Here is a 256,284-nt window from a genome sequence, read left to right on the forward strand (position 1 = left end):
CAACCCTGCTTCTAAAACCTTGTTTGACCCAACCCGACCCACCTAATTACTGCCTTCGCAAGTGACTCAATAGCTAAATGAGGTGTGTTAAAATTTGGGTTGGAGGTGAAACCTGCAGGAATTAAGATCATGAGGAGCAGGGCTAGTGGATTTAGGTTTATTTGCACCCTCTTGCACGAAGAGTTTAAGGAGGTGTGTTATCTTGTAATGAAAAATCCAACTGAATTTAGAAATTTTATGTGAAATACTGAATATTTGGTCATTTTGATAAAGATATAGTGTAGTACACTCCAACATAAAGATAAAGTAGACTTTTATTTAATTACAAGACTGATGAGTGTAAAAAAAAATCAAATACACTTAAAACTCAAAAGCGTTTAACACCATAATTTATTGGATATGGCTAACTATCTAACTAGGCCAATTTAACTTTCTTTGCTAAAGCTCCAGCCTAGCAGCTTTCAAAGACACAATTAGGAGTGACATTGCTATGGAAATTCTGATTACGTTTTGTGTTCCATTATTAGTGTCACTTAAATAATGTACTTATTGTGATTTTTTTTATTTAAAAAATTACTAGACAACAGTGATATGTAAATCCACTGTGACCTGTATTCAAGCGAAAACAGTACAAACCTAAGGTATTTAATATTTTACCTTATTAACATGTTTTTCGTGAATATAAGCTCATTCTAAAATTGATACCTGCAAAAAAGTTGGAACAGAGTAATTTAAGACAAGGAATGCGGTGAAGTGTCCAAAATCTACATTTAATAGGTGATGCAATCATGTTTGGGTATAAATGCACCAGTTTATAAATGTTGTTTCTCAAAGGGCATCAACAATTTTAGGTATCGCTCCCTCTACAGGTCATAATGTTAACGAAAGATTCAGGAAATCTTTATAAAACTCTGTGTGTGAAGGTCAGAGCCGAAAACAATAACCAAATACCTGTGACCTTTGATCCCTCTGACGGCAATGCCTTAAAACCTAGCCTGCTTATTAATAATCAAAGAACCATCCAGACTGTTACCAGTGTAAAGTCCAAAAGTCAGGGTCTGTCATGGTTTGGGGGTGTAATACTGCTCATGACATTAAATTACACATCAGGGAAAGCATCATTAAGGCCTTAATATACACACATTAAAGCAACATATCGCTGCTGTCGGACCAAAACCTTGTATCTCCATTTTTTTTTGTTTTTCAGTTTTTGACATAATTTCAAAATTCCTATTGCTCTTTACACTGTGTGTAAATTTCAAGATGAATGGACCCAAAGTGACTTTGAAAACTTCGTCTGCTTCCATTGACTTACATTAAAAGCAAAGTATGTTTTTTCTTCTCCTGTACAGTCACCATTTTGGAGATACATCTGGCAACATTGATACGCTGCAGCAGCCTGCAGTCCAGACCTGTCTCCCAGTGATGTTTGATGAATCCAACTACAGGCCAGCACAGCTGTTCAGTTCGCAAATGATTATTAAGCCTTGTTTGAAAGGAAAAGTGATGTTGCAAAGTGGTAAATATGCTCTTGTACAAATGTTTGGAACATGCAGAAAGCAGATTTGGTACTTGTGTATATTGAGAAACAATTTATTTCATAAAGTGAAACATCAAAAATCTGTACTGTTTTCAATTCAATATCAAGTCAAACACGATTTACTAATCACTGCTTTCTGTTTTTATTAGCCTTTCACAAACCACTCCAATGTTTTCAGAGTAGAGGTTCAAAAATACTGCTCTTTTTAATCCCAGCCCTGGGACGGCCCTGTGCACTTTCTTGTTTACCTCTATTCTAGTTATGAAGGGCTCAGTAATTTGCGAGTAAATTAAACCAGTGCATCAGAGCACCCCAGTCTTTATGCCAGCATTGGGAAGCACTTATCTACACACTGTACGACATCCTTTTCTTGCTATCTATCTATGAAAAAACTCTAAGAACAGGGATTCATCAGCATCAGTTTTCATCAGATATTAGCATATGACATATTAGCATATGGAGCTGCTGTTATTAACTTCATGCACGCTGCAGAGAGGAAGAAGACGAGGCTGGCATTTGACTTAAAAGTCATTTTTAATCCCTAATGACATTTTCTTCTTATTACATCCAGCCCACAGCGCTCATATTTATAATATGATTATAAAACACACAGGAGGGCGGAGGGGCAGCAGGGTAATTGAAAGGCTCAAAGGTCTGGAGTGAGTGTAGTATAAACACTCAAATTCTTTCGGCAGCAGACTGTTGTCACGGTGAGATGAGGCAACATACACACTTTGGGTTCTAGTACGAATGATAAAAGGCACTTTTTATAGCAGACAAAACAAACTTATTAAGAAAATGGAAACTGGTTGAAACAGAGCGAGAGATGGGTTGATGATTGGATACCGAAATGGGGTTTAACCTTGTTGGCTGTTCTCAAATAAGGGCAATGTGGTCATTTGGCAGATGGACTTGTAATCCCTGTATTTCTGCTTATTGTCGTAGACAAAACAGGCTCTGAAATGTGAACTAAAACACAAAGCAACGAAGGCTGGAAAGGCTAAAAAAAGAAGGAGGAAGCAGGTACAGAAGGATGCAATCAGTGCTCCATGGCTTCGTCTTCCTCCTCGTCCTCGCTGATTTGGATGAAGTCGTCTCCGATGCCGTCTACAGAGGGGCCGGCTTCATCGTCGTCGTCAGCTTCCAGCTCCCCTCCGAGTTCTCCCAGCAGCTGCTCGGTGTGCTCCAACATAGGAGGGTCCTCACAATGCAGCTTCATGTAGAGCTATAAGGCACACAGGACATAGACAAAGGGATAAAGATAAAAGTGAAGGTACTATTTGGGTGGTGAATCATTCCCTGCACTGATGTGGTGGTGGTGGTGTCTTAGTGTGGGTTGTGCTGGTCTGAGTGGATCAGACACAGCAGTGCTGCTGGAATTTTTAAACACCTCAGTGTCGCTGCTGGACTGAGAATAGTCCACCAACCAGAAATATCCAGCCAACAGCGTCCTGTGACCACTGATGAAGGACTGGAGGATGACCAACACAAACTGTGCAGCAGCAGATGAGCTGTCGTCTCTGCCTTCACATCTACAAGGTGGACCGACAAGGTAGGCATGTCCAATAGAGTGGACAGTGAGTGCACACAGCAGCACTGCTGTATCTGATCCACTCATACCAGCACATACACTAACACACCACCACCACATCAGGGTTACTGAAGTTAATGATTCCCCTTAAATTGGTTTGATTAGAAGACTTTCGAGAGGCAGGGGTCACAAAATAGGCAGAGGAGCAAAACGCAGACAAATCTATGAACCTGCTATCAACAATGCCTGAAAAATGCTAAAAACAAAACCAAACTAACAACAACAAGAAACAGGTGTGGCTGATAATGAGGGGGTACAGCTGAAATGTCCAAGAAAAAAAACAGGTGGCTGCCCTGGGAGGTTCAAATAGAGCATCATAAAAATCTACCAATCAGTTTTGTCTTTATTTACCAAAGGAAAAAGAGTTGACTCTCAACCTTCACATAATTATTTTATTATTTTGCTCAAATTTAAAGCCTGTCCTCGCCCACTTTTACTAACCACTCGGAAATTAGTGAGCACTGTACACATTTAGCCCTGCTTTTCCAGACGCAGACAAACTGCCGCATGTGCTTGTGTCGCGTAAAGGAGACGCAAATGCCTAGACACTTTCATGCACACTTGAAATTCTCAGCAATGAATCTCATGAGAACTCTACTAAGACAAACAGTAGGAGCAGTGATGAGCCAATGAGAGTGCAAGACAACTTTCAGGGAGTGAGGCAAGAAATGGTGAAATCGGCGAACAGTGACTGTGGCTCCTGCTCATCGCTGCATTGGTCAGGTGTGGAGCAGCCTCTGAGGGCATATTTCTGGAAGCTTTCTTCTCAGCACGGCAAAGGCCACTCGTGTCCTGTATGGACCCAGGAAAGAGAGGGAGGCAGTGTAGGGCCTGTTGTGTAAGAGCAGGGACCCGGGTTAAAAATAGCTTTCTCTTTTTTCCTGTGCAAATTATTGCAGAAAGAACCACATCATGAACTTTTTTACCTCCGGCGTGGCGCGTGATGGATGGGTGTTGGGTTTATTTCCGTCAGACAGTGGAATATGTTCCCTTCAAGCAAATCACAGATCTCTCCAGATAAGAGATTGTGTAAATATGTGGGCCTCATGTGCGGTCACTTGTGAAGGCACTAGTAAGCTAATCAGCTAGCCATGCAAACTCTGAAAAGAAACATGTTTTTGGTAACACTTTCTATGAATGTCACGTTTGTAAGCATCTGTAAACACATGCACGTTACAATGCGTCCATAAGGCATCATAAACATGACTATAAATATTTATAAAAATGCATTACATGTTGTAGCCATGCTTATTATACATTGTGAATTGGTACCATAGTGCATTATAAGTACTATTCATCACAAATTATAAGAGCTCATAAGTTGTATGCGTACGGTACTAAAGCCTCCTCCAGTGTTAAGAGTGAGGCTTTGAGTTGAAATATTTACTGAAGGATTTACTGAAACACTAAAATATACACAGAAAAGCTCATTACAGGCTTCAAATGCCAGAGTTTAAACTAGAGCTGCCATCAGTGTTTCACCCAATGGGGGAAAGTCAATGTACACCACTGTTAATGTACACCACCGTTAGCCTGACACTAACATAACACTGCATATCCAATAGAACGCTAGCAGAAATGAGCAATACTGTACTGTAATGTTGTGTTAGTGTGAATGGTTCTAGCGCTTGACGTTAGAACCAATGAGGGAACAAATCGCAATGACAGCACTCGACTATCTCGCCTCTACCTCTCCAGGCCTTCACTCCACAGTGACTTCACGCTCAGTGTGATGTCAGAGGGGGTTCAGGGGATGGGCTGATGGGTACTTGGTTTGCTGTGATGTAATATAGTGTTTAAAGTGACAGTGCTGGGTAAGAAAAGCACATTGTAGCAACAACTCTAGGCTGGACAGCCTGTTTGGAACATCTGAATATTCAGGACTGAAGCCCTGAAGATGCAGCGCTAACAGCACCAGCGGTGAGCAATAAAATATTGCTATCCCATGAATAAACTTTGTCTTTACTTCACACTCTCAGAGCTGGAACTGACTTCTTTGGCTGTGACATTACAACATGTTATTAGCACTACTTAAAATGCATTATATTAACAATTCATAATGTATAATAAAAATAGCTATGAAGTGTAATTCAGTGTAATGCCTTATGAATGCATTATACCATGTTATAAATGCGTTTATAGATGCTTACAAAGTGGTACCATGTTTTTATTTGAGAAGTCAACACAAATTTTGTGAATAATTGCTTTGTCTAGCTATGAGCTATAGGTTTGAAATAGTAAGTATTTTAAAGTAGTTTACTGCAATTGCTTGTGAACACTTTCGACTATCATACTTTAGCTTGAAAAGGCGTCTCAATGAGTGCGTATACATGCACTCAATAATCCAATCATAATCATATTTCTGCAGTTATCTGATTATTCAAATGGTCATGTAAGCACCATATTCTGATCTAGAAACGTGATAAAGAAATCTGATAAAGAGGCTGGATTTTAGCTCAGTAATCACATTTCTCAGGGCATGCGAACTCTTACTCTGATTTCTTTCGGAATTCTCAGTCTGCACATGATAGACCGGAAATAAGTGAACAGTGTTGCTGCAAGACGCAGCTGAAGTGTGAAGTTCTAATGTGTTTTAGCTTCTATTATTGGGTTGATATTACAAAGTAAGGGATCTTAATGGTTTAAGAGGTGAACCGAGACTGATTCCAGATGCATTTGATGGATTCTACTAGGCTTTTCAATTACATACTTGATAAAAAGAGGGCTTTAAATATATATTTTTTTACTCTCTAGATGATTGTTTATAGTTTCAGGTATAGTGGCGCAATGTGTTTTTTTATGTTGTTTGAGTTTTACGTTAGTCTTGCATGTGATGTTACGTGTGATTCTGAACAGAATTCAGACACTAGCAGATCATAAAAAGAGATGTTTAATCTCAAACAAGGGATTGGGCAAAATCATAACCAAAAAAAACAGTCCAAGAGTCGAAACACTGATCCAAAAAGACAGGCAACGGTACAAAAGGGGCAAGGCAAAAAGTCGAGAAACAGGCAATCCAAGCAAAGGTCAAACAACACGAGAAGGCAATCATAAACACTCAGTAGATCACTGGGAGTCAATATTTCGCAAAGTTCCTAAACTAAGCCCAGGCTTAAATACTAAAGCTGAAAGCCATATGAAACATTACGCAGGTGAACATGATTAAAATTCCGGGGATTGTGAGCGCGGATAGGAGCGCGAATAAGAGTCAGAGGTCACATGAGCTTCTAAGGACTCCGACTGTGGCTGAGCAGTCACATAATCTCCCACTTTATTCTGGGAAATGGTGTCTTTAAGGGAGTTCGTCGGATGCGTGACATTACGTCACGTCTTCTATTGTGAGTTTAGTGGTGCAAGTGAATGCAATTAGTGATTGTCCACACTTAAGACACTAAAGACAGAAATGACAATCACAACTCATCATTTAAAATCGAATCATAATAGCTGGGTTTATGCTTCAGGTTGGACTAAATAATGACTTGAATGTTTTATCATGTACATCCTGGGGCAGTCGTGGGCTGGAGGTTAGGGATCTGGCGCTGTGACCGGAAGGTTCGATCCCCAGGGCCGACAGTCCATAACTGAGGTGTCCTTGAGCAAGGCACCTAACCCCCAACTGCTCCCCGGGCGCCGTGGATAGGGCTGCCCACCGCTCCGGGCAAGTGTGCTCACTGCCCCCTAGTGTGTGTGTTCACTAGTGTGTATGTGGTGTTTCACTTCACGGATGGGTTAAATGCGGAGGTGGAAGTTCCCCGGTTGTGGGATCAAAAAAGTATAATTTAATCACTTTCTCTGGAGTGTGTCTTTACCATGGAATAAACAGTTCATGCCCAAAGGCTTTACTGCTGAAAAAAGCTCATAGAAACCATAAAGTGCTTCTGTTGGTTCCAGGTGGTTTTGTAATGTGTTTTAGCTTTTCTTATTGGGTTGATATTACAAAGTAAGGGATCTTAATGGTTTAAGAGGTGAACCGAGACTGATTCCAGATGCATTTGATGGCTTTCTACTAGGCTTTTCATTAAGTTTTAATCCTAATGATTCTAATCGTTATTTTTCAGCAGGAGGTTTTCTTTAATTAAAGCAAAACACAAATGCTTGTATATTTGATTAGATATCATCTCAGCTGCACACACAGATCAGGCATAACGTTATGACCACCTCCTTGTTTCTACGCTCATTGTCCATTTGATCAGCTCCACATATTATATAGGTGCCCTCTGTAGTTCTACAGTTACAGACTGTAGTCCATCTGTTTCTCTGATACGTTGTTACCCTGTTCTTCAGTGGTCAGGACCCCCATGGACCTTCACAGAGCAGGTACTATTTAGGTGGTGGATCATTCTCAGCATTGCAGTAACACTGACGTGGTGGTGGTGTGTTAGTGTGTGTTGTGCTGGTCTGAGTGGATCAGACACAGCAGTGCTTCTGGAGTTTTTAAACACTGCGTCCACTCACTGTCCACTCTATTATATGCTCCAACCTTGTCATTCCACCTTGTAGATGTTAAGTCAGAGACGACAGCTCATCTGCTGCTGCACAGTTTGTGTCGGTCATCCTCTAGTCCTTCATCCGTGGTCACAGGACACTGCCCACAGGACGCTGTTGGCTGGATATTTTTGGTTGGTGGACTATTCTCAGTCCAGCAGTGACACTGAGATGTTAAAAAGCTCCAGCAGCACTGCAGTGTCAGATCCACTCATACCAGCACAACACACACCTGCTCTGTGAGGGTCCATGGGGGTCCTGACCACTGAAGAACAGGGTAAAACAAAGTATCAGAGAATCAGATGGACTACTGTCTGTAAGTGTAGAACTACAAAGTGCAGCTATACAGTAAGTGGAGCTCATAAAATGGACAGTGAGCACAGAAACATGGAGGTGGTCATAATGCTATGTCTGGTCGGTGTATCTAAATGCTGGCAAATATTAATTGTATTTTTTTTTTTTTTTAAATGACCCTGCTCACCTGTAACGTCTCACCATGGGTTCACTGCATCCCTGACCCCTCCGAGAGCTAAGATAATAAACTTCGCTTGAGCTAGTAAAGAAATAGGACAGCCCTGCCTGTCAAAGACTCCCCTGAGGGGAAATGTCAAGGTCAATTGGATGGAGTTCTGTGTGAACTGGTACTAAAAAAAAAACTGTGGTCTGTTATGTATAATGTACAAGTATGAGGCAGAGCTAATAACAGTTTCAGCACCCATCTGCTTTCCTTTTATATCATATAGCGTCAGAAACCATACAATCAATCTGAGATTACTAAACAACTCAACACAGTTCAACAGATGATTAAGGCTAGAAGTTGTGCAGTTCACTGTAAGCTTCCATTATGTGTTACATCAGCCTTGTAGCTCCACATTGGTAGGAAAAAAGATACTGTCCCAGGGCCAAATTACAGAAACTGTAAGATCTTTTTTTGTATAACTAAAAGATCTGGGAAGTCAAGATTAGATTTTTCACAAATTTGTATTACAAAAGCAAATCTTCTCAATTTAACAATCGTAGCTGATTTTACACAAAATCTTAACCCACTCAAAGTCGACAATCAACATTCCTGCCTGTTGCCTAGCAACCGACCCTACGTGCACAGCTGAAACAAAAACACATGCTGTTTATCAGAGTGTCGCCGCTTCAGTTTCAGTTTCCGTTTCCCAAACGCTTCGGCTGAGCGCTCTAACGTTACTCCTCCTAATAAAAACAGACACACGTTCATTTCTGTTTGCTCATTATTCTCCACCATCACTGTAATATTTCATCACATGAAGGTAATAAGTTCAAGTGTTCGATTCTATCCCTTATGTTTTAAAGCTACACCACCTTACCGTTCTCAGGAGATATTTAAATCTGCTCCTTGTTCATATTCTCCCGTTCCACCTTAAATGGCAGAGCAGTTAAATTGTAGCACCTCAGGCAAGGTGGAATGTGAAAACACCAACAAAGCGTCTTCAGTGTTGTAAAAAATTGAATCTTGAGAGACATTTTTTAAGAAACTGATCTACTCATGCGGAAAACGTTTCCTACAAAATGGCTCTTTTAAACATTTGGGTTGCAACCCCTTTCATAAATACCGCCACTGCTGTAATGTTTTCCCTACTTTCCTACTGCCGACTTGCCTTGCCCTGAATATGGAAGCATGAAGAGGGCCTATTATATTTCCTAACTAAAGGTAAAGACAGAGACACTGCATAGAACAGACTGGAAGCAGCTGCTGTAGTGTAACTGTGTTTAACATTTGTAAAACGGCAGGGATTTTAAGCACGTAGGGCCTCCAGGAAACACTGCGCACAGACTTTTCACTCGCTGGTTCAGGGTTGCTCGTTTCACTGCCAAGTCTTTTCTGGGCTACTTTCTAAATGTTCTGTGGTCACCAAAAAGGTTGGATACGTTGCAGACATTAGGGGGAAAAAAGAATGAACGCACATTGATTTTAGTGTTGAATAGCAGGCACATACAATTTCTTGTCATCGCTGATGGTCAGCATACATGCCAAGTGATGAGTTCTATGAAATCCACAAAAACAGATCTACCAGTGGCAAACCATAAATAAAAGACTTTTTTATGGACATTAAAAGTATTTGAGAGTAATATAACGCTGTTTTCAGGAACAAAACCTTGTATGCGCCGTTTTTCACCTAATAAAAAAAGTACCGATTGCCCTTTACATTATGTGTAAATTTCATGATGGATGGACCAAAAGAAACTGCCCAAAATGACTTAGAAAAAAAGTCTGGTTCCACTGACTTACATTAAAAGTAAAGAAGGTTTTTTCCTTCTTCTGTAAAGTTGCTATTTTGGAGATACAAGGTTTTGTTATAAGCAATAAGCTATCAGCTGTTAGATGGCATTTTAGATTCAATTTTTTAGATTAGTTAGATTTTTTTAAATATCTATTCTAAAATCTTAAGTATCTGCACACAAATTTTGGACTAGTTTCAGCTTCTGCTGGGTTTTAAGCGAAGTTGAGCATGGCATGAGCTTCTATGGCAGGCAAAATCTCTGGTACAGCAGTTTAGCTGTTTTTAATGTATTTTAAATAAAAATAAAAAAACAATAACTGATGATACTTAATGATTGTTTTCCCCATTTACCTGGTATATGATCTCTAATAAAATTGAGACAACAGCAGTGCTAAGCAATCGCATTATCTACTTTATAGCTTGAGTTGATGCCCATGGCTAAGAGTAAAATATGTAAAAACATTATTTTATTGTACGCTGACCAGACATAGTCATTAAGTACACATACTTTGCATCTATACTCTTTGTCCACTTTATCAGATCCACTTACCACACTGGTGCACTGTGTAGTTCTACAATAACAATCCAATTAATCTATTTCTATGTGTGATTTATTAGTCCCCTTTTACCCTGTCCTTCAATATTCAGGACCCCCATAGCACCTCCACAGAGCAGGTACTATTTGGGTGGTGGATCATTCTCAGCACTGCAGTGACACTGACGTGGGTGGTGGTGTGTTGGTGTGTGTTGGGCTGGTCTGAGTGGATCAAACACAGTTTTTAAACACTGTGTCCACTCACTGTCCACTCTATTAGACATGCCTACCTTGCTAGTCCACCTTGTAGATGTAAAGTCAGAGACGACAGCTCATTTGCTGCTGCACAGTTTGTGTTGGTCATCCTCTAGCCCTTCATCAGTGGTCATAGGACGCTGCCCACAGGATACTTTTGGATGGATTTTTTTGGTTGGTGGACTTTTCTCAGTCCAGCAGTGACGGTGAGGTGTTTAAAACCTCCAGCAGCACTGCTGTGTCTGATCCACTCAGACCAGCACACACACACTGACGCACCACCACCGTGTCCATGTCACTGAAATGCTGAGAATGACCCACCACTCAAATAACACCTGCCCTGTGGTGGACCTGTAGGGGTCCTGAGCACTGAAGAACAGGGTAAAAGGGGGCTAACAAAGTATCAGAGAAACAGATGGACTACAGTCTGTAACTGTAGAACTACAAAGTGCTCCTATATGGTCAGTGGAGCTGATCAAATGGACAGTGAGTGTAAAGGAGGTGTATATTTGAACTCAGTAGAACTTGCATGGGGACTGCAGTGACCTGTACTGCAGTGGCTTAAAAAACGTGCCTCCAACACTACAAACTACTCCTCCACGTCTTTCAATCACGCTGACATGCGATTCTGCTCCTCTAGACTTCTTTCTCTCACCATCTTTTTTTCTGGGAGTTGCTGGTGGAGCAGAGGAGTTGGCAAATTCCACAAATTAGCCACTACTTCCCCAGCACAAACGAACTGGGTTCCGCACCAGCTGGAACATGCACAGCAAGTGACCGAGTCCTTGCCAAAAGAGAGAGAGAATTCATTTCCCCCCTAGTGTCTCCTCTCTTATCACTGTAAAATATACCCTGGAAGTGTGTGATAAAAAAAGCAATTCTGAAAGAGACTACAATACAATTTATCGCCCTGGACTCTTTCTCGTTAGTCTGTGTTTAAAAAAAATAAATAAATAAAAAAAGAGACGATATCTTTGAGCCTTGAAGTTCCAGTTTCTTAATCACATTAAAAGAACACATTCCAGCATAATTATAAACCCCAAAAAGTGTTAAGAAAAGAAATCTCTTCAATCAAGACTGTATTAATGACGAGTCTGGTCTATACATTAAAAAGCACGTCAGAATCGTCACAACATTAAAAGAACATTTTTCTCCATTCTAATGAACTACAAAAGGAAGGAGGCAGATCTGAAATGCTGCTGTTTCAAAGTTTGAAATCAGTGGCAGAGTAACCAAAAATAGTAAACAGCAAATACTCTCATATTTCAATTTTAATGACACAGGGAATATCAGCATCACATTACAGTAATTCTGTACATATAGCTGCGAGAAAAATGGTTTTTATATGATCAAAAAGTGTTTACAAACTTTTTAATGGTGTACTCAAACTTTTGAATGGTAGCATATATCTAGTATTTTGCATTTTGAAATTCCTGATAAAACATTCTAAGTCTACTAAAACACGTTTTGAACAAAATTGGAAGATCGTTTTATTCCAAGCCCTGAAGGTTAAGGCCAAAAGACAGACTTTTGTGTGTGCGGAAAGCCATTTATGCAGAGGAATAATCAACTGAGCAGTGAGAAGAAACGCACTCATGGGCATTAATTTATAAGAAGCTGCAGATGATAGTGACCCAACAGTTGCAGCATTTCTCCAGTCCTCATTACCGAGATTAAGTACTGGATACCGTTTTAAGTCTGCTGGGAGTGAAGCCAGAGGACTCCTTACCACTCAGAGTAACCAGGCCATCTCTCTCTCACACACATACACACACACACACACACACACACACACACACACACACACACACACACACACACACACAAAAACATACACGGAGGTTGGGTGGGGCAACTGGCTGCCCCTGCATATGTGCCTCAGTGCCACAGGAGCAGTCGCTAAGCAACAGTGAGCAGTGATGGACCTTACCGGGCCACTGAGGAACTCATTTAAGGACCGATGAGCAAAGCTCCAGAGAGTCTGAGAGTCTACACTGGACTAAAGACTCGACCTTCATACAAACACAGATACACACATATGTATGCAGCCTGCATACACACAAGAACATACATACATATGCACATACGCTCTTTTGGCCAGCTACTTCATGACAGGTCAGGAGCCAGAGTTTCCAGTAAGCCAGTGTCAGGTCCACAAGCCTTGAGGGAGATCTTCAGTTGACCTGTAAGATGTTTTTGACCACCAGTGGAGGGACGACCCAGTTTTGCCCATAGAAGACTGTCTAGGGAACAAGGGCAACTGGCATCTGGATGGTGTGGTCAAGCCATCCAGGCTGACTGAGTGATGGTAGCCTTGATGCTTTTGCTACTGGTCCACTTTAGGATCTAACAGTAGTTGCATTCCAAATCCTAGGCGGCAGCCGAGGTATGCTCCATCTCTCGGCCACTACGTCATAGAAGGCTGTTCCAAAGTGAAGGACCCTTCATAGGCAGCCTACATTTGGAGTGATTTCGAGGACATAACAGATGTATCAGACCTTTGGTCACAGTTCTCTGCACACAAATGATGCAAAGGAAAAAAAAAACAACTTGTTTTAAAATGTAAGTTGTTCATGTCCTTAAATTCATCTTTGCTACCTTATGGAGTGTAAAATGACTGATTTATTAAAGCATTCATCTACATATCGTATTTTAATCAGAAGCATTTGTATATATGTAGTTTATCATACTACATAAGCTTGTTGGTGTATTAGCTACCATAGCAACAAACTGAATGCAACAGGCTCCATTTTCTCTCACCAGTTCCCTGACAAGTTTTGTGCTGCAACTGCAAGGGACGGGACATTTTGGAGACATTACCATGCAGCCTCGTTTGGAATGTTTCATTTGTGTGACCAACAGAGTACTAAGGAGGAGTCTTCATAGGAAAGCCCTACCGAGGACCCACCCCACCTCGGCTATGAATTCCCACACACTAGGAAGGCCTCTGCTATTAAACAATGCAATCAAGCTGGGATGCTAAAAGCTATTATGTGCTTCCCCTGAGGAATGTGAAGCTAGTCACTGCATCTTTCCAAACTGCCCGTAACGCAATGCCACTGGACCATATGCCTGGAAGAGAATGCTAACTACCAATTCTGTTAAGTCAGCTAACTCTTGCCTGGTTGACTACCATCAAGAGAAGGGGACGAAGAAGGGCCATCCTATCCACCCAGAGAGAGTAAGGATATCCTGCCATGTATGGCTGAGGCATCAGCAGGGATGGAACTCGCAATCTCCGAAAAATAAGGCACAGACAGTTATGCCTCTTGGGAGCTTCTCTGCTACCAAATGACGCTTGAAATGAGCTTGTGTTAAGTTGTTCCATCTGACTGTTTGATGACTGTAAATTAAGAGACCCTTATTAGTCCCACAATGGGAAAATTTTACCTCTGCAATCTAACCCATCCAGTGAACCACCACATACTGTGCCCGGGGAGCAGTTGGGGGTTAGATGCCTTGTCAAGGGCACCTCAGTCACAACCTGTAGGCTCAAGGGACCGAACCAGCGACCTTCAGGTTCCCTAACCTCCAGCCCATGACTGCCCCCAAACAGAGACCTGGATCCTCAGATTAAAAGTCTGATGCTCTACCGACTGAGCTATCCAGGATCCGAAGTGTAAACATCTCAGGTGCTGGTGCTGCTGTTATGAAATATCTGCTCCCTAAGATGTCCAAAGAAAGATGTGGTGGTACACAAGTGGGGAGTAAGAGATGGAGAAGATTGAACATTCATGTGGAAGACCACTGACCAAGGACATGTTTTGGGAATGCTGACAGACATACCCATTCTACTCTGTGCTTCCACAGCCACTGTAAGGATGGCCTGCAGACTTGCTGGTCATCAACATACTGTCACCCAGAAATGCATACTGACCCAAGCCATTTCATACGTACAGGATATTGAAAAACTTCACATTTGCATTCCAGTAGCAGTAAAGGGCATATCCTTCCCTCAAAAGCTAAACAGACTGCTCGGATACAAGGCCAGCCTCCCTGCTTAAGACCTCAGCAGGGATGCAGTCAAGGCCCAGGACTTTTTCCACAGTCACCCAAACCATATATCAATGTTGTTGGACCAAAACCTTTCCGATTCTGTCTTTTGTCCATTGTTGACCTAATTTAAAGTACCTGTTGCCCTTTACTTTGTGTGTTATGTAGATTCATAAGATGCTTCCAGACAGGTGTAAGCAATTAACATCAATGAAGTGATTAACATCAGACTGTTGTTCTGTGGTATAAAAAGCTGAGCAGGTCCAGTTGACCTTGATTTTGGATCATGATGGAATGATGCTCTTGGAAGTGAGTGGGGTTGGAATTAAGGTTTAAAGCACACATTCAATTACGGTGATGCTCATGCATTACTTTGATATGTAAAGAAAAACAAAAGAGCAACTGTTCCTCAGGATACTGCGTATGTCGTTGCAGCATTGTGATCTGACTGTGCAAACGAGAACAGCTGTCCATGTACACAGAGAGAAATGTTATAGGTGGGCTCCAGGGCATAAACCCCTCATTACAAAGAAAAATAAATATTTGAGAGCTCGTGGTACAAAAACATCAGCACTGGATGGTGGAAACTACAGAGATGTTGAAAATAGTGATACATTTAGAAAAGTCATCTTTCACCATTTTTTCCACTTGTCTACCCGGATCATCATTGGAACTCGATACAAAGACATTCTGACAGATCACCTTCATTCTATGGTGAAACAGTGGTTTCTCCTGGACAATCATGCCCCCCTCCAAAGGGCACAAAGGGTTACTGAATGGTATGATGTGTATGAAAGTGGACCATATGATTTGGCCTTGGTTATCAGATCCCAATCCAGTTGAACATCTATGGGAGAACAACCTGTAGGCTGGACTCTACACGACAATCATAAAAATAACATTTCAGGACATTTTTGGAAGAATGGTGTTCCAGTCTTCCAGTACAGCTCCAGACTTGCAAAGTGCACTGAAGCTGTTCTGGGGGCCCAAAATGTTATTAAGAGACCTTTTGTGGATCTTTATTTTGTATATCACTGCTGTCAGAAGAAAACCTCATATCTCCATTTTTTGTTGTTTTCTAGTTTTTGTCACAATTTGGGAGCCTTTTAAATTGTGAACCTGTGAACCTTTTAAATTGTGTGTAACTTTCATGACTCGACCAAAGGAAATGGCCCAAAATGACTTGGGGGGGGGGAAAAGTCTGCTTCCATTGTCTGTATTGGCAAAATGCATATCTTACTACAGGTGTGTTTAGTAAGCTCTCACACCCTGTAACCACCTTCATGTTAAGGTTAATAGCAAAGATAAAGTAATTCTATGGTGTTGGGTCCCAACTCCAGTAGCTAAAAGTCTAATAAACGATTTGCTATTTAGTGTTAAACGCACAAACACAGTCAATATCTACCTTGGACATCCACTGCAAATCATTACAAAAATCTGCACAAGTTCACTGCACAAATTAATAGACTCATCCATACCGAAGGAACAAATATTTATAGGCAATGTACTGTGCTGAAAAAGCTAACGCACACACCCGCACACACCCTGAAGCAAACTCTCAGAATCGATGAAAAACATTTCTAATTTAGAGCGCCCGTTAATTCTTCAGGTAGTTTTATTGCTTGGGGCTCTCCTGAGTCGCTTGCGTACCACGAGCTCAACCATGAGGAAAAGAAAAGCCGAGGTAGAGCAAGAAAGTGAAGGGAAAGCTACTTCTGCAGTGATGAACACTTGATCACATTATTCCAAGCCTCAGATTGGAGTTTTGTGCTTTAATTCTCTGTGTTCTACAGAGGATGCGGCTTTACCAAGAGTGTGCATATGTGGTAACAGGCACCATCTGCAGTTCCCACTCCTGTAATTTCTCAGATCTAATCCCCAGTCTTGGTATGACTCCACGCCTACTGATGCAGTCATCCACACACACTTTGGCAGCGTGCCAAAAATCACTAGCCACTAACGGCATCAACGCCCAATCCATTATCCATTCCTTCATCTCATCTTTAGATACAACAATTATCTGGCATAAACATATGTGGCGATTGATTCCTCTAAATAGTCGCTTAAATGCTCGTCCTCCTGGAGGAATTTCAGCTCTGTTTGTTTCCTCTCTCACTGTATGAATGGCTGATTTTTGAATGCTCTGGTGGGGAACGGAGGGGCCAAGAGGGGGTAAAGTTGAACAGTTGGTTGGGTTTATGGTTTAAAACTGTGTGTGTGTGAGAGACAAGGAGCTACTGGGTTTGACTATTTCATATGGGGCCAAAAACTGTGCTGAAACCAAGATATTTGCAGACAGGCCAAGAGGAAAAAAGAGAGTCTCATACATGAACATAGTAACACTGTAATCACAACGTTTTTTCTGTCCTCTGGTCAGAAGATAACTATATTTAGAAATATTTAAGTATCTATGACTTTGGTCACACAGCAGGTAAAAGTGGCCCAAATCCAATCTTCCTCAAATGTGACACAGACTTGTGTTTGTGTCTCAGTGTGAACAGCAAAAAACACTGAATCTGACATTTTCAATTCTGATTTGAGATGCTTTCATCCATGTACTGAAATCCAATATGTGTCCAATCTGACGGCAATACGACTCAGTCTGAACAGCCAGATTGGAATTCATGCGACTTTTACATGATTCCAATATCATCAATTTCGAAAAATTAGAAGAGACTCGTCCAAACCACTCAATTTTCAAAGAGATTTCAAACAACACTCAATTGCAGCCATAAGAGAAAGAGGGTGCAGCTTCAAAATAAGAAAAGAAAAAAAGACTGTGAGGACCTGAACCAAAGAAGTGACCATGGCACGTGAAGCATTGTTCTTTTTTTGATTTGTTCAGACTGATGTCACATATCCATCCATCCATCCTCAACCACTTATCCGAGTCTGGGTCGCGGGGGCAGCAGCCTAAGCAAAGAGGCCCAGACCTCCCTCTCCCCCGCCACCTCCTCCAGCTCTTCCGGAGGGATACCGAGGTGTTCCCAAGACAGTCAAGAGATATAATCCCTCCAACGTGTCCTGGGTCTTCCCCGGGCTCTCCTCCCCATCAGACATGTCTGGAACACATCCCTAGGGAGGCATCCGAGCCTCTCCCGAATCGCAGAGCTTCTCACCCTATCTCTAAAGGAGAGCCCGGCGACCCTGCGGAGAAAGCTCATTTCGGCCGCTTGTATCCGCGATCTCGTTCTTTTGATCACTACCCAAAGCTTGTGACCATAGGTGAGAGTCGGAACGTAGATTGACCGGTAAATTGACAGCTTCGCCTTCTGGCTCAGCTCTCTCTTCACCATGATGGACCAGTATAGGTTCTGCATTACTGTAGACGCCTCACCAATCCGCCTGTCAACCTCTCACTCCATCCTTCCTTCACTCGTGAACAAAATCTCAAGATATTTAAACTCCTCCACTTGGGGTAAGAATTCACTCCCAACCTGGACAGAGCATTCCACCCTTTTTCCGACTGAGGACCATGGTGTCAGATTTAGAGGTGCTGATTTTCAACCCAGCCGCAAACTGGTCCAGAGAGAGCTGGAGGTCCTGGCCTGATGACGTCAACAAGACCACATCATCTGCACAAAGCAGACATGAAATCCTGAGGTCACCATACTGGACACCCTCCGTCACTTGGCTGTTCCGAGGAATTTTGTCCATAAAAGTTATGAACATAATCTGAGACAATGGACAGCCCTGGCGGAGTCCAACCCTGACTGGAAACCAATCCGACTTACTGCCGGCTATATGAACCAAGCTCCTGCTCTGTTTGTACAGGGACTGAATGGCCCATAACAACGAGCCCCTCACCCTGTACTCCTGGAGCACTCCCCACAGGATCCCCTGAGGGATGCGGTCAAATGCCTTCTCCAAATCCACAAAACACATGTAGACTGGTTGGGCGAACTCCCACGCACCCTCCAGGACCCTGGTGAGGATAAAAAGCTGCCCCAGTCTTCCACGACCAGGGTGAAATCCACATTGTTCCTCTTGTAGCTGAGATTCGACTATCGGTTGGACTCTTTTCTCCAGTACCCCTGCACAGACCTTACCGGGTAGGCTGAGAAGTGTGATACCCCGATAGTTGGAACACACCCTCTGGTCACCTTTCTTAAAAAGAGGGACCACCACCCCGGTCTGTCATTCCAGGGGGACCACCCCAGATGTCCATGCGATGTTGCAGAGGTGTGTCAGCCAAGACAGCCCTACAACATCCAGAGCCCTCAGGAATTCCGGGCGGATCTCATCCAACCCCGGTGCTCTGACACCAAGGAGTTTTCCAACCACCTTGGCTACCTCAGCCTGAGTGATGGACGGACCCTCGCTATATGTCACATATAGATCACATTTAAAAGACATTGTGTACAAACAATAAAATAAAAAAAGCCACTTTTACCTGCAATGTAATGGTAGCATAAGTTCACAAAAAACACAGTCATACTCTTCCATACTTACATTGCTACCTTATGGAACACCAACTGAAGATTATTTCCATATTTTAATTGATCTCCGACTTTTGATTAATCCCTTTTCACAGCAGCCATAAAATTCTGCCTGTTTTGAAGGTCCTTTCAGTTTTTAAACTATACATTTTTCGCCAATAACATTGATGGAATATATTCCAGTGGAATGCGTATGATTTACAAAACTGGAGGTGACCTGGATATTTGCCTTTGTAGGTGAGGAAGCAAGTCCAAAGCTGCAATACAACTTAGCAACTGCCAGGGATACTGTAGCAACCGCCTAGCAACCACTTGGGATACTACAATACTATAGCAACACTTTAGCAACCACTTGGAATATCATTAGTGCATCCCACCCACCCACCAAGAGCGAGGCCAGTTATGGTTTGAATTGGGAATATAAATGACCGACGGCTGTGGCATCACCCCCCTGACGATGTAAAATGTATGCAAATGTATTTCATTACATTGTACAATTACATTTAGTGATCCGGCATACAAAGATAACTACATTTAAGGGATAGTGGGTGATTAGGTATCATACAATGATGTACTTAATGCGGGACAGAGTCTGTCTGAGTTCCTGCTCTTTCTTCCTCTCCGCTTGGATCAGCCAGATTATTATCAAGGACTCATCCCCCTCCTCTTCTCCTTAAATCACTCTCTCCAGGCTCTTATCTCTCTCTCTCTCTCTCTCTCTCTCTCACACGCCCTTCTTCTACTCTTCTCCTGCGCTTCTCCCTCTTACTCCCTCTCTCCTCTCCTGATCAACTACAGGCCTGGACAAGCACCATCCACCAGTGACCTTAATGTCCAGTTGACAGATAGTTGTTTATATCTGAACATGATGTGCACACACACCTACACCCACGAACACCCCTCTCTAAACCACACCACACCAAGCATTAGAGGTGTAACAACACACTGATGCATCGTTCTATAGGAGCCAATTCAACTGAATCCATTTTAAGAATCAGTTATAACATTAAATTTTTTTAACAGTTCAGTTGTTTACAAAAGTTTGACCAAATTTCTAAGATAAAATCAGGCAGAATACTATGACCAGTTCCTTGTTTCTAAACTCACTGTCCATTTTATCAGCTCCACTTACTGTATAGCTACACTTTGTAGTTCTACAGTTACAGACTGTAGTCCGTCTGTTTCTCTGATACTTTGTTAGCCCCCTTTTACCCTGTTCTTCAGTGGTCCGGAGCCCCATGGACCCTCACAGAGCAGGTACTGTTTGAGTGGTGGATCATTCTCAGCACTGCAGTAACACTAACATGGTGGTGGTGTGTTAGTGTGTGTTGTGCTGGTCTGAGTTACTCATACACAGCAGTGCTGCTGGAGTGCCCACTAACTGTCCACTCTATTAGACGCACCTGCGTTGTTGATCCACCCTGTGGATGTAATGCCAGAGACGATAGCTCATCTTCTGCTGTACAATATAAGCTAATCATCCTCTAGTCCTTCATCAGGGGTCAGAGGATGCTGCCCTCAGGACACTGTTAGCAGGATATTCTTGGTGTGTGGACTATTCTCAGTCCAACAGTGACTGAGGTGTTTAAAAACGTGCACCTATGTAGTAAGTGGAGCTGATAAAATGGACAATGGGCCCAGAAACAAGTGGGTGGGTCATAATGTCTAAACTAATATCTGTCTGTATACTTGTGTCACTCACTGCACACATACACACACAGATACAGAGCGCTAAGCAATACTCAGTGATATTCCCTGCATGCCTGGCACTGTGTGGCAAAAGAGGGAGAACTAGAGGACGATGTTCACTCTCTCACACAAAGGTCAAACCAGGCTATGAACAGCCTCCTTTATCACTTTGCCAACAACAGCAGCACAGAAAGCAGAACAAAAAGCACTCAGCATAGAGAAACAAGGAAACAGAGGGCTAGTTTAAAGACAAGAGGACAGAATGAGGGGTGAGAGACTTCGGTGAAACTCTGAGTGCAGGTAAACAGCACACACTGAACAGCTAGCGAACAGAAAATGAGTGTGTCCAGACTAAGTGATTTCAGAGCTAAGACCACACACTGTCTGAGAGGATACCTCTCAACACTTCACATAGCCGGAGAAAAGCTTTAACGCGGACACTTTGACTTTCAAAGGTCAGTTAAAATCACTTCACAACATCAGAGAAACCAGAACAGTGAACACAAAAAGACCATTAGTAGCTTTAGGACGAGTCAAAAGACCTTATAGGCCGTCTTCCCAATGCGAAACAAGAGCTGACCTAAAGAGTGACAAAAAGGGGTTTTGTGTGATGCCATGAAACCTTTAAAAAAAAAAAAAAAAAAAAAAAAAAAAACCTTTCAATGGATGGTTCTAGAGAAGCCTTTTTGTAAAAGAGATGTAAGAGTTTTAAGAACCTCAACATAATGTAAACATAGTTCTGTAAGGAGCCCCCTAAAATTGGTATTGAACAGGAGTCGGCAGCCCAAAATGTTAAAATAAGCCATTTTGTCCTCTCAACAAAAATCAAATCACCTTTAGAGTCATAACATTTTATGTTTTACCATCTTGCTGTATGCTGTAAACATGTCTCAGTATGTGCTAATGTAAGAGTTTAGGCTAACAAGTTTAATATAAACGAAAGTGCAGACTTTCTTTGCTCTCTGTCAAGCTTTAACTCAGCTATAGTCGCTTTTCCTGCACCTCCTGCAGGAAACTTTTCCAAAAGTAGAACAGCTTCTTAAGAAATGTCTCTTAATGTTTGATTTCTGAAGGCTGAAGCCGCTCCTCATTCACCAGCTTCTTGATTGATTTTCCTGCGAACTGCTGTGCCATTTATGCTGAAAAATTCAAACAAGAAGCTGGTGAACAAGAATTTGACTGCAGCTTTGTGACTTTAGTGTTTGTCAGCTTCTCATTGCAGATTAATCTTATCAGGAAACCAGCTGGAGTGACTATAAATGCAAGTTCATTCATCTCTAAATTATCGATGTTCGTCTTAATTCTCTCTCTTTGCTGTTTCATTAGCTACTAGTGACGCAAGATTGTTGTCCGTGTTGAAGGTTGGTCTTCGCACCAACCTTCAGGGTTAAAGGGTGACTTAGCAGTTCTACATTAACTCCAGAGTTTAAGACCATTTCTTGTTAAACTGTGTTGACCGATCAGCAGAGCTTTATTTTAATGTAAAGGAGGATTATTTTATTTTAACCTACAAATCTAATTATACTGTGGAGCCACAAGAGAGCGGTAAAAGAGGTTGCCGACCCCTTGAAAAGAACCTTTAAAGCAGTGGTCACCAACCCTCCTTCCTGAAGATTTACTTAGTTTCAACTAAAATTTTACATTTTATATGCTGCGCCATTGTTACTTAACACTAACGCACCTGCATTGAGCCAATCACACTTCTAGCGAAGTCCATTAGCTGATGCAGGTCCAGTAGATTTGGGGATTGGAATCAGACTCAGGAAGGTAGATGTCCAGGACCAGAGTTGGTTACCACGGCTTTTTACGTAAACCTTTTAAAAGGGAATTCCACCAATTTTGTTCCCCAAAATTTCTGATTTAAAATGGTTAAGATGCAAACAAGTTAATTCAGAGTGGTTTGGTGTGAAGTGCTCCATTATAGAGAAACTTACAGAGTCAGAATTGTTTACAGTGGCGGTGATAGGAACCAGACGTCTGACGAGTTTAATGCCTATAAAAGCTCCATAACAGAAAGCTGTTACATTAACACATAAGCTAATGCTTGAGACATTGACTGAGTTGCAATCAATAATCTGATCATAATCAGATTTCTGCAGCTATCTGATTATTCAAATGGTCATGTAAATACCCCACTCCGATCAAGAAATCCGATAAAGAGGCTGGATTTTATCTCAGCACTCAGATTTCTCTGCAGGTGAACTCTTACTCTGATTTCTTTTGGATTTCTCAGCCTGCACATCTGTTTACTGCCTGACTCATGTAGACCTGGAGTTTCCCCATTATCTGATTACTCAAGTGCATGTAAACGTGTTGATCGGATTACTGACAAAATCTGCAAAATGTGAATGTAAACACACACATTGATTTCTGAAGGTTTTAGGATAAACTTTCGGTCTACATTTCATTTTTTTCCCCATGTAATCAGGGCAGAGAGTAACAAACAGGGTGAGATAAGGCTAAAGAGTTGCAAAAGATAATAACACTATTTTACCACCATCAACATTACATGTAGATTCAAAAGAAGCGCAGAGATTCACTGGTGGTTTTAGATGGTAAATGAAGCGGCCATAATTGTGAATATAGACATTGTGACCCCTGGTTCCCATCACCCCTCTGAAAGACTTTGTTTACATCTCAGCAACTGAATTATGCAGAAAGTTCAAAAAATAGGTGCAAAAGTTCTTCACCCCTTTCAAATCCCTTTTTCTAAACCTGGTTTTTCAGCAAACCAAAAGTGGCTCTTCTATGGCATTTTTAAAGAAGCACCTTTGTGAAGGTCTAGTTAATTTTCCACCTGATAACTGGAATGGCCATGACATGAAAAGGGGCAGCTAAATAATATTAGCTTTAGCTACACAATTAGCTAACACCACTTCAGCAGGCGTTTTCGTGATCCGCATGATGATTTTCGTTGGGAGTGACAAGGCTGGACAAGATTAGAAATGAGCAGATCAGAGGGACAGTGAAGGTGGAGCAGTTTGGAGATAAAGCCAGAGAGGCCAGGTTGAGATGGTTTGGACATGTGTTGAGGAGGAATAGTGGATATATTGGTCAAAGAATGTTGGAGATGGAGCTGCCGGGTAGAAGGAGAAGAGGTAGACCTCAGAGGTTTATGGATGTAGTGAAGGTGGACATGGAGATGGTTGGTGTGAAAGTAGAGGAGGCAGTGGATAGGGCAAGATGGAGGCAGATGATCCGCTGTGGCGACCCCTATAGGGAGCAGCCGAAAGAAGAAGAAGACTTCAGCAAGCGTTTTAAAAAGTGATGACTCCAAAATCAGCAATCCATTCATTTTTTCCTCACCTAAAAGAGTGAAGAACTGGCTAAATCGTCTGTGGGCTTCAGCTGAAAGAGTCACCAAAGACAGAAGAGAACTTTCAAGTGAAGAAAGTCTCAATCCGCTCTGCTTTGCTTCAGGCCTAACACCCCTTAACTGTGGTAAAATCACTGTAAGGCATGGCCGTTTGTGGTTCATTGCTTAATTTTATGTGGATAAACATCATACAGCTGTTCTTCTGCTGCATGTCAGCTTGTACTGTAATGTGTGCATATACCAGAAACATCTCTGGTCAGGCTTTCGTTTAATATTCATAAATCCACATCTGAAGTACACTGGCACTCAGCCACCAAAATATGTCTGTTGATGTTTTCTGTCCTTTTTTTTTATTATGTAATGCATATGTATTTGCCTCAAGTGATGGAAAAAAAAAACAATTCTGTTTCTTGCAACATAAACATGATGATGAAATGCCTGGAAAATAATTCCGATAGCTCTACTCATACAACAACGCTTATATCTCATCATTGTTCCACAGATTGAACCGGAAAACTGGAACCCTAGGTACTGGACCCATGGCCAATGGAAAAAGAACATCCAGCTTTCAGGTGCCAAAGGTTCCAGCACCTCTTTTCCAGAGTAGTAATGCTACGACAGTTTGTTTGAAACATTTTCGCAGCTTGCCATGGGAAATGTGTATGTTCTTTCGATTAAAAGAATAGTTGGTACATTTCGTTTTATCCCTATGAAGTTAGTCATTGTTGATGGTAAAGGCATGGGGTAAAGGCATGGGGTAACTTCTCACTTTTAACTCATTGAAACAAGCAGGGATTCAGGTGTCAAACACAAGGACTGTGGGCCAGATCAGGTCCACCACACAATCCCATCCCGCCCGCAAAACTGTTTTGATTTTCTGCACTACAGTCCCCAGAATGCACTGCAATGTAATGTAATGCAGGTTCCGACTCTCCTACTAGTCTATGGTAGAGTGGTTACACCTCAAGTCTACACAAGTCACCACCAAACACACTACCTGCATTTCGGCTGCAGTTCAACCAATATAAACACATAACATCAGCCTTAATGAAGTCACAGCAAAGAAAGGACGGCAGGTGTCGGGTTCAAGCAAATAAGTAGGTTTAAAACACTGAGATGTAATAAGGTCTGCAAAAAAAGTGTCTATAATTTACTGGTGAAATTTTGCAAATTGGCCAACAAGTTTAAACAATGGCCAGTTTGGTTTATAGCACAACATTAATTAGAAATGAATGAAAAACATTTTTTCCTCTGGCTCACAGATTTTTTAATATGGCCCTTTCACTGGTCAAGTTTGACCAGTGTGCAGAGCAAAATCCATTTATTTTACAGTTCTAAATGTGTTTCCATCACTTTTTGACATCAAAACAAAGAATGCAAAAGCACAAAATCTAAAATGTGAATGTGAACGCAATTAAACAGAAAACACCATAGGATCCTTCCCTCACCCTGATGTGAAGAGCCGGTGAGCTTCTGTGCTTTGAATAGAGTTCTGCAGGGGAAGCTGTAGAAGGATCACAGCCTATTTTATCCATTTGGTTGAGGTAACATCTCTTCTAAATGAATGAGAGTACTTTTAGCCATTTTTCACCTCTAGTAATGATCGTGTGGAGCCAGAAATCTGGTCCCAAATACGGCAGCACAACAGACTAATCCCTAGGATAGGTGTGCAATTACAGACTGAAGTGGATCTGTTTCTGCACAATTTATCAGCCACCTTCTGCCTCGTTCATCACTGGTCAGGTTCTGTCCAGCTGTTTACGTGATATTATTTGGGAGATGAACCACTCTCAACACAGCAGTGACCGTAACATGGTAGGGTGGTGAGGTGCTGCTACAAATACATCAGGCACATTGATTGCTGGTGCTTTAATACACTTGCCTGGTTGAGAAGGTCCAGCACTCAAAAATATCCAGCCAAGAGCAGCTCTGTGGTTAGAAACTGAGCACAGATGAAGGGAAAGAGGATAGCCAATGCAAACTGTGCATAAACAGATGGGCTACAGTCTCTAACTCTACACCAGCAAGGCAAGCTAAGGGTTTCTGATGAAGTACCTGCTGAGTGTCTATGTAGGAGCGGCAGGGGTAAATATTTGTTTTGTATTCATCTGCTTGTTTGGAAATGAATATGGGAGCACAAGTGTTTCCATCACACTTAAAAAGTTATTTAATTAACAATTTGCTCTGCAATCTACAAATCGGTGCCAAGCAATCAAGCGTCCTTCAACAAGCTGTGAAAGTGTGTGAGACTGGTTGGTGGCTGAGTGCCCGTGTACTTCAGATGTGGATTTATGAATATTAAACAAAAGCCTGACCAGAGTTGGTTCTTGTATATTCACACATTACAGTACATGCTGACATGTAGCAGAAGAAAGCCAAATTCCTGTACTGAACAGCTGTATGATGTATGTAAGGCTGTGCCTTACAGTGATTTTACCACAGTTAAGTGGTGTTAGGCCTGAAGCAAAGCAGAAGCAAATTGCAATGTAACATGAGGCACCACAGATAAGGACTCACCACTCGAATCGACTAGACTTGTGACATGACGAGGACTAGAAAATTACAACTTACAACAGTTGCAGAACTGATTCAATTACAACCCCAAATCCAAAAAAGTTGGGACGCTGTGTAAAATGTACATTTGATGCGTCATGAAATGAAAAAATCCGGCAAAGAAGCCTGCCATTAAGTTCTAAACGAGTTAATGTTTTCCATGAAATGGTAAATCGTCTCACTTTCGACGTCTGATGTGTGTTCTGATGTGAATAAAATCTGGGTCTATGAGATTTGCGCATCGTTGCCATCAGTTTTTATTACGAGCATCCCAGTTTTTTTTGGAATTGGGGTTGTATTTTTTCCTATCAGGTGTAAGACAAATAACTGTGAAAGTGAACGTTGCCCCTTGCTTTGTGATGCCTAATGAAGCAGTCATGGTAAATTTCTGAGTTAGGCTGTTTCTGTAACACAGAACCCCCTCAGAAAAGTTTATAAGCTGATGTATGGCTAAGCTCCGAACTCTCCACCCCCTCCCAAGACCAAAAAAGTCTTCAGAGATGAAGAAAAAAAAATATTTCTGAAAAACTAAAATGTCACGATGCCTAGGAAACTCGCAAGGCTTCACTGGACTTTCGCTCCCTTCGGGAAATCTGAAATTCCAACAGATGCGGTTCTAAAGCTACCTGGGTTCAAGTGAATGCGGCTAGTGGCCAATTATGCATAGTCTGCACCCAAAGTCTCCTGAACACTCTTGGACACTTTTGAATATAAATACACACCTGAAAAGTTAAATAACCCATGAAATTCATTTATACGGTACGACTTGCTTTTCCTCTTCTGGAAATAAATTCATACACAGTTATGGAGTTTACCATTTATATTAGTGTAAAAAAATGCACCAAGTTCACCCATAAAGCATCAGATGTCTTAAGGAATATTAAAACCTTGCAATGAAACTTCTGACTGATACTGCAACTCTGAGTTCACTGCACTCCAATGGTTATCTTTAAATTCACTGATGTCAGCACTAAGTGGTGGTTTATAGTGGGTTTGCCTCATGGGTTTGAGTGACATCTCTAGTAGGTGGCCACTGCATAGATTCCTTAGTTCCCTGGTCCTGGGGTACCCACTTTAACTCAGGAAGGGCTTGTTCATTATTAAAAGGATGATGTGGTACTCCAGGATCAGAGCTGGGAACCACTGGCTGAACAGACCACCGAGATATCCATGAAAGACACGGAAAGTCTGAGGAGTCTGAGGAAATATTTTACTCCAACTCAAACATTATGACAGCTGTTTTTACAAGCCAGTCTACAAGGGCAGAAAGTATGCCTGCGTTTTAGGGCTACTGATGAAAAAAAGGACACTTTGAGAATAATACAACTGTAATATTTCAAGGATAAAGGCATGTTTTTAAAATAAAATCCTAATATTTTGAGAAAGTCGCATATATTCCAACATTGAAGTGCGATGTTACCAGGAAAAGTCACAATATCCCTTGCAAAGGGAAGGGAGCACATCCTCCTGTTAAAATGAGGGGCGTTGAGTTGGTGGAGCTATACTTCCCACGAGGAAATACTCTCCAAATAGTCTCCATGTGTCTCCTAACATATAAATAAATAAAGAGCCAGAGAATCGCAGCCAGTGACCGTTTACACGGCTACCGTTTTTAGCCTTGTAGGCTGCCGTGCTGTTTGAAGAGGGTGTGTAGTTTCACAGGAGACAATGCGAATGATAATTAAAATGATCGATCCCAAAGGAGGGAGCGGAACTCCGGTTCGTTCGCGTCTTCGTCGTTGCCAGTACGGCAACCAAGACCAAAATGTATTATGGCATCCCACCTACTGTATGGCATCCCAGCCCACTGTATCCTCAAAATATAAGTTTATTCTTGTAACTTTACGACTTCATTCTCAAAATATTACAACCTTATTCTCAAAAATGTCATTCCGTATGATTTTTTTTATCTCAAAATATTACGACTCTTCTCAAAATCTATTACTTTTATACTTAATTAAAACGCCGCCATAAAAAAGCAACCGACAAGAACTCTGTCTGAGAGAAACTCTGGTGGGCGTTCGGAATGCTCAGTGTGGAAAGAAGGCTGGGAAAAGTTTGGTTTATTCTAGGCCTGGGTGACAAATAATAACCTCAATATATTTTGTTCAGAATCAAGAATATAGGTCTGGTCTAGTCACCTGGTCTAGCCACACTGTGTTCAAAATCGCCTAATCCGTACTGCTTGTGTACTGACCGTCACCAAAAGGAGTAATTCAGTATGTGACCAACATGAATTTCCCCAGTACACCAAAGATATTTGGACAAATACTGCGATACATAGACAGACCTATCATGACATTGTCGCAGCTATGAGCCATCAGCTTTTGCCCAGGGTCTGGACATTTCTAAGTATCATCTTTACTATTGCTCTAATTACTGTCTAACATCTTCAAAAAGAATTTAAAGAATCAAAGAATATCCTTGAAAATGAATGAAAGAGGATAGAAAGGAATGAAAAAGACTTCAGCCGCTGAGTTTCTTGTGGAAGGAAGGAAAAGGGCTTTGCTTTATTGAGCATCGAATGGCAAGATTGTTCCCGGTCAACCACAAAGCGATTATCATCTCAAAACATCCCTTTTTGATTCCCCTGTGGGGTAATGAGGTAATCTCCCCACCCCTTTACACAATCCCATCCCACTTTATTCCCCATTATATCCAAACCTTGCACTTTTTCGTGGTAACCCTTGAAAGCAAACACATGAGATGTCTTTTTTTAAAACCCACTCTGGTCTGACTCTTGGCAGACTGTTCCCTCCTTACAGGGCCCTTGCACAACTCTCCATAGGACATCTTACACATCCCTCCACATACATACAAGAGTGTACCAGCTGTAACTTAGACTGCCATCTGGTCCAGCTCCCTTCTGTGAGCTCAGAAGCTCACCATCATTAGACAGGCTACAGCACACAGTCCATAGTCTGCTCTCCTATATTACCTTCAGAGGAGGACAGGAGAACTAAGTAAATGTAATTGGTTACTGGACTTAAGTAGTTTTTTTTCATGTATCTGTACTTAAGTACATTATAAGAAATATTTTTGATTTCTGTGTGTATAAAAATGTAACATGTCACAACGAAAGAAGCGCAAAGCCAGAACACCAATCAGGGCCCAGCGGTCACTTTGTTTAGAGCTGGTTTTGACCTGTTGGTCATACCGACCCAGTGCAGCACACGGTTCAACGTCAGCGCAGCAGCGTAAAATTTTGGGAGAGTCTGTTCAACATAAATGATGAACTAACCTAACTTTGTGTAAATAGAGCACAATATAGAAATATGTCCACATATGCAGTCGAGACTGACGCGGCTTTTTTCTGAATTTCTACAAACACCATTTCATTTTATAGTAAATGAGTTTGGGCTGGTTTATGTTTATGAACAGACGCCTACAGATCAACATAGTAAAGGAGCTCATCTGTGATCCTGAGTTTAAAGCCAGTTTTTATTCAACTTAAACTTGGAACTAAGTTGTAAATAAATCTGAAACTGAAACTTTGCTTGTGTGTAAAAAGTGATTTCAGAGCCACTCGGTTCTCCCTGATGGAAACTGTTTACCTTCAGTGTTTTGTGCTTCTGATCATTTTAATAGACGTCAGCGTCACTAATTAATGACGTTCTATTAAAAGACTGGTTTACCAAGAGAGACGCTGGAGGACTTTCACCTGAAATGAGTTCATAAAGCCAGTCTTGTTATAAAAATGATAACAGGACCAGATCAGAGCCAGAATTACTCTTTTAGTACTTTTACTTTGATACTTAAGTACATTTGAGGGTAAATACTTTAGTACTTTTACTCAAGTGGAGGTCTAAAGGGAGGAACTTCTACTTTTACTGGAGTAATATTTCACCTTGGGTATCTACTTTAACTCAAGTACATGGTTTGTGCACTTCATCCAGCACAGATTTCCTTTTTAGGGGCCTCCAAGCTCTCAAGTCTGCCAATACATAGTTTATTGATTGCTACTCAGGTAATGTTTTATTCAGTCTTTTCCATCAACATACTACCTCTCAGAATGCAACGGGGTCATTTCAGGAGGACTTGCTGGAATGCGTCCAGGTGACTCTGCATTAGCTTAGCACTAACTGGCAACTATAAGTTAGCATTATAGGTGTTTTCTCTTCATGTTTTGGCTGAGTTTTGACATTTATGGCCCAAGCGGAAGGCCTAGATCTAATAGTCACAGCTCACCCCTGCGCTACTACAGACAGTTACAACTAATAAAAACTTAATTATTAACACATTTACTATAACAGCACTAATATGTAACCATTCGCAATCATTTCAGTCACTGGCCACAAATGTTCATATTACTCGGGCACTAGCTCTTACAAGTACATTTATATGGGCAGAATGCAACAGAGACATCAGCTGGAGAAAGAGAGACTTGAGAGGTAGTAGTGGGTGCGCAGAGTGCTGGCTGTGTAGGGGAGGGCAGAAAATCAATGGCGAATCGCAGCTGAAGTGGAATTTGAACTGTGCCCAGAGCCACAGAGTGTGACGGAGAACAGAAAGAGGGAGAGAAAAAGCATGAAAGCAGGAAGAGTAGGTGGAAAAGCAAGCGGAGGTGCAGGAATAGGTGGGGAGGGGGTGTGGGAAGAGATAGAGGGGTTATTAGAAGCTATAGGAGGGAAAAGAAAGAAAGAATGACAGAGAGGTGATGGACAGGGTCCCTGCCGTTATTTAGCGGGTGGCCTGGACGGTCGGTCAGAGTGCACAGCAGGTGAGCATGAGAAGAGTGAATACACTGAGAATACAGACATTGTTGCCCCACACAAAAGCGCACACACACACACACACAGAGATGCGCACAATGAATATATACACAATAGAGCAAACAAACAAAAAGGACTCACCTTGCTACATGCACAGTATATCCACTACCACAAACATATGAGATATGCATATATAATCCATTCCACTGATTTTACACAATGTCTCCATGATTCAATCATTGAGACGTAAACAAAGTCACTTCAAGAGGTTCGTTGTGAAAAGCTGCGTAGTAGGAAATCGTACCGACTCTGATTTTCCTTGACTCTGCACTGGAAATCACTGCATGAGCTCAGGAGCACTTCCAGAAATCACTGTCTGTGAGCACAGTTAGCTGTGCAATCCACAAATGCAAGTAAAAACCGTATCATGCAAAGAAGAAGCCGTATGTCAACACGATCCAGAAACGCCGCCGTCTTCTCTGGGCCATAGCTCATTTAATATGAACTGAGTCAAAATGAAAACTGTTCTGTGGTCAGATGGATCAAAACTTAAAATTCTTTCTGGAAACCACAGACACTGTGTCCTGCAGTCTCATGAGGAGAGGGACCGTCCAGCTTGTTATCAGCACACAGTTCAAAAGCCTGCATCTCTGATGTTATGGGGTTGCATTAGTGCCTATGGCATGGGCAGCTTACACATCTGGAAAGGCTCTATCAATGCTCAACAGTATATAGAGCTATTAGAACAACATATGCTGCCATCCAGACAACGTCTCTTTCAGGGAAGGTCTTGCATATTTAAACAAGACAATGCGTGGCTGCCACCAAGTTCAAAATAAAGATAAAACAAAATGGGTCTGAGATTTGCAAATCTTTGTATTCTGTTTTTATTTCCATTTGTTTACATTTTACACAGCATTCCAACTTTTTTGGAATTTGGGTTGTAAATAAAATGTTGATAGCAGTCAAATAGTGTTAAAGGTTCTTGACAAACATTTGGGAACTATTTTGCACCCTGGATGTACCTCTCACAATTATTCTGCTCTAAAAATAAGTTATAGGCAAAAATCTTTTCCAAAACCATCAGAAAAAAATGGCTCAGGCATCAGGCAGCATATTCATAATCATTTACGTATAATATATAACTTTCTTTGATGAAGCTTCAACGGGCATTAAATGCATCAGATGTCTGGTTCCTATCAAGATGTTTGTGGAAAATTCTGACTTGTTACATTTCTCCAGAACAAAGTATTTAACAATAAACCAATCTGAATTCTGCAAAAATTTAGAAAATTTTGAATTCCTCTTTGAAACTGACTGAGCTTTAAAATGAACACTGAACCAATTAGCTTAAATGGCTAAGTGTACCATTCTCAGATGGCTCAAATAAACACTGTACTGTTTGCTGTTAAACAGCTGAAATCAGAAATACCACAAATATGTGCAAATGAACCACTGAATGAAGAAATTGTAACTGTATTATAACAACACCTTGAAGTTCTTATGTTAAAGGGGAATTTCACAAATGTTTTCAACATTTCTGCATTATTCAGTCATTAAGCCGTAAACATGGTTATTCAGAGTGGCTTGACACAAGAGAGAAATTCTCAGATTTCTTCTTTACAGAGGTGGTTATAAGAACCAAGCGTGACAATGGCTGCAACACAAATATAACAGTCCAAAACAACCTAACAAAAAGTTTTATTTTCAGCCAAAATATTCACTCAAAAGTATTGCGAAAAAAATGTCTCAGGAATCATTTAATGACTTTGCAACCATTTCATGGTACAACCCCAATTCCAATGAAGTTGGGACGTTGTGTAAAACATAAATAAAAGCAGAATACGATGATTTGCAAATCCTTTTCAACCTATATTCAATTGAATACACTAAAAAGAAAAGATATTTAATGTTCAAATGGATAAACTTTATTGTTTTTTGTCAATATTCATTCATTTTGAATTTGATGCCTGCAAGACGTTCCAAAAAAGTTGGCACAGGGGCAACAAAAGACTGGGAAACTTGAGGAATGCTCAAAAAATACTTGTTTGGAACATTCCACAGGTGAACAGGTTAATTGGAAAGGGAGCATCCCTGAAAGGCTCAGTCGTTCACAATCAAGGATGGGGTGAGGTTCACTACTTTGTGAACAACTGCGTGAGCAAATAGTCCAACAGTTTAAGAACAACATTTCTCAACGTGCAATTGCAAGGAATTTAGGGATTTCATCATCTCCAGTCCATAATATCATCAAAAGATTCAGAGAATCTGGAGAAATCTCTGCAAGTAAGCGGCAATGCAGAAAATCAGCATTGAATGCCCGTGACCTTCGATCCCTCAGGCGGCACTGCATTAAGAACCGACATCATTCTGTAACGGATATTCCCACATGGGCTCAGGAACACTTGAGTAAACCACTGTCAGTGAACTCAGTTCGTCGCTCCATCTACAAGTGCAAGTTAAAACTCCATGCCATGCAAAGCGAAAGCCACATATCAACAACACCCAGAAACTCCGCTGGCTTCTCTGGGCCCGAGCTCATCTGAGACGGACTGACGCAAAGTGGAAAAGTGCCCTGTGGTCTGAGATGGACTGACAGTGGAAAAGTGCCCTGTGGTCTGAAATGGACTGACAGTGGAAAGTGCCCTGTGGTCTGAAATGGACTGACAGTGGAAAAGTGCCCTGTGGTCTGAAATGGACTGACAGTGGAAAAGTGCCCTGTGGTCTGAGATGGACTGACAGTGGAAAAGTGCCCTGTGGTCTGAAATGGACTGACAGTGGAAAAGTGCCCTGTGGTCTGAAATGGACTGACAGTGGAAAAGTGCCCTGTGGTCTGAGATGGACTGACAGTGGAAAAGTGCCCTGTGGTCTGACGAGTCCACATTTCAAATTGTTTTTGGAAATCATGGACGTCTTCTCCTCTGGGCCAAAGAGGAAAAGGACTGTCCGGATTGTTATCAGTGCTAAGTTCAAAAGCCAGCATCTCTGATGGTATGGGGATGTGTTAGTGCCCATGGCATGGGTAACTTGCACATCTGTGAAGGCCCCATTAATGCTGAAAGGTACATACAGGTTTTGGAGCAACATCTGCTGCCATCCAAGCAACGTCTTTTTCAGGGACGTCCTGCTTATTTCAGCAAGACAATGCCAAGCCACATTCTGCACGTGTTACAACAGCGTGGCTTCGTAGTAAAAGAGTGCGGGTACTAGACTGGCCTGCCTGCAGTCCAGACCTGTCACCCATTGAAAATGTGTGGCGCATTATGAAGCGCAAAATATGACAACGGAGACCCCGGACTGCTGAGCAGCTGAAGTTGTACATCAAGCAAGAATGGGAAAGAATTCCACCTACAAAGCTTCAACAATTAGTGTCTTCAGTTCCCAAATGCTTATTGAGTGTTGTTAAAGGTGATGTAACACAGTGGTAAACACGCCCCTGTCCCAACTTGAATTACATCACTTAAAAGGAAATTCTACCGCTTATCCAACATTTCTCATGATTAAATGTTTAAGATGTAAACAGATTCATTCCGAGTGGTTTGGTGTGAAATGCTCTGTTCTAGAGAAACAAACATAAAGCCGACTGTTTTATAGCAAGGGTGATAGGAACCAGACGTGTGAACTGTTCAATGCTTATTAAAGCTTCATCACAAAGTTACTAGATAAAACAGTCACAAATATGTTGTATGATGTCTTGGACATTGTTTTAGGCTGGTTCTGAGTTAAAGTTTTGGTCAAAAACTATTCTATTCTATTTTCTATACACGATAGAGAGATACATGCAGTGTCCAGCAAAACCTGTTTTTTTCAGATTTACTACCACTTTAACATTATCAACATAATATATAAAACTCAGAAGACTCGTGTAGGTTCACTGTTGGTTTTGGATGGTAAATAAAATGTCTATATTTGTGTTGCAGTCAAGGCGATTCCTGGTTCCTATCACCACCACTGTAAAGAAATTAGAGTCTGTAAGTTTTAACAATGAACATTTGACTGAATAACGCAGAAATCTTGGAAAATTTGCTTTTCCGATGGCTATACAGAAGTACAACGCTCAAATAAACACTGCATACCTTAAATACACAGCTAACAATGTGACCACCTTATATAAAAAAATATCTAAATTAAATAATATAAAATTTAATACAACACAAAACTAAAAAAATATATAAATATGACAAGGCCAATTTGTGCAAAATTCTACTATTTGTAATTAACCAATTGCTATTCTATAATGACAGGTTGCTTATTGCTCTCAGAAGAAAACCAAACTGGTAACTTTACAGGAGAAGGAAAAAACCTACTTGACTTTTAATGTAAGTCAATGGAACCAGACATCTTTCCAAGTCATTTTGCACCATGTTTTTTGTGCATTCATCATGAAATTTATACAGAGTATAAAGGGCAAAAGACATTTTCAAATGATGTCAAAAACTGAAAAATGAGATATGAGGTTTTCTTCCGGCAGCAGCGATATGTTAATGTACCTACTCTACTCTCTAGTTGAAGTTAGAGGTCTTCTTTTCCCACCACAGCTTAATTAAAGCCATGAATATGAGTGAACTGCAAATAAGGAATGTCCACAAGGTTTCGGTATAATATTCTGTGAAAACATCTAATAGTTCTCCAAACATATTCTGATTTAAAAAAAAGATCCTGGAGAGGGATGGTAGGTGTTGATTTAATAAGTGGGCTCGACTCTGTCCTTGCATGCCACTACTGAATGTTATTCTGGTGTGATTCTGGGTGGCCAGTGATCGTTCTCGACTCTCATCGCGAACCTAACTCGGTCATGCCAGTTTCTCCTGTACAACATGCAGAGGATCCGAGCCTTTCTCACTCGAGAGGCCACGCAGGTGCTATGGCAGTCTCTTGTCATCTCAAGGCTTGACTACTACAACTCTTCCCACGCAGGCTATCAATTTATTTCCTATTACGAGCCATCACAATTACTTAGAGCACAGAGGACTGGCTTTTTAATAGTTCCCAGAATTCAGAAAGCTTCAGCTGGGTGAAGAGCCTTTTCTTATAAAGCCCCCAATCTCTGGACTGATCTTCCAGAAAATGTTCAGGACTCAAATCTAGCCGGAAAACTCACTTGGTAGGTAATGTTCCCCTTAGATAAAGGCAGCAGATCCAGGGGTCCATGGCAACAGAGAATTATAGTAAACTAAGATGCTGGTGCTGTCGTCCTGCTGCTCCCACGCGGTCACTCAGGTTTATGGACGGTGGCACAGAGGGAGGCCAAACTGTTTGAGTGCTCCTGTGTCTGTATGTCCCTTCTGGTTCTCTCCTTTTAGTTAAGCTGTTATAGTCAGATCTGCCAGAGTCTGGAAAATGTTCACATTCCCTGTTTTACACACACCTTTTTCTGAGTAAATCGCCCACCTGTCTGGCCGGACACTGATGGATGACTGACTGTTAAGCTCTCCTGCTACCCTCTTCAGACTAGCTGCCCACTCCCCAGCTACCACCACCACCTGCCTTGGACTAGCTGCCCACCCTACATTGAAGTTTTCATGGTCTCCTAGCTATTACTGCTACTAATACTACTGCTATTAATATTAGTAGTATAATCATTTGTAGGTAGTTTGACCAGAGGAGGATGGGTCCCCCCTTGTGAGCCTTGGTTCCTCCCAAGGTTTCTTCCTCAGCTCTGAGGAAGCTTTTCCTTGCCACTGTCACCCCTGGCTTGCTCACCTGGGGGTTTTACATTTCATGTTAAAACTTAGTCTTTACCGGAATTCTGTGAAGCTGCGTTGTGACAAAATCAGTTGTAAAAAGTGCTCCACAAATAAATTTGACTTGATTTGATTAAGCTCCTGCAACTCATCCGGAATGCGGCAGCACGGCTCGTCTTCAATCTCCCAAAGTTCACCCATGTCACCCCACTGCTGCGCTCCCTTCACTGGTGTCCTGTAGCAGCACGCATCAGATTTAAAACCCTAATGCTTGCCTACAAAGCCAAAAATGGACCAGCTCCTCCCTACTTGATGGCAACGGTGAAATCTCGAGCTGTACCACGAGGCTTGACCCGCCATCCTTCAAGGCGCGTGGAAGACAAGCATCAAGACTGTTCTCTGTACTGGCACCCAAGTGGTGGAACGAACTCCCACTGGCTGTCCATACAGCAGAGACTCTTACTGTCTTCAAAGGCAGACTGAAGACACATCTCTTTATAGAGCACTTAAATGAGCACTGAATTAAGTATTGATGGTCATGTATTGTACTTGCACTGCTCTGTGTTCCTTTCTCTCTTGGTATCTATAGTGACTTTTGTTTCTAGCAGTATCAGAGGTCAGGACCATCTTTCTCTCTAACCTATTGGTAACTAGCAAAGATACTTTCTCTAGATAGACAAAGCACTCCTTGTACGTCGCTGTGGATAAGAGCGCCTGCTAAATGCTGTGATTGTAAATGTAATCTCAAACAGAAATATAGGCCATTATATCCAAGACTGGAAAAGAGAATAAAATGGAATGTTGTAAAACGTAGTTAATTCAGTTCCTCACAGCTGTGAAAACATTTAGCACCATAAATTAAGGGCAGAATGATAAAAGAAGACTACAAAATTGTGACCATGCCACGTATGTTGCATTCAGTCCATAGCCTGGACCTTTTCTGCTCCCATTCCTATTCCACAGAATATTTCACATTGTGGAGAGACAGCCATCCAAAAGCCTAATTAATAAATAATTACTGTTTGCCTTATTATGGCTGTATTAATGACGGAGCCAACAAAAGCCAGGCCGACACGGGGCACTGATTAAAGACTGGATGAATAATTAAGACATTTCATGCGATGTTAACGAACGTAATTAAATATTCACAAGCCTGGACTCCAGCCAGAAGCCAGGAGCAGGACTTTTTGGGCCTTATTTACATATTTTGAACTGCTGTGCTGATTTCGTCACTCAACGTCCTTTAAGCTCCTGTTAAAAACTCAGAATTCATGTCGTGTCGCTACCAAAAAGAGAGAGACGTCAAACTATTGCAAGTTGATTTGAGGTTTAAAAAGACAGACTATAAGGAAAAGCTTTACGGGAATCTTAAGTGTAAATCATTTTAACTGACACACGTTTTAAGGTTTTAAATTCAGTAAAGCTGCCAACACCCCGACCGGGGCGAGTCAAGAGGGTAACACCTTCACAGAGACTTATAATATATTATAAGCTTGCAGTTTCAGAGACTTATGATAAGAAACGTCAGACTTGTATGGCGGCGGCTCTGAAGGGCTTTGGACCAAAGATCGATTTATATTAGCGCTTGTTACAGTTACGATTAATCGGCAGAGGAAAAATGTGTCCCTCTTTAAATTAAGCGTCTAATAACTGTGTAGTTACATGTGAACAACACATGCAAAAACAATGTAACTACTAATGACTTGGTCACAGTTACAACTGGACTAAAGAGGTAAACCTTATGTAATTACACGTGTATCAACTTCAGTCTTGCCTCATGTAATAACACAAATGTATCTTAATAATTGTAACAGCCTATTCACTCTCATGTACCTACACAAAAGTAATAACAAATGTAATTACATTTGTAATCAGACCGGAATAGCAGGTCTTTTTATTCAGCAGTGAAAGGAATGATGTAATAACTTACATTAAGACGTTATGTAAGTTATTGTAAGATGTAACTGTTATTACATTAATTAATGTGTTGAATTACTTCCAAAAGCAAAGTCTATATTACCACAGCATTATTACACAGTAACTACATAGTAACTACACAGGAACAGTCCGTTAATTTAAAGTGTAGGTTTAACACAACTCCAGGACAGTTCATGTGTAGTTATGTAAGTAGAATGTAATTAGTTATTCCATAGTAATAACGTAAAACAAATGTTAGATGTAAAACATACTTCCTTAAATGCTGGACTTCTGATCTGTTGTATATCAAAAAGATACACTTGTGTAATTACATGAGGCAAACCTGAAGATGCTACACATGTATAATTACCTAGGCTGTACTTCTGTAATGCATCTGTAACATTGACTAAATTATCAGTAGTTAGTGTTGTTGCGTTATTCATGTGTTATTAGAGACACTTAGTATAACGTGGGGCCGAAAAATAATGCTTAAATATTTCAACATTTCTTTCAACAGATTAAAGACGCAAAGATCATTCCTCCTTTTGAACGAAGCAATCTTCTCAGTCATAAAAATAAATGGTACTAAAATAAAGAAATAAAGTATGTATGGCATGCGCCCGGCCCCTGGGCCTCGAGGAAGGCGGAACCCGAACTGGAAGGCGGAACCCGAACTACAAGCAGGAACGAAGCCCGGTGAGGGGGACAGGGGGCGGGGAAAACTGCGGGCAGGCGGGTGACCGTGCTCAAATTCCGAACACCACCGGGTGACGTGAGTGATGACAGGAGGGGGACATGGGCTGCCAGAGAGGGGAGGACGACGATGGCAGCCATGAGAGGCACGAAGGTGGGATGCGAGCCCTGAACTACACTTCATGTTCGATCAAAGCAGCCGAGATGCAGAGTGGGGCTGGTGACGGGGAGGCAGAGCGAGGAGCTCTCATTCCCTCTCGGCTCAGATGCCTTGTTTAAACAGCAGAGAGGAAACGGAGAGGACAGAGAGACAAGCAGCAGCAGCAAAGAAAGACTGAAGAGCTGACAAGCTTAGTTTAGGGGGAAAGAGGATTTGACTGTCCAGCCTGAAGCCAATGAAAAGTGGCCAGCGTAGGTTTGGTTGTTGGGTGGGAACATAAAGTAAGACGGCTGCTGCGACCTTGAACCCTGTCTCCAGTGTCCTCCATGAGCGCGGGGTAGCACAAGTCGCGCTACAGTATGCTTTGTACAAAACAGCTGTGTGGACGAGCAGGTCTGGGTGCATTAGTGCGTCATCACAATTTAGTTGGGGGGTTTAATAGAAATGCAGTTCATAACATCAGCCAACTGTGTTCATTTGGCTAAACCAAAGCAGAACTTGCTGAAAAGTAGGGAATAACAGTGTATTGACCACTTTCACTGTGGTTTACTCACCATGCTGAGTGTTTAGCCTTTCCTGCCGAATGCGATTTTCCAGTTTTTTGGGTTTTTTTTGGTGACATCATCAATAACACCGATTTATATATCTGTAAAGATGCACATTAAGTCTTTGAGTTGAGACATAAACGAGGGGTTCATGGTTAAACGCAGCTCAGAAAGGCTTGTGAAGGCCACAATGTGCACATTTCCAAATGTTCCACAAGGCACTGTGCAAACCTGCAGAGATATGCATCAAGCTAAGCTGGCCACTCAACTAGCACAAATTAAGATGGAGTAAATTAGAACAAGGGTTCGGTCGATGGCTATGCTACAGCCATCTGTGGCTTGGAGTCCAGGACAGCATAATTGGCCTCACTCACTCTGGGTGGGAAGGATGGTCCTTCTTTTGGTCTCACAGGGACAGATGGGATCTCATAACGAGTATACACATCTGGGGGCAACCTATTAAACCTTTGCTGCTAACAAGAGTAAATATGCTTCTACATGCTTAATTTGGGTTTTCTGGTGGACAATGCTAACAAGCTCACCATCGCCCCCTACATTAAGCTCCAATTTCATGAACAAACCACACGGGAGGTAAAGAAGGCACAACAGTGCCTCTTCCATTTCGGGCGGCTGAAGAGGTTTGGCATGAACCCCCGAATCTTCAGAACATACACGGTGGAGAGCGTTCTAACAGGCTCCTTCACCACCTGGTATGGAAACTGCACTGCCATTGAGCGGAAAGCTCTGCAGAGGGTGGTGCAGACAGCCCAGCACATCACCAGGGTCCAGCTCCCAAACCTTTTGGACTTATACACCAGCTGCTGCCTGAGGAAGACCAGGAGGATTCTAAAGGACTCCACCCACCCAGGCCACTGACTGTTCTCACAGCTGCCAAGCGGGAGGAGGTACAGAAGCTTAAAGTCCAGAACCAGCTGGTTCTGAGGCAGTTTCTTCCCCCAGGGCCATCAGGCTGCTGAACAGCCAGCAGTGCTGGTATAATCGGTCTATAGGCCTGTCATTGCACCTCTGAGTCAGCATCTCTATGGACAATCACTACCTCCATCCACATCTCATCAGACACTCTGATGCTCTGCACCTTCAATCTAGCAAATCTGTACTTACACATATAAATTGACATCTTCTACATCTTCTATCCATATCCATCCCTGAGTACCTGCATCTCATGTATTATCTACCTCAAACTAACTGCACATATGGAATGTGTACAACAGTACATGTCATGGTTTTATTCCATAACTTATTACTGTACAACTGTACACTGGAATAGTGCAATATCAGTGTATATTGTGTATATTTAGAGTCGGCATATATGTGTGTGTCTGTGTGTGTCTGTGTGCGCATATCTTTTTTTTCTTAGATATTTATATATTGTTTTGTATTTAAATTCTATAAAGGGGCTACGCAAGATTTTCACTCCCTTTCCACCTGTGTAAATGTGATGCGACAATAAACGTGATTATTTGATTTGAAACCTTGGACTAGTTTAAAATTTGCGACTCTATTTGTGGTCACCCAAAACAGTCTATGTTCCCACCTACATTCAGTCCAAAATTCGTCATGGTTGCCCCCAGACCTTCTCATTATGAGATCACGTCTAGACCCGTGAACCTAAAAGTCGGTTAGCTTTTTCTTTCCCAGCATGCTAGAATCGTGTGATGGGGAGATCTAACCAGCATGTGAAGTTTGATACAACCCATCCTAAAAACATTCATATGGCTCATATAAATGACTCAAAACATCACAAAAACAATGACGAATTCTTGGAAACAGAACGTATGTGAGATTTCGTGATTCATTTTCTGTACACTGTGCTTTAGACACTGCTCTGCTAGTGCACATGTTCACATTACACACAAGCATGTTAGACACTTAAAGATACCTGGACATGTTTACAGGTTCTGTGTCATCAGTGCTTAAAACCAGGCGCTGGCCATCCAAACATTAAGACGAGCCATTTTGTCAAGTTTCAGTGTCTATTTAATTGAGGTAATGATTCACCATCCTGGCTATTTGCCTCAGTATGTGTTAATGTTCTAGTAAAGGCTAAAAATATAATAGAAATGAAAACACAGACTAGCTTTGTTCTGCTTTAAGCTCAGCTATAGCCACTTTTCTCGCATCTCTGGCAGGAAACTTTCCCTCAAAAATGGAGCAGCTTCTTGTAAAATGTCCCTCAACACTGGACTCTTTACAAATCTGACGTCAGCTCGTCATTCGCCCGATTCTTGTTTGAATTTTCCCATTCCAACTTAAATGTCCCCTGACGTGCCAGAATCTAACTGCTGCACCATTTAAGGTGGAACTGGAAAGTTCAAACAGGAATCTGATTTCAGCCTTGCGAATGTTCAGTGTTTGTCAGTTAGTTGTTGCAGATTAAACATATTTGGAAGCCAGCTGGAGTGATTATAAATGCAAACAAGTCCAAATGATCGACGTTCATCTTAAATCTTTCTCTTTGCCGTTTTGTTAGTTACCAGCCGGGCGAGATGGTTATCCGCGTTTCTGTGGTGGCCAGCAGTTTGCACATCAAGCTTCAGGGTTAAATGTTGGTAAATTAGCAGTTCTACATTAACTCCAGCGTTTAAGACCATTTACTGTTAACTGTGATGAACAATCAGCAGAGCTTTATTTTACTGTAAAGAGCTTTATTTTACTATATTTTACCTACAAATCTAATTCTGCTGTGGAGCCGCAACAGGACTGTAAAAGAGCCGCATGTTTCCGACCCCTGGCTTAAACCAAAGCACTCAAGTAGCAGCTGGAAGTCCACCTAGTGCAAGAAACAACAAAAGCCTTGCTCACATTTTTTTCTTAGTCAAAGAGCAAACGTGTCTGCCAATCACTGGTTTAAACTGCACTTTGTGATACATCTGGAATCACAGCTGAACTCAGAATCTTAGTCACCACTTTGTGTGCCTTAATGGGAGGAGTACAACTTCCTGTTAAAAAGACCACATTATTTGTTAATCGTGATGGATTGTAGAGAAAAACATTAGCCAGAGCTCCCAGTATCTCCACCCGATCGTCCTTCAGTTCATATAAATGAGGGAGACAAATGCATTGGGTTCACTGATTTAAATTCAAACAAAATTATAACTTCAGTTCTACTCAAATGGGATTACTTGTACATGGAGACGTGTGCAATCACTGCTGCCATTTCTCAATGATTTTACTCCCATCTGAATTTAATATAGTCATTTTTAAATTTTTTTTTTACCCAATTTAGTCACTTCTAATTCCACCTGCTAGGTAAGGCTCCCCCAAATACTTGACACTATCAATGCTAGGAGGGTGAAGGCAGCACAGGCTTCCTCAGAGACCTGTGAAGCGCCACCGCGTCTTTTCGAACTGCTACTCACACAACGTCGTTGGACAGTTGAACATGCTTGGAGGAAAGTGCCAACCGCCAGATCTGTTACGTCAGCAAATAGACGCCTGCGCTGACTAGCATCGCATTGAGTGATGGGGGGAGAAGGAGGTGCCATCCTACTCACCCAGAGAGAGCGAGGCCAACTGTGCTCTCTTGGCCTCCTGGCCACGGACGGCTGTAGCATCACCGGGGATTGAACTCAAGATCTCCTCATGATAGGGCCAACACTTAGATGGTTCCGCCACTCGGAAGCCAATATACTCATTTTTAAGTGCTTCTAAATCAGATACTACGTTGATTTTCGTCAAACAAAAAAGTTCATATTCACTTACATCCTTACACACAAACCAGCAAGCTTTGTCAAAAGTGATAGTTAAGAGGTGCTGACAGGATTAGCCAATAGACTGAGCAGCTGTTGTTGGTTTATAATTGTGTTTAGGTTTAATAGGAGACTTTCGTGGGAAATCATGTTTTGTGTACCACAGAGTTCCTAATACGGGCATATAGAACGATTTCAGGTCCATTACAGATGTTCTGTGGTAAAACTGCATTACCCCACCTCCCCATGTTAAACTACTCCCATCTAAATAGTGCTTTTGTTTACTTTCTATGTGAAGTACATGCATACAATCCAAGCTAGTTTCTGTTCTACCTGTAGTCTTTTGGATGTGAAATCATAAGCCGGACTAAAACAAAGACTGTTTGTATCAAGTTATTTAACCCATTTGTTGCCATATGAAGGCTGAGGCAGCGGGTTTTACAGTGATCTGGCTGTGTTTGTACTGTATTTCTGGGCTGCGGGATGTTAGAGCTGGTTTCTCTCACTCTGGCCAGTGATGGCAGGTTCTTCTGAGTGTTCTGATGAATTATGTCACTGTTTTTAACTCTTTGTTTGTAATATGAAAGCTAAAAGCAGAGGTGTAGTATAACAGTAGACAGTGGTTTATGGGTGATTTTAGGATTTCTGGCTGATGGATGGTCACAGGTGGAGGAAATCACTCTGGATGGTGAGGCAGAGTCTGCTGAGTGGTCTGACGTGTGAATCATGTCACTGTTTTAAACCTATTGTTGGAATATGATGAGCAAAAAGCAGAGCACTGGTATCAGGATTGATTTTGGGTGGTTTTCCAAGCCAAGTTACTCAATGATGCCAACGTCACAGCTTGATAACGTCACGCTAACTAGTTAGAAGCGAGTCTCCTGAATGTCCTGATATGGGGATCATATCTGTTGCTTAAACCGTTATGAAGTTATGAAGACTAGAAGCAAATATTTAGCAAATAGAAAACAAACCCATGACACAGCTTTGCACTTCCTACATTAAACATACAGTTGATACTAATATAGACACTAAATTGTTGCACATTTTCAAGACAGAGTGAGCGTTTATGTGCTTTACTCAATGGCACTTTGTAGTGATTTTTTAGCAGTTGAAAATAGGACAACACTTTCACTAAAGCGCTTCCCCGACTCCACAAAGGTTTACTTTCTTATTTGCAAAAAAGCCAAAAACATTTGCTACAAAAAACCAATCATACACCAGCCAGCGCGTAACTGTGGTGAAATGGGCTGCTGTGATGTTCTGCGTATCAGAAAACCAAATATAGCTCCTGTGTATCAAATGGAACAGGATGTATAAAGTGCTTTTATTTTGAGTCTTCAGCTCTTTAGAAGCAGTGTGGCAGACAAGACCTATTGTTTAAACCAAAACCGCTAATTTCACATTCATATTCACAATATTACCACGTCGTTAAGCTTCTCATACGCGATAAAGGAACATTTGAGGGCTCCGTCTCGGCACCAGCGTAAAGCACTTTTTCAGTTCAGACATCAGCACTCCAAGGTGAAACCATGTGCAAGAAATTCACATTTCAGACTCGTAATTACAGCATTAGGTCATATATTGATTGAATTTTTCCTTATAGCTTACATACAATTCCTCAGGCTACAGGTGACAAAGGGAAAAGCTAATCTGATCATAGAATTTCTTCAGTTATCTGATCATTCAAACGATCATGTAAACCAGCATACTCCGATCTAAAAATCGGATTACAGAAATATGATAAAAAGAGCTGGATTTCATTTTAGTAATCTCAGATTTCAGATCTCTCAGATCATGTGTACTCTTACTCAGATTTCTTTCGGATTTGTAGGAGCTTTCCCATTATCTGAAATGGCACCAATCCGATTTTTTGCCCTAATGTGACTCATATCTGATGCTTTCAGGGCAAATCTTTCAAATCGGACCTGAGGCACTTTCATATGTGATCCTAGATCGGATACGCACCCAATTTGTGGCCATGTGACCTAAATGTGATGCTCGGATCAGAATCCATGCCCTTTTGTTCCAATGCACCATCATTCAGAGTTACTCTGGCAGCAGCGCCGCAGAAGTTAAAGCCTGTAAACGGTGGAAAAGCAGCTCATCTCACCTTTTTCTCCATCGTCTGGCTCTAATAATGAAGCCGAGAGCTGATCAGAGTTAATGATCTTCTCAGTGAAGCTCGTTCTGCTTGTTAGTTTGTGCTGATGATGCAGTGATTCATTCACGTGACATTACTGAGTAGGATGTGCACATGTGGGTCATTTCAGGACGCTGGTTCGTCCACATTAATGACAGATTTGAATAACCTAAACGAGCATGAACCATCATGACAGAGAGATCAGATTTGAGTAAATCAGATTTGAACAATGAGGCTTGTAATGTGAACGTAGCATAAATTAGCACTATCAAGGCAGGACTTCTCTTTTGTCTGAGTTTTGACCTTTATGGCCCAAACTGAACACCTAACAGTCACATTTGGCCACTGTTTGTAGGGCATGGCTTCCAGACTCCGTACTTCAGCGCTGGCCCTTGAATACTCTGTAGCAGAACACTGTGCTCCTGTATGGTCTGGGTCTCCTCATACATACACTCTGCTTAACGCAACCATGCGTATCACTACTGGGACTATTTGTTCAACATCACTTCCCTGCCTCCCTGCTCTTTCAAACATGGCCACACCACACAGTTGGCGAGGTGCACTCACTTAAAGGATGGTGCAAAAGGTAAGAGATTCCCCTCACTTACCAAATCATGCAGACCTTCTTACACACCAGTAGTTCATCTCCCATTAAGATGCCCTACCAGGAAAAATTCTTCCCTAGTGAAGTTTACCTTTTATTCTTCCAGGAAAAGGGAACCGCACTCCAAGAATCTTCCAAATGAATACCTGGGGCCATATTACAGAAACTTCTTAAGTCTTGGTGGGAAATAATGCAGACAGAGCTGAAACATGTTCTCCGTACAGGACATGTTAATAAGGGTCTGACACCAGGGGATCAGTCAGTTACATTTAGAGTTCAGTTAACCATCAATAAGCACAAAATACAAAACCAAAAACTGGATTCAAAGCCTGAATTTTGAAGATCTCTGCTACAAAACACCTACAGTGAACCATAAAACGAAGTATTACACAATTCTTACTCACATCACTTCGTCTCCCGCCCCTCACTGAGAGCTACAGGTCTGTAATTGAAATCTGAATTTTTGCTTAAGCCTACTTTGGTTTACTCCTACACTTTTCTAAACTACTTCATTTTCCAGGAGCAGCTTTTTCAGAAAAAAAGTTCTGCACTTGCTGAAGGACAAATACTTTTGCTGGCTCACTAGTGGTTTAAGTTTCCATTAATCATTATATCTATTTGTTTTGCTTTTCACCTGTATGTGGCTAAACTGCAAAGGCAATTTGGTATGGTTCTGCTTGAGGGTCAGTGCTCAGTAAAGTGTGTTTAGCCGCTGTGTATGGAGAGTCTCAGTGTGAAGGCCTTGAGGAGAATGCCAAGATCGATCAACACGAGAGCTTAGCATTGCCGCGGCTCGGCCTCTCTGTTGGATCACCTTAATTATACGTCGATAGTGCATCAAATCAACCATAACTAATGAAGTGTTGCGCTTCAGAGGAGACACTCCAGCCATGAGACCTTTAAGGGTGCAGAAAAGGACAACCAAAGGTGCAACTTGTTTTCTTTTGCACTATTTTGGTGCTATTCGAATATCTGATAGATAGATAGATATAGATAGATAGATAGATAGATAGATAGATATGCAGATAGACATAGATAGACGTAGATAGATAGGTAGATAGATAGATAGATAGATAGATAGATAGATATGCAGATAGACATAGATAGACGTAGATAGATAGATAGATAGATAGATAGATAGATAGATAGACAGACAGATACACAGATATACATAGATAGATAGATAGACACAGAGAGATAGATAGACAGATAGATAGATAGATAGATAGATAGATAGATAGATAGATAGATATAGATAGATAGATAGATATGCAGATAGACATAGATAGACGTAGATAGATAGATAGATAGATAGATAGATAGACAGACAGATACACAGATATACATAGATAGATAGATAGACACAGAGAGATAGATAGACATAGATAGATAGATAGATAGATAGATAGATAGATAGATATGCAGATAGACATAGATAGATAGATAGATAGATAGATATGCAGATAGACATAGATAGATAGATAGATAGACAGACAGATAGACAGATATACAGACAGATAGACAGATATACATAGATAGATAGATATGCAGACAGACAGATAGATAGACAGATAGATAGATAGATATGCAGATAAACATATAGACAGATAGATAGATAGATATAGATAGATAGATAGACATAGATAGATAGATAGATAGATAGACAGACATAGATAGATAGATAGATAGATAGATAGATAGACATAGATAGATAGATAGATAGATAGACATAGATAGATAGATAGATAGACATAGATAGATAGATAGATAGACATAGATAGATAGATAGATAGATAGATAGATAGATAGATATGCAGATAGACATAGAGAAATAGATAGACATAGATAGATAGATAGATAGATAGATAGATAGATAGATAGACATAGATAGACAGATAGATAGATAGATAGATAGATATGCAGATAGACATAGAGAAATAGATAGACATAGATAGACAGATAGATAGATATGCAGATAGACATAGACAGATAGATAGATAGATATAGATAGATAGACATAGATAGATAGACAGACATAGATAGATAGACAGACATAGATAGATATGCAGATAGACATATAGACAGATATAGATAGATAGACATAGATAGATAGATAGATAGATAGACATAGATAGATAGATAGATAGATAGATAGACATAGATAGATAGATAGATAGATAGACATAGAGAAATAGCATTGCCGCGGCTCAGCCTCTCTGTTGGATCACCTTAACTAAATCGTGGTCACGCTTTTCTTGAAGGGTGTCTACATAACACATTCTAAACATCTTGCACTTCTAAACACTTCATAGCGGGTTCATCAGTGTCTAAATCAGCATTTATAAAGTACACGTTTTACATGATATTATATGGACTACTACTACTGTATGTCATTTTATTGAGATGCATTTTTCAAAATAAAAGTCCTACATGTTTTCTTTAAAAAGCACACTGTTTTCAGTAAAATGTCTCATTCCTGGACAGGCAAAATAAAAATGACCTCGCTTTATCCCTCAATAAGTGCTTTGACACTCAGGCCTGTTTCATGTAACCCTTTGACTTCTTTTTAAGTATTTGCTTCAGCATTCGTTGCTTGACATGTCACTTTACTACATGGACAGTAAAATACTCATTGATATGTTAGACGCCATCACTTGACTGTATCTTAGTGTGATGGTGAGACTCAGTGTATGAATAACATTTTCCTCAACAATGTTATGAAGTGTTTATGCAAGATGCTATCAATGTGTTATGTAGACACCCAAAAGGTTAACACTTAAAACTGCAAGATTATGGTGGAATTGTGTTGGTAGTTTGGTTAATGACAATTTCAATGTATCTACAGTGCATGACACAGTCGCACATGCCAACAGAATATTGATATCTGCCATGTTTTGGATCAAACTTTACGTAGCGCCTTCTAAATGACGTGCATTTTACTGATACGGACTTTAAAAACAATTATCAGCTCAGATATATTGACATTAATTGTTAGAGTGTCTGTGACCTAAATATATAAGAATTTTGATTCTATTGCTGATTAATGGGGGAAATAAATGATTAGCATATGCGTATTTATTGATTTTCTGTCCTAAAACTTTGATAGCCAGTAAGACAGGCAGTGGAATATTTTCCTCATATCCAAGATTGTTTTAAATTGCATTAGATTGGGCAGTAATGGGACAAGTTACTCAGTCCATCAGCAAAAATAAACATACAGAAACCTCAAAAACTAAACACAATATGTTTTTTTGCAGTATTTAGCCTCCTCTTGAGCTTCAATACTTTCAGTTTTTTTCCCCTATATCTCCAAAGTTCAATCTCAGACGTTGGTTGCACTTCTGCATCTCACAGTCCAAGCAAAGCTCCACATTTCAAGTGTCCAGTTCTAGTGTTTTAGTCCAAACTGTCTTCTTTTTCATCTCCTTTTCTCTTTAACGGCTTCCTGACAGCTACACATCCTTTCAGACCCACAGCACCGAGTCGTCTTCTCAGAGTGGAAGGACGGAGAGAAACACCTGTGGATGTTTTCAGATCTGGAGCAGCTCGATTTTCTCCTCTCTCTCAAAGACGGAAGCTTTAAGTGCTGTTTATTTAATCTCGACAGTGTTGGTGTCGTCTGGATCTTGCAGAGCCTCAAACTCCTGTTTTTTTTCCCTCACCTATGTCCCTTCCCCCTTCCTTACGCAAGAGGATTGTCTTCTACGCAATCTCTTCTGAAATACCCCCCCCAAAAATGAATACGTCGCTGCTGTCAGAATAAAACCTCATATCTCCATTTTTGCCCAATTTTTGTTTTTTGACCTCATTTGAAAATGCGTGTTGACCTTTACATTGTGTGCAAATTTCATGCTGAAGCGACCACAACATAAGGCACAAAATGGCATGGAAAGACGTCTGGTTCCATTGACTTACACTTAAAGTAAATCAAGTTTTTTCCTTCTCCTGTAAAGTTACCATTTTGAAGATACAAGGTTTTGTTTCAACAGCAGTAAAGTGGTACTTAACTAGAAACTAAGTGAATATAAGGTGGTCTGTGCTTTTACACAGTACTGTACATTCAGATATATGAATAACTACGCCCATCCCTAAAAGATAAAGGGACAGAGAGAGAGAGAGAGAGAGAGAGAGAGAGAGAAAGAAAGGGACAGTATGCGAATTTGTTTTCGTGTTTGTGTGGTGCAACAATTCATCTTCCATGACCGCGCCAAGGACAAAACGTAGCAAATTCTTTAGTCCTCCCACAAAGAAAAAGGACAGGAGGCAGAGGGAGGGGGTGAGAGAACGAAGGCCGGAGCATGACGGTTCATATAGCGAGGAGGCGAAAGAGAGGGAGGAAAGAGACAGGAAAGAACAGAGGGGGGGAAAAAAGAAATGAGAAGTCCACACACAGTGACCACAGGCAACTTCAGAGAGAAACCAAACTCTAATAACTCGAGCAGTGAAAGGCCACTGGAGGAGATGGGGAAAAAAAAAAAAAAAAGAGAGAGAGGAAAAAACGGCAGGGGGAAGAGAAAGAGAGAGAATGAGAGAGAGCAGGTAAAGCAGGTAGAAGTTCGACACCTTCTTTCCTCCCTCCGCTTGCTAGATGCGCTCTCACCTTCTCTCTTTCGCTCAAACTTTGCTTTTCATTTTCCATTTCCATAGCCTGCGACCGCCGGCGGTGTGAGAGAAATTTCACCCCGGTGAAAGGAGAGAGGACATGCTGGGAGAACGGAGCGCAGATGGAAAAAAAAAAGAGGGGGAGGAGAGGGAATGCATGTGTTTGCAGCAAAAGTCCTGCAGAGCACAAGAAGCTTCCGTATTGAACAAAGAAATGCTGATCATCCCGTGTGTGCGCATGTGTGTGTGTGGGTGTGTGTGTGTGTGTGTGTGTGTGTGTATATGTGTGTGGGTGGGTGTTGGTTTTCAGACATTTTGAGGGCAAAAAACATCCTGAGTTTATACCAAAAGCAGAGATAAACAGGACCAACAAAATACTCTGTATATTATTTTGGCCCAGTCCCATTCCTCATTTTTCCCCCTACCCCTTGTTTTCGAGTGTCACTTTGCCCGTTGAAACGGAGTTACAAGGGGTAGTGGTTCAAATCGTCCCTCTGAAATGGGACCCTCAAATAAAGAAGAGCATTACTTCATTAATCGATTCCCCGGCTGGGTGGCCAGGGTCCTGTCTGCGTGGGTTTCCTCCGGGTTCTCCGGTTTCCTCCCACAGTCCAAAGACATGCAGTCAGGCCGATTGGGCGTGCTACATTGCCCCTAGGTGTGAGTGTGTGAGTGACTGTCTGTCTGTCTGCCCTGCAATGGACTGGCGACCTGTCCAGGGTGTATCCTAGCTTCCGCCCGATGACTGCTGGGATAGGCTCCAGCACACCCCCCGCGACCCTGACGGAGAAGCGGCTTAGAAAATGGATGGATGGATGGATGGATGGATGGTTGGATTACTTCATTAACAGCTACTAGCGCTGCTCTGTAGACGACCCTGCCCGTCTGCAGTGACAGCAGACGAGGGTAAAGTTCAGCTTCTCACTGCTGGGCTTTATTTACATTTAGAGAACCATATGCCTTCAAAAGACAGGGGGGGGGGGGGGGGGGGCGCAATTATTTATTATCACCCACCCCTAATTCTACAGTGATGTGAAGCTCAAGTCAGATATTCACCAGCTTCTTATTCAAGTTTTCCTGTTCCACCTTAAATGGTGCGGCAGTTCTGAAGCTTGTTATGAAAAAAAGGAGCATAATACACTGAAACTACATTAAACTAATACAAAGAAATGGTTATTATACTTTTTTAACAGAGAGAATTCACACATTTGTGTGTTTCATTGGTCTCTCACGCAGCCGTCTTGCTAGTTTTTCTTTTTTTTCCCCTCATAACTCTCTGTGTGGACTGTGTCTCGGAAAAATCTCCGTTTGGAGGGTCATGTAGCCCTAACACGTCACCCTACCCCTCTATCTCAACAAGAATCAGGACGCCCTACCCCTAGGCTTGAATCTGCAAAACTGAGGGGTGAGGGCTAAGTGGTCGGGGCGAAGGGTGAAATGGGATTGGGCCTTTGTTTTGGTTACTGAGGTGAAGTGTAGGGAATACTCATTACTAGTGATGCACTGAAATAAAAATTCTGGGCTGAAATGAAAATTCCAGGTCCAAGAAGCTGAAACCAGAAACCAAAGTTAAAGGGTTTTAACTGGTGGTTTTATTTATGCTTTTGCGTAAATGTACTAAATAGAAAAGCTATAAGGTTAAAGAAAATACCTTTGATTATTGATCAAATCTGCTTTGAGGTGCAAATCTGAGCCGGCAATAAAACAAAAGCAGTTTATAAAATGTAAACTTAGTAAAATGTTTACAGCATGTCGACTCCATGATGTGTTTGTGTTGTGTTTATTTGGACATTTTCAAGTTGAGTTTACACCAAAAACAATCTGCAAAGTTAAGACCAGCAAACCGGTCCCCACAAAAACTATTCCTTTTTGGTTACTGAGGTTAAATGTAGGGAACAGTTGTTACCAGCAAAACACTTAAATGAAAATGGCTCCCAAAAACTTGTTTTTGAGTACTCATACTTTACACAGATAATACATTTTTATTGATAATTAACGCCTCAAATGGCCAGATCCCACAGTCAGGCGCAAAGTTTCATAACACACCACTATAACCTCAGAACAGCTCAGCCGGTTTGCATTAAAGTCCCTGTGGTTTCTGAATAATAAGGCTTTGTATGTAATAATAATGTGTGGTGGGTAACACCTCTGCCTTCTACACTGTAGACTGGGTTCAATCCCCTCGCCTGGACAAGCACCCTACACTGTAAAAGTCCTTGGGCAAGACTCCTAACACTACCTTCGCCTCCCTGTATAAACTGATCAAATTGTAAGTCGCTCTGGATAAGAGTGTCAAATGCCATAAACGTAGATAAAGGCAATAACCCTGGGGTTTTTAAGGGGTGCCATCATTTCAATAACACTCAACTAAGCTGAAAATAAATTTACAAAACTGTTTATATAAAATAAACTTTATAAAATGATTGTAATATGTTGGCTGCATGATCTCTGATATTAGTATGTGTACTGGTTTTCTGACATTTTGATGTCCTGAGTTTGCACCAAAAACACTCGCAATGTTACGACCAACAAAGTTCTCCCTACAACAGTTTAGGCTTAATACTCTTTTTGATTACTAAAGTTCAGTTTACGCTTAGAAAATTTTTATTATACATGACACACCGATATTAAAATTCCTAGTCGAAATTCGATAAAAGCCAAAACAACTTTTTTTTTCTTAATTTGCCACTTTATGCTTTTTGTTTTCTTCTGCTTTTTATTATGAATGAAATCTACTTTCACAATAAACAAAACCAGTTTATATAACATGAACATCCTGACACCTTGACAGTATGCAGGCCACATGATGGAGTTTGTATGTTTGGGTTGGTTTACAGACATTTTGAGGACACCAATATCCTGACTTTATGCTACAAACTTGACCCGCAATGTTAAGACCGACAAAATACTTACTACGCACCAAAACAAAAACTCCTGGCTGAAGCCAAAAGTCAATGACAACCCGGCCGAAAACTGAAAGTGGCTTTATTTGTTTTGTTTTTTCAACCTGTTGTCATTTTATATATGGCTCTGCATAAACAAAGTAAACATAACTACTGATGAAGCTTTTATGCAGAGTTTATATCAAAACCAGAGGCAAAAATGGGACCTGCAATGTTAAGACCAGCAAAATGCTCCTAACAAAACCATCTCTTTTTGTTCAATGTAGGAAATACGTATTATTGAAGGTGCACCAAAATCAAACTTCCGAGCCAAGGAAGCCAAGGCACCTGCCTGAATCCTGAAACGGAAATTTTTTTTATTTGCTATATTTGTGCTCTTGAATAAATGTAAATTAAACATAAATTCTAAAAGGTAATAAAGACAACACACTTATTACTGATTTAATCTGCTTTCAATAACACACGACTGAGTCAACAATAAACAAAAACAGCTTACATGAAACACACACACACACACACACACACACACACACACACTTCCTAAGCCGCTTCTCCCTCAGAGTCGCGGGGGGGATGCTGGAGCCTATCCCAGCGGTCATTGGGCGGATTATAAACAAACCTACTAAAATTATTCCAGTATGTTCCAGAATGTGCAATGAAACCCAATGTTCTCGACAATAGCGAACAGGGGGCCGCCCGGCCAATCAAGACCATTATTTTCACAATTTTTTAGGTACACGTTGTCATTTGTGAATGTTTGTCCCTTCCGACTCTGCGGCCGTAGTTTGCATTAATATGCTAGAGAGGACTTGTTCTTGTTTTGTTGTGTTCTGCATATCATGCAGGACGTTTTCAAGTTCTATAGAGGAGACGTTTCTAAGCGTTGAACTCACTCTTGATAAGAACAACGCTCACAAAACACTTCTCAAACATCCATCATGAAAAGCATGAAACAGGTCCACACAGCTGAACGTCCTTCGTCGCTGTTTTCCCTCTGCTGCTCAACCCGTTAAACGCGTCTGCGCTGACTGGCACAGGAGAGTGAGCTGACCGGCGTGGGGGAGCGAAGGGAAAAGGGTTTTTCATCATTGTTTCTCGTTTTTTTTTTTTTACCTTCTTTTTATTTCCTTTTTTTATCAAGTGCAGTTATATCTTCAAAAAAAAGACACAGCACAGGGCTCAGAGGTGTGTGTCCTGGAGATCCATGGATTTTAGCATCCTCTCATTGTCTGTAAGTAGTTCCTCAGGGATTGATAACCAGATTGTTCCATAAACATAAATGAATCAAATACACCTGTTTCACAGCAAGTCCCACAGTACTTTTGAATACATTTACATGTGTGTACTCACATACAGAGGGAACTGCTTCATTTAAACATCTGTTGAAAACAATTATATGTGATTACTGAGGACCATTTAGTCAAGAATTCATCTGATCTTAGTTGTAGTCTCGCAGTTATACTTTCCATATATTAAACATTCTTAACCTTTTCCCTCCAGTGCATTACCGTGGGGGGCTGAGGCCTCAGCCATAAAACCCTAATCATCTTTTTAGCAATTAGTAGAAGGGGTCTCAGTAATAGTGTATTATTATTATTATTTCCTACATTTTCTGGTAATATTCCTCATAAAAAACAAGATGGTTCTAAGGGCAGTTCTATATTTAGGCATTTTTTAATTTCAGTTTGCATGTTTTGCCAGTATTCTGAAAACTTCGGACAGTCCCAAAATATGTGTGTATGGTCTCCTACCAGGCCGCAGTCTGTTTCTTGTTTTTATCAAGATTTAAATTATTAAATCTCGACAAAGTGGCCGACACTTCCTTGTAGTTCTATTTTTTGTGCAAATTTTTTAAAGCCAAAAATCAACATTTTTGACCACTGAGTACTGTACAAAAGTCACATCCCTCTTCATTGAATTAAATTCCAATGAAAAAAAGCTATTAAGTACAAGTGTTTAGGAGATATGTTTGAGATTAGATATAAGATAATCCACTTATCCACTTAGTCAACAAAGAGGATAGTCTATGGGAGGCAAATCCAGCCAAAAATTAAATGAAAAAAAAAATTAATTAAAAGAATTAAATGTACACTATATTGCCAAAAGTATTCGCTCGACGGCCTTCACACACATATGAACTTGAGTGACATCCCATTCTTAATGCATAGGGCTTAATATGATGTCGGTCCACCCTTTGCAGCTAGAACAGCTTCAACTCCTCTGGGAAGGTTTTGCACAAGGTTTAGGAGTGTGTTTATGGGAATTTTTGATCATTCTTCCAGAAGCTGATGTTGGATGAGAAGGCCTGGCTCACAGTCTCCACTCCAACTCATCCCAAAGGTGTTCTATCGGGTTGAGGTCTGGACTCTGTGCAGGCCAGTCAAGTGCTTCCACACCAAACTCACTCATCCATGTCTTTATTTACCTTGCTTTGTGCACTGGTGCGCAGTCATGTTGGAACAGGAAGGGGCCGTCCCCAAACTGTTCCCACAAAGTTGGGAGCATGAAATTGTCCAAAATCCCTTGGTCTGCTGAAGCATTAAGAGTTCCTTTCACTGGATCTAAGGGACCGAGCCCAACTCCTGAAAAACAACCCCACTCCATAATTCCCCCTCCACCAAACTTTACACTTGGCATAATTCAGTCAGACAAGCGCCGTTCTCCTGGCAACCGCCAAACCCAGACTCATCCATTGGATTGCCAGACAGAGAAGTGAGTCATCACTCCAGAGAACACGTCTCCACTGGTAGAGACCAGTGGTGGCGCTTTACACCACTGCATTCCACACTTTGCCTTGCGCTTGGTGATGTAAGGCTTGGATGCAGCTGCTCAGCCATGGAAACCCATTCCATGAAGCTCTCTACGCTGTTCTTGAGCTGTTCTGAAGGCCACATGAAGTTTGGAGGTCTGTAGTGATTGACTCTGCAGAAAGTTGGTGACCTCTGCACGCTATACGCCTCAGCATCCATCATTTTATGCGGCCGACCACTTCGTGGCTGAATTACTGTCGTTCCCAATCACTTCCACTTTGTTATAATCCCACTGACAGTTGACTGTGGAATATTTAGTAGTGAGGAAATTTCACGACTGGACTTGGACAGGTGGCGTCCGATCACGGTACCACGCTGGAATTCACTGAGCTCCTGAGAGCGACCCATTCTTTCAGACTGTCTGTAGAAGCAGTCTGCAGGCCTAGGGGCTTGGTTTTATACACTTGAATTCAATGATTTGGATGGGCGAGTGAACACTTCTGGCAATATAGTGTAAATGCAAACCTCTTTTTGCCATTTCTTTTTCCAAACATCAGCACAAATACCCTGGCAAAATCGAAAGTGAAATGAAATACCTACATTGGCAATTTCATGTTTCACATGAGCACGAGCCATTTGGGGGGAAAAATAAAAATATATTTAGAACAGCTGTGTGCCATTACATTTTAGTCATTATTGTAATATTTCATGGCCATAGGCGGGGCTTCGGGGGACATTTTAGGACATCTTCAGACCTCAGAAACTGAACATCTGACCAAGGCCTCAGAAAAACACAGTGAAAATGTTAGACTGGCATTTATATTGAGATACACAATAGTTATGTGGACCAGTATATGTATATATGTTCTGCAATGAGGTTTCTACGCTTTTATCCAGTCAGACCTGCTAGACCCCAAACCTGCCCCCATCAGATAAACAGCATTTAAAGCTTTCTTCTCAGAGAGAGAGGAGAAAATCAAGCTGCTCCAGATCTGAAAACATCAGGTGTTTCTGTCCATCCTTCCACTGTGAGTAAACAACTCAGCGCTGTGGGTCTGAAAGGATGTGTATGTGTACAAATGTACTGAAAAGTACAAATGTGCAAATCTGCAACAATAAATACTGAAAAAAACTCTATTTAGTAGTCAGCTGGTGAAAAGGTGCCCGTGTTCTTACCTTTTTCACTTTGGTGAGGTGAGTTCTGGCTGATTTTCTGATGCTCTCTGCATCCTCTGTGGGGTCTGGCTTGTCTAGCTGTAGATAAAACAGCCACCCCAACAGATACCACACCTGAGGAACAAGGGAGGACAGGGCAGAGAAAGTTAGGCTGAGAAACGCTCAGTAACTAATGAGCTTGACTGTTAATGTCTATTCATGTTAAGCAATGCTCTTATATATATTATCTAATCGACTGCACAGCAACCATCCCAAAAACACTGAATTAAACTGACAGAAACCCAGAAACGTTAAAAGAAAAGTGTGTGTGAGACGGAAGCCAGTAAACCTTCAGGCATCAAAGCCGGAAATACACACAAAAGCTCGGTGCAGCCAAAGAAGCGGTGAGGATCAGGCAGTTGGAGTGAAATGTAACCGTTTTTCTTTCAATTAAAAAAGCAACCCATTAATAACAACTACAAAGTGACGTACTAAGGTAAAAATAAATGTGGTCCCATTTTATATTAAGTGCCTCTAATAACTGTGTAGTTACATGTGAACAACATATGCAACAACAATGTAACTACTAATGATTTAGTCACTGTTACAGATGGATTACAGAAGTAAACCTTATGTAATTACATGTGTCAACAAATTTTGCCTCATGTAATAACACAAGTGTATTTAAATAGTTATAACTGCCTACTCTCACCTATGTAATTACACAAAGGGTAATAACACATGTAATAACATTTGTAATCAGACAGGAACAGCAGTTTTTCTTTCAGGTTTTTCCAGCGTAAAAGGAATTATGTAATAACTTTCATTAAGATGTCACTTGCACTGTATCTGCCAGCTTTCCTAACACTTAGCCAGCATTTATGCTGCTAGTGCTGTGACACTGTAACCAGTATCAGCTTCAAACCATTCTGTGTATGTGACAGAACAGCAGACGTCCCCTTATATTAACATGTAACTGTTATTACATTAATTAAATGTGTTGCATTTCCCCCAAAGCAATGTCTATATTAAAACTGCATTATTACACAGTAATTACATAGTAACTACATAGGAACTGTCCATTATTTTAAAGTGTAGCTTTAACACTGCACTACAGGACAGTTCCTGTGTGGAAGATTGTGTACACTTGTGTAATTAACATAGGCAGTACTTCTGTAATCCATGTTACACTGACCAAATCATTAGTAGTTAAACTGTTGTAGCATATGTTGTTCACATGTAACTACACAGTTATTAGAGACACTTATAACGTGGGTTTTTTCTGGACATGAAGCGAGCCTAGACTCAGAATATATAAAATTATTATTATTATTATTATTATTTATATATATTCTTTTTACAAAAATAGTCATAAGAAAAAATGGGGCACCTTTCCAAGTTTCATTGATAATCTAAGTGTAAATACATAAATAAGACAACACTACACATCTCAATAGACATTTATTGTCTATTTGTGGAATGTTACATATTGGGGGGGGGGGGGCAAACATAAAAACAAACATAAAATATGACCTGAAAAGTTAGAAATAGAAATAAAAAAGAGATTTTGTTCACCAAATTAGCAGAAGACGGCATCGTTAAGTTTATTCCTGCCAGAGGACGTCTTCTCTTACTTTCTCAGATCACGTTTATCGTGCATTTCCTGCTGCTTTAGTTTTGAAGCTGACTTTATTCTTCACCACCTTAAATCATTTTTTAATCCGACGCGCTGAAGTCAACAACCCGGCACGGAGGTCCACCCGGGAAACACACTTATGAGAAAAAGGGACATAAACAGCAAATAGAGCCCGGAAAGTACAGCTTAGTGCCGCCAAGCGAAAGTTTGATTTCTTTGGTCAGAAAAAGGTATGTTTTATGTCCAATACGCTCTATGAACCTGGATGTTCGTGCAGGACTAGAGTTCTAATATCAAACAGGCGAAGCCAACATCTCACAATATCAGCACCGCGTGAGGACAGGATGGAACGTCTGTCCAGATTAAAAAGCGTTTCAACCGCTGTTTAAAAGCATTATTTAACATATTCGTTACAGCAGAATTTAAGCTTAATTTTGGACACCTGATGATTTTATTATAGGATATTCATTTAAATCGCTGCTGCCAGAAGAAAGACTTGTATCTGGATCATTCTACAGAAACGTCCATTTTTGTGTTACAGCGTTTACAGATAGAGTACACTTTAAAATAAATAAATAAATAAATAAATAAAAATTTTTAAAAGTTAGGGTCACAATTTCTTCATATTTTAAAATAAAGCATGTTATTTTAGTTTCTGCTGCAGGGGCCTAGGCCACCTAGGGCCTCCCCGCAATCTCCCACTGCCAATATGGCACTGCACCGCTCCCCCATGCTGGACCTTGCGGGTGGTGGGCCCACATGGCCTCCCCACGTTGCCTCTTCGGGCTGAGCCCGGCCAGATTACGTGGGCTGCCCGGCCACCAGGCGCTCGCCATGGAACACTACCCCCAGGCCTGGCTCCAGGGGTAGGTCCCGGTGACCCTTTCCCGGGCAGGGTACACAATTTTTTTGTGCACGACATGCATGGAGATGCATCTTCAGCCATCAATTTAGCATTATTGGCTTTTAAATCATCTATTCAGAATTCCAGGTACCACAGAAGAGCTCGTCCTCATGGTCATGTTTTAAGGCCGAGGCCAGATTTTGAGGTAAAAAACGTTTTTCTGCTATTTTAACTGTAATAATCTATACATGACTACGGAATATAGGATAAAAATAACAAAGAAAACAAATGCCAGATAAATATTATAAAACATGTAATGGAAGTCGTGTCACTGATATTAGTGCATAACAAAAAATCTCTTATTTTGAAATAAAAGCCACACTGATGACATCAACTGACTTCCTTTTACCCGTTTTCTGAAGATCTATGAAGAAAAGCACATGGTGAGTCCACTGTGTCTTTTCAGTTAGCAGAGATTTTCTCATTTAGCTCATGATTTCATATGAAGCTTTTAGCTGAAGTCACTGGTGTGACCGACTTTATACTTAGGTAATTGTGAAATAATAGAAAACATATGGGTTAAATTACGTATGTCAGTGGATATTCCATGATTGACAACATGTGGTTTGATGTTCTGTAGCAGCAATTATTAAAATGCATTTTTTTAAATCAAAAATGTCACCGGTATAACCTTCCTTATGGAGGATGGGTAACACCGGTGACTCCTATGGACAGATAAAAAAAAAAAAAAAAGTGGACGTTTCTTTAGAATGACCCAAGTTTTTGAGACCATTTGAAAACGCCTGTTGCCCTTTACATTGTATATCAAATTTCATGATGAATGGACAAAAAGAAACGTAGCAAAATTACTTGCAAAAATTCCTGCTTCCATTGAAAACAAAAAGGTTATTTTCCTTCTCCTGGAAAGTTTTTAGAGACACAAAGTTGTCTTCCAACAGCGATATTCTTCTATATTTTATTTATCAGCACTCTGATAACTGCTATTAACGTCATTAGCATGGTAACCAGCTCTCCTGCACATGTTATTCAGCATTTGGGTAAAATATGGTGTGTTTTGGACTTTTTTATACCCATGTAGGGGTGCCTCGACTATTTTAGTCGAATATAAATGATGACATTACCACTTACTGGAGAGTTAACCAAAGTGCGATGGCAGCCTCAAGAACAATAAGTGTGGGAGAATTTCATGGTAAACTCCGTAAAAAAGGTGGCAGCTTTGCTATTTGTAAATTTGACCTCAGCTGGAATGGGAGCACATCCTCCATGTTGGAGCATCTGAAAAGGAAAGTCATCGGCTCACTGGACGAAGAAGATTCATCTCAGTAACAGCTGTGCTTGCGAGTTAGCTAGCTTAACCTTAACGTTAGCTTAAGGTTAACGTTAAAAGCCGTCCTACTTCATGTTATGAGCTGTAACATCCATTTCGAAATGTCCCGAAAGTTTCTGGAGGTACTTCTCAGTGAACATACGTGAAAATCAACGTTTACTCGATCGTTCAAATTGAACTGTTCACAGAGAACAAGTCTGCCACAAACATTCGCCACCGCTTGCCAAATTATGGCTGAAGATAGTGCTGCTCATGGATACACGAATCAGGCCAATCTACGCTCACTGTCCATTTTATCAGCTCCACTTACTGTATAGCTGCACTTTGTAGTTCTACAGTTACAGACTGTAGTCCATCTGTTTCTCTGATACTCTGTTAGCCCCTTTTAACCTGTTCTTCAGTGGTCAGAACCCCCATGGACCCTCACATAGCAGGTACTATTTGGGTGCTGCATCATTCTCAGCACTGCAGTAACACTGACGTAGTGGTGGTGTGTTAGTGTGTGTTGCGCTGGTACGAGTGGATCAGACACAGAAGAGCTGCTGGAATTTATAAACACTGTGTCCACTCACTGTCCACTCTATTAGACACTCCTACGTACGTTGTTGGTCCACCTTATAGACATAAAGTCAGAGACGACAGCTCATCTGCTGCTGCACTGTTTGTGCTGGTCATCCTCTAGTCCTTCATCGGTGGTCAGAGGACGCTGCACACAGGACGCTGGCTATTTTTGTTTGGTGGACTATTCTCAATCCAGCAGTGACAATGAGGTGTTTAAAAACTCCAGCAGCACTGCTGTGTCTCATCCACTCAGACCAGCACAACACACACTAACACACCACCACCACGTCAGTGTTACTGCAGTGCTGAGAACGACCCGAATAGCACCTGCTCTGTGAGGGTCCATGGGGGTCCTGACCACTGAAGTAACTGTAGAACTACAAAGTGCAGCTATACAGTAAGTGGAGCTGATAAAATGGACAGCGAGCGTAGAAACAAGGAGGTGGTCAGAATGTTATGTCTGATCGGTGTGTACATACATAGATACCACTGAGTCCAGCCAGGCACGTCAATGGTGCTGCCATTTTGGGGAGGTCAGCATCGCTGCTGGGCTGCATTCAGTACCATTACAGAGCAGCAGTTTAAGAAAGACACTGTCCAAAATTACACTGTTTCAAGAATATTGCTCTTAGGAAGTGGAATAGGATTACATAATGGAAGGAACTCAGAGATCCACGCTCACGTTGGTGTGATGTGTATTGTTTGTGTGATGTTTAGGCTTAGATATGGCCATGTGGATGGTGAAGCACAGAGAACCTGTTGGTGTGATTAAGAGAAAACTGATCTAGTTCTGTGACATTTAACTGCTGCTACTTTGCACATCCTTGATTTGAAATTTTGACAGGAGAAAGATATTAGGGTTTTATTTACTGGAATTTGTACAATGTGTTCCAGTTTGGACCAAATTGGCCCAACTGAAGCTCCACTACAACTTCATTGAAAGAACAATCCTCACTGAAGGGCAGCTGAGCACTTAAAACGACTCAACAATACAGAATTCATGACAAAGACGGAGACTTTCAAATGCAAATGCACGACAAGAAAAAGCAAAACATTTGCTTTCATATCTTGTTCAGATATGAATATCAAAGCCTGCAATCAAGACTGAAAAACAGTCCTTTCTGTAGACGGATAAAGAACAAATACGTCTGCGCTTTCAATAATAACAGTTCAACCAGATAGTAGAGGTTGGAGGAGAATGCATGCTGGGATTAGTTGTCATGCGTGGGTGTGTGCTTTAGTTTTTCACCTCTAATTACTCTATAAACACTACGCCAAGGTTTTCAATAAAGCATCATCAAAAGTTCCCACCTCAAAAACTCGCTTTCTTCCCAACTTCTGACTTTCCTGGATGGAGTTAAAAGTTCAGATGCTCCCTATCTGCTCTCAATCTGTCACACGGCAGGCATCGGGGGGGTGTATCGGAGGAGGCTGGCATGATTCTGTCACCACTTCTACAGAACAGAGGAGCTGAAGTCTCCAAGGTTGATGCGTACCCCCCATGCATATTAGCAAATGCCCCCTCTACTGTTTTTACTGATTCATACCGACTGTACTTCTGCTGCCGAGGAGGGAAGGAGGCAAGCTACAGGGCTTAGAATTAAACAGGTTTAGTGAAAACGCATGAAGGAGCTGGAGAAACAAACTAAAAACAAAGCTTCCCAAAGGGTTCTTGTGTTTGACACACAACTCTATACAACCAAAAGAGCACAGGGTGTTAGTTTTAACATTAAATGTGTTAAAACATCACAATATGACAATTGATATTGAGGGAGATCATAAAACGGTGGTAGTGTTGCCATTTTCCATCCATTAACTAGGTTTCCCCCAATCACATGATGCTGGGTGAAGGCTTACCTATGCAGGGCGGCACGGTGGCGCAGTGAATAGCATTGTTGCCTCACAGCACGAAGGTCCCCGGTTCGAATCCCAGGTGGGGCCTTTCTGTGTGGAGGCAGTTGTGGGCTGGAGGTTAGGGAACCAGCACCGACAGTCCATGAATGAGGTGTCCTTCAGCAAGACGTCTAACCTCCCTGGGCGCGCTGGATAGGGCTGCCCACCGCTCCGGGCATGTGTGCTCACTGCCCCCTAGTGTGTGTGTATATTCACTAGTGTTTGTGGTGTTTCACTTCACAGATGGGTTAAATGCATGGAATTTCCCCGTTTGTGGGATTAAAAAAGTATCACTTAACTTTCTCTAAGGCTACGTTTACAATGCAGGCCGTTAGAGAACTTTAGCTAATGTTATCAGCCGAGAGGTAAACAATCATCCCCCTGACGGAGCTGCAGACCCCCGCTATAACTTTACTCTCTGTTTCTGGAGATTTAAATGAGGTTTGAATGGAGAAACATAGACGTTAAATATCAGACTGAATGTCGTGGCTCGGAAAACGACGTCGTGTTTCGACAGACGTGGTTCTGTAAGTTTGTTAGTGCAGTTAGTTCAGAGTTCAGCTCCAGTCCTGAAACCCCTGCACTGCATAACTGTGGTTTCCTGGTTAAAATTCCTGATATTATGAGCTAATTAATCCGTTCTTGAGCTGAACGAGGTGTGAACAGCAGAGAAACACTAAACTACACAGTGCAGCGGCTGCAAGCCTGGAGTCTGAAACACTGAATTAAAGGTCTGTGTGTCTCGTCTCTCGGCTTCTGTTGCGTCTTGCTGGTGAATCGTTCACACAGCACAGCTAATTAAAGGCATCGTGTGGCGCAGTCACGCCCTGATTCGGTCCCCAAAATGGGGGCGACTAAACGGTGTGATGTCACGTGAAACACCAGAATAGGGTTGGCTGTGTGTTCCCTGCCTTCTTAGTCATGCCCTTAACAACACATGCCAACTTGCTCAGCTTAAGCCATTAGTGCTGCGTAGTAGCAAAGTGTAATATAAACAAATATGGTTGGTTTAATGTAGTGGGTAACACCTCTACACTGTAGACTGGGTTTAGTCCCCCCCCTGGGTAAACACCCTACACTATACCAATAAGAGTCCTTGGGCAAGACTCCTAACACAACCTTGGCCTACCTGTGTAAAATGATTGTACGTCGCTCTGCATAAGAGCATCTGCCAAATGGCGTAAATGCAAATAGGAGCAAATGTCACACGACTGAATGTCAGATGACACAGAGTAAAGCACTAAACCTCTACTTTGTTAACTGATGAAGACTTGGTTCACACTCGTTTAGGTAAGTGATTCAAATCTGTCATTAATGTGAACGAACCAGCCTGAAATGACCCTCATGAGCTCATCCTACTCAGTAACGTCACGTGACTGAATCCCTGCATCATCAACACAAACTAACGAGCAGAACGAGCTTCGCTGAGAAGATCATTAACTCTGATCAGCTCTCAGCTTCATTATTAGAGCCAGACGAAGGAGAAAAGAGTGAGATGAGCTGCTTTTCCACTGTTTACAGGCTTTAACTTCTGTTCGGCGCTGCTGCCAGAGTAACTCTGAATGATGGCGCAGCGGAATAAAAGCACATGAATTCCATTCTGCACATTCACATGGCCATGAATCGGATACGTGTCCGATCTACACTGTATGAAAGTGGCTCAGGTCGGATTTGAAAAGATCTGATTTGTGTCCACACAGCCCTGAAAACATCAGATCTGAGTCACATTAGAGCAAAAAATCGTATTTGTGCCACTTCAGCCTGGTAATGTGAACGCAGCCTTAGGCCACAGGTGGAGCCTCTCATTTAAGCCACACCCTTGCACTTTAGAGCCGGAAGTAAGGCTGCATCCCTGTCCTTCATGGCCACATGGTGAGCAGTCAGATCCCATTGTTTTGTAAATGTCTGGAAATCAGTGTGCAATATTAATAACTGGAACTACAAAACACACATTTTCTGCAACTGAGTGAACTTTTTTGTACTTTAATGAAAAATGTTATGATTATGTGTGTCCAACTGTTCAAAGCTATGTTTGCTAGTCTGATATTAGCTAGCATATTTGAGTTATGCTCAGAATTAACTAGAATTGCCATCCATCCATCCATTTTCTAAGCCGCTTCTCCGACAGGGTCGCGGGGGTATGCTGGAGCCTATCCCAGCAGTCTTCGGGCGGAAGGCAGGATACACCCTGGACAGGTCGCCAGTCCATCGCAGGGCAGACAGACAGACACAGACAGTCACTCACACCTAGGGGAAATTTAGCATGTCCAATTGACCTGACTGCATGTCTTTGGACTGTGGGAGGAAACCGGAGAATCCGGAGGAAACCCACGCAGACACGGGGAGAACATGCAAACTCCACACAGAGAGGACCCCGGTCACCCGGCCGGGGAATCGAACCCAGGCCCTCCGCGCTACCCACCACGCCACCGTGCCGCCCTAGCTAGAAATGTCTCTAATAAAAAATAAATAAATAAAAAAAAACTCATTACTATAGTACTAGTAGTGAAATAAACATCATTAAAATAAACATTATTAAGGTACAGGGTCAGTCAAAGTAAAAGAATTTTAGATTCAGTTTCAGTTAAAAGCTCTGACTAAGGTCAAGGCTCCACAAATGTTGTAGAAGCAGTCTGCAGGCCTAGGTGCTTGGTTTTATACACCCGTGGTCATGGAAGTGACTGGAACCCTTGAATTCAATGATTTGGATGGCAATATAGTGTATATGATGAATACACTGAAAAGCAGTTTATCTGATTAGCATATTTATTCATATGAAGTGACTAAATTAGAAATTGTATTCATAAGATACTATCATTTAGATTTTTGATTGAAATGCTAGTTTATCTGATTAATAAAGCTGCGGTTTCATTTACAAGATGCTACTTGAACTAAATAAGTAAATTAGTAATAATTATGCTCTTTAGCTGCTGCTGTTTTGGATGAGGTTATAATTAATACTGATTTCCTGCATGCTTTAAAAAGGTAATTTATCTGATTACCAGCACTGCTGTGTCTGATCCACTCACACCAGCACAACACAACCGCAACGTCAGTGTTACTGCAGTGCTGAGAATGATCCACCACACAAACAGTACCTGCTCTGTGAGGGTCCATGGGGGTCCTGACCAGTGAAGAACAGGGTAAAAGGGGGTAACAGAGTATCAGAGAAACAGATGGACTACAGTCTGTAACTGTAGAACTACAAAAGGCACCTATATAGTAAGTGGAGCTTCAATGTCCTCAATTGAAGTCAGAGTTTCTCCACCCCAGCCGAATACAGCTTGGGCGCAGCCACCCCGACCACTCCTGAGTCGCCGGACAGTTGTCCAGAACCTCCTTAAAGACGACTGAAAGTCTTTTTCCATGGCTTCACCAAACTCCTTCCACACTCTGGATTTTGCTTCTGCCACCGTTGCAGCTGCCACCTGCTGAATCGGGAGTCCTTCAGGCCATCCAGTCCCTAAAGACCTTTTTCTTCAGCTTGACGGCCTCCCTCACCACTGGAATCCACCAGGGGGTTCTTGGGTGATCGCCCTGACAGGCACCCCAAAGCTTTTGGCCACAGCTATGCCTGGCAACTTCCACAATGGAGGTTTTGAACAGGGTCCATTCAGACTCCGTATCCCCTAACCTCCTCCGGGACATGAGAAAAGCTCTCCCATAGGTGGGAGTTAAAATCATTCTGAACAGGGGCCTCCACCCTCACTATTCGTTTGGGCCTACCGTGCCATCTGATCCAACTCACCACCAGATGATGATCAGTTGACAGCTCAGCACATCTCTTCACCAACAAAGTCGATCATTGACCTCTGAGCCAAGGAGCTCTGGTACCATGTACACTTATGAACACCCTTGTGTCCGAACTCGATGTTCATTATGGACAATCCAAAACAATATATCTAGTTGGTACCTCTCATCCTCCCGCACAAGCTCCAGCTCCTTCCCCCGTAGTGAGGTTACATTCCACAAACCAAGAGCCAGTTTCTGCTGCTCTATATAAATATATCCAGTAAAAGTGTTTCAAATTTTCTTCATACTCAGCAACTTCTATTTTCTGAGGCGCCTGAGGTCCTTCAACGTCTGCTGGACTATGCTCAGGATCTTCTATGAGTCTGTGGTGGTGAGTGCTATCCTCTGTGCTGTTGCATGCTGGGGAAGCAGGCTGAGGGTGGCAGACGCCAACAGACTCAACAAACTGATCCGCAAGGCCGGTGATGTTGTGGGTGTTGAGCTGGACTCGCTGACTGCAGTGTTGGAGAGGCGGACGCTGTCTAAGCTGCAGGCCATTATGGACAATGGCTCCCACCCACTCTATGACACGGTGATGAGACACAGGAGCTCATTCAGTGCAAGACTCATTCTACCGAAATGACCACGGGGCGCCACAGGAGGTCATTCTTACCTGTGACCATCAAACTCTATAACTCCTCCCTCAGCGTGTGATTCACAAGTGTGGTTCATCTGTGCAAAACTCAGTACCTAACAGTTCATATGTGTAATAATAATAATTGGGTGTAATAACAGAATAACACAGAATGCCCTTGTTTAACCTCGAACAGTTGAGATATGTTCATGTGTATCACTGTTAGCTTAGTGGTAATGTACTTCTAGAATCTCAGAAATTATCACAGATGTGTTTATATTTTTATTTTTTAGTTATTTTTATTTACTTGAAGCGAAGGCTTAGATCTAAAGGCCACTGCACAGTGGACAGACAGTGTCACGTCCAAAATGAAAAACATTCGTAATGAAGGTGTGTATAAGGCAAGCCGTTTTAGCTTTCCATCCATTTTTTCTGATATCAGGAATTCAATTTACACATTTTACATTTTACTTCTTACTAGTAAAAACTGTATTTTCACACATAGAAATGTAATTCTTGATATCACTAATTTGATTTTTACTAGCACAAAGAACATTCTATTGATCATAAACTTATCAGTGAAAAGTAAAAGTGAAAAAATTTAATTTTTGACATCAAGAATTTAATCCTTAAAAATGTAATTCTTTCTAGTCAAAACTGAATTCTTGATATAAAAATTTAATTTCTACATGTGAAAATATTTTTTTTGACTAGTAAACATTATGTACTAGTTAAAATGACATTTTTGCTAGTGATCATTCATGAGTTTATTGCAAGTCGTTTTAGCTTTTAATATTTTTCTTCTTGATATCAGGAATTCAATTTACACACATGAAAATTTTATTCCCTCTAGTAAAATTTTAATTGTTGATATCAAAAACAGAATTTTTACTAGTAAGAGTTCAATTTCCACATGTAAATTGAATACCTGATATCAAGAAAAGCATTAAAAGCTAAAACGGCCATATATTCACACCGCTGCCGATATTACGTGTTGATGCTCGCCAGCACTTGACGACTCTGGGCACTGTTCAGTTTCTCAGCACACAGAATTTTTCCATTTCTACATTAAGGGGGCAGTCGTGGGCTGGAGGTTAGGGATCTGGCCCTGTGACCAGAAGGTTGCCGGTTTGATCCCCAGGGCCGACAGTCCATGACTGAGGTGTCCTTGAGCAAGACACCTAACCCCCAACTGCTCCCCAGGCGCCGTGGATAGGGCTGCCCACCGCTCCGGGCAAGTGTGCTCACTGCCCCCTAGTGTGTGTGTTCACTAGTGTGTATGTGGTGTTTCACTTCACGAATTTCCCCGTTTGTGGGATGAAAAAAGTATCACTTATCACTTAAATTCAAGCCATATCGAGACCACAGAAAGCCACAGTAGATTACCTGTGGCTTAAAATGTAACAGAGAAATGCAGTCAGTCATAAAGACATATGCTAAAGGTAGACTACCTAACCTAATGATACTAGTCTAGTCTTTTTGCTTGCATCTTTCAGCTCAAACACCGAGTCTGCGAAGAGGCAATGAACTGATGCCAAAATTTTTTTCATTAAGTTTGTACCAAGTGTAAAAATGAACTGTTTTTTCAGGTCTCACTTCATACAGTGTATCTCGGCTATGTGACGCTGCACGATGCAGCGTATCCCATGAGCAACGGTCTTATCAGTCACATTCCCCCACCAGCTGGTGGAGCTAAAAGGTGCTAGTTATGAAAGAAATGGATGTAGGGAACGGAGGAGTGCGGCTGATTTATGAAGCGTGCTCTTGGTGGCGGTGTTAAGGAGGAGGCAGAGACACAGATTTTATGACTTTTTACACATCACACACACAGCTAGACACAACGGAAGATCAATCACCGAACAGAGGCCCACACTAGAACTCCTTCTGACAAGAACACTGCATCATTAGCACGACAAAACAGGCGCTCAGGGAGACGCTAGACAGACAAGTAACACTTCTAATGTAACAATGATTTAGCACAGCGAGTGACTGAGCGATTCATCAAATCTGCAGTAAAAAGTGGGCTTGGTGCAAACCTTGCTCAGCATTAGCGCCTCAGCTACACTCACCCTGTATAGCCTTATTTCATGGGAGTTTTTTGGACCACATCATATGACTTTACAAATTAATGTCTCACGCAATTGTGCAATTACACATTTCCACCAGGGAGGTCTCCAAGTCCCCAGATTAGATTCGATTAGAAAAAGTGACCCTAATTAGACCCACAATGGGGAAATTCCACCTCCGCATTTAACCCATCTATGCCGTGAAACACCACATACACACTAGTGAACACACACACACTAGGGGCAGTGAGCGCACTTGCCCGGCGCGGTGGGCAGCACTATCCACAGCACCAGGGAGCAGTTGGGGGTCAGGTGGCTTGCTCAAGGGCACCTCTGTCACATTCTGCCGGCTCAGGGGATCGAACTGCTAGTTCCCTAACCACCAGCCCACAACTGCAAACAAGAGCTTGTAGGGTTTTTTTTTTCCATAGGACATTTTCATCTGATTCACTTGATGCTTTAAGTCTCAAACTACGGGTTCACTACACGACTTTTAAAGTCTGAACAGATTATAAAAGACTGGGCGTCTCACGTTATACGACTTTTTGGGGTGACTGAAATACTGGGGATCAACACTAAATGATTAGGGATTGCACACTACTCGTTTTTTCAGATGCTGCTGAACCCAACAGAACCAACTGAACTCACGCAAACGTGCGCAAACTCAAGTGTTCTCCCGTTACTCAGAGACCCAAACAAACAAACATGGAGCAGGTAAACATGTTTAAGTGAATCATGGATTTAAAAATGTGATCAGTGTGGGATTCTTTTTGGGTTCCAAACTCGTTCTTCTCTCTCTTTTCATTGGTTGTTGCAGGAATCCCGTTCAGATTGAGTCGTTGACCAACGTACAATAGATTTCGCTCAGAGTCAAGTAAAAAAAAATCAAACATTTCATAAACACTGACTGGTCTGAATCGCCATTGGGAGGAAAGAAATCTGAGTCTGACCCAAAAATCTGCAAACTAGAGCTGACCAACTCAGACTCAGCCAGACTGAGAATCGGGCTAAAATCGGGGTGTAAGTCAAGATAACCTTGGCTTTAGGTAATGTAATGGCATGAGAGCACCTCCATACTATTAGCTATTAGCAATAGCAACAGAAGTCAGCAATTGGAATTGTTTACCAAAAGCACACAGACTATTCTGTGGATAACAAGGGGCAGTCATGGGAACCAGCCTCGTGACCGGAAGGTCACCTGTTCGATCCCCAGAGCCGACAGCACATGACTGAGGTGTCCTTGCGCAAGACACCTAACCCCCAACTGCTCCCCGGGCTGCGGACTGGGCTGCCCACTGCTCCGGGCAAGTGTGCTCACTGCCCCCCTAGTGTGTGTGTGCTCAGTAGAGTGTATGTGGTGTTTCACTTCACGAATGGGGTAAATACGGAGGTGAAATTTCCCCGTTGTGGGACTAATAAGGGTCACTTAATCTTAACATGAAGTGGTCAAACACAAAGCTATTTAACTATTATGTAATTTCAAACATACATAACTACAGTTGTATACAAAAAGTAGAACATCACAGTCAAATTGCGTTTTGTTGAATTTCTAAGGGAAAATATGATTGGGTAAGACATGGGAACGAGATCCTAACCCATCAGCCACGTCTTAGTAAGGCGTGGGAATGAGAAAATGAAGTCGTGGCCACGTGACCATGCCTTACTAAGTCATAGCCACGTTTTAGGATCTCGTTCCCACATGTTAATAAGGCGTGGCCAGGCATTATTTCCATTTAAGGGTAAAATATGGTAACATCCTCTACAGGGATGTACGCCTTACTAAGTCATGGCCACTTCAATTAGCACATGGGAACAAGATTGTAATGCATGGCCATGGCTAAGTAAGGCATCATTTTCGTTTAGATGTTTATAACATCTATATACACACACACACACACACACACACACACCACTTTATTAGGTACCTTGCTAGTAAAAGGGTTGGATCCCCTTTTATTTCAGAACTGCGTTAATTCTTCATGGCAGACTTTCAACAAGGTGTTGGAAACGTTCCTCAGAGATTTTGGTTTGGTTGCCTTTCTATCATCTGGAACCAGTCTGCCCATTCTCCTCTGACCTCTCACATCAACAAGGCATTTTCGTCCACACAACTGACCGCTCACTGGATATTTCCTCTTTTTCGGACCGTTCTCTGTAAACCCTAGAGATGGTTGTGTGTGAAAATCCCAGTAGATCAGCAGTTTCTGAAATACTCAGACCAGCCCGTCTGGCACCAACAACCACGCCACGTTCAAAGTCACTTAAATCCCCTTTCTTCCCCGTTCTGATGCTCGGTCTGCACTTCAGCAAGTTGTCTTGACCACCTCTACATGCCTAAATGCAGTGAGCTGTGGCCGTGTGACTGGCTGATTAGCCATTTGTGTTAACAAGCAACTGAACAGGTGTACCTAATAAAGTTGCCCGGTGTATACACATACATATACACACATACATATACATACATACATATATATATATATATATAACCAGGTGTCCAAACTCATGCATACGCTTGTATTAGAAAAATAAATAAATAAAAACTATTTTCAAGCATGTATTCTGCAACCTGCCACTGAGACCTAAGCTAAGAACTGTATGTGTCTGTCCAATGTGTGACTGAGTGACTGGGACTGAGACAAAATATGCAGCCATATTTACTTAGAGGCATGTATATGAATTGTTTTCGCATGGCGCTTTGCATGATGTGTCAGCAGCGCTATCAGCTGGATCTGCTGCAGCGTTCCTAATTTCCATGCCTGATGAGCTAAACTGAGGAGCCGGGAGCTTTCGCACAAACTCTATTCCAGCAGGTCTCCATACATACATTATTTATCCAGCCGTCTGCTGCACTGAAAGTCAGCACCACTTGTCAAGCCCGCTGAAAATAGAGGCCCATTAAAGAAGCGGCTGCCAAACTGCAGCCACAACAGAAAGAGATGACATACAGGACTTAATCACACGCAGCTCCCCGATTCCAACACGCAAGAGAAGATGTACTAGCTAGAACATGCTAACATACAACCTGTCATCTTTCCGGCCCTCAATCTCCCTCACACACACAAACACACACACACACACACTCCTGCAGGGTGTAAATGAACAGAAGTGAGGACTACAATTCATCCCCTATATTATATATACTGTATAGCTGCACTTTGTAGTTCTACAGTTACAGACTGTAGTCCATCTGTTTCTCTGATACTCTGTTACCCTCCTTTTACCCTGTTCTTCAGTGGTCAGGACCCCCATGGACCCTCACAGAGCAGGTAATATTTGGGTGGTGGATCATTCTCAGCACTGCTATAACTCTGACGTGGTGGTGGACCTACCTTGTCAGTCCACCTTGTAGATGTAAAGTCAGAGACGACAGCTGATCTGCTGCTGCACAGTTTGTGTTGGTCATCCTCTAGTCCTTCATCAGTGGTCACAGGACGCTGCCCACAGGACGCTGCCCACAGGACGCTGCCCACAGGACGCTTTTGGTTGGTGGACTATTTTTGGTTGGTGGACTATTCTCAGTCCAGCAGTGACACAGAGGTGTTTAAAAACTCCAGCAGCACTGCTGTTACATCTACTAGGTGGACTGACAAGGTAAGAGTGTCTAATAGAGTGGACAGGGTGTGGACACAGGTGCTTAAAAAGTCCAGCAGCACTGCTGAGTCTGATCCACTCGTACCAGTGAAACGCACACTAACACACCTCCACGACGTCAGAGTTATAGCAGTGCTGAGAATGATCCACCACCCAAATAGCACCTGCTCTGTGAGGGTCCATGGGGGTCCTGACCACTGAACAACAGGGTGAAAGTGGGCTAAGAAAGTACCAGAGAAACAGATGGACTACAGTCTGTAACTGTAGAACTACAAAGTGCAGCTATACAGTAAGTGGAGCTGATAAAATGGACAATGAGTGTAGAGACAAGGAGGTGGTTGTAATGTTATGCCTGATCGGTGTAAGTGAAAACAGTGATTCCTCCTTCCTTAACAAAGTGGATTATCTTTTCCTACAAAATCATCAAGGTTTGAAAAATGAAAAAATAATGACCTCTGATAGTTGGATTTTTCAACACAAACATCTAACAGCTCCAAAAGTGAGACTTAAGGGCAGATTAATAAAGGAAACTTAGGACTTGCTTGACTTTTAAAGTTTTAGAAGAAGCACTTTTTAAAAGCAAATGTAATTTGAATCATTTCTCTTGGTCTTTTCACCATTAAATATTCACACTATTTAAAGGGAGGCTGGTCTTTTCACAAATTCAGTACATTTTATTCATTCACTTACCTGCACAACCTCATCGTCCTCCTCTAGCAGGCCCTCCAGAACCTCTGTGGCCATCTGAGGACAAAAGAAGACACACTTACTGTTATAACAATTTACACTGATTCTGGCTTTGCTGAGTTTTACCACTAATACAATTCTCATACAGCCCTTTTAAGACTAGACAGTTAAAAACTACTATTTAAAACATGTCATTTAAAAAAAGGCACAGGCAGCAGAAATAAACAAATAGAGCATCAATTAAGATTCCAGCAACACAAATATTAATTTAGAGATTTCAGAATTATTCCCACTGTCAGACACAAGCTCAAAAATATTAAGATTAAGATTAAGTGAGTCCCACAACGGGGAAATTTCACCTCCGCATTTAACCCATCCAATCAGTGAAACACCACATAAATGCCTGTGAGAACACACACTAAGGGGCAGTGAGCACACTTGCCCAGAGCAGTGGACAGCCCTATCCGCATCGCCCGGGGAGCAGTTGGGGGTTAGGTGTCTTGCTCAAGGACACCTCTGTCATGTACTGTCGACTCTGGGGAACAAGGCCAGTCCCCTAACCTCCAGCCCGTTATGTTTACGTTTATAATCAATAAACAGTCATTATTGCCCTCAGAAGTGCCGTTTTACTCCGTGTGAAAGGCACAGAAACAAGGAGTCGGGGGTTAGGCGTCTTGCTCAAGGACACCTCGGTGATGTACTGTTGACTCTGGGGATTGAACCGGCGACCTTCCGGCCACAAGGCCGGTTCCTTAACCTCCAGCCCGTGACTGCCCCTTATTGATTATAAACATAAACAGTCATTATTGCCCTCAGAAGTTCCGTTTTACTCCGTGTGAAAGGCACAGAAACAAGGAGTCGGGGGTTAGGCGTCTTGCTCAAGGACACCTCGGTCATGTACTATTGACTCTGGGGATCGAACCGGCGACCTTCCGGCCACAAGGCCGGTCCCCTAACCTCCAGGCCATGACGGCCCCTTATGTTTATGTTTATAATCAATAAACAGTCATTATTGCCCTCAGAAGTGCCTTTTTACTCCGTGTGAAAGGCACAGAAACAAGGAGTTGGGGGTTAGGCGTCTTGCTCAAGGACCGGTTCCCTAACCCCCAGGCCACAACTCTCCCGATTCTGTATATATTAGAGGTCTGCACATGAAGGACACAGACAACCAAACTAACTCATACCCCCTAAATTTGAAACCCCAACCTGACTCGAACCCTCGCTCACAGTAAAGCATTATCATCTTGCATTTAAAGTGGTTTATTTTGTCACCAAGAGTTTCAATTTACTGGCAGAAAATGTCAAGCTGATATAAACAATAAGAACCTTTATTACCACTATTTTCATGTAATTGCTGACATGTAAATGGCACAGACCATCAACTGTAACTTCTCTTGTTACCGCTGCTATTTGCAGAAATGCTTCTCAAACTTGGGAGGAGCTTAGATAAAAGATCCACTGTGACCTTCCCACCAACCCAACACACCCCTCTCACCATCCATGGTGTGACTATATGTAAATCTCAAAGAGCTGCCTAGTTCTGTAGTTAGGGTGCTGCCTAGAGTTGCATCGATACCAATAGCATATCGGTATTGGCGCTGCTACTGCCACTTAAATGCAGAACCAGTATCGCCGATACCAATACCAATACCACAAAGCAAATATCTGACAACACGCGTGAACGTGTAGATGCTGATTACCAACACGTTAGTGATGTGGGTTGACGAGCAGCTCCAAAAAAGCTTTTAGCAAAAAAGTGTTTATACAGCCATACAGAACCAAAAGCTTTTAATGTAAAGTAAAAGTAATGCAAAGTAAACTTGCTGAGCTGGCAAAAATGTTTCTATAAAAATTAAAAAAATTGAATGCATTGTATACAATAGGACTCACGAACCCATGTAGTCAGAAAGGCAATGGATAGCAATACAACCGCAAGCATAACTATTCTAGCTATAACCATTATAAGGTAAGCTGAACAGATGCCAGTCCATGCCAATACTGCAGAACTCTGCACAGTGAGTAGTTCCATGTGAACTGGATAATCTATGACGTGTTAGGCCTGAAAGCACATCATCATCAATAATAAACTGGGTACATTAAATGCTTATGTTGATTGCAGACGATACAGATGGGGAGGCTACTCTCAACAAGGACAAGTTAACTCTTCGCATTGGATGTGGGGACAAGTTGGACCTATTCAAGTTTAAGCTGTATTATTAAGAATTGCAGTTTATTCATTTAATGCGCTTTTTCAGCCCACAAAAAAAATGACAAACCAGGCCAAATTCTGTCTACCTGCCAACGAACTTTTTCTCCTGACAAATTCAACCAAAATCCACCCAATTTGGCAGGGCCCCTGCAATCTGGCAACACTGATGTACTGTTGAACCCCTGGATTAGTAGACTAGTTGAGAGGCACTTGTTGCCCCTTAAACACAGAAGCTATTCCAAACGCAACTGTAGACTACGGGGCAGATTTAGTAAAAGAACCAATCACATACCAATTGTAAGAGTTTCTGGCTGTCAGTGGAAGACGGCTCCCTTCAGTCTGCGAGAAGATGGAGACCCCTGAGTCTCCACTTCAATAAGAGTGAATCAGTCATAACTGTGCAACATGATTTTCATGGGCAGTGAAACTCCAACAGCCCAGGGTGTTCGTCATTGGTTCCACAACACTGGACGATCTCCGAAATCACACTGAAAGAGCCGCGAGCGCAGGGACACCTGACATGCTCAATTGAGTATGGGATGAATTTGACTATGGCGTTGATGATGTCTGTACAGCTGGAGGAGGTTCATATTGAGCTCTTGTAAAATGACATAATAAACTTTATGCTCATTTAAACCAGTTACAGTTTACTGCATTGATCTGTGATGATTTACAAGTAAAATAAATCATTTTGAAATCAAATTAATCTTTTTGAACCACCTTGTACTTTGACAGAATAATAATTCCAAAAAAAAAAACCCTCAGATAAAGAACGACAGATAACGCAGTATCTGGGTGTTTATATCTATGGTAAATAATTAAGGTAAAAGCACTGAAGAGCAGTGACCTCCTCTCTGATCTTTTCATATATCTGACCGTGCCTGTTTGGTAAACCACAAAAATCACTTTTCAATGGCAAAGTTTTGCACCAATGCACCTCAGTGTCACTGCTGGACTGAGAACAGTCCACCAAACAAAAATATCCAGCCAACAGCGTCCTGTGACCACTGATGAAGGACTAGAGGACGACCAACACAAACTGTATGGCAGCAGATGAGCTGTCGTCTCTGACTTTACATCTACAAGGTGGACTGACAAGGTAGGAGTGTCTAACAGAGTGGACAGTGAGTGGACACAGTGTTCAAAACCTCCAGCAGCACTGCTGTATCTGATCCACTCAGACCAGCACAACACACACTAACACACCACCAAAACGTCAGAGTTACTGCAGTGCTGAGAATGATCCACCACCTAAATAGTACCTGCTCTGTGAGGGTCCATGGGGGTCCTGACCACTGAAGAACAGGGAAAAAGGGGGCTAACAAAGTATCAGAGAAACAGATGGACTACAGTCTGTAACTGTAGAACTACAAAGTGCAGCTATACAGTAAGTGGAGCTGATAAAATGGACAATGAGTGTAGAAACAAGGAATGTCTGATCAGTGTATATGGTCACTGTTACATGAAAACCTCCAGAACAGTAATGTTAGGAACTTTTAGGAACTCTAGGTCACATAGTGTGAAGGGCAGCTGGTGTTTTTTTGTAACGTACACAAATATCAAAAGCTATAAACTGCTATCCATACCAAAAGAAAAAAACAATAAACATGCAGTTTCTTCTGTTATAAAGTAGTTTAGAGGACACGTAGCACAGGGGACAAAGCTTTTGTCTCAGTAAGGCCTCTTCCATGTCGCCACAGTATTCCGAAAAGAGGAGGGTGATGCAACAGGGTAGTGGACGTTCTGGGTCATTTATGACAATACATGCTTTGCTTGTTATGGTAGCAAAAATAAGGTCAGATAAATTAGGGGTGGAAACAGTAATTACATTAGCGGCCTCAAGTGATGGCGTGGTGGGTAGCGCTGTCGCCTCACAGCGAGGAGGGCCTGGGTTCGATTCCCCGGCCGGGTGACCGGGTCCTCTCTATGTGGAGTTTGCATGTTGTTCCGCCCGAAGCCTGCTGGGATAGACTCCAGCACCCCCCCGCGACCCTGGCGGAGAAGCGGCTTAGAGAATGGAGAGAATGGATGGCCTCAAGTGAGACGTTCAGGGGTTTTCTGCAGTTTGAGAAAGTAAGTGAGGGGTGGAAGAGGAGATGCAGAGATTTCTTTTTATCTGAGATTCTTTGTTGGTAATAATTCTGAATGTTCACTGTGAAATTGAAGTTACTGTCTAGCGTCACAAAAATTTGACAGCCTCAACTGCCTCTACACTTTCTCTGTGGATGATCGCTGCATGGTTTCATACTGTGAGATGGCAGGTGAGCAGTTTTTGAGGTTGAATTTATTTATACACAAAAAAAACTCTGAACCCCCAGGGGCTGATCAAAATGAGCAAACAGACAGCGAAAGTGGAATTAAATGATCTAAAACTGAGCTCAAGGCAAAAAAGGATTCAAAACAAAAAAGAAAATGTTTGATTAGAGACAAATCATTCATCATTAGAGTTGACTGAATGTTACGGGACGGCAGGGAAACGGACCCAAGTGCAGAGAGGAAAACCTGTGAGAAGGATCTTGAATGAATTTATTGAGGTGATAGGGTGTGAATTTGGTGATTATGCATGTCGGGGTTGAGCCAGGCTCGAACCACGGGGGCGAGGAGTTACCGCTGTGCCACCGGGCGAAGCACAGGCGAAACCGAGAAAAACACCTCACTGAATGGGAAACACAAAGGTAGGAAAAAGGCAAACAAAGGGGACGCTGAACGCAGCGTGCTCAAACAAAGGCTGAGACAGACAAGTGAAATGAAAGATAATCAGAAAACGAAAAGTCACTTCCTTCCTGATTATGAGAGGAAGGTCAACTTTATATTTCACCCGTTTCCTCTTTGAGGAGCAAACACTTTTGGGTTTGAAGTAATTTTGGGGCGATTTCTCTGTTTTTTTCAACTCTCTTTCCTTAAATACCCACCTGGACTAAGTACTGTACTGGTTGCCCCTCTACAAAGGTGTGACAAAGGCTGCTGTTTGCCCCAGCCTTAAGGAGAGGAGTCCACAGGCGTGCCAGATTGGGCCTTATCAGCCTGATGGCTTCTGGGAACTAGAGTTCCCTGAACTTTTGGCACCTCGCTGGATTTTGTAAAAATGGACCCTATTTCCAAAAAAAATTGGGACGCTGTGCAAAATGTAAATGAAAACAAAATGCAATGTGCAAATCTTTTAAACCCGTTCCAAAAAAGTTGGGACGGGCTCAACAAAAGGCTGGGAAAGTCGTGTAATGCTTATATAACAATAAATAAATAAATAATAAATAAAAAACACCAGGTGGCTGACTGGCAACAGATCAATAACATGATTGGGTACAAAAGAGCATCTCAGAGAGTCTTTCAGCAGTAAACATGAGGAGGAGTTCACCACTTTGTGACAGACTCAATTCAAGAATGTTTCTCAACATAAAATAGCAAAGAACTATTTATCATCTACAGTACACGAGATCATTAAAAGATTCAGAGAAACCGGAGAAATCTCTGTATGTAAGCGACAAGACCAAAAACCAGTATGGCTGTGACCTTCGGGCCCTCAAACGCAAGTTAAAACTCTAAAACCCAACTAAAATGCAAAGGCCTCTCAGCTTGTCTTCAGAGCAAAGTTCAAAGTTTTCTATGCGTCAGCATGGAAAGCTTAAAGCTTGGTCTTAATCTGTAACTTAATGTAAAAAACCCACAGAATAGAGTACAAGTCAACATTGTTGTCAGCATCTTACAACCGCTGATCTATAAACCTGATCTGTTCCACACAGCCACGGTCAACAGCTCCACCAAGACCATCAATACCACACACGATCAGAACCTCAGAACCTGCCTGTCAGAGAGTCAATATTACTGATTTTCATTAACAAACCCCCCAACCCACAATTCCTCCTTGTCTGAGCCCTCATGGGTTTAACTTTCATCAATGGCAATGATCCATTCATCTGTAGTTGGAGAGTAAAACTTATCAACAAAGGCCGTTTGCCAATGTTACATACAGCTTATCATGCCTGTAAGAGCTTTGAGATTTAGTTGATCAATTTTAATGATCCTGGTAATGTCAATATGCCTGTCAGTCTCTGCCTAGTGGTCATACCCGTCCACTCTTTGCATGTCCGTCTGATTAACAGCGCATCTATAGCCCTGCTGACCAGCAGCAGGCGAGCTGATTTAACCCATGGATTAGAAACGAGCCTGTACATCAGAGAGACTTCATATGTAAGAATCAAACAAATGCAACCTGTCATTCTACCACACAGCTGAGATCATTGATGGCAGTGCGACTGTTATGCATCAGGTCAGTAACCTACTCAAAGAAAGGACGCAAGCGCAAATGTGAACGCTTGGTCAACACACTGCAAACACTCGGTCCATTCTGTACACACCCACCACGCATTCTTACGTTGCTGGGGAGGTTAAAACACTCAGTACTGAAGGGGGCGATACAGTACAGCTCGGAGAGGCATCTACTGTTATTCCAGCAGCCTCAACAGCTAAACGTGGTCAGTAGAGGAGAGTGAGCTGCTTTACCTCTCCTCTTGGATTGGAAATGCGATAGTTAATCATATTTTTATGCCATCTTTGTGTGAGACTTAAGTGGTCATCTGCTATGGCAGTTGAGAAAGCACTCTGGGGGGTACAAGATTGCTTGGTCAGGCTTGGCTGTCGCTATAGCGCCCCTTGCTGTGACGCTCAGAAAGCACCTTGCGCTTTTGTCGCGTTATGAAATGCGTCGTTTTTGAATGCAACTACAGTACTGTGCGAAAGTCTTAAGCACCCAAGACACCTTTTTAAAAATCACATTTTAATGTGAACATTAATTAATAATATGGGGCAGTCGTGGGCTGGAGGTTAGGGAACCAGCCTCGTGACCGGAAGGTCACCGGTTCGATCCCCAGAGCCGACAGCACATGACTGAGGTGTCCTTGAGCAAGACACCTAACCCCAACTGCTCCCCGGGTGCTGAGGATTGGGCTGCCCACCGCTCCGGACAAGTGTGCTCACTGCCCCCTAGTGTGTGTGTGTGCTCACTAGAGTGTATGTGGTGTTTCACTTCATGGATGGTTAAATGCAGAGGTGGAATTTCCCCGTTGTGGGACTAATAAGGGTCACTTCTTAATCTTAATCTTAATAAATAGTGATTTTATGGATGTTGGTGTGTTTGTTTAACCGTTTCCAAGCCTCTCCTCGAGGAAGCCCAGTATTATATGTAGTTAAAAAGCAGCTCCTGGTTTGACCAATCAGTGCTAAGTAAATTGAGCTCATGATGTAATTGATGATATTAACAAGTCTCTGTGGTGGACTCGTCCCCCCTTTTACACTCATACTATCCATTTAACTAGAGTGAAGGTGTCACGAGTACACGCTTGGGATGAAGCAGTGGCAGAAGAAATGAGAGAGAGAGAGGCATTGAAATAGAGTGACAGTAAGAGCAGCGAAGGGGCTAGCATGGGTGGGCAATAGAGGGTGAGCAACAAAAAGTAAAAAGCTCTGCACGGTGAGTAAACTAGAGTAAAATTACAGTAAAAAGTAAAAAAAAAAAAAAACACTGTCATTGTCTGTTTTTCAGCAACCTCTGTTTTGGTTGAGTACGTTTACATGTGTTAAGTAATCTGGTCATTAACGGTTATCCGACTGTTAAAATGGTCATGTAAGCACCATACTCCCATGTAGAACTCCGACTAATAAATCTAATAAAACTAACTAATAAAAGATAAAGAGGCTGGGTTTTAGCTCAGTAATCAGATTCCTCAGTGTATGTGAACTCTTACTCTGATTTCTTTCAGATTCCTCAGTCTGCGCATGCACGGAAGCAGACGGCAGTACCGGAAATAAGTGAGCAGCGTCGCCGCGAGACGCAGCAAAGCACTTTTGGAGCGGCCCTGAAACCCCACGCAAAATACAGGGTTCAAACAGTCTTCATCTTCTAGATGAAGTATGTCCATATTTTCAGGTAAAGTGGCGGGATGATTAAAAAAAAAGCCGTCATGAGGTTTGATGTTACGTTTATGTTGTGTCTTCTTATCGGCTGGTTGTAAAGCAGAAATCTGATTCCTGTCTGACTCAAATAGACCAGAAGTTTCATCTTTCTCCATATGATGACCTTCTGCCTGCACTGAAAACGGCACTTGTGGAAACTCCTTTTTTCTATGCCTTCTAAACATCAACCCGCATGTTTCCTGCTGTTTGATGGGTGGTGAACATGTGCACAGCTCTTTACGTCTGACATGGCTGATGACCAGGCTGACAACACGAACCAAATTAGTTATCTTTGCTTTCTCTTGAAAACTGGTCTCACTTTATATGAAGTGTCTCTAATAACTGTGTAGTTACACATGAGTAACATATGCAACTACACTGTAACTGCAGATGATTCAGACAATGTTACAGATAGCAGAAGTACAGCCTGTGAGATTACACAAGTGTAACTAGACTTCTTAGACCGGAACTTTCCTGTACTGCAGTTTTAAAGCCACACTTTAAAATAACAGGACTGTTCCTGTGTAGTTACTATGTAATAATGCAGTTTTAATATAGACATTGCTTTGGGGGAAATGCAACACATTTAATTAATGTAATAACAGTTACATGTTAATATAAGAGGACGTCTTCCGTTCTGTCACATATACATACAGAATGGTTTGAAGCTGAAGCTGGTTACAGTGTCACAGCACTAGCAGCATAAATGCTGGTAGACACAGTGAAAGTAATGTTTTAATGTAAGTTATTACATCCTTCCCTTTCACTGCTGGAAAAACTTGTTCCAGTCTGATTAAATAAGTACTTTTGTGTTATTACCCTCGTGAAATTACACAAGAGAATAGAGACGTGTAATTACATAAGGTGTAACGTCTGTAATCCAGCTGTAACAGTGACTAAATCATTAGTAGTTACATTGTTGTTATATTTGTTGTTCACATGTAACTAAACAGTTATTAGATACACTTAATATAAAGTGGCAAAAACTACCTCCTTAGCAGTACTTGGACTGCCACGTACGATTTGTCCATGCATTGTTCTTTTATTTGTTTCTGTGCCTTTCACACTGAGTAAAATGACACTTTTGAGGGAAATAAGGACTGTTTATTCATCATAAACATAAAATAAGGGGCAGTCACGGGCTGGAGGTTAGGGAACAGGCCCTGTAACCGGAAGGTCGCCGGTTCAAGACTGAAGTGTCCTTGAGCAAGGCACCTAACCCCGAACTGCTCTCCGGGTGCCGGGGATAGGCAAGTGTGCTCATTGCCCCCTATTGTATGTGTGGTGCTTCACTGTACAGATGGGGTAAAAGCAGAGGTGAAATTTCCCCGGTGTGGGACTAATAACGGTCACTACATCTTAACCTAATCATGATAAAAGTATGACGTAGACCAGAGGTTCCTAATCCTGGTTCTGGTCCTGACATGCACATGTTAGTGTTTTACCGGCTCCCAACACACCTGATCCAAGTCATTAGCCCAATATCAAACCCTTCATGACTGGAAGTGAATGTGTAGGAAGCCAGAAAACCACTAAAATGTCCAGGACCCAGGGTCCACAGTCATGCCCACGAACCTGTGATGCAGAACAGGGATTCTCAACCACTAGGCCATGGACCACAAGTGGGCCTTTGGTGGTGCTCGGGACAATGCTGAGGGGAACCCAGTGGTCCACAGTGGGCCAATCATGGCACTTTGTCAAAGAAATCTATGGACTTAAAGGTAAAATGTTCACATGTTGTTAAACTACTGGCTGCACTTTTTTCTCCTGAGTAATCAATAATTCGCTCATAATGAACCAATTAACTAAAGATGGAAATCATCCTTAGTTACAGACCTAATTGAAACAACCACCCAATCCCAGTTAAAACAATGCCTTTCAAATTTCTTGAGGGCTCAAAAACGTCAGTCAGGAGAGGAACAAGGGTTGAGGATAGTTACCACCCTGACCCTAACAAAACCTTTCCTGACCGAGCCGTCACTTTGTCTTGACCTTTTTCGGCCAGCCTGCTACTGAGGAATTATCCACAACCCTGACTCGTCCCCCCTTTTACACTCATGCTATCCATTTAACTAGAGTCAAGGTGTCATGGGTACACGCTTGGGATGAAGCAGTGGCAGAAGAAAGGGGAGAGAGAGAGAGAGAGAGAGAGAGAGAGAGGCATTGAAATAGAGTGACAGTAAGAGCAGCGAAGTGCCTAGCATGGGTGTGCAATAGAGGGTGAGCAATAAAGAAAAAAGCAAGCGAGAAAAGCAAGAAAAGCAAGAAAAGTAGGTAAAAAGAAAGAAGAAAGAGAGTGAGAGAGCAGAGAGTGCATCACTCAATGGACACGTAATTTAAGAAACTGACCAACCAATTTACGATCCTGCAGGGCCATAAAATTCAGCCTGGACTTAATAATAGCACATTTAATGCGACACCTCTGACAGTTCCAATCTTCCACAACTGCACCTACACCCCCAGCCGGTATCTCCTGGTTCCAGCCCGTATATGTGTGCAAGACTCCGCCCGTGGCTTTGGGAAAATGTGCACAAGTAAACCGATACACTGCGGCGGTATGAATTTTATAGTCGCGCCGTTAATCAAAGGCAACGTGGGTGCCATAGGGAGCTTAAAACTTCACTTAAATTTAGCCTTTTTGGAACGAGGAGGAGCCGAGATAATTACTTTAGGGATTGATGCTGGGGCTCCGAGGATGCAGCAGATAAAAGTGAGATGGAACCCAAATGTGCGACTCAACAGGGAGTGTTCTGGTAATTCCATTTGAGATTGCTCAAATTGAAAGTTTAAATCTGTTTTAAAGTCTCTCAGAAATGCATGTACTTAATACTGCAGCGGGGGCGGTAATTCAAGCTGGGCCCTGGGAATACAGTCTCTATGTGCCAGTATAATCATAGTAATGATTAAAAGAGATTAAAGAACATTAAAGATTTTAGGCTGCGTCTGGGGGACGGACCACAGAGAATGATGTCATTTCAATGGAGGAAAAGCCATTGAAGAACATAAATGAGATTTTAATTAGCGTTCAGACATTTAAGGTTGTGATTAGGCTTGAATGGGAATTCCAGTGATTTTCCAAACGATTGGCTCATTTCAATCGATAGCCACATTTACATGCAGTGTAATATTCCGGTTATAATCTATAATAATAGCTCAGTCGGAACAGAATAGGTTGAACAGCTGAATTGGAATAGTCTAATAAGATTCAGGCCATTCGGAATACAATTTCTATCCGATTGAACGAGGTGGGTAATCCTGTAAATAATCTGTTAAACAGAATAACAATATCCATGTGAATGCCTGTATCTGATTACATTCCCTATCAGAAAGTTTAAGTACGTTCTGCTTGTGCGTCGCGTCATAGTGAAAGTTTATAACGTTCAACATGGCAGAGCAGAAACTGGCCTGCAGAGGAGACGAAGTTTATGCTCTGATCTTTAAAAGACGGCGGTGGGACGGCCGTCCAGCTTATGCGTCTCAGAACACGACGTCTTCCTCTCGACCTTCTTTAATAAGGACATGTGAAGGACGTTTTCCTGAGTCTGACGTCATTTTAAAGCAATTAAAAACACAAGCACTGCTCACTGCTGCTCATCTCACTCTGACTGGACTCATGTGATGCTGGTTGTCATGGTAACGTCTACACTAAGTGGTTCTCCACGAAGGTGTGCCATTTTGGATCTGATTACTTGTAGTGAGCATGTAAACAGAGATTTTCCAACAAGGCAATTTGTAGTACTTGTTAAAATAAGTGCATATTATAACCTTTAACATATCAAAATTCATTGCTTTGGATGAAGACCTGTTCTCTGTTGTCCGATCCTGCATCCTACTTAATACATTTAGTGTGTTTATTTCATAAAAACTGTTTTCCTATATTTTTTTTTTTTTTTTTCCGGATTCAGCTCAGAATGTCCTGAATTTCGGTTTAGACTACAAGTTCCACATGAAACGGCAGCAATCAGACTTGACCTTTTAATTGGCTTCAAGCACCAAGGTATCTCAATTACAATCAGCTGCCAATCAATTCCGATTCACCTACATTTTAAAGTGTTTTTCTTTCCTCCGTTTTCTTTCATTTTGCTCCAGAATTTTTTATTTTGAAACTAAACGTTAAGCTCAGTAACACGGCAGCGCTTTCTTTGCCTAGGCCTTCAGAAATGATATTCATTAGCTTAAGTTTACTTGATAAATTGTACTAAAAGGTGAGTAAATAAAACATTTCATCCTAATATATGTACACTTGACAGTAGTTTTCCAAGACAGATCAATAAGAATGAAATACAGAGCTCGGCTGAACATAAGTGGGTCATAGCGAAGGTGGGTGAGAGACCTTCAAGTATAATTGAGTTTCAAGATCTTCAGTCCAACAGAAGCTGCTTAAATGTGTAAGAGCAGTAATTATGTTTACTGTATCCCTTTAACCTCACATTACACTGGATTGTATTATATTATGTGTGAAATAAACATTTTTGAACCAGCCAAAATAGTTGAAAAATGACACAAACCTGATTAAGCAAACCAAACTGCTACTAATGTTCATGTTTCCTCATGAATTCACTGATAAACACTTTTTAAATCCTTGTTTCTACGCTCATTGTCCACTTTATCAGCTCCACTTACTGTATAGCTGCACTTTGTAGCTCTACAGTTACAGACTGTAGTCCATCTTTTTCTCTGATACTTTGTTAGCCCCCTTTTACCCTGTTCTTCAGTGCTCAGGACCCCCATGGACCAGAAAGAGCAGTGTTGCTGGGGTTTTTCAACACTGTGTCCACTCACAGGATGTTTTTGGTTGGTGGACTATTCTCAGTTCAGCAGTGACACTGAGGTGTTTAAAAACTCCAGCAGCACTGCTGTGTCTGATCCACTAAGTCCAGCGAACACACACTAACACACCACCATCACATCAGTGTTACTGCAGTGCTGAGAATGATCCACCACCCAAATAGTACCTGCTCTGTGAGGGTCCATGGGGGTCCTGACCACGTCATCAGTGTATATGCACTCAATGATGTTGGTCTGTTGTTTTCTCCCCTATTTCAAATTTCCCATATTTCCCATTTCTCCCAAAACTCTCATTTCTCCCTACCTCAGACTCACTAACTGCACATATGGAAATGTGTAGAACTGTATATATTACAGTTTTATTATATAACTTACTACTGTACAAAACTGTACACTGGTAACACTATAATAGTGCAGTACTAGTTTATATTATTGTGTATGTTGTGTATATATTTAGGGTCTAGTGTGTCAGTACATTTCTTTTTTTCATATATATATATATATATATATATATATATATATATATATATATATATATATATATATATATATATACACACACACACACACACACACACACACAGCTGTTGTCAGAAGGAAACCTTGTATCTCCATTTTTGCCGTTTTTCAGTTTTTGATATAATTTGAAAAAACCTGATACCCTTTACACCGTGTGTAAATTCCTTGATGAATGGGCTAAAAGAAATGGCCCAAAATTACTTGGACAAAAGTCTGGCTCCATTGACATTAAAAGTAAAGTAGGTTTTCTCCTTCTCCTTTAAAGTTACTATGTGTATATATATATATATATATATATATATATATATATATATATATATATATATATATATATATATATATATATATACACACACACACACACACACACACACACACACATATATATATATATATATATATATATATATATATAGTATAACTACAAGGGAGTTACACACCAAAGACTTTAACTCACCTTTGCAACTGTGGAATCGTTTGAAAGACAAAAACAGTGGTCAAGCAGGTCTGGTACCATTGTTAGGAGGCCCAATATCCCTTGATTTTCCCTTGAGCTCCCAAAACAATGAATTAATTGTACTTAAAGGCTGTTTGGCCTGAAAATGTAAAAAATAAAGCGTGGTCTTTGACTTTTGTACTGAACTGTATGTTGTCGATTTGCACACTGGCCAGTTGGCTGCAACTGAATGACTGTCCGAAGCTACATTATGGACCGTACCAGAGAGTCTTAACACAAATAAAGGTCCTGCCAGGCTTCCTGCGTTCCCAAATACATGCCTCATCACACCTGCTGTGTGGGTGTCTAGTCATTTCACCAAACATGCTTGCGCATCCGGGGGGTTAAGCAGTTCACAGATGACTTTCCTTTTAATCTGAAAGTACACAGAGCTCAAAGTAATGGGATGGAGGGAAAAAAAATGAAAGAAAAGGAGAGAGAACATTGCTCTACAGACGTGTAATTTAAGGCACAATGGCACAAGAGGGGGAGTAAGAGAGGGAAAAAGAGGAAAAGGATAATCGCTTTTCAATAAACAGGCTCCTGTCTGAGTATGAAGGCATTAATATTAATGGGCGAGCTCTCTGACTCGCTGCTCAGACACAGCTCTTTACTCGGCCCAACAACTGCACTTTCGTAAACACAATGCAGGGAGTGAGAGTTATTTTAACATTTCTATTCATTTCTCAGATGTATGGCCACCGTCTGAAATGAAGAGTAGCAACAGCAAACAGGCTCAGAACTAAATGCTAAGTGAAGTGGGTCAAACGCCTGTAAGCAATACTTTTTTACACTTACACATTTGGGGCAATGTTGAAGGATTGTGTGCAGCTACTACTGCATCTGAGCAGCTAAACATCTGATCTTACTTTGGTTGCTAGGTTCAGTGTTACAAATAATACCACACAGACGGCAGATGATGTTTTGTGAAAGAATTAAAGAGGCATTAAACCTCATTGGTTTAACAGAATTTGTGATTTTCCATCCTTTTCACATTTACATTCATCATTCGCTACAGCACCCAGCATCCGCTACTCAAATACAGGGTGACTCAAAAAGATTCACACGATTTCAAAGCGCCATATTTTTACAACCGTGAGGCGTCTAGGAACCAATCACATACCAATTGTAAGAGGGGGTCATAGTTTCTGACCGTCAGGGGAAGACGGCTCCCTTCAGTCTGAGAGGAGATGAGCACTCTGCAGTCTCCACTTCAATAAGAGTGAATCCGTCATAACTGTGCAGGGTGATTTTCATCAGCAGTGAAGCTCCAACAGCTCAGAGCGTTCGTCGCTGGTTCCACAACACTGGATGATCTCCGAAATCGCACTGGAAGAGCCGTGAGTGCAGCGACGCCCAACACGCTCAATCGAGTATGGGATGAATGTAACTATGGTGTTGATGTCTGTACAGCTGGAGGAGGTTCATATTGAGCTCTTGTGAAGTTACACAAAAAACTTTACACTCATTTAAACCATTCACAGTTTACTGTATTGTTCTGTAATGGGAATCCCTGTGGTGCCAACCATTCATGACTGCTAGACAAGCCACTGAGCTATTGGGGAGACTAGCTTTAGTCGGTGGGCAAGTGGGCAAGTTCTCAGACTCTGTGCTCAGGCACAGCTCTTTACTCGCCCTAGCGAGAGTTATTTCAGCTCGGATGGTCACTTTCCGAGGCCTTTGAATCCAAACCAAATGTTCAGCGGAGCCAAAATGCTGGGATGTGCAACACTTTTCACGATTACAGGTGCGGGGACTGACACGCTCAGAGTGCTGAGTAACAGCATTAAAGGGGGATTCTGACCCAAAACCGGCATTTAGTCTTATGCATACTTTTAGCTTTATCTTTCTGCCCCATTGGTTTGACAGAATTCAGGATTTTATATGCTTTTCACGTCATTCGTTACTCGTCTGTCACTACAATACCTAGCATGCATGATACAAGTACATGACACGACCACTGGGGATCCTTGGGGTGCCAGCCAATCATGACTGCTTAGCCAAGCCACTGATCTATTGGCTAATAATTACAACCAATCTAATTTTAGTGTGATTCTAAACTTGGTTATCCAACAAGATGTTTTTATTGATCAAAGAACTGAACTGAAGAATATCTGCATGCACTTTGGCCTGGATGTGGAAAATATGAAGAAGCTGACAAAGCCAGAGCCAATTGAATATATATATATATATATATATATACTTACTTTAAACATACTTTATTTTTAATGTAAGTCATTTTGGGTCATTTCTTTTAGTCCATTCATCATGGAATTTACATACAGTGTAAAGGGCAACAGGTATTTTCACATTATGCCAAAAACTGAAAAACGACAAAAACGGAGATACGAGGTTTTCTTCTGACAACAGCGAAATATGAACGAATTAGCAACTTACAAGAGACTGGAGCCTCAAGCATTTAATCAGGTTTAAAGCTGTTCAGATAAGATTTCAATTCTAGCTTTAAATGGTCTGGTTTCAATATACGACTCTAGGAATAAAGGGTTTGGCTGTGGAGGTTCAGTTCTAGGAATAACCTGCAGGTGATCACCATGTGCGCCACCAATGCAGAAGCCGCTGAGAGGTGAACAGCATCAGGAACAAACCTTAACAGGGTGTGAACAAACTGCCCTCAGGACACTGATTACAACAGAGCTGCTAACGCTGCGCTGGCTGTAAAGGAAAGAGGTGCTGTGAATGGCACTAGACTATAATGAGCGAAAAGAATACAAGTGGTCAGTAAAGACAGCAATCGCTTCAGAGGCACAACGCGAGACCTTCAACAACACACAGTCTGTCTGACCGTGAGCAAGACAGAGAGAAACAAGACGCCCTGGACGCCAGCAAACGACAAAAAGAGGAAGGACCAGACAGAGAAAACGTGAAGGTGAAAAAACAGTGAGTGAGTGAGTGAGTGACTGAGTGAGTGGCTGAGTGAGTGGCTGAGTGACTGAGTGATTGAGTGAGTATTTGAGTACGTGAGTGAGTGAGTGAGTGAGTGACTGAGTGAGTGACTGAGTGAGTGACTGAATGAGTGACTGAATGAGTGACTGAATGAGTGACTGAATGAGTGACTGAGTGAGTGACTGAGTGAGTGACTGAGTGAGTGACTGAGTGAGATAAAGAGAGATACACAAAGATAGAGAGATATACTGAGAGACACAGAGACAGAGGGACTGAAAGAGAAGAAAAGAGTGTGTGAGAGAGAAAGAGAGAGGAAAGCCATAGAGAGAGTAGAGATATGCAGCGTTAGAGAGGGATAGCATGAAAAAGGAAAAAGAAAGAAAAAGAAGAGTAAGAGAAAAAGTCGAGAAGAGGAAGAGAGGTAGATTGAACCAGATAGAGGAAGAAAAAGAGAGAAGGGGAGAGAGAGAGACAGAGACAGGAGAGGGAGAGAGGGAGAGAGGGTAAAGAGAGAGAAAAAGAAGAGTGAGAAAAACAAGGAGAGGAAGAGAGAGAGTAGGAGAGTGAGAGAGTGAGAGAGGGAGAGAAAGAGAGAAATGCGAGAGGGAGAAGAGACAGAGGAATATAGAGAGATAGACATAAAGAAAAGGGGGAGAACATGAGAAAGAGGACGAGGGATACATAGATGGAGAGATGAGAGATAAGAGACTGGGATGAAGAAATAAAGAAAAGGAGAGCTAGAAAGAAAGACAGAGAGGGAGACAGAGGAAGAAAAAGAAGAAAGAGGAAAATAGAGGTAGTTAGAGAAAGATTCTAGAAAGAGAACAGGGTGTGAAAGAAGAATGTGAGAGAAAGAGGGAAAAAGAAAGACAAAGAAAAGGGAGAGAGAAGAACAGAGAGAGATGCAAGAAAAGAGAGCAAGAGAGAGAGACTGAGCTGAATTAAGTGAAGAGAAAAGAGAACGAAGACAGTGAAAGACCTAAAATATGGACCTGCCACAAAAGAGGAGGTAATATTCCAAATTGCACACTTAACTTTAATACGGCTCCCTCTCCAGCGTGAGCCTGGACTGACCTGAGCAATCAAAGAGCCCATTGCCCAATTCTGTTTACGGCCGGCCGACACAAACCCCCATCACGACATCATTAGAGCAGGACAGTTTGCAGCGTCGCTAAATGACCTTTAGAAAAATGAAGGAATCTTCAGCCTGTCTAACAGTGAATAGCCTTTCTTTCTTTAGCTGTACAGGCTCTGTAATTCAGTGTTCATCTGCATATGAGCACTCTTGAACTTTCTATTCAGTCATTAGGACAGAGTGTCACATACACTATGTGTCCAAAAGTATTCGCTCGTCTGCCTTCACACGCATATGAACTTGAGTGACATCCCATTCTTAATCCATAGGATTTAATATGATGTTGGCCCACCCTTTGCAGCTATAACAGCTTCAGCTCTTCTGCGAAGGCTGTCCACAAAGGTTAGGAGTGTGTTTATGGGAATTTTTGAAGCACATTTGTGAGGTCAGACACTGATGTTGCACGAGAAGGCCTGGCTCACAGTCTCCTCTCTAATTCATCCCAAAGGTGTTCTATTGGGTTGAGGTCAGGACTCTGTGCAGGCCAGTCAAGTTCTTCCACACCAAACTCCCTCATCCATGTCTTGTGCACTGGTGTGCAGTCATGTTGGAACAGGAAGGGGCCATCTCCAAACTGTTCCCACAAAGTTGGGAGTATGAAATTGTCTAAAATCTCTTAGTGCTGAAGCAGTAAGAGTTCCTTTCACTGGAACTAAGGGGCCGAGCCTAACTCTGGAAAAACAAGCCCACACCATGATCCCCCCTCCACCAAACTTTACACTTGGCACAATGCAGTCAGACAAGTCGCGTTCACATGGCAACCATCAAACCCAGACTCGTCCATCGGATTGCCAGACAGAGAAACATGATTCGTCACTCCAGAGAACACGGAGTCCAGAGGCGGCACATTACACCACTGCATTCCATGCTTTGCTTGGTGATGTAGGTTTGGATGCACCTGCTCGGCCATGGAAACCCATTCCATGAAGCTCTCTACGCTGTTCTTCAGCTATCTGAAGGCCACATGAAGTTTGGAGGTCTGTTGTGATTGACTCTGCAGAAAGTTGGTGACCTCTACGCTCTATGCGCCTCAGCATCCGCTGACCCCGCTCTGTCATTTTACATGGCCTACTAATTTGTGACCGAGTTGCTGTCGTTCCCAATCGCTTCCACTTTGTTATAATCCCACTGACAGTTGACTGTGGAATATTTAGTAGTGAGGAAATTTCACAACTGGACTTGTTGCACAGGTGGCGTCCGATCACGGTTCCGCGCTGGAATTCACTGAGCTCCTGAGAGCGACACGTTCTTTCACTAATGTTTGTAGAAGGAGTTTGCAGGCGTAGGGGCTCGGCTTTATACACCTGTGGCCATGGAAGTGATTGGAACACCTGAATTCAATGATTTGGAAATAGAGTGTATCCATGTTCACACCTGGTGTTCAAGGGGAACTCCACCAATTTAGCAAAATTACTCAATTATGCAATGGTTTAGATGTAAACAAAATCATTCAGAGCGGTTTGATGTAAAATGCACCTTGTGGGCCTCCCGAATGGTGCAACCGCCTAAGCGTTGGCCCTATCATCAGGAGATCGCGAGTTCAATCCCTGGTGATCTTACAGCCGTCCGTAGCCGGGAGTCCAACAGAGCACAACTGGCCTCACTCTCCCTGGGTGGGTAGGATGGCCACCCCACTCCCCCATAACTTAACGCAATGCTAGTCTGCGCAGGCATCTGTTAGCTGACGCAACAGATCTGGTGGTTGGCGCTTTCCTCCAAACACGTTCGGCTATCCAATGGCATTACGTGAGCGTCAGTTCGAAAAGATGTGGTTGCTGGCTTCACGGGTCTTGTAGGAAGCCCGTTTTTGCCTTTCCCCTCCCAGCATTGATAGCATTGTGTGATTGGGGGAATCCTTACTAGCGGGTGGAAGAGGAGATGACTAAATTGGGGGAAATTTGAATAAAACTTTTTTTTTTTTAATTAAAAAAATAATAATTTAAATGCACCTTTCTTGAGAAATTTACCAGATCAAGATCATTCAGCATCATAGTACTTGGAACCAGACATCTGAAGCATTAAATGGCTCTATAAGCTACATCCTAAGCTGAGTTATTACACAAAATGGTCATGAATGCATGGCTTGATACCCGACGGACTGCTTTGTGATAAAACTTATTTTTGGTATAAACATCTATTCCAGGATTACTTCAGTGTTTCCTCTCAAAACTGCAGTCTTACCCAATACAAACAAGCTAATGTGCTTTTGTAATTACTAGCCTGCAGATACAGCCGTTGATCACGGCTAATGCCAGCAGCAGCGTAGTTTCAACCTCATCCAAGGCTTAATTCAGGTAGTATAGACAAATCAACGGCGTTTAGAAAATAGTATGACTTACTATGAACTATAAAAACATACAAAAACCCTTCTGCATGTGGCGAAAAGAAGGGGCAGGCTGTTAAATGTGATATAAATTTACGCAAGGTGACCAGAGGAATAATTCACAATTATAGCACTTACTGTTGTCTAGGGCAGATCTAACAGGGCAGAAATTCTGTGAAGTGACTTGAAGCAGAGGTGGCATCCTATGACAGTACCATATTTACAGTCACTCAGTACTTCAGTGTGACCCATTCGACTGCCAGTGTTTGTCTATGGAGACTGCAAGGCTATGTGCTTAATTTTGTCCACCTTGGTGTGGCTGAAATATTGGAACTCAATAATGAGTAAATTGACAAAAGCAGCCGCTATGACAGACAACACCTTTTGGAATTAGCCTTTCTAATGGTTCATGTAGGTTAAAGTCAGGCATCATGATGAGTTTATGTAGAGTCCAGTAGTTTTATGAACGCTGTCCTGTGGTATTAATCCCCTTATGTAATTACAGTATCACTTCATAAAATACCTTGGGATGCGACTGATGGCATAAGCTGCTTATAATGGATGAGGTCACTATGTAGTACAAGTGTTTGAAAGCTACCTACACCTTGTTTCTACGCTCATTGTCCATTTTATCAGCTCCACTTACTGTATAGCTGCACTTTGTAGTTCTACAGTTACAGACTGTAGTCCATCTGTTTCTCTGATACTTTGTTAGCCCACTTTCACCCTGTTCTTCAGTGGTCAGGACCCCATGGACCCTCACAGAGCAGGTACTGTTTGGGTGGTGGATCATTCTCAGCACCGCAGTAACGCTGACCTGGTGGTGGTGTCTTAGTGTGTGCTGTGCTGGTCTGCTGCTGGACTGAGAATAGTTCACCAACCAGAAATATCCAGCTAACAGTACCTGCTCTGTGAGGGTCCATGGGGGTCCTGTCCACTGAAGAACAGGGTTAAAGGGGGCTAACAAAGTATCAGAGAAACAGATGGACTACAGTCTGTAACTGCAGAACTACAATTAAATAAATAAAATGGACAATGAGCAGAGAAACAAGGATAATGTTATGCCTGATCAATTATATATATCATAATTATTTAAAAAGCAAAAATTGCTGTAAAAAAAAAAAAAAAAGAAGCTAAACAGAATAAAACAAGTTCAGCCTTGCCAGCGCACCACAAACAGATTGTGGTGACTCTGAACAATGGCTTTTATTATTGGCCCAAAATTGCTTTCTAAAGTACTTTCACTAAAGTTGAGGATGAGCATGCGTTAACTTTCTCACACATATACAAACAGAGCCGATGCGTTTTCCAGTGTGGCACTGCTTGTTGGGTATCAGCGGAGGCTGTGGTACTATTGATTTTCGGGCGAATGATTGTGAGCAGTGAAGGTCACAGCACAGGCCTTAAATCAGACAGGGCCAAACAAAAACCCACCCCTCTCTCCCCTATACATCCTGGTCTGTGCTGAGCAGGAGGACTTGCGCTTTGGGGACGGAGGGTCGAGAAAGAGAAGGAGGAAACTTTACAAAAGTTTGAAAACACTTAAAGGCGAATTCCACCCGTTTTTACACCAAAACGTCTGCATGACTCAATCGTCGAGGTGTAAATAAGGTCACTGAGGCTGTTGATGTGAAGGGCTTCACGGCAGAGAAACTTACTGACTGGTTTACTTTACAGCGAGGGTGATGGGAACCAGGGTTTGTGCTGGCTACAACACAAATATAGCCCTTTTATTTACCATCAAGGAACCTACACGTGATTCTGAGTTGTCAGAGTTTTTATATGCAACGTTAATTATGGGAAAACAGCGGTAAGTCTGGGAAAAAATAGTAAAGTAAAACAGTGAGTGTTTTACATGTACTCAATAATCCGATCATAATCAGACTTCTGCAGTTATCCCATTATCCAAATGGTCATGTACACACCATGCTCTGACCTAGAAATCAGATAAAGAGGCTGGATTTTAGCTCAGTCATCAGATTTCTCAGTCCATGTGAGCTCTTACTCTGACTTCTTTCACATTCCTCAGTCTGTGTGAAAACAGACGGTAGTACCAGAAATAAGCGAGCAGCGTCGCCACGAGGAGTGACGCTGAAACCAAACATGAAATGAAGGATTGAAATATCCTTGGCCTTCTAGATGATGTGTGTTCATATTTTCAGGTAAATCGGCGCAATGTTTAAAAAAAAGCTGCGACACAAAGTTTGAATTTTATGTTACGTTTACGTCTCGGCCTCTTCTGCGTGTTTATCGGCTGGTTAGAAAGTAGAAATCTGATTACTGTCCGACTCATGTAGACTTGGAGTTTCTCATAGTATGATGACTCAAGCGCATGTAAATGTGTTGATGTGATTACTGACGAAATCTGATTTTCTTCAATCACCGAGTGCGTTTACATGCACGCAGTAATCTGATCGTAATTGGTTATCCGATCATTCAAACGGTCATGTAAGCACCATAGTCTCATCTAGAAATCTGACTAAGAAAGCAGAAAAACAGAGCTGGATCTGGATCTCTCATTAATCAGATTCCTCTGGGTATGTGAACTCTTACTCTGATTTCTTTCGGATTTCTCAGTCTGCACATGCATGAAAACAGACGGCGGTAGCGGAAATAAGCGAGCAACGTCGCTGCGAGACGCAGCAAAACACTTTGAGTGACACAAAATAAAGGGTCCAACTATTCTTCATCTTCTAGATTATTTATGTTCATATTTTCAGGTAAAGTGGTGCAATGTTTTAAAAAAAAAAAAAGAAAAAAAAAAGAAGCCGTGATATGAAGTTTGAATTTTAGGCTACATTTACGTCTCGTCTTCTTCTGTGAGTTTATTGGCTGGTTGTAAAGCAGAAATCTGACTGCTGTCTGCCTCATGTAGATCTCGAGTTTCCCCATTATCTGATAACTCAAGTCCATGTCAATGTGTTGGTCAGATTACTGCCAAAATCAGATTTTCTGCAGGTATCAGATTATTAAGTGCATGTAAATGCCCTCAATGTCGCAGACACCGCGTGACATGGTAGTATTCATAAATATCTGTCCGAGAGCTTTTAGTGGCGGATGTTCGGTTCCCGTCATCACCTTTGTAAGCTTCACAAGTACAGAGCACTTCACACCAAGCCACTCTGAATGACTTTACATCCTACCCATTTAACCCACTTTTTGAATGGCCCTTTAAGTCAAAGGCATCATGTTTCTCTCTCGCCTTTGTTTAATTATATGGCTTTAAAAGGAAAACCAAAAGGGAAGTGATCAGAATGAAGTCCACTTACTTCTACTCTATAGGGTCCAGACCACAGCTCAACAAGCAGAGGATGAGCAATCACTGTTTATTATTCTATCACCCACCAACAAACACCTCACACCCCACAGGCAGCCTGGGTCTGTATGGGATCCCATAGAAATCAATACAAAGCTGATGTTTACCTTCAGCTGGGAGGCACTGTCTGTTGCTATAACCTTACAGAGACCTGACTCATCAGGGTCTTTCCCCTCTACTGGCTGACTTATCAGCATTACAGGAATAATCCATACATAATTGATCACCTTTTGTCTCTCAATGCGTTTTTCAATTATCAGGTTAACCTTTGACACAGAGAAAAAAAACAAAAAAACAAGGCACATACAGAAGATATACAACCAGTTTCACAGACTAAGAAGGAGGTTCTAGTCTAGGCCTGGGCAGTGTCTAAAAACAATGAGCAATTTTAGTTATTTAAAAAAAAAGAAGCACAATTATCAAATGTGTTTATCAAATTTTTTTTACATTTACTGTTCTAACAAATATCTTTAATAAAAGATTAATAAAATAATAGATTTAATAAAAGCTACTGTTTATAGGCTCCTTTAAACAGCTTGATAGTTGTGGCAGACGTGCATTCATGAGCTCCCTCTGGTGTAGATTCACACCCTGTCCGTCCTGAAGGTTCAGGCTGCAAGTGATGTCCTAAAGCCACGTCCACGTGCTTTACACGCACTACACGACCACAAATACGTGGACATTCGACTCCCACACCTATGTCAGCTTGTTGGACATCCCATTTCAAAACTATGGGCAGCAATATAGAGTTGTAATCTCTCCCCAACCCACCCAACCATGCCATCCCTTTCACCCCACGCCTCACCTGAACTCAACTACTCCACCACCCTTCGAACCAACCTATCCTCCCTATTTACAAATGTTGTTTGTATATTGTTGGAGTTTTTAAACACAGCATGCACTCGCTGTCCACTCCATTAGACACATAGTGACCTTGCTGTACCTCCTTGTAGATGTAAAGTCGGATACAGTAGCTCATCAGATGGACTATTTTCAGTCGACGGTGTTTTAGGGCCACTGTTAATAAAAATAAGAATAGTAGATGACCTTTTTCTTTTTTCTCAAATCAGTCATTTTTTCTTTTTTATTCTCAAACTCAAACACCGGACATGGACAATGAGTGTAGAATCAATGAGGTGGTTTGAATGTTGTGCCTGATCTGTGTGTAAGGCATGTACTGTTTTGCTGCTTATGTCTTTAGACACACATGCATACACATATGAGGAAATGGGCAAATTGCCAGGCAGCGGCTGTGGCAGCAGGTTATCAAAGGCAGGCATTACTAAACCCCTCATTAGGGCTAAGAGCTTTCCGTCCCTCTCCCCTGCCTCTCCACCATTGCCTAATTTCGTCCTCTCACTTCTTTTCTGAGTTCTCGCTAACTCCGTTAGACCTGTCAGAGCTTAATTAAGACCCGCTCGTTAGGACGTCGCTCAGACCGGTAAAGCTGTTGGCATGGTGACTGCCTCTGAATTTGCCACGCTGACTGAAGAGCACTTAGTGATGTCAACGTAACACAACACTCATGATCTAGAACAGAAATATAGTTGAGTGATCAAAGTGCATGCTACTGAGTTGTTGCTATATTATCTGAGGTGATTGCTAAGATTTTAGTTGGCCATTACAATGGTGTCCCAGTTGGTTTCTAAGGTGATGTTAGGCCATTACAATGGTGTCCCAGTTGGTTTCTAAGGTGATGTTAGGCCATTACAATGGTGTCCCAGTTGGTTTCTTAGGTGATGTTAGGCCATTGCTATAATATCCCAGGTGGTTTCTAAGGTGATGCTAGGCCATTGCTATAATATCCCAGGTGGTTTCTAAGGTGATGCTAGGCCATTGCTATAATATCCCAGGTGGTTTCTAAGGTGATGCTAGGCCATTGCTATAATATCCCAGGTGGTTTCTAAGATGATGCTAGGCCATTCCTATGACATCCCAGGTGGTTTCTAAGGTGATGCTAGGCCATTGCTATAATATCCCAGGTGGTTTCTAAGGTGATGCTAGGCCATTGCCATAATATCCCAGGTGGTTTCTAAGGTGATGCTAAGCCATGGCTATAATATCCTAGGTGGTTTCTAAGGTGATGTTAGGCCATCCTTTTTTACGACCAATCAGAGGCTTTGTTGCATAGCGTCGTTGTCTGCAGAGTTCGCTCAGCTGCCACGTGTGCGACACAATGAACAAAGCCTCTGTGCAATGTCTGCGGTTGATTGGTTTCTCCACAATTGCATCCTAGTGCCATCCCAGGTGATTGCTAAAGTGTTAAAAGGACATTGCTATTGTGTCCCAGGTAGGTGCTAAGATGTTGTTAGGCCATTGCAATAGAATCCCAGGTGGTTGTTAAAGTTGCTAGGCCATTGTGATAGGATCCCTGGCGGTTGCTAAAGTATTTCTAGGCCATTGCGATAGGATCCCAGGTGGTTGCTAAAGTGTTGCTAGGCCATTTCTGTGGTAAACAGCAATGTGTTGATCCCAGGTGGTTGTTAAGTTGTTGATAGGCCATTGCTATGGTAAACCAGGTGGTTGCTAAAGTTTTGCTAGCCCATTGTTATTGGCTCCCAGCTTGTTGTTAAATTGTTTCTAGGTGGTTGTTAGACTGTTCTAGACCTTCTAGGCAATCTTCACACGTGCTAACTGCACCACTTCCAGTGTGAATATGAGCACCGCAGAGTGAGAGCAGGAAACTTCCTACCACAGATGACTCTGAGTGATCTGTGAAAGCATCAAATCCTGCTAACATGACACTGAATGATAAAGATAGTCAAACACACAACATATAGTTATAGCAACAGTGATATTCACAATTAATATTCACACGATTAGCATTGGTCACTGTACCCTAAAAGACTAGATTTCTCTAAGACTGGCTTTCTCAAGGTGCTACGAAGGATTTTGCAGCCTGAGTTTAATTTAATGCAGCCATTGCGAAATGCTAAGTGGCACTGCAACGGCTTGGCACAGCATGTCCAGTGTGCTGTAGACTTTAGGGAACAAATAATCACTACAGACATCAACTCATCAGAGCCACCTGACAGCCTAAAAGAGAGAACCATTTAGCATAGCAAGTCAGTGCGATCTACAGCTTCACCCAGTCAACGTCTCCTGTGGAGCTGTGGAATCAAGCCATGGTCAACCAGATATCCACAATCCTTCAGCATCTATAGTCGCCTAGTCAGAGCTGCTATGTGGTCCCTTTTTGCCACGAAGACCCCTACTTCTATCATGTTACAGCTGGACTGAAGTCTTAATGACCATTACAGCCTGAAAGCCAGAACCCAATGGGAAAACACAAGTGGATCCCCACTGAGCTGCTTCTTCCACAGTGAGAATGACTCACTTGCTGTATGAACTGGAGTTTAACCTGCCTCGGATTAGGGCACTGTAAACACCTAAAACAGACAGACGTATCCTCTAAACGTGAGTTTAAGAGAGTTTATGGTGCTTTTAACCTTCATTCAGAAATGCTGCATGTTTTTATGGTGGAGAACAGTTAGCAGCGTGCGATCGTGGCTAGAGAGGAGCCCCTCGCAGAGATCAGACACATTAGCATCTGCTTTATGACACAGCCAGGGCCCAAATAAATAACCACATAAAGAGCGAGGCTACAGCCGAGGAGGTTGACAGGCCCATTAAAGATTAACGGAGGACGCGCTTTTGAATTCAGCAGATGCAGGGCTGTAGAACCGCTTGACAACATGTACATTCATACACGTATGGCGTGCCTTTATACGGAAAATGGGGACAAGGACAGAAAGTTGATAAACACGCATACAGAGGGGGAAAGAAAGCTGGCTACTAATAGAACTACCTTCTACAGTCTGAAGTCTGGTAAAAGATTCAGCAACACTTTCTATAAATGTTACGTTTGTAAGCATCTATAAACACACTTATAACATGTTATGATGCATTCATATGGCACTGAATTACACTTTATAACATGTATTATACATTATGAATGGTTAATGTTATGCATTATAAGCAGTGTTAATAACATATACTGTCAATGTGAAAGAAGTCAGTCCCAGCTTGGAGAATGTAAAGACATCTGGGGCTTCAGTCCTGACTATTTAGATGCTGTCCAGCCATACAGTAATAGTAATTTCTGCTAGCCTTCTATTGGATATGCAGTGTTAAGTCAGTGCCAGGCTAACGGTGGTGTACATTAACTTTCCCACATTGGGTAAAACACTGATGGCAGCATTAGTTTAAAATCTCACATTTGAAGCCTGTAATGTGTTTTATTCTGTATGTTTAAGTGTTTCAGGAAATACTTCAGTAAATACTTCAACCTAAAGCCTCACAATTAAGACTGGAGGAGGCTTTAGTACTGTACACCTCACTTAGAGCAGACAAAATACAACTTATGAGCTATTATAATTTATGATCCCTACTTATAATAAGCAGGGCTCTATCATGTATAATAGTTTTTTTATATAAACATTTATAGCTACGTTATTATGCCTTATGCATGCATTATAACATGGTACGAATGTGCTTACGAAGGTGACACCCATAGAACGCCACCAATTCTTTTCTGTTCTTTTGTTTTTTCGGAGTTGTGTTGTGATTTATGCAGCTAGCAACAAGACGCTCAGTTCAGTTCACCAAGCTGATTCTTTCAAACTGGTTTCATTTGATTCTTTCAAAAAGGTTTCGGCGGCGAGTGGCGAGTGCATTTCACAAAAAGTACTGCTAACAGCGACAACTTTTAAGGATTAGCATCAAAAGTTTGAGTCTGCAAATTGAACGAACATGTATCATCAAAACGCCGCAGTGCAAAAGCCAGGCTCTGATCAGAGGGATCCTTCAAACGCAGCCCAGAAATGCAGCCGACATTTCAGGAAAACTACTGAAGTATCCTTCACAGTCTTCTCACTCGTAATGCTTTGTGCACATGCCTGGCTGCCATGTGCATAACCCGACGGAAAGCTGGCAGATGAAACCACCACACGTGAAGAACTGTATACTGTTCATTTTAAATGTTTGTACAGCACTGCGCAAAAGTCAGAGGCCTTTCCTTCCATTGCTTTCAATTGTCAAAGAAATATACAGGGATGTTTTTCAACACCTTCAAAGATGAAATACAATAGAATAGATTTCAGAACCATTATCATGGTTGGCATTTAACCCACCTGTGCATTGAAACCCCCATATACATACACAGTGAACACACACACACACTAGGGGCAGTGAACACCCTTGCCTGGAGTGGTGGGCAGCCCTATTGATGGCACCCAGGAAGTAGTTGGGGGTTAGGTGTCTTGCCCAAGGGCACTTCAGTCACATACTGTCAACTGAGGGGATTGAACCAGTTGAACCATCAGACTACAAGGCTGGTTCCTTACCCTTCTGCCGCAAAAGCCCACAAGACTTCTTTTCTTTTGCAAGTGGATTTTCTTAAATCTAATCTCCTCAAAAATAATTCCTAGAAAATAAATAAATGATACATAATGACTGTTTTGACAGGATGGTGGTGGTGCCTGACTTTTGCACAGTACTGTATAAACTGTCCTTTTAGTACTTAGTACAGTACTGTCCACTCTATTAAACACTCCTACCTTGGCTGTCCAGGTTGCAAATGTAGTCAGAGAAACAGACAGACTGGAATTGTAGAACTACAAAGTGCTCCTAATATTGTACAACCCCAATTCCAATGAAGTTGGGATGTTGTGTAAAACAAATAAAAACAGGATACGATGATTTGCAAATCCTTTCCAACCTATATTCAATTGAATACACTACAAAGACAAGATATTTAATGTTCAAATGGATAAACTTTGTTTCTCGCAAATATTCACTCATTTTGAATTTGATGCCTGCAACACATTCCAAAAAAGTTGGGCAACAAAAGACTGGGAAAGTTGAGGAATGCTCAAAAAACACCTGTTTGGAACATTCCAGAGGTGAACAGGTTAATTGGAAACAGTTGGTGAGTGTCATGATTGGGTATAAAGGGAGCATCCCTGAAAGGCTCAGTTGCTCACAAGCAAGGACGGGGCAAGGTTCATCACTTCTACCACAAATAGTCTAACAGTTCAAGAACAACGTTTCTCAACGTGCAATTGCAAGGAATTTAGGGATTTCATCATCTACAGTCCATAATATCATCAAAAGATTCAGAGAATCTGGAAAAATCTCTGCAACATTCCAAAGCCAGCATCTGTCATGGTATGAGGGTGTACTAGTGGGTGACCTGCACATCTGTGAAAGCACCATTAGTGCTGAACACATTTTGGAGCAACATATGCTGCTTATTTTTCAGGGACCCCATGCTTATTTCAACATGACAAGGCCAAGCCACATTCTGCATGTTTCAACAGCATGGCTGCATAATCAGAAAGCGCAGGTGCTAGACTAGCCTGCCTGTCTTTCGAAAATGTGTTGCACAGATGAAGACTTGTATGACTGAAGAATGGCCAAAAATTCCAGTTTCTAAACTGGCTCAATTGGTGTCTTCAGTCCCCAAACATTTATTCAGATGTTATAAAGGAAAAGTGATGTAACACAGTGGTAAAGAGAATCTTCCACTTCTCAACTTCTTCTTGGAAATTTGTTGCATGCACCATATTTGGAGTGAGCATATACACTCACCGATCAAGCATAACATTAGGACCACCTCATTGTTTCTACGCTCATTGTCCATCTTATCAGCACCACTTACTGTATAGCTGCACTTTGTAGTTCTACAGTTACAGACTGTAGTCCATCTGTTTCTCTGATACTTTGTTAGGCCCCTTTTACCCTGTACTTCAGTGGTCAGGACCTCCATGGACCCTCACAGAGCAGGTACTATTTGGGTGGTGGATCATTCCCACCTATGTAGTAAGTGGAGCTGATAAAATGAACAACGAGCATAGAAACAAGGAGGTGGTCATAAGGTTACGCCTGATCGGTGTGTTAACCAATACACAATAAAATTCTCGAGGTAAAACATTAAATATTGTGTTTTTGATTCCTCCTGGGAGCAGGACGCCCCAAGTTTGTGCTTGAATATAATCCTGCTGGTAAACAGCCATACCTTTATAATGTAGCAGTAATCTGATTACTGTCCTTTTTCCTATAACTGTAAAGAAAAACAGTTCTAAACTATCTAGTTCTATTTCTATATCTATATAACTATATCTATTTCTAAACTATAAACTGTAACATTTTTGTAAACTGATTATCCAAAGCCGTTATGTATTCTATAATTGTGTTCGGAAATCAAACCTAAGCACCACACACAACAGTGCAGGCTTGACTCTAACTGCAGCTCTGCTGAACCAAGTGTAGATGATAAAAACTAAAATTTCCGAGAGCGCAAAAGTCGAGTGACTGGTGCTGGAGTGACAGAAAGCCGAAATCCAACCTGTTCTGCGGTGTTTGTGCCTGTAGCATTTAAGCTAAGTTGGGCTAGGTTAGATCAGGGGTCGGCAACATGCGGCTCTTTTCCTGCCTTGTTGTGGCTCCACTGCAGAATCAGATTTGTAGGTTAAATAAAGCTCTGCTGATCGTTCAACACAGTTTAACAATAAATGGTCTTAAACGCTGGAGTTAATTCAGAACTGCTAATTCACCTTTTAACCCTGAAGGCTGGATGCACAGACTGCCGGTCACCATAGCAATGCAGATAACAGCCTTGACTAGCTAGAAGCTAAGGAAAAAGGCAAAGAGAGAGATTTAAGATGAACAACAATTTAGAGACAAATTGACTTACATTTATAAGCATCTGCAGCGAAAAACTGTCAAACACTAAAAAGCTGCAGTCAGTTTCTTGTCGAATTCTCTTAAATGGTACAGTAGTTACAGTCTGGTGCCTCAGGCACCATTTCATCAAAATTCTGAAATACATCAACATTTTTAAGCACAGCGGTCGACCGTTTACCATTACACCGGCCAAGCCAGGGGTCGGCGATACGCGTCTCCATAGCCACATGCGGCGTCTCCATAGCCACATGCGGCCTTTATAGCTCCTCCTTTAGGTCAAAATACAATGAGCCTCCTTTGATGCACACAGTTCTAACATGTTTTTAACAAAAAATTGCCTTCAATGCTGGAATTAATGTATAACTGATAATTCACCAACCTTTAACCCTGAAAACTGGCGCACAGACAGCGCAATCTCGCCTAGCTAGCAGCTAACAAAATGTCAAAGAAGAGAAAGATTCAACATGAATATCGAGAATTTAGCAAGGCATAAACAGACTCGTTTGGATTTATAAGCACTCCAGCTGGCTTGCTGGTAAGCTTAATCTGCAACGAGAAACTGTCAAACACCAACAAGTGAAACGCTGAGAGATTTTACAAGAAACTATTCTCTTCTGTGGAAAAGTTTCCTGCCAGAGATGTGAGAAAAGCAGCTATAGCTGAGCTAAAGCAGAGCAAAGTCAGACCGGATTTACGTTTATATTATGTAAGAATTTACTAGGACTTTGGCAGGTGTTCAGACATATTTACAGCCAAGATTTTAAAACACACCACCAATATAATGGAAATAATACGATGTGGCTCAGATGGTGTTTTGATTTTTGTTGTAACGGGACAAAACGGCACTTCTTAACAATTTTGTTACCAATCACAGGCCTAAGCCTAGACTAAACATTTGACTGGTAGTGTATATATAAGTGGGCCTTGCACCGTTTGTCAAAACGGAGGAAAAAAATATGTATTTGAAGTCATTAGCATGCAAAGAACTCAGCAACGATCAGCATGAAGTTCTTTTCAAATCTTGGTCATTGTTCGGAAAATCAATACAGATCCCAGTCTTAGTCCTCAAGTTACACAAACAGTATTGGGTATTTAGACTTTATACGGTTCCATCTTTCTCTGTATGGGTGCTTTCATTCTGCCAGGGAGTCTCGAAGACCTCCCATTTTACATTTATGGGCTTTTAAGCATGTTTTATGTTCAATATGTCAGTCAACCACACATAAGCACGCCAATGCTTCTCATTCAGCACACAACGTTGATTAGCTTTAATATGCATAATAAACGTGAGCGTATGAACACGTGCACGTATGTCTCCAGGCAACCTAAGCATGAATAAAAACGCCCATGTTTCAGTAGAGAGAGGTGATGAGCTCCAGAGGCAAATTCAATTCGCTGTACAACTCTATTTTCATGATTTAATACATGCTGTATAAGCGCTTCACAGGTTCACTCCAATACATGACAGCACACCAGCCCTGAGGATACAGCAGCCCATTTAAATGGAACAAGCTTTGGAAGGCTCTCCTAGGCCTGTAAGGTTGTTCAAGGGTGTTGAGTCATATTCCAGAGACAAGCAGTGCTGACATTCTGTATCATCTCACCTTTAAAATAGACACTCACAGCCACTTTATTAGGTACAGTTCAGTTGCTTGTTAACTTCTTCTTTCGGCTGCTCCCTTTAGGGGTCGCCACAGCGGATCATCTGCCTCCATCTTGCCCTATCCACTGCCTCCTCTACTTTCACACCAACCGTCTCCATGTCCACCTTCACTACATCCATAAACCTTCTCTGAGGTCTACCTCTTCTCCTTCTACCCGGCAGCTCCATCTCCAACATTCTTTGCCCAATATATCCACTATTCCTGGGCGCATGCCACAACCTTGTTTTGAATTCATCACTGTTGTGAGGTCACAACCATGGACATATTTACATATCACTAACCTAAATCACCTGAGCCCGTCTAGTTTAGCAATTCATACTGCAGGTTCAAGGAGTGAATCACCTGGGCTGAACTTTAATGAGGTAAAATAGGGCAGCCAATCAGAGCGAAGCTCAATTACATCACTGCTAAAGGCACAGTAACAAAAACATCCGACTCAAACCCTTAAAATCCCAGGCTTATTACATACTAAGGCTTATCATTCTGTAACTATAGGGATGAAAACTGGCTGAGCTATTCTTGTGTAATAAACAGCTACAACGACTTATTGTTTGGTATTACTAAACAGTTACTAAGGCATTTTATATTAAGTGGAAAAAGAGTTAACACTTCAATGACATTTCACATTTACTACAAATTAACTAGAAAATTAGCATGTCATTTTTATATATTTGTACAACTTATATTACCATTATTATTTTTTTTTTTACTGACTTATTACTCCTACAATTATTTGCTTATTAGTACAGTTTTCAGATTTGTCCAACTTATGACAATAACAAAACAAAACACAAGAAAACTCGGATATTATTATACCCATATTGTCTATGCTTTTTTTGGAAAGTTGTATGCACCAAATAAAGGGTGTATGTGTGTATCTGCCAAAGCCGATACACAACCATTTAGAAAATGTTGGGACGATATCCGTCTGAATTAGTATTACGAAGAAAGATGACCAATATATATAAAGAAATAAAACAAAACAGAATAAAATGTTATTACTAAGATTTTATCACAGTAGCCCAGCATCGTCATAACTTTCAGCTTTAAAAAAAAAAAAAACATCATCCGATCAGTCTGAAATATTGAATGAATCTAAACATCTGTCCGAAGCTGATTTGAAGCAAAAACCGGATAACGAGATCCATTTGCCTATTATTATCATTTCAAAATGATCATTCATCTCAATTTCAAAACATACAGTTCACATTCTTTCCTTAAATGGAACCTAAAAACATCCAACAACAAAAAACTTTCGATTCATCATTGTGGCGTCACAATCAACACATTTACATACAAGCACCCTTTCAGCCTATAGCAGTTTCTCTATTTCACTGTGAACTTACCGTTTCGGCCCATTCTGCTCTTTGGATGAGGTTCAGTTAGTCAGCCAATCAGAACGGCCGTTATTTACATATCGCTGCTGTCGAAACAAAACTTCATATCTCCAAAATGGTAACTTTACAGGAGAAGGAAAAAACACGCTTTACTTTTAATGCAAGTCAATGGAACCAGACGTCATTCCAAGCCATTCTGGGTCATTTCTTTTAGTCCATTCATCATGAAATTTACACACAATGTAAAGAACAACAGGCATTTTCAAACACTGCCAAAACCTGAAAAACGACAAAAATGGAGATACGAGGTTTTGTACAGACATTGGCGATAAATCGATCTTTAAGGCACAATAATAAAAATGGCCTGTTTAACAGAAACAGTTAAAATTTCACATAAAAGTGAATTAGGATTATCACTACGACTATTATTATTATGATGCCCATAAAACATCATAAATGTAAAAGGTGGATTTCAAGGGGGAAACAAAACAAAAGGAAAACTGACCACTGATGAAGAGCTAGAGGATGGCAAGATGGAACTACAAGGCGGTGGCTTCCGATGTACTGCCCAGCTAGACTACAGCATATTGTCTACAAAGTCTTAGCTTTAGACGTCTCGCTGTTGTTGGAAAAAAAAACCTTGTATTTTCAAAATGGTAACTTTACAGGAGAAGGAAAAAACCTGATTTACTTTTAATGGAAGTCAATGGAACCAGACGTTTTTCCAAGTGATTTTGGGCCGTTTATTTGAGTCCATCCTTCATGCAATTTACACACGTTGTAAAGCACAACAGGCAGTTTCAAATTATGTCAAAAACTGAAAAATGTCAAAAATGGAGACATGATGTTTTCTTAGGATGACAACAAAATATAAAAAAAATAACAGAAGAGAAAACTCAGTTTGTATTGAGAAGCATGTTCATCCACTGTGCATGAAAGGAAGAAAGACGAGAGTGGAATAAAGCGTGAGCAGGGCTAGAGCATCGTTCCAGTGCCGAAAACATGGCATTAACTTCAGAACGGTTCTCTGCTCCTCTCCTGCTTTTCTGAGAGATGAAATGGAAGAATGAAAGAGGCTCGGTGCTGACCTTTACAGCTCCACTTAGACAGGGCGGTGAATAAAAGAAGAAAAGCACAAAAATGAGAGTGATGTGTGCTCAAGTAACACTTAGAGCTTGCAAAAATGACAGAGAACAGAACAGCAGATGCAACAGAAAAGTTCTACATTTGTTTATAAAGAAGTACGGAAGAGCGAAAGCACAGGCACTCTGAGATGTGAGGAGTGAAGCTACACCATTCCCGTCAAGAAAAGAACGAGTGAAACTTGGTTGAAATCAAAATCAAGTATGAGGTAAACAGGCATGCCAAGTGGCTCGATCATTCATTCATGGCCCATAACAGCAGTAATAATGAGCTCACAGCTCAAGGTACCAAACCCAGTAATGGCCTCAAAAGATTGTAGCCATCATAGGCGACATTCATGTTGTGGAGCAAGGCGTGGGCTGGAGGCATAGGAACCAGCCTTGTGACCGGAAGGTCGCTGGTTCGATCCCCTGAGCCGAGAGTACGTGACTGAAGTGCCCTTGAGCAAGACACCTAACCCCCAACTGCTCCCCGGGCACTGTGGATAGGGCTGCCCGCCGGGCAAGTGGGCTCATTGCCCTCTTGTGTGTGTGTTCACTAGTGTGTATGTGGCGATTCACTGCACGGATGGGTCAAATGCTGAGGTGAAATTTTGCTAATAAGGGTCACCTGATTATTTAATACTTACAAGCCTCATTGCTCAAATCCGATCTCTCTGACATGACGGTTCACACTCGTTAAAGTAAGTGATTCAAACTGGCCATTAACGTGTGGTGTTCAGGTCTGTGGACCCATTTTTCAATGTTTTCCAAAAGAAAAAATGCTTTATTATCATTTCAACCTCAGATTCTTGGCCTTTGCTCATTTTCTTCGAAGAGCATATAAAATAACCCATTTTCAGTGTCTTCACTCTGTTCACCCCCCACACATTTATATTACACGTGGTGTTGGGCTGAACCCGCAGGGAAAAAAGTGTGGAGGTGCCGTGTCCTTCACTTTGTTCTCCTCCTACATGGCCTGCTGTTGGGCTGTATGTGCCAGGCTGCTGACTGGCTGCAGCTGCTAATGGAGAACCCTACGCCGGCCACTTGTGATATTGTTAACATCTGATATTTTTACATAAGTTGTTCTGGCTGTATTGATTTGATTAAAAATAATATGGTGGGTCCCCCAGACCAGAGTAACAAACACATCAGCACCACACAAGAACTAAACTAAGCTTTCCATTCTGTTCGTGAGACTGAACGTTTTTCTTAGCTGTTATTAGTTATCGTTGCTTTCTCATGTGCATCTAAAATAGCAAATGGAAAAGCCACTGAGGAGATACAAGACAATGAACTTTCACAAGGAGAAACAAAAGTGCACTAAAAGATGTTGAGAACTTACTGAGAAAAATAAAAGATACACAAATAAATGAATCAAATTGCACTAGAAAACCACAATGATGAAATCCTCGAGTCTGTGGCGTCTCTGAACTTTGAAGATTTGGGGGAAAAAAATTGTAGATTTTCTTGAAAAACTGAAAGCAAGTGTCCCGAAATGGAACGGACGCTGTTACAAAGGCCAAGGATGGAGACACTAAATACTGAAAAACGCATACTAGATTTAGTTGTTGAGGCGTTTGTGCAATTTTCTGTTAAATAAATGTATTTCACGTTTTTCCTGATGCTAAATAAATGATGTATTCGTGTTTCACGACTGCTTTGACTGGAACTGAAACAAATGAAAGGGTGGTCTCTGACTTTTGAACAATACCCTACAATAAATAAGAAAAAGAAACAGAGAACAGAATAAATAGAGTATGTATTCCAGGCATGTTCTAGGCAGGGAAAAAAAGCAAAAACATAAAAATTGATCCACAGAAGCCAGAAATCAATTTAATAGGGTCAGCAGGGTTTCCTGATGGAGCTGACAAGTTCCTGGTTTGAACCCTGAGGGGACCCCTATGGCTGAATGATACAGACAAAACAGCTCTTTGCGATTATACTGCTACATAATGCAATTGCAAAATGACTTGCAATGTTTTAAAAGCACACTGGAGAACCACTGATGGGAGATGTGGGCATTTTACAGTCTCTATCTGCTGCATCTGTAGCATATGGCTTTTGCCATGGACAACCTTAACACGTTTTCTCAGAAGAAGAAAAAAAAAACTAAATCGGACGAATTGAAATAAACATAAGCAAATTACTAGTTGTACGGTAAAATAAAACAGTAATATCATGAGACAATATACTGGAAGTAGAATGAGTTGCAGTGACTTTAAATGTCGCACTGTCATAAGGTCCCATCTTTGCCACTAGTCACAAATTTCTGCCCTGCTAGATCTTCCCCAGACAACCGTAAGTGCTATAACGGTCACCTCATAAATGCTCTAAAACCTTGTGGTAAGCCTTCCCAGAAGTGTGGAGGCTGTTATAGCCACAAACTCCATATTAATGCAAATAGTTTTGGAGTGAGAATGTCCAACAAGGTCATATAGGTGTGACAGTCAGGTGTCCACATACTTTGGCCTTATAATGTACACTTAACAACCACTTTATTAAGTACACCAGTGGTGGATCATTCTCAGCACTGCAGTAACACTGACGTGGCGGTGGCGTGTTAGTGTGTGTCGCTCTGGTCTGAGTGGATCAGACACAGTAGTGCTGCTGGAGATGTTAAACACCTCAGCGCCACTGCTGGACTGAGAATAGTCCACCAACCAAAAATATTCAGCCAATAGGTGTCCTGTGACCACTGATGAAGGACTACAGGATTACCAACACAGACAGTGCAGCAGCAGATTAGCTATCTTCTGCATTCCTTTCTCTGTAAAACTAGCACTACTACTGAAAGAACACATTAACTTTACAAGTTCATTTACAAACACCATTGACTGAAGAACGTGTGGTATGACTAAAGATCTGGACACGATACTCACTCTTTGTTTCGAGAGGGTCAACAGTGCCCTAACAACTACTAAAGGGCAAGAAATTACAAGTAACAAGAGAAAATGAGCTGCGTGAGTTGATTAGGGCTGCAAATGAGCTTTTCCTCATTAGTTCTACTTGACTAATGAGAAGGCTGATGTAACAGGGGGACAAAAAGCACGATTCGATCCCAGCTAATTAATTAGGTTTAATCTGTCCACGTCAAAAATGTGCAATTCCAGGGCAGAAGTCCGAGAAACCCCAGAAACAATTAACACTCCACGACTGTAATGTCTCAGCGTGAGGTGAGGCTAATTGTCCTTATGACTGAGCAAATTTGGAAACGATTATTACCACATTTACAATGTTCGGCTTATTTTCTCAAGCTCATAATTGAGAGCATTCATTGCAAGATAAAAAGGTCAGACTGACAAATACCTCAGCTGCTCAAATGCGAAATAATCAACCAAGCAGTCTCAGGTGGACCTGTTGGTCAAAAAAATCTGGGATGATACATAACAAGTACTATTACTCAAGTGATTCAAAAGGCCCATCCATCCATCCATCCATCCATCCATCCATTTTCCAAGCCGCTTCTCCGTCAGGGTCGCGGGGGGGTGCTGGAGCCTATCCCAGCAGTCTTTGGGCGAAAGGCACGATACACCCTGGACAGGTCGCCAGTCCATCACAGGGCAGACACACAGACAGTCACTCACACACTCACACCTAGGGGCAATTTAGCATGTCCAATTGGCCTGACTGCATGTCTTTGGACATATCAAGAAAAATACATTAGCTTTACTTTTTGATGTAACAGTTAAACACTGCTACAGTTTCAAAAATGTGCCATTCACTTCCCAGCCCAGGGGTCAGCGACATGCGGCTCTTTTACTGCCCTGTTGCCGCTCCACAGCAGGATTAGATTTGTAGGTAAAAATAAAATAAACCTTTACTGTAAAATAAAGCTCGGCTGATCGGTCAACACAGTTAAACAATAAATGCTCTTAAACGCTGGAGTTCATGTAGAGCTGCTAATTCAGCCTTTAACCCTGAAGGTTGTTGCGCAGACTGCTGTCACCATAGCAATGCAGACAACAATCTAGCAAAGAGAAAGACTTGAGACTTATTTACATTTATAATCGCTCCAGATGGTTTCCTGATACGTTTAATCTGCAACGAGAAACTGTCAAACATGAAAGGGTCAAGAAGCTGAAGTCAGTTTGTTTCTAATTGTCCCGTTCCACCTTAAGTGTTACAGCATTTACATTCGGGCACCTCAGGCATCAATCAGCAGTGGTTGGATAGTGTAGTGGTTAACACCTCTGCCTTCTACACTGTAGACTGGGGTTCAATCCCCACCTAGGCAAACACCCTACACTATACCAATAAGAGTCCTTGGGCAAGACTCCTAACACTGCCTTGGCCTACCTATGTAAAATGATCAAATTGTAAGTCGCTCTGGATAAGAGCGTCAGCCAAATGCCGTAAATGTAAATGTAAATTTAGGGTAGGATGTAAAAATTCTAACAAGAAGCTGGCGAAGGAGAGGCGACTTCAGCTTTGCAAAAAGTCACAGAGGTTAAGAGACATTTTACAAGAAACTGTTCTACTTTTGAGGAAAAGTTTCCTGCTGGAGATGCGAGAAAAGTGGCTATAGCTAAGTCAAAGCTTAAAGCAGAGCAAAGTAAGCCTGTGTTTTTCATCTATAGGACAAGTTTAGCCCGTACTAGAACGTCAGCACATGACTGAGACAGATTCACAGCAGCCAAGACAGCAAAATGGACATAAAATGTTTTGGCTCCCAAGGTGGTATGATTTCTGGCCAAAGGACAACATGGCTTTTCTTAACATTAGGGTTGTGACCCTTGATCTAGCCCATCCTGACATGGGTAAAAGTTTGAACACCCCTGGTAAAATTCTAGTTTAGCGTCCAAACATAGCAGCTTATTCTCCAGGGTATATTTTGGGTTTTCCATCTGAATTCACGTGACCAAACCGTAAGGCATATTATTCAGCAACTGCGTGAAATAAATGTGCATGCATTTATGATCTACACATATCGCTCTATGCTTACAATTTACTGCTGAAAGCCAAAACTCATAAAAATCATTTTTACAGAGCAGATCACCGAAGAGACGCTGTACGTTTATAGTTTGCAGCCCAGATTTGTGGAGAAATGGGTCGAAAAAAAAGCTTCTTTTATTAAAGGCTTTAGAATGACATCATCTATTTGACTGGAAAGAAGAGTTACAGCCTCACACGATGCCCAGCTTCTGAATATAGCTTATGAAATATGGAAGTTATGAAGAATATGGCGAAGTGCGTTTTGGAACCACTGGTGGTCCCAAGGAGTTGAAGAGGTTGAAGATTTTCTTTAACATACCATGCCAACTCTTTCTGATTTGGGGTTGCAGAATCATGACCACTGTTTACAGTTTCAAGGCAGCCTCCAGTTCGTAGTAAAACATTTCTCCTGCTCTGAATGTGATATCAACCTTCTACTCATTCCCAGGTTGCATTTTTCACTACACCTCTCGCTCCAGTTTAGCTCTGTTTGTATCACGTGATACCAGGGGGCTCTGGGATTCCAGTATAACACAAACACTGGTTTGTTTGCCCCCTTATTTACTAGGGTGGACTCCCTCATGACAAAACAACCAAAAATTCTGGTAAAGACGGATGTTAAGCATGTTGCGTTCTCTGTTTTCCAAAATGTTTTCCGGATTTTAAGTCACGTAGTTTACATGCGCGGCACGGTGGGTAGCGCTGTCGCCTCAGCGAGGAGGGCCTGGGTTCGATTCCCTGGCCGGGTGACTCCTCTCTGTGTGGAGTTTGCATGCTCTCCCCATGTCTGCGTGGGTTTCCGGGTTCTCCGGTTTCCTCCCACAGTCCAAAGACATGCAGTCAGGCCAAATGGACATGATAAATTGCCCCTAGATGTGTGTGAGACTAAGTGACTGTCTGTGTCTGTCTGTCTGCCCTGCGATGGACAGGCGACCTGTCCAGGGTATATCCTGTCTTCCGCCCAATGACTGCTGGGATAGGCTCCAGCAGCCCCCCGCGACCCTGATGGAGAAGCAGCTTGGAAAATGGATGGATGGATGGATGGATGGATAGTTTACATGCAGCTTCAATTCCAGTTAGAGTTTAAGTCTAAGGGACAAAGAAATGTTGGAAAATGCTCACAAAAATATGCATCATTTTTTAGCTCAAAAAGAAACCCATATACTATTTGGTCCTTTTAAAAGGGGTTTTCCTGTCTTGACTCCAAAACTTGACTTCATGCAAAGCAAAATATCACCTTGTACAAGAGCACTCTCATTAGCAGACTCTCATTTGCATATCTCCGGGATGACATTTAGGCAGGCCTATGGAAATGCCAGTTTTGTCAGATCGTGTTGAGCGTGTGACGGACAGACAGCGAGTGGCTAGTTTGTGGGCGTCGGCTCCTCTGGGAGCAGATCACTGACACACGCTATAAATCATACACCCGTCCACTCACACAAAACACACAGTTATACATACTGTTTCATACAAAGCACATTTCCCTGACCACTAGGGATGATCCAGTTGAGCTTTCGCTCGCTCAGTTGACTTGGTTGAGTTGGGTGAAATCAACAATCCCTTGTCTTCTTCTGCTTAGTGGAAGTACGGCAGTAATACTCGGTAAAGGGCAAACACTCGTATTTTTCAAAATGTGCGTGTTATTGAACGGTTAAGGCGTAAACGGTCATTCAGAGGGCTTTGCTGTGAAATGCTCCGTTCCAGAGAAACAACTCAAGCACTGTTCACAGTGGTGGTGATAGGAACCAGATGTCTGAAACATTTGATGTCTATAAAGGCTGCGCTGCAGTAAAGTGTTACACAAATTGTCGTTGGTGTTTTAAATCAAAAGACTTTGTGAACAAGGCTTTCAGATTTAACACTATTCTACTCTTATCAACATTTACATCATTTCCAAAAAAGTCGCTGATCATTTAAACCCTGTATTGAATTTAAAACTGTAGCAAAAATAAATAAATAAATATCAAAAAGTTTAAATTAAGTTTTTTTTTGTTTTTTAAATACATGCCTATTTTGAATTGGATGCCAGCAACATGTTCAAAGAAGTTGTACCAGGGACAAAAACTAGTAAAGTTGTGTAATGCTTGATAAAAATGACCTCTTGGAACCTCTCACAACTACTTAATTGACAGGTCGGTAACATGACTGGGTATAAAAGATTATCCCAGACAGTCTTTTAGAAGTAACGATGAGGAGGAATTCAGCACTGTGTGAAAAGGCCGTGTGCAAATGTTGCTACAATATACAAGAATAACATTTCTCAAATGCAAATTAAAATTCTGCCATGCTAAGAAGAAACCAAAAATAAACAGGATGCAGAAATGCTGCCTCCTTCTCTGGGCCTGAGCTCATTTATGATGGACTAAATGGAAGAGGAAGAGGCACGTGGTCCGACAAATCAACATTTGAAATTCTTTGAGGAAATGATGGATGTCGCATCCTACAGGCTAAAAAGGAGAGAGACCACCTGTCTTGTTGTCAGTGCACAGTTTAAAAGCCAGGATAGGGGTGCCTAGATGCGCTAGCAGAAATGAGCGTTATCATGGAGGTGTGGTTTTTACCACTAGTTTTTGACTGATGTTTGATATTTATTATCTAAGCCTGACAAGGTGATGTAATCAAATACAGTAGAAGATTAACAAGTTTGCTAATGACAATGCTAGATGATCATCTGTTGGGAAATTGACAGAACTAGAGAGGAATAATGTGACTCACTGCAGCAAAACAACCAAGCCAAAGTGACCAGGTATTACCCTAGAGCAGCTAGCTTCTGCCCTGCAACCTTTAGATGCAGAGAAGGTTCCTCTGATCTCCGTCTGTGGCCGGGAAACACGATCAGAAAACCATAGGAAAGAAAGAAAAAACTGCAGCGTCTTTGTGGGCTTACTATGACAACTGTAAAAACAGGTTTTTTTGCTTTGTTTTTTTTTAATATATGTAACGCATGAGGCACAGCTTTGGAAACAGGGAACAGCATCAGCATGCAGTTCGCCCATGAATCTACACCAGAAGGAGCACATGAATTATAAAAAAGGAAGCAAGCTTTCAAAATGTTACGCATTATTACGGTATTTAATATGTGAGTTTTATAAAAGATGTTTATTCAAACCATTAATGACAAGATGACAAAGCGTATACACTAAAAATAGAATAGAAAGTAGGTCAAAGCAGCAATGCACCTCACGCACTGGGTGGGGTGATGGGAGAGAAAGGCCAATAAATTATGAATTTTTTAAGTAGAGGATAGCATTATTTTTAATTATCGCCCAGACTTATTATGGCCCTAACGAAAGGCTAATAGTCATGTAGTCATGGTTTGCCATTGGTCTTAAGGTTAATTAATGAGAGAGAGAGAGAGAGAGAGAGAGAGAGAGAGAGAGAGAGAGAGAAGAGAGAGAGACAGAGAGAAGAGAGACAGAGAGAGAGAGAGATAGAGATAGAGAAAGACAGAGACAGAGAGAGAGAAAGACAGAGAGAGAGAGCGGGAGAGAGAGAGAGACAGAGAGAGAGAAGAGAAACAGAGAGAGAGAGATAGAGAAAGACAGAGACAGAGAGAGAGAGAGAAAGACAGAGAGAGAGAGAGAGAGAGAGAGAGAGAGAGAGAGAGAGAGAGAGACAGAGAGAGAGAGAGAGAGAGAGAGACAGAGAGAGAGAGCGGGAGAGAGAGAGAGACAGAGAGAGAGAAGAGAAACAGAGAGAGAGAGATAGAGAAAGACAGAGACAGAGAGAGAGAGAGAAAGACAGAGAGAGAGAGAGAGAGAGAGAGAGAGAGAGAGAGAGAGAGAGAGAGACAGAGAGAGAGAGAGAGAGAGAGAGACAGAGAGAGAGAGAGAGAGAGAGAGAGAGAGAGAGAGAGACACAGAGAGAGAGAAGAGACAGAGAGAGAGAGAGAGAGAGAGAGAGAGAGAGAGAGAAGAGACAGAGAGAGAAGAGAGAGAGAGAGAGAGAGAGAGAGAGAGAGAGAGAAGAGACAGAGAGAGAGAGAGAGAGAGAGAGAGAGAGAGAGAGAGAGAGAGAGAGAGAGAGACAGAGAGAAAGAGATATTTAGAAGTTCTCAGTGTCTGGAGATTTTTAAAAACTTTAAATGGCAAACTTTTAATTGGCGTTTCTTATTTTGGTCTGATAATTTCTGACTCATAGGCTAATAATTACCCCCTAACACACACACACACACACATACACACACACACACACTTTCAATCACTCAGGCATCTAATGTTATGACTGCAGGGCAGAAATCTGTTCATTATTTCTATGAAGCATATCACATGGAGACATCTCAATAACATGAGCCTTTAAATGATGACTTATTATAACACTCTAGTCGAGAACAGCTCAGCTTTGCATGTGATGAGCAGAGCTGTCACTATCAATTATATTGATAAGAGTAATCTACAGATTACCGTCATGATTAATTGTGTAATCAGCGTTTTAAAAATAAGCCAAACAATAACCAAAAGGCTTAAAGTAGCAATGTTTTATTTGTTTTGTTCAATTTGAGTATGTTCCACTATTCAAACGATCATAAATTAAACATGAACAGTTCTAGGCAAAAGTTTGAACACCCCCGGTGGAATTACATGCGGTCAACAAACTTCAGAAACCCAGCTGAAGGCCTAACACATCATATTATCCACTAACAATTAGAAGCTGACCGTCAAGCAAACGTGTTTTGATTTCCACTGTGGCCAATTCTGTGAGAAAAAGCATCACTCTAGCCCAGCGGTCGGCAACCCAAATTTTGTCCTTTAATAAAAATCAAACCAATTTAGGAGCCACAACATTGAAGCAAAGTTTTAATTAAGAATAATAATATTATATATTAACTAATTATATATTAATAATGTAATATATTAAGTATGTGCTAATGTCCTAGAGTAGGTTAACACATACAAAAACAAACAAAAACGTACTGACTTTGCTCTGCTTTAAGCTGTAGCTCAGCTATGGGTGGTTTTCACACATCTCCAGCAGGAAACTTTTCCTTTTGTCTCTCCGCGTTCGTTTTTTTTTTTTTTTATGAGGCTCAAGTCGCTTCTCATTCGCCAGCTTCTTGGTCAAATTTTGCTGTTCCACCTTAAATGGTGCCTGAGGTGCCAGAACGTAACTGCAGGTTACAGGTCATACTCCAGTTCCTACTGCAAAAAAACATGAGAACTTAAAATATGTACTATCATAATGTAAACAAGCCATTAAACTGGCAAACTTAAACTGTTTTTAATCAAGTGATAGTGACCGCCTTAATACTAACATATCCACCTACTGTATAGCTGCACTTTGTAGTTCTACAGTTACAGACTGTAGTCCATCTGTTTCTCTGATACTTTGGTAGCCCCCTTGTACCCTGTTCTTCAGTGGCTCGGACCCCCATGGACCCTCACAGAGCAGGTACTATTTGGGTGGTGGATCCTTCTCAGCACTGCAGTCACACTGACAGTGGTGGTGGTGGTGGTGTTAGTGTGTGCTGCGCTGGTCTGAGTGGATCAGACAGAGTTTTTAAACACCTCAGTGTCACTGCTGGACTGAGAATAGTCCACCAACCAAAAATATCCAGCCAACAGTGTCCTGTGGGCAGCGTCCTGTGACCACTGATGAAGGACTGGAGGATGACCAACGCAAACTGTGCATCAGCGGATGGTGGACTGATGAGGTAGGAGTGTCTAATAGAGTGGACAAAGTTTCTAAACACTCCAGCAGCACTACTGTCCATAATTTTGGAACAACAAAGTGCACCTATATAGTGGAGACAGCATAAATTAGCATCTGAGTGTCACTGCTGCCAACGCAGGACGCCACAAGGTCAAGACACGACGACCATCACAGCAATACTGTTATATTTTAAGCTTCTTCTCTAACTATGTCATCAATGACGAGCGGTAATATCCTCGAGGAGACAGCCGTACGCCGCTGCAGGGCCGCTGTTAAGTCGATGTTGTAATAAGATTAACATCTAACGTGATATCATCTCTGCAGCAGCAGCATAATTGAGAGAAAATGAAGCTTTGGGCTGCGTTTAACTAGGACAGCGAGCTTCCGCGCTCCTCACCATTCTCCAAAGAAAAAGCTTTCTTTCTGTCCTGGGAGTAAATGACAGGTGCGAGTAAACAAGTTAATGCAATAATGTCCTGAGAAGCTACAAGCTGTGTAACCTTTACCCTTCGTCCACCTTCAATATGCTTGGAGGCATCTGCTCTGTTCACTGGCCTGCATAGTGGAGAAGATTAGTGAGCTGCATTTTAGCCTTTATTATTATTATTATTATTATTATTATTATCATTATTATTACATACAAATGACGACAGCATTTTTAGCGTCTCTCATGACAAACATGCTAATTAAGTATACTCCTACATTTGCATAAGGGTGGGCAATATGGTAAAACACACATCCTTTCAGACCCACAGTGCTGAGTCATCATCTCACAGTGGAAGGATGGACAGAACCACCAGTGGATGCTTTCAGATCTGAAGCAGCTTGATTTTCTCCTCTCTCTCAAAGATGAAAGCTTTAGATTGTGTGATGATGATATTACGATGCGTTTTTCGATGGGGATGATTTTGGTGGACCGCCAGATTTTGGTTGATTGATTGCATTTTTCTGGGTTTGTCTTAATTTTTTAAAAATATTTTTCGCTTTATTTTTGGAAACTGGTGGATTATGTTTTAACTAATGCTTTTGGAAACATCTGAGAAATGAAAAGCATGGCAGTTTTGTCTGTTAACTAAAAAAAAAAAATGAAAGTTGGCTTCCTGACTTATTTTTGTGTTAGTTCTCCTTAGTTCTTTATCTCTTTTTATTTATTTATTTATTTCCTCTCATTTTATTTCTAAGTTTTTTATCATTACTTTTTTAATTTGTGATATTGTATTATTACCTTACTAATTTCTTATCTACTTTTGATCTTCATTTCTTACCATTTAAATCTCAAGGTCTATTTTTATCTACTTTTAGCTTGTATTCACTGTTCTTTTAAATTTTCTTTTAATTTAAAATGATTAAATGTAGCTATTATTTTCTTCATCATGTCAATCCCTGTTTTTGTAAATGCTCATCTACATTGAATGTATTCTTATTTCTGACACAACCAGTGGTCACCATCCTCAATGGATGGACTATGCATTGAGTGCGTTTACATGCACACAATAATCTGATCATCAGATTCCTGCAGTTATCTGATTATTGGAATGGTCCAGTAAGCAGCATGGTCTGAATTCTTATACATCGGAGTGATCTGATTAAGAAATCTGATAAAGAGGCTGGATTTTAGCCCAGTAATCAAATTTTTCAGTGCACGTGAACTCTTACTCTGATTTCTTTCGCTTTTCCCAGTCTGAGCATGCGCAAAAACAGGCAGCTATGCTGAAAATAGGCGAGCAGCGTCACCAAATATCTGCTTGACGAAATGAAGGACTTAAATATTCTTCCTCTTCTAGATATAATTTCATATTTTCAGGTAAGGCGGCGCAAAGCTTTGAAAAAAGCTGCGGCATGAAGTTTGATTTTTACATTATATCACGTCTTCTTCTGTGAGCTTATTGGCTGGTTGCAAAGCAGAAATCTGATTACTGTCTGACTCATGTAGACCCGGAGTTTCCCCATTATCTGATTACTCAAGTGCATGTAAACACGGATCGGATTACTGATCTGATTTTCTGCGGTTATTGGATTATGATGTGCATGTAAACACGCTCATTGTCTATTACGCTGACGGATCGTTTCTCTGTTTAATCTTCCCAGTATCGTAGCTCAACTGCAGTGAATGATGGGATCGATTTCTCTGAGTCTTGGCTCCTTCGCAGTGTTTTCCGGGCACTGCTTTAGGACAATATTTACTGTAAAAGTGCTATACAAATGTGACTGAATTTAGAAATGAATTCAAAAGCACACGAAAATGTCTACATTCCCCATCATGCATGTATACATACGCACCCACGCATTCTGACCAGTCCATTCCAATCCCCCTGTCCCCCGCCACCAAAAGGTCTGCATTCCACACTCATCCAATATAGATCTGGCTGATCTGGCTTGTGAGCTGGGCGAATAAATCTTTAACATTATGACACACAGCACTGTCAGATCAACTTTTCCCTGTTATGTATTTTTCATGACCACTCACGCTGTTTTATTCATCTTTATATCTCAAGATGAGGTCCTGCAGGGAATGGACACTACGGAGGCTCAGGTCCCACACGCTAAATGCCATAAGCAGTCACACACAAGCTCAAACCTTAGAGATTATAACTAGCCCCCATGCTTTGAAGAGCACCCAGGCACAGCCAGAGTCAGCAATCAGGTATAACGTTCTGACCACCACCTTGTTTCTACACTCACTGTCCATTTTACCAGCTCCACTTACTGTATAGCCGCACTTTGTAGTTCTACAGTTACAGACTGTAGTCCATCTGTTTCTCTGATACTTTGTTAGCCCCCTTTTTCCCTGTTCTTCAGTGGTCAGGACCCCCATGCACCCTCACAGAGCAGGTACTATTTGGGTGGTGGGTCATTCTCAGCACTGGAGTAACACTGGCGTGGTGGTGGTGTTAGTCTGGTACAAGTGGATCAGACACAGCAGCACTGCTGGGGTTTTTAAACAGTGTGTCCACTCACCGTCCACTCTATTAGAGACTTTGTCAGTTCACCTTGTAGATGTAAAGTCAGAGACGATAGCTCATCTGCTGCTGCACAGTTTGTGCTGGTCATCCTCTAGCCGTTCATCAGTGGTCATGGGATGCTGACCACAGGACACTGTTGGCTGGATAGTTTTGGTTGGTGGACTATTCTCAGTCCAGCAGTGACACTGAGGTGTTTAAAAACTCCAGCAGCACTCAGACCAGCACAACACACACCAACACACCACCACCACGTCAGTGTTACTGCAGTGCTGAGAATGATCCACCACCCAAATAGTTCCTGCTCTGTGAGGGTCCATGGGGGTCCTGACCACTGAAGAACAGGGTAAAAGGAGGCTAACAAAGTATCAGAGAAACAGATGGACTACAGTCTGTAACTGTAGAACTACAAAGTGCAGCTATACAGTAAGTGGAGCTGATAAAATGGACAATGAGCGTAGAAACGAGGAGGTGGTCAGAATGTTATGCCTGAATAATTTGTGCTTAATGGCAATTTGGACTTCAGAAACAAAAGAAGGTTGGTCACTGACTTTTGCACATATGTATGTATGGAGTCTGAGTTGTACACACTGAGCTGAAACACAGGATCTGATTTTTACATGGAGAGTTGACCATCTTAGTGGGTGTGAAGTGGGGGCATGGGTGGTAAAGCAGGGCTGATTTGCTTGCAAGCCGTTTGTAAAGATATGACTAAAAAAGCGCTTGCGTGAAACAGATCTGTTAGAAAATGAAAAAGGTCATCACGCTGGACTCCCGCCAGACACAGACAGCCCATCATCTCTCTCCCGGAAGGTTACCATGGCGATGGCCTCAGGTAGAGGCTGCGGAGACTTGGAGGACGCAGGGGGTTGAGCCAATTAGCATCCTTTAAACAGTTGGACCAATCACGGCAGCCAAAGGCCAACAGAAGCATGTGGCCATGTTTATTAATCTGATGTCGCCTGTTCCCCCTTTTCAGTCTCTCACATCCAGGGCATGTGAACACGTGTCGTTCAGCATGACTCCACATCTCAGACACACACACACACACACACACACACACACACACACACACACACACACACACCCCTACATCACATTCAAGTGTACATGCATGAATGAACTGCCCATCGAAACTTCAGGTACACCTAAGTTTTCAGCAAAGGCACATATTCCTTGTCATTTTGCAATAACTTGCCATGTTAAAAGAACATTCCAGCACTCTTGAGCCAAACCTCTATCCTAGGGTTTCAGTCACGTGATGTTTCTGTTATGGCTGCGATATTTGGGACAGAATTTCTGGCTTTGCTGATCCACACAAACGCAGCTAGAGATGAAAGATGGCTAAAAATTACTCTCTTTACTTTGGAAGAGAAAAAAAAAAAGTACCTCGAAAGTCGACAAAACAGGCTGTGAACCTTATACAGTTGCCCTCTGAACTCCTGGTCTCAGTAAAACTGGCAGAAAAGCTACCAAATTTGTGTTTTCCTGACCTTCTTGATTTCCTGGCTTTACCTCGATGCTCCTTTTATACTCCAGAATGAATACATCATCTGTTTAAGATGTTGTTTAATGATTTTAACAACATTCCTCGTCTTAAATGGGGCCTGTCCCAACTGATTTGGAACACACACACACACACACACACACACACATTATATATGCACGCTGCACCCGCCGCTCGTTTGACTGTATTCGAGCTTATTCTAACACACAAAATGCCTTTTCATTTCTAGTGAACGCCATTCTTCAACCAGAAAAGAACATTCAAAATTAAACTTGATTCGTTTTTACACATTTTGTTCAAATTTGAGGTGACGAGGCAGCATTGGCTACGTTATTAGGCTACGGAATGATGTCAATTTTTTGGGACACCCTGTATATAAGAAACAATAACATTCTTAAGGTTATCTTTTTGGTTGGTTTGTTTTATACAGTGGTTAACCGCATGTAACGCAGAAGCCAATGCCCACTTCCACATCTGAGGAAAATCTCACAGGTGAATGTGCAACACGATTTGGGAATAATTTCAAAGTAACACTCCCGATACTTCGTCCAACCTCACTGTGATGTGTGCATTAATCAAACCTTCCAGGTGTTTAAATCACCTTTAAATCAGGGAAGAAAATCATTATTTAGTCAAAATCTGCTCTTAATAGCAAGAGAGACTTTGATGAACAAGAATCGGAGTTCTGCAAAATACAAAGCGTCTCAAAAGAGAAGAAACACAATAAAATGAAAACGGTTTGGCAGTCATCCAATTTTAAACACAAGCTGTGGGGGAAGGGGGACGCTTTGAGGCCATGTCACCAACATGACGGCCGTCTTGGATTCAACTTCAGTTCTACAAATGGGAAGGTAGGTGTGTGACGCATCAAACTGGGAGAGAATTTCACCAGAAAAAGAGTGGAGCTTCATGTCAATGTAACTTTATTTGTCCTCCTGTTAAAACAGTGATTTTTCTTCTGTACAGCCAATGTGAAGGAGGGTATTATCCCAAACAGATTGGCCTCATTTTCAGCAAATGAAGACCTGTCTTTCCCATTTGTACAGCTCAAGTTGAATCCAATACGGCAGCATTCACTGGAAATGAGGACGATCTCAACACATACTGTTTGGGATAACGCCATCTTTCACGCCGCATGTTAAAACCACTGTTTAAACATGACAATGAATAAAGTTACTTTAAAGCTGACATCTTCTCAGCTTGATGTGGCACCATCCTGCCTTCCCATTTGTAGAACTGAAGCTGAATCCCAGATGATAACATTCAAGATTGCCACGTTGACATGGTCTACCAGGTTTGCCCCTGCCTTTACAGCTTGAGACTAAGGCCCAATCCCAGTTCTTCTCTTTACCTCTTGTTTTCGAGTGTGTAGTGGAAGAGTAGTGGTTGAAATCTTGCCCTACGAAATGGAACAACCCTCAAAAAAAACAAACAAACAACTCACTGTTGGGCTTTAGTTACATTTAGGGCATCATATGCCTTCAAAGTGGGGGTACAAGACGATTATTTATTACTGCCCACCCCTAATTCTTCAGCGATACGAAGCTGAAGTCAGACATTCTCCAGCTTCTTGTTCGGGTTTTCCCGTTCCACCTCAAATGGTGCAGCAGTTGCATTCTGACGCTTCAGGTGTCAGAACTGCTGGTCTATTTAAGGTGGAACGGGAAAGTTAGCTAGCCAGCTGCCGAGACATTGGCATGCTATTAGAGATTTTTTATGCTTGTTATGAAGAAAACGACCATAATACATTGAAACTATATTAAACTAAGACAATACAGTGGTTATCGTCATTTTTTAACAGAGAAAATTCTCAAATTTGTGGCTTTCTTTGGTCTCTTGTTCAGCCATCGTGCCGGATTTCTCCGGTTTGGAGTCTCTGAAAAACCTCCGTTTGGGCCATGTAGCCCAAACACTTCGCCCTAACCCTCTATCATCACTTGGAACACCCTAGCCCTAGATGTGAACGTGTACAACAAAGGGCTAAGGGGGCTAAGTGGTAGTGGTGAGAGGTGAAATGGAATTGGGCCTATAACTGGATCATCATCTGCCAAACTTTTATATGGGTGTTTCCTTACATTTGAGACACCCTGTATATGAAGAGTTGGCGAACAGCCATTTTCTTAAGAAGGTACTTTTGTGTCCCAAAGCTTATGCAAGGACACGTTTCTTCCACATAAAAACAGATCAGTCAGTGTGAGGCAGCTCGCATGTTTCGTCGAGCATCTCTGAGTGGACACTCGTATCAGTTACAGCCACTCAGCTGCCGCAGTCAAGAGCCTTCAGTCTGCGTTTAGAGACGAGAGGCATTTCTCAGAGCAAACGCGTTCATCATAATCGTCATGTCATTAACACCCCATCTCAAAGTGCGCAGTGAGCATTGACTCTCTCTGCCTCTTGCTATCTGTGTTATAGTTAACTCTGCTTTGTACACTACGTACCTGCTTTTCCCCCAGTAAAAAGAAATGTTTTTGCACCTACTACGTCTGAACATCCAGACTTACTGTAGCATCTGTTTTCTTAAATGAGTATTCAAATGAAGCATGTTTGTAAATTGCTTAAGCCAAGTCATTTTTTAAAGGTAAAGCAGATTCCTCCCAAATGTTGGCATGAGTTGCTCATTGAGACCTAAAGAAGTAGCCAGAGTTGCAGAGTCAATCAAGAGATTATCAACGTATCTTCATTGTCTTTACAGTCTTATTTTACCCTGCAATCACACGGCCGTGATGTGATGTGATGTGATGTGACAGAGACCGGAGGTCATTCATTTTCAATGAAAGCTGGCGATTTCCAGCGACAGGAGGCGGCGCGAACACTGGCCAAGTGAAATGGGCAGAGTTGGCAACGCAACAAAGCTGGGGGGACTTTAACTTTATGCGAACAAAGAGTGAAGCGATGTGGTGTTAACCAATAGGAACGGAGCATTGAGCAGCATAGTACACACTTCATCTCCACATTTCTAGTGACATTCAGCAAATTAACCACAAAGACATTTTACATATGGTGTCAGTAATGTATGAATAAACAACAAACTCTCGAAACGTCCGTTCACACTATATGGCCAAAAGTATGGGGACACCCTCCTAGTCCCTAGAGTTCATGTGTTTCAGCCGCACCAACTGTTACTGATGTATAAAATCAAACACAAAGCCACGGAATCTCCATAGACAAAAACACTGGCAGCAGAATGATTCATACTTTAAGACCTCAATCACAGGATGCCACCTTTGCCAAGTCGGTTAGTGAAATTTCCGCCATTCTTGATCCGCTCTGGTCAACTCGAAGTGCTATAACTGTGAAATGAAAGGATCCAGGAGGTGTAAAAATCACCTATGCTCTGTTGCATCCCTCTCTGCAGAGTTCCACAGAGCCTCTGGAAGCAAAATCCACACAAGATCTGCACACAGGAGCCTCATGAAATGAGTTTCCATTGCTGAGCCACTGCACACAAGCCTAAGATCACTAAGTGCAGCGCCAAGCACTGGAGTGGCATTGGAAACTGCTGTTCTCTGTGATGAGTTGCACTTTACTATCTGGAAGTCTGATAAATGAATCTAGGTTTGGCACTTGCCACAAGAGCGCCACCTACTGAACTGTACAATGCTAACAGTAAAGTTGGGTAGAGGAGGGATAATGGGCTGCTCTTGGACCTTTAGTTTGGATGAAGAGGAATGCTGACTGCAAGCTAGGCCTTTTAATCCAACATCAGTGCCTGACCTCACAAATTCCATTGAATAAGATGTCCAACAAGCTCAAATAGATGCAATGGTCACATCACATAGTTTTAGAGTACATACAGGGTATTTACCTCTTGTATAACAGAAGACCAAGGACAATCAACTACAACCCAATTTCCAAAAAAGTTGGGACGCGGCAAAAAAAAAGTAAATAAAAACAAAATGCAATCATGTGCAAATCATTGAAATCACTATATTTCACCGAAAAATTTGATTGGTGATTTGATTTGATTTTGAACAATATATGCCCATTTTGAATTTGATGGCAGCAACAATTCCAAAAAAGTTGGGATGGGGCAACAAAAGGCTGGTAAAGTTGTATATACATGTTTTGGCAACATATGCTGCCAACCAGATGGCATCTTTTGCAGAAAAGGCCTTGATTTTTTCAGCAAGACAATGTCAAACCACACTCTGCACGTATTAGAACAGCATTGTACCATATTAAGAGAGTCTGAGTGTTAAACTGACCTGCCTGCAGTCCAGACCTGTCACCACTGAGAACATTTGGCACATTATGAAATGAAAAATATGACGATGGATACTCTGAACTGCTGAGCAGCTTAAATCCTGAATCAAACAAGAATGAGAAACATTTCAATTCAAAAAGCAATCAAATTTCTCAGGTTCAACATTAGATGTGCTGTCTTTGTACTATTTTCAGTGAAATATAGGGTTTAAATGATTTGCACATCATTGAATTTTATTTTTATTTTCCGTTTTGCCCAGCGTCCCAACCGTTTTGGAAATGCGGTTGTAAATACCTGGTTTTAGACTTTAGTTCTTTAGTGTCACAGAGTGTCAACACATCTGATATGTTTTGCTACAGCCTTACACCACGAGAAGTACTTTCACTCTACTGGTAATGGAAACTGCCTTATATTGTTATTTGCCGAGACGTGAACAGGATACGGAGGGCGAGTTTACAGAAAGGTGAAGCCTGGGACTTAAAACGGTCAATACACTCCAAAGGGTGTCCGAAATTTCCAGCGCAGAGTTCGCGATGCTGCTCTCACATGAGCACTTTGGCCAAATTAAAAATTGATCCACTTAGCTTGAGGTCTATTCTCTCTTCTTTTCTCCCTCACCCTCTCTCTCTCTCTCTCTCTCTTCTCTCCATCTGTGCTAATCCGATGCTCAGTTAAAGCCTCTGCTTTGGAACCCTGCAGTGAAAATCTGGATAGATCAGCTTAGATAAAAGTGAGTGCACACATACACAGACTTGGGGGGAGAACTTCAGGAAGGGCTAGATAAGATAATGATGAAAAACACACACGCTAAGGGATGATCTTGGGGAGGAAGACCATCACGAGAGAATGATGAAAACACACACACACACACACACACGCACATGGGCAGCACTTCAAACAGGGCGAGATAAGTACATGATGTAGTGTTTCACACATGAAACACTTCATATGGAACTGAAGATCTGTTGGCTGGTTCTGGGGATGGGGGTGATATGAACTGTTATACCATGAAACAGATATGGCCAAGGTTTTCAGTGTTACTGTGATATTCTTAAAGGGGGATTTCTTTGATTTTTTTTTTTTTGTTCAAAATTTCCGCACAATTACGTTGTCGAAATGTAAGTCTTTAGGGGTGTTTGACGGGAAATGGTTCACTGTAGAGCAGGGGTCTTTAATTAAAATTCAAAAAGGTCCAGTCAAAGAAAATTCCCTCAAGCAGAGGCCTGGAACATCGTAATGTCTAACTTACATCATGATTCAGTGCCATATACTGTTAACTGAAGTAGCCTAGTACAATCCCATATCCATTGAAGTTGTGACGTTGTGTAAAACATAAATAAAAACAAAATATTCAGGCATCAAATTCAAAATGAGTGAATATTTGCAAAAAACAATAAAGTTTATCCGTTTGAACATTAAATATCTTGTCTTTGTAGCGTATTCAATTGAACATAGGTTGAAATGGATTTGCAAATCATCGTATTCTGTTTTTATTCGTTTTACACAACATCCCAACTTCATTGGAATTGAGGTTGTAGGTATATCAACATCTTATACAGTCAACAACTGAATGTCAAATCAAATAAAGTACAATTCAGTGATATTTCAACAATATTTGTCAGTTTTCTCTTTTTAGAGCACAACATCTGACTCACTTTCTTCTCTGACTGCTGTTTCTCTCCTCATCCCTCCGCTTTGTGAGCGTCACTCACTCAAGTCTCCGTGTACCAGATCATAATGCACAGATGTGTGATTTTTACAACGCATGTGATTGATCTGCGAGTTTCCCGGGCTACTACAGCTATGGTTATAGGTCCAGGTACGCATAGGACAGCATCTGGGTCCAGACTCAGACCGCAGTCCACCTATTAGTGACCTCTGCTGTAGAGAAACCTACTGTTTCAGATTTCTTTACAGTGATCGAGACAGGAAGCATATAGCCGTTTTACACCATCATCTAGGGTACACAACATCATTAAAAGATTCAGAGAATTTGAACAAATCTCTGTATGCAGGGGACAAGACCAAAAACCAGTACTGGCAAGGAAAGATCTTTGGGCCTTAAGGTGGCACTGCATTAAAAACAGACATTATGCTGTGGAAATCACTGCATGGGCTCAGAAACACTTCTGAAAACAGTTCATCACCACATCTATAAATGTAAGTTAAATCTCTAAAAACGCAAAAAAGAAATAAACAGGATTCAGAAACACTGCTACCTTTCTCTGGGCCCAAGCTCATTTAAAATGGACTCAGGGGATGTGGAAAAATCTGAGGTCTGTTGAGTTAAGATCTGTGAAGGCACTATTAATGCTGAATGAGATACACAGAATTTGGCAACATATGCTGCCATCCAGACAACGTCTTTTTCAAGAAAGTCCTTGCTTGATTTAGCAAGACAATGCCAAGCCAGATTCTACACGTATTGCAACAGCAAGGCTCTATAGTAGAAAAGCAGTCTGCAGTCCAGATCCGTCACCACTGAAAACATTTGGCACATTATGAAACAAGAAATACAACAAAAGACACCCTGAACTGTTGAGCAACTGAAATCCTGTATCAAGTAAGAACGTGAAAACATTTCATTTTAAGAGTTACAGCAGTGTCTCCTCAGTTCACAATACACTTACACAGTGTTAAAAGAAGAGGCGATGAAACACAGTGGTAAACAGGCCCCTGTCCCAACTTTTTTTGGAAAGTGTTGCTGCCATCAAATTCACAATGGGCATTTATTTTTCAAGAAACAATGAAATTTCTCAGTTTTAGTTTAATTTGTTAGCTTAATTTGTCTTTGTACCATACCAGATACCAAGAAATTCTGAAATCCATGCATACATTCAAAGATTTGACATTTTTGGCTCTGTGGATTTCTCATGCTAATAGTATAATTGTAAAGAAAAATCACAAAATTAGAAAGGAATGCAAAATAAAAGCATTTTTACCAGTGGTCTGAGACTATTGGACCCCACAGTACCTATCATGAGAGAATTTAATAAAAACAATAGCTGTGTCCCAGTTCTGGAGCTGTATCCGGATTATTCCACAACAGTTCTGAGAAGATTCAGACCTAAAATTGATGTTTTCAAGCCACTGCATCAACAGAAGCAGGTGAAAATAGTCCCAAAGGAAAATTTTCTTTCAAATTTACTGTCAACATTGCAAAAAAGCTCAGAAAAACAAAGAATTAAGAGTCGATATGCTTCTCTGAATCCACTCTAAATTAACCGTATACAGTACTACAAATGCTAATCAGACAGAAACCAGATTACCAGAAAGGAAAACTAACTGTCAGGTCCTGGATATCATAAGTAACCCAATCACAATCAGCACTAAGCATGATTATCCCTAGGATTTAGGCCCAGCTTATGTATCTCATCCCTGGTCAGGGAACATAAGTGTTGTTTGTTACTGTTTTTAGCAAAGTTAAACAATGTGCTTTTACTTTCATCAGCTCATCATTTTGTTCCATTACTGTCTCTCTGGCATTTCTGGGACAACATGCAGTTTGCAGTACAAAAATATTACAAGCTTAAGAAGCAAAGATTGTCCATAAAATGCAACCAGATGACGAAGTGCCAGTTGAACATCGCGGTTGCTGCTAACAGATTCTCTGGTTTGCATTCTATATTCACTATCCCAGTTTCAGTGACACGATTTTTCTGTTCTGGCCGCCATATTTTGGACCAAATTTCTGGCTTCGCTGCTCCACATGAACATAACTAGATGTGAAAGATGGCAAAAATTACTCTCCTTAATGTGGAAGAGAAAAAATTTTTCCTCAACAAAATGGGCTGTGATCCTTATACAGTTTCCCCCTGAACTCCTGGCCCCATTTGAACTGGCGAAAGGCTACCAAATTTGTGTTTTCCTGTCATTTATACTTCTCATACATAACCGCTCTACATATTCCGAAGTCTCTCAAAGCATTTAAAATCACTGAAGCCTACTGGCTCTTCACGTCAGGGTGGGTAAAGAAAGCTGCAGACCCCCGCTATAACTTTACTCTCTGTTTCTGGAGATTTAAATGACGTTTGAATGGAGAAACATAGACATTAAATATCAGACTGAAATTTGTGTTTTCGGAAAATGACGTCGTGTTTTGACAGACATGATTCTGTAAGTTTGCTACTGCAGTTAGTTCAGAGTTCTTGTTGGGTTCAGCCATCTGGACAGCTGAAGACTGGAAAATGTAGCCTGTTCTGACGAATCTCGATTTCTGCTGAGGCACACAGATGGTGGGGTCCGAATTTGGAACCAACATGAATCCAGGGACCAAACCTGCCTTGTGTCAATGGTCCAGGCAGGTGGAGGTGGTGTAATGGTGTCGGGAATGTTTATACACAGTTACAAATAAAGGTTCTGTGCAGGTACATTTTTCATTCATCAAGGTACAAACCATGTAAATGTTCCCTAAAAGGTACAACAGTGGTTTTAAGGTCCAATTGTGAACCTTAAATAAGTTTTTCCAGGTGTAAAGTTCATATTTGTACCTTTTTATAACCAAATTATTTAAAACAGAACAATGAAATAAAAAGCCTGGAGATGAGACGGGGTTTGTGGAGTCAGTACAACCTAGACAATATCATTTTAATGGATTATGGTACAGTTACGTTAACTGACTAAAGGTACTGAGATGTACCCTTGAGGGTACCACCCCAGTGACAAGAGGGGGACTGCCCCAGGGGCAGTTTACTACCTTTATTTCTGAGAGTATGTAGGACATTTTGGGCCCAATAATACTACTCAATCATTGCTTCAATGCAACAGTCACTTTAAAGTGTTACTGGGATATGTGCATCCCTTCATGGTCAAGATTTGCCATCTTCAAATGGCTCCTTAATGCATGAAAATGCACCACGTCACAAGCAAAAGTACCTCAAACTGGTTTGATGAACAATGAGTTCAACGTTTTTCAGGGACCTTCTCAGTCTCTCTATCTGAATTCAATAGAACACCTCTAGGTGTGGTATAATGGGAGATTCACAGCCTGAAAGTACACTGTAAAAATCTGCAGGAATTGCATGATGCAATCACGCCGACATGGACCAGAATCTCAAAGGAATGATCCCAGCATCTGGTGGAATCCGTGCCACAAAGAATTGAGGCCAGAATTAGTTTAATGTTCCGAGTAAAGTGCTTAGTGACTGTATATCACTTTGCCAAAAGTTCTGCCCATAAGTCATTCAAGCAACATGAGTTGTAGGAATAAGATCGATAGTGGATTAACACGGAAACTGGTAACCGAAGCATCCCTAGCTGGATCACGCACAGACTGACACTGATGTGCTCGTCTCACACAGGAGAAAGGCGGTGGAAAACAGCAGCTTAGTAATATATTAATTCCCTGTGCTGACAGTGACAGCGGCAGACTTTCGCCATGGTGACAGGTTTTTGCCTTGGCGATAGGTTGGCACGGTGACAGGTTCACCACGGCGACGGTTACCTGACGACAGGTGAGTGCTCTGCAGGGATTGGTCCCTGGGGCCAGGCTCAACCAAGCCTCGTTTATCACTGACACACACCACATGGAGCAGCAGATGCCTGAATGCAGACACCAGCAGGAAGCAGTTAAGTGTCTGGTGCTGTGTGTGTGAGAGAGAAAGAGTCTGAATGTCTTTGCATTTAATGAGGAGAAAGTAGACATTGGGAAGAAATTGCAAAACTTTACCGTCAACTTTTTTTCCCCCACTTCTGTTCTTATGAAGATCGATGCTATTCAGACCTGTGGATGTATTATGAAGTAGGACCGGACAATGTGGTATGTTATAGCTATCATGATACATTATATTATGATCTGTTTTTAACGTATATCATGGGCATCAGTAGAAGACACCTTTCATTTAGTAAACATAATGTGTTCATTAGATATAGAATAATCCACCTGCATAAGGAAGGGGAAGTCAAAGCGGAATAATAGAAAACACAGGCTTTTCAAAAACTGTGAGAAAATGAATCTCCAAAAAAAAAAGCTTTCATCTTTGAGAGAGAGGAGAAAGCTAATCAAATGCAAATCAACTTCTAAGACGTGATGTGAGATGTGAAAAAATAGCCCTGCAGATTTTTTTGAAGTACTGAAGAACAGAAGCTGTAAAGGTTGGACACATTAAATATTGAAAAATATATTGTGTAATTTTCTGTTAAATATATTTGCTCTCTACCTTTTCTTGATGCTGAAATAAATAGCTTGTATAATTGGAAACTGGAGGTAGAAATAAGAAAGGTGGTCTCTGACTTTTACACGGTCCTTTATAAAAAAAGACCGATTTAGACCAACTATAGGCGGCGTAGAAAGAAACATCAGTGTAGACATAAACTGCATAGTAACAAAAAAAGTTTTCATAATCAATTGACTAAATTTGATTACTTGGTTTATTTCATTATACTGTACAACTGCATGTACACTAAGGCTTGGAATCACAGTTTTTAATCACAGAGTCAATATGTTGAAGATAAATGTGTTAAATTAGTCTTATACAACACTACTACTCTACAACCACCAAGTCACGCTATCTGATCCAAGACAAGAAAGACAAATACTATAAGGTCCAAGACAAGTCTGAGTACAAATGCTTTCAGGTCCAAGATAAGTCCAAGTACAAACACTGAGTCCAAGGCATGTCCAAGAACAAATACTATGGATACCAAGACAAGCCTGAGTATAACCACAATCAAATCAAAGACAAGCGCAAGTACAAACATTATTGAGTCCAAGACAAGCCCAAGAACAAATACTATAGATACCAAGACAAGCCTGAGTATAACCACTATCAGGACAAGACAAACCACAGTAGAAATATCATGAGGACCAAGAGAACTCTAAATTGTGGTATGAATGCCATCAGGTCCAAGACATGTATAAATACAAATTCTATAGGTCCAAGACGAGTCAGAGTTCAAATGCTATCAGATCCAAGACGAGTCAGAGTACAAAAGTTATCAAGTCCAAGACAAATTAGAGAACAAATTCTGTAAGGTCCAAGACGAGTCTGAGCACAAATACTACAGAGATCGAGACGAGCATGAGCACAAATACTACAGAGATCAAGACGAGCATGAGCACAAATACTACAGAGATCAAGACGAGCATGAGCACAAATACTACAGAGATCAAGACGAGCATGAGCACAAATACTACAGAGATCAAGACGAGCATGAGCACAAATACTACAGAGATCAAGACGAGCATGAGCACAAATACTACAGAGATCAAGACGAGCATGAGCACAAATACTACAGAGATAAAGACGAGCAGGAGCACAAATACTACAGAGATCAAGACGAGCATGAGCACAAATACTACAGAGATCAAGACGAGCAGGAGCACAAATACTACAAAGATCAAGACGAGCATGAGCACAAATACTACAGAGATAAAGACGAGCAGGAGCACAAATACTACAGAGATCAAGACGAGCAGGAGCACAAATACTACAGAGATCAAGACGAGCAGGAGCACAAATACTACAGAGATCAAGAAGAGCATGAGCACAAATACTACAGAGATCAAGACGAGCAGGAGCACAAATACTACAGAGATCAAGACGAGCAGGAGCACAAATACTACAGAGATCAAGACGAGCAGGAGCACAAATACTACAGAGATCAAGACGAGCATGAGCACAAATACTACAGAGATCAAGACGAGCAGGAGCACAAATACAACAGAGATCAAGACGAGCATGAGCACAATTACTACAAAGATCAAGACGAGCATGAGCACAAATACTACAGAGATAAAGACGAGCAGGAGCACAATTACTACAAAGATCAAGACGAGCATGAGCACAAATACTACAGAGATCAAGACGAGCAGGAGCACAAATACTACAGCGATCAAGACGAGCATGAGCACAAATACTATCGAGATCAAGACAAGCATGAGCACAAATACTATCGAGATCAAGACAAGCAGGAGCACAAATACTACAGAGATCAAGACGAGCATGAGCACAAATACTACAGAGATCAAGACGAGCATGAGCACAAATACTACAGCGATCAAGACGAGCATGAGCACAAATACTATCGAGATCAAGACAAGCAGGAGCACAAATACTACAGAGATCAAGACGAGCATGAGCACAAATACTACCGAGATCAAGACGAGCATGAGCACAATTACTACAGAGATCAAGACGAGTCCTGGACAAATCTGAGATCACAGGAAGGAAACAGTCGTAAGTGCGCACTCGAGTACTACAGCACTCACTCATTGTGATATATATCTATCACAATGAGGGACAATATGAAGTGCGTTGACATATTTACTATAATGCCTACCCTCACGGAGTAAGAGGGAGAGAGAGGAAATGTGGGTATGAGAGCGTAATTGAAAGAAAGAGCAAAAGAGCAAGAAAGGAAGATGGGAGAGTAAAGAGGAAATGTCTTGGTAAAACATGACGCCTGATGTGTAAAGCCACAGTCTCATATTTCCTCTCACATCTGGGTGTATGTGTGCGTCTGCACTCCACGTTCCTGTAATTGCTCTTATATCCCCCCACTTTTGTCTGAGGAACGATCCCTCTTTCATTTCATTTCCGCCACTTTAGCACACATCAGAGGCTTCGGGAGGGCCGAGGACAACAAATCTCCCAGTGAAAGTGTGTGTGAGCGTGTGTCTTTGTGAAATGTGTATGAGAGACGAGCACAAACACACAGCGCTGATAACATCTCTCCCAGTAAGCAGAGAGAGAAGGAATCGGAGTGTGGGGATAAATCTTAGCAGGCTGTCTTAACACACTGACAGATACCCATACTAATGAATGCCACTGCACTGGATTTCCTCCAGCTATTCAGCACTGTTTAAAGTCAGTGGAGTAGTGTGTTCATACTGTATCTGTATCCTCTCAGTGCTGAGATTCTAATGAACACATAAGACATATAGGTCCAGTTGCCGCAACAAAACAGCCCAGTTTTGCAAAAAGAAACCAATCAATAAGCAGTGGACATACACCAATCAGGCATAACATCATGACCACCTCCTTGTTTCTACATTCATTGACCACTTTATCAGCTCCACTTACTGTATAGCTGCACTTTGTAGTTCTACAGTTACAGACTGTAGTCCATCTGTTTCTCTGATAATTTGTTACCCCCTTTTACCCTGTTCTTCAGTGGTCAGGACCCCCATGGGTGGTGGATCATTCTCAGCAACTAGTGGTGGTGTGTTAGTGTGTGTTGTGCTGGTATGAGTGGATCAGATACAGCAGTGCTGCTGGAGGGTTTAAACACTGTGTCCATTCACTGTCCACTCTATTAGACACTGCTATCTTGTCAGTCCACCTTGTAGATGTAAAGTCAGAGACGATAGCTCATCTGCTGCTGCACAGTTTGTGTTGGTCATCCTCTAGTCCTTCATCAGTGGTCTCAGGAAGTGCTGCTCACAGGACTCTGTTGGCTGGATATTTTTGGTTGGTGGACTATTCTCAGTCCAGCAGTGACACTGAAGTGTTTAAAAACTCCAGCAGCGCTGCTGTGCCTCATCCACTCAGACCAGCGCAACACACACTAACACACCACCACCACGTCAGTGTTACTGCAGTGCTGAGAATGATCCACCACTCAAACAGTACCTGCTCTGTGAGGGTCCATGGGGGTCCTGACCACTGAAGAACAGGGTAAAAGGGGGTAACAGAGTATCAGAGAAACAGATGGACTACAGTCTGTAACTGTAGAACTACAAAGTGCAGCTATACAGTAAGTGGAGCTGATAAAATGGACAATGAGCGTAGAAACAAGGACGTGGTCATAATGATATGCCTGATCAGTGTACACACACATTCTTGTGTTGTGTTAAAGAGAATTAGGAAAATTCAGCTTAACTCAATTGTTGGGATGTAAACAAGATGTTCAATCAAATCAAGATGGCGAAATGTTCAAATGTTCCACAAAGACGTAACAGTTCTTTGCCAAATTTCTTTACAGTGGTGACTGTAACCAGGATCAAAATATTATCGAGGTCCATTTTGTAGAAAAGCGGCCGACTTCGCGATGACCAACTCTCAAATAAGTGCTTTACAACAACTGCCAGTTTCTCCTGTTTTTTAACCAAATCACTGCTTCTTTTTTCACATGTTGATAAGGGTAAAGTACTGTTGTGGTGCACCATCGTCACCATATGTAATGGGAGACGGCATCACCAGTAGTGTGAGGCTACAAACAGAAAAAAAAGCCTTAGGTTCCCCTTCAAGTGATGTCACAAACACATCCAGATAAGTTCACAAGTAATCATTTATTAAGTGTCATTTGCTGAAAAAAGAAGATATTTATATATTTACAGCAGTTCAAAAACAAAACTTGCTCTTAAGGTAACTCCAGCAGCCCCTCAGCTAAAATCCAGCAGTCACTCACAGTCTAAACAACAGTCTGCTGCACCGAAAACTGTTTGGAGACCACGAGCCCACACAGACTATACACTAAGGCTTCTTTGAGGCTACTCCTTGACTCTTCCCAGTAACTCCTATAGTCTGGCTTTATAAGACCTGAGGCTGGAACACACCAATGTAGATTACAGGGATTATGATACATTACTGGCCTACCATAGGCTACGTTCACATTGCAATCCTCATTGCCGAAATCTGGTTTTCTGCTCAAATCCGATCTCTCTGACACAATGGTTCATACTCGTTTAGGTAAGCGACTCAAATCTGTCATCAATGTGATGAACCGACATCCTGAAATGACCCTCGTGGGCACATCCTTCTCAGTAACGTCACCTGAATGAATCACGTGCATCATCAGCTCAAACTAACGAGCAGAACAAGCTTCGCTGAGAAGATCATTAACTCTGATCAGCTCTCAGCTTCATTATTAGAGCCAGACGAAGGAGAAAAGGGGGAGATGAGCTGCTTTTTCACCGTCTACAGGCTTTATCTTCTGTTTAGCGCTGCTGCCAGAGTAACTCTGAATGATGTGCAGTGGAAAAAAAGCACATGAATTCTGATCGCAAGGCCACAAATCGGACACGTATCTTATCTAAAACCACATATGAAAGTGGCTCACGTCGGATTTGAAAAGATCAGATGTACACACAGCCCTGAAAACATCAGATCTGAGTCAAATTAGGGCAAAAAAAATCTGATTTGTGCCACAACCTGGTAATGTGAGCCCGATCTCTCTGACAACCTGGTAATTTGAATATGATCTATATGACACGATGGCTCACACTCATTTTGATAAGTGATTCAAATCTGTCAATAATGTGAACAAACCAGCATCCCGAAATGAAAGCGGCTCAGGTTGGATTTGAAAAGATGAGATTTGTGTGTCCACACAGCCCTGAAAGCATCAGATCTGAGCCAAATTAGGGCAAAAAATGTGTGCTGTGCTTATCATTTTAATAGACGTCAGCGTCACTAATTAATGACATTCTATTAAAAGACTGGTTTACCAAGAGAGACGCTGGAGTATTTTCACCTAAAATGAGTTCATGAAGTGAGTCTTATTATAGAAATTATATAAAAAGTTATAGAAAGTACATTTGAATCTCTTAATGTCAAGGTAAACCTGGTGATCCCTTTCATAAATCTGGCTCTGTTGTTATATGAGAAAGCCAGGGAAAAATTCACAAAAGCAGCTGTTGATATAGAACAGATTCAAGATGGTAATAAGGTCATAAGGGGATAAAACATGATGCTAATATGTAATTAACCCACTTGCAGCACTTGCAGCTCCCCCACTTGACCAGACAAGGAAAGATAAAGGGAGATAAAGATCAAGGTATCCATGAGTCCAGTCAAATTCAACTGCTTGGGTTAATTAGGGGCACTTTCTCACGCTCTCCCGTATGTGCTCATGTGCCTTCTGTTGATGCCTGGCCATGGCCTTTATAACTACAGAATCAACAACAACCAAAATATAAATGAATAAACTGGCTCCTTAAGTTGAATAAAGAATGAAAAATGATGCATGTAACGTCCGTAGACATAATTAATACTTTTTGTGGAGTTAACGGGTAAAATATTAGCCACGCTGAGATAACAGCAACATGTAGAACTCAATATAAAAACTTACAAAACTTTGTCACAAAGCAGGCGCTGCCAACGTCAAATCTAGAAATACAAATGCAAAGTTAAGTAACGTTGAAATCATAAAAAAGGACGTAAAGTTTTGCAATTGCAAATCGTAAAGAGAGGCTTTGGCAAGCCAATCAGCCTTCAGAAACAATGGGCAGAAGCAGAACATAGAACAATGGGCAAAATATAACACTAAAAACAACAGAGTTTGAGTGACAGCGCCGTTTTACCCCGTTTCTGATTACCATACAGGCTAATTACAATAAGGCTTTGTGAATATGCAGAGACAATGGCAGCCAGTCACTCAGCTAGTCTGATAAAGCCTCCCTGTCCATTATCTCCCCCACCCCAGAGAGAACATCCACAGCAGCCTACTGAGAAAAACACAGTCGAAGAGAGAGAGGAAAGAGAGAGCTGTTGATCAGAAAGGGGATTGCCTAATAGCAGCATTTAACATTCAATTAAACAGCGTTGATGAATATGGAATAGGTGTTGTTCATAAAAACGAAAAGGAAAAAAAAAAAAAAAAAGCAGCAGATCCGGATGCAAAACAGCGCCGCAATCCAGCACCTCGACAATGTATTTGGCTTTCAACGTTCGGGATTTTGTAGAGTATTCATTATGTGGGGATTTGTCATCGCTGTAGAGCTGGGGAACAGAGGAGGACCTACCAAAAACAAACTGGTAGCGTCCTTCTGGACACAGTCCAGCTAAGTCAGGGATGACAAATCATGCACAGTCTGGCTGAGCAGCCTCATGAACTCGTGACTTTGACAGCAAAGTGAAACTTCGGACAAAAACCGGCTTTTAGTCTAGCGTCAAACCAATAGGACACAGTCTGTGTGATTGCTGCGAAGACGTTACAGGGCCTAAAGTGGTCCCTTTTCCACCACAGGGTCAACGTTTCTTAACCTGGAGGGTGACCGTTTAGCGACATTTCCACACGGACACGGTTTGATGCTAAACACTTAAAAACCAGGCTCAGCGTGGAGTTCTTAACATGGTTAGCTAACTGCATCCAGGGCCACAGAACCCTTCACTGGGATGACGTAATGACGTAGCTATTCACTGACCTGTTCTATGTTAGGATTAAAATTCAACCTAACAAAAATGTTTAAATATTAACCTCTTCAACTCCTGGAGACCACCAGTGGTTCCAAAACGACTGTCAAATTCTTCATAACTTTCATATTTCATGAGCCACGTTCAGAAGGTGGGCGCTGAATGAAGCTGTAACTGTCTCCTTTCCAGTCAAATAGATGACGTTGTTTTAAAATATGATTTTTATAAAATAATACCAAGATTTTTTGGCTTTCAGCAGTAAACTGCAAGTATATAGCAACGTGTGTGATCATAAAACACATGTTCTGTTAACTTGAGGGGAGCTTTACAAAAAATAAATAAATAAATGCAATAAAAACTTTGATTTGGTCACATAAATTCAGATGGAAGAACCTAAATATACCCTGGAGAATAAAAGGCTACACAGCACTGCTAAACAAGAGACTAGCTGGTTCGCATTAGCTTAGCTAGCATGACAACAGCTCTGCTGACCACAGAAGACCTCAATTCCGACACAAACTTAGATTATAATGCCTCAAGTCTAAGAAAGCGACGTCAAGGCGCTGGGGTTAGAGGGAGCCGAGATTCAACTTGTTCTGTGGAGTCTGGATCTGCAGCCTCCTAGCTAAGCTAAAGCTAGCTGGCTCCTCTCTCCTAGCTAGCTTAGCTAGTGAGATCCAAACTCTGACTAACTTGTGCCGTGTTGTCAAGCATAGACAGCGAAAGCTCATATCAGTGAAAGCAAAGTTGACTGCTTTGTGTTGGAGTGAGAGAAAGCTGAGATTAAACCTATTTACTAGTTTTAAACTGTAGCACGCTGGGCTAAGCTAACATGAGCGCACAGTGCCTCCCACCACAGTACAAGCTCAGTTTCAGCAAACCGCTTAGAGGATAAAGACACGTCTGAGACAGATTTTAATGTCTAGTGTTGAAGTAACAGAAAAACCACGTTTCTCGTGCAGTGATTTGAACCGTACCCTGCAGGGTTACGCTTTCTTTCTTACGAAACAGAACTGTGTGAAAAAAGGTTTTGTTTTCTCAGAGGAAGTAGTATTTAGACAAATTTTTACATGCTTCAGTTCTCTAATTCATTCCTTTTTCAAGAGATACAAAATCACAATCAGCTAATTCTCTGGAATTTGTGTGATTTATAGGCACTGAATAATCTGATAACTGCAGAAAGTCTGATTTTGTCAGTAAATCAGACAATGGGGACACTACGTGGATCTACACGCATCAGGCGATAATCAGATTTCTGCTTCGCAACCAGCCGATAAACTCACAGAAGAAGACGTGACATAAATGTCACATACACTCAAACTCAAAAAAAAAACAAAACATTCCGCCACTTTTCCTGAAACCACGAACTTGCGTCGTCTAGAAAAAAACAACAACATTAAATCCCTCATTTCGTGAAGCATGTATTTAGTTTCAAAACCAAATAAACAGACCCCGGTATTGGTAATAAGCAAGCAGCGTCACCTTGAGATGCACCAGAACATTTTTGGAGCGACGTGGTTTGCTTATTTCCGATACCAGGGTCTGGTTTTGCACATGCGCAGGCTGAGAAATCCGAAAGAAATCAGAGTAAGAGTTCATATGCACTGAGAAATCTGATTACTGAGCTAAAATCCAGCTTCTTTATCAGATTTATTAATCGGATGTCCAGATTGTAGTATGGTGTTTACATGACCATTTGAATAATCGGATAACTGCAGAAATCAATTAGGATCGGATTATTAAGTGCACGTAAACACACTCACTGTTGGGTGGCAACAACCCCGCCTACGCAGCACTTACACAACACAACTAAAGCCCCCTCCAAAAGAATCATGTTTCTAAGCATGTCTAATGAAATAACCTCAGTTTAGCATTCTGGAAACAGCTACCTGATTAAGGTGGGGTCATTATATTAGTCCCTGTCCTTTTACTTTATTTAAATAGAAGACAAATGTGCTTGAAATGTTACAGTATTATGATTATTAACCAGACTGAAAACCCCAGAATGAAAACTTAATATTTAGACACTATGTATTCTAAAAGCTAAAGTGAACAGTGTAGTGCTACACCAAACAGAACAGACAATATCCCCAAGCACTAACTAGAACCCATATATCTTTTATTTTTTCCTTTACCGTAGGGTTAAAAGTGTTTTAAACATTTAAAGCATCCTAACATTACGAACTAGAGAAAATGATAACCTTTAGAGGTCCAACAACTGAGCCTTGTGGGACGCCATAATAAGGCATATAAGGACATAGAAGCAAACCCCTGCAAGCAGAGACAGGGGGGGTGGAGTGTGAGAAGAAAACCCACAGCCAAATTAGAAAAATTATGAGAAGGAAGCCAAATGTCAGGTCAAACATAATTAGATAGGATGAGAGGGAGAGGAAAGAGGGAACGAGAGAGAGAGAGAGAGAGAGAGAGAGAGAGAGAGAGAGAGAGAGAGAGAGAGAGAGAGAGAGAGAGAGAGAGAGAGAGAGAATTAGAGAGAAAACAGAGGTATGGCGGGTTTTTTTGCCAAGCATTTTTTTTTGATCTGCCTAAGAGAAAAAGCAAAACATGTCAGAAATCTGCTAATAAGTCCCCACAGAAAGAAGCTGCCTAATTTAATGTAGTCTGATCCTCTCAGAGGTAGGCAATACACGTCAGCCAAGTCTACAGTGAGCAAGGTGGGGTCGTTACATTAGTCCCTGTTCTTTCAGTTTGCCAGACATTTATTCATCTCTGGCTCTGCTTACAGTCAGATGACAACAGAGCAAAGTTTTGTTTTCTTTTCCTCATGTCTAAAATGTCTTCAGAGTCTTTAAAAGATGCCACAAATTAGCTGCATAATTTGGTAACAACGCAAAGTTGGACTAAGACTACAATGTAACAATAATTAATAAAGTACGTTTTTCTCCTTCTCCTGTAAAGTTACAATGTTGCAGATACAAGGTTTGGTTCCGCCAACAGCGAAAATAATATTGATTGGTATACACCGATCAGATATAACATTATGACCACCTCCTTGATGCACCACCTAAATAGTAACTGCTCTGTGAGGGTCCATGGGGGTCCTGACCACTGAAGAACAGGGTAAAAGGGGGCTAACAAAGTATCAGAGAAACAGATGGACTACAGTCTGTAACTGTAGAACTACAAAGTGTGGCTATACAGTAAGTGGAGCTGATAAAATGGAGCTGTAGAAACAAGGAGGTGGTCATAATGTTATGCATGATCAGTGTATATCATATAAAGACATATAGAGTGTTTTGAAATATCTTAATCTGGCCTTGGTCATGTCTCAGTCTGGACTCACCTTAAGCAACACAACACAGAATTATCTCCTAAAAAAATCACAATCAAACCGAAGTGATGTCAGCGATTTATCCCTAATAAATACCCTTCATACAAGGCTTAAAAGGGGCGTTTTAAGAAGACTGTTTGCCTGTAGCACAAAGAGTCGATCAGAGTCGAAACTGCATAGATTTATCACAGACTGCAGTAAACGACAGGCATTCTGAAATATTCTCAAGAAAAACGTGATGGTAATTCACTACCTGACTACTGCAGATAGAGGTAAAGCTCCAAATATGACATGCCATCATTGTTAAAACATTGAATTAGCAAAAATGCGTTTAAAAACTCGGACACTGGCTGTCTTTTTTCTCCCATTCTGACTATCTCACCAGTCATAAAATACGACAAACTGGCATGATAACAAATGGGGTAGAATAAAGGCACATCATCGCTTAACTAATCACCTAAACACTCACGCACTTTCTGTCACTCACATACAGCTCGCTCTCTCGCTCTCTCCGCAGAGCACTCAGGCATAATGCAGGCAGTGAAAAGTGGAGTTTTCGGCTCTGCAAAGCAGAGAGAAAAGGGTCATTCATCACTTTTGCTGCCAATGGAAGGCTCTGTCTTTACACACACATCATTCACAGAAACACACACACACACACACACACACACACACACACATACACAGGCTGGTTTTTTCGCCAACAAAGGAGCACAACCTCTTATTTTCATTGCATCATATTTGCAAGCAAAAGATACAGCATTCTCTAAAACGGACACATTATCTCCATGAAAACAGAAATATGTTCAATTAAACGGGCCATATACTCCTTTTTTGTACTTTACTTTTGTCTCTCAGGTCCACTTACGATGTTTTGATGGGTTTATGTACCAAAAACAGCCACAATCCACTTTCCAACCTCTTCATCCCTTAAAATTAAACTGTTACCGTGCCTTTAAGACCATCCATCCATTTTCCAAGCCGCTTCTCCGTCAGGGTCGCGCAGGGGTGCTTGAGCCTATCCCAGCGGTCATCGGGCGGAAGGCAGGATACACCCTGGACTGGTCGCCAGTCCATCGCAGGGCAGACAGACACAGACAGTCACACACACACACACACTCCCAGGGGCAATTCAGCATGTCCAATTGGCCTGACTGCATGTCTTTGGACTGGTCTTTAAGACTAATATATGTAAATGACTTCTGTTCTGATTGGCTGCCCTGCATTCAAAAAGCAGACCAGGTTGAAATATTTGTAACTTCAAAGGCCTCTTTTCCACTCCAGAGCCGAACGGTTCCAATCAGGGAGGTTAACCGCTCTAGTGGCATTTCCACACGGACACGATTCCACAAGGAACACTTGAAAACCGGACTCGGTCCGTTTTTCGGGCATGGTTAGCTAACCGTACTTGGGGCCACAGAACTGTTCAGATGGGATGATGTAACAAAGAAGCTGTTGGCTGATTGGTTCAATCGGTATTGTACCACAACACCTGCTGCACCATTTCAAACCCGAAAGCATCAAATAAGTTCAGTTTGCTCGGATAAATTAAATCCACCATTTAATAAAATCAAAGCTTCAATCTAAAACCCATTTCTAAATGTTAAATGACGCTGATGGGTTCAACATCATAGAGCAATAATGAGGCCCAATCCTATTTCACCCCTCGCCCCTACCACTTAGCCCTTCCCCCTCTGTTTTGTGCATTCACGTCTAGGGGTAGGGTGTCCTGATTCTTGTCAATCCAAACTTTTCCCAAGACGTGCTCCAAACTTTTTGAGAAAGAAAGGAAAAAAGTTTTGAGAAAGAAAGGAAAACTAGCTTGAATGGCTGCATGAGTGGGCAAAGAAACACAAATGTGAGACTTTTCTCCGTTCAAAATTACGTTAACCATTGTCTTTCAACATAGGTCTTTTCTTCATAGCAAGCATTAAAAAAAATAGGTAGTAGTGTGCTAGTGTCTCAGAAGCTAGCTAGTTCAATTTCTCGTTCCACCTTAAATGGTGCAGCAGCTACATTCTGGGGCCTCAAGAATCGGAACCCCTGTACCTTTTAAGGTGGAAAGGAAAAGTTCGAACAAGAAGCTGGTGTGTAGCTGACTTCAGCTTCATGTCACTGAGGAATTAGTGGTGGGCCCCGAGAACTTTACCCTCCTCTGTTACCACTGCAGATGGGCCGGGTCACCTACAGAGCAGCAACAGTAGCTGTTAATGAAGTAATGCTCTTTTTGTTTGAGGGTTGTTCCATTTTGTAGGGAACATTTCAACCACTACCCCTTGCAACTCAGTTCCAAGGGGCGAGGAGACGCTCGAAAACAAGGGGTAGGGGTAAAATTGAGAAATGGGGTTTAAACCCCATTTTTTTGGGGCAGTCTGGAGGTTAGGGATTTGGCCCTGTGACTGGAAGGTTGCCGGTTCGATCCTCAGGGCCGACAGTCCATGACTGAGGTGTCCTTGAGCAAGACACCTAACCCCCAACTGCTCCCCGGGCGCCGTGGATAGGGCTGCCCACTGCTCCGGGCAAGTGTGCTCACTGCCCCCTAGTGTGTGTGTGTTCACTAGTGTGTATATGGTGTTTCACTTCACGGATGGGTTAAATGCGGAGGTGGAATTTTCCCGGTTGTGGGATCAAAAAAAAAAAAAAAAGTATCACTTAAACCAGAGTTTAGATGCTGCACATCATCTGCCTAATGCATCTGGCAGGCAGCAGCCTGTACCTTAGCTTTAAGTATAACTTTATTTACTGTTTTTTCACAGAGGGGCTATTTTTCTAATAGAAAATATTATTTCAGATAGCAAATGCCCATTTCTATGCCATGATGGTAATTCCGGAAGGATATACTGTGCCGGTCTACTTGCCCCGATATACATTTAAACAGGGGCTGGAATTGCAAAAGCATTCAGATATTCTCCAGGCTATTTCCGAAGAAAGAAGAAATAAGAAACGCAGGATTCCAGGAGTTGGCTGCGCTAAAAAGTGGTTTAGAGAGATAAAGAAAGAGAGGGAGCGAGACAGACAGCGAGAGAAAACAAGAAAAGCACGGAAAGACAGACAGAAAGAAAAGTCAAAGTATTCATTACAGGGAATAATTAATTAGCAGGAGCTGAATAGGAGGCGTAAGAGGGGTGGGCCTCATTAAATCTCTATGAGGAAAGAGAGAGAGAGGTTCCGTTCTGCTGGGAAATGCTAAACTTGCACTCCTCTTACTGCTGCCAAGGGTGTCGTCGCCCCTGTTTGTTATTGGAGCCTTGGCACCAGATAATTTGCCTGTGATTGGGCTGATCTGTGGAGCTTAAAGAGAGTTTTGGGTGCAGCCACTACAACAAAAGAAGACTAATGACTTTACACCGGCAGATGACAAAGCCGGGCGGTGTTACTGCGGAATTTTCGACAACGTCAGCCTAGGGTGCACTTTCAAAGCACCGTAGCAAACTAGAAGAAAAAAAACAAACAACCAACGAACAAGAATATACAGAAATCAGTTAGTACATCTCAAAGGCCTCTTATCATGGACAATTTTTTCAAGTCCAGTCAAGTCAAGGGGCTTTTACTGTCATTCCATATATGTACAAGTGCACAGTGGAGTGAAATTACGTTCCTCCAGGAACAACGCGGAACTTTTCACAAATATGCTACGGAAACGAGTCGTTCTACGGAAACTATGAAATATATTAACCTTGAAAAACATGTTCGGGTTACAATTTATTCATATTTTAAAAATAAAACTAACATTTTTTTTAAATATCGCGCCACTTTACCTGAAATTCTGAGCATACATCACCTAGAAGATGAAGAATATTTAAATTTAATTTTAATTTCGTCACACATGTAGTCGAACAAAAGTGTTTTGCTGCCATTTGCTGCACACTTATTTACACCTGCTGTCCTTTTTTTGCACATGTGCAGACAGAGGAACGCGAAAGAAATCAGAGTAAGAGTCCACATGTACTGAGAAACCGGATTACTGAGCTAAAAATCCAGCCTCTTTATCAGATTTCTAACCCAGGCTGCTAAAATGTGAGTATGCTGCTTACATGAGCGTTTCAATAATCAGACTACTGCAGAAATCTGATTATGACTGGATGCATGCAGGCGCACTCATGGTTTCGTTTTGGCTGCTCCTCAGGCTTCTTTATAAACGTCTCTGTATGTACTAATTTCGCCATACTGGTTTTATCAGTTACATACAATCCCAAGTGCCACTGAAGCGTAGTCACACTATCGATGACGAGAGGAATGGAAACGTCACAGCAGATCTTCTGTCTTGCTTGTTAAGCTTGTCCGAAGTGAATTAAGCACGTGGAGCTGAGAGGAATTTCGGCGCAGCCGAGCTTACAGTTGATCAGAGGAGCGCGGATGCTGTTCTCCGCCAGGTATGATCAGCAATTCCACGAAAATATACTGATAAATACTGTTAGTCTCTTCCAGATGTGTAAAATACTAGTTTATTCCAGTACAACACGTTCTGTCAATCAAACCAGGAGCTTAGTGACAAAGCAAAGCACTTGGAAAAACGCCTATGCATTAATGCATGTCAATGGGTCCATCTCCGTGCCTTTAGTCAGGGAACATAACTGAACCATAATGAAATGATATCGTCTAAGCATGCACTGACTCCACACACCCCGCCTCGCCTCCAGGCTTTTATTTCACTGTTCTGTTTTAAATCGTTCGGTTCTGAAAAGGTACAAATAAGTACTTTTCACCTGGAAACAACTTATTTAAGGTACATAATTGGACCTTAAACGCACTGCTGTACCTTTGAGGGGGTACATTTACATTGTTTGTGCCTTGATGAAGAAAAACAGGACGTGCACTGTGACTTTAAAATAATTAAGCGAATAATTAAACAACTCTTACATGACCAGTTTGGTACAAACCGCTAACGTTAGCTGGCAGAGACCTTATATGGCTTTTCGCAGGCCACAAACAACTAGCGAGCCATGTCAGGAAATGGAAATGAAATGTCACAGGTAACCGCGATGCTAAGACACAAGTTAGCTTTTGATTGTGCAGTGAAAGATGGATGCTTTCCAAAGTAGTGCTTCAAAAACGGCCATCAAACTAAAAGAATGATGCTGTTTGGCAGATCGCTAAAATAGCTAGCCAGCTAGCTTTAAAGTTTGCTGCTCATATGAAGCTGGTGTTCCTTAAACTGCTAATGGTAGGCTAGCTAACTAGCGCCTGTAGCCTGTCTGTCTACCATAAGCTAAAACAGTTTAAATGAGGTCTGTCAAATAGACTTATTGCACATGTACACAGCAGTGCAGTATCCTTATTTTATGACTTTTTACCTCACATTCAGTGCAATAAGATTATGCATATAATTATGTACATAATGTCTGTATTTATTGTTAAAGTTGGTTTACTGTATATTCCTATATTTATATATATATCCAATTTTTTTTTTTTTTTTTGTACTCCATGTTGTACTTACTGTCGCTGCATTCAGTGGGAACTTGCACCCAAGTTTTTCACTCACCTGTACTCCTGTACTTTTGTGATGTGACAATAAATCTGATTTGATTTGATTTGATTCACATATAAAAGTTCTGGTTTGTGTTTGTCACAGAAATCGCTGGCATCACAGAACCTGTTCCACGTTAGCCGGCTGGTGCCAGCAGCTAATGTAAGCTAGCTTGCTCGTTGAAATACAGCCAGAGCCGGTTTACGTGGAGCCTTGCCACTTCCTATTTCCCCCGTTATATATCAAAATCTGGACTGTTAAACAGCAGAGGGCGCCCGCGAGTGAGTCCTCAATGAACGGGAGTGAATGGCGCTCAATGGCTAAAAAGGAAAAGTTAAAACAGCTTCTAATCACATTGAACATTTCTTTAATTTTAGAAAGTAGAAGGATGTATTTCACTAAAAAGGCTAAAAAACCCATCTGTATGTTTCCTTTTTTCTACAGCAAATGGGTTTTGTGCAGCTGAAGGCTCTATATTGTGCTCTATTTACACAAAGTTAGGTTTGAAACCAAAACGAACCACAGATTTCACAAAATGTAGCAGAGGAAAAAGTCAGATATTAGACTTTGAAATGTAGTGGAGTGAAAATAAAAAGTCGCCCAGAATGGAAAAACTTCAGTAAAGTACAGATACACAAAAACTACTTATACAGTAAGTTCATATACTTCATTACTGTCCACCACTGCGCCCAATTATGCTGAAATGATACGTTTTAACACAGACTGCTTCTTGAATGAGGCACAGTGCACTGCAGCCAATCAACCAACAGAGGTGATTTATACACGTCAGACTTAAAGGCATGGTAACAAAGCAGCCTGTTTTATTCTAAAGGATAAAGAGAAGCTGGAAAAAGGTCAGGAAAAAATGACAGGTTTTTAGTGCACAACGCCACACAAACAAGTGGACACCTGGGAAAAAATCAATTCTAAGGGATTAAGAGAAATCGGGAAGTGGTCATGGAAAAATAAAAGACGACTGTATTTGCCTCACATAACAACAAAGGTTGCAAATGGACTTTAGAGAAAGGAAAAATATAAAAAGCACAGGAAAAGTTTCACAGTAGCAAAAACAAAGAATCTATTTTCTATCTTCTATGTCACAGATCTGTTAACGTAATCTGACCGTTAGTAAATTCTGCTGGCGACATCCCATGGTTTTTCACTCTGCTTCCTAGTTTTCGTAATTAAAATGCGTGAGGGAGGGCGAAGGAGAAGCCATCACTCTGGGATGGGAGTGTGTGTGTGTGTGTGTGTGTGTGTGTGTGACAGGCAGACAAAGGGCAGATATCACAAAGCCATCTCTCCTGTTAACTACTTTTTAGGCCAGAGCCTGTGCTCCTTCTCACCCAGTTCTGATGGAGATATCGATTGGTACGAGAGGAGTGAGAGAGAGAGCGCGAGAGAGGATCAGGGTGTGCTGAATTACTCTTCTTGTGTAGTACTGGCTCAGCTTCACTCCTTCACTGTCTGCCCTCTCTTTATTCTAATGCACCGGCGGAGCCCCGCCACGTCTACATGCCCTCTTTGCCCTCTGCCTGCAAGACAAATACTCTCCCCCTACATGCATATAAACACACACCACATACACTATTTCTCTCTGACACCCCCCGCCCCAACACACACACACACACACACACACACACAAAGGAGGCCTTATTAAGAATATTATTGATGTTCTGTCAGGACGCAGCCTTAAATACACTGACCTCCCCAACCTGAACACTGTGTCTTACTAAACTCACACTGAAAATAAAGGGTGAGCCTATATACATACACACATTTCTCTCAGGAAGGGGAGAGTGTGTGTGTGTGTGTGTGTGTGTGTGTGTGTGTGTGTGTGTGTGTGTGTGTGTATTTGTAGGGGTGCAAATCTGAAGAAAGGGTGTGTCTATGTGTGTGTGTTTGTGTGTATATATCTGAGGAAGGGGAGAGAGAGTGTGTGTGTGTGTGTGTATGCATGCATTTGTGTTTGTCTGGGTGCATATCTGAGGAAAGAGAACAGTGTGTGTCTGAAAAAAGTGTGTGTCTGAGAAAGAGAACAGTGTGTCTGAAAAAGGAGTGTGTGTGTCTGAGTAAGAGAACAGAGTGGTGTGTCTGAAAAAGGAGTGTGTGTGTGTGTTTATCTGAGAAAGAGAGAATGTGTGTGTGTATCTGGTGAAAAAGTAGAGGGGTGTGTGTGTGTGTGTGTGTGTGTGTGTGTGTGTGTGTGTGTGTATGTATGTGTGGAAAAGAGGCATAGGACTCATGGTGTGGTTTGGGTCCATGGCTTTGACACCTTTTGACTAAATAATGTTTATGTACTAAAAACCAGAAACCAAATAGTGTTATAACTACATAGTAACTACATAGTGTTATAACTACATAGTGTTATAACTGTCTTGGTTTGCAGTCAAATCTTAGAACAGTGGTTAATGTTACAGCCTCCTGTGCTAGAGATCAGGGATCAAACACCCTGGGAACACTTAACATCACAGCAGCGGGAAAAATTCCTAACACTTTTCTTCCTCTGAAACATGATTACACTGTCTCCCCTGATGAGACTGGCTGCACGGTGTGTGTGTGTGTGTGTGTGTGTGTGTGTGTGTGTGTGTGTGTGTGTGTGCGCGCACATAAGGCAAAATTGCACACCCAGCTTTTGAACCACTGTCACTGTGGTTTGTTCCCCTGGTATTTAAGCGGCCTACATACAGGGAGTGTGTGTGCAGTTGGAGGTCAGCTGTGTGCGCTGGCTGGAAGACGGTCTAAGCATAAATCTGAACAGGGGGTTCAATCTCACCATTCTCTAACAGAGCAGCTCAAGCTGAGGAAGCACAACCACACATATCTTATCTCATTCTAAAACTCCACCTTGCTACATTTTCACTTTAAAACACACTGATTTATGTGTGACTGTAGCTAAATGCTGCTTTGCTATACCTAATCCAACCCCAACCTTCCATGCTATAAATACAGTACTGTGTAAAATTTAGAAACTATCCATAATTTATTTTATTTCCAGTCCAAACGGCTGTTCAATAAAAGGTTTTCATTTCTTAGGAGGTGTTTCTGGTGAGTTTATAAGGCAATTCACTGGCAAAAGGAAGAAAACAGTCAAAAGACCATTTGTGAAAAAGCAGGATTTTCCAAATCTTGGTGTACAAAAAAAAAAAAAAAAAAAAAAAAAAAGAGTCTATCCCTGCAGATTTCTTTCAAAAACTCAAAGCACGTCACCTGAAAATAACAGGAGTGTTATACACTAAATGCTGAAAAATCTCCTCTTCAGCTGTTGAGGTACCTGTGGAATTTTCTCTTAAATATGTTTTCTGCTTTTTTCAGACACTGAAAAATAAAGTACTTATACTTAACAACTATGCTGACTGCAAATTAGATAAATAAGGGTGGCGTCTGACTTTTGCCATGTCTTTTGCCTCATGAGGACCAGCCAAAGGTCCCCACAATGTCACACACTTTCATGTTTTACATTAGGAGACATTTGGGGACACACAGCTAAACATGTGCACGTGTGATACCAGCGTCACTTACAAAGCAAAGCTCTTGTGGTAATGGATCCAAACAGCTTTGTAATTGGCAGATGGCTGTAATCAAGCTGACAGACGGCTACACAAAAGCAAGCGTCAGTTTCCTGGTGGAATGCACTGACGCCTTACAAACAGCACAGAGCTGTGCTCACCAAGGGTCATACGTATTGACTGAGTGCATTATACTGTCAGTTAGCTCTGGAGACTTTGGTTTTTGGTTTGAGTACTAGATTTTCTGATGGGACAATCTGATTGGTTGAGAGGGATTCTGGCATTCTTTTTTAATAACAACTGTACAATTCCACTACTGCCGACTGGAAAGTCATGTCTGCTTTGCATGCCAGCTTTAATAAAAACATTGATTTAGCATCCATGACTGACAAGAAAACAACACCCAGTTTATTCCACAGCCACAACCAACAAAAAAGTTGAAAATCAACGCTGGTGGGACAGAATTTCCAGCTGTGGCTTCATTATAAACAACTTAATCTCTAATGTGTTGCTGACCATCGCCGCCAACATGTAAATGCTGCGTTAATATATTTCTACTTTACCTTATACAAAAACAGAAAAGACTGAACTCCAAAACCAAAAGACATTTTGATCTTAAAGCGTAGACTTTAATATAAAAATCTGAAGCACTATTCACGATATAATGACATAAATAAATTAATTCATTGGATATTCTTTTATTGGATACTAGATTCGATATTCACTTTTTTTTAACCTGGATTTCTCATGAAACTTCACCTGAAAGACAAACAAACAAGTCAAAAATAGGACACATACTGACTCCTTTGAACTTCAGTGCTGGTGAAGACTTCATAGCGTACCTTGAACGGCAAAGAAAAGTAATGACTAAAACGGCGGCGATCCGCATTTCTAGAATAGCATATTCAGTTAAACAAACAACAGAAATTTTTGAAGTTTATATTAGTTGCTTGGAAAACAAATAGTTGGTTGTTTGTTCTTTCAGGAGGGAGAAAATGTAGATTTGATCATTTTTGGAGGTTTCACTTCATGAGAAATCTAGGGAATCATAAAATCCAGCCACTTTAGGATGCTACTCTTTTTGGTCAAATGAAATGAAATTTCCTTTTGCTTTCACGGTTGTGAAAAAGCACCAGAACATTCATTTTTGATGGTTTAGGTGTGTAAATTAACAGTGCTAAAGATGGCAATTCAACTGCAATTCTGCACAATGATTACAACAATTTTCAATAAAGCATGTAATCATTTACAATGATCATTTACAAATATACAAATTCAGTGGAATCATTCAATTGAGATTCCGTTATGCACTGAAACATTTCCTGAAGGATCGTAATGTAATCAATACAAAGGGTCCACCCCTTTTATGGATGTATTCCGGATGCAGTGACTTGGGTTGCCACTGGGTTTTCTTTTTCTACGTTAAGAGAAACAAGAAGAAACATTTGAATTTAACGTTTTAAAAACTTAATTCAAAGTACTTTGCTCACCCTCAAGGAATAAAATTCATTTGGATATCAATGGGAGGCCATCATTTGGATAAAAGAGCATCTCTATTTACTTGCAAACTCAACTGCTTAAACTGGGCTTGCGTCACATCACAAGACTCACCGGCGGCAAAATAAAATAAATAAAAAAATAAATAAAAAAAACTCAACACACCCAGGTCCCCAAGCGCCACAAAACCGAAAAGGCCGAGACGAAAGAGATCCAACGGCCTGAGTCACACAGAGGCAGACGGAAAGAGAAAAAAAGAGCTAAATCAGGAAACTTTTTTGGTGTTAGCTGTCTTGCAGGCTATGGCATCACTGGAGCTAGCATCGATCGCCTTTAGCATCCCACAGCCCAAACTGAATTCAGATTTTTTTCCCGACGCTGTCGGAGAAGAAATATGAAAGGACCAAGGAGAAGTAGTGCTTTCTGCTTTACTGAGATGCGTTGACTGCCGCCCACTGAGAAAAAAACTACTTAGAAAGACGGTGGTTCTACATTACTCATCCATGTGATGTAGCCCAGAATCAATGGCGCTAATTAGAATCGATGGAGAACATTGAGCTGAAATCACCAAAGCTCCTTGACTTTTTTTCTTACAGATAATAAGTGCTCATCAGCATGAAAAGGCCTTTTCAACTGACAACTGATACAAAGGACAAACGATATATAATATATATATATATAAAATAATATATATATATAAAATGTACATTTTGTAAAACAATAAAACAGGGATGGCGACGTATTACAGTATTTGGCTCTTTTGTTCTGGAGTTGCTTGAACAGCCAAAAAAGAACCAGTAATGTTGCATTAAAAATAAACACAAAAACTATGAATACAATGCTTCTTATTCCATGTTTCACACATGTTTGCACTAAACCCAGTTATACAGGCCTAATCATGCTCTCTTTGTTATGAAGCATGGAGTCGGTCAGCGTTCTTTAAGTACTGACAATATTCACGATATATTCAGAAAATATATATAAAAGCATAATGTGGTGCAATTTATCATGCTAACGATACAATAATCATCAGATCGCTCACCTCTCCATTCAAGACGTTTTGATACTTAAATGCTTGAAATACCCTGTGTTTGTTGACCATGTTGGTCAGCATAAGGTATTTCTATGTTTTTGTTTGAGTTTGATGTTTTAGCTGGGCAACTAGCATGACCAAGGTGGCTGATAAGCATGACCAGCTTCACCAGCATAGCCAAGCTGATTGACCAGCATAACCAGCGTGACCAAGCTGGCTGACAAGCATGACCAGCTTCACCAAGGTGGTCAACCTGCATGATCAGCTTCACCAAGGTGGTCAACCTGCATGATCAGCTACACCAAGGTTGTCAACCTGCATGATCAGCTACACCAAGGTTGTCAACCTGCATGATCAGCTACACCAAGGTTGTCAACCTGCATGATCAGCTACACCAAGGTGGCTACAAACTGTATGACTAGCTTTACAGAGATAGTCAAGCAGCATGACCAGCTTCATTGAGGTGGCCAAGCAGCACAACCAGTTTCATTGAGGTGGCCAAGCAGCATGATCAGCTCCACCACAGTGGTCAAACAGCATGTCTAGCTCCACCAAGGTGGTTAACCTGTATGACCAAGTTGGACGTGCTGGCAATTCGGCTACTCCATCAAACTCAAACAAAAATATACCCTATGCTGGTCAACTAGATGGGCACAGGGTATGTTCGTTTTCATCAAGTCAGGCTTGTGAACCACCTAGCTCATCAAAGACCAGCTTAGACCATGGCAATTTTGTGAATAATGGTCAATAATCATGGCCAAAATAACATGGCCACAATAACTGCACTTACATATACCGTATAATACTTAGAATAATAAAAGGACATGTATTTGGATAACTGTTACAGCACTGTTATAATAAAATATATAAAAAAACAACAATAATAAGGAAACCCTTCTGTAGTAAATCTGTCCAAAGACTCCAACTGGCCACCAGACTGGTACCAAATTCTCAAACAGAGCAATAATTCCCTCAGAGTACAAATAAGATTTACAAGTGGAACTTTGCTTTGCTGTATCTGCTATTTCTGAACTCCGGAAAGACTGACAGGTAGCGGGGGGAAAACATATCAGACCGTCCCCATGACAACCAGTCAGATAGTGGATAACCCGAGGAAAGCTCAGGCTGAAAGGCAATGCGAAAACCAGTTTGAAGAACAGATAAGAAGCGAACAACAGTCAATAAAGCGCTTGCCGACTCATGCACACCTGCACATACAAGTGATAGGCAGACGATTACATCTTCATTCCAGACCTGAACACAGCAGACAAAAGAAAGTAATTAAATCCAAGCCTGAAGAGCCCAAGCAGAAGTAAACACACAGTGAAAGGTCATATCCATACATACATCTCAGAAGAGTGTCAGCAGCACAAACAAGTAATCATGTACACTAAGGCTGGATTTAAGTGGCAACTCATGACGCACATCAGACTAAAAGCATTACAAGCTAACGCAACACAGAACAGCACACCTGACATGCAACGTAACTTGTGTGGCTGAGTAGCAGCACCTTTAGCCAACTTCATATTCTATATACATTCTGACCGCCTCCTTGTCCATTTTATCAGCTCCACTTGCTGTATAGCTGCACTTTGTAGCTCTACAGTTACAGAATGTAGTCCATCTGTTTCTCTGATACTTTGTTTTACCCTGTTCTTCAGTGGTCAGGACCCCCATGGACCCTCAAAGAGCAAGTTCTATTTGGGTAGTGGATCATTAACAGCACTGCAGTAACACTGACGTGGTGGTGGTGTGTTAGTGTGTGTTGTGCTGGTCTGAGTGGATCAGACACTGCAGCGCTGCTGGAGTTTTGAAACACCTCAGTGTCACTGCTGGACTGAGAACAGTCCACCAAACAAAAATATCCAGCCAACAGCGTCCTGTGGGCAGCGTCCAGGATGACCAGCACAAACTGTGCAGCAGCAGATGAGCTATCGTCTCTGACTTTACATCTACAAGGTGGACTGACAAGGTAGGAGTGTCTAATAGGGTGGACAGTGAGTGGACACAGTGTTTAAAAACTCCAGCAGCACTGCTGTGTCTGATCCACTTGTACCAGCAAAACACAGACTAACACACCACCACCACATCAGTGTCACTGCAGTACTGAGAATGATCCACCACCCAAATAGTACCTGCTCTGTGAGGGTCCATGGGGGTCCTGACCACTGAAGAACAGGGTAAAAGGGGGCTAATGAAGTATCAGAGAAACAGATAAACTACAGTCTGTAACTGTAGAACTACAAAGTGCAGCTATACAGTAAGTGGAGCTTGGAATTTGATACATTCAAAAATGGATGTTTACTCGATGCGTGACATTCAGTCTTATTTTTTCCCTTTTCTGATCGATGCAGTTGGACCACGGGCCCTACAAAACATGACCAAAACTCCCTCTGCTTCTCGTCTCAAATACGAAGGGTGGGCATTTATTTGTGCATACACACACATACACCCCCATATGCCGCACACACACACACACACACAGCCAGTGCTGATCAGCTCATTAAGCTGAGTAAACAGCACATTAATGATTCATTAGAGCCAGTGCTGTTTATAATTACACTCAGAATGAGACAGACAGAGGCTGCCTGATTCTTCCTTTCAGACATGCACACACACGCACACACTCTCAGATAGCGAGCGCTCACGCCTAAACGCATTAACCAAAACAGAACAGGCAGACCCAGAGGGGGGCATCCAAAAAAAACTGCAGCCACGCAGCTCTACAGCTGTGATACTGCATCCCAGCTGTGGTGCGTAAAGAAAGAAGCGAAAAGTACCTATAATGATATCAGTCACTACAGTTATCGGTTGATACATATTTATTACATATTTAATACTGAATACACATACCAAAAGTATGCCAAAAGTATTCAGTCATCTGCCTTCACTTGCATATGAACTTGAGTGACGTCCCATTCTTAATCCATTTGTGAGGTCAGACACTGATGTTGGACGAGAAGGCCTGGCTCGCAGTCTCCGCTCTAATTCATCCCAAAGATGTTCTTTCGGGACTGTTCCCACAAAGTTGGGAGCATGAAATTGTCCAAAATCTCTTGGTCTGCTGAAGCATTAAGAGTTCCTTTCGCTGGAACTAACAGTGTGCAGAGCCCAACTCCTGAAAAACAACCCTACACCATAATCCCCCCTCCACCAAACTTTACACTTGGCATAATGCAGTCAGACAAGTACCGTTTTCCTTGCAACCACCAAACCCAGACTCGGTCATCGGATTGCCAGATGGAAAACTGTGACTCGTCACTCCAGAGAACACATCTCTGCTGCTCTAGAGTCCAGTGGCAGTGCTTTACACCACTGCATTACACTTTGCACTGTGCTTGGTGATATAAGGTTTGGATGCAACTGCTCAGCCTTGGAAACCCATTCCATGAAGCTCTCTATGCTGTTCTTGAGCTGATCTGAAGGCCACATGAAGTTTGGAGGTCTGTAGAGATTGACTCTGCAGAAAGCTGGTGACCTCTGCACACTATGCGCCTCAGCATCCGCTGACCCCGCTCTTTTTATGTTGCCAACCACTTCTTGGCCGAGTTGCTGTCATTCCCAATCAAAGTTATGAAGAATATGACGGTGGGATTTGGAACCACCAGTGGTCTCAAGGAGTTGAAAAGGTTAACTCAGACCCCTCTAAACGGCCCCCAAAACAAACTGAACTGAAACCAACTCTTAAGGTTTGGTTGTAGATCGTTGTGTGCTTTGACTGATTCGTAAACCGAGAAAAACAAATGGCCCCAGTTCGCTTTTACTTCATGATGAAGACCTCGAGGCTCACCCTACACACAGCCACAGTGTTCCTGCACTTTAGCAGGTCAAAACAGACCAAGGATCATTTATAACGTACTACTCAGGATAAAGCCTGCCCGTGTTCTGCGACAAGACGGCAGCCCTGACATACTAAAGCGATCAGATGCGAGAGCTCGCATGGCTTTACCATATTAAAGGCTCATGCTGGCCATGCAACACTGAACTTTAAGCTGCTTTTATCCTGAATGGTGGATGAATGAAGATTCACTGCTGATGTAGATTTACTCTGGGTGGAGCACTGCGAACACAGAACCAACTGCAGCAGACACACAGGGTCATTTTTCCAACCTTGTGCAATACACGTCGTCCAGTCGTTTCAGCGTGGCCAATAGCAGAGCCTCAGGCATGTCTGGTGGTTCCCCTCACCACCTGAAAGGTCAGATTCATCAGAGAACCCTGCCCACTTTGAGGTACTATTGAAGTACATTTAGAGAAATCTGTAGTTCTTTTTGGTTTCTGTGTGTATAAAAACGAAACATGTCAAAATGAAAGAAGCTCAAAGCCAGAGCACCAATCAGGGCCCAGCGGTCACTTTGTTCAGAGCTGGTTTTGACCTGTTGGTCATACCGACCCAGTGCAGCACATAGTTCAACGTCAGTGCAGCAGCGTAAAACTTTGGGAGAGTCTGTTCAACATAAATGATGAACTAACCTAACTTTGTGTAAATAGAGCACAATATAGAAATATGTCCACATATGCAGTCGAGACTGACGCGGCTTTTTTCTGAATTTCTACAAACACCATTTCATTTTATAGTAAATTAGTTTGGGCTGGTTTATGTTTATGAACAGAGGCCTACAGATCAACATAGTAAAGGAGCTCATCTGTGATCCTGAGTTTAAAGCCAGTTTTTATTCAACTTAAACTTGGAATTAAGTTGTAAATAAATCTGAAACTGAAACTTTGCTTGTGTGTAAAAAGTGATTTCAGAGCCACTCGGTTCTCCCTGATGGAAACTGTTTACCTTCAGTGTTTTGTGCTTATGATCATTTTAATAGACGTCAGCGTCACTAATTAATGACGTTCTATTAAAAGACTGGTTTACCAAGAGAGACGCTGGAGGACTTTCACCTGAAATGAGTTCATGAAGCCAGTCTGGTTATAAAAATGACATCAGGACATCAGAGCCAGAATTACTCTTTTAGTACTTTTACTTTTTATACTTAAGTACATTTGAAGGCAAATACTTTAGTACTTTTACTCAAGTGGAGGTCTAAAGGGAGGAGCTTCTACTTTTAACCAAAATGGCCAAGTTGACCATATACAGTTGTCTGTCCCATCTCATTTTAGCACCACAGACAACACTTTTTTTCCTGCCCGCATTATGGAGTCTAATCGGTGGTCCAGGCCTGGCTTAAGTGGATCCAGCTCATGCCGAGCTAATGCGTTAATGCGTTTCTGGCCTAGCAGCATGGAAAATGGCAGCGGGAGCAATTCAGCAGGCACCCACCTTCCCAGGACAGCTTTACAGCCCAGCTTGGCTGAAAAAAGTGCCCTGTAAAAGGGCTAATGGTCCGTCTCGGCTCCGCTGAGACTGTGTGAAAAGGTTACCCACACACACGCACATACGCACCTCTGCTAACCTCGTATGTGTGACCTTAAGCCAGGACAATGTGGAGCTATTATGCTTTATGCACAGAACCACAGTGGAAGTACACTTTAGGTACATTGTCCAAAAGCTTGAATCACTTCATATTATAAGTTTTATTATATAACAAAGTAATAGTAACTTATATAATATATACATAACAAGCCACCAAAAGGTATTCTTAGATGTTTTATTCAATACTCAGAGCACTTGAGCATTTCCAGATCAACACATTCATTAAACGATAAACTACGTACCATATGTTACTGCTTTCAGTCTTTTGGGATGACCTCCACTTTCATTCTGGACATTTATTTGAACTGTATTTTTGACGCAATACAACACCGAGTCCGTTCATAATCTTGTATTGCTTGGTTCATAATTCTGGATGCATAAACACTATGAATTCCTATTGCCAAGGCATTATCATCTTAATTCTAGCCAATATATCTATAATTTCTTATTGTGCGACCATAATTAGAATATTGTGAGAAATTGAACTAATTTTAAGACATTTTACTGGATGTTTATTTGTATGTAATGGGGGGGGCTTGTTTCTTATATGCGTCGCGATGCAGACATGAACGATTCTGAATCGATTCATAAATGTCAAAAATCAATTTTCTCAATATTTCATTTATACTGTAATTTTGACAGAACATAAAAGGTGGAACTTGGAAGCGGGTAAGCGCAGTGCCCAGACAGTCTGTGGCGGCACATAACAAAAACACAGCTGCATGAGTGAGAACTCTGACCGGCACCCTCTGCGTTTACGCCCGGTTAGATCAGAAGTTAATGTTAAGAAGAGCCATTTTGTCCTTTCAATAGAAATTAAACCACCTTGGGAGCCACAACATTTAATGTCCAGTATGTCCAGTATGAGCTGTGGAGATAAAGCCAGAGAGGCCAGGTTGAGATGGTTTGGACATGTGTTGAGGAGGAATAGTGGATATATTGGGCAAAGAATGTTGGAGATGGAGCTGCCGGGTAGAAGGAGAAGAGGTAGACCTCAGAGAAGGTTTATGGATGTAGCGAAGGTGGACATGGAGATGGTTGGTGTGAAAGTAGAGGAGGCAGTGGATAGGGCAAGATGGAGGCAGATGATCCGCTGTGGCGACCCCTAGAGGGAGCAGCCGAAAGAAGAAGATGTCCAGTATGTGCTGATGACCTAGTATAGGCTAAAAAATATAAAAAAATAAAATCGCAGACTTACTGTGCTCCGCTTTAAGCTTTAGCTCAGCTACAGCCACTTTCCTCCCATCTCTTTCAGGAACCGTTTCCTCAAAATGAGAACAGTTTCTTGCAAAACGTCTCAACGTTCGACTGTTTTACGAAGCTGAAGTCACGTCTTATTCTCCAGATTGTTGTTCGAATTTTCCCGTTCCACCTTAAATTCTGCACGAGGCACCGAATGTAACTGCTGGAAAGGGAAAGTTTGAAGGAGAAGTGACTTCATCTTCACAACTTTTTAGAGAGACAGTCTCTTGTCGCAGATTTAACGTACCAGAAAACCAACTGCGGTGCTCAGAAACGCGACGTCCATTTGTCTCTAAACGTTCATCTTAATCTCCTTGCCGTTTCGTAGCTCCTCGCTCAGGAGCATCCATCGCCAGTGGATCTTATTTCACTGTAACTACGCATTTTATCGCAGACGAGTGGCAGCAGCGTCTCACATGCTCCAAACAAGAGCAGTGAATGAGAGTCTTCCAGTTCACTCGCCACATCACTTCCATTTGATTTATTAATGGAAGATATTGGAAGTAAATTCATTATGGCTCATTACAAATACTTTGCTTTAAAACTACCAAGTCATCACACAGTGAGAAAATCCTGTATAGCAAAAAAGAAGCATGAAGATGTTTCATATAATCGCTTTATAATCACATCGCAGCCCTCTGACTGTAATCGAATCGAATCATGAGGTCTTCAGGAAATCCTGAAGATTCCCACCCCTGATATGTAATGTTACTTTTTTAGTTTATCAAGTGAAATTAGCATCTCACAAGCACTTCTCTTGAAACAAGGACACCAAGAGACAGTCCACTTGATAAAATACTTAATATCTTAAACGTTTTTTAAAAATAATCAATATTTAAATAATTAATAATATTTTTACAACCACCAAACTAAGTAGTATTAGATGCATAGATTTCAAAGCTCTAGCTTTCTATTGAATATTTGAAATCTTAATTACGACCACCTGCTTGTTTCTATGCTCATTGTCCACTTTATCAGCTCCACTTACTCTATAGCTGCACTTTGTAGTTCTACAGTTACAGACTGTAGTCCATCTGTTTCTCTGATACTTTGTTACCCTGTTCTTCAGTGGTCAGCACCCCCATGGACCCTCACAGAGCAGGTACTATTTGGGTAGTGGATCATTCTCAGCACTGCAGTAACACTGATGTGGTGGTGGTGTGTTAGTGTGTGTTGTGCTGGTCTGAGTGGATCAGACACAGCAGTACTGCTGGAGTTTTTAAACACCTCAGTGTCACTGCTGGACTGAGAGTAGTCCACCAATCAAACATATCCAGCCAATAGGGTCCTGTGGGCAGCATCCTGTGACCACTGATGAAGGACTAGAGGATGACCAGCACAAACTGTGCAGCAGCAGATGAGCTGTCGTCTCTGACTTTACATCTACAAGGTGGACTGACAAGGTAGGAGTGTCTAATAGAGTGGACAGTGTTTAAAAACTCCAGAAACTACTACAGATGGACTACAGTCTGTAATTGTAGAACTACAAAGTGCAGCTATACAGTAAGTGGAGCTGATAAACTGGACAATGAGTGTAGAAACAAGGAGGTGGTCATAATGTTATGTCTGATTGGTGTTTATAGTTATCAATCATTTGTAATTTTATGATCACCAATTTTCAAAATATGAGACATTTGGCGATTCAGTGAGGGTCCAGACACTCCAAGACCTAAGAGTCTAATTTCTACTGAACTGTTGTCTTTCAACTTGAAAAATCCCACTGAGGATATAAAAAGTTGTCCTCCACTTTTGCCTGCTGCGTCTTTCTGGCAGAACTGAGAAAATCAAGCTCCAATCTTGCTTCACAAAATTTGCACATCAAAAAGAAACTGCTGGTGTTCTCTGAAGAATGGCCCCACACTGATTGCGTTTGGGATTTCTTTAAGAGACCCTTATTAGTCCCACAATGGGTAAATTTCACCTCCTCATTTAACCCATCCGTGAAGCGAAACACCACATACACACTAGTGAGCACACACACTAGGGGGCAGTGAGCACACTTGCCCAGAGCGGTGGGCAGCCCAATCCACAGCGCCCGGGGAGCATTTGGGGGTTAGGTGTCTTGCTCAAGGACACCTCAGTCATGTGCTGTCGGCTCTGGGGATTGAACCGGCGACCTTCCGGTCACGAGGCTGGTTCCCTAACTTCCAGCCCATGACTGCCCCAAAAATCTGGGATCGTGAAAAGCAGAAAATGCAACCAACTTCTAAGGCCCAATCCCATTTCCTTGTCCCAACCACTTTGAACTGAATTCGAATTGAATAGAATTTACAACCATTTGTCTCTGTGTTTGCACACTGTAAAATCAGACCTCTGCATTTAACCCATCCATGCAGTGAAACACCCACACACATGCACGTGAGTGAACACACATACACTAGGGGGCAGTGAGCACACTTGCCCAGAGCGGTGGGCAGCCCTATCCACGGCGCCCGGGGAGCAATTGGGGGTTAGGTGCCTTGCTCAATGGCACTTCACTGTCAGCCAAGGGGAACGAGCCGGTCACAGGGCTTGTTCCCTAACCTCCAGCCCACGACTGCCCCCGCACTTAGCCTTTGTTTCGCACGTTCCTGTTTAGGGGTAGGGTGTCCCGATTTGTGTTGAGACACAGGGGGAGGGCGATGGGTTAGGGTTACACGGCCCTCCAAACAGAGTGATATGAGAATAAAGGGAAAAACAGCAAGATGGCTGCACGAGCGACCAAAGAAACCCACAAATGTGAGAATTTTCTTATTAAAAAATTACGATAACCATTTATTGTCTCGGTTTAATGTCGTTTTAATGTATTATGGTCCGTTTCTTCATAACAGGCATTCAAAAATCACTAAGAGCATCCTAAATTCTCGGTAGCTAGCTAGCTAACTTTCCCATTCCACCTTAAATAGTCCAGCAGTTCTGACACCTGAAGCGCCAGAATGTAACTGCTGCTCCATTTAAGGTGGAACAGGACATTCTGAATAAGAAGCTGGTGAATATCTGACTTCAGCTTCATATCACTGAAGAATTAGTGGTGGGCGACAATAAATAATTGCCCCTCTTTAAAGGCTTATGATTCCCTAAATGTAACTAAAGCCCAGCAGTGAGGAGCTGAACTTTCCCCTCCTCTGCTGTCACTCCAGACAGGCAGGGTCACTTACAGAGCAGCGCTAGTAGCTGTTAATGGAGTGATGCTCTTCTTTATTTGAGGGTCCCATTTCATTTACAACCACTACACCATGTAACGCAGCTCCAAGTGGCAAGATGACACTGAAAACAAGTGGTACAGGTAAAAAGAAGACATGGGATGGGGTCTAAGACAACTTGTAATGTGGAAAAACAAACAAAAAGAAGCTGTAATAAGGCAAAGAATGGATACACTGAAGTCGTTGAGTTTATTTTTTAACGTTTTAATGTTTTAAGACCCTGATTCCAAACTTCTGAACTGTAGTAGAGAAACAGCCTTGCTGCAAAAAATAGCAGCCATACACACAAGAACACATTAATCATAGGGAGGGTTATTAGGTCCACGTCTTCCACACTGGACCTCATTCCCCAAAGGCACATCTGACCCCCCACACCATGGCTATTACGTGCTCAAATGCATGGGTGCAAGACCGCAAGCACACACACCCACCCGACCACTCACGCATGCATAGGCTCACCCACCCGGTTTCCTCAAGTCCAGTGTTTCTCCTTTGATCCCATTACCTTCCCCTGGCCCTAATGGAACGCTACCAACCAAATGAGCTCTCTTCCTTAACCGTCGGTGGCGACGGCGGAAAGGATAATTAATGATCGGGGGCCGGCTCGTTTTATTAACGAGGCCTCGCCGGGACGGGATATTCAAATGAGAATTTATGACTCATCAGCAGCCTCTAATTACAGCAGAACCTTGCATTATTCATCACCTGTTTACTATAAAGAGACAGCAGCATGCGGCCGCGTTCACCAAGCATTTGAATTACCATTAAAAGAGACGCTTCTTAAGCTTAATATCTCGGCACGCTGGGCTCCCTTTGGAACCGCTGGGATGCAAGTGATGCTGTCTTTCAGCGTAACCGTGTTACTGCATTCGCAGCCTTTCAAAAGTTTGGAGACAGCTTTGCACTGATACTGATACAGCTATTAGGATACACTCATTTTGCAAAACTTAGCCCTAGATTTAATAGAACTGTTCATTAAAAGGTCGATTCAATAGTGCGATTTATATTGTGGTAGTTTTTTTTTTAAGACAAACTACATTCATTTGAAATTAATTTAAAAATTATCTTTTTTCCTCATAAATCTTACAGCTTTGTCACTACAGGGCAGACACCTATATGGAAAAAGTGAGCTGCAATGAGTAATAAATATCAAAATTTGAAAGATCTGAAGTGCTTCGGTGTGGATACCAAAAATAAAAAATTGACATTTAGCCATAAAATAGCAACATATGCATCTTCTGTTTTAATAGAAGATTTTTGAGATAGATGTTTTTCAATAAACACATTTCAAACAAAAGAATAAGCCCAGAAAAACTGAACAATCATCATCAAAAGTTTGCACTTATTTCCGTAGCACTCGTTTCAAGGTAAAAGACTGAGATCGCGCACACTCAGAAACTATTATCAACTACACTCATCATCAAAAAAAATAGTTGCACCCAGGAGGTGGTGTCAGAATTCGATGCTATTCTGAAGGAAAATGAAGGTTACCAGGAATAAAAAATGATTCAAAATTCAGACCGATATGGGGGATGTTTATTGAGCTAGAGGTTCCTAATGGTGTCCCGCGATAATCCATCCTACGAAGCTTGAACATTCTCACGTCCTGCAGATTTTGTGGTAGGTTGAGTGGAGTGCATCCAATAGCACCCCACACATTTTCAATCAGGGATAGGTCCAGCGATGCAGCTGACCATGGCATAGCATCTGTGTCTTTCAGGGAATCAGAATGGAAAGCATGCACAGCAGGATCTTCTTAAATAGTCAGTCAGTTACAGCGATAAGGCCCGTCCTGGCTAACGTCACATGCGCGGCCATGAATCTTGAAACTTGAGCATGTCTCACGATGTCAAACCTACCCACCAAGTCTCATTCCTTGTGGTTGATTCCTTCTGAGGGCAACTATTTTGTTTTATTTATTTATTTTTGGACAATGAGTGTATTATCAATTATTAAGCACATCTTGGATGGCTGGAATTATCTTTCGTAATGCAGAAAGAAAAAAAAAATGAAAAGTTTTGAAAAATGGAACTTTTTTGACGCTGTTTGCAGCAAACTTTAAATAGCATTAAAATCATTTTAAACTAAGACCAAACCCCCTCCCCCAAATCGTCAGTGCTCATTTATTTGGTAATTCTGTAAAACAGTAAAATTGAAATTGCAATTGTGGCATTTGCAAAAGTCTCAACACGATTTCAGTTGCAAGTTCTCAAAACTTAACTCATTAGGCCTTAACTGACTTATTAGGACTGGTCAAGAACCGTCATTAGCAGTTATCAGCTGACAATTTCAGACCGTAATGAATTCGAACCCAGCCATGGTCCGTTCTAAGTACCTGGCTGAGAGTCTGAAAAAGAAGGATAAGCCTACAAAAAAGCTACCGGCACGCAAATGCATCACTGCTATTTGTTGAAGTGTATCCATTGTATTCTTTACAATTCAAGAAATACATGGGTGACAATAATACAGGGTGATTCAAAAAGATTCATCCGATTCAAAGAGTCATATTTTTACAACCGTGAGGCGCCTAGGAACCAATCACATTCCAACTGAAGGAGGGGGTCATAGAGTTTCAGACCGTCAGTGGAAGATGGCTCCCTTCAGTCTGAGAGGAGATGAGACCCCTGAGCAGAAAGCGCTCTGCGTTCTCCACTTCAATAAGAGTGAATCCGTCAAACTGTGCAGGGTGATTTTCATCAGCAGTGAAGCTCCAACAGCTCAAAGAGTGTCCGTCGTTAGTTCCACCACACTGGATGATCTCCGAAATCGCACTGAAAGAGCCGTGAGTGCAGCGACACCCAAAACGCTCAACCCAGTATGGGATGAATTTGACTACGGCGTTGATGTCTGTACAGCTGGAGGAGGTTCATATTCACCACATAAAATGACCAACTTTATGCTCATTTAAACCATTTACAGTTTACTGCATTGATCTGTAACGATTTAGGGAAATGAATCATTTTGAAATTGGATTCATCTGTTTGAATCACCCTGCATACGAACATTTTTCAAGTAGCCATGAGAAATATGATGGCATATTCTGCAATGCATTCAGCCACTATTTTGAACCTTTCCACAAGTTGACAGCTTCTGTAAAGTCCACCAGACGGGCGGTCGTGTTCCTCACGCTGCCACAGAATGGTAAGTACAGTACAGACACAGCGTGACTGCTCTGACTAAGGAACCGAGTCATTTAGACTGAAGCGAGATGTCAGCTGACTGAATACTGATGCACTACAGGACATCAAGCTGGCATCTGTGGTCTTGTGAAAAGCAGACTGGGTAAAGATGCGAGTGCGACTAGGCTAAAAACAGTGAAAGCAGAGTCGAAAGGTGCTCACGGCAAGTTAGCACCATTCTGCCTCTTCCACTGCTCCACCATGCCGCCGCTTGAAATGGTCTTTATATAAGTGCAGTTTTGTTTGTGTGCACTCTTTTGGCATCTTCTGAAGTAGTTTGCTCGTCCAGCCAGAGGCCGTTTGAAGGCCTTTGACATTAACTGAATTTGTCCTCTAACTAGAGAAATGAAAGAAAGAAAAGAACTTGCCTCCCACCATCATGTCTGTATCGCAGTGTTAAATACTGAAAACAAGGGAAGTACTGTCTGGTTCCACTCGCATTACCCTAACACAGACACATACAGGGTTGTGGTGGTTAGAACTCGGGACAAACGTCTTTCTACTGGTGTTAAACAGCTTCAGACAAGTCGAGTTCCAGTCCTGTTTCCATCAGCCAGTTTGCCCTTCAGCTTCTTTGCAAACAAGGAAAAAGAGTAAAGAGACAAAGGCGGGGGTGGGGGTGGGGGAGGGGGTTCCTGTGCATAAATAGTGAAAATACATCCTTCTACTTTCTAAAATTAAAGGAAAGCTCTAGTCGAGTGATCAGAAACTATTTGAAATCCATTTATTCCCATTCATTGAAGACTCACACGTTTGACATAACGAGGGAAATAGGAAGAGGCCAGGCTCCTCATAAACCAGCTCTGTTGCTTCCTCCTCAATTCCTCCGTCCTACCTACTCCAGCTCCCTTATTTTTCTGATGTGGCCGCCATACTTGGGACTAAATTTCTGGCGCTGAACATAACTAGAGGTGAAAGATGGCTCAAATTATTCACCGTACTTTGAAAAAAGAAAAACGTTCCTTGACAAAGTTGATAAAACAGGCTTTGATCCTTCTATAGTTACCCCTGAACTCCTGATCTCACTTAACGTGGTGGAAAAGCTACCAAATTTGTGCTTTCCTGACACATTTACGGCATTTGGCATTCGTTTTTATCCAGAGTGACTTACAATTTGATCCTTCTACCCAGGTAGACGAAGGTAGTGTTGGGAGTCTTGCCCAAGAACTCTCCCAAGATTGTGTATTTATCTCATACACAGCCCCTCTCCCTATTCTGGAGAGTCTGTCAAAGCATTTAAAAGCACAGAAGCCCACTGGCTCTTCACGTCTGGGTGGGTAAAGTATCCCATGGTGTTGTCATCATAGGAGGATAAAGACATCAGCTAATTAACACAGATGTGATCAATGCAGGCCTTTAGAGAACTTTAGCTAATGCTAACAGCTGAGAGATAATCAGTCGTCCCCCTAACGGAGCTGCAGACCCCCGCTATAACTTTACTCTCTGTTCCTGGAGATTTAAATGAGGTTTGAATGGAGAAACACAGACGTTAAATATCAGACTGAACGTCGTGGCTTGGAAAACGACGTCGTGTGCCGACAGATGTGATTCTGTAAGTTTGCTAGTGCAGTTAGTTCAGAGCTCAGCTCCAGTCCTGAAACCCCTGCACTACATAACTTTGGTTTCCTGGTTAAAATACCTGATATTATGAGCTAATTAATCCCTTCATGAGCTGAACGAGGTGTGAACAGCAGAGAGAAACGCTAAACTACACAGTGCAGTGGCTCCAAACCTGGAGTGAAAACACTGAATTAAAAGGTCTTGTCTTCTCTTTGTATTCTCAGTTTCTGCCGCATTTTTCAGGTGAATCGTTCTCAATTCAGTAGCACGTTTTTGCTTGGAGCTTTCTGAGTCCCGACATTTCACAGATTCCAGATCACAGTAAGGACCACTAGATCTGAACACAGTCCAATCAAAAATGGCTTTTAAATGCGTACACAACCAGCATTCAGTTACGTGAAGCACTCTAATGCAAAGTGCAAACAAGGTCAAAGTTTACCCAACAAAAAGTTTATATAAAAAAAATGTAAAAAAAGCCACTTGTTCAGGGTTATGGACTTTTTGTGTTCCTCTCCAGCACATTTTCACCCCCCTCACCCATTAAAAAAAACCCTGCATTATTCAGATCTTAAACATGAATAATGTTGTATGATGTCTACACGTTCGTCTAATGTCATATTCAGAAATGTATTTTGATTCAGATGAAAATATCAAGCATTCAACAGACAACACTGCAATATGAATGAGACGACCCAGAGGGGTCTAAAAGCTGACTTTCTTTAAAAACTTCAGTTCTGTCCATAAGCGTCCTGGAATGACACTCAGCCTCGTTAAAGAAACAAATGCAATCACACTGATCATGAGATAAGAAGGTCTAAATCTATGCATGTGCCTATAGCCCTCGTGCTCCGACTCAGTCTGAGTGAGCACACACATACATATGTCTGTGTGTGTGTGTGTGTGTGTGTCTTCAGGCCCCCTTCCCAGCTACAAAGTCAAATCAAAGGGAAGTTTGCATTGTGCATTCTAATACGTGGAGGCAGGGCAGAGTGATCACTTTATTCTATTAATTAGCGAAAAGTTCCTCTAATTACTGTTGCAAAACAGAGTCAGTCACCCGCTGAGAGGCTGAGAGGCACAGGGACCTCTCTATTTCAGCTCAGTACGGGGTTTAACTCTGCAGCATTCACAGTTGCAGCACATATATACACACACACACAACAATAAAACTATACATATGCACACACACACACACACACACACACACACACACACACACACACACACACACCGATCAGGCATAATATTACGACCTTGTTTCTACACTCATTGTCCATTTTATCAGCTCCACTTACTGTATAGCTGCACTTTGTAGTTCTACAGTTACAGACTGTAGTCCATCTGTTTCTCTGATACTCTGTTACCCTGTTCTTCAGTGGTCAGGACCCCCATGGACCCTCAAAGAGCAAGTTCTATTTGGGTGGTGGATCCTTCTCAGCACTGCAGTATCACTGACGTGGTGGTGGTGTGTTAGTGTGTGTTAGTGTGTAGGTCTGAGTGGATCAGACACAGCAGTGCTGCTGGAGTTTTTAAACACTTCAGTGTCAATGCTGGACTGAGAATAGTCCACCATCCAAAAATATCCAGCCAACAGTGTCCTGTGGGCAGCATCCTGTGACCACTGATGAAGGACTAGAGGATGACCAACACAAACTGTGCAGCAGCAGATGAGCTGCCGTCTCTGACTTTACATCTACAAGGTGGACTGACAAGGTAGGAGTGTCTAGTAAAGTGGACAGTGAGTGGACACAGTGTTTAAAAAACACACACACAAACTAAATTCCTATTGCCCTTTACATTGTGTGTAAATTTCGTGATGAACAGACCAAAAGAAACGGCCCAAATTGAAAGACGTCTGGTTCCATTGACTTACATTAAAAGTAGAGTGTGTTTGTTTTGCTGCTCCTGTAATTTACCACTTTGGTGTGTGTATAAGTGTTACTTATACACACATATTACATATTACATAATTGGTAATAACAACCATATTTAACAACAGAAAATACTAAACATTGTTATTGTGCTAAACAGTTAAAATTACAGAAATAAAAAACATATAGATAAAGCTGTAAGATATATAGATAACACCTGAACCATGTTTGGTCCAACATGCAAGTAATTACCAAGTTATGCATGATCTGACAGTGGTAAACGCCCCCTCATGACATACCTAATTTTATCCATGAAAAGTTTCCCATCATTTAATAGCAGCAGTTGCTCTTTGTTCCTTCCATTTAAATATCTAACGTTGTCCATTTATGACAAGACATTTAACATGAACACCTCAGAGGTTTGCCTTTGGGCACCATAAAGCTGTGAGATTAGATGTGTGGTAATGCAGAAAGCAATAAAAACCGCTGCAGAAAAACGCATGACAGATCTCATCGTTGAGATGCAAGTGGTAAGATGAAAGCATTTACATGCAAATTTATATTTTAATACATATTAATTGGGCGAAAGTAAGGCGAGCTATTAAACTGAGCTGATTGCGTGATCAAGTCTGAGTTAATTCGATAGTCTAGGTTAGACTAATATCGAACCATTTAATGTCCATGTCTCAGCCTCAGGCACTTCACTCATGCACACATACACGGTATCTTATCTAAAGAACATTAATTTGACCACAGCTACTGCGTTTGGTCAGTTTCATTCTGACTGGCAAACCACAAGCTATGTTCACATCACCAGGCTGAAGTGGCACGTCTGAGTGTTTTGCCTTAAAGTGACACAGATCTGATTTTATTGTGTGGACAAATCAGATCTAAGCTACTTTCATATGTAGCTATAGATCAGATGCATATTGGATTTGTGGTCATGCAACCAGCACTCAGATCAGGATTCTTGAGGCTTTTTTTGCACCATCACTCAGCGTTACGGTGGCAACAGCACCTAATCTGAAGAGCCAGTAGATGGACGCTTTGGTGCCTTTGTTTTGTTCTAATATTGAGCAGCTAAAAGCTGTACAGAACAAAGGCTGCGTTCACATTACAAGCCTCGTAGCTCAAATCTGATCTCTCTGACATGATGGTTCATGCTCGTTTAGGTGATCCAAATCTGTCATTAATGTGAACGAACCAGTGTCCTGAAATGACCCGCATGACCACATCCTACTCAGTAACGTCACATGAAAGAATCACAAGCATCATCAGCACAAACTAACGAGCAGAACGAGCTTCGCTGAGAAGATCATTAACTCTGATCAGCTCTCAGCTTCATTATTAGAGCCAGACGAAGGAGAAAAAGGTGAGATGAGCTGCTTTTCCACTGTTTACAGCTTTAACTTCTGTTCGGCGCTGCTGCCAGAGTAACTCTGAATGATGGCGCAGAGGAAAAAAAAGCACAAGAATTCAGATCTGAGCATCACATTAAGGTCATATGGCCACGAATCAGATACATGTCCGATCTAGGACCACATATGAAAGTGACTCAGGCCGGATTTGAAAAGATCAGGAAAATTGGATTTGTGCCACTTCAACCTGGTAATGTGAACGTAGCCTTGCTGAGGACCCGCACTACCTCAGCTGCTGCCTAGGCTTTGTGGTTGGTAATTTCACATGTCAAACACCTGTTAAAGTCAATGGTTCTTGGCCACAAAGAGCAAACACACTAGACTCTCAGACAACAGACTGGCTTGCGAAACTTGAAAACCAAAAATGACTCGGAAGAGAGTCATGAGCAGCGTTACCCAATATTAGTTATTATATTAGATGTAGAAGGAAGGCAGTGGAATAAGTCATCTCAGTGTAATTACTGAGAAAGATTTGGGGGGAAAAGTCCATAATTTGGAGGCGAAGCCTGGGCGCCTTCAGTTATCAGTGTGAAAGTGAGGAATCGATATTTGTTCCTGGAGAGAAAACCTCTTCCACATCATATCGCATTATTCTGCAAGTATGCAGCTGTGGATCAATACACTGAACAGAGTCAGCCAAGCTTCTTTCTCTGAGAGAAGACTTCACACACACAATGTGACGGGCCTTCACGGAATAAACGAATGCAGCAAAGCACAAACATCAACACTATTCAACTGCATAGTATAAACAAAAGTGAATCAGCAGCAAAAATTGAACCAGCTTTCGGAAACGTCTCCATCACAGTCGTCCAGATTGAGATACACGTTTAACAGTCTCCTCTTAAATAAGGAGCTTTCTCCAGCCTCTGACAGAGCCGAGGTAACTGAGCGTATCTGTTCGCATTAGCATTCCTGCCAGACTCTCGCCTGGATTACTGCTGACACTCCCTCTGAAGTCTAACACATGCAGAACAAAAGAGAGGGATGAGAGAGAATGAGAGACGCGGAGAAAAGAGAGAATCATTTGTTCCCACGGACGATGTGGAAATGTCTTACAGCGTTATCGCGTTCCTCCCCCATGCCTTCCACACGTTCCTCTCAGTTCATTCTGGCTTTAGAACTGGGGCTTTCACAAATTTGAAAATATAATCGGTATTATTTACCAATAACGATTTTCCGGTAATTACAGTTTAGAGACTTAGATACGTCTGGGCAGCTTGAAAGGGCCAAGAACTTTTGCTAATCAATTAACTATAGCAGAGTTTATGAGGAGCCGTGGCCTCTTCCTATTTCCCCTATTATATCAATAACAGGACTGGAAAACAGCAGAGGGCGCTCGAGAGCAAATGAGAGTGAATGGTGCTCAACAGCTAAAAACGGAAAGTTAAAATAGTTTCTAACCACTCGCTCAAAACTTTCCTTTAATTTTAGGAAGTGGAAGGGTGTATTTCACTGAAAAAACAAAAAGACGTTGGCTGTTCACGCTCGCTGACGTCATGAATGTACACGAAGCACCAAGTTAATCTCCCAGAACTCGAGTGTAAAACCTTAAAAATATAAGAGCAGTGTTAAAGTGCTTTATGCTGTTCTGTGTTCAGAAAATAAATGTGTTCTTTTACATTGAAAATGTTTAAGCTTTTATAAAAATATGATTTTGCTCAAATGCTCCATCTTAACCCAATCATTTTGGCTGAGGAGCACCCCCTAGTGTTTGAAACCCAAAAGACATTACAGAGTGGAAATTCTCCTCTCTACAAGTTCTTTGACTATAGTTAATTTTGTAAATGTACATCTTTTGTGTAATTTTACCAGCTAGTTATTCAACAATTGAGCTAACAATACTTTAACTCTTGTCCATTTCACAAGCTATCTTGTGTTAATAAAAGCTAATTTCTATCTAATGTACTATTTGCTATTATGTTGCTTTCATGTAGCTAGCAGGAACACTCAGCTAGCAAGAAGCTAGAATTCCACTAAGGCTAAAGCTGTCGGCCCGCCGGCCCTTTCCTCGACGTTTTCAGTGAGGCCCATTGGTGGTTAAGCAGAGTTTGTTTGATTTATTGGTTTGACACCAAATTTTTCCGCTCAATTTAGTCATGGCCAGTTCCCTCATGCTAGCTAGGTCTTCCCTGAACACATGATACTACCAAGCTGAGAGGATGAAGGCTAGTATGAGCTTCCTCAAGACATACGAAGCCAGCCACCTTATTTTTTTTCACACCACCGCTAACACAAGGTCATTGGGCTGCTCAACACGCTTGAAGTACGCCAACTGCCAATTCTTACATCGGCTAATTTCAGACAACAGCTTTATAACAACCAATGTACTTACCTATGCTAGCTAGTGAAGCTAATGCTTTGTGCCAAGTTATTATTAGCTTAGCTACTGTACTGTCTTAGTTAATGCCGTTTCAATGTATTATGGTCATTTTCTTCATAACAAGCCTAAAAAAATAATCGCTAATAGCATGCTAATGTCCGAGTAGCTAGCTAGCTGACTTTCCCATTGCACCTAGAATAGTCCAGCAGTTCTGACGCCTGAAGCGCAGAACATAACTGCTGTTCCAAGAAGCCGGTGAATATCTTCAGCTTTATATCAACAAAGAATAAGTGGTGGGCATAACAAATAACCCCCCTCTTTGAAGGCATATGATGCCCTAAATGAAACTAAAGCCCAGCAGTGAGGAGCTGAACTTTACCGTCCTGTGCGATCACTGAAGACGGGCCGGGTCGCCTACGGAGCAGAACTAGTAGCTGCTAATGAAGCGATGTTTTGGTTTTTTTCTCTGTTTGTTTGTTCTTTTTTATTCGAGGGTCGTCTCATTTCGTCGGCCAAGATTTCCGTACCCTTTCTAACCCCTTTCCCAGATGTTAAGGTGACACTCAAACACAAGGGTAGGGGTAAAAAGAAGAAATGGGATTGGGCCTTTGGCGACAACAAGACCTAATGGTACTCAATCTAAAGCAGATATTAAAATACCCTAAAACCGGAACATTCAATACTAAACCAATGGCATAGTTCTAGTACTTGCGGACGTGGAGAAAAAGTGGCCTAAAAGAGAGCACAACTATACTGTAACAAAGGTAGAATACGAGAAGTTTTAATCAAATGGTAACCACAGCACACCCCAGCTGACAGGCTGAAAAACTACCTATACTACCTCACATATGGGCTTTTAACTGATTTTCGCACTTCTTTGAAGCTAATCCCAGTTGCACAGTGTATCATAAAGCAGAGCCATTAAGAAGACTTAAGGCCAGGCGTTCAGAGATCATTAGCAGCCTGCAGTAGGTAAAATAGCTAAAGATAAAACACTCGTAAAAGAAAACTGGCTAGTTGGTTGAAGGATGTTCAGTGTATGTGTTAGAGTTTGTGTTTGGCCCCAAGTGGGCTTTTTTTTTTTCTTAATTAAATACCTCTCTCTGCAGAGATAATTAAATCCCTCCAGTGTCATTACAAACAAACATTTTATTACAGTTCGTTTAAATGGTGCTGAGAGGCAGTTTTAAGCCTCCCTCCCTTTCCTCTCAATCTCTCCATCACTTCTCTCCTCTCTGTCTCCGAGGAAGACATCAATCATTGGCTGTCAGCATGTGTGTTGGGCTCTGACCCTGCTGAAGCATTGAGGGAAAAGGCCCTGCTAATATTGAGTTAGCTCCCGTGACACGGTCTTGACACCACACACACACACACACACACACACACACACACACAAATGCTCAAGAGTCTCTCTTGAGTCCTTACAACTAATTCCGAATTGCTACAATCTGACAGTTTTACACACACATGCATGCTCACATAACCTCTCCGGGGTCTGCATAATATTGAGTGCGTTCAGGCAATACATTGCGGCATGCTCGCGCGCACGCACACACACACACACACACACACACACACACACACACACTATAAACTCTGTGCCAATATTTTATTTGCTAATAAATAAATAAATAAATATACTTTTAAAAATGATTAAAATTGGTCCAGTATTAATATTACGGTTGATGAAATCATTTGCAAATCATTTTTTTTATCCTGTTTTCAAGTTAAAACACAACAACCACCACAATCAACCACAATCAACCACCACCACCACCAACCTCAACATATTCATGTCTTTACTACAACCTTGCTTCCAAAAAAAGTTGGGACACTGTGCAAAATGCAAATAAAAACAAAATACAACGATGAGCAAACCATTTGAACCCTATATTTAATTGACAATAGTACAAAGATATCATATCGAATGTTGAAACATGAGAAATTATGTTTCGTGATCTATATGCCCGTTTTGAAACCATTCAAAAACAACCTCTCAGTGTAGAATAACAAAGAGCTCATCATCTATTGTATGTAATATAGATTCAAAGATTCAAAGAATCCAAAGAAATCTCTGTATATAAGGGTCGAGGCTGAAATCCAATACGGACTGACCATGATCTTCAGGCTTTCAGAGGGCACTGCATTAAAGACACAGTTATGTAGTGGAAATCACTTCATGGGCTCAGAAACACTTCAGAAAACTATTGTGTGTGAACACAGTTGATCACTGTATCCACAAATGCAAGTTAAAACTCTACTAAGCAAAGAAAAAAACATATTAACATGACCCAGAAACACTGCCACCTTCTCTGGGCCCGAGCCCATTCAAAATGGACTGAAGCAAAGTGGAAAAGTGTTCTGTGGTCCGACAAATCAAAACTTCTAATTCTTTTTGGATATTATTCACATTGCATTTTCTGGGCTACAGAGGAGATGGACTACCTTGTTGTCTTGTTATCAGTCACAGGACAAAAGTCAGCATCCATGATGGTATGGGGTGCATTAGTGCAAATGGCATGAGTGACTTACACATCTCTGAAGGTGCAATTAACGCTTAATGATATATACAGATCTTGGAGCAATATGTGCTGCCTTCCAGACAACGTCTTTTTCAGAGAAGATCTTGCTTATTCCAGTAAGGCAATGTCAAACTACATTCTGCATGTATTACAGCAGCATGGCTCTGTAGTAAATGAGTCCGGATGCTAAACTGACCTGTCTGCTGTCCAGAACAGTCACCCTCTGAAAACATTTGGCATTTTATGAAGTGGAGAATACAACAAAAGAGACTGAACTGCTGAGCAGCTAAAATCCGATATCAAACAAGAATGGGAAAACATTTCACTTTCAAAACTACAGCAGTGTCTACTCAGTTCCCAAACACTTACAGAGTGCTGTTAAAAGAAGAGGTGATGAAACACAGTGGTAAACAAGCCACCGTCCCAACTTTTTGGGAATGTATTGCTGACATCAAATTTAAAACTGGCATATATTTGTGAAAAAAAAAAGATAAAATCTCAAGTTTTAGCATTTGATATGTTGTCTTTGTACCATTTTCAAATAAATATAGGATTTAAACTATTTGCACATTATTGCACAGTGTTTTTCAATTTTAAAATTTTAAAATGCCCATTGCTCTTTATATTGTGTGTAAATTTCATGATGGATAGACCAAAGCAAATGTCCACAAATGACTTGGAAAAAAGTCTGGTTACAGTGACTTACATTAAAAGTATGCTTTTTCCTTCTCCTGTAAAGTTATCATATTGGAGATACAAGATTTTCTTCCAATAATAGTGATATACTTACAAAAATCAATGAAAATCATAAGGTAAATTGTTAAATAATTCTTCTTTGGGCTGCTCAATTAAATACCTGTAAAAAAAAGACTTTACAAAAGAGTTTACAAATCACTGCTTTCAGTTTTTATTAGCATTTCACCTTCTGACCAAACTTTTCTGGAATCGGGACTATCTAAACTGGTCTTGCAGTCCAAACAAAATATATTTTTGTCCCCCTTCCCCCTTCATCTCAAAGGGAGCTAGTCAGCCAAGATATGCTTCACATCTGGAGCTTGCTTCTTCAGCTTTGCACTGAAATTAGGGGGCTAATGTAGCTAACAGATAATCAAAACTTACCAACTAGCATCAAGTAAAAAGCCATTTCACTCAGGAACAGATGCAGAAACACTAAAAAGTTTGCTTCTGATAGCAGTACCAGAGCTGGTTTATAAGGGGGCTGACCTCTTCCTATTTCCGCCATTATATCAAAAACAGGATTGCAAAACAGTAGAAGGCGTCCGATAGAGAGTCCTCAATGAATAGGTGTAACCAGAAAGTAGAAGGATGTATTCCACTAAAAAAAGTAAAGAAAATGTACCTGTACATTTAATTTTTTCTACAGCAAACGGGTTTTGGGCAGCAGAATGCTGACATTACTGCTAGAGCATGATGATTGATTGGCGAGCGGAGCAGCTCATTAGCTGTTCGTGCTACCTTAAAACTCCTATAACTGGAGTTTAAAAGCTCTTTTAAAATAACGGCAGCATTAAGACGTTTTATGCTGTTCATTGTTCAGAACGAATGAAAATGTCAGACTCCATCAGTACCCATTCATTTTGGACTCGCTCAGGAGCGCCCTCTAGCGTTTGAGAAACCCGGCAGACATTACAGAGCGGAATTTCTCCTCTCTACGAGTTCTCTGGTGGTAGTTCTCATCTAGGTGAACTTTGACGCTACAAATTCAAATGCCATGGACGCAGGAGTCAACAGAAAATTATTTTTCTGAAAGAATCTAAATGGTTGACCGGCTGTTCAGTCAAGTGTGTTAGCTGAACTAGCTGATGCTCACTGAAATGTACATTCCCTCAAAAAAGCACACAACAACCTTTTTTTCTGATTAAATTAGACCATTCGAGAACTTGCAGCTGTGATTTCTGCAGTTTACACAAGGCTAATTGGTGGCTATACTCTTCCATTACCTGTTAACAACATTAGCTTTAGACAAAAACATTAAACATTAGCTACAGACAACATCTTTGCTGGCTACCTGCATTCGAGTGGACGTCATGCAACAAATCATAAATTCGATTCTTCGCTAATCCACCCCTCTTATTCCTGCCAAACTCAGCGAGTGGAGGCATAAACATCTACACGGCGCTATGAATTATTTTCAAGATCTCCTGCTGGAACCTCACTCAAATAGCTAACTACCTGATCCTGCCTTTCCTCTGTGTCTGTGCTCACCTTTCCCCCAACGACCAATCAAAAGGCCTCGCGGTGGGGGGCTTGGCTTCTGTCTAAGCGCCTGCTGTCACCGAGACGACCCCACAACCTTTGGCGCGGCTTTGTCGAGCGGCCAGGTGACCGGCATTAATATTAATAGCCTCCCCCATGCAGCGAATGAGGAAAGTGGAGTCTGGCTGCCATAGACACGCTTTCAAGAGATTCCATCTCCTACTCTTCTCCGCCGGGATGGAGAGAACAAACGGAAGAAAGATAGGAAAAGAAAAAAAAACTCCTCTCAGCTGTCAATTTCTAGCTCTTATGCTGATTCACTCCTTTTCATTCCTTTTTAACCTCTCTCAACCATTTCCTCCTCTTTTTTCCCTCTTCTATACGGCTTTGACACTTCACTCTCAGTGGGAGCTAGACAGGACTTCCACACTCCATCCTACCGTTCATAGGAGCCTCGCTCGCTCTTTCTCTCTCTCTCTCTCTCTCTCTCTCTCTCTCACTCACACACACACACACACACACACACACACACACACACGGAAAAGGTCAAGTGCAGAGTAAAATACCATTCCTGAATTATTCAAAGGCAACCTTCCCTTTGAGAGAAAGAGAGAAAAATGCTTTAAAAGAAAAACAAAGCAAACACTCTCTCCTCTTATCATTATTCATGCACACCAAAAGTACACTCATTCAAGGAAGTTAAGAACAAATCCTCTTTAACTAAGACAGATTGTGCATATTCTGGGTTTAGAAAACTTTCAGCCGTAGCTTTAACTGTCTCTCTCACACACACACACACACACACACGTTTGTCTTGCTATACATATGATGACATTCATAGGTTTCTATTGATTTTTGTGCTACCATACCTAAACCTAACTCTAACCTTCACCTCGGTATACAAAAGGCAAATTGTCTGCTCTTTTAGTTTTGAAATAAAAAAATAAAAAAAAGAATTGTGGTGAAAACACCACACATTCATAAAAACTTACATACAGCAAAAATTCATACAGTCCTATCATAGTGAGGACACGGGGTCCTCACAAGTATAGCACTACGAGAACACACGCACAATGACTCAGCACTGTCTTTTCATGCACCACACAAACACAACCAGAACTTTAAATAACATTTATTCATCTAATTGGCTTTTTAAACCATCATTACTCCCATCAATAAGGCATTTCTACCCAAAACAGAGGCTAATAACCAGCCCTGGAAAACCTACAATTGCCTGAAATTTTCAAGCGAGATTTGTTCGGTCTAAAGCAACCACATTCAATCCCATTCACTCTGAGAAACGGCAAGATGAAAAAAGCCCCCCAAAACCAATTGTCAGTACTGCGCAGAATTCAGAGATCGATCTGGATGGTTTTGGGTATTCAGGCATTTTTAATAGACTTGATGGTCCAGACAGTATTCAGTCTTGCTTTAAGAAAGTATTCACACTAAGAACTGCACCTCATACACCCCCACATTAAATTTTTCTGACATATGATAAATTTGAAGCTTGAAACTTTCCGATAGAGAACGTAATCAGATACAGGCGTTTACACAGATTATTCTTCTATTCAACTGATTATTTATAGGATTATCCACCCCGATCAATCAGAGAGAAACTCGGAATAGGCTAGTCCGATTGAGGCCATTCAGATTATTTATAGGATTATCCACCCGATCAATCAGACAGAAACTCGGAATAGGCTAGTCCGATTTAGGCCATTCAGATTATTTATAGGATTACCCACCCACGATCAATCAGATAGAAACTCTGAATAGGCTAGTCTGATTTAGGCCATTCAGATTATTTATAGGATTACCCACCCACGATCAATCAGATAGAAACTCTGAATAGGCTAGTCTGATTGAGGCCATTCAGATTATTTATAGGATTATACACCCACAATCAATCAGATAGAAACTCGGAATAGGCTAGTCCGATTTAGGCCATTCAGATTATTTATAGGATTACCCACCCACGATCAATCAGATAGAAACTCGGAATAGGCTAGTCCGATTTAGGCCATTCAGATTATTTATAGGATTATCCACCCACGATCAATCAGATAGAAACTCTGAATAGGCTAGTCCGATTTAGGCCATTCAGATTATTTATAGGATTACCCACCCACGATCAATCAGATAGAAACTTGGAATAGGCTAGTCCGATTGAGGCCATTCAGATTATTTATAGGATTATCCACCCCGATCAATAAGACAGAAATCGAATCTGAATGGCCTCAATCGGACTAGCCTATTCCATATACATGGACGTATTCTATTCCGATTGAGCTATTAGTCGGATTATTAACGGATTATTAGGTTGCATGTAAACATGGCTGCTGGCAGCTTTGAAGGTTCTACCACCTGGCATGTTAAAAAAAAAAATCTAGTGGAAAAGCACTGTAAAACACACAGACTTTATTTTTAAGTAACTGGGGCAGAAGTCTATGTGAAGCTGAAACAGAGCCCAGTCATTTGTCACGAGAGCGAAATGGGGCTTAATAAGCTTTAAAAGAGAGCCACAGGAGAGAGCCGCAGCAGGACAGTCCAAGAAAAGCGTACAATAATAACGCTCCACCAACCACAGCCAGATTTCATTATAAACAACCTACTATGAATCCAGAACTGTGTGTTCATCATATAGTCATCATTCACATATATTAAAAGCATCACTGAAGCGGCCAGCCAAACACTGATTAAATGTTTCCACCAGCCGTATGGAGAACTCAAGAAATTCTCCACTGGCAGCAGCCTAGCCTTTGGTCAAAGACATGAAAGTCAGGGGACGAAGCCGTAACACCACCAAAGACTGCAGATTTCAAAAGAAACTCTACTTCATTTACATCTTACTGCTGTCGGAAGAAAACCCCATCTCCATAGTGCTAACTTTGCAGGAGAAGGAAAAAACCTACTTTACTTTTGATGTAAGTCAATGGAACAAGACTTTTTTCCAAGTCATGTTGGGTCATTTCTTTTAGTGCAATCATCATGAAATTTACACACAATGTAAAGGGCAACAGGTGTTTTCAAATGATGTCAAAAACTGAAAACGGACAAAAAAAACGGAGATACAAGGTTTTCCTCCAACAGCAGATATGCAATTCAAAAGTAGGTAATCATAATATTGGCCATTATCACAGAAGGCTGCAATACGCTGAAATATGTCCACGAAGCTTTGCCCATGTAACAGTACTAATTCACTAATGCCCTTTATTATATGCGTCAGGGTGTAGTCATTGGTCCATATCCTGCAGCCCTATTTAAAGGGCAAATCTTTAAAATGTCTGCCTACTTAATTGGTGAAGTGTAAACAAAGCCATTCAGAGTGATCTGATGTGAAATAGTTTATCGTAAAGAGTCTTTACAACGGTGGTGATGGGAACCAGGGCTCATGATGTCTACAGCGCAAATACAGCCCTTTTTTTTTACTATCCAAAACAAAAAGTCAGTCTACACATTTCTGGTGTTTACACCCTGATCAGGCCTAACAAGACCACCTCTTTGTTTCTACGCTAATTGTCCTATTTACCAGCTCAGTTATAAAGTCAGAGACGACAGCTCATCTGCTGCTGCACTGTTTTTGTCGGTCATCGTCTAGTCCTTCATCAGTGGTCAGAGGACGCTGTTGGCTGGGTATTTTTGGTTGGTGGACTGTTCTCAGTCCAGCAGTGACACTGAGGTGTTTAAAAACTCCAACAGCACCGCTGTGTCTGATCCACTCGTACCAGCACAACACACACTAAGACACCACCACTACCATGTCAGTGTCACTGCAGTGCTGAGAATGATCCACCACCCAAATAGTGCCTGCAATGTGTAATAAGGGAATTCCGCTTTCTATGGGAATCTATTCTGCCTACATGTAAAATGCGTTAAAAATACACCACAAAATAATGTCTCAGGCATCACCTCCAAAACAATTTTGTTTAAAAACATTGTATGTGGGCATTAAAACACATCAGACGTCTGGTTCCCATCAATGATACGGTGAACAATTTTGACTAAAGCTGAACCATGAAACATGCTTTAAGCCTAGATTTCATCATTTTAGCGCAGTGCAGCTAAAACCGGTCTAATGTGGTCAGTCTTCTTAACTCTAGTAAGAAAGTCCATTTTAAAGTCCTGCTCCATCGGCCACTGGTGCCCACTCAAACAAGACACTCCACCCCAAAGCCTGCTCCGGGGCACGGCACCTTCACTCACCCTCACTTGCTGTCTCGGATATGAAAAATGCTAATTTCACAATATTGAGCAATAAAGCTTCGATGCCGGGAGCTCAGAAGGCCTTCAGACCTCAGACGTGCCCAAAACAGCAACAGCAAAATTCGAAGCACAACAGGACGTTATTCATTTAGCTGGTCCAGTTCTGTGTGGGGTCAGATCAATACGGATAACCAATAACACTGATATAACTTCAGGATTAAAAATCAAACAGACCCCTACAGTTGAACTATGAAAGTCAAATATGAGGTTCTGCTCTCATTTAGAATTTCATAACATTGGCCAAACAATATATCAGTCAGGACTTGGACCCGTCACCACATTTGAAGATGCCAGGCGATTTTTAAGCCGAGGTTACACAACTTTCATCCCGATTTTAGTCCCGATTCTCAGTCTGGCCGAGCGTGCATTTTTGGGTCAGTCGGAGTCGACAGTTGGAGAGAGGGTCGAGTCGTGCAGACTCTGATTTTTAACCCGACTCTGAGCGAAATCTAGTGTAAACTGGTCCACGACTATCTGAACTGATTCCTGCAACAACCAATGAAAACAGTGCAAAAGAAGAAAATATGGCAAGTCTCTCACGTGTGGAGCCAAGCTTTTTAACGGGTCGAGTTTAAGGCATGAGCAGTTGCGTTTAGGTACATTTACGAATACAAACTGACCACATTTTTGAATCCCTGAGCCTCTTAAACATGTTTACCTGCTGATTCTTTACTGTGTCAGTACAAACGGCAGAGACAACAGCCGCAGCAGCTCCACGTTTATCTGCGTCTCCTAGTAAAGGGAAAACGCGAGAGTTTGAGAGTTCAGCGAGTTCCATTCTTTCAGCAACAGCTTAAAAGTTGAGTAGTGTGTGATCCCTAAGAGTTTAGTGTGGATCCCTAATATTTCAGCCTTTTATAATCTCTTCAGACTGTAAAAGTTGTGTAGTTAACCCAAGGCTTCAGATGAATACATTCAATATACATCAAATCACGCGCCACTACGGCACAAAGGCCTTAAAGAAAGTCAATGGCCTTACCCATTAAAACACTAATGTGTAATGCGTCATTCTTACTGCATTCTTTCATTTATCGAGTGACCTTCTGTTCTGCACATTTGCTAATTATATTTGACTGAGGGAAGTGCATGGTAAGTATGAATCATGGACATATAGGGCAAGATGTACCAGGCACAGACTAGCGAGAAAGTACACTACATTCCAGCGTGAGCCTTCGTTAAAGCACGTGAAGCAATAGCAGCAACAAATAACATCAGGCATCTCAACAAGCAATACGTTTTGACATTACCATCAGACGAGTACGGCACAAATGAGCACATATAACAACGTACAAACAGAGTAGCTGAAGTTGCCATCTCACCAAAAAATTCCCTTTCCCTTAAATGGGGCAGCTTTTACGTTCCGGCACACAATATTTGGGAAAAGGAAAAAAAAGCTGTCCAACACGAAAATTCAGCCGTGTAGAAATTCAGACGTGAAACATTCAGCAAAATGTCAAAGTTTCAGGATTTCCCAGAATAATAAGCCAGGGTTAACCTACCAAAATACTTTTTAAAATAAGCATCAAAAAAGAGGCGATTCAAAAGAATATATAGCATAAACCATGATATGTATGACAAAAATCTGAATTTAGTTATATTGTGGCAAATTATTTTAGGCAATATCACCCATTACTACTTATAAGTACAGGGTGATTCAAAGAGATTCATCCAATTTCATGATCTTTTTCACTTGTAAATCATCACAGATCAACGCAATAAACTGTAACTGGTTTAAATGAGCACAAATTGTATTATGTAATTGTACAATTGTATGTGTGTTGGCGGCACGGTGGCGTGGTGGGTAGCGCTGTCGCCTCACAGCAAGGAGGGCCTGGGTTCGATTCCCTGGCCGGGCAACCAGGGTCCTCTCTGTGTGGAGTTTGCATGTTCTCCCCGTGTCTGTGTGGGTTTCCTCTGGGTTCACCGGTTTCCTCCCACAGTCCAAAGACATGCAGTCAGGCCAATTGGACGTGCTAAATTGCCCCTAGGTGTGAGTGTGTGAGTGACTGTCTGTGTGTGTCTGTCTGCCCTGCGATGGACTGGCGACCTGTCCAGGGTGTATCCTGCCTTCCGCCCGAAGACTGCTGGGATAGGCTCCAGCACTCCCCCGCGACCCTTCGGAGAAGCGGCTTAGAAAATGGATGGATGTACAAGTGTATGAACATCAACGCCATAGTCAAATTCATCCCTTACTCGATTAAGCGCGTCGGGCATCACTGCACTCACAGCTCTTTCAGTGCAATTTCGGAGATCATCCAGTGTTGTGGAACCAACGACGGACACTCCGAGCTGTTGGAGCTTCACAGCTGATGAAAATCACACTGCACAGTTATGACGGATTCACTCTTATCGAAGTGGAGACCGCAGAACGCTTTCTACTCAGACTGAAGGGAGCCATCTTCCACTGACAGTCAGAAACTCTACAACCCCCTCTTACAATTGGTATGTGACTGGTTCCCAGGTGCCTTTACAGTTGGAAAAACATGGCTCTTTGAAAGTGGATGAATCTTTTTGAAACACCCTGTATATAAACTTTATCATCATTCTTTCAACAAACTCATTAAAGAAATAAAGATTTTGGGAACAAAACCTCACTGGACACTTATGGGGCACCATCAAAGCAGTCTTTGCTTGATTGTTATTCATGAAAGCATGTTTTTATGACTTCAAACGCATAAATCATCCCATAAATGGGTAGGAAAACAAAGCAAAGGCCGCACACCTGTCAGCCGGCCAGACATCATAAAGGCAAGCCGTAGTTTCATCATACCTCAAACTCCTCAGCCTCTATCAGCAGTTTGGCGGTCGTGATTCTGGACTCGTACGGCGGGACGATCATCTGAAAATGGATAAATATGCACATGGTCAACTTTATGGTCATATTCTACTGTTTTGTTCATCTTATTTTTTCATTGTTAGTTGTAAAAAAAGCCACCAGAAATGGCAAATTTCTTATTTTACCAGGAAAAATGACATATGGTTTGAATTTTACCATGATTTGTTCTTGTGCTGGTCCCAAGAACTGACCAAGGCAAGAGGGCTGGTAGAGGAGGTTCTAAGCCCTAACGTATTACTCACTCAGTGCATGTCTGCCTTTAAATGTTTGGTTCTTTTTGGTTTTATTTATTTAACCGCTTAAATAGCCAGGGTCATTTGGGAGGCCCAAAGTTTTACTACACACTTCTATAACCTAAGAATAGCTAAACCAGTTTAAACTGAAGTCCCTGTAGTTACTGAATGATAAGCCTTATTATGGAATAAGCCTGGGAATTTAAAGGGTTAACTTATATAAGAGCTAATTAACAAATGAAGTGACCCTTATTAGGAAACTTCCCCTCTGCATTTAACCCATCCGTGCAGTACAACACCATATACACACACTAGGGGGCAGTGAGCACACTTGCCCAAAGCAGTGGGCAGCCCTATCCATAGTGCCCGGGGAGCAGTTGGGGGTTAGGTGTCTTGCTCAAGCACGAAAACGCTAGTAGTATGCTGATGTCTCAGTAGATAGCTAGCTAAATTTCTCGTTTCACCATTTAAGATAGAACGGGAAAATTCTAACGCAAAGCTGGCAAACAGCTGACTTCAGCTTCATTTCGCTAAAGAACTGGAATTAGGGGTGGGCGACAATGAATAATTGCCCCTCTTTAAAGGCTTATGATTCCCTAAATGCAACTACAGCCCAGCAGTGAGGAGCTGAAGTTTACCCTCCTCTGCTGTCACTGCAGACGGGCAGGGTCACCTACAGAGCAGCGCTAGTAGCCTGTTAACAAAGTAATGCTCTTCTTTATTTGAGGGTCCCATTTCATAGGGACGATTTCAACCACTACTACTTGTAACTCAGTTCCAAGGGGCAAAATGACACTCAAAAACAAGGGATAGAGGTAAACAGAAGAAATAGGATCAAGCGTATTGTAAAGCTTTTATATCCTGGCCATAATTACAGTTGGTAGGGTATGAAGGACCAACTGGGTGAGCCAGTTTGCCACAGCGCCACCCTGAGGCAGACCAGCGCTGCATCTCTAGTTAGTTAAGGATACCAAAGACTGAAGCTGATTGTGGGTGAAGCAGCTAAACAATGACCACTCCATTTTTCATTCTGAGCCATTCAGGGGGTCCAAGTGGTTAATTAGTACCCCCCTTCATAACTAGAGGGCACCAAACCCAGAAAACTGGACTGAAATCCATAACCAAACTTAAACAGTCAGACAGTTTTCTACCCACACTACAATGAATCAATTATGTAAGAATGTGAAATTCATAACTTGGGAACTGCGATGCTCTACAACAGTTAGCCCACAAAAAGACTGCAGAAGTGTCGGCCCGTCTCTCATGACAGCTAAGCTATAATTTCAAAGAAATTAGACAGTAGACTGTCAAGCAGAGATAAATCCACCTGCTAAAATGTCAATTTGACAAATACCTAAAAGTGGGTCTCCTTTGAGTAGATCTAAAACAGTAAAGGGAAAAAAAAAAAAAAAAAGACACATAAAATAGCCATAAAGAGCTGACAGAAGGAGAAAGACATCAAAAGAAAACCCATTCATTCCATTAAAACTGCATTTCCCAAAGAGTGTCTTTTCTTCAAATGAAATCCATCATTTTTTAAGAATTTCAGGGAAAGTTTGGTGATATTTAATAGCCAGTGAGTTTCGCAAAGACCTACTTTTATACAGCGATGGACACACAGCAACACGAACTGTCCATTAACCGAACAGAACGGGGAGTCATAAATGACTCCTCATCGTCTCTGTGGTATTTTCCACCATTCATCAGGAATTCGCCCTTTTATGTGCAACCTTTCCACGAGCACTTGCTAAACCTTTTTTGGTACATTAGTGCTTCATCAGAGCGCCGTCTTCCTCTCCGCTGACTGCACTCTTCTGTGTCTCTGGTGTCGTCCCTTCTTCAACCGTGTCTTTCCATTAACCGCTTTGGCCTCTCATCTCGGTGCGCGTGTTTGATGGCGCGCGAGCGTGTGAACGCGAGAGTGTTGAGCGCTACCTCATCAGCAGCGCACGCGGCTTTTGATAATGACAGCACCAAACCAGGCTGATTCCAATTAGCCGCTGCCTCTGAGACATTTCCACCTCTGTTGCTTTTTATGTGCTTTCAGAATTAGTCCAAATGTAAGTTCACCACCCAGACGTTGCACATGAAGATCTCCTTAAGTGCTAATTACAAGTCACTAATTAGGCCAAAGACTTGAGGTCCCACTTTAGAAGAAGCATCTCTAATAACTGTGCAGTTACATGTGAACATCATATGTACAACAATGTAACTACTAATGTTTTAGACACAGCTGGATTTCAGAAGTAAGCCTTATGTAATTACACGTGTGTATCTCACGTAATTTTGTCTCATGCAATTACAATATATCAAGTTATAACAGCCCATTCTCTATTACACAATTACACTAATTAGGCCAAAGACTTGAGGTCCCACTTTATGAGAAGCATCTCTAATAACTGCGTAGTTACATGTGAACAACATATGTACAACAATGTAACTACTAATGTTTTAAACACAGCTGGATTTCAGAAGTAAGCCTTATGTAATTACACGTGTGTATCTCACGCAATTGTTTGTCTCATGTAATTACAGTATATCAAGTTAACAGCCTATTCTCTATTACACAATTACACTAATTAGGCCAAAGACTTGAGGTCCCACTTTAGAAGAAGAATCTCTAATAACTGTGCAGTTACATGTGAACAACATATGTACAACAATGTAACTACTAATGATTTAGACAGCTGGATTTCAGAAGTAAGCCTTATGTAATTACACGTGTGTATCTCACGCAATTGTTTGTCTCATGTAATTACAGTATATCTTAAGTTATAACAGCCTATTCTCTATTACACAATTACGCTGTGGTAATAAACAGTTACAGGTCATCAGAACCCCCCCCCCGCCCCCGCCCCAGCAGTAAGAGGACGTTTATAATAACTCACATCAAGACATTACTTACATTGTATCTTCCAGCTTGGTTCCACTTTATACTGAGTGTCTCTAATAATCGTGTAGTTACATGTGAACAAAAAACGCAACAACAATGCAAATAATAATGGTCACTGTTACAAATGGATGACAGAAGTCAACCTTGTCTAACTACACATGTACCAACTTTTTTTTTCCTCGCGTGTAATTACACAAGTGTATCTTAATAGTTGTAACGACCTATTCTCACATGTAATTACACAAGAGTAATAACAAATGTAATTACATCTGTAATCAGACGAACAACAGTTGTTTTCAGAAGTCTTTTTTTCCCCAGCAGTAAAAGGCTGTAATAACATTTGTCCCAGTTTATATCAAGTGCATCTTATAACCATAATTACATGTGAACAATACATTTAACAACAATATAACTACTAATATTTAAGGCATTGTTACAGATGGATTATACCTTGCGTAATTACATGAGATAACTCACTTATACAGATGTAATTACACAAGTGTATGTTAGTCTTAACAGCATATTCCTCATGTAATTACACAAAGGTAATATGACAATTAAATTGTAACTAATTGTAACACTAACAAGTTTCAGCTTCAAACCATTCTGTATGTATGTGACAGAACAGCAGACGTCCCCTTATATTAACATGTAACTGTTATTACATTAATTAAATGTGTTGTATTTCCCCCAAAGCAATGTCTAGATCAAAACTGCATTCTTACACAGTAATTACATAGTAATTACATAGTAACTACACAGGAACTGTCTTATTTTAAAGTGTAGCTTTAACACTGTATTACAGGAAAGTTCCTGTGTAGTAGTTAAAAGGTACAGTATAATGAGAGAATTTATTAATCAATGTGGTGTGATAAGGTTACCGTGTTGCAAGCTATTCCACAGTATTTACATAAATCATACTTTTACTGCTAAGACTTCTGATCCGTAGCGTATCAAAAAGATACACTTGTGTTATTACACGCGTCAAAACTGAAGTTGATACACATGTATAATTACATAGGCTGTACTTCTGTAACCCATCTGTAACACTGACCATCGTTAGTGTCGCTGTACATGTTATTCATGTAACTACAGTTATTAGACCATATGAGGTGGGACCGACTTGGGTAGTAGATCTCTAATACGTGGGTAAAAGATACACTTGTGTAATTACATGTGTCAAAAACAGAAGTTGCTATACATGTGGAATTACATAGGCTGTACTTCTGTTCTCAATCTGTGACCGACTAAATAACTAGTAGTTAGCGTTGATGCATGTTATTCATGTGTAATTACAAAGTTATTAGCGACAATATAACGTGGGACCAACTTGGATAGTAGATCTGTAATAAGTGGGTAAAAGATCCACTTGTGTAATTACATGTATAAAAACGGAAGTTGCTATACTTGTGTAATTACATGGGCTGTACTTCTCAATCTGTGACACTGACTAAATCACTAGTAGTGTTGAGGCATATGTTATTCATGTGTAATTACACAGAGACCATATGTAGTGGGACCAATTTGAGTAGTAAATCTGTAATAAGAGGGGAATAATAAGGTAATATGGTAACAGGCTGTATGTCCTAAAAAATATATGCTATATACTTTTTCAGGTTGTAACTATTTTATAAGCAAGTAAATGTAAAAAACAGGGAAAAATTAAAAGTTTCATTTCTAGTTGTTAATAAGGAACATGATAAAGAGAAATAAACAAGTTGTACAGAAGATAAATGTGGTTTCGTTTGTGTTTTTGTGTGGTTTGGTGTTTTTGACCAATTACCTAACTTATATTAAAGGCTTTTGTCCGACCTGTGCTTTACAGCAGAGGAGCATGTGATGATGCATTTTCCAGCCCTGGTTCTGTGTAATCTCAGTCTTTACCTCATCTACTCAGGGTCAACAACTCTATGGACATACATGGGAAAACAATAGAGCAACCATGAGTGATTATAATGCAGTAATTTAGTCTTTTCATCGCAATCAGCCACATTATTGTGGAGCCGTGTTGTTTTCACCTCAATAACATTTAGTTTTACTGTAATTAGAGCCTGTAACTGTTAGTACATCTGACTATTTAAAGACATTGCCGGTCTGAAACTTAGTGGATATAAGTGAGCTGGTATTTCACAACAGTGTAATTTTTTTGTGGCAATAATCCTAGGAAAACCTTGTATGTCCATTTTGGTCGTTTCTCAGTTTTTGACATAATTTAAAAATAGCCATCACCTTTTACATTGTATGCAAATTTTACAATAAATGGACTTAGAGAATTGAGCCAAAATCACTTGGAAAAACGTCTGGTTCAATTGACTTCCATTAAAAGTAAAGTAGGTTTTTTCCTTCTCCTTTAAAGTTCCCATTTTGAAGGTACAAGGTTTTCTTCCGACAACAGCGAGATATTTTATTGGATTTCGTTTTATGTTGAAACCTGCACCAAATTCCTCATTTTTGGCAAATGTAAACAGGGCCTAGGTACTAAAACGGCATGTCAAATGTGTCCAAACTAAACACTTTTCTTGATCTTTTTAAGGGAACTACTGAAACTTCTGTACAAACTACACAATACAAACACAACACTACATAACATTGTCAATGTAATTTTATAGCTGCCAATATTCTGGGTTCTCTCGATGTTTAGCCCCTTAAAATCATCATCAGCAACAAAGCTTTCATACCAGTTTGGCACCATTTCTAACATGAAAAACATGAACACAACCACAGACTTCACAATCATAAATTTATGCTCCTTATTCACCATTAGAAGACTAAAGATTCTTCGTAAGAGGGCACAAATTACCACTCCAACAGCTTTTGTGTGCATCGTTCAAAGCTGGTGACCAAAAAAAAAAAAAAAAAAAAAAAAAAAAAAAAAAAACCCTGTAAGTGACAGCAGGCTACACTCGATGCTGCTGCCGAATGTACACACTGATGTGTGGCGTTCACTCGTTGAGAGCACCTCCAACAAACAAAAACAAAAGCACCCAGGAAAGAGTGATGCTTCACATCAACGATGCGGTGTTCTCAATACGGAAAGCACACGGGACGCAGGGCAACCCTGCTTCAGCGCTCCACAGCCTCATCCCTGCGGCGGACAAGCTCCCCCACCCTGACAAAAATCAATACAGGAATAAACAAGCACTTTTATTAATTTGCTCCTCAAGCAATTTCAGGTGAGCAGCGGTTCATTTCACGCCGACTCCACTTCACAGACATGCTGAAAAAAACTAATTTGGGTGCAGAAAGCCAAGTGCATCCATTTAGAGAACAGAACACTCGGTAGCCTTGAGGAAAACGTTGGGTATTTAAGTTTCATAAGAGGAAGGCTGTCTGCGTGAGAGGACAGGGTCAAGAAGTGCGTTTGTGTGTGCGTGAGAGTGTATGGCCGAGGGGCTTGCCTCGCAGAGGAGTGCCACAGGGCTCGAAATGAAAGGATTAGTCTCTACCTCTTTCCGTTCCCTCGCTCTGTCTGAAAACTCATTTCAAAGTTCAAGAGAGCTTCGTGGAGGACTGCTTTTTTGTTTGGTCACCGGAACAGTAGGGTCAAGGAAGGCCCACCCTCAAACTCTCTTATGCTCGTAAACCAAACAAAACATACCATTCTTGATGGATTAACGAATAAACAGCTGAAGCACTCACATTTGCTTTCATGCAGTGTGAGGATATGAAACAAGTCGCAAACGTACAAGGCGAAGACAAAGAGATTCATCCCATTTAAAATGATTTATTTCACTTGTAAGTCATTAAAAGATCAAAGCAGTAAACTGTAAATGGTTTAAATGAGCATAAAATGTATTATGTAATTATACAAGTGCTGAATATGAACCTCCTCCAGCTGTTCGGGTGACATCAACGCCATAGTCAAAGTCATCCCATACTGGATTGAGCATGTTGGGTGTCACCGTATTTACGGTGCGATTTCCGAGATCATCCAGTGTTGTTGGGTGTGGCACATAAATAGAATCCTTACCGTTACTTAAAGTCATAAGGCGTGAGACCTGGTGATGCTGGGGGCCTTTTTCTTGGAACTGTTGATACCAATGACAATTGCTCTGAGCTATTGGACGTTCACTGCCATACTGACAGTCAGAAACTCTATGACCCCCTCTTTCAATTGGATTGTGATTGGTTCCTAGGTGCCTCACGGTTGTAAATTATGGTGCTTTGACATTGCATGAATCTTTTAAACCTGTGCTATAGATCTGAAACTACCTACATGTAGAGCTGGGTCATAATTATCACGATATAACTTTCCTCGATAGGAATGTAGGAACTGTTCGATATAACAGAAAATTCTCAGTCTTCCACATTCTAGCAACAGCCCTGGAGGCATTTTCTACTGCACGGAAAGTGACACTACTCTGCTGTCACCACAAAAGGGCTCACTTCTGAGTTTTTCAACATGATCAGGGGGGCAAAGGAGAAAAATTAGTTGCCAAATATACTTTAGCAATGTCTGAAATGTGGAGGCATATACTCCCTGTTTGAGTGGAGTGACTGGTGATCTGTTCTCCTGTGAGCAAGTGTGAGGGACTAGATCAGTGGCATTAAATCAGGTCTGCTCCTCACAATGACCGCACTGTTACAGAGCTCCGTCATATTTTAGTATTAGTGCATTCCCAAGCAATGAAAGTGAAGGAAAGAAGCGTGCTCATTAAGTTATAGCCCTGATTTAAATGAAAGTAAACTGAGGAAGCTGTGAGGCATTGGAGAGCGGGAGAACGCTAGCTTCTAGAATAGAGAAATCCAGTCGTCTGCTAGCTTGTGTCTGAATACTGTGATATGCTCCGACACGGACGTGGTAGGAGTGATCGATCACCGGCGTACCGAGGCAGCTAATGTTTGTGGTGCGTAGTAAGCAGACGGTGCTAAAAAACTAAACAGTTGTAACCAAATAACTGAGCATTTGTCACAAGATACACATCTGTTTTCTTTCTTAATTTAAAACTATTACAAAAATTCCAGCCATGCTTTTCCAGCTGACCCGAAACTTTCACCCACTGTCCCATGACAGATTTGTGAAATGTTCCTCTGTTTGGCAAGTGCTATGGTCATGACCTGACCATAAAGGATCGTTTAAAACAGCAATTGAGCACCCAGGAGCAAAAAAATCAGCCTTCAAACTTAAGCGTAAAATAATGATTTGTATCAATCGAATATGAAATCTTTTACCAGCCCTACCTACATGTAATAAAAACTGATCTACAGACAGGCGACAAATTAAAAGAAAACCCTGAATAAGTGAAGAAACATAACGAGTACAGATGCTACTGCATGATACAACTATGCAATAAAAATCCTACCATGCTCTGTGGCATGAATGGAACGCCGTGCGGACTCAAGTTGATGACAAAAGGAGTAAAGACAGCAGGAACATCAATCGCAAAGACTACTCGACTAGCTAGCGTTTCAAGAGACACAGTGACTAAACTGACAAACTGAATTCAGATCAACGAGAAAAACATCAGTAAACTGGGTTGGACCGATGGTGCAAAACCACAGGCACTGGTCTACCTACGTGGGGAAAACGGTGAAAAGGTCAGGGAGCCATCTTTCACCATATTCTTCACAACTGGGTGAGAGCATGTGGTGTGCCAAAGAGAACCGTACAGGCCTGAATGTTTGACCCTTACACTGGAGAGGTCAAATGGATGTTAGGTTTGTGGGGGAACATTTTGCTGACATTGTTTGAATCCACCTGAATCCTTATAGGAAGAAAACAAGCTTTCCTTTCAGATGGGAGTGGTCTCTTTCAGGATGGCATTGCACCCCCACCCCAACCCACCCCTCCCCCGACGGAGTTAATGTAGAACTGCTATTTCACCCTTTAACCCTGAAGGTTGGAGTGAAGACTGCTGGTCTCCATAGCAACACAGACAACTACTTCACCTAGCTGGTAGCTAACGAAAAGGCAAAGAAAAAAGATTTAAGACAAACATCAAAAATTTTAAGACAAATGGACTCACTGGCATTTATAGTTACTCCAGCTGGTTTCCTGATACGTTTAATCTGCAACAAGAAACTGACAAACACTAAACACTCATGAACTTGAAGTCAGTTTCTCAATCGACAGCTTCTTGTTTGAATTGTCCCGTTCCACCTTAAATGGCGCAGTAGTTACATCCTTCTGCCTCAGGCGCCATTTAAGGTGGAATGAGAAAAACTGAATGAGAAGCGGCGTGAAAAGCTGAACGCTGAGAGAAATTTTACTCTACTTTTTTTGGAAAAGTTTCCTGCTGGAGATGCGAGAAAAGCGGCTATACCCAAGTTAAAGCAGAGCAAAGTAAGTTTGTGTTTTTGTTGACATATTTTTGGCCTATACTAGTACATTAATACATGCTGAGACACATCTACAGTCACGATGGTAAAATGGACATTAAACGTTGTGGCTCCCAAGGTGGTTTGATTTTGGTTTGAAAGGACAAAATGGATCTTCTTAACGCTCGATGTGCTCACCTCTGTTCTATGCCAAGGTGCCTCAAAGCTGTTCTGGCAACTTGTGATGCCCCAAAACCTTACTAAGACACTATATCCTAGTCCTAAACCTAATCCTAACCTTAACCTCAACACCTACGAAGACTTTGGCATAGCTTTTGTAAAAAGCACTGCATAATTTTGATGACCTTGACATTGTAGTTCCTTCCTGTCTTCCTTCGTTTTGTTTTTACAAAGTTACATCATTTTCTTCTGAAAACATACAGAAAGAAAGACACAAACAAACACACCTGTGCCGGCTCTTCCTCTTCATCAGGCTGCTCCGAACTTGCCAGGGACTTTTCTTTCTTCTGTAGACTCGGTAACCATGACGACACACTCTTTATCAAGTAGTCACGGCCCTCCTGAAAAACAAAGCCATGAAGCACAAGTCGTGTATCTATTGTGCAATTTCTTTCTGCTTTTCAAAACCAGATGCAACCAATAGTGTTTGGCTTAAACCAACACAGGCCTTTCAGTTACACCCCTTCGCTCTTTCACTGAGAGTGAGGTGATGAGCCGGAGAGAGCGAGACGAGAGAAAGAACAGATGGAAATTAACGGGGACAGACGTTTCCCTGAGAAGGAACCGTTCTCACCATCATAAAACCACAGTGCCATTTTTAATTACTTATTTATTTCCACTCCAGGTTCCTTAAAAACAAGCTGTGAAGTTTCGTTAAAAGTGTGGATTTTGAACTTTCAATCCATTCCACACTTGTTTGGAGGTAGAAATAGAGATATTTGAAGTCTTTCCTGCCTTAAAAAAATATATTTTTTTTTTGCTACATTGTCACTCAAATCAAAAGACAGAGGAACATCAGAAGTAAATAATTCAATATGTAACTTCCATGAATAATGTAATTACCTGTTGAATTTAAACAATATACAGTAATAAATACACTGATCAATCATAACATTATGACCACCTCCTTGTTTCTACACTCATTGTCCATTTTATCAGCTCCACTTACTGTATAGCTGCACTTTGTAGTTCTACAGTTACAGACTGTAGTCCATCTGTTTCTCTGATACTTTGTTACCCTGTTCTTCAGTGGTCAGGACCCCCACAGGATCCCCGACAGAGCAGGTACTATTTGGGTGGTGGATCATTCTCAGCACTGCAATAACACTAACGTGGTGGGGGCGTGTTAGGGTGTGTTGTGCTGGTACAAGTGGATCAGACACAGCAGTGCTGCTGGAGTTCGTCCACTTATGCCTTGTAAATGTAAAGTCAGTCACAATGGCTCATGCTGAGAATGAACCACCACCTAAATAATACATGCTCTCTGGTGGTCCTGTGGGGGTCCTGACAATTGATGATAACCATTGAAGAACATGGTAAAGGGGGAAACCAAAAGAAAAAACCACAGATAAAGTCAGATGGGCTACGGTCTGTAACTGCAGAACAACAAAGTGCACCTATATGTTAAGTAAGTAAGTAAGTGATACTTTTTTGATCCCACAACCGGAGAAATTCCACCTCCGCATTTAACCCATCCGTGAAGTGAAACACCACATACACACTAGTGAACACACACACTAGAGGGCAGTGAGCACACTTGCCCGGAGCGGTGGGCAGCCCTATCCACGGCGCCTGGGGAGCAGTTGGGGGTTAGGTGTCTTGCTCAAGGACACCTCAGTCATGGACTGTCGGCCCTGGGGATCGAACCGGCAACCTTCCGGTCACAGGGCCAGATCCCTAACCTCCAGCCCTCGACAGCCCCAGTGGAGCTGCTAAAATGAATAATGTGTGTAGAAGCAAGATGTATGTAATGAAGTGCCCTTCAGCTTCAGTTTTAAATGTAGGAAAATTAATCATACTGTTGAAAAAGAAGATCATAAAGACGTGCAGACTCAAGATTAAAAGCTATATTAACACATTTTTGTACATTGAAACACAAACTATGCAATAAGCACCATATTATATTTCACCATACTGCAGTCAAATATTCAGTCTGAGTCTGAACTAAGCATCACCAACATTGTGTCTTTATGCACTTAATAATCTGACGACTGCAGAAAATCAGATTTTGTCAGTAATCAGATTAACGCGCTTAGATGCACTTATCAGATAACGGGGAAACTCCAGGTCTACGAGAGTCACCGGTAATCAGATTTCTGCTTTATAACCTGCCAATAAACTCACAGAAGACGTGACAGACGTAGCGTCACTCCAAAAGCGTTTTGCTGCATCTCACGGCGACGCTGCTCGCTTATTGCCCGTACCGCTGTCCGTTTTCACGCATGCTCAGACTGAGAAATCCGAAAGAAATCAGAGTAAGCGGTTACATGCACTGAGAGATCTGATTAGAGTTCAAATCCAGACTCTTTATCGGATTTCTTAATCCGATTTCTCGTTCGGAGTATGGCGATCACATGACCATTTGAATAATCAGGCATTCGTTTACATTCATGTAAAACGCCTGGGAATTATTTGCTGTGTCTTCAGCTGAAATCATCTATGCTCATCTTGCAGAACCCATGTAGCGTAAAACTACTATAAGCTCAAGCGCTTATCACTTACACAAAACACAAATAAAGGGACCACTGGACAATCTTTGCAGTGGTGGGCTGAATCTGCATGAGTTTCGGACTGCAAACTCCTGCAGGGACCGCCTGTCCCTGTTCCACCTGCACAGAGCAGTGTGGACAAATCTGGAGCTTAAACAGAAGCAAAGTCTGCTGCGCTGCCTGCTCGTGTTTGCCTAAAACCAGTTTGCCACCTAGTGGCTGAAAGAGATACTGCAGCACAACAGCTTTACCTCAGGCTAGAGTGAATTGGTTATGTGGTATTATATCTTAGACAAGCGCTCTCGATTAAATTGGCTAATATATTCTCAGACATGACCCGGCTAACACTCTCTCTCTCTCTCTCTCTCTCTCTCTCTCTCTCTCTCTCTCTCTCTCTCTCTCTTTCTCTCACAGTTACACAACTCGTTTCTGAGTGCTGCTATGGGGCCCTTTGCTGATTAAGACTTCTTAATTAAAAGTGTCCCCTTAAATTAATGGGCCTCAACTATGCCAATGTCATCCCACACCCATCAAAGCACACCGATGAGAAGAATTTATGGAACGTCAATAATCCTGATGGTTAGTTAACAGCTGGCTAGAATTCCATTCACTTCTAATGCTGCTAGCGAAGTGAACTGAAAAGATGAACGGGTCAGTGAGTGTGATGTGAGAACAGTTGTGGAGGCGTACCTCAGATTTCTCCACGCTGAACAGGTAGCTGGCCATTAGCTGGAGAGCTTCAGGGTTGTGCTGGTCATAGTGCAGAGCTTTCTCAATGGCCTCCTTACAGCGCTCAGCTGCTCCCTCCTCCATACTGTCAAAGAATGTTTATACAGTTATACAGTACAACAGTTACGCATCCTTCAGTACAGATTTAGGTAAGTAAGTAATAACAGAAACAAAACTATTTTCAATGCTTTTTGAGCAGTGAATGACCAGAGGCCGGATACCCGATCGTGTCTTTAGGAAGAAAAGCTTCTTAAGGGGAAATCAATGTTGCTAAATTCTCATTCAGTGGTTTAGACGTAAACAAAATCATTGAGTGGTTTGGTGTGAAATGCGCCTTGCTGGTGAAATTTACTGAGTCAGAATTGCTCATTTCTTCATAACTTTCATATTTCATAAGTTACATACAGAAGCTGGGCGTGGTATGAGGCCGTGACTCTTCTTTCCAGTCTAATAGACGGTGATGTCAATTTAAACCTTTAGAATAAAAGAAGCTGAACTAACTTTGGTTTTCTACTGAAAGACGACCCATTTTCCCACAATTCTGGGCTATAAACTATAAACAGATGGTGTCTCTTCAGTGATCTGCTCTGTAAAAATTGTTTTTATAAAATAATACAAAGGAGCTTCTTTTATATATATATATATATATATATATATATATATATATATATATATATATATATATATATATATATATATATATATATATATAAAAGAAGCTCCTGGTTCGACCAATCAGTGCCTTCGTAATTTGTGCTCATGATGTAATTGATGACATTAACAAGTCTCTGTGGCAGCTCTGAAGGGGTCAAGGGAAAAAAAAAAATGGACCCACTCTCGCTACTTTTTATTGTTTTTCTGTTTATTTGAATTATGAATACGACTTTATTCTAATGTATACTTTGATAAACTCACTGCTGAGGTAAATTGTTTAAAAATTTGCTTAGATGCCTAAAACTTTCTAACGTCATTCTTATGAAAAAGTTAAGAATTCTCTTATATTCTTTATTTATTTATAACTATTTTCTCAAGAGCAGTTCTAAGGTTATGTGGTATTCTTGAACATATAATAAATATTCTTAAATGTTTTCTTAACATTGTCTTAGACTGTGAAGACTTGACAAGGTGAGCATCTTAGGCTATGTTCACATTACCAGGTTGAAGTGGCACAAATCTGACTCGGATCTGATCTTTTCAAATCCGATCTTAGTCACTTTCATATGTGGTCTTAGATCAGATATGTATCGGATTTATAGCCACGCGACCTTAATCTCCCATCTGATTTCCTGCTCAAATCCGATGGGTCACACTCGTTTAGGTGATCCAAATCGGTCATTAATCTAACGTCCTGAAATGACCCACATGCACACATCCTACTCAATAACGTCAGAACGAGCTTCGCTGAGAAGATCATTAACTCTGATCAGCTCTCAGCTTCATTCTTAGAGCCAGACAAATGCGAAAAGGGGAGATGAACTGCTGTTGCCAAAGTAATGCTGAATGATGGTCACGCGCAGTCGGAAAAAAAAGCACATGAATTCCAATCTGAGCATGGTCACATGGCCACGAACCGGATACGTATCCGATCTAGGACCACATGAAAGTGGCTCAGGTTGGATTTGAAAAAAGATCAGATTTGTGTCCACACAGCCCTGAAAACATCAGATCTGAGTCACATTAGGGCAAAAAAAATCAGATTTGTGCCACTTCAGCCTAGGAATGTGAACGTAGCCTTAAAGACCTCCCTGGTGGAAATGTGTAACTGCTTGCAACGTGCAGAATAACATTGTGATGTCAGTGTTTCAGACTCCTTCCAAGAGCACACAAATCTCATGATTGCAAGCACATTGAAAGAGTCTTCAAAGAGAACTAAGTGAATCTCTATTCCTCTCATCTTCATCAGAATAATGCCGAATTTTGCACACAAGACCAAAACATCGAGCCCGACCTTCTTTTCGAGGCTGTGCATTTGACGCTGACACATAAAGACGCAGGGCACGGTTCGAGAAACTCCTGTAAAATCTGATCCGACAGCCCCAAATCATTACGATGTAAACAAAGTCATTCGGAGTGGTCTGGTGTGAAATGCTCCATTTTAGAGAAACCTGCCAAGTCAGAATTGCTCACAGTGGTAGCAGACGTCTGAAGCACTTCACGCCTCTCAAAGCTGTCTCACAGAAAGTTATGACATGAAATGGTTAGGAATATGTTGCCCATTCCTGAGACCCTGCTTTGTGATGAGGTTCTAATCTAAAACTTATTTTAATCCCTTCAGGGCAGAGGTGATATACATGCAGGGCATTGTAAGGCAAAGTATCGACATCACATATAAAAACTCAGAAGACACATGTAGGCTCACTGGTTAGTTTGGATACCATATAAAATGGCTATATTTTATATACACACACACACACACACACACACAGTATCTCACCAAAGTGAGTACACCCCTTACATGTCTGCAAATATTTCATTATATCTTTTCATAGGACAACACTATAGAAATGAAACTTGGATATAACTTAAAGTAGTCAGTGTCCAGCTTGTATAGCCGTATAGATTTACTGTCCTCTGAAAAGAACTCAATACTCAGACATTAATGTCTAAATATCTGGCAACACAAGTGAGTCCACCTCACAGTGAACATGTCCAAATCATGCTCAAAGTGTCAATATTTTGTGTGACCACCACTATTATCTAGCACTGCCTTAACCCTCTTGGGCATGGAATTCTCCAGAGCTGCACAGGTTGCTACTGGAACCCTCTTCCACTCCTCCATGATGACATCACGGAGCTGGTGGCTGTTAGACACCTTGCGCTCCTCCTCCTTCCGCTTGAGGATGCCCCACAGGAGCTCAATTGCGTTTAGGTCTGGAGACATACTTGGCCAGTCCATCACCTTTACCTTCAGAAAGGCAGTTGTCATCATGGAAGTTTGTTTGGGGTCGTTATCAAGTTGGAAAACTGCCGTGTGGTGCAGGACATGGTTCCACTATTCCATATTCTTGGACAGCTTGTCTTCAGCAAACTATTTCAGGCTTGCTTGCGTGTCAGCTTCAGAACAGGCTTCCTTCTGGGATGACTGCTATACAGACTGACTTGCATTGTGCAGTGTAATGCAGTGTAATACAGGCTGACCTCCCACTTCTTCAACCTCTGCAGCAATACTGGCAGGACTCATGCTATTTTTTGAAGCAAACTTTTGGATATGATGCTGAACACGTGGACTCAACCTCTTTGGTCGACCCTTTTCCAAGTGGAATCTGTCCTGGAAAACTGCTGTATGACCTTGTCCACCATGCTATGGCTCCATTTCAGGGTGTTGGCAATATTCTTATAGTGTAGGCCATCTTTGTGGAGAGCAACAATTCTATTTTTTACATCCTCAGAGAATTCTTTGCCATGATGTGCCATGATGAATATCCAGTGGCCAGTATGAGCAAATTGTACCCAAAACACCAAATTTAACAGCCCTGCTCCCCATTCACACCTGCAACCTTGTAACTTTAGAGACACCAGGGAGGGACAATGACACAACTGGGCACAATTTGGATGTTTTCGCTGTGAGGTGGACTCAGTTGTGCTGCCAGCTATTTAGACATTAATGGCTGTGTGTTGAGTTCTTTTCAGAGGACAGTAAATCTGCACTACTATACAAGCTGTACACTGACTATTTTAAGTTATATCCAAGTTTCATTTCTATAGTGTTGTCCCATGAGAAGATATAAGAAAAAATTTGCAGAAATGTGAGGGGTGGACTCCCTTTTGTGAAATGCACAGTTTCACAGTTTCTGTTAGACTTAATTTCCTTGCTCCTTCCATCCCTCTGCTACAGGTTAATCTTATGGACAAATAAGATGACCGTTTTTAAAGCTGCGCTAGCTGGTCATTCTGATGTTGAGGTTTAATCAAACAGTGGTTTGTATCTAGTAGTGAATCTTCTGAGGTCATGTTGAAGGATCCCTCTCTCCATGATCCTGCCAGGCAGTTGAAAATGGGTTCTTCTTCTTGATTAGGATTATTCTTCATCATCCACTACTGTGGTCCTCCACAGTCCAGGTTGTTTGCTTTTGCTAAACTCATCTAGGTGTACTTTCCGCATATCTAGGGCCAGTTTTCTAAACACAGATTTAGCCTAAGCCTAGACTTAAAAGAACTTTTGATGGCGATTCACCACTGGTACTGCAGTGTAGTCTAGTTTTTAGAACGAAGCTTGATCTACATTTTGAAAACCAGCTGCTTTTTTGCGGTTTTGACTACATACTGATTGATTCACTCATATGACAGCCTGCTTTACTAGAATGGACCCCTCTTTGATTCTTAAAGAAGAAGCCACTCCAGATGTAGCTAGCTGCAAAATAGTAACTATAACCCACTCAATTGCTTAAGGACAGTACTGTCCATGTTCCCAAAGCATTCTGGGCCAGATTGACGTTACTATTACAGACAACAGAAATAAACTGTTGGCTCTTTTTGGTCAACTGGACAGTTTTCTAGTCAACCAGCTAGTGGTAGTAGGTTGAGATGTCTGGAGATACAATCATGGAGATGGTTTGCCATTTATTTTTTCAGTTCATCTGGTGGGAACATTCCCTGGCAGTTAAACCCCTGTAGGTGAGCCACAGCAGTAATGCCAATCCAAAAGTAAAGGCATTTACAGGTAGTTTGTTCCCTCTGTTTGCTGTTAACAGCCTCCACTTTTCTCCTAAAGCCCTCCAGTAGGTTTTGGAACATGGCTATGAGGGTTGACTTCCATTCATCCTCAAGAGCAATAGGCTACGTTTACACCGGCGGTAAAAGTGGCCCGACTCTGATTTTCTCACCAAATCTGATTTCTTTGTTTGGCTGTTCACAGTATCTTTTAAATGTGATCTGTATGTGTCATCAATCTAAAGAGATCAGCTCGTAAACTGACCCGCATGCGCAAAAGAACATGTTGTTTATAAATGTTGCTTCATGCGGCTCATCCAGAGGTAAACAATCACGACTGCCAACAAACGTCAGTGGCTCCCGGAGATTCAGCTTCAGCTTCACCAGCATCACAGGAGCCATCATGAAGCTTCACGGACCGACAGCTAGCACATCACCCAGAATGTGTTTGAGCTGTAAAAAGGGCACAGTCACTTCTTTGGTTCGTGTCCTCAGATTCTCTAAACTTTGCTTTCAGACTTTTAACTGTTTTTTTGGACACTGCAGCCTCACTCTCCTACAGCTGTTTTCAGCCATTTCTTTCAAAATCTCTTTGAACCCAGAGCAGTTTCTTCTACACCAAACTCAGCAAACCATTTCTTAAAGGACCGCACACTGAAGTAATACAGGGCCCTTCTCAAACTCGCCCACAAAGTTGGAAGCGCATAATCCTCTAGAGTCTGAATAGATGCTATAGCATTAAGATTTCCCTTCGCTGCAACTAAAAGGCCCAGCCAAAGACCATTATTCCCCCTCCACCAAACTTTATAGCTAGCACTAAGCGCTGGCTCAAGCATCATCAGCCTGGCTTCCAACAAACCCAGACTAAGACTGGGTTTAGATGATGTAGCGTAGGTGTGTTTTGCACCTCTCCAGACAACACTTGGCAATGCTCATGGTGATTCTAGGCTTGCATGCAGCTGCTCGGTAACAGTGATCGCCATGGAAACCCAATCCATGAAGCTACCAGTGAAAAGTCCTTGCACATACAGTATGTTGTTTCTAGAGTCTGTTTGGAGGGCACTGCAACAGAGGACTGTGAGCCATTTCTGTGAGTCTTTTAGAGCCAGCAAGACAGAAATTTGATGAACTGATTTCTTGGAAAGGTGGCATCCTAGGACTAATTTGAAAGTCAACCTGTTATGTTGTCAACACTGCTATTAAATTGAACTCAAACTACCAACTCATAAAGGCCTGACTATCAAGTACGCAGCACTATTTTCTGCTCTTCACCTGGTTACCTCCTCTCCATAAAACTCAGTAGATTGTAATCCGCTAGATTCCTCTCACATCAGCATATCATTTCTACCACATATGGGTAAGAAATGTAATTTGATTGAACTTGGTAATTTCAAGCATTATTAGTCCTCTTTCCTATATTTGATAAGATCGACTGCATATCATAGTAATTAAATCTTCTTTCCCACTTCTGGCTGATCTCTGATTATATCTTGCCTCTCATAATAGGTGTCCTCCAAACTGTTGTATCCAAGGTGGTGCAGAATAACCTTCACGTCAGCATATCAAGTGTGAGAAGATAAAAAAATGAGCAAGTGTGCAAAAGAATAGCAGGAGAAAGAGGGACTGATAAGAAGGTGCATGAGGAAATGAGAGGAGAGAGGAGGACGGGTAACGAGAGAGATACAACCAGGAATGAAGAACAATGGACTGAAACAAAGCAATAGATGTGCACAGAGAAGGAGGCTGGAAGACAGAGAGAGAAATGAAGTTGAAAAAAAAGAAAAAAGGTAGAAAAAAAAAAATTACCAAAGATCAGTGAAGAAAATCTCAGCGATGGAGCAGAAGGCTACAGAGACATCCTTCACGGTAACAGAAGGCTCCGAGGGCATGGCAGCTGCTCCCATATCACTGGCCTAGCAAAACACAATCATAAAACACAGAGGATTTAGCGAACTTAGACCTACACTGCAGAATCGATTCATTCTCGGACCCTGAAGAAGTCTTCAGAAAGATGTGACAGCGAGGTATTGGCCCACATACAGACTCTTAAAGAGTAAAAGGCATGAAAAGGTGTTAAAACTGGAATTTAGCTACAGAACGACCCATTTTACTGTTCTACATCTTGTATTAATTAAGTGTGCAGATGCAGTCTATACAAAGTCTCGCTCTAAAGCCATAGTAAGTTGACCTCATTCCTAGAAATCCTCTGTCCAGGGTTGGTCCAGCTCATATCCAATACAGCTAGCCAACTTTTCTACTGTGTCATGACCCTCAGAATATAAATACAAGTTAGATTATATTGTCTGTAAAACAAGCTTGCATTATTCAATGCGTGTGGGACATGATGTCAGAAATATTAAAAAAACTGAGAATTCCACTGATTTTCAATGTGTCTGCATCGTTAAATTATTCAGGGGTAAAGTCATTCAGAGTGGCTTGATGTGAAGCATTCACTGTATGGAAACTTACTGACTTGCATTTTCTTACATTACAATGGCAGTGATAGGAACCGGGAGTCGCAATGTAATGTAAATATCGGAATTTTGTTTACTATAAAAATAAAAAAATGCAGAAGCATATGCATCTCCTGAGTTTTTAAATGTGTGATGTGGACAACGCTGATGATGGTAAAACGATAAAAATCGGAAGAAAAAAAAAAGTAAATACATTTTAGACCAAAAACAACAGAAAACAACGAGTGTGTTTACACACACTTAATCTGATACCTGCAGGAAATCAGATTTGGTCAGTGATCTGATTAAAGCATTTATATGCACTTGAATAATCGGATAAACGGGAAACTTCTGGTCTACATGAGTCAGACAGTAATCAGATTTCCGCCTTGCAACCAGCCAATAAACTCACAGAAGAAGACGTGCCATAAATTTAAAACTCAAACTTAACATTGCGGCTTTTCTTTAAAACATCGCACCACTTCACCTGAAAATATGAATGTGTCAACTAGAAGATGAAGAATATTTAAATCCATCATTTTGTCAGGCAGGTATTTGGTTTCAGGTACTTATTTCCGGTACCGCCATCTGTTTTGCACATGCACAGACTGAGAAATCCGAAAGAAATCAGAGTAAGAGTTCACATGCACTGAGAAATGGGATTACTGAGCTGAAATCCAGCCATCAGATTTCTTAATCGGATTTCTAGATCGCAGTATGGTGTTTACATGACTGTTTGAATAACTGCAGAAATCTGATTATGATCAGATTATTATTGCCATGTAAACACACTCAATGACTCAGGCATCAGGTAGTATATTCAGAACGATTCTCTGGAATATCTTTAAGTGATTGAGCTTATAGAGGCACTAAACTCCTCAGACATCTGGCTCCCATCACCACCACAACTCAGACTCCAAGTTTCTATGAAACTGTGCATTTCACATCAAACCACTCTGAATGATTTTATCATCTTAACGAAACAAGTCCATATTTTTCTGTGTGCAACACAATTACACAGAAAACAAAAAAAGAAGGAAAAACATTTTAAACTGTACCTCCTGGGTCTGCTTGTCTAGGACAATGAGCATGACCTCGAGGCCTTTGCTGAAATACTGCACAGCCTCCATGCCCGTGTGGATCTGCCCCAGGTACATGTATTTGCCGTGGCCTTCCTCCGGACTGAGCTCCACTGCCTTCAGAAAGACGTACGCAGCTGTCAAGGAGCGAAGCTCTTTCATTCATCACACGCAATCTAACACAAATCGCCTTGCAAAAAGCTACATATTCAGTCGACTGAGCCGGCGCCAAGCATGGCTTTACGTCCGCCTGGACAGAACACATTTCAGTGTTTCTGCCGCAACATCACACCGGCCAACTGGTAAGGATATTTGTTTGGCTTTATCCATGTCTCCCAGCTCAGCACAGATGTTTCCCAGCATGTCCAGAATGGTCAGGTTGGTAGGCTCAATGTCCAGGGCACGCTGACAGAACATCTTTGCCATGGGAAAGTCAAAGTTGTCCATACACTCCTCTGTCTGAGAGAGAGAGAGAGAGAGAGAGAGAGAGAGAGAGAGAGAGAGAGAGAGAGAGAGAGAGAGAGAGAGAGAGAGAGAGAAGAGAAGAGAAGAGAAGAGAAGAGAAGAGGAAGAGAGAGAGAGAGAGAAAGACAGAGAGAGAGAGAGAGAGAAAGAGAGACACACAGAGAGAGAGAGAGAGAGAGAGAGAGAGAGAGAGAGAGAGAGAGAGAGAGAGAGAGAGAGAGAGAGAGAGAGAGAGAAGAGAAGAGAAGAGAAGAGAAGAGAAGAGAAGAGAAGAGGAAGAGAAGAGGAAGAGAGAGAGAGAGAGAGAGAGAGAGAGAGAGAGAAAAGAGAAAAGAAAGAGAGAAGAGAAAAGAGAGAGAGAGAGAGAGAGAGAGAGAGAGAGAGGAGAAGAGAAAGAGAGAGAGAGAGAGAAGAGAAGAGAAAGAGAGAGAAGAGAAGAGAGAGAGAGAGAGAGAGAGAGAGAGAGAGAGAGAAGACAAAGAGAGAGAAGAGAAGAGAAAGAGAGAGAGAGAAAAGAGAGAGAGAGAGCGAAAAGAGAGAGAGAGAGACAGAGAGAGAGAGAGAGAGAGAGAGAGAGAGAGAGAGAGAGAGAAATAGAGAAAAGAGAGAGAGAGAGAGAAAAAGAGAAAGAGAGAGAGAGAGAGAGAGAGAGAGAGAGAGAGAGAGAGAGAGAGAGAGAGAGAGAGAGAGAGAGTCACTTAGTGTAGACATTACCATGACAACCAGCATGAGTCCAGTCAGAGTGAGATGAGCAGCAGTGAGCAGTGCTTGTGTTTATAACTGCTTTAAAATGATGTCACACTCAGGAAAATGTCCTTCACATGTCCTTATTAAAGAAGGAAGAAGTCATGTTCTGAGACACATAAGCTGGACATCCGTCCCACCGCCATCTTTTAAAGATAAGAGTATAAACTTCACCTCCTCTGCAGACCAGTTTTTGCTCCGCCATGTTGAGCGTTATAAACTTTCACTAAGCAACAAACATGCAGAACATACTTAAACTTTCCGATAGGGAATGTAATCGGATACAGGCGTTTACACAGATATTATTCTTCTGTTTGACTGATTATTTACAGGATTACCCACCTTGTTCAGTCAGATAGACACCGTATTCTGAAGACCTCAATCGCACTAGACTATTCCGATTGAGACGTTTACATGGAAGTATTCTAGTCCAAGTGAGCTATTAGTCAGATTATTAACGGATTATTAGGCTGCCTGTAAGCATGGCTAATGTGCTTTGTGGAAAATGGGAATTCTTCAATATATGCATGTAGTCTCATTAATAAGCTGCGCAACGTGGACATTTTTCTTCCTCAATTTTTTTCCAGAGTTACTCCTTTAGAAGACACTGCCTACAGCACTGTGCAGGAGTCAGAAAACATCCTTCATTCATTTTTACCTCCCAGGCAAAACAACTAATAGTTTACTTATATTTCAGCGTAATGAAAATACACCAAGCACAACATTATGACCAACTCCTTGTTTCTAAACTCGGTCCATTTTATCAGCTCCACTTACTGTATAGCTGCACTTTGTAGTTCTACAGTTACAGACTGTAGTCCATCTGTTTCTCAACATATTTAGTTGGCCCCCTTTTACCCTGTTCTTCAGTGGTCAGGACCCCCATGGACCCTCACAGAGCAGGTACTATTCAGGTGGTGGGTCATTCTCAGCACTGCAGTAACTCTGACGTGGTGGTGGTGGTGGTATGTTACTGTGTGTTGTGCTGGTACAAGTGGATCAGACACAGCAGTGCGGCTGGAGTTTTAAACAATGTGTCCACTCACTGTCCACTCTATTAGACACTGCTATCTTGTCAGTCCACCTTGTTGATGTAAAGTCAGAGATGATAGCTCATCTGCTGCAGCACAGTTTGTGTTGGTCATCCTCTAGTCCTTCATCAGCTGTCACAGGACGCTGTTGGCTAGATATTTTTGGTTGGTGGACTATTCTAAGTCCAGCAGCGACACTGAGGTGTTTGAAAACAGTTATAATGTTACGCCTGATCAGTGCAGATAATCCATAAAATTACACAAAATCCTCAACAACGAAATATACTACCAGATTTCTCAGTATTTAGTGTTTCCAATCTTTTTGCCAAACTACAGCTTTTCCAAAGAAATCTACAGGAATGTTTTTCCACATCTCCAAAGTTTAGTCACAGAAGTTGGTTGCATTTTCTGCTTCTCGCAATCCAAGTAACCTCAAACACATTCAGTGATGTTGAAGTGAGGACCACTGTCCAGAGGAACAAAGCAGCTCCTTTGTTTGATTCGCAAAGGTACTTCTTTTGTGATATTCTATTGCTTGTTATCCAGTGTGGACCACAGGATGATGGGTTCCCCTTTTGAGTCTTGGTTCCTCTCTAGGTTTCTTCCTCTTGCTGATAAAGAGTTTTTCCTTTCCACTGTCACCATTGACGACAATCATGGGGGCTCAGACCTGGATTTTTCTCTAAAGCTGTATTTGACTTTTCTCAAAAGTGCTATGTAAATAAACTTTCACTTGACGTGACCGTTTCCTTTTACTCAGTAACAGCTTCTTAGCAGCTACACACCCCTCACCAAGTCGTCTCACAGTGGAAGGACGGACAGAAACACCTGTGAATGTTTTCAGATCTGGAGCAGCTCGATTTTCTCCTCTCTCTCTCTCAGAGATGAAAGCTTCAAGTGCTGTTTATCTGACGGGGGCAGTTTTGGAAGTTTACTAGAGCTCACAATGTTGTCCCACTTCTCTGAATAATTTTTGAGCTCCAGTTTTGGAAACCAGTGCTTTCCACTTGTTGTCCTTTGACTTCCCTTTTTCGTATGCAATTGCTCCATCTTATCTCTACCCTCCTCAGAATCTCCAGAAAAATTAATGAGCTGTTTCTATTGGAAGTTAAATTAAGGAAGGGTGGTCTCTGACTGTTGCACAGACAGGGACCAGATCTACGCATCACTGACAGCTAACAGAAATTTTCAAGATTGTCCTTGGGCCCAAAATTTGACAGTTGGAGAGTTAACTTGAGGCTCAAAGCTGACCTCAGCACTTGAAAAGACTCCAACAGACAATGAAAAAAATCTGCAACAGCGATGCAGTGAGGTAGCAGAAAATTCCACTGACTGACAGTAACACACAGAAGAGGGGGTAAAAACCCTCCAGGGGCCAGAATCCAGACAAAGGTTATGGCTTTATTAAGTGCACCTCTTTGTTTCTACGCTCATTGTCCATTTTCTCAGCTCCACTTACTCTATAGGTGCACTTTGTAGTTCTACAGTTACAGACTATAGTCCATCTGTTTCACCCTTTTACCCTGTTCTTCAGTGGTCAGGACCCCATGGACCTTCACAGAGCAGGTACTTTTTGGGTGGTGGATCACTCTCAGCACTGCAGTAACCCTGACGTGGTGGCGGTGTGTTAGTGTGTGATGTGCTGGTACAAGTAAATAACAGACAGCAATGGACGGGGGCGACAAAAGACCAGTAAGGTTGTGTAATAACAAAAAAAAAAACACCTGGTGGTTAATTGGCAACAGGTCAGTAAGATGATTAGGTATAAAAGAGCATCCCAGAGAGACTGAGTCTTTCAGAAGTAAAAGATGAGGGGCTCACCACTCTGGGAAAAACTGTATGATCAAATAGTGCAATAGCCTAGATCAAGAATAATATAACATAAAATAGCAAAGAACTTTTGCTTTTCATCATCTGAAGTACAAAATAACATTAAAGCATTCAGAGAATCTGGAGAAATCTCAGGATGCAAGCGACAAGGTCAAACACCAATACTGTCTGGCCGTGATGTTGGGGCCCTCAGGCAGCACAGCATTAAAAACAGACACGATTCTGTAGTGCAAATCTACGGAGCCCTGCTAGTGACATCCTGGATAAATTTAAAAAATGATGTGCGCATCTTACTAAGGCGTGGAAACGAGAAGACTAAGTCATGGCCATGAATTAATAAGGCGTGGGAATGAGACAACAGCTTACTAAGTCGTGGCCATGCATTAGGATCTCGTTCCCACGCCTTACAAACTCGTGACCACACATTATTTTTATTTATACAGGATACCCCAAGCGGGGCTCCATAGAAATCACTGCATGGGCTCAGAAACACTGTCTGTGAAAACAGTTCATCGCTGCTTCCACAAATACTCTAATTAAAATACACTAACTAAAACTCAAACAAAGAAGAAACCAAAAATTAACAGGATCCAGAAACGCCGCCACCTTCTCTGGGTCCAAACTCAAACCACATTCCGCATGTTTTACAGCAGCTTGGCTCTATAGTAAAAGTTAGGGTGCTACATTGGCCTGCCTGCAATCCAGACCTGTCACCACTGAAAACATTTGGCATATTATAAAAACAAAAGAAAACAGGCAAAAGAGACTCTGAACAGTTGAGCAGCTGAAGTAATCAAGTAAAACTGGGAAAACATCACTTTCAGAACTACAGCAGTGTCTCCTCAGGTCCCAAACACTTAGCGAGCGCTGTTAAAAGAAGAACTGATGTAGTACAGTGGTAAACATGCCCTTGTGGAACATGTTTCTGGCATCAAATTAAAAATGTGCACAATTTTTTCCAAATTTTAGATGTTGTCATTGCTCTACAGGACCTACATATCACTGTACTCTGTGTTTGTTTACATTTTGCACAGTGTCCCAACTTTCTGAGAAACGGGATAGTACATGCTGTAACCACGGTGATATATCAAATATGAAAATTATGAATAACATAAAACTGAACACAAAAACCTTCTCCAGTAACTGGTCAACGGTGTACTTCTCAGCTGTTTTCTTCTTGGCCTTCTCCTGCATTTTGGCCTTCATCTTCTCCTGAGGCGACAGAAGCGTATGTCCAGAACCTGAAAGAAGAAACAAAGCAACAGAGATGAGAAGACTTTCTCATCTTTACAGTCAAGTCGAAAACATTCCCAGGCAACCAGTGACATAACAAACTTTCCTCAAAACAATGAAACTGTATGTCAAGGATAGGTACCAAAGAAGTATCTACCCACAGGCTGATCTGGGGTGGGTGTGTGTGTGTGTGTGTGTGTGTGTGTGTGTGTGTGTGTGTATAAAACACTGCAGTTCTCAGGAAAAGGTAGCTGTTATCTCAGTCTAAGTGAACACCAATGTGCTGTTACCTCCACAGCTGTCTTTCTTCTTAGACTTGCTTTTCTTCTTGGCTTTTGCTTGTCCTCCCATTCTTGTATTAAGGCGTCTGTGGGTTGAAGTGAGTAGAAGAGCTGTGATACACAAAACGAGGCCAGTGTCCTGTTGATATGACCGTTATTTAGTCCTGCGTGTGACACAAGGCTGTACAGCACTGTTGACCACAGCCTGTGGATGCATGCAAGCATGGGCTTCAGCACCTTCTTCTTCTCCTCGACAGACTGAACGCCAGCTGGCTCTTTACTGCCACTCAGAGAACCTGTAGAGAATTCCCACTCTGTGGTGTTTCTTCTGGGTTTCTCAAACGCTAGATGGCGCTCCGGAGTGAGTCCAAAATGAATGGGTTAAGATGGATCATTTCAGCAAAATCATAGTTTAAAAATGCTTAAATATTTTTAATGTAAAAGAACACAATCATTTCCTCAACACAGAGCAGCATAAACATTTTAACATTTTAACACTGCTGTTGTTTTTTTTTTTGTTTGTTTGTTTTGTTTGTTTTTTTTTTAAGTGAACTACATCCTTCTACTTCCTAAAATTAAAGGAAAGCTGTGGTCGTGATTAGGAACTATTTTAACTTCATTCACTCCCATTCATTGAGGACTTGCTCGTGTTTTGCAGTCCTGTTTCTGATATAACGGGGGAAATAGGAAGAGGCCAGGCTCCTCATAAACTGCCACCTATAGCGCGATGTTGTGAAAATGTGTATTTTCTGAAGGATTTCTAAAAGGGAATTCCATCAATTTTTCAAATGTTCTGAATAACCCGGTCCTCGAGGTGTAAACAGAGTCATTCAGAGGGATCTAATGTGAAATGGTTCACTTTCTTTACCGTGGTGTTGATCGGAACCCGGGCTCACAATGTCTACAACACACACGTACCCGTTTTATTTACTATCAAAAAAACACCAGTGAACCTAAACGAGTCTTCTGAGTTTTTTGTATGTAATATTAAGGATGCTAAGTGCTAATTCTGAATAAATATGTTTACTTTGGGGACCGTTTTGCCCTAAAATGCCCTGCATGTACTCCACCGCGATGACTGAACAAGATACAAAACTATTATAAAACAATGTGCATATATTTTTAACCATTTTATGTTCTGACTTTCTGTGAGGAAGCTTTAAACAACATGAGAATTTCTGATTTTGAAGACTAATAATAATTTTAAAAAATCAATCCTAGCCGCCCTCGCTGGCAGCGCTCGTTTGATTTCAAATTAAAAGCTTTTATGAATTTAATTTTAAAAAAAATTGAAATCACATTACGAGACGTGAAAAATATTTTCTACTGTATGTCAATTTGAAAACCCACTTCTTGAGAAGTTTTGTTCAGACGTAAACAGATGTAAATAGATGGCGCCAAACCAAGAACGCGCCCAGAACCTTTATTTTTAGTGAGTGACGTAAATGTCTAGCGACTCTCGGTGGCAGGTCCATGTGAATGTCGCCGGTGGAGATTTTGTGAGATCGGAGTAGAAAAGGTGAGACTGGACATCGCGATCGCCGTCGGTACAGTGCTGCTCCGCCGTGAGAGCGTGAGGAATTGCGCTAGCGGTTGTGAATCCGCTTGGCTGTCAGTAAGATTTCTATAGCGCCTGCCTCTAACGGGCAAGGTCAGAATGCCTCCCTGAGTCCAGGAAGATCAGCCGGGCAGCTGGTGTGATGTTTTAGGCTCTGCCCTGGTCTGATCTGTTCATGTGAGTGTTTTGAGAATTGGCTTTGTTTACAGTGGCCGTGATCGCTGTGAGGACGGCTGAACTCCAGGTGTGATCTCTCATGGCGTTGTGTTTATTCTTGTACCTGGCTGTGTAGAACCTGATGCGACTGATTTCACTGCACTGCAGAATATTTTCTATTATATTTGTGCAAATATTATAAGCAATCTAAACAGTAATCACTGCCTGCATCTAATAATTGTCATTCATTGTTCTTAGAAAATACTTAAGAGTATTTTTTTTTTGCTTCTACTTCCTTGTCAGTCTACTCCATCACTTCCTTCCTCCCTCCCTCTCTCTCTCTCTCTCTCTCTCTCTCTCTCTCTCTCTCTCTCTGCCTCTCTCTCTGCCTCTCTCTCTCTCTCTCTCTCTCTCTCTCTCTCTCTCTCTCTCTCTCTCTCTCTCTGCCCTCTTCTTTCTCGTGTCTCAGTTGTTTGCAGACCTTAATTGTGACCTGGTTAGCTGTCAGGTACAAAACCTCCTCGGATGACCACCAGGCTTTTGGGTCGATGGGCTCGCCTGTTGTCCCGATGTCCCCAAGCTTCCGCATCTGCCGCCCACCTGCAGGGACCCACGGCCCAGCCAGCACAGCCGCTGAGGTCCCAGGTCCAGATAAGGTCGGCTGTCAGACCCCTGTGCCTGGGCCATGGAAGGGCTCAGGAGGAGGAGCCAAATGTCACGTTTAAACGCACAAAACTGGACGTGCTTGTTGAGAAGGCGACCAGTCCGCAAGAGGTGCTGCAGGCATGGGAAGATCTAGGCGGTTCACCCAATCAGGCGGCCTCGTGTCTGAGCCAGCTCAGCCGACTTGTGGTGGGGAAAGGAGGAGCAGACTCTGCCGATGTCCTGCAGGACCCTCGGTGTGTGGATCTGCTGGAGACAGTGAATTCTCAGGTGATTGTGACCTACTGCCCATAGAGATGTGCATTACTTTATTAGAAATCACATTACAAGCCTCGCTGCTCAAATCCTTTTTTTTGCTCAAATGCGATCTCTCTGACACGATGCTTCACACTAATTAACTCTGATCAGCTCTCAGCTTCATTATTAAAGCAAGACGAAGGAGAAAAAGGTGAGATGAGCTGCTTTTCCACCGTTTACTGGCTTTAACTTCTGTTCAGCGCTGCTGCCATGGTAACGCTGAATTATGGCACAGTGGAACAAAGCACATTAATTCTGAGCGTCACATTAAAGTCGCGTGGCCACAAATGTATATATATGTCCGATCTAGGACCACACATGAAAGGCTACGTTCACATTACCAGGTTGAAGTGGTACAAGTCCGACTTTTTGCCCTAATGTGACTCAGATGTTTTTAAGGCTGTGTGGACGCAAATCTGATCATTTCAAATCCGACCTGAGCCACTTTCATATGTGGTAGCAGATCGGTATCCAAGACACTTATCCAGTTCGTGGCCATGTGACCTTAATGTGACGCTCAGATCGGAATTCGTGTGCTTTTTTTCCACTGCACCATCATTCAGAGTTACTCTGGCAGCAGCGCCGAACAGAAGATAAAGCCTGTAAACGGTGGAAAAGCAGCTCATCTCACCTTTTTCTCCTTCGTCTGGCTCTAATAATGAAGCTGAGAGCTGATCAGAGTTAATGATCTTCTCAGCGAAGCTCGTTCTGCTCGTTAGTTTGTGCTGATGATGCAGTGATTCATTCACGTGACGTTACTGAGTAGAACGTGCGCGTGAGGGTCATTTCAGGACGCCGGTTCGTTCACGAGCGTGAAACATCATGTAAGAGAGATTTAAACTTTGAGACCTGTAATGTGAATGTAGCCTTAGACTTGAAGGCTCAGTACTTGACAACAACATGCAGCAACTGATGCTGGGATGGTAGAAGAGGATGTCACTGAACACTACATTGCCCAGTGTATGTGGTCAGCGTTAATGAGTGATATTAGCTAAGCTGACAACAACCTACAGACAGGATGTACACCAGGTTTTAGTGAAATGCTGCTGCTGAATGTCTTACTGTTCTTGTCCCGTCTTGTCCTGCGCAGGTGTCAGTGATATGGAATGGTACGCTCGTGTCTCTGCTGCGCTCTCTTTCCAACCTGGGTCTGACCCCCAGTGCTACAGTGCTGCGCTCTCTTCAGACTGAGGCACTGTGGAGGCTTCGGCGTCTCACTTACCGGCAGCTGTCCTACCTGGTGGACTGGGCATCCAGCCGCCACAGTCAGGGGTGAGCAGTGCTCTCATTCTGCTTATCTTCTACCTGTGTAGACTGCGTTGGTGTTCCCAACACTAATGCCAGTATCAGCCTGAGAAGGGGTTGAATTCTGTGTTTAAAAAATGTTGAAAGATCAGTGAATTTACAGAACTGCATGGTGCTTATCAAGATGTTCTAGTGAGATCATTGTCTGTTGGTTGGCAGGCAAGGGGACGAGGCTCTGACCGCAGCTGTGCTGAAGCAGCTAGAGTTGCGATGGACAGAGTTGAGTGACCCACGAACGGTTAGCACCCTCATGGGCCGCGCTGCCCAGCTCTCACCGTTCCTAATGGACAAACTGGAAGATAAGGTGAGCCCACTGTGTATGCAGGTCTGTACACTATAGCTGAATTAGAGACGTTAGGGGCAGTCGTTGGCTGGAGGTTAGGGATCTGGCCCTGTGACCAGAAGGTTGCCGGTTCGATCCCCAGGGCCGACAGTCCATGACTGAGGTGTCCTTGAGCAAGACACCTAACCCCCAGCTGCTCCCCGGGCACCGTGGATAGGGCTGCCCACCTCTCTGGGCAAGTGTGTGCTCACTGCCCCCTAGTGTGTGTGTTCACTAGTGTGTATGTGGTGTTTCACTTCACGGATTGGTTAAATGTGGAGGTGGAATTTCCCCGGTTGTGGGATCAAAAAAGTATCACTTAACTTAAATTGTTTTTGATGTTGACAACAAAGAAAATCATAGACAGATTTCCCATTGTTGTTTTTGTTTGTTTGTTTACATTACAAATAACTTCCATGCTGGAAGTGATGCCTAAATTCACTTAGTGTTGTACCTGTGTGAGCAGGTGCAGGAGTCGGCACCATGCGGCTCTTTTACTGCCCTGTTGCAACTGGCCAGCAGAATCAGATTTGTAGGTAAAACTAAAATAATCCTCCTTTACAGTAAAATAAAGCTCTGCTGATCGGTCAACACAGTTTAACAATGAATGGCCTTAAACGCTGGAGTTAATGTTGAGCTGCTAATTCACCCTTTAACCCTGAAGGTTGGCGTACAGACTGCTGGTCACCATAGCAACACACACAACAGTCTCACTTGGCTAGTAGCTAACGAAATGGCAAAGAGAAAGATTTAAGACGAATGTCAATAATTTGGAGACAAATTAACTTATTTATCTTTATAGTCACTCTAGCTGGTTTCCTGTTGCCTTTAATCTGCAGCGAGAAACTGACAAACACTAAAAAGTCACACTAAATAATGTTCACCAGCTTCTTGTTCAAATTGCACCTCAGGCAGCATTTAAGCGATGTTTGCCTTGTAAAAATTCCAAACGTTGAGACACATTTTATAAGAAATGATTCCACTTTTCCTGCCAGAGATGTGAGAAAAGCGGCTATAGCTGAGCTAAAGCTTAAAGCAGAGCAAAGTAAGTCTGTTTTCATTTATATGATTTATATGATATTTTCTATCCTATACTAGTATATTAGGACGTACTGAGACATTTACAGCCAAGATGGTGAAATGGACAAATGTTGTGGCTCTCAAGGTGGTTTGATTTTTGTTGAAAGGACAAATTGGCTCTTCTAAACATTTATGTTGCAACCCCAGAGATCTAAATCTTTTGTCATGCTGTTTGAAAAACTCCCACCTCCCTTGGTTACTCTTGTTACGTCCATCAAAGCTTCAGCTCAAAGCCACCTAGTAGCATCCATAGCGCTTGTGAACGGACTACAAACTCAGCGCAAAGGAAAGTGTTGGATCACACAGGGGAGCACCTCTGAGTATATTTTATTACCTTATAGTTATAGTCAACTATAGTCATTACCTTATAGTCATAGGTTGTAAATATTTGAAGACTGCCAATAATAAAGAGAGCACAAAAAAGAGATTCTGAAAGCATGTTTACGTTAATCAAGTAGAGGTTTAAGATGTCTAATGCTGACTTGTCCTGCGTCCGGACCAGGCTCTGGAGCTGGCGGAGAAGTTCAGTGCCGAGGACATCCGCAAGGTGGCGCTGGCTTTGGCATCTCAGGGACGACGTGCGGTGCCACTCCTACGGGCGCTGTCATACCACCTGCACCAGAAACCCTCCTCCGAACTCAAAACACCTCTCCTGCTGGACATTGCATTCGCTTATGGTCAGCTCATCACATTTACTTAGATCTTTTTTACGTTGTGCTTTTGAGAAGAAATACAGATAATATAGTTCAGCGCTGCTGCCAGAGTAACTCTGAATGATGGCGCATGAATTCATGTGCTTATTTTCCACTGCGCCATCATTCAGTGTTACCATGGCAGCAGCGCTGAACAGAAGTTAAAGGTAACACCAGAGACATTTTTAATGAAAAATGCATTTTACAAAAATGGCTGCTGCAGAGCATCAAACCACATGTTGTCCAACATGGAACATCCACTGAAATACGTCATTTAATCCATTTGTATTAGATTTTTTCACAGTTATCTAAGAATAAAGTCGGTCACACCAGTGACTTCATGTGAAGCTTTTAGCTGACATCATGAGCTAAATGAGAAAATGTCTGATAACTGAAAAGACACAGTGGACTGACCATGAGCTTTTCTTCATAGAGCTTCAGAAAGCAGGTAAAAGGAAGTCGAGTGGTGTCATCGGTGTGACTTTCTATTGTAAAATAAGAGATTTTTTTGTTAAGTGGTAACACCAGTGACACGACTTCTGGGGAACTTTCATTATATATTTTAGAATATCTAATTGCCATTTGTTCTCTTTGTCATTTAATTGATATATTCCATACTCATGTATAGATTATTGTAGTTAAAACTGCAGTTTTAAAACTTTTTTTTCCAAAATATGGCCTCACCCTTTACACATGACTGTGGGGACGAGCTCTTCTGTGGTGCTTGGAAATCTAGATAATTGAATTAAAAACCAAAATTGCTAACTTGAGGCTCAAGAAGGTGTGATTGATCAAATATATTGTTGTTGTATTTAAAAATATAAATTAATTGTAACCCTAATGTGTTTTTTCAAGTGTAATATATCTGTAAACACTAGGGACACTAATTTTATAATTTCTCCCCCCTCCACTCATTAGGTAAAGGTTAGCATGTGCTTACACCTGTTTGTTCAAAATGCTCCTGAGTTCCTGAAAGCTACTGTATCACTCTTTCTGCCACAGGTAAGCTGAATTTCCACCAGACTCAAGTGTTTCAAAGGATGGCTGCAGAGCTGTTGCCAAGGTTACCCGAGATGAGCTCCACTGATGTCACACGCTGTTCGAAGTCCCTGGCCTTCCTGAAGTGGCTCCACCTGCCTCTCTTTGAGGGTTTTGCACAGGTTCAAATGCACTTATTGCAGCTCTGCACTTAACCTACCTACAGACACACATTACTGCAGTCCACACATATAAAGACCAACCCACTGAGTCACATACCAGCAGCAGACAGGACCAAATGTCGCAACGGTTTTTTTTTGTTTGTTTTTGTTGTTTTTCATAAAGCCTCTTCAACTCCTGGGAACCACAGGTGGTTCTGAAAGGCACTTCGTCAAATTCTTCACAACTTTCACATTATATAAGCTACGTTCAGAAGGTGCATGTCGTATGAGGCTGTAACTCTTCTATCCATTTAAATAGACGGTGATGTCATTTTAAACCCGTATCATAAAAGAAGCTGAAAGTTTTGTTTTTTCTACTGAAAGTCGGCCCATTTTTCCCCAAATCTGGGCTATACACTACAACCCCAATTCCAATGAAGTTGGGACGTTGTGTAAAACATAAATCAAAACAGAATACGATGATTTGCAAATCCTTTTCAATCTATATTCAATTGAATACACTACAAAGACGAGATATTTAATGTTCAAACGGCTAAACTTTATTGTTTTTTGTAAATATTCATTCATTTTGAATTTGATGCCTGCAACATGTTCCAAAGAAATTGGGACAGGGGCAACAAAAGACTGGAAAAGTTGAGGAATGCTAAAAAAAACACCTGTTTCGAACTTTCCACAGGTGAACAGGTTAATTGGAAACAGGTGAATTTCATGATTGGGTATAAAGGGAGCATCCCTGAAAGGCTCAGTCATTCACAAGCAAGGACGGGGTGAGGTTCATCACTTAGTGAACAACTGCGTGAGCAGATAGTCCAACAGTTTAAGAACGTTTCTCAACATGCAATTGCAAAGAATTTAGGGATTTCATCACCTACAGTCCATAATATCATCAAAAGATTCAGAGAATCTGGATAAATCTCTGCAAGTAAGCAGTAAGGCAGAAAATCAGCATTGAATGCCAGTGACCTTCGATCCCTCAGGCGGCACTGCATTAAAAACCCACATCATTCTGTAACTGATATTTCCACATGGGCTCAGGAACACTTCAGAAATGTCAGTGAACACAGTTCGTCGCTCCATCTACAAGTGCAAGTTAAAACTCTGCCATGCAAAGCGAAAGCCAGATATCAACAACACCCAGAAACGCCACCGGCTTCTCTGGGCCTGAGCTCATCTGAGATGGACTGACGCAAAGTGGAAAAGTGTCCTGTGGTCTGACGAGTCCACATTTCAGATTGTTTTTGGAAATCATGGACGTTGTGTCTTCCGGGCCGAAGAGGAAAAGGACTGTCCAGATTATTATCAGCACAAAGTTCTAAAGCCAGCATCTCTGATGGTATGGGGGTGTGTTAGTGCCCATGGCATGGGTAACTTGCACATCTGTGAAGGCGCCATTAATGCTGAAAGGTACATACAGGTTTGGGAGAAACATATGCTGCCATCCAAGCAACGTCTTTTTCAGGGACGTCCTGCTTATTTCAGCAAGACAATGCCAAGCCGCATTCTGCACGTGTAACAACAGAGTGGCTTCATAGTAAAAGAGTGTGGGTACTAGACTGGCCTGCCTGCAGTCCAGACCTGTCTCCCATTGAAAATGTGTGGCGCATGATGAAGCGCAAAATAGGACAACGGAGACCCCGGACTGTTGAGCAGCTGAAGTTGTACATCAAGCAAGAATGGGAAAGAATTCCACCTACAAAGCTTCAACAATCAGTGTCCTCAGTTCCCAAATGCTTATTGTAACACAGTGGTAAACACGCCCCTGTCCCAACTTCTTTGAAACGTGTTGCAGGCATCAAATTCAAAATGAGTGAATAACATATAATTGCAAAAAACAATAAAGTTTATCCATTTGAACATTAAATATCTTGTCTTTGTAGTGCATTCAATTGAATATAGGTTGAAAAGGATTTGCAAATCATCGTATTCTGTTTTTATTTATGTTTTACACAACGTCCCAACGTCATTGGAATTGGGGTTGTATAAACAGATGGCGTCTCTTCAGTGATCTGTTCTGTAAAAATTATTTTTTATAAAATAATACAAAGAGTGTCTGAGATTTTTGGCTTTCTGCAGTAAATTATAAGCCTATAGCAATAAGTGTGAGCATAAAACACACGTTCTGTTCATTTGAGGGGAAATTTTACAAAAAAACAAATTTACATTTATTTCATGCAGTTACTGAATAATTTCCCTTACGATTTGGTCACATAAATTCAGATGGAAAAACCAAAATATACCCACGAGCATAAAGATTAATTAGATTAAATGACCCTTATTAGTCCCACAACGGGGGAAATTCCATCTCCGCATTTAACCCATCCGTGAAGTGAAACACCACATACACTCTAGTGAGCACACACACACTAGGGGGCAGTGAGCACACTTGCCCGGAGCGGTGGGCAGCCCAATCCTCAGCGCTCGGAGAGCAATTGTGGATTAGGTGTCTTGCTCAAGGACACCTCAGTCACGTGCTGTCGGCTCTGGGGATCGAACCGGTGACCTTCCGGTCACGAGGCTGGTTCCCTAACCTCCAGCCCATGGTTCAACTGTTCTTTTTTTAGCATAATGCATTGTGGTTTTCATGTCTTTCTCTCGTTCACTTGCAGCACTTCCAGAGTAACAGTGAAAAGTACAGCACTCTGCAGCTCTGTAACCTCCTCATGTCCTTCGCCAAGCTCAACTTCCAGCCCAGCAACAGAGAGGAGTTCTACAGGAGGGTAATGATCAAAGCACGCAAAATTTCGTTCCTGAATGAGTAAATATTCAGCAGAACGTGTCTGTCTGACGCCTTAATCTAAGCCGAAGTCTGTTTTATGTGGCCTGTGCAGGTTCATGAAGCCCTGGAAGGCTCTTGGCAGGGATTGGAGCCTTTTCTTCTGGCAGACGTGGTGTGGTCTCTCTGCGTGCTGCAGCAGGCCAAACCCGAATTTATCGCTGCTCTTACTGACCCTGATTTTCAAACCAAACTTTCAGGTGACAGGACATATATTTTCCTCTGACAGCAACAAAGACCTTTTGCTGTCTTTTAACAGCAAAGAATTGACCACAGTCTCATTCGATTACATTGGATGACATTACATTCATAATTGCTGAGGTGGTGGGAGGTGGAGGAGAAACAGTATTATCAGAAAATATTATTTTCCCCGCCCACTGGTGCACGATGAATGGGCAAAAGTCTCTACGTTTTGATCGTGAGGAATAGTGTCTTAAATGACCAGGGCTATTAATTAACAAGGTGGTCACTTTTCGCTTTAACCCCTTGAACTGGGCCACCTACATAGACCCACACTTCAGTTCTTTACTCTCAGTCTCCTTACATTTACGGCACTTGGCTGACGCTCTTATCCAGAGCGACTTACAGTTTGATCATTATACATAGGTAGGCCAAGGTGGTGTTAGGAGTCTTGCCCAAGGACTCTTATTGGTATAGTGTAGGGTGCTTGCCCAGGTGGGGATTGAACCCCAGTCTACAATGTAGAAGGCAGAGGTGTTAACCACTACACTATCCCAATCTTTACTAACATGTTTGTTTTGTAGTAGGCACTGAATAATTTATGATTAAACGCTGAATAATAAGCCTGCTGTTTAGATTAGTTTGATTAGTTTTGCTGTTTTAGTTTAAATCTGGAGCAACCAAGCTAACTCTGCTAACCACTTGAATCCAGTAGTCACCCAATTAGCCCAAAGTATGTCTTTATAAATACACTCCCAAACCTTCTCTTAACCTGCTTGAAATGCATCCATGTCTAGATTAAGGTCACACAGGCTTGCTGATGTGGTTTATAGCACCGCATGGCTTACCGTGAGTGATAAAAAGGAACAAGAGTTCTTCGCTACCGACATTTCGGACCGTGTCATGGCTGGTATTCACAAAGACTTGGAGCTCTAGTTCTAAACCAAAGACACACACACCGCATTTCAGAAATGTCTCAGCTGATCGGCTACATGTGGGGTATGTAATAGTCTTTCTGTCTTAATAAGGGCGGCATAGGTCAGAAGATCGAACGCTTGTAATATCGGCGCCGTCCAAAGAAAACCATGGATCTCCATTTTTGTTGATTTTTTTTTTTATTTTCTACATCATTTCAACAAACCAGCTGTTCTTTATGTAGGGCAAAAAATTCATGATGCATGGACCAGTAGAAATGCTCTAAAATCTCTTGGAACAAAATTTTTTTACATTGACTTACATTGAAAGGTAAGAGTGTTTTTGCCGTCTTCTCTAAAGTTACTATTTTGGAGATACTTGTTTTTTCTTTGGACAGCAATGATATGCTTGTTGTTCTGTACTTCGCCACATGGTGTCAGCAAATACCTGCTGGTTACTTTTATACCCTAGGACTGTGTTTTTCTACTTCAGTCCAGAAAGCCCACCTGCACTACGCACATTATTCTCTCCTCTAATGTCTGGCAGACACCTAACTGATTTTTTTTTTTTTCTTAAGTGATCCTGCTGTTATTAAAGCCCCCAACACTACAAGATTTGTCCGGAACACAACACCACACACATTTACATTATGAGGACTTGACCAATAGTTTTAGTCTCTCCAAAATTTGAGCTCAAAGAATTTCTAGTGATGAAACCTAGTAGGGCACAGCAGGGCACAGGTTACTGTGCTAGTTCTTAAAGTTGCACCAAAATGAAACCAAAATGTGTCATGACCTTATAGAAGAAGAAATGGCAGGAGGCATATATTTACATTTGCATTTACATTTATGGCATTTGGCAGACACTCTTATCCAGAGCGACTTACAGTTTGATCGTTTTAGACAGGTAGGCGAAGGTAATGTTAGGTGTCTTGCCCAAGGACCCTTATTGGTATAGTGTAGGGTGTTTACCCAGGCAGAGGATTGAAACCCAGGCAGCGGTGTTACCCACTATAATATACCAACCACATATAGGTTTGATTAGTTAACCCGCTGTGCCCTTCAGATTAGAAAGTGTGTGTGTACTTTCTTGATCCCACAATGGGGAAATTTAACCCATCCGTGAAGTGAAACACCACATACACACTAGTGAACACACACACGAGGGGGCAGTGAGCCCCCTTGCCCGGAGCGGTGGGCAGCCCTATCCACAGCGCCCTGGGAGCAGTTGGGGGTTAGGTGTCTTGCTCAAGGACACCTCAGTCATGGATCAGCCCTGGGGATCGAACTGGCGACCTTCCGGTCACAGGGCCAGATCCCTAACCTCCAGCCCACGACTACCCCAAGTGTAGTTAGTTAACCACTGATAGATCAGTCAATATTAAAATCACCTTGCAGCCCCAGTTAATAAGAAAAGCACTAAGGTGTGCAGTGCTGTTTTATAGTGGTACAGTGTGTTATAGTGACTCTCCAAGGAAAGCTTCATTCACACTGTGTTTCCTTGCATTCTAGGTGGCAGCCCTGTCCGCACAGAGAACTACAGGCTGAAGTTGCTTCATATTGCTGCTTCCGGTCAGCTAGAGTCTCTTGGAGCCCTGGGCGTCCATCCAACTATCCACTTACCGACCATCCAGGTCAAAGCACCCAGCCTGACATCCCTGCAGAGTGGCCTGCACACAGCCCTCCAGAGCCTGACCAGCAGTTGTACGACTGCCCTTCGCACTGACGTCAACACAGTATATGGCTGGACTATAGGTGCGCAGGAACTGGCCATGCACCAGTTTTGTTTGTATGTCATGTATGGAAAGCTGGTTTAGCTTTTAATCCTTTTTTTATATTAGGAATTAAATTTACGTGTGAAAATTACATTTCCATGAGTATTGACTATGCACTAGTATATAAAATTGAATTCTTACTAGGCAAAGTTTTATTTTTACTAGTGATAATTCATGAGTTTCCCCATTAATTTTAATGGGGGAAACATTTTTACTGGTAACCTGGTATCTAAAATTACATTTTCTCTTTTTGGTATTAAGACATTACATTTTTATTTAGAATAAAATAACTAATAAATAATATAAAATAATTTATTTACTTAAAATAATAAAAAAAAAGTTTGTACTAGTAAGAATTACATTTGTATGTGTAAATTAAATTCCTGGTGTCAAGAAAAAAAGGAATAATATCTGAAAAGGCTTTCCATTTTTGAAAGGAACAATTTGGCAAAAGTTCTAGTTCACGTGTTTTTCCACTTACCCAATTGCAGTCAATCAGCTAAGGTAGGTTTGGAGTCCAGATTTTGCTTCTTTAGTTTAGAACCGGAGCTGCGAGGCTAACTTTGCAAACAAAACACTGGAAGTAGTCGACCCGACTGTTTTCCATAAATACATACATTCAAAAAAACTTCTCTCCACCAGCTGAAACACATTCAGGTCTTAATTCAGGTTGCAAAGACAGGTTTATACGATTTTAAAGCACAGACACAAGACAACCATCAACCATCATGGGGCAGATGGGTTGCAGGGTAACACAGGTAGAGAGGCTAGAAAACCGTCTGTGTACGTAGGGCAGGACAATAAGTGAACACAACAAAGATGGAGAAAAAGGAAATAACAATGACCTCAGATTCCCTTCTTTGAGGGGTCACCCATAAACATGTATTATTGCATGGTAACGAAGCATCTCATCTTCAGCTTAAATGTGTAATTTTACTAAATCCTTCCAAGTTTATGTATCTTATCCACATCACATATGCAAATATGTGAAGATTGTGGCATGTGTTTGGGGAAACGGTTTGGGTGACTGCTGACTTTTGCTGTTTGTTAGCACTGTTAGGACATATGGGTGATTCTACAGGAACGTCCACTGTTTTATCTAGCTAAGAAGTCACTGGTGTTGCTGATTGTCACTGGTGTTACACATAAGAAATGTAACACCAGAGACATTTTTAATGAGACGATGCATTTCACAAAACGGCCGCTACAGAGCATCAAACCACACGTCGTCAGGGTTGGAATATCCACTATAATAAGTCATTGAATCCATTTGTATTTGTTTTTTCCACAATGACCTAAGAATAAAGTCGGTCACACCGGTGACATCGGCTAAAAGCTTCATACGAAATCATGAGCTAAATGAGAAAATGTCTGATAACTGAAAGACACAGTGGACTCACCATGTGCTTTTCTTCATCGATCTTCAGAAAACAGGTAAAAGGAAGTCGAGTGATGTCATCGGTGCGACTTATTTCAAAATAAGAGTTTTTTTTTGTTACGCAGTAACACCAGTGACACGACTCCTGGGGAACTTTCATCATATATTTTAGAATATTTATTTGTTTTCTTTGTTATTTAAATCATATATTTCAAATTCATGTAGAGATTATTGCTATACCTATCATATATATATATATATATATATATATATATATATATATATATATATATATATATATATATATATATATATATATATATATAGTTAAAATTGCACAAAAAATCAAAATATGGCCTCACACTTCACACATGACTGTGCTTGGAATTCTGTATTGGTTGAAAAACCAATATTGCTAAATTGACGGCTCAAAAAGGTGTAAATTTGAAAATTACTTATTTTCAAATATAAATAAATTATAACCCTAACAAGTTTTTCAAGTGTATATTGTGTCTATAGCGTTTTATATATCTGTAAAATGCTAGGGACATAAAAAATGGAAAATGGATGTTTCTATAGAATGACCCAAATGTAACCCCCCCCCCCCCCACCCCCCACCCCCCAGGTGTATTTGTTCTTTAAATAAAATCTGATCCAGTGAAATATGATCAGTATATACTGTATTATTGTTTGTAAAAGGCTTTTGTGCTTTGACCAATCAGATGCAGAGCTGGTGGTGGATTCAGAAAATAAGCCTATTAGCTTGGAGAAACTCGTAGCACCGCACTTACCTGGAGGGGGCGGGTCAGAGCAGTTACCTCAGGGAGCGCACAGGTGAGTCTCCGAAGAATTCGACCCTAACCTTTTCGGTGTGTGTGAATTTATGGTCCCATCCAAATCTGCCGTGTCGTCTGGCATTTGTACATTTGTATGGGGCAGTCATGGGCTGGAGGTTAGGGATCCAGCCTCGTGACCGCAAGGTCGCCGGTTTGATCCCCAGAGCCGACAGCACACAACTGAGGTGTCCTTGAGCAAGACACCTAACCCCCAACTTCTCCCTGGGTGCTGCGGATTGGGCTGCCCACCGCTCCGGGCAAGTGTGCTCACTGCCCCCTAGTGTGTGTGTGCTCACTAGTGTGTATGTGGTGTTTCACTTCACGGATGGGTTAAATGCGGAGGTGAAATTTCCCCATTTGTGGGACTAATAAGGGTCTCTTAACTTAACTTAACAAACTGTGCCCTCGCACGGCAGATATTCCGGTGTCTTTGTCCTGCTAAAATCCGAAGCACAGAAAAAACCCAGGTTATATTCATCTTGTGAGAATTGCCAGTGTAAATGAAATTATGATTGAATAAAATTTTAACATATTTTCTATTTGTAAGCAGCCTAATGTGTTGGGTATGTAACTTTTTTTTGTTTGTTGTTACTTCAGTGCGCGAATGCGGTAGTCAGCGGAAATTGTAGGCGTATCCCAATTATTACACAATCAGCTAATCAGTTATTCAGGTTGATTGCAATTATTTAACTGCAATCAGTTTTCACTGTTAGATTCCACAATAAAATGAATATGCAACACAAATAAATGTAAATACAGGAAAGTAAATATATTCATTGAACACATCAAAAAGAACTTTTGCATTTCATGCTCCAACATGTTCAAATCAATCAATCAATCAATCAATCAATCAATCAACCTTTAATTAAACTGCTGCTCTGTAATGGTACTGAATGCAGTGCAGCAGCGATGTTGACTGCCCCAAAAGGGTGGCGCCGTATGTATATCCATGATCAGTACTACCAGTGATGGCTAACTAGTACATCTAGCTTGGAAGCAAGGACCATAACCAAAGTGTGGTTTGAACATAAGGAACAAGATCATTAAATCACTAATCACAATTGGTTATATTGACAGATAAACATTTCATCTTGACCATCTAGTCCAGATCATAAACCACACATGCATGTCTGTTTGAAAGCCCTTAACACAGTTGAGGCAAGTAAGTGGTGAGTGTTCTTGGCTACATCAGCCTCACAGCTCCAGTGCAAAACTAAAGAAGCAAACTGGACACCAAACAAGTTTTGGCTGATTGACTGCATTTGGGGTGCAGGGGAAATTGTATAAACTTATTTCTGATTGCTTAACCTACCCATGTGCACTGCAGCCATGTATGTACTGGTGGAGATACGTTTTTAGCTCTCTTTTAAAGACTGTTTCTACAGCATTTGTTGGAGTCTGATAATAGTGTGATATGGCAATCAATCACTCTTTTATTCTTTCTTTTTAGGCTGGCATTCCTGGCTTGGGAGTTCCCTCATTTTGGCTCCAGGAGTAAAGATCTACTTGGACGCTTTGCCATGCAGAAACGCCACCTACAGCTGGCTGGGTTTCTGGTAGTTGAGGTATGGCATCAAATGCAGTGCATACAGAAAGAGTGAAAGAGGGTGATGGGTGAGGTTTATACATGATGCGAGACAGGATCGTCAATCATCTCCACTTCTTCGATATTCAAAAACAAAACATTTTTAGATGATGTAGTCTTTTTAATCTAACGCAAAGTTAGTACGGACTGTAGAAGGCAGATGTCCAAACCTCTTGTGTGTTCAAAGAGGGTAAAAGTAAAGTGGGAAAGTGAACGTTAACCGTGCTGGAATACTAATATACATGATATGGCCAAAGGTATGTGGACATCTGATGATCACACTTTTATGAGCTTGTTGGACATCCCACACCTAAACTGTGGGCATTAATATGGAACTAGCTTCCCTTTGCAGTTCTAACAGCCTTCCGCTCTTTCCACAAGATTTTGGAGTGTGTTTGTGGGAATTTGTGCATTCAGTCAAAAGAGCATTGGTGAAGTCAGGCACGAACGTTTTTTTTCAGGTGGTTAAAGTAGTTACGCTCAAATTTCCACTTGTTTCTACCAAGTTTGATCGCATCTCAGATACGGTAAAGATTGAATTAATGATTAACAAAACTGAAATTTGTGTCCGCTCATTTTAGTCAGATTCACCGTATGTAACTTCAGAATAAGGGTCAATATGTTAATTTGACAGATATAAGTACTGGACGTTGATCACTTGTTTCCTTCAGTGTAAACTTTTTTTTTTTTTTTTTTTTTCCCAGATTGGTTTTGTGACTCGCTTGCAGTCTTGAGAGACTGTTTTCTCTCAGGCTGCTTCTGATATGCTATATGGACAAAAGTATTGGGACACCTACACATCTCTCTCACACACACACACACAGGAGCTTTGATAACATCCCATTCTAAATCCATAAGCACTAATATGGAGTTGGTCCCCCTTTGCAGCTCTAACAGCTTCCACTCTTCTGGGAAGCTTTCTACAAGATTTTGGTCGTGTATCTGTGGGATTTTTTGCCCATTTATTCAGAAGGTCAGACACTGATGTTGGAGGAGAAGGCCTGGCTCACAATCTCTGTTCTAGTTTGATGGGAGGTCAGGGCTCTGTGAGGGTCAGTCAAGTTCTTCCACACTAAACTCACCCAGCCAGACGTTTATGGACCTTGCTTTGCGCTCTGGGGCTTAGTCATGCTGGAACAAAAATAGGTTCTTCCCCAAACTGTTCCCACAAAGATGGAAACATACAGCAGTGCTGCTGGAGTTTTTAAACACCTCAGTGTCACTGCTGGACTGAGAATAGTCCACCAACCTGTCCACCATCCTGTGGGCAGCGTCCTGTGACCACTGATGAACGACTAGAGGATTACCAACACAAACTGTGCAGCAGCAGATGAGCTATCGTCTCTGATTTTACATCTAAAAGGTGGACTGACAAGGCAGGAGTGTCTAATAGAGTGGACAGTGAGTGGACGCAGTGTTTAAAAACTCCAGCAGCACTGCTGTATCTGATCCACTCATAACTGCATAACACACACTAACACACCACCACCATGTCAGTGTTCCTGCAGTGCTGAGAATGATCCACCACCCAAATAGTACCTGCTCTGTGAGGGTCCATGGGGGTCCTGACCACTGAAGAACAGGGTAAAAGGGGGTAACAGAGTATCAGAGAAACAGATGGACTACAGTCTGTAACTGTAGAACTGCAAAGTGCAGCTATACAGTAAGTAGAGCTGATAAAATGGACAAAGAGTATGTAGGATATAGTGGAATGGAAAATCTCATGTTATTTAGCCTAAATCATGCTAAAGATTCAAATAAACTACAAGTGCATTAATCATTCTCTGTTAGCCAAATGCAAGTACAACAAAATACAGTATGCCAGCTGTGTCTGTCCCATTGTTTATCATGCTGCGAATGTAAATGATTTTAATCCATCCATGTAAACCCCTATGTTGCTAGCTAGCATGGCTAACGCAGATTAGTCTTGTTCCTATTGCAGTGGCTGGCATGGCAGGTTGTCCCACGCTGGCTTTGAGATAAAAATAGCAGCGGTGGCACAGGGCTGCAGAACAGGATAGAGTCTCTGTCTGCACCATATAGGCCAATCCTGTTAGCCTGCAGCCTCCTGGGGAAGAGCTAGATTGAGTTGGCTGGGTTCCCCGTAACTTCAAACTTCGAATGAGAGCACAATAAAATGAGTCAACTCCTTTTGAAATGACCGCAGTAGCTCTAGGGATTCAGCAGCCAAACTTTTTGACCACAGTCAGGACCAAAACATTTCTTCCATTGAATTTCTGATTGCCAGCGTCTGAGTTCCAGTCCAGTGTGCTTCTTATTAGTAGTGGCTGGTATACCAGTGGAAATTCTTCATCTCACGTGAATTTAATCAAACATGTTGTATGTATGTATGTGATGTACAAACAGTGCAGACCAAGCTAGTATTAATCCTATTTAGCTGAGTGACGCAGCAACACCTTCAGCTGTTACTTTAGTGTGAATGACTAATTTTATTCAAATTCCAGTTAATAATTAATGTCTGATGTATGCGTGAGACAAATGTATGGAGTTAAATTAGTGTCACTAGAACCTGATTTTGTGATTCTGAACTTGAGAAATTCAGGTGGTAAAATTCAGGTCTGGAAATCCAGGTTGAGAAATTCAGGTCTGGAAATTCAGGTGGTAAAATTCAGGTTGAGAAATTCAGGTGGTAAAATTCAGGTCTGGAAATTCAGGTGGTAAAATTCAGGTCTGGAATTTCAGGTTGAGAAATTCAGGTGGTAAAATTCAGGTTGAGAAATTCAGGTGGTAAAATTCAGGTCTGGAAATCCAGGTTGAGAAATTCAGGTCTGGAAATTCAGGTGGTAAAATTCAGGTCTGGAAATTCAGGTGGTAAAATTCAGGTCTGGAAATTCAGGTGGTAAAATTCAGGTCTGGAATTTCAGGTTGTAAAATTCTGGAAAATCAGGTTGAGAAATTCAGGTCTGGAAATTCAGGTGGTAAAATTCAGGTTGAGAAATTCAGGTGGTAAAATTCAGGTTGAGAAATTCAGGTGGTAAAATTCAGATCTGGAAATTCAGGTGGTAAAATTCAGGTCTGGAGAAATTCAGGTGGTAAAATTCAGGTTGAGAAATTCAGGTGGTAAAATTCAGGTTTGGAAATTCAAGTCGAGATATTTAGGTCGAGAAATTCAGGGAAACATCCGGGGTACTCAGGAAGAGCAAACAAGCATAGATGTAATCGAATCACTAATTGTATTATAAAAAATCAAGCACCAGTTTATATCTCTACGAAAAACCAATAAAACATTAAATACTAATATCTGATGTGAGCTTAAATAAAGAGAAGGAAGAATAAGCGACTTACAATTAGAAAAGTTCCACTGACATGGTCTTCTGCCATAGTCCTTCATCGGCATGTACTCAGTGACAAAGAAGCCACTTCCAGAGATGTTTAATGATCGGCCAGGAGTGGGTTCAGTTACATATACGCTTGTTTGCTCTTCCCGCGTATCCCAGATGATTCCCTGAATTTTACCTCCTGAATTTCTCAACCTGAAAAGCATGAGGAATTCAGGTATGGAATCACAAATTCAGATTTCAGGTTCTGGTGGCACAGACTTAACTCCATACAAAAGAGAAATTTAACAGAACTGACGCTGGCTTATTATTCCAATAATTATTCTGTTCCACCTTGTGCATGTAAAATGTAACTGCCATTCCATTTAAGGTAGAAGGTATATTTTTCAGTTTTGGTTCTATTTTGCACAAAAAACATATTTTGTATCTACATAACTTGTTAAAAATGGCTCTTATCAAAAAAGTGAAGGGACATCCCTGAATAATAAGCCACTTTCTTCTAGCCACTTTGTATCTCCATTTTTGTCGTTTTGTCGGGGGTGTCTGGTTCCATTGACTTGCATCAAAAGTAAAGTAGGTTTTTTCCTTCTCCTTTTAAGACACAAGATGGAGATACAAGTTTTTCTTCCAACCACAGCAAAATATAGGTTTACTTCAGCATTTAAAATGTTTTATTCCAATGCATATATTCTGTCTCTCTGCAGGTGCCATACTTTGAGTGGCTGGAGTTGAAGTCCGATTGGCAGAAAGAGGCCTACCTGAAGGATAAGATGGGGAAAGCAATAGCTGAGGACATGGCCAAGTGAGCCAGCGGACTGCAGCATATCCTCAGACCAAAGCATTGTTGAAATCTATTGAATATATCCAACTACAAACAAGCGGAATGTGCTAATGTCAGAAGACGTTGAACGTGATTTCATATTCACCCATTTACCCAGAAGAACATACAGAGCGCTTACGACCAAGCATCTCCAAGAACAATGATAGCAGTAGTCAATCAGGACCTACATCTGTATGCATCAAAACAGGCAACACTGGACTCTTCTGGAACAAAAGTGAAATGAACAGTAAATCATTATGCTACTGTGCATTGAGTCAGAGAGCCAAGCGTGGGTTCTGAGGTGGATCTCCAACTGGCCTGAGTGGAATACCAGAAAAATACACTGCTGTTTCTGTCACATCACCATGCTTGTAGTTTGCTTATCACACTCACCATCAAATATTAGAATTTTTGCTTCCTTCAAATCTTTTAGAACATTATAAATACACCAGTCAGGCATAACATTATGACCACCTCATTTGTTCTATGCTCATTGTCCACTTTATTACAGTGGACTTTATTACAGGGTCCAGAGCACTGAAATACAAACAGATAGACTACAGTTTGTAGTTGTAGAACTACAAAGTGCACCTATATAGTAAGTGGAGCTGATAAAATGGACAATGAGCGTAAAAACAAGGACTTGTAATACTTGCTCATACATTCATTGTGGAGCACATTTAGCTCAGAGCATCATCCCCAAAAATCTGGCTTCCACCTAAAACAGACTTTATAACAGACCAATTTGTGCTAAGTGGATCACAGGACTATTAAAGGTTCACACTCAGTTTTGCAAGTCTTCTAAAAACTGAGCAAGATGCTTCCTCAGAGAACTCTCCCACCCCTAATAATAAACACATGCTTTCCGCTCTTAATGCAGTTGCCTAGACGACACTATGGGGCTTTCCTTGTTGCCAAGGAGACAGTTGTCGAGGCCGAAGTGATGCTTAAAGATTAGAGGGAGGTTGTTCATATATAGAGTTTGGAACGTTAAACACTTTGAGAGGTGCTGTGTGTGTCCAGTCATCAATGTGAAATACTGCAAATGTGCAAAATAAAATGGGTGTTTATTTAAGTGATTTATTGTATTTGTCTCAGTTCACAGTCGAATACTTGCACAGTTTTGTGCTGTGCAAACGTCAGAGACGACCCTTCGTTTATTTCACTTCCAGTCAAAACTGCCATAAAGTAAAAGTTATTCAATATTAAGAGATGTTTCTGAGATTAGATCTACAAAACAAAACAAAAAGGAAGAAAATTTGCACAAGAACACTGAACATGGTCATCTAAACAAATGTGGCAGAAGGTTTTCTAGACTAATGACTCTCAATTGATAAGTGGCATTGCTTAGATACTGTGGCTGGGAAGAGCCAACAAACTGCAAATAAAACGTTCATCAAAATATCAACATGGGAGCGGCAAAATTGTGGACACTGCAAACTCAGAAAACACCTAAGACGTATTCCTGTAACACCGTGTGGGAATGTTAAGGGGATTTCTTCCATTTTGGTAGTGTTGGCGTGAGCATGGGTTTTACCTTACAAAAATCGGATCAGACTCCAAGAGCCAGATGCACACTTGAGCACTTTTATTTCCAAGTAGAGACGATACAAGTAGAAAAGCAAAAACGCTGAGCAAAGAGAAAATAAATAAACCAAATAAATCCAGAACTGATCGGCCTGCACCAATCCATGCAGTTCTGGCTGGTCTCCACCGGCATTCAGCAGCCAGCTAGTGTCGGTGGCCGCAAGGCCACATAGACACGACCATTGTCCTCTACCCAAAGGAAAGGAGAAAAAAAAAAACCAAGAAAGAAAAATCCCCCTTATAAACCTCTAGCCCCACCCCAAACATTAGCATGATCCATTCCCGGGCTAGCAGGGGTTACAACATACAAAACACACACAACATAACACGATGGCCATCTTACACAGATAACAATAACAACAACAACCCTACACAATCATGATCTAGTGATGAATCTTAATTTCTACACCTTATAACCATTCTCTTTCCTTTCCCCTTTAGGTTCCCGGATTTCGCCTCCCCCCCTCTACACACGGCTGTGGGCTTTACCAGCCAGTATAAGGGAAGCCCCGGAAGGCGCCCGCGTTCCCCTAAGGAACAGGACCGAAGAGATCACAGGTAAGTATCACATACATCAATCGTTTAATTTAAAAACAAGTACTTAAATATCTTTTATAACACTGGTGATGGGGTAGACCTACTGACCCCATCACACACCCCCCCCCTTAGACTAAGTCACTCACTAGAGGGACGTGAGAGGAAATCAGCAGTCACATTATGCGCCCCCTTCCGGTAACGCACCTGGAACTTAAAAGATTGCAATGAAAGATACCACCTCGTTATTCGAGCGTTGCTATCCTTCATCCTCTGCATCCATTGCAACGCCCGATGGTCGGTCTCCAGGATGAAGTCAGCGCCAGTCAGGTAGTATCTAAGGGAATCAAGAGCCCACTTCACAGCAAGGGCCTCTTTCTCTACTGTAGAATAGTTCATCTCTCGTGGAAACATCTTCCTGCTGATGTACAGGACTGGCTGCAGCGCATCTGCTTCTCCCTGAAGCAACACAGCCCCTAACCCGCACCCTGAAGCATCAGTCTGGACCACAAACTGCTTCTCAAAGTCAGGGCTGCGCAGAACCGGTTCCGTACACAGAGTCTGTTTCAGATCTTTGAATGCCGCCTCACACTCCGGCGTCCACTTAACGCGCTGAGGCATGCCCTTTTTAGTCAAGTTAGTCAGTGGCGCCACTCGGTCCGAGAAGTTCGGAACAAACCTCCGGTACCAGCCGACCAGGCCCAGAAAGGATCTTACTCGCCTCTTTGTGGTTGGCACTGGCGTGCGCCTGACCGCCTCCACTTTATCCACTTGCGGGCGTATCAGACCCCCGCCTAGGATATAGCCCAGGTAGGACACGGAGCTTTTGGCTAGATGGCACTTGGCTGGGTTGGCAGACAAACCTGCCTGCGCAATCTTCTGCAGGACCACCTTCAAGTGTCGTACATGCTCATCCCAGCTCGTACTATAGACCACCACGTCATCGATAAACGCAGCCGCAAAGCCCTCTGTCCCCTTCAACACTTCGTCCATAAGTCTCTGGAATGTTGCACCCGCTCCATGCAGGCCAAAGGGCATGACCGCAAAATGGTACAGCCCAGATGGAACACGAAAAGCAGTCAACTCACGAGCTGCTGGGCAGAGCGGCACCTGCCAATACCCCTTGCACAAATCCAGAGTGCTGAGGTACTTCGCCTTCCCAAGTCGCTCGATCAACTCATCTGCTCTAGGCATGGGGTATGGGTCAAAAGCAGAGACCGAATTGAATTTAGAAAAGTCAATGCAAAATCTTAGGCCACCGTCCTTCTTAGGACCACCGGACTACACCACTCGCTCTTTGATGGCTCGATCACTCCCAGCTCTAGCATAGTTTGCACCTCCTTTTTCAAGTCTGGAATCAGGCGTGCCGGCACTCTGCAGTTCGTCTGTCTGATTGGATCCGATTTCAGCAGACGAATGTTATGCTGCATAATGCTGGTCTTGCCAGGCTCATCCCTGAAAAGGTTTGGAGGAAACACGCTAACAAGGTCCTTCTGTTGCTGTGTGCTGAGATGTGACAGCTCGAGTGGGACATCATGTCCTATTGTACCTGGTAAGTATTGCTCTTTAAATTCTTCCTCTTCTTCAACTGCTCTTATCCACAGCTGTTCCGAAGTGCCCTGCTTGGGCTCTCTCCACAGTCTCAGCATGTTGATATGGAAAGTTCTGTGTTGTTTCCTCCTATCGGGAAGCAACAGTTCATATGTGGTCTTGTTAACTCTACGCAACACTTCCCTGCCACTTTGCCAGCAACGCAGTGTCTGAAGTGGGGAGAAGAATGAGAGCGCGATCTCCTGGCTGCAGCTCTCTGTCCTTTGCAAGCTTGTCATAGCCGCATTTTTGGCGATGCTGTGCATCCTCCATGTTGCTCCTGACCAACTCCACCAACTGAGCCATCTTGTCCCTCATCTTGAGCACGTACGACAGCACATTACTCTTTTGCTCCTTGCCTTGCCCCTCCCAGGTTTCCTTCAAAACATCCAGAGGGCCTCTCACTTCTCTACCATACAGGAGGTGGAAGGGTGAGAATCCTGTAGATGCTTGGGGCACTTCCCTGTAGGCGAAGAGCAGGTATGGCAGCCATGTGTCCCAATCAGCACCAGTCTCTGAAACAAACTTCTTGAGCATACATTTCAGAGTTTTGTTAAAGCGCTCTACGAGCCCGTCAGTCTGAGGATGGAATGGAGTGGAATTCAAGCCTTTTATGCCTAGCAGTGAGAAGACCTCTCTAAGCTGTTTAGACGTAAAATTGGTGCCCAGATCCGTTAATACCTCCCGCGGTATCCCCACTCTAGAAATTAGCTGAATCAAAGCGTTAGCTATTTGCCGCGTTTTCACTTTCCTAAGTGCGAACGCCTCCGGATATCTAGAGGCATAATCACTAATCACAAGAATGTAACGGTTACCAGTCCTACTTCTAGGAAGAGGACCAACCACATCCATAGCAATACGAGCAAATGGAACATCAATTATGGGCATGTTAATCATGGGGACCCTGTCAGACTTCTTCTGAGGAGCTGTCAATTGACACTGAGGGCATGTTCTACAAAACTCTACTACGTCCAAATGTAAACGTGGCCAGAAAAATCTGGCGGCTATTCTGTTCAGAGTTTTATCCTGTCCCAAATGACCTGCCCACGGCTCCGAATGACCCATTTTTAGCACGTTCTGTCGCATACAGGTAGGTACTACAAGCTGCTCAACATCATTTTTCACTCTGTATAAAATGTTGTTTCTCACAACGAACTGCATGTCACATTTACTCAAACTGTTGCCTTGGCTGCATTTTAAAAACAAAGGTTTTAGAGACTCATCTTGTTCCTGTAGCTCTCTGATGTTACCTGGGATGTCTCCCGTGCTACCTTCAGGCTCAATTAGCTGCTCTACCATAACCGTGCCTCTAACTCTATCCCTCCTCCTCTCTTTACGAGACTTTTTGGATTTGGGGGTTTCATTAAAGGGCAGTTCTTGCATTATCAAAGAATTTTCAATCTGACTCTGTTTAGCCTGTCCACGAGTGACCACATAAGCCTCTGCTGTATTACATGTAGCAGCTAACAAATCAATTAGAATGGGCAGATCTCTACCCAGAATAACTGCATATGGCGTTTTCTCCAAAACACCTACGTTCAGCAGGTAAGTTTGACCATCAATTTCTATGTTCACATCAGCAGTTGGGTAAATTTGCTCATCCCCATGAATACATTTGACTCTCAACTGAGATTCATGTTTCAATTGGACATTTGGTACACATTTTGCTGCCACTAACGTCTGACTGGCTCCCGTGTCTATCAATGCTTTAACCATTTTGTTGTCTATTTTTACATTAATTACAGACTCTTTATTGTCTACTGCAGGTATAAAGCTATTCTCCTTCACTGGTGAATAACACAGACGAGCTGAGCTATTATGTGACGCAGGGCATGCACTCATTTTGTGTCCAAATTGGTTACAATTGAAACACTTAAAAACTTTTTCCGAGCGATTTTTACCACAAGCTGAATCCCTGCTTGTTTGTCTATTCGAGTTACGCCAGCTCCCCTGTGTAGCTGTATTGCTAAATTGCGGCTTAGTTCCACCCCAGACCATGCCCCCAGACCCACCTGATTCATGGTGATGGCGTGGTTTGTTTACAGTCTTCCCCAGCGTGAATGCTCCGTCCGCTAGCCTCGCAGCTACAAACGCCTCCGCCATGTCTACGGCTTCCTCAGCCGTGAATGGATTCCGCTCGATGATCCAGCGCCTCAGCTCAGGGCTTACCATGCTCAGGTACTGCTCCATGATGATCGTGGCTCCGATCTCCTCCTTACTTTTTGCCTGCGGGGTCATCCACTTTTCATAGAAGGATTTGAGCCTAGTGAACAGCTCTCTTGGGGTCTCGCCATCTTGTACTACGCAGTCTCTGAATCTTTGGCGGTAAGTCTCTTTATTGATCTCATACTTTCGCAGGATAGCGCCCTTGATTTTGCTGTAATCTCCCGTTTCTTCTCCTTCCATGGCTACATAGGCGGCTCGTGCTTTGCCGTCTAGCAGGGGGACAAGGTGTACTGCCCAGTTCTCAACTGGCCATTTAGCCGCTTGAGCCATACGCTCGAACATAGTCAAATACTGCTTTGAGCATTGGCATTCTTGGCGACAGCCACATCGCATTTGTTGCAAACTGCTGTTGGGGTGGACTTGCGGCGTTACTCCGCTGTGTACCACTGGTTGTGTGAGTTCTTCGCAGGATCTGACTCTGAGCTGGTTCGTTCGGCTCCTCGCCCGCCTCATTCTCTCGACTCCCTTGATTCTTTTCCACGTCGCGTCTGTGCACTTCTCCTTGCAGCAAGCTGAACTGGTGCTGCATTGTCCGCCATCTTTGCTCATTTTTAGCTGCTTCTTTTCGCATGAGGTCCTCTTTCCCTCTCTGCTCCTTCATGAAGTCTTGCAGCATACCGCATACTTGCTCGAGATTATATACCGAACTGCTCGGTGTCAGCTCTATGGGTTGATTACTTGAATCGTCTTCTTCCGCTCTCTGCTCACCTTGTTGTGAACTCTGTGTGGCTAGCTGTTTCTTTGGAGCCATTTTCCGTTAAGAGTTGTCTTGAGTTCCAGCTGGCTTCACTTCACGTCGCTTCCTTGTGTCCGCCTTCAAGACTGTTCCGCTGCCACCATTTGTGGGAATGTTCAGGGGATTTCTTCCATTTTGGTAGTGTTGGCGTGAGCATGGGTTTTACCTTACAAAAATCGGATCAGACTCCAAGAGCCAGATGCACACTTGAGCACTTTTATTTCCAAGTAGAGACGATACAAGTACTACAAGACCTACTGACCCCATCACACACCGGCACAACATTTTTCAAGTGCATTGCAGACACAGAAAACACATGCTTTTAATGCTGTGCAGCATAAACATCCATCCATCCATTTTCTAAGCCGCTTCTCCGTCAGGGACACGGGGGGGTGCTGGAGCCTATCCCAGCAGTCTTCAGGCGGAAGGCAGGATGCACCCTGGACAGGTCGCCAGTCCACCGCAGGGCAGACAGACAGTCACACCCAGGGGCAATTTAGCATGCCCAATCGGCCTGACTGCATGTCTTTGGACTGTGGGAGGAAACCGGAGAACCCAGAGGAAACCCACACAGACACGGGGAGAACATGCAAACTCCACACAGAGAGGACCCTGGCCGCCCGGCCGGGGAATCAAACCCAGGCCCTCCTCACTGTGAGGCGACAGTGCTACCCACCACGCCACCGTGCCGCTGCAGCATAAACATTCACCAGTAAAAGGAAGTTAACTTTTATTTGAGCAGATTATTACTGTCATTTTATCCTAATGGGAATTAACTAGAGTGTAACTGTAAAACTTTAACTAGTAAAACCAGACAACTACAAACTAGCCAGCCAGGTTGACCATTGACTTGGGATGTGAGTGACCTTGGCCATCGCTACTTCATAGATATTTCATTCACTCTGAGTCTTCCAGAAACATCTCTGTTGTGTTGTGACTGGCTTTGCAGCATTTCTGAAGTTCCCTGTGCTCTCTTTATTTGCAGAGTGTTTGCAATATGTTTGAACGTGTGTGTGTGTGTGTGTATGTATATATATATATTGGTCTGAAAGGAAGCTGTCAAGAAGCCTCACTGAGAAAAGGAAAACTAAAAGGACTAAAATTCACATTACCAAGTTGAAGTGGAACAAATCAGATTTTTTGCCCTAATGTGACTCACATCAGATGTTTTTAAGGCTGTGTGGACGCAAATCTGATCTTTTCAAATCCGACCTGAGCCACTTTCATATGTGGTCGTATATCGGATACGTATTAAGGCCATGCGACCTTAGTGTAACGCTCAGATCGGAATTCATGTGCTTTTTTCCCACTGCACATCATTCGGCGTTACCATGGCCACAGCGCCGAACAGAAGTTAAAGCCTGTAAACAGTGAAAAAGCAGCTCATCTCCCCTTTTTCTCCTTCGTCTCACTCTGATAATGAAGCTGAGAGCTGATCAGAGTTAGTGATTTTCTCAGCGAAGCTCGTTCTGCTCAATAGTTTGTGCTGATGAGGCTCATGATTCAGTCACGTGATGTTACTGAGTAGGATGGGCGCGTGTGGGTCATTTCAGGACGCCGGTTCATTCACATTAATGACAGATTACCTAAACGAGTGTGAACCATCATGTCAGAGAGATCAGATTTGAGCAATGAGGCAAACGTAGCATTGTGTTCACATTAAGATCGCATGGCCATGAATCAGAAATGTATCCAATTGAGTACCACATATGAAAGTGGCTCAGGTCGGGTTTGAAAAGATCAGATTTGGGTCCACACTGCCCTAAAGAACATCACCATAATCCCAAACACAGTAAATAATTATGTGGTGGACAGTCCATTGTTCTGAGAACATGGGCAGCTGCTTTGTTTGATATGTAAATGTTCTGTTTTGTCTGTCTCCTTTTCGCAGCGAGGTTCTTCTTGACATCGGCACATCCTTTCAGACCCACAGCGCTGAGTCATCTTCTCACCGTGGAAGGATAGACAGAAACACCTATGGATGTTTTCAGATCTGAAGCAAGACTGGAGACCTAACCCTAACCCATGATCTAGCCCCCTTACCAGTCTTATCATGATATTTAGAAGTGAATTTAGCTTTAGTGAGTTTGGCTTCAGTCACAAAATGTTATTACCCCAAGAATTACAGTCCAGTTGGATGTCTTTAGAAAAATGGACCTCTGTGATTGCTCTCAGTGCTTCTTCCTCACATCCTCAGAGAGTTCTTGAGTTGTGAATGTGACTTCGCAACCGTTTGATTACGATTCTTTTGTTTTGATTATTGTGAGATGATTCAGATTTAAGCCAAATGAAATCAACACAGCAAGCTAATTTTTTCATCTAAAAGTAATTTGAGAAAAGAATAAATTGTGGCCAAATGCAAGTGCAGTTTTATTGAATACCAAAACATTCTAATTTCCAAGATCAATGCAATTAAATTACTGCATTCAGAACAATTCACGGTGAAACTTCCTCACTATGTTTACACCAAGTGTATATGTGAAATATCACGCAATGGAAGGAGGGAGTCGGATGAGCAAATGATAGAACTGACTGTGGCAAGGCAGCATCGGGATGCAGCACTGAACTCTGAAGGGAAAAGCTGGCTGGCTGGGGTTTTCGGGACCCCTGGCTTCTTCAGCCTTCAGGACAGCCATGACCTGTGTTTGGGCCGACTCGGTCAGACCATGTTATGCAATCACCCTTCAAAAGTGCCTGGAAGAATGAAGAGATTAGCTCTAAAGAAAGGGAAGAGATGAGAGAGAGAGAGAGAGAGAGAGTGTCTTTTACAAGGTCACAGGGAGACAGCTCATCTAAGCAAAATATCAACATAGTATGTCAATAATATTTAAGTTTTGGAACATACTGGTCACTCACCAGGCCATACCTCCAAAAACAACCCACTTTGTGGTCATCAGTTATGTGATTTCATAACCACATACATATTTACATATGATCACCCATTTACACTGAATTATAAGGAGAGTTGTAACTGCAGACTAGTAATGGATATTCCAGCAAGTAGCCTGTTTATGCTACCAAATGGCTTTTATTTCAATAACTTTTCCATTTTTACCCAAAGTTAGCCAAGGTAGCAGTATTATAATTACATTTTCAAGAAACCTCTAGTCTACTTTTCTCTACTAGTCTAGTTTGTTATGTAATTGTAGGTAGTTTTTGTGAGTTCAGACTGTAACATCAACATGGTGGTGGTAGTATGAGGGAGGTCAGAGTAAGAGAGGGGGGAGAACTTGAGCTGAAGTTCTGGGCAGCATCTGCCTGTAGCTAGAAGGTCAGACCCCCCCTCATAGCTGTAGTAGGACTGATGCAGGACTGAGGAACAAGAGGAAGATGGAGTGGTGGTGGGGATTGCAAACAGAAGGTGAGGATGTTGGAATGGTAGAAAGAGGGGTTTCAGCCATGCTTCTCCCCCCAAACTTCAACTATAACATGACGGCATTGATAAACAAGGCTCACAAGATGGGCAGACATGCAGGAAAACTCATTAACAAAGAGAAGTAAAATCAGAAGAACTCTCTGGAAACACAGCTGTATTATGTTAAAAATGCTAAGACAAACTAACACATCAAGCAGCAAGTTTGGGGATAATAAGGGGGCAGATGAAGAATGTTCCAAAGAGATCTAGGAAAGATGGGCAAGTGAGTTTTGGTCATAAGATCAGACCAATTTTGATCAACATTCACCCAGAAAAGCCATCTTGTTCACAAGTAGCACAGTCTGTTTTACTGGAGTGAAAAATATGAATATATGAAAATGCTATTAATATTTTAACCACACCAGAAAGGTCAGTACAAAGTTTGGCAGACATATTTTCTGAAAACTCTGACTGCCCACCTATACAGACCTATAAGTCATCATACTGGTGCTTCGTGCTTGGACCCCGATGGTTGCCACTTGCTGCTATATTCGTTGACAGTTCCTAACAGCACATTAGTTACAACAGTCCATTAAATTTGACGTGGTCACAAAAACTAAGTTGTACCTTACTGCCTTGGATGCAATCAAGAACAATTCACACCTATTAACCTTCTTGGCACCCTCTGCTCAAAGGCCATTGAAGAAAGAAATCTGAATAATGGACTGTGAATCTGACTTTACGGGTCATGCATGTCCAGTAATGTTACTGATCGCCCATTTTGCTTTTAAGGAAGTAAATATTCCTCTAAAAAAAGTTAGTAAGACAGTTAAACTGTAGAACTTCATGTGGCAAACAAGAATAAAAGAGTGCACTGTTTGCTGCTTTAGCGCTAATGTAAATGTCATTTTAGTTCTGACCGGCTGATAGAAATAAAATGCTGTACCAGTCAGACAAGTGGTCAGTACGTGCACCGATCAGGCATAACACTATGACCACAGAGCAGGTACTATTTGGGTGGTGGATCATTCTCAGCACTGCAGTAACACTGACGTGGTGGTGGTGTGTTAGTGTGTGTTGTGCTGGTACAAGAGGATCAGACACAGCAGTGCTGCTGGAGTTTTTAAACACTTTGTCCACTCACTGTCCACTCAATTAGACACTCCTACCTTGTCAGTCCACTTTGTGCTGGTCACCCTCCAGTCCTTCATCAGTGGTCAGAGGACGCTGCCCACAGGACGCTGTTGGCTGGATATTTCTGGTTGGTGGACTATTCTCAGTCCAGCAGTGACACTGAGGTGTTTACAAACTCCAGCAGCACTGCTGTGTCTGATCGACTCAAACCAGCACAACACACACTAACACACCACCACCATGTCAGTGTTACCACAGTGCTGAGAATGATCCACCACCCAAAGAGTACCTGCTCTGTGAGGGTCCATGGGGGTGCTGACCACTGAAGAACAGGGTAAAAGGGGGCTAACAAAGTATCAGAGAAACAGATGGACTACAGTCTGTAACTAGAACTACAAAGTGCAGCTATACAGTAAGTGGAGCTGATAAAATGGACAATGAGCGCAGAAACACGGAGGTGGTCGTAATGTTAGGCCTGATCTTTGTACATCACTCTTAAAGGCACAGTAAAAAAACAGCCTGTTTACTATGGTCTATCAAAAAAGACTATTCAAAATGTAGAATTCAAACTGTAGAATTTGCAGCCTGAGATCATCATTGGCTCTTTTTCTCTTCTTTCTCCGTTCTACTTTCGCTTTTCCCCCAAACCACTCGATCTTTGTCAGCTCTTTGTCTGTGTACCAAATGAACTCACTCAGTCTCGCCCTGCACCTCTCTCCAGGCTTCATCTGAAATCTACTTAGCTCACCCACTTAAGGGCCTTACGTCAGAACCACAGAAGGGAGAAGCAGGATGAAAGGATAGATTACTAAAGCCTGCTAACCTATTACTATTAAGAAGTGCTGTATGCTCTGGTAGCCAAAACAAAAGAAAGGCCTTCATTAGCTTCTACTGCAGCCTGCTTGTACCATCAGCAGAGAAAGAACATGTACTGCTGTCACTAGTGAAGGGGGTGAGCAGCGGTGGACCGTACTGGACACAAAACATTGACATTATATTTAAATTGTTTTGGTGGCATGAGCAACATTCTGTAATTGTAATAAAGTAGCAGGTCCAGCCTTCTAATCAGTGAACTCAGCTACTCGTAAGGTGCACCCACTGCTGACCAGGTGTTCATTTTAGGATGACCCAGGCATCTCCGTTGTCAGGGGACAGTCACCGGAAATGTCCCATGAAAGTGTTCCAGTTTTAAACTGCGAATTAAAAACACAGCAGAAAGTCCCATGGAAGTCCTCCAGCAGAGCTGACAGAGAGACGTTTTGTGTTGTGCTTGTTTTGGCCAACAGAGGGCACTGCTGTTGCTCTCTAACCATTTCTACCACTTTCTCACCTAGTTTTAGAAACTGCTGTGGTGTACAACACAGAGAACTTGTAGAGAGGAGAATTTCCACTCTGTAACGCCTTCCGGGTTTCTCAAACGCTAGAGGGCGCTCCCGAGTGAGTCTAAAATGAGTGGGTGAAGATGGAGCGTTTCAGCAAAATCATAGTTTATATATCCTTAAACATTTTTTTGTAAAATGATACATTCATTTCCTGAACACAGAATAGCATAAAACATTTTAACACCACTGTTATATTGTTTAAAAAGCTTTTAAACTCAAGTTATAAGAGTTTCAAACGGTGCCTCATGTACATCCATTACATCTGTGAGCCAATGAGCTGCTCCGCTCACCAAACAATCAGCACTCAGTAGCAGTAATGTTAGTGTCCTGCTGCCCAAAGCCCGTTTGCTGTAGAAAAAGGAAAACACACAGGTGGGTTTTCTTTGCTTTTTAGTGAAAATACATCCTTCTATTTTCTAAAATTAAAGGAAAGTTCTGGGCGAGTGATTAGAAACTATTTTAACTTAAATTCTTTTTTTGTTGGTTTTTTTTGGGGTTTTTTTTTTAGCCATTTAGCTCCATTTACTCCTGTTCATTGAGGATTTGCTTGTCGGTGCCCTCTGCTGTTTTGTGGTCCTGTTCTTAATATAACAGGCGAAATAGGAAGTGGCCAGGCTCCTCATAAACCAACTCTGCCTCGACCAGATGCTAGCAAGTTTCAGAGTTCCATAGTTTACTACAACTTCACTCACCATTGTAGACGTTTATAATTTTCTGCTGTGGTTTAAAAAGTTACTTAGTTGCTATGGTCAAAATATAGGAAACTGGAACTGTCCCCCCTTTTTTATTTCATAGATAAAAACATTGGATATTTTAATGGGTATATTGACCACCAAACTGGACCAACCACCTATGGTCCTCCTCAGTAACTTTGACATGTCACACATCGCCACAGGTCTAGAACCCCTCCAATAAAACTCTGAAGATTTCTTGAGGATAGTGTCACATTCCATAATGCAATAAAAGGATGGTAATAACTTGCTACATAACTTGTTTTTATAATAAAAAAAGAGGACAGATTAATATGAGACTCTGTGGAGCTCTTAATAGAATCATAACTAAATACTATGTCGTGATTAAACAGTGTATTTTGCAACATTAGCTGATAAACGGGGTTCAAATCCCGGCTTAGGTAGTAATATTAGTGCTTTTGGTTTCCTTTAGAAAAACTATTAACACTACACTTAGATATGTGAAACAAGATTGCTGTGTTTAAGAGTGATTGCAATGTACAGAAAACTGAATTATGTTTAATTCATGTTTATATTGCCCTTTATATTCCCCTTGAGCCCCTGTCCCACACACCTGAATATATTATACTGTTCTTAGTCAATTTATAGTGAAGAAATGGTTTAAGGCCCCCAGATAATGAAAAAATAAAGCATTTTTTTAAATAAACTATGTAAACCAAAGGTGTCAAATTCTCAGGCCATTGAGTTTGGTGGTCTACCTGGTTCACTACACCTGATTCAGTTCATTATCTAATTAGCAAGACCTTCCTGAGTTCAAGTTCGTGCTGTAGAAGATGGAAAACACAAATCTCTGCAAAGCTGTGGCCTCGAAGCAAGGTAGTTTGACATCCCTTGTGTAAAAATCCTTAATGTTTCAAAACAAACCGTTCATTCTTCCGCCAACAGTAAATTTATAAAAGCTAAGCTGCAAAACAGCATTTAATTTTTTTTAAAGCAGCTAAACAGAGCCCTTTCCCTGAAACAGCACAACAACACATTTATTTTCAGGGACAACTCCCCCGCCCAAGAACTTTGAGACATTTGGGGAGAGGTTAAAAAATGGTCATGTCCAAATATGATGATGAAATAAAATGGGAAAAACTTCAAGAATGTGAAGTAAAAGTGGACTTTCTAAGCACAGCACTGCATCTGCATTGCAGATTTTCAAACAGTTAACTTAAAATCCTCAGTCTGTGAACGAAGAATCATCACTATATCCAGAAAGCAGATGAGTTGGAGTTTGAAGGAACACGGAGTACATTCAAAATATATCGCTGCTGACGGAATAAAACCTTGTATGCTCATTTTTGTCATTTTTCAGTTTTTGACATCGTGTGAAAAGACATATTGCCCTCAATATTTGCTTAAATTTCATGAAGAAATGACCCAAAATCACTTTGAAAAACGTCTGGTTACATTGACTTGTATTAAAAGTCAAGTATGTTTTTTCCTTCTTCTATAAAGTTACCATTTGGCAGATACAAGGTTTTGTTCTTACAGTAGTGTATGCATCATACTAAAATTCGGTTACATGAAAGATCCAGCAAAGAAAATACAAAAATATAAAACATGGCTTAAAATTTCTATGCTCAATATATGCGGAATATTGAGGATCTAACCATATACATTATATTGCCAAAAATATTTGCTCGTCTGCCTTCACACGCAATGGATTAATGGATTATGTTCCCTGACTAAAGGTACTGAGATGTACCCTTAAGGGTCCCATCCTAGTGATTTACATTTAGCATTGAATGGAGAAGGAAGGCATATGCACTGTATTGCCAAAAGCATTAGCTCACATGCATATGAACTTGAGTGACATCCCATTCTTAATCCATAGGGTTTAATATGATATTCGCCCACCCTTTGCAGCTATAACAGCTTCAGCTCTTCTGGAAAGGCTTTCCACAAGGGTTAGGAGTGTGTTTATGGGAATTTTTGGCCATTCTTCCAGAAGCGCATTTGTGAGGTCAGACATTGATGCTGGACGAGAAGGCCTGGCTCGCAGTCTAAACTCTAATTCAACCTACAGGTGTTCTATCGGGTTGAGGTCAGGACTCTGTGCAGGCCAGTCAAGTTCTTTCCCACCAAACTCGCTCATCCATGTCTTTATGGACCTTGCTTTGTTCACTGGTGCGCAGTCATGTTGGAACAGGAAGGGGCCGTCCCCAAACTGTTCCCACAAAGCTGGGAGCATGTCCAAAATCTTGTGGTCTGCTAAAGCATTAAGAGTTCCTTTCAAGGGAACTAAGGGGCGAAGCCCAACTCCTGAAAAACAACCCCACACCATAATCCCCCCTCCACCAAACTTTACACTTGGCACAATGCAATCAGACAAGTACCGTTCTCCTGGCAACCGCCAAACCCAGACTCATCCATCGGATAGCCAGATGGAGAACCATGATTCATCACTCCAGAGAACATGTCTCCACTGCTCTAGAGTCCAGTGGCGGCACTTTGCACCACTGCATTCGACGCTTTGCATTGTGCTTGGTGATGTAAGGCTTGGATGCAGCTGCTCGGCCTTGGAAACTCATTTCATGAAGCTCTCTACACTGTTCTTGAGCTGATCTGAAGGCCACATGAAGTTTGGAGGTCTGTAGCGATTGACTCTGCAGAAAGTTGCCGACCTCTGCATACTATGCACCTCAGTTGCTGTCATTCCCAATCGCTTCCACTTTGTTATAATATCACTGACAGTTGACTGTGGAATACTTAGCGGTCAGGAAATTTCACGACTGGACTTGTTGCGCAGATGGCAACTATCACGTTGCCACGCTGGAATTCACTGACCTCCTAAGAGCGACCCAATCTCTCACTAATGTTTGTAGAAGTAGTCTGCAGGCCTAGGTGCTCAGTTTTACACACCTGTGGCCATGGAAATGATTGGAACTCTAGAATTCAATGATCTGGATGGGTGACTGAATACTTTTAGCAGTATAGTATATCTGTTGCCTTACTCAGCTGGTGATGTACTGATCCCCTGAACTAGCAGACCAGCTCATGTTTATTTCTCCCCTCACTCTTGCACATAAATGACTTTACTTGGCAGGTAGTTTCAGCAGTGTTTCAGTGTTTTGGAGAGTATTTCATCAGTATTGCACTGCAGAAAACGGCTTCAGAGGCTTAGGCCTACACTTAAAGTAGAGTTTAGTTTGGCTTTATATCCAAGGGGATGTGGGGTCTCTATGCACGTGCATGCGAGAAAGAGAGATTATTTACGCATGTTTATATATGTTATATATGTACATCAATGAGAGAGATGTTATTACTCTTACTGTTATTAGCAATGGCTCTGCTATTAATATCATTCAATATTTTCATTTACAATCAGTCAAACTGTAAAACATTATGTTGCTTGATAGAGCCATTCCAATAAACCTGTCATGAACTGAACTGAAGTAAATTGAACTGAATTAAACTAAATTTAAATTAATTGAATTAAACTGAATCAAACTGAATTGAATTAAGCTGAACTAACCTGGACTGAATTAAACTCAATTGAACAGATTTGAACAGAAGTGAACTGATCTAACCTGAAGTGAAGTAAACTGGACTGAAATAATCTGAACAAATATGAACAGAATGGATTTAAATTCATTTAATTAAAGTGGATTAAACATAACCAAACTGAACTGAGTTGAGTTGAAGTAAACTAAACTGATCTGAATTGAGCTGAAATGAGCTGAACAAATTTGAACAGAACTGAACCAAGTTGAATTAAATTGAACTGAATTTACATTCATTTGATTAAACTGGATTGAATAGAACCAAGCTGAACTGAGTTGAAGTAAACTAAACTGGACTAAATTGAACAGATATGAACAAAATTATTTAACTTAGTTGGACGGAACTGGACTGTACTGAAGGGATCTGAATCTAATTGAACTGAACTGAACTGAACTGAATTAAAGGGAGTGTTTGTGTGTATATGGGGGGAGAAAGAGGGGCTTTTCAGTAAAACTGAAACAATGCAGCCCCACAGAAAGCCCTAAAATTCCACTGAAAGGCCAGAACATGACGAAAGGAAAGTGAAAGAGATGGAGAGAAAAGAGGAAAGCAGGAAAGCCCCGCAATCTTGCCAACGCCGGAACCTTCTGGGTATCCAGTTTCTTTTGTGAAGCATCAGTGAGTGCTCAGCGGCCCGGTTGCCAGGGAAACCTGGAGCATGCTTCTATGGTGAACCACACTGCAGTGCCACTCTCTATAACCTAAAGGCTCTGGCTGTCAAGTTTATTCCACACTGTGATGCAAACTGATATATTCTGGCTTAAACTAAGCAGGAGGCGTTTTAAAGGAATAATAATCAAACTCAGACATGCCTCATGAACTGAAAATACCTTTTTAAATGCACAGCACAGGATATATAGTGATACAGATTCGGTTCTTTTCTCCTGTGCATTGGATTTTAAGTGGAGGAATCACCATGATGTTAATATACCAAAAAAACTTGGCTTTAATTTGATGGTATTTGTCCATGTTACATGAAATACATATTGTTCATAGTGTAAACAGAACAATAAAGTAATAAGCCATTAGAGGCTGTGTGTTAATGCTACAGGAAGGGTGTTGTTAGGCACGATGTGAAGCAAACTCCCGTCCCGTGATAAACTTGCAGCAATGCACGGTCTCAAGTGGCTTATTGCTTTTATAAGCCAAAAGAATGGCTTTTTGCAGAAAATAATTTGAGCTATTATTAATAATAATCAACAGAAGTGTTCTGCCAAGTAATGCAGTGTCTTTAGAGTATGGCATTGTTGCCAAGCAACCATGGACCGCTGAATAAGGAAAATGTTCGGTCTCCTATTGCTGTATTTTTTAAAACTTTTTCTTGTATAACAATGAACATATGATAACACAGCACTGTTTAATATTAAAACTTCACTTTAGAAGTACTGCTTGGTCACCAAATGACCACCGCAAGTCTATTTAGCGCCAATCCAGCAACTCCGATCTTCTCATGCTGGGGCTGAATCTCAAATGGCTCCCTGCTCCCTACATAGTGCACTAAGTAAGAATTTAAATACTGGATCTTGCAACTCAACAGAGCAAAATACAGCTAAATGTGACGGGGAGCGAGGAGGCGGACACATATGCAGAGATAAGCGAGATTTATTAAGGGCAAATCCAGGGTCATAGTCTAAATGGTCCAGGTTCAAATAGCCAATATGGAGAGCAGGGGAGACAGACATGACAAAATGAACACAGACATAAACATCCAAACAACACAGACAGAGATTCAAGCAAAGACCAGTAACCAGACAGGTGAAAACACAGGGCTTAAATACATAAGGGTAACGAGGGACAGGTGCAAACACAGGTGGAGACAATCAGGGGTGGAGTCATGAAACAAGGGGGCAGGACTAGAAAACCAAAACAAATGCACATGGAAGATCAAAACAAAGGGGCACATGGAGTAGTGGGAGGAGCCAACTGTGACACTAAGAAATAGTCATTTAGGACTCAGACACATCCACACTCGATACATGATGCACTGTTTGATTGTAGAGGCTAGAATTTCTAAACTTTCATAGCTAGAACACTATTTAGGGAGTACAGAGCTGTTTGGGATTGAGCCTGGGTTTGACACGACTGGCTTGTTTGGCTGAAACATGGACATCTGAAGCATGTAAGACATTCAAGTGACATTTTTATACTGCTGTTTAACAGTACATCACAGTGTAAGTACTTTAATTCAATCCTGTCATATTAATAATGGAGTTCTTTAGCATGTTTGCTATCTTTTAGTCTGTTAGCTAGCTGACCAGCCTAG

The 256,284-nt window shown here is 41.7% G+C and overlaps 2 protein-coding genes across 3 annotated transcripts; one reads left to right on the top strand and one right to left on the bottom strand.

The window, feature by feature from the left end:
• Window positions 1-751: 751 nt before the first annotated feature.
• si:dkey-12j5.1 (probable assembly chaperone of rpl4) lies at window positions 752-216,717 on the bottom strand. The gene is made up of 11 exons (XM_017695782.2): window positions 216,450-216,717; window positions 216,058-216,167; window positions 211,169-211,315; window positions 210,836-210,985; window positions 209,131-209,237; window positions 202,636-202,759; window positions 199,684-199,797; window positions 189,767-189,835; window positions 75,222-75,275; window positions 58,248-58,361; window positions 752-2,765 (listed from the first exon to the last, which is right to left on the bottom strand). The coding sequence occupies exons 1-11, from the start codon at window positions 216,508-216,510 to the stop codon at window positions 2,580-2,582; spliced, it is 1,236 nt and encodes a 411-aa protein (XP_017551271.2). The 5' UTR covers window positions 216,511-216,717; the 3' UTR covers window positions 752-2,579.
• Window positions 216,718-217,880: 1,163 nt separating this feature from the next.
• On the top strand, window positions 217,881-238,312 carry tbrg4 (transforming growth factor beta regulator 4). 2 transcript variants are annotated; one of them, XM_017695783.2, is made up of 12 exons: window positions 217,881-217,959; window positions 218,624-219,087; window positions 220,205-220,386; window positions 220,579-220,723; window positions 222,324-222,498; window positions 223,516-223,673; window positions 226,280-226,390; window positions 226,502-226,646; window positions 229,053-229,295; window positions 231,416-231,527; window positions 232,980-233,094; window positions 237,118-238,312. In XM_017695783.2, the coding sequence occupies exons 2-12, from the start codon at window positions 218,680-218,682 to the stop codon at window positions 237,217-237,219; spliced, it is 1,896 nt and encodes a 631-aa protein (XP_017551272.2). In that variant the 5' UTR covers window positions 217,881-217,959; window positions 218,624-218,679; the 3' UTR covers window positions 237,220-238,312. The 2 variants fall into 2 exon arrangements, with proteins under 2 accessions (XP_017551272.2, XP_037390138.1); XM_037534241.1 differs by lacking the exon at window positions 217,881-217,959 and adding an exon at window positions 217,988-218,175.
• The last annotated feature ends 17,972 nt before the right edge of the window (window positions 238,313-256,284 follow it).

This window comes from Pygocentrus nattereri, chromosome 24 (genome assembly GCF_015220715.1).
Source record: "Pygocentrus nattereri isolate fPygNat1 chromosome 24, fPygNat1.pri, whole genome shotgun sequence".
Taxonomy (NCBI): domain Eukaryota; kingdom Metazoa; phylum Chordata; class Actinopteri; order Characiformes; family Serrasalmidae; genus Pygocentrus; species Pygocentrus nattereri.

Bases quoted from the DNA above. Each gene is read 5' to 3' on its own strand.
- si:dkey-12j5.1 (XM_017695782.2), bottom strand. From the start codon at position 216,510: ATGGGAGGACAAGCAAAAGCCAAGAAGAAAAGCAAGTCTAAGAAGAAA. The intron at 209,238-210,835 runs GTACAGTTTAAA...GTGTTTTGCTAG, and splicing joins TAGACAAGCAGACCCAGGAG to GCCAGTGATATGGGAGCAGC. The intron at 199,798-202,635 runs GTACGCCTCCAC...TTTGTTTTTCAG, and splicing joins TCAGCGTGGAGAAATCTGAG to GAGGGCCGTGACTACTTGAT.
- tbrg4 (XM_017695783.2), top strand. From the start codon at position 218,680: ATGACCACCAGGCTTTTGGGTCGATGGGCTCGCCTGTTGTCCCGATGT. The intron at 220,387-220,578 runs GTGAGCAGTGCT...GTTGGTTGGCAG, and splicing joins TCCAGCCGCCACAGTCAGGG to GCAAGGGGACGAGGCTCTGA. The intron at 226,391-226,501 runs GTAATGATCAAA...TGGCCTGTGCAG, and splicing joins GAGAGGAGTTCTACAGGAGG to GTTCATGAAGCCCTGGAAGG.